General features: G+C 42.3%; 14 protein-coding genes, 1 long non-coding RNA gene and 1 other non-coding gene across 24 annotated transcripts; 12 read left to right on the top strand and 4 right to left on the bottom strand.

The window, feature by feature from the left end:
* The first annotated feature begins 804 nt into the window (after positions 1–804).
* On the top strand, positions 805–6,497 carry LOC115378243 (GTPase IMAP family member 4-like). Its single transcript, XM_030078431.1, has 7 exons — positions 805–871; positions 1,663–1,740; positions 2,726–2,776; positions 3,497–3,547; positions 3,944–3,994; positions 4,149–4,199; positions 5,379–6,497. The coding sequence occupies exons 1-7, from the start codon at positions 805–807 to the stop codon at positions 6,164–6,166; spliced, it is 1,137 nt and encodes a 378-aa protein (XP_029934291.1). The 3' UTR covers positions 6,167–6,497.
* A 3,175-nt stretch (positions 6,498–9,672) lies between these two features.
* josd1 (Josephin domain containing 1) lies at positions 9,673–17,137 on the top strand. The gene is made up of 5 exons (XM_030077641.1): positions 9,673–9,870; positions 10,887–11,882; positions 13,602–13,730; positions 15,194–15,388; positions 16,131–17,137. The coding sequence occupies exons 2-5, from the start codon at positions 11,485–11,487 to the stop codon at positions 16,231–16,233; spliced, it is 825 nt and encodes a 274-aa protein (XP_029933501.1). The 5' UTR covers positions 9,673–9,870; positions 10,887–11,484; the 3' UTR covers positions 16,234–17,137.
* A 1,838-nt stretch (positions 17,138–18,975) lies between these two features.
* cbx7b (chromobox homolog 7b) lies at positions 18,976–35,358 on the top strand. Of its 2 annotated transcripts, XM_030077643.1 has the most exons (7): positions 18,976–19,345; positions 24,044–24,087; positions 25,001–25,066; positions 25,785–25,851; positions 27,061–27,436; positions 28,948–29,164; positions 34,174–35,358. In XM_030077643.1, exons 1-6 carry the CDS (start codon positions 19,277–19,279, stop codon positions 29,145–29,147), a joined length of 822 nt encoding a protein of 273 aa, XP_029933503.1. In that variant the 5' UTR covers positions 18,976–19,276; the 3' UTR covers positions 29,148–29,164; positions 34,174–35,358. The 2 variants fall into 2 exon arrangements, with proteins under 2 accessions (XP_029933503.1, XP_029933502.1); XM_030077642.1 differs by lacking the exon at positions 34,174–35,358 and having other exon boundaries at positions 18,977–19,345; positions 28,948–34,052.
* Positions 35,359–35,961: 603 nt separating this feature from the next.
* On the bottom strand, positions 35,962–68,418 carry ep300a (EP300 lysine acetyltransferase a). 5 transcript variants are annotated; one of them, XM_030077639.1, is made up of 31 exons: positions 67,933–68,418; positions 65,238–65,941; positions 63,598–63,777; positions 62,968–63,298; positions 61,771–61,890; positions 60,680–60,919; positions 60,078–60,183; positions 59,698–59,754; positions 59,134–59,251; positions 58,644–58,785; positions 57,791–57,865; positions 57,334–57,419; positions 56,425–56,577; positions 54,947–55,438; positions 53,465–53,873; positions 53,149–53,267; positions 52,147–52,210; positions 51,542–51,717; positions 49,419–49,507; positions 47,897–48,007; positions 47,427–47,483; positions 46,083–46,160; positions 45,843–45,910; positions 45,260–45,410; positions 44,094–44,240; positions 43,883–43,996; positions 43,126–43,291; positions 42,021–42,188; positions 41,701–41,862; positions 40,771–41,052; positions 35,962–40,602 (listed from the first exon to the last, which is right to left on the bottom strand). In XM_030077639.1, exons 1-31 carry the CDS (start codon positions 68,024–68,026, stop codon positions 37,414–37,416), a joined length of 8,448 nt encoding a protein of 2,815 aa, XP_029933499.1. In that variant the 5' UTR covers positions 68,027–68,418; the 3' UTR covers positions 35,962–37,413. The 5 variants fall into 5 exon arrangements, with proteins under 5 accessions (XP_029933499.1, XP_029933497.1, XP_029933500.1 ...); XM_030077637.1 differs by having other exon boundaries at positions 59,698–59,823; positions 61,777–61,890; XM_030077640.1 differs by having other exon boundaries at positions 47,897–47,977; positions 59,698–59,823; positions 61,777–61,890.
* LOC115377701 (uncharacterized) lies at positions 43,231–45,790 on the top strand. Its single transcript, XR_003930064.1, has 2 exons — positions 43,231–43,309; positions 43,906–45,790. It is a non-coding gene; the product is annotated as an uncharacterized LOC115377701 (long non-coding RNA).
* Positions 68,419–73,460: 5,042 nt separating the features above from the next.
* Positions 73,461–88,323, top strand: l3mbtl2 (L3MBTL histone methyl-lysine binding protein 2). 2 transcript variants are annotated; one of them, XM_030078063.1, is made up of 18 exons: positions 73,461–73,523; positions 74,110–74,589; positions 75,511–75,637; positions 76,123–76,256; positions 80,218–80,290; positions 80,522–80,601; positions 81,451–81,568; positions 81,776–81,910; positions 82,171–82,259; positions 83,008–83,254; positions 83,763–83,845; positions 83,931–84,035; positions 84,169–84,316; positions 84,490–84,572; positions 85,060–85,294; positions 86,396–86,461; positions 87,105–87,302; positions 87,395–88,323. In XM_030078063.1, the coding sequence occupies exons 2-18, from the start codon at positions 74,212–74,214 to the stop codon at positions 87,865–87,867; spliced, it is 2,772 nt and encodes a 923-aa protein (XP_029933923.1). In that variant the 5' UTR covers positions 73,461–73,523; positions 74,110–74,211; the 3' UTR covers positions 87,868–88,323. The 2 variants fall into 2 exon arrangements, with proteins under 2 accessions (XP_029933923.1, XP_029933924.1); XM_030078064.1 differs by lacking the exons at positions 73,461–73,523; positions 74,110–74,589; positions 75,511–75,637; positions 76,123–76,256 and adding an exon at positions 78,775–79,212.
* On the bottom strand, positions 88,235–99,366 carry chadlb (chondroadherin-like b). Its single transcript, XM_030078066.1, has 11 exons — positions 99,284–99,366; positions 96,812–96,991; positions 96,500–96,694; positions 95,370–95,525; positions 93,812–93,957; positions 92,769–93,050; positions 92,454–92,673; positions 91,565–91,838; positions 90,014–90,426; positions 89,558–89,724; positions 88,235–89,279 (listed from the first exon to the last, which is right to left on the bottom strand). The coding sequence occupies exons 2-11, from the start codon at positions 96,989–96,991 to the stop codon at positions 88,979–88,981; spliced, it is 2,334 nt and encodes a 777-aa protein (XP_029933926.1). The 5' UTR covers positions 99,284–99,366; the 3' UTR covers positions 88,235–88,978.
* Positions 99,367–99,953: 587 nt separating this feature from the next.
* rangap1b (Ran GTPase activating protein 1b) lies at positions 99,954–109,844 on the bottom strand. 2 transcript variants are annotated; one of them, XM_030078526.1, is made up of 16 exons: positions 109,760–109,844; positions 109,213–109,331; positions 108,999–109,126; positions 107,494–107,553; positions 107,214–107,393; positions 106,816–106,950; positions 106,298–106,456; positions 106,088–106,201; positions 105,879–105,978; positions 105,161–105,245; positions 104,808–104,988; positions 104,398–104,481; positions 103,473–103,575; positions 103,128–103,216; positions 102,147–102,268; positions 99,954–101,631 (listed from the first exon to the last, which is right to left on the bottom strand). In XM_030078526.1, exons 2-16 carry the CDS (start codon positions 109,322–109,324, stop codon positions 101,547–101,549), a joined length of 1,737 nt encoding a protein of 578 aa, XP_029934386.1. In that variant the 5' UTR covers positions 109,325–109,331; positions 109,760–109,844; the 3' UTR covers positions 99,954–101,546. The 2 variants fall into 2 exon arrangements, with proteins under 2 accessions (XP_029934386.1, XP_029934387.1); XM_030078527.1 differs by lacking the exon at positions 109,760–109,844 and adding an exon at positions 109,651–109,671.
* A 2,209-nt stretch (positions 109,845–112,053) lies between these two features.
* zc3h7bb (zinc finger CCCH-type containing 7Bb) lies at positions 112,054–133,440 on the top strand. The gene is made up of 21 exons (XM_030077626.1): positions 112,054–112,321; positions 113,027–113,088; positions 115,615–115,651; positions 115,981–116,178; positions 116,488–116,646; positions 117,086–117,226; positions 117,565–117,607; positions 117,704–117,945; positions 118,801–119,095; positions 119,757–119,815; positions 120,574–120,673; positions 121,257–121,418; positions 121,895–122,100; positions 122,855–122,955; positions 123,127–123,308; positions 123,667–123,746; positions 124,484–124,764; positions 125,082–125,187; positions 125,578–125,686; positions 126,232–126,365; positions 127,073–133,440. The coding sequence occupies exons 2-21, from the start codon at positions 113,030–113,032 to the stop codon at positions 127,106–127,108; spliced, it is 2,730 nt and encodes a 909-aa protein (XP_029933486.1). The 5' UTR covers positions 112,054–112,321; positions 113,027–113,029; the 3' UTR covers positions 127,109–133,440.
* Positions 133,441–136,291: 2,851 nt separating this feature from the next.
* On the top strand, positions 136,292–153,129 carry tefa (TEF transcription factor, PAR bZIP family member a). 2 transcript variants are annotated; one of them, XM_030078089.1, is made up of 5 exons: positions 136,292–136,540; positions 146,646–147,044; positions 148,672–148,892; positions 150,018–150,229; positions 150,725–153,129. In XM_030078089.1, exons 1-5 carry the CDS (start codon positions 136,465–136,467, stop codon positions 150,744–150,746), a joined length of 930 nt encoding a protein of 309 aa, XP_029933949.1. In that variant the 5' UTR covers positions 136,292–136,464; the 3' UTR covers positions 150,747–153,129. The 2 variants fall into 2 exon arrangements, with proteins under 2 accessions (XP_029933949.1, XP_029933948.1); XM_030078088.1 differs by lacking the exon at positions 136,292–136,540 and adding an exon at positions 145,192–145,509.
* A 1,314-nt stretch (positions 153,130–154,443) lies between these two features.
* Positions 154,444–157,853, bottom strand: phf5a (PHD finger protein 5A). The gene is made up of 4 exons (XM_030078091.1): positions 157,704–157,853; positions 157,316–157,339; positions 155,458–155,624; positions 154,444–154,634 (listed from the first exon to the last, which is right to left on the bottom strand). Exons 1-4 carry the CDS (start codon positions 157,753–157,755, stop codon positions 154,545–154,547), a joined length of 333 nt encoding a protein of 110 aa, XP_029933951.1. The 5' UTR covers positions 157,756–157,853; the 3' UTR covers positions 154,444–154,544.
* Positions 157,854–159,086: 1,233 nt separating this feature from the next.
* On the top strand, positions 159,087–171,461 carry aco2 (aconitase 2, mitochondrial). Its single transcript, XM_030078085.1, has 17 exons — positions 159,087–159,126; positions 160,554–160,696; positions 161,766–162,024; positions 162,322–162,414; positions 162,533–162,691; positions 163,104–163,254; positions 163,697–163,801; positions 164,241–164,332; positions 164,851–164,956; positions 165,246–165,403; positions 165,512–165,585; positions 165,840–165,951; positions 166,078–166,356; positions 166,934–167,125; positions 167,249–167,381; positions 168,165–168,286; positions 168,407–171,461. Exons 1-17 carry the CDS (start codon positions 159,091–159,093, stop codon positions 168,539–168,541), a joined length of 2,349 nt encoding a protein of 782 aa, XP_029933945.1. The 5' UTR covers positions 159,087–159,090; the 3' UTR covers positions 168,542–171,461.
* A 3,218-nt stretch (positions 171,462–174,679) lies between these two features.
* On the top strand, positions 174,680–178,588 carry LOC115377989 (tubulin alpha-1B chain-like). The gene is made up of 4 exons (XM_030078086.1): positions 174,680–174,765; positions 176,450–176,672; positions 176,986–177,134; positions 177,230–178,588. Exons 1-4 carry the CDS (start codon positions 174,763–174,765, stop codon positions 178,205–178,207), a joined length of 1,353 nt encoding a protein of 450 aa, XP_029933946.1. The 5' UTR covers positions 174,680–174,762; the 3' UTR covers positions 178,208–178,588.
* Positions 178,589–179,919: 1,331 nt separating this feature from the next.
* Positions 179,920–179,991, top strand: trnac-gca (transfer RNA cysteine (anticodon GCA)). Its single transcript has one exon. It is a non-coding gene; the product is annotated as a tRNA-Cys (tRNA).
* Positions 179,992–181,349: 1,358 nt separating this feature from the next.
* csdc2a (cold shock domain containing C2, RNA binding a) lies at positions 181,350–191,481 on the top strand. Its single transcript, XM_030078090.1, has 4 exons — positions 181,350–181,494; positions 185,673–186,034; positions 187,335–187,457; positions 189,507–191,481. The coding sequence occupies exons 2-4, from the start codon at positions 185,847–185,849 to the stop codon at positions 189,667–189,669; spliced, it is 474 nt and encodes a 157-aa protein (XP_029933950.1). The 5' UTR covers positions 181,350–181,494; positions 185,673–185,846; the 3' UTR covers positions 189,670–191,481.
* A 3,855-nt stretch (positions 191,482–195,336) lies between these two features.
* On the top strand, positions 195,337–216,965 carry gucy2cb (guanylate cyclase 2Cb). Its single transcript, XM_030078084.1, has 27 exons — positions 195,337–195,535; positions 199,202–199,314; positions 199,433–199,500; positions 200,279–200,494; positions 201,228–201,349; positions 201,965–202,067; positions 202,526–202,640; positions 203,379–203,520; positions 205,293–205,375; positions 205,511–205,616; positions 206,359–206,440; positions 207,315–207,417; positions 207,764–207,823; positions 208,085–208,156; positions 208,448–208,552; positions 209,512–209,598; positions 210,419–210,551; positions 211,391–211,528; positions 211,634–211,722; positions 211,807–211,898; positions 212,176–212,334; positions 212,629–212,821; positions 214,967–215,141; positions 215,489–215,587; positions 215,734–215,828; positions 215,927–216,003; positions 216,761–216,965. The coding sequence occupies exons 1-27, from the start codon at positions 195,337–195,339 to the stop codon at positions 216,963–216,965; spliced, it is 3,231 nt and encodes a 1,076-aa protein (XP_029933944.1).
* The last annotated feature ends 1,918 nt before the right edge of the window (positions 216,966–218,883 follow it).

Raw genomic sequence — 218,883 nt, 5'->3', positions numbered from 1 at the left:
CACTGTATCAGCACACAGCACAATAAAACCAGAGCCGCGTTCACAGGGAGGGCAGGCCTGTGCAGGTGAGTGCAGGTTAGGGAGGTGACGCCTGCACCTCGTGGGAGCTGCGTCAGGGTTTCAGCAGCCTGTTCTGTGGCTGTGTGGCATCTCAGTGGAAACTCTGCTGGACTAAACATCAGGTACAGCAGCTTTATGAGCTATTCAACTGGTGTTATGGCTTAAAATGGACTTTGTAAATGTTGTAAGTGTGTTTCCAAGTTGTCTGGAGTAGGGATTGTGTCAGTGAAGTTTGGAAAATTGACTTTAAATTGCAAAATGTGGTTGCTTAATGCAGCTGACTGACTCCTTTTACTCATGAAAATGACTGTTGCAACATTGCATACACTACAAAATTTGTACCCTGTTGCCTTTTGCTTTTTATTGTTATAAATTGCTATAATAGTTGTATTTTTATATACGACAGATTCCTCCATAAGTATTCTCCTCAGTTTCAGTTTCGTAGTTTGTGTCGTCAAAAACAACATTGCAACAACACCGCAGCCATGTGATTTCATTTACTAGTTTTGGCTTTTATTGTGAAAGTTGGAAGCTGAAGCACTGGTGTGTGTCCGGTGAACTTTTTAATTTTAATCAACATTATTTTTTAAAAAAAAAAATGTCAAGGCATGCAAACTATATAAACAGGGCATGATAATTGAATAGAAAGTTAAGTTAAGTGCATTAATAAAGTAAGTTGACCTGAACTGGGGTAAAACGTGTTAATAATTCAGGCTGTGTGTGTAGTTCAGCTGCAGACTAAACATGGAGTGTAACTGCAGCCCGGACAGCCACTGTAAAGACACGGCCGACCTTGACGATGCTGTGACAGGTGAGACAAGCTGGAAAAATATTTTAAAATTTCTAATATTACTCCTTTGGGAACTTCCGAGCTGCTTAGTGACCAGCGTCTGACTTTACTGTATTTAATAGCACATTTCCTATCGTATCTACTCCCGGGAACGTGCTCTGTGGCGCTTAAATAGTTTATAATCATGATTTATCCAACGTTGTGACATTTTTTTCTAACAGATTATTATTTTTTAGTTCTTCTGTGATACCTGTACCGTATCTTTCTTTAAAATGACTGTAAGCATTTTTAGTTATTTTTACTGTTTGCAGTTAGCTACCGTCAAGCTAGCAGCACACCTTTAAACCTCCGGTTTCAGAATAAATGTCACGCTAAACAAGGCTAGGCTACTTGACGGATTTCAATGCAAGTTGATGTAATAATAATTTAAAAAAAAAAAAAAAAAAAAAAAACTTTTCTCTTTTTGTTCTATTTGCATTGAATGCAGCTGTTGCTAATTGTGATTTTTAAAGTTGTGTGAAATTTTAAAACTTTAGCTGAAGCCTTTATTCCAGGCAGTGCCGCTGGTTTGACAGATTATATTAGGATTTACTTCCACAAAGGTGCCAAAAAAAATGCAGCTTTTACTTTGAACATAATACTGTAAACACCCACAAGCTGGTGTTTTTTTTTTTTTTTTTCTGGGATTTGGAGTATTTATTTTTTGCATTTCACATTTGGGTGAAAGGTAAACCCCATGAGAGGGTTTAAACAGCATTGCCATACTGATTAATGTCACGCTCTCCCCTCCCTCCCCCTGTGTGTGTGTTTAGGCCTGTGGCTGAGCAGCAACAGCGTCCTGATGGGAGCTCTCACGGTGGCGGGGTATCTGCTCTACCGATTCTCACAGAGTCAGTCATTCATCAGCTGCCGAGTTCACTCTTGTACAAAAAAAAGAAAGAAAGATCATATTGTTTCCTCTGATCGATTGGCATTTCCTCCATGGAGATAGTGAGAAAAGAGACGAGGGAGGGCAGAACAGGGTAACTTGCACTAAATCTGTGCTGAACACAGACTTCCGTCAGGGGTGCAGCTAGGAATTATGGGTCCTAAAGCACAAGAAGGGGCCCTGGACTCCCCCTACACTTTCCACCTCACATCCCACCGCCATTATTCAGCTATTATAAACATTTACTTCCACCCGTCCACAACTCAAAATGCCTGCAACCCAAACTGAAATGATAATAAACTTTATGTGTATATCACTTGTTACCAACTGCCTTTCATAACAAGTGAACGTAATAAAACGTGCAGCACAGGACCTGTTAAAACAAAGTATTGGCCCACAGTAAATACAGTAAAAATTAAAACAAGTCGTGCAAAAAAAAAACAAAAAAAAAACAGCAAAGTATTAGTAATACAAGATGAATGAGAAGTAACAGATTGCTGTAAGAAAGGCTTCTCGTTAAAGTAAGTTTTCAGGAGTGATTTTAAAGAAGATGCAGAGTTTGCTTACCTGTTATAACCCAAATTTCACCAGTAGTGTTCAAAATAGGTGTATTGAAGACTATTTTAAGACTGTAAAATTTTATTTTATATTCCCTTTTTAGACTTTAAAGAGTGATTTGGGGCTTTAAATAAACTTGAACTTGAACTAGATAACATAAGAGTTGCTTTATTAGACTTTTTGAGAGAAATTAATTTAATTCCAGCCGTTTGAAAACCAGTGCAGAGAGATATGAGTATAAAATATTTATAAATGTGCAGTCCAGTCCAGAACATGGTGCTGATGCTGGTGGAGGTGCAGCTTGCAGATCAGGGAGTCTAACAGTTAATAATCTGAGGGATTTAATCTTGATTATGTTCAGCCTGACGGTGCCTCATCTCCCCCTGCAGCACTGCCAGCTCTGATCCGATGGCCGATCCGAATCTTCTGCACTCTAACTGGTGGGTTCGGTCAGTTTTGTACTTTTTTCATACATTTTAATTTTAATTTTAATTTTAATTTTTGTCTTCAGTTCAGTTATGTTTCAGTTCAAATTGCCAGAAATATTCTCTATATTTTTAATTTTTATTTCTGTTAGTAAGTTCACAATACCAATTAGTTTTCTTTTCTTTTCTGAAGTCTAGTTTCAGATCTTTTTTTTTTTCCACACCTAATTTTGGTTTAAGTAAACTACAGTAACCTTGGCTTGAAGCTAAGGCAGAGTGTATTAAACGTGAACTTTTGGCTTCAAGAATGATTTTTCTTTTTCGGATCAAGTCAGTTTGATTTGAGTTTATAGATGACAATTTGCATCAGTGACATAATGAAGCACTTTTAGCAAAAAAAAATTAAATTCAGTAAACAGTGTTAGACTATCTTTTCTCCTCTGAAATGTGAAAAAAACAGGCCTACTTACTTACTACATTATGTTTGGACATTATTTTTTCTTTTAGAATGGTGAATGATTTCATGACTTCATATCAGCATAAAATAAATCCTGTAGTTGATTTATGTAGTTAGGTCAGCAGAATTTATAATTGATGCATCGATGCATGAATCATTATCCATCTGATGTGTGTATTTTCAGCCTCGCCTGACAGTGGATATTATGTTTGGGTATGATGTGAACTAAAATCGACTGGATGTTTGTTTTAACACGCGGCTGTTTTCTTCTGTGTCAGGCCTGTCGGCCCTGTGGAGCTGGGTGAGCCGTGTGGTGGGAACCCTGCGAGGTACAACATCTAGAAATATGAGTATTTTGTCCTGATGATGAAAAAAACAAATGAGAAAAAAGACGGTTGGCTTGCATGTGATCTGCATGAAATCACTTTTTATGACAATGTGGCATGTTGGCTCACATTTTATTTAAACCTCTGCTTCAGTGTTGGAGAGATTTATCCCATTATGAATGATACATGTACTTATCAAAGGCATCTTACTAATATGTTAGTTGTAATGCTGTTGTTATATCGTGATGTTTGTAAATGCAATTTTAGTCCTGAATATGTAGTCTTACTGCAACTGGGAGTCACTATGCAATTACTGTCTTTGATTTATCCACAACAAAAAAAACAAAAATATATGTCATCTAAGACTTATGCTTTATTTTTGTCCATCTTGTGTTTCAGCTATACAGAGCTTGTGCAAATGGCTGTCTCAAATTTGGCGGTTTATTGTAGGTGAGCAAACAGCTGCTAAAATCTCAGGGGGATGAACAATTCAGGAGAGGTTCATTATTTCATCAATAATTTCATAAATATGTTCATAATTATAAGTGAACTACCACCGTGTTAACTGTTAACGCTGTTTACCTCCAAACTATTCCTCCCTCAGCGTTATTCTCCAAGGTCGGCTGGCTGCTTTCTGTCATCAAAGCCATCCTAGGTGAGTTTGCATTAATTTGTCTACTTCTACATTTCCTGCTCTTTCTTGCTTCCGTGTCCAGCTCTCGCCCAAACGCCGTCTTTCTCTTGTCGTGTTAGGATCGATCATAGGCGCCAAGAGACGCCTGGAGTCGGTCTTCACACACAGACAAAGTGAGTATGTAACAGCTGTGGCCTCGTAGTTCTGCTGAAAGCCAATGGGAGCATTGGATTCCTGTTTTTACGGCGTCTCAGTTTGAAAATTTTCTATCAAAGGGAATCATTGATTTATTCAAGAAAGCCCTGCATCCCAGCATCAACCCTCAACCATCAAGCCACTTTGACTTTGCCTTTTTGGTCTGAGGCAGCTGATTTTACTGTCACTCTGTTGATGTTTGGTCTATTTTCTCCTCAGCACCACAAACAGGTTAAGGGAACACCAGAATTTCCCTGGTTGGGATCAATAAAGTATATCTATCTATCTATCTATCTATCTATCTATCTATCTATCTTATGTGTGGAGAGATCCTGCAGACAGATTTACATTTCACCTGTAGAAAGTTGTGTATGTGATGGTCCATGAGCTGCTGTTGGTTGTTGCTGAAGGGTTTATTGCTGAGCTCCTGCAGAAAGAACCACACCTCTCTCTCTAACAAACTCATTAATTAGTATTTTTGCATTTGGAAAGACGTGCGCCGTTTTTCTCAGACATCACTGGTCTGATTTTGAAGAAACTAAGAGAGACGATCCACTCATCAAAAAAAACCAAAAAAAAAAGTCACACTGATTTGCCTAATGGGGGTGCTATAACTAAAGCTCTTAATACTTTGCAAGGCCATAACTGCTACATCACCAGCTCAGTTTTGTGCTTGTATTGTCTGATATTATTTGTGTGTTAATTTGTTGCTTTTGTCTGCTTGTTTGATGTTTGCTCTGTTATATCTGTCATAATATAATTGCCCACTCAACTCAGCTGTTTGTTTTATTTACTTTCTATTAACTGTACAGCCCTTTGAGGCTATAACAGTGATTCGCGGCCATAAATTGACTTTAATTTGGTCTTAGTCTAGAGTAAGACTTGATTTGCTCTCTCTTTTGGTCCTGATCTTGACTCAGACTCGACTGTGGGGGTTTTGGCTGCAGCCCTGCAAAGTATTTCATTATTAATCCACTAAAAAACATGTTTTTTTCTTCTCTGCAGGGCCGCGTGGAGGCAGAATGGCGGAGACAGAGATAGATCAGACCAGCAACAGAAAACTGACCCCAAGTCCCGATTTCTCCAGCCACGTCAGTTTTAGGGATCCGGGCCTGAGGCTGATCCTGCTGGGGCCGTCCGGCGGGGGGCGGACCTCCCTGGCAGACACCTTACTGGGCTGCAGTGCACCCCAGGCAGCGGCAGCCCCCACAGGTCTAATGATGGAGAGCACCAGAAGGACGGCGGTGGTGGACGGCAGGGAGCTGACGCTGGTCGACACCCCAGATCTGCTGGGAGCGTCGCTGGGGGACAGCAGGAGGGCCCGGGAGGCCCTGAGGAGCCTCCAGCTCACCAGTCCTGGACCCCACGCCCTCCTGCTGGTGGTCCGAGCTCCGGGCTCCAGCATGAGGATCGACCAGGACACCGCCGAGGCGATCCAGACCACCCTGGAGCTGTTCGGAGACGGAGTCGCAGGGCACCTGATCCCGGTGCTCACCCACGCAGACCACCTGGGTCCAAGGCAGACTCTGGAACTGCTGCTGGACGAGAACGCCGGGCATCTCAAAACAGCTTTGGTCCTTTGTGGCCAGAGGGCGGAGCTGGTGGCTAACAGCCCAGCCTGCCACCCAGAGGTGAAGAGGGTGATGTGCAGGCGCCTGGTGGGGCGGGTGGTGGACATGCGGGCGCTGAGGGGGCATTTTGTCCACGAACTGCAGAGGAGGGAGGACCGCATCAGGGAGGAGCTGCTGGCTGACATGGCCTCTGCACTGGCTAGAAAACTGGGACACATGTAAATGGGCGAGGGAGGAGAGAAGGTGATGATGCTGTTGGTGCGTGTGTGTGTGTGTGTGTGTGTGTGTGTGTGTGTGTGTGTGAGACAGAGATGGCGAGGGCAATGTAGAAAGAGAGAGAAAGAGCCGGGATTCACTCAAGTGTTAAACGTGCAATTTTGAGAGCAAGTGCGAGGGTGATTCTCTGCCCGAGGTATTTTTGTCACTCTGTGGGTTTGCCACTGTCCACATGAATTTACTATCGCTGCCTGCATTCTGCCTGCAAACATGCCGAACATGCTTTTGGTTAGCTGTCTCACTCGCTTACGCTTTGTTTTCCTTTTTTGACATGTTTAAAAAAAAAAAAAACAATACCTCAACATCCGTACATCTGATTCTTCTGTGTAGGTGTTTGCGTCATGTTTTTCAGACGGGTCACTCCCTCTGCTCCCACTGTCTGTCTGGCCTTCTTCCATCTTTCATAATTCATAAGAGGTATCAAAATTTTAAAATGATCAGGGAGAATACACTGAGGTGTGGAGCTCGACTAAGAGGGTCAACAGTGTATTCAGCGTTTGATTTTATTCTTGTTTGTTCTTGTTTTATTCTCGTTCTTGTTATTCTTTGTGGGAAAGCCTCTGACACATCATAGGACACCAAAACTCTGAAAGTCAAAGTAACGGGACTCTTTTTAGTGGACGGCAGCTGTTCAGCACACTCCTGTTCAGTGGCAGGGAACATGTTTGCACTATTGTTATTTTAGAATTTTATGCTTCTGAGTTACTGTACAAATATACATACATATATACTTGTTCTCTGTATGTATGCTGAAATATTACTATGATAATAACAACATTGTATATATGGTTGTTCTAATAATTATTGACCCACAGTGTGATGCTCATCCTCCATAAAAACACTCGCTCACACAAAACTTTCCATAGTCATGGCAGTACAGCACACTTGGATCAAATCAAATCAAGTCAAATCAAACAGAGTGAAACCCTACTAGGTCTAGTAGAGCTGTCCTATAGCCAAGCCTCACCTCTGACCTGCAAAAGGTCGCACATGAGAGGAGGATTAAAGGGATAGTTCACCTCAAAAATTAAACTTCATTCTTTTCTGTGTTTTGTAGCCAAACGAACATCACTTTGGGTGAATGAAGTCCAATATTTATGTTATTATCTGCCGTATTTTCCTCCCCGACAATGCTGTGGATTGTGTGTGTAGCCTGCAGCACAAAGCATTGCAGAAAAAAATAGATTATATTGGATTTTGGGATCCGCAGTGCGCTCGTTTGTCTAAAAAGCACTGCTTGGGGAAAATTTAATGGACACCTGCTGTTCTCGGGGTGTGAAAAGATGGTGGTTCTGTTAACTTTTAACAGTGATGGAGCAAACTGAGATGGATCTGCTGACCTTAGTGGAGTTTGAAATGAGTGGATAAATAGTTGTCACCTCCGCACATTTGCACATGCTGGAGGAAAGTGGAAAAGAATTTGAACTTAAGTGGCATTTCATTATGACATGCAGATGGGTAAATAATACATGCATTTTCATTTTTGGGGTTAACTGTTCCTTTAAGTAGCAACATCGCTACAATTTCAGTTGATCAACACCTGGAAGTCTTCAGACCTTCAGACTCTCAGATAGGATGTTATCCATCTCCCCCCAAGAAACATATAATGTGCTATACATATTTATTTTTTTCAGTCACTGATTCTGTAAGGTAAATTTCATATACATAATTGTTTTACGGGAATTGAAAGAATATATGAAGACTATCAAACCTATAAGTACTACAAAAAAAAAAGTTATTAGGGCTATTGTAGGGGAAAAGAATTATGGAGCCCACAGGGGTTAATATTCTGAGGGAAAAAAACTCAGAATTTTCAAGATTAAAGTGGTAAATTTACAAGAAAAACCTCATGAATTTATGAGGAAAAAACTTGAAAATTCTGAGATTAGAAAGTCACAAATTTATGAGAAAAAAAAAACGACTTTTTCTTTTTTACACATTTAATCTTTTTTTTTTTTTTTTCTGGTAAAGGAACCAAGAACCGGATTTAGCAAAGTGATGTGGTTTCTTGACCAAAAAAAAGAGATAATTTTGTTCTCCTAATTTTGTGCCTCTATAATTTCAGAATTTTTGAGTTTTTTCCCATAACTTATTTTTTCCCCTTTGGTCAAGGAAACAAGAACCAAGAACCGGATTCAGCAAAGTAAAGCGATGTTGTTCCTTGAGCAAAAAAATAAAAAATAAAAAAAAGTAAAAGAATCACAATTTTTCCGTGTTTTTTTTTTTCTCAGAATATAAATCCCTCGGCTTCACAATTTTTCCCCTAAAATGGCCCTAATACACAATCATACTATCAAACTAGACAGTCAGACAGTAGTAAAGACAGTAAGACAGTAATGAAGACAGACAGTAGTAAAGACAGACAGACAGTCAGACAGACAGTAGTAAAGACAGTCAGACAGTAATGAAGACAGACAGTCAGACAGTAGTAAAGACAGTCAGACAGACAGTCAGACAGTAGTAAAGACAGTCAGACAGTAGTAAAGACAGTCAGACAGAAATGAAGACAGACAGTCAGACAGTAGTAAAGACAGTCAGACAGACACTCAGACAGTAGTAAAGACAGTAAGACAGTAGTAAAGACAGTCAGACAGTAGTAAAGACAGTCAGACAGTAATAAAGACAGTCAGACAGAAATGAAGACAGACAGTCAGACAGTAGTAAAGACAGTCAGACAGTAGTAAAGACAGTCAGACAGACACTCAGACAGTAGTAAAGACACTCAGACAGTAGTAAAGACAGTCAGACAGTAGTAAAGACAGTCAGACAGAAATGAAGACAGACAGTCAGACAGTAGCAAAGACAGTCAGACAGACACTCAGACAGTAGTAAAGACAGTCAGTAGTAAAGACAGTCAGACAGACAGTCAGACAGTAGTAAAGACAGTCAGACAGTAATGAAGACTAATACAGACAGTCAGACAGTAGTAAAGACAGTCAGACAGTAATGAAGACTAATACAGACAGTCAGACAGTAGTAAAGACAGTAAGACAGACAGACAGTCAGACAGTAGTAAAGACAGTCAGACAGTAATGAAGACTAATACAGACAGTCAGACAGTAGTAAAGACAGTCAGACAGAAATGAAGACAGACAGTCAGACAGTAGTAAAGACAGTCAGACAGTAATGAAGACTAATACAGACAGTCAGACAGTAGTAAAGACAGTAAGACAGACAGACAGTCAGACAGTAGTAAAGACAGTCAGACAGTAATGAAGACTAATACAGACAGTCAGACAGTAGTAAAGACAGTCAGACAGAAATGAAGACAGACAGTCAGACAGTAGTAAAGACAGTAATACAGTAGTAAAGACAGTAAGACAGTAGTAAGGCTCTCAGTTTGTCCTGTGAACTCCTCACAGAGAGGTTTCGCAGTCTCGTGGGAGGGGCGGCGTTGCCTCTGACGTCACGGTGACAGTAGCAGCGCGGACATGCGCAGTGGCGTCTCATTGGCTCCATGGAGAGAGAGAGAGCGAGAGCGACAGAAAGAGAGAGAGAGAGAGAAGGGGGGAGTAAGATCTACCAGGAAAAAAGTGGCCAAGACAAAGGGACTTAGGAGCCTCTGGAAAAAACGGCAGAGAGCGGGTTTTGTTTGGAAAGGTTTGGTGACAGCTCCGCGGCGGGAGACCCGAGGGCAGGAAAAGGCTCCGGTAAGGAAGCAGGACCGCAGGAACCAAGTTCACCCGCGACGGGGCTGCTCACTGTGGGCACGGGAGTCACGTAGGGGCAGCCAGCCACATTTAGGCACATTTTTGGCTTTTATCGTGGAAATCAGCTCGATATCGGAGTATATACCAGTAGCCGCCCACAATGGAGGTGTATTTTAATGCTGAAACGGTGTGTTTTCGTGCGGCTAGTTTCGCTAGCTGCTAAAACAGCCTGCTTCCTCCGTCCAGCCCCGAGCTGCTGCTGGAAATGTTTACCTTTTCCTCTGGAGTGTGTGAGCCGAGCAGCAGAGAGGAGGCTGGGCTGCCTGCTCTGATCTCACCTGCAGCCTGGAGCTGCCCCCCCCGTCAACGACAGCAGCAGATTCACCCGACTTCTGTCAGAAATATTGTTTATCTATTTATTTAGAATTACACTGCAAGACAGTTGCAATGAAATAATGTGGGGGCAAAATATGCAAAACAAACAAAAAAAAAAAGAATATTTGCACAAAAATGACAGGAAAACTACCAGAAAATTAGTGCATAGTTAGGAAAAAAAGAAGAGAGAATACCTAGAAAAAATGAAACTGTTATCAGAATGAATACATAAATACATGTATAAATATATAAAATGTGTAAATGTAATATGTGTGTATACATACATAAAAATGATGTATGTATGTATACACTCGATATATATACTACTATATAGAGACTCCCTAATGTACTAATTGTGTCCCAAAAACTGCAATACAAACTGAACTGTGGGTTTATTGAGCCATTACATCCCTTATAGAGATATTTTTTTGTTGACATAATTATATATTTAAAATGTAATTGCAAGAAAATTACCACAAAAGATATAGAAAATGCAAGAAAATGACAAAAAACAAAACAAATTAAAAATAAAAAGAAATAAAGTGAAGTTTGTTCAGACGGTGAAATAAAATTTTTCAAAGAGTTAAAATGTATTTCTGTTCCTCTCTCTCTCTTTTTTCCTCTTTGTTTCTTCCTCTCAGCTGATTCCAGGCCCCTCTGTCCACTCAGCATCAAATCCCCGTCACGTCCGTTCCAGAGGAAGTAACGCTTCATGGACGGCGGCCCGGCGATGGAAAGACCTGCAAGGCTATAGGCTGAGAGAGTGGCTGGAAACACACATCAGCACAAACACACACAGGATGGAGACGGAGCGAAGGCTACAGTAGTGTTGTTCCCCCCGTGGCTGGGTCCTGTTTGTGATGCTGCTATAGTGTTTCCACAGCGGCTGTCTCTTTATTCGGCTGCACCTGGAGTGCCTTTGTGTGCTGACAGCCCCAGTTTGAGTCCCTGCGTATTTTCACCCCCTTGACCTTTTCTGCTCGCTCTCATCCCCTCTTTTGAAAGAGCAGGTGTTGCTGCACTAAACAGGCAGAGGTCTCATTTACCTCGCACCGGCCACTCCCCCCTCTCCATACACACACTCACACACACATACACATACACACACACGCACACACAAGCTCCTCTCTTCCAAGCGGCTGAGAGGTTGCCATGGTGATGGTCGTCATGATGCCGATGTAGCATTGTGAAGGTAGTGAAGGTGAAGGTGGTGGTGGTGGTGGTGGTGGTGGCGGCAGGATGGGAAGCGCTCCATATTCGGCGGGCGACTGGAAGGGGAAGGGGCGAGGCGGCCTGCAGGAGCTGGGCTGCATGCCCTGGAAGGTCAGCAAGCAGAAAGGAGCAGGAGGAGACGGTGGAGGAGGAGGAGGAGGACAGGAGGGGGTTGTGGGAACAGAGGAGAGGAGGTGCAGGGATCCCCGGGACTCTCGGCAGCAGCAGCAGCAGCAGCAGCAGCAAGATCTCTCATCCTCTTCCTCCTCGCTGAGCCCCCCGGCGCCTCCTCAACCCTCTGCCACTTCTCCGTCCATCTACCACGAGAAGCAGCGGAGGGAGCTGTGCGCCCTGCACGCGCTCAACAACGTCTTCCAGGATGGGACGGCCTTCAGCAGGGACACACTGCAGGAGATCTACCAGAGGTGAGCAGGGACAGTGTGTGTGTGTGTGTGTGTGTGTGTGTGTGTGTGTGTGTGTGTGCACCTCGCCGTCCCAGTTCTTTCCTCTCTTTTACCTCACCTGCCTCTTTCTCTCACATACTTTCTCCTCCGCGTTTGTTTCACCCTCTTGCCACCCTTTGTCCTGTTTTCTCTGATTTCTATCTATTTAGTACAAGGCTTTAAATACAAACCAACAGGGCCGGCCCGATGTATAAGCAAACCGAGCACCTGCTTAGGGCCCCCGTGGCCACCAGGGGGCCCCCGAGAGCATTGTCAGGCCCAGCCGACATACCGTTTTTCAGCAGCAGTAGCGGCTTATTTTTAAAGTTAGCATGGAATCATACAAAGATACTCTTGACGCCCGAGGGAATCCATCGCAAGGGAGTTAAATATCACTCCAACTTAGGCTAAATTTTGTCAAGGGAAAAACTAACACGGCCATTTAGATGAATGAAAATGGGTTCAATGGCTACCCAATTTTTTAAACCAAAAGCAGTTAAAGTGGTTAACCTGTTTACAGTAAATGCATGTCTGCTGGTTTATTTTGTTACTGCTCAGTACTCCATGTTCAGTGTATATCACTGTGAATATTATCGTACAAATTAACACCAGACCATCCTTGTGAGTTCACTACCAGTTAAGAGTAAATGCCATAGCAGGGGAAAACATGTCAGGCTGACACTGGCACGCACTGGTTTGACGTAAGCAACACACCGACAGCTAATAAACTTGGTATTGGGTGTGTTGGGTTTTCAGTAGGTGTGTGAATGATTAAGCATTGACAAGAGTCAACTGGTGGCACCAAGGTGGTGGGCCCCCAAGTCAAATTCTGCTTAGGGCCCCATTAAGGCTTGGGCCGGCTCTGCTGACCAATATTGAGTATTGATCCCATCACCAGTTGTTTTCTTTGTGTAACACTGTAATTTTGAGTCACTGGACAAAGTAAATGATATAAAATCTGTCTTTTGTTCCACAACATTTGAGGAACACAGGCCAAAATAACAATGGAGAAAATCAAGTCGGTTCACCCTGGTTTGACACTTTACTCAGGACTTTTGAAATGACTAGAATCAAGTCTGAATTTTTATTTTCATTTTTTATATTTGGTCATTGCTGTGGTGTTTCTTTACTGCACTTCCCAGACATCACCAGTGTGTCATCTTTTTCCTTGGATTTTCTATTGATAAAGTTTGAGTTTCTTTAGGTGGCGCTCTTTTGTCCGTTCAACCACGGTGGCTTTCGCTGCTCACGCTATCTACCGAGTTTTTCTTGTGTTTATTCCAAGCAAACCTGTTGCTGCTGCTGCTGGAAATTTAAAACACATCACCTCCTGTATGACAGAGCTTTTTTTTTTTTACTTTTTTGGTGAAGTCCTAGTAGACACAGTGTTTAGACCTGCCAATTTAAAAACTTAAATGAACTGGCTGTATGCTGAATCTCTGTTTAATCCATTAGAGATGTATATGTTCCTGGTGCAAAAAAGAAGGATTTTATATCATTTACTGTGTCCAGTGACCCCAAACTAATGATCCAAGCCTACACTGTTACACAGGGAAAACAATTAGTGATCAAATCTGTTCAATACTGGTGACAACTCATGCTCTGTATCAGCATTGGAAAAGTGTTGGTGCATCTCTAACATGGATATTCTTGCAGTGTTGTGAATTATGACTCTCCATCTTTTTTGTCTTCTCTTGACAGGCTTTCTCCTGGCACCCTGGTGACACCTCACAAGAAGAGCATGCTGGGAAATGGGAACTATGACGTTAATGTCATCATGGCGGCCCTGCAGACGCGGGGCTTTGAGGCCGTGTGGTGGGATAAAAGAAGGTACGTACGGCCAGGTGTGGCTGCCGTTATCTTCACTCTCATACTACATTGCCTAATTATAAATGTAAAGAAATGTAGTAAGGAAAGGAGGGATTTTGGCCCATTTTCACATTTCCAGCTCTGTTCATATCAGCTGCCTACCAGTAGTATTTTATCACTAACATGCTAATCTAGTTGTTTACCAAATGATCAATAGGACAGTTAGGAAGACTGAGGTCAAAAAATTCCACTTCTCTCTTTCCTTGTGTCTTTGCTCACCACTTCCCTATCTTATGTGATTATTCAAGGGTCACAAGAATATTTTGTAAAATCTGATGTAAGAGCACTTTTGGCTCTGACCTTTGCACGTCTAGATTATATATTGTCTTAACATTGATGATGTAGGACTTTAAGAGCATCAGCCTTGAATGTAAATGGAGGGTAAATGCTGTAAAGAGGCTCTGTGTGGCCTCATCTGAAAGTAAGCAAACTAATCAGCGGCGTCTCTGAGGAATGTTTTGTAGATTGGTTGATTGAAGGAACTGTTTTCTTTGCACAATCCCGTCAGTTGACAAAAGCTAAGACATAAGTCTTATCTGCATCTTTACTTCCTTCATTAGTATGACTGTTGACAGCTGGAGGCTTGCTTTTATCAATCAAATGTTAACGTTATCAGAAAAGCCAAATTCCTGTTTCTCTGCGATGATGTCAAGGACTGTTAAAGTGATACTCCCTAACATTTTCCTATAAATAACTGTTCATTTTGCTTCAATTTGTTCATTTTGATGTAACAGCTGTGATTTCCTTATATCCGGTTTATGAAAGCTTTTACACTCAGGGTCTGGTAGCTCTTTCCTTGGCAGAATCCATGGGTGCACATGAAGCAATATATTTTATGTTTCTGGTTTGATTAGAATAAATAGAAGAAGAAAATAAGGTTAGTAAGCTGGGCTGGGACAATATGTTTATCTCCCAACTCGATACTATCATGATACTTGGGTGCCGATTCGATATGTGTTGCGATTCTGAATTATTGCTATTTAAGATTGCGATTCATTGCGATTTTTATTTTTTGAATTATCCTCTAGTGTGTGGATGTAAGTTCCATAAAGCTGTGATTATCCTCGAGGTCACAATAAGTCATTTTATACAGTGTCGTCAAGTTCCAAAAAATGGTCTTACTACAATGAAATGGTTGCTATGGGGGCATCATCACACATGAATCAAATGTGGCTCATTGAATCCACAAGAGTGTCAGCTTCTCCAAGACTGTTTAGGCCCCAGTCTGCAGAATCCTTGGGTGCACAACAAGTTAGACATGTTATATTTCTGATTTGATTAGAATAAACAGCATGAGCAATGATGGGCACCGTGGCCGAACTCAGGAGCTCACACTCCATCAACAGAAAATGCAAGGAGAAGCACGTCACAGCGCTGCACTGACGAGGCCAAACTCAATTATATGTCTGTTTATGTTTCTGCAGGGATGTGGGCAGCATCGAGCTGTCCAACGTGACGGGCTTCATCCTGAACGTGCCGTCCAACCTGCGCTGGGGGCCTCTGCGGCTGCCGCTCAAACGCCAGCACTGGATAGGCGTCAGAGAGGTGGGGGGAGTCTATTACAACTTGGACTCCAAACTACGTAGCCCCCAACCGATCGGCAACCCGGACGAGCTCAGGTAGGCAAATCAACCGCAGTACTCCAACGTACCCCTAGGGGGACACGCACCCCCTTTTGAGCACCACTTTACTACAGCATGGGGAGACATGGGTTTTCTTAGCCTGAAGCTACTTAAAGGGAAATTTAAGGGAAAAAAATGAGCAGAGCTGATGTAGTCAGATTTATTGTTGGAACTGTTTCAGGTAGTCAACTTGTATTTATTCAATGCACTTCCTGTGGAAACTAGGAAGGTTCAAAACTAGGAAGTTCAAAACAGTACGTTATTTTTAGATCATATTCCATGTAGATTTTATCAAGCTCTGAAACAAAACTGCCAAACCTGCGTAGCTACAGGAGTTTCTTATTGTTTACCTTTAGCTACAAGTTCTAATTTTCTCACTTTGAGGTAATGTTAGTCACATGGAGTGCCAGAGCAAACTGGGGCCTAAACAGTCTTGGAGTTGCATAAATTGGGTTTGACTGGAAAGCTGAGACTCTTCTGGATTCAAAGAGCCACATTTCATTCATGTGTGATGATGTTAGCCCCCATAATAGCTATTTCACTGTAGTGAGACCATTTTTTTTTTAAATGAAAAACAAAAATCGCAGTACGTATATAAACATACCATCCCAGCCCTACAGTTTATTCTAAACCTGTGAACGTTTTGGTTTCAGAGAAGTCTTAAAGAGTTGTGCATCTCACACTTCACTGTCTTTGCTGTGACTGTCCTGTTTCGTCGTCCATTTTCATGACATCACAGGAAGTTCCTGCGTCACCAGCTGCGAGGGAAGAACTGTGAACTCCTATTGGTCGTCTCTGAGGAAGTAGAGGCACACCAGACATGGCGGTCTGACGGCTGCTGAGGGGCGACTCGGCCAATCATATCTCCAGCTGGCCTCCCCGGGACGGGACGGGACGGGCGGCCGGGGGCCAATCACGGGATAAAAGGGAGAGGGAGTAGAATCGTGCACAGCCAATCACATGGATGCAGACTTGCAGATGTTTTTTTTTTTTGGTTTGTTTTGTTTTGTTTTTATTTTTCTTCTCTCTCCCCTTTTTGGGTTTTGTTTACACAATCATTGCTGGACTCTGTTATCTACTGAGACACAAAGCGATGAAGGAAAGCAAACACACATACAGGGAGATGACAAAGAATCACAACACTTACAACACAGTTCAAATGTATGAAAATGTTATGATTTCTGGTATTATGTGTTTTTATATATATTATTACTATTTTTCAATGTCAGTTTTTTTGTTTGTTTGTTTGTTTTGTACATGTTACTGTTCCACTTTCCAAAGTCATGGGGAGTCCAGGCTGTATGTAAAATGCTGTGTTGACCCGCCTGTCTCCCTCCTCCCTGCTTCAGTCGTTTGACGCTCACTGATGTGTGTCTTCTTCGTGTTTCTCTCTGTCTCCTCCTCCTCTCTCTTTTCCCTGTCAGCGAAACGTGTCCTTCCTTGCCTGGGCGTGACTGTGTTTCCATCTTACTCCTCTCTGTCCCCTTTTGATGTCACAGGTCAAAATCGGTGGTTTATCACATTGCCAACTTTGTATTTCACCCCCACCACCCTGCTGGCACAGACTGATCTGTACCAAGTCTGTACTGACACAAGAGTTTTATATGGCAACAAAGCAATGCAACACCCAGGACAAGCACTCCCTCTAGTGGATGTTTGCCCATATTTGTGCTGTACTATTAGTCTAGTAGTCAAGAAATAAGTTTTATGCCAAAATTTGTCTCCCCTTTAAAAAAAAAAAAAAAAGCTTTCGCCTCAGTTTCACTCCAGGGAAAAAAAGTGTCATTCTGTACATTTTGTGGTTTGTTTTCTTGTTATTGGTCTTTCAAACACTTAAAACAGTGTTGGAAAAAAACATTTCCCAGGATGACAAAGAATGAAAGTAACCTATGTAGCTGCCACTTGATGAACGGATGTTGTGCTTGCTTGTGATCTTCTCTTAAACCAGACGCATCCAGAGATGCTGCAAGAGCGCTGTCACAATCTAAATTAATTTTGTTGTTTGTCATCAGGGCTGGGCACTAATTCACTGCTGCTGATGAATTATGATTATTGAGTTAGGATGTTTGTTGTGTAAATACATGACAAGTACATTCTAATTAAACTCTGTCCCAAAATGAGACCTGAAACTTCCCTAAAGTGAATATTCACAACATCAGTATCATATGATATGATGTGATTACCGTGATGTTAATTTTGTCTGCTGCCCAGCCCTGTGTGCCATCTATTAAGTGCAATTTCTCCACAATTTGAAGAACACACACACCATGGGAGACGTTTTCTAATAGGGGAGACAAATTTCTGGCACATGGGCGGTCCAAAGAGTCACCGCAGCATCCCTCTGTAGCACAGGAGCCCGGCTGCAGCGGGGCTCCTCATCTGCTGAAACGACTTTTATCGTCAAACCTGCCAAATACAGTCGAGAGAGAGAGGACACCAGAGGTTGTTCCAGCAAGTTTTGAACAGTTAAGGCGGTCACAAGTGTGTACGAAGTCAGGTTTCAGTTTGACTCTGTTGGTCTTGTGAAGGGAAGTTGTCGGTTTGAGAAGGGAGTTGAAAGGGAGTGCATTTTCTATAAAAAGACACTGTCTGATAGGAAAGAAAAAGTGAAAGTTGACTAAGGGCCGGTTTGCAAGCACATGTCCAGCCAGACGTGTGGTGTCGTTGTGAAATGAGCCTTATGAAAGATTTATATTGACGGTTGTAGCTTATAGATTTATCAGCTTAAGAGAAACTGTTTATTCTATACATACTTGTATATTGTCTACTCATGACAATATTGGCCTTAACTTGTTTACATAGAAAATAACATAACACATTGCTCTGGAGGATGAAGCTGGGCTGTGTAGTTTGAACGTATATGAGGAGTTTTACTCCAAAAGCACAGATTTTTATTCACAAAAAAAGCCTCTAAAATACAAAGGATCTCGCCTCTAATGATGTTATCATTTTGTCAGCCAAGGACTTAAGTTACCTTTGATCCTAAATAGCAGGTGTCACATTATTATTAGTCTTAGAGATATTATTTTAAATGGTGTATGTGTTATTTTGGAATAAAACTCTTCACTTTTGACATTCACAGGTGTTCTCTGGGTTGATTGCTGAGGTTTTGGCCAAGACTCACCACCTCATCACTACAATGCCTCACTATACTCACATCAACATTGTAGTAGCTTTTTTTTTTTTCTTTTTTTTTTTTCTTTTTTTTTTTTTGCCATGACAATCCAATCCCACTCATTCATCCCTTCCCAGTCAAAGAAAGAGTCCTGATTAAATGTCACTGTATTTTCTGCTTTTTTTGCATAGAAATAAATAAAAAAGGAAATACTCCAGGAGTCCTGATTAAATGTCACTGTATTTTCTGCTCTTTTTGCATAGAAATAATATATACTATAATTAAATTATATATGTATATATATATAATGGCACCTTATGCATACATGCGCTCGTTGTGGGAAAGGGAGTATTGCTGCATCATCAGCTCTTCGGATGAATGAATCAGAAACCTCACCTGCCTCACCTGGTCACGGATGTTTTGATGATGATGCGCGTGCGCGGACCCCAGGCCCCTCCACGAGCGCTCCGAGCTTCCAGAACACTGAGAGAGGGAGAGAGAGAGGGGGGGGGGGTGGAGCGCGCCTGTGGGACGGGGGCGCGCCAAGCAGTGTGCAGATGTGTCGCAGATTTGTAAAGTCACTGGAGGCACGGAAAGCTCCGGCGTAAGGAAGTAGATCTGGATAAATGGGCCCTAAACTGTGAGGAAAACACGGCGGCAGCGGGGGAAGCGGGCAGGAGCGGACGGAGGCACCGCTGTCACTAACAGTTAGCTTAGTTGGTACCGGAGAAGACGCCACTTTGACAGTTGTAACGGCCGCCGCCGCGGAGATGGAGCTGTCGGCGATCGGCGAGCAAGTGTTCGCTGTGGAATCAATCGTGAAGAAAAGAGTTAGAAAGGTAGGCGTTTATCTGGCAGGACCCATCCTGTTTAGCTAGTGGGACGATGTCAACAAATGACAGGGATAGTTCGGCGTGTTGTTTTGTTTTGTTTTGTTGCGGCTGAGCGGGATGCTAGGTACTTTAAATGCTAATAATGAAGCCCCAGCGAGATTAACGGAATCGCGCTACTAATCTGGTTACCTAATTGTAGGCTATCCTATCTAAAGGGAGCGGAGGGGAGGGGATGAGGAGGGGGGGGGGGGGGGGGGGGGGGGGGGGGGGGGGCGGGTTAACCAGAGGATGGCCCTTTAATAACGTGGAGTGTGTTGCCATTGCGTTGCAGTGTGCCATGCCAGGTGCTGCTGGGGTAAACACACGAAAAGGAAAAAACCTCGGTTTGACGTTGTTGTTGTTGTTGTTGTTGTTGTTGTTGTGTTTACACCTGCTCGTTGGCCAGTTAGCTTCGGGTTTAGCTGGTGGGAACGTGTTGACACGTGCAGGTGCGTAGCAAGGAAATATGGGTCCAGCACGCACGAGGGGACTCCGCACTTTCCTCTTTACCCCCTACCACATGCACGCACACACACGCACACACGCACACACACTCTCATTAATCTTTCTTTTTTATTATTATTATTTTGTTATCTATAAAATGTTAAAACTAATGACAGATACATTTTATAGACAAAAGCTGACTTATATGATTGACTGATTGAATTGTAATTGTAACTGACTAGTTGTTTCAGCTCTAATTAGTAGTTCAGTGCCTTTTCTGTGCAGGTTTAGTCCAGTAATTTTAGGCCAAAATTGGAGTCAACCTAGGACAAATTGCAAGAGAAGCAAACTCAACTGATTTTGTATCCTCAGTTTGTCCTGAGTGAGGGGAAAAAGTCCCAAGAAATCCCATTGGTGGAAAGTTTTGAAAATCACCTATTTATGACCACATATTACCAAAAATCACTGTTTTTAACACACAGGGGAAAGGGGTTCAAAATTTTACTTTCAGATATCACTATAAAAATTCACAAGATGATTACACACACAAAGACAAGAAAAAAGTCAATTACAAGTTCTTTGAATTATTCTGTTTACACATGCATATCACACATTATCTGATTTGATATGCGCTAATAAGGAATATAAGGAATAAATGCCAGAAGAGACATTTAAACAGTAAATTAAAAGGTTACTATATATATAGTAACCTTGAATTAAAAGGTTACTATATAACAGTGAATTAAAAGGTCTAGGACTGGACTATGTAGATTTCACCCAAACTCTGCTGCATAAACAAGAGCAGTTTGAACTACAAGTGTCAGTAGATAGGCTGAGTTGAGGTGTCTTTGCCTTTTAAAACAGACACAAGACAAAGGTCCATAAGTTTAATCACGACCCAGTGAGTGTATAATATTTAACCTTTAGAAACCTGAGCAGATTCACTTCATTTATTTCAAAAACATGGGAAAAATTTGCAAATTTGCAATTAATACAAGAACATTACTTGAGAAAATAGAAATAAATAAATAAATTAGGTAAAAAATAAAATAACACAAAAATACTTGTAATTATATATTTACAATTAAATTACAAGAAATTATCACAAAATTACCCCCAAATAATTCCTGCAAAATTACTAGAACATTGTAAGATGACCCAAAAAACTTGTAAAAAAAAAAAAAAAAAAAAAAAATTACACAAATTAAGATTAAATAGAATACAAAACTACAAATAAAATAAAATAAAAAAAAAGACTTGTAGGATTCAAAGGGTTAAAGGCTTTATAAGTAACAGGCAGCACTGCATGCTGCTGTTGCTGTTCTCTATCAGATGACCTAAGTCCCACCCAGTACACATTTATGCCTTTTTAATATGCCCTAGAACTTAGTAAAATTAAAAACACTGTAAAATTCCTGTGGGTTGTATGACGTTGGGGAGTAAATGAAGTGAAGTCGGGAAACGCAGTGAGCTCACTCATCGGGAATAACTATCAGAGCTTGGAAGTGATTAGGGGATGATGTCACTGAGGATGACTAACTCTCGGTGCCTTGGCTGGTATATGGAAGACATACATTTCACATTACTGGTAATTATAGATATTACTGGATGGCATAGCAACATCCACCTACACAGAAACCCATTCACCTCCAAGAATATCCTTAAAGTGGCATCATCGCATCTTGTCGCTCACTCAAGCTTGTAGTTGTAAATAAAAGATGAGTAAAAACAAGACTGCCAGCAAGTAAGTGATGATCATCACAAGGCAAGCAACCACCAATCTGAACAGAGAGAGAGAAACCCATTCATTTCTGCTTCTCACCTTAAAAGACCTGATTCTTATGTAACATACATCAATTTGATATTACTTCCTATGAGGTATAGGCTACCAGGGATTCATGTCATAAAGATTAATATCAACCATAAAACAACTGAACTGGCTTTGGGAAGTTTAAACCTCTGCTCAATCTTTGTTCTTGCCTGAAATCCATAAGTGAGAGTTTTGAGGAAAACTTTCAGCTAGTCAAGGTGCATTTAGGGGCAAATAGGAAACAAGAACCATGTCATGCCCCATGAATCACCTTTGGGTCAGTCAATAACAAGATGCATCATCCCTCTGAATTTCATCAAAATCATATCGAACCACACAGAAACTATGTCACAGGTTTTAATTATACTGCCCCCATTAGGCCAGTCAGTGTACTGTTTTGGAACACCACAACACTGCACCCAAATGCACCGTCCTGCCAAGTTTCGACAAAATTAGGATAGAGGTATCTGAGACACCACCTCTGAGAGCAAATTTTCTGACCTGTAACTGTAGCGCTCCCAAACGGCTAATCAGGGTGGTTTTTGGAGGTGCACCAATACTATTATCAGTGCTGATATCAAGACCGATAACAGGCCGAAGTACAAGCACTCTGCATCGGTGAGGTGAACTGGTGCCAAGATATCTGATGCATCTGATACTGCAGGTTTGTTGAAAAATGCCAAAATGTCAGCGGCTTTTTATCATTAACAAAGACATTAAATTTGTGAGGAGGGGAGAATCTGACATTATTTAACTCCAGCAGCCGTACAAATACCTTAAAAGTCAGCATGGGAACGCAAACTTTTCATTTAGCTGCAGCCGTTATGAGCTCCACCACCACCAATTTACTGTCTATCTGGTTAATCGACATTGTCTTGTTATAGAGATTGCATGCTTCAAAGTATGCATTATCCCTCTAAATAATGTGGAGGTTGTTTCAATTTCAATTTCCAAAATTTTTGAGGTACAGTGAAATAATCAGAATAACCCAGAATCAGAATCAGAATAAAAATGCCTCATGTGACCGTCTCAGTCACCGGCCCGATCAGAATGAATTCTCAATCAGGTTGAAAGGGGTAAACTTTTAATAATCCATTCATTAGGAAAATATTAGCACCTAATAAGCATGTAAACACTTTACTGATGGTTTCTCTCTGGTTGGAATAAATCTGTTCTTTCTGTGCAAGTTTGCCCCATGTGAGGGGAACATCAGGCGACAGGACGAGTTTCCAGGAGGGACAGAAACACAGTGGCACCAAAACACAACCAGCCTGTGGCAGATACATTCTTTTTTTGTTGTAAAGATTAAATCTTTAAAGGATTGTTGAATGGCTCTGTGATCAAAAGACTCAAAACCACAAGTTGTTCAAACAAGTTGTTTGAAGGGACGAACAAAGCCTGAATCCACCTGTTCATCAAGCAAATAAAAATGCTGCTGGAAAAGTTTGAAGGTTGCCTGTTATAAGAGTAAAAATCCAAACTAGCCAATGACTTAACCTGGATTATATTTATATTTCTGCCAGATAAGATGCTTCCCAGGAGGCAGAACAACTTTGTCAGATAAGTTCTATTCTGATCAAAAGCTTTGGGTCATGTAAACACACATCAGATCAGATCACTTTGTTTAGCCTCCATGTAAACAGTGAAGCTGGAATCTAATCGTTTTCGGCCGGGTTAAAGAAATATTGTCCATGTAACCACAGCTAGTGAGTGAGGCCGACGATGAGAGCCATGTAAACCCAAATTTCATGCTTATTCTACAATTTTTGGCAGTTGAGTCTAAAAGGTCCTCACTTCAATACAAAATTACGTGATGTACTTTTAATCATGAGAACTTGCCACTAAAATGCATAAAAGCATTACTACATGATATATATCGTCCAGCAGTGCAGGGAGAGGATGTAAACTGTGTGTCATGGCCTTTGGCATCGCACTACATAGTCTACAGCCTAATTTCTTTTTTACAAAAATTAGATCCACAGGTGCTCCAGAACAATATCTGCCATCCACCTGTGTACCAGCAACACCTTTGTGAGGAGAGGAGATTAAGAAGACGAGGATAATGAAGTCATTCTTCTCAGTTTCACTCTGTCTTGCTGTTTTGTCGTCACTGTCCTACAGCGGTGATAAACACACTGGAATCGGAGTCTGGGTGTCTTTGGTGTGGGAACACATCAGCAACACATGTCGTGCCACGATACACACTGCACACACTAGCCTGTTCCCCCCCAGGGATGATTATGTTTCATCTCTCTTTATCTCTTGTGACACGGTGCAGAGGAGACGGGATGTCACTTGCAGTTCAGTGGGACACGGCGAGACATGGAATGGACAGCAGAGTTAATGTTCTGCCTGTATATAACATGAACCTGTGGCCTGATGCTGCTATTAAAACCTTGTGTTTCTTACAGGGGAATGTGGAGTATCTGCTGAAGTGGAAAGGGTGGCCTCCAAAGTGAGTATGTCCACTCAAGCAGAGGGTTGGATAACATGACATAAAACCCTATTGATCCTTGTGGATAAATTCTGCCCATGCAGCTTCAAAAGTAATAGGATGCAAGAAAAAGGGGGAAAAGAAAATATGATGTAAGCACACAAATCTAAAAATATTTGTACGCTCACATCTGTTTTTTTTCTAAATAAGTAATAAGATTAGTTTAAAAAAAAAAGCAACGAAAGCAATAAAGCAGAATATTAAAAAAGTCATTATTAAGTTGTGTTAACATTCTGCTGAGAATTTTGCTTATTAAGTAGATTGTAAAAGTGTGAACTATGGAGAAATTGAAATATCAACATTTATGTATGTAGTTGAAGGTTGTTACTCCTTAAATATTGATTCCTAAAAAGGAACCATTTGTTGTATAATGAGGTACAAGTAAATATGGTCATTTAAAGTATGGAAAAACAAACGTCTCCAAATTGTGTTTTAATTATAGAAGACAAAACCCAAATTTCTACATGTTGTGGTTGCCTTACTGTAGATATTATTGTTGGCTTTGACCTTTTGCTCAGTAAGTAGCTACTGTTGGGGCAGAAGTGAAGAGGACAGGGCTGCTGAGCCCATTCTGATCTTAGTATATATGTGTCCCAACATATAATTAAATGTTCTGGAAAGAGACTTTTATGGGGAAAAACATATGGCTTTTACAGTACAAAAAAAGAATATTTACAGTGTTCTTGGGCTGGGAATAGGAATAGGATAAACATTCCTTGCAAAGTCTGGAAGAAGTTTTTTTTATATTTATGGACGGATGAATGATCTGATTAATTGATGCTGCAGTGAATAAATCAATGGATGAATGAATGACAAAGGAAGGGAGAACTTTAAAACACTTTTATGATACTTTTATTATTTTATTCCTGTGCAGATACAGCACATGGGAACCTGAGGAACACATTCTGGACCAGCGCCTGGTGCAAGCCTATGAGGAGAAGTGAGTTAAGACCCAGAACAACATGTAATATTTGTCTGATGGACAGAGCTTTTGCCAGAGACCAAGAGAGTTTGACCCCAGCAGGAGCAGGGATTTTCTGTGGAAATGAATCCTGTCGTTACACAGTTTGCTCACTAAATCATTTCTGCTCATGATCATGAATTTGAAGACCACGGAAACTTGATCAGGGAACCTAAAAGATTCTGATAAGTGGTTCTTTCCACCTGCATTAACATGCATGCCCTGCTGATCAGGTTGTAATATCATAGAGCAAAAAAAAAAAAAAAAACCTCTGAAAGTGGTGGGGTTTGTGTTTGAAAGTATGAAGTGTAAATGAAATACCTCTCTATTCCACATATCAGACTAAAAGTGCAAAACAAAGAGGAGGCAGGCAGCTTTGGGACAAGACATGGAGATAATCAGGATGCTTGTGGAAGGGGAACAAGTTAGCCGAGGCTTTACTCACAGGTTTAAAGGGTGTATAAACAATTTTAGGGGATGTAACACAGGGGAATCTGCAGCGAGGCAGGGAAAAGAGAATTTTAAGACAGATTTCTCATGTCAGGTGCAATGGAAATACATTGAAACACATCAAGAAAGGGGCTCGTAAATTTGATATGTAAGCAGGGCCTGAGATAGCACTTGTAAATGGCTGATGAATGCATGTGCAGAGGACATTGTGCTGCCAGCCTATTAACAGTCTCCTTGGCTTTTATAGAGAACAGAGAGACCGAGCTCTGGGACACAGGAGGAGAGGATCGAAAGCCAAAAGGCTCCTTCTACAGGTAATTTTGCAGGGCAGAGATTCTCTTAATCTGCTTACATCCCAGCAAGTCACACTCCAGTCTCACCATTTTACTTTTTCCACATTGGTCGTGTCATCCAATCATTGTGCTTGTTGCAAAATAACAGCTGAGCAAACTTCCTCTGTCCCATTAACTCTCTTAACATCCCCCATGCACATTTTCCCAAGTGGTCTATGGATTTGAACCAATAACCTTTTCACTCACAAGCCTGTTTCTGTTGCCACAGTTTCACTTTGCTGACAGGCTAACACTTTTCTTTCAGCAAATGTGAACATTAAGTCCCCATGAAATGACCTCACATGACTTCTACTTCCTGTAAGACAGAGTATCTGAAATAGTGACATCACCCTGCACTAGTGGATGATGTCACACACGAGAAAGTTGGGATTTCACAAGAATCAACACTTAGGTACCAAGTCAATACTAAACTTTGCAAATAATACCAATGTTTGTGTTTTTAGTATTGCTAGAATTGAGGCAACTTGGCCCCGCAGTGTTTCCTCAGTGTTACTGTAATGTTTAACCTGTGTGTTTAAATACTCAAACATAAAGTGCATATTTACCTTTAATGCTTATACAACGTTTTCAGTTAAAGGAGTATGCACTGAATCGGATTTCTGCTTCTGATACCAACACCATGGTATCAAACAGGGCTGGGTGACACATTGATATCCTATCAATATCATGACATGAAACTGATATTGTCTAGGATTTCAGATATTCTAATATCAGTGTATGACATAAGTGTCGTCTTTTCCTGGTTTTAAAGGCTGCATTGCAGTAAAGACATGCAATTTTCTGAACTTGTTAGACTGCTATAGCTGTTGTAGTATTTTTCTCCGTGGCACCTGCTTGATCATCACATCCATGTTACTGCTTTACATATTAAGATTTAGCAAAAGTGTTTTGTGTGTAAGTGACAACACCAATAGTTATCCCTACAATATCGTCACAATATCGATATCGAGGTATTTGGTCAAAGACATCGTGATGTTTGATTTTGTCCATATCGCCCAGCCCTAGTATCAAATCAGGTATCAAGAATTGAGGAGTTTGATCGGTAACGGTATCAACTAACTTCTGGTACTGAGAAAGACTCTTTGTCTCTCGCTCTCACAGTAGTAGACCAGGTTTACAGGAGGAATTCCTCAAATGACACCTGTGTCTCTGTTTTTGTTCTTGCTCCAGGATACCATCTACACCATGGACCTCCGCAGCGCCCACAAGGCCCCAGAGAAGCCCCTGCCTAGCCTGCGTCTCTCCCTGACCCGCTCGCTGGTTCCCGAGGACGAGCATCAGCCATACGACTCCTGCAGACGGATCCTCCCTCCCCGCCTGGCGCACCACAAAAACAAACCCAGGACGTCGCAGTTCAGCTGCTTTAACTCAGACCCTCCGACGCCGACGCAAGAGGACTGGGAAGGCCAGGAAGAGGAGGAGGAGGTTGAGGAGGACAGGGAAGAAGAAGAGGAAGAACAAGAGGAGGAGGATAAGGAGGAGGAGGAGGAGCAAGAGGAAGCCCAGAGGGAGACGAGGATGGAGATGAGCGGCGGCGTTCTGAATGGTAAGTGTGTCAGTTGGTCAGACAGGAGACTCTAATCACCACCACGACCCAGTTTGCCACAAGAATTCGCCCGGCGCTGTTTGTCGCCCCAAGTGGCCGCTGACGGGCTTGCTGCTCCGGGCGCACAACCAGAAAACACTAAGCTCCGCCATGCTGAGCCGATTAAAGGACGAGTCGTCCAGAGGTCAAATTAAACACCCTGTGTTTGATCTTTTGGTCTTTTTTTAACCCCAGTTCTAATTATTGTCATGCGTGGAAGTGTATGCTAATAACTGCTGCAGAGCCTGTGCTTTATCAGCAAAAACATGCCAAGGCATCAAAGTGGTTATACACGAGATTCTCTATGGACACTTGTTTATTAATTTGTTGTGTTCAGTATGCATTTCTTAAAAAATTCCCTCATCTTTTTCTAGATTCAATTTTAATTCAATTCAATTTTATTTATTTATACAGCCCAGAATCACAAATTACAAATTTGTCGCAAAGGGGTTTACAGGAAATGCAACATCCTCTGTCCTTGGACCCTCACATCGGATGAGGAAGATATTGTGTTGTTTAATCCAAACAAACCACTTCAGCAGGAAACGCATCACTTCCTGGATGGGATGGTTTGGGGGTCGATTCTGTTACAAATGTGCAATTTATTTTGTTTGACAGTTTCAATATCACCATGCTGACCCAGAACCGATACTTACGCTGCTGATAAATGTCTTAGGATGTGTGATTCAGCTGCTTTCCATAATTCCATAATTTTATAATATTGAATCACAGTTCCTCTAGAATTGCAATACATCAATACGAATCATACCCGTCATATTGGAAGTCACTGTTGTCTTACACTAATTGACAAAAACACACATTTATTTACATGAAAATGATGTACATTATTATTTTAAAGTAAAACCTATCTTAGGCTTAAGTCTTTATATTTGAGACACACAAAGCATTTGAGGTTTCAAAAGAAGTGATAAACGAAGACCTCAGATACTCAGGGAAGCTCCAGATAATTGTCTATTATTGATGAACCTATATGGAGATATACGTGGCACAAAGTGAAAACAGTCTTCTAATGAAAAGTAGGACTTAGAGTTTCTATTTTTAGATTGACCGTCACAAGACGAGGTAGCAGAACAATACGATTCTCACAGTCAAATCCATTTCAGCAGTGGTTTTAAATTGAGAACCCCCTCCCCTCCCCCCCATGTCTCTTCTCTAAATGATGGTTTGCGCTGCAGAACAGGGCACTCGTGTCCTCCCAAACGTCCTGGCAGCGCTCACAGCCCTCTGTGTCCTGAAGGCAAACACATCATATCTGCCTTTGTGAGTTTATGACATCTAACAGAGCAGCGATAAACTTTCCAGGTCAGTGTGGGGAGGTTAACTCAATAACAAAAAAAACACGTGACGGGCTTGATGCAATCACTGCCTGACTGTAACCCGACCTCTCTCTCTCTCTCTCTCTCTCTCTCTCTCTCTCTCTCTCTCCCTCTCTCTCTCTCTCTCTCATTCAGGACAGAAGAGGGCAGAGGAGTGGAGCTCTGAGACGGGACCAGACGAGGTCGCTGCGGCGGAGAGGCCGGACGTCTGGAGGCCCGTCCTCAGTCCGGGGGAGGTGACAGTCACCGACGTCACCATCAACTCCCTCACAGTGACTTTCCGCGAGGCGCTGGTTGCCAAAGGCTTCTTCAGAAACTGGGGCCTGGAGGTCTGAAACACGATGGTGCCGGGGTGAGACGGGGGGTCGGAGGCAAGAGTGTGTGAACGGCCGCCAAGGGCCGGTGTTGATGTTTTCATTCCCTCTGTGTGACCTCTCTCTCACTCTGCTCGTCCCGCTTCTTCCAGCCACTTGCGGGCTGCTCAGCGGCTGCGTTCACATGCACAGAGAAACCCAGTTCAATTCCCATTCACAGCTAATTTGGGTTAAGTTGCTCACATGCAGCTTTGATAATCTGCGACTTAACAACAAAGGCATGAAAAAATCTCTCACTTTTATTTACCTCTACCTGCGTAATATGTCCCTAAGCAACACGCACGCCACCGTCTTGCTGATTTATTATTTTATTTCCACTTCCAGCGCACTTTGTAGCATGGGATCTGAATGAAATTGGTCGGTTTTGACTGAAAAAAAAAAACACAGGTTGTCATTTTTTTTCCTCTTTGCAGTTAATTTTAATACAAGGGCAGTAAGTATACCCATTGTTTACTCAGACTGCAATTTATCCACACTAGTTAGTACCTTTGATATGAAATCCAGCAATGAGAAGCTCTGAAAAGGGGCGGGGCACATACAGCGAGTAAGTGAACAAGAAAAGGCAAGCGTGTTCAGTAGGAGGGTGGATTAATTCCAGAAACAACTCCGTTCGACTTTCTTTCTCTTTTCATTATTCTGTGTAATCTTTTAAATCTTACAAACAGAGCCAGTACAAAAAGAAAAACCTGGTCTCAGCACACAGAGCAGAAAGATTGGAAAGACTGAAAAGAATTATAAAAATATGAAGAAGAACACCGAAAAAAAAGTTCTTGTTTGGACTGATCAGTTGGAGTTTGCTTTTTTTTCTGCAGCAGGGATGCTCCTCTCTTCATCCAAGAAACTGCAGCATCGACAGCTCGCTGTGGCCTGTAATTGACACAAATAATAAAGTCCAATTTTCCCAACTGAGACTAAATTAAATCATCTGATTAGAGCAGAGAGAGGACAGAAACGTCCAGCGAGGAGGTAAATTAATCACTGGGACAATCCTACTGCTTTGTTATTTGCTTTGATGGCTCAAGAAGGATTTGCCTTGTAAAGTGGGTCACTCGCTCGTAGAATTGTCTTCCGTTGCTCTGATGTTGACCAAAAAAATTCAAGTGTGTGTGTGTGTGAGTGTGTGTGTGTGTAGCTGGCTTCTCGTAATTCAAGTGGTAGGGTAGAGTTGTGGTTCCAAAGCAGAGTTTGGGCCAGAAAGTGAATTTTAAAGGCAAACATCTCTGCACCTGGCGATCTATCAAGTTCTGTCAGCGAAAGGACTTTAAAGCACCTTAAAGCAAAACTGATCTTTGGCAGGTGGTTGTTTTGTCTCGTAGCTCAGAACAGCTCCCACAATAACACTTTAAAGCACAGAAATAAACACAAACAAAACAAATTATCAATATAAAAAACAAATTCTGGTCACCATTAGTAAGTACAAGTATTGCAAAAATACTGTACTAAGTTGTTTCTTCCTGGCGCAAGGTCACTGCATGGAAGTTTCCTGTAGACACGACCTGCCGGATCTACTTTCCAGTTCACATAAGAAAATAACAAGATAAGAAACATTTAATTTCCTTAAGGACTTGTTTTATATATTCTTATATTCCACTTTGTTAGTGTTTGTTTATGTGCTACAAGTGTCGTTTTTGGACCGTTTTTCCTACGGACGTGAGTGGAGAGATACAAATGAGGGAACTAGACATCCAAACAGAATTTCAGTTTTGCTGTAAATTCCCCCAGAAATGACCTCATATGACCTCTACTTCCTGTTGAACAGGGTATTTTAAATAGTGACATCATCCTGCACTGGTGGGCGCTCGTTAGAATTTCAACCAATAAAACCTTGGCAAATCTTTAAACATCTTTCCTCATCCACCTGTACTCCCTCTCCCAAACTGAGATCCTGTTGATTTGCACTTGTGAGCGATCCTCCCCCGCACCGTGTCCCGCGTGAACTTCCTGTTTCAACAGGAAATACATCAAATAAAGAAAGTCAGAATCCATTGCAGGGGGGTCTCTGAAGCAGATGTCAGAATATTCCTGTCCACCTGTGGCTGTCCGTCTTTGCCTGAGTTACTTCTTAAACCAGCAAAAGAACTTAGGATCCCAGTCGGAATAACAGTTATTATTCTAATAATTACTTAATAATTAATAACAGTAATAATAATATTAACTGCCCGGTGCCGTGTTTTTTTTGTTTACTTGTTTTGTTTTACATCAAATTATGCCTGTAGCCCTGCGTCTGAGTTTGTGCAGGGAAGTCAAAAGTGAAAGCAGTAATCTGTTTAATATAGGAAACAAAAGAGAATACTTAACTGTTTTTTTTTTTGTTTTTTTTAATTCAGAGGATGAGCTCATGTGTGTGTTTTGAACCTGCTCTGAAGGGGATTGTCTGTGCATGTGAGCGCAGCCGCTGGCTCCTGTCTCTCTTCCACACTACGGCTTACCGTTCAAGACCGGACTCGAGTGTATTGTACATAACTCTATAAATATACAGTGAGGTGAGCATAGCTGTCGGTCCTATACTAACATGCAGTGCTAGTACCTGTAACCCGTACAAAAAAAAAACAAAACAGAATAACACATAGACTGTTAGGACTGTACAACACGTGGCTTAGTCTTGTATGCGTTTCAAAATCCTCCGAGAGAAGGCTTGATGCGCCTGCATGCCTGTCCCCGCCCGTACAGCTGCACCAGCGCACCGGCGTACCATCCTCCGTGTCCACCTCCCAGGTCCTGTCCTTCAACACAAAGCGTGGTGTGTGTGTGTGAGACCGTGAGAGGGAAACCTGAACATTGCACCAAACATGGAGAAAACTCGATTGTGAGTCTTGAGAACTGAACTATGGAATTGCACTGTCATATTTACATTGTAAGGGTTGTGTGTCCACCAGGAGCTGCTCCTCCAGGGTTCGACCGGCTCTTACCAACATTGATATTTTAGGGCTGAAGTCACTGACAGTCAATATTTTGCCCCAATATTCAATATCAAAAATTGCATGTGACTGAGCTCTACTCTGGTCAGGGTGGAAAAGCCTCTGAGAGAGCATTTAGGAAGTCAAAGGCATAGGCTTGGGCGATATCCAAAACATAATTTTGCAATATTGTGGCTTTGAAATATCACCGTATTTGATATTATCACGTCATTTTATGTTATTCTGAATTATTCTTCTTCAAATTTCCTATATTTAAAATTCTGTAAGTAACTTTTTTCTGCACAATTTTGACAAATCACCAAGACCAATCATCAAAAAAAAAAAAAAAAAAAAAAAACATCTGTTCTGTTACCGGAGCTGTAATCTCATTTGGTAAAAAAACGGCCTGGTACGGATCAAAGAACCAGTCACCTCTCAAGGAGGCGGCGCTCTGCAGCGTTAACAACACAAAAGCTTGAAATGTTGCATGTGCACAAACTGCAAATCAGTCAAAAGTGTCGTGTGTGACCAGAATTCCCCCCTGTACACTTTTACTGTAGTGGTGCATCTTTTCACATCCTATCAACAGGTGGTTTGCCACTGGCCGCAACAAACATTTTTAATCAAACACAAGTTAAATGATACAATAAGCCTGAAACAAAAATCAATATTAAATCAAAGAAGCTCTTAAGTGCACAAACCACAAAAAATATTTAGTTATCCTGTTATAACTGGACGTTAAATAACTACAGTGACCGATGCAGATACTTGAAACTTACCTTTGAGAATAAGGGCGTCAGAATAAGTAGGCTTGTCTTGTATAGTCATTCTGCTTTGTCATATTTGCATTTGGCTGCAAATATCATGATACTCAATATTATCAGTTATCGGCCCAAGCCTCCATGGGATACTAAAACTCCCCATTTAAATTCAGACTAATGAAGTTACCTGCAGGTTAGAAGCACTTTACTGCATTTGAATGAAACAGTTAATTACAGAAAACACAGAACCACCAAGTGGAAAGCAGGTTGACAGGCTGTTTTTGTGCAGCTTGAGGAGGAAATCCCTTCATATCAGCAGTGAGTGACGGCTGAAAGCTGATCTGTGATGTTTAATAAAAGCTGAATTATCAGCCTGGTGTATCGGTCTAACCCCGCTGGCTCCCTGCCCGGTGGACACAAGGGCTAACTCGATGTGTCATATCTGTGGAATCTCCCACAGCGGCGTCCCATTGGTCCGGAAAGTTGTTTATTCCACACCGAGGATGATGGGTCAGCGTCTCGTGATCCCAAACTGTCTCTGTGTGATTATGAAGCTGCAGGGAATGGAAGTGCCTGATGTTGCAATTTTCGTTTTGTTTTGTTTTGGTTGTTTCTGCCTGTGGAGCTTTTAGGGCTAATCTCTCCCTCTCTCTCTCTCTCTCTTTCTGTCCCTCTGTCGTTCTCTCAGCCGTACAAACTTAGAAAACCACACACACACACACACACACACACACACACACAAACACACCATTTCTGTCCCAGCTTGTTTGATTTGTGCATCTCGAAACGCATGATCTCATTAAGACTTGAAGTTAGAGGAGACATTAAAGGAGAGGGGATGGTGGGGGGAACATGTATTTTTAGTGGTTATTTTTCTACATTGACCTGAATGTAAACTATTTATTCTTTAAAGGAGAAACCTGTGTTATTTGTCGCGATGACGATGACCGGATCGAATAGTTTTTTATACAAGTTTGTGATAACCGCCGGCCGAGCTGACGCCATCGCTAACGCCAAAACGAGCACCGGGATTAGATATCGATCGCCTGACGTGGTCGCTTGTGCTGTCTCATCCATCCACCGAGCGAAGAAACCTTGCACTTTACGTGACGTAGTGAACCTGCTTATTATCTGCTCTATGAAGTGTCAGTGTGTATAGAATATTTCTATTGTAATACTAAAATAAATGTTGCTCATGTTTAATATGACTCATTTCTCGCCAGTGTGTTCACTTCTTCCTTCACTGTGACCGAACGCTCCGGTTTACACTTCACTCATGGATGGAAGTGGTTGTTTTGACTGTTTTTCTTTTCTTTTTTTAATTTACAGGGCGTCTGCAAGTTCCATCTCTTAAGTGCAAGACTTTAAAGGAACAGTTCACCTAAAATACAAAAACAACCCCAGGTGCAATCTATCGATCTTTCTAGCTATTTTCGGTGTGATTTGGTGAGGTTTCCAGTCGGTCTCCTTAAACCCAAACACGCCGGGGCTGGATGGGTGTCGTTTTGCTTTGTGGAACTCAAACCATCAAATGTGGACAAACATCGACACAGATACCCAGCACAGCAGGGGGAACTATTTCCTGCCAAAGAACACAAACTGTATCAGTACACCCCCCAACAGGTGCGAACAGAGGCAATTGATGCTTTTTTTGATATAATTTGCCGGTGTTCTTCTGAGTGCACAAGTCTTTTCTTGCATTTTGGGTGAACCGTCCCTTTAGATCAACTTTATAAGGCCAGGCAGATTGGAAAATGAGACTGATTTCATCACTGAAAAAAGAGAAAACTACACACCTGTCAGAGTATAGACTTCAAGACTTGGATTATTTCCTCACCAAGAGAACAGTGCTACATATTTAAGACTTTAAAAGCTGATATTCAAAATGATTCAAGGCCTTGATGACTGATAATATCACCAAAGACCGTCTCAGGACCTGCAGACGCCCTCATTTACGCCGCCTGATGCTCAGATGTGTGTTGCATCAGCTCCGTGTGTCTGGAGAACAACAACCATGCAACAATCAAGTATTTTTTCCAATGGTACAAACATACTTTATTGTACAATTAATTTATTGGCAAAAAAAAAAAAAAAAGAAAAAAAAAAAAAAAATCAGACCACCAAAATAACTTAAAAAAGAAACTAATGAAATGGAGCAACAGTTATTTAATTTTTGCTTTCTCTCAGCAAGCACCAAAATTGTTAACAAGAGAACGAAAAAGTGGTCAAAGATTCCATTTGAATACTAAACAAATATTTAAATAGTTCTTATTTCCAGTCTCTTTTTAGGAGAAGAAATGATAAAAACAAAACTATTTGTTCAGTTGCCATCGGTTTGTACAGTGATTCAGTATGTTTACATCTATATTCATGTACATGAAACATTTCTTTAAAAAAAAAAAAAAAAATGAAAAGAAAAGAAAAAAGGCATGATACACTCCACAGCCTCCCCTGGGCAAAATGAATGACTGTCTGCAGTGTCGTTTTGCATCACCATAACATCTTCAATACAAAGAAAAAAGTTTTCTTTTTTTTTATCTAATAATTCCTGTAGCTTCAAGTTTTATTTCCAAAAAAATAAAATTAAATAATATATCTATATATAAAAGACAGAGTTTTTCCTTGTTTTTTCTTATAAAATAAGTCTCAAGATATATTGCCACCTGGTTCTGTCGAGTCCCCCGCCCCCATACCCAGAAACCTTTTGAGAAAAATAGTGAGCATGTGAATATTGTGTCTTCAATCCTCTCCATAAAAAGCTTAATGACCAAATTTAAGATTCTTTCCGATCACACCTCAGATCGACCGTCTGCCTCGGCTTTTCTTTTGTGCACGTGTTTCATGTGCGTGTTGAGATCGCTCAGGTGTGACTTCGCTGCAGCGTCCCCTCCCTCCCCTCCCTAAAACTTTGTCAAAAATACACAGAAAAAGGCGCATTGGTGCTCATGACCTACTACACCCCATACTGTACCTTTAGAAAAACATCTCAATACTGTACAGTAGCTCAGGAGTACTTTCATAGTTATTATAGATACAGGGAAAATCCAATCCAACGGGAGAAAAGAGCAGAAGGAAAGAATTCCCCTCTGCTCGTAAGGTCTCAAAAGTCTGTACAGCTTGGTTGTTTTTTTCTTTGTTTTGTTTTTTTTTTTGTGTTGTCTTTTTTTTTTTTTTTTTTTTTTTACAATTTTCACTTTCTTTACAAAAAAACTCCACAATTTTCTTACTTTGTACAGTAATAACATTAAATTAAACCTAACGGATTGCAATGTGAGAACGGGAAAGCAGAGAGCGCTAAAATGTGTCTGAAAGGGGGAAGAAGGGTGGGGGGGAATCAGGAAGGACTTTCTTTGCACAGAAACAAAACAAAACGAAAAAAAAATCCCCTCTGCAGCCTGCTTCCTCTCCGCTCACAAAGCTAAACAACTGTATCCACCTCCTCTCCTCTTCCCCTCTGCACCGCAGCTCATAAACAAGGATATATTATATGTACACACGCAACCTTATTAAAAATAAAAAATAAAACATATGCAGCCGACTTGAAAAAGAGGCACGGTTCACCTCTGGCAGCCGGCCAGGCAACGGCAGTTCATCTATCCATCACTTTTGGGGGAGTCAAGGAGGGTGTGCACATTCATAGGAGGATAGAAAGAAAGGAGGAAGGCGGGTGGAGAGGCGGCTCAAGGGCTTAATAACATCTTTTTGCTCTGTGGGGGGATTGGGTAATTTCTTGGAAAAGTCCAACCAGAGCAACTGTCAGCATTTTTTTTTTTTGCCCCCAAAACACTGTTTACTCAGACCCCTGAACCCTTGACCGAGCTACAAAACCAGTCAAAATCAAACTAACACCCCTCCCCCTCCATCCCATCTCAACTCGTTTGGCTTTTACACAGTCGTTAACAAAAATAGATATTTATTCTATGTATGTGAATTGTTATATAAGCAGTCGCCTTGTATAATGTACATTGCTGCGGAAAACTGTCCGGAACACGACCGACTCCTGTAACGGAAGATATGTTGATGTTTTTTTTTAAGATCTGAAGGAAAAAAAATAGCACAATAAGTCAGAAATAAACTACACTTCTTCTCTGCAAAACAGATACAATCATGACTGGGTATTTGAGGAGGAAACAAAAACAATAAAAGGGTACATTATGTCAACTCACTTTAATTTTTCGCCACATTTAAAATCTTAAAAATATTCATAAAAAAGGCAAAATTTTCAGTCCCCAAAAATATTGTGTGTCATAGACTAAGGAAGAAATATCTCCAACCTGAAACGCTGCCCTTCCACCTTTTTGTACACAATTGGCAAAAATATATAGATATATATTAACAGCAATAACTTACCATTGTTTTAATTTATTCATTTATTGACTTCTAAGATTTATGTTGCATCTCCCATAGGAAGGAAGTTTCAGTTCTTTTCATTTATACATCAGAAAAATATTTAAATAAAAAATAAAAACTTCTAAAAACCCAAAGCCGTAGTCCCCGCTCTGTGATTTCATAGCAGTTTGTTGTCGTTTGGGGCGACAGATTACAGCGTGGAGACAGAGACAGAACGGGCTACATAAGATCTAAACTGTTGTGGTTAATGTTCGTTCCCAGCTCCTGGTTGTTGTTGTTGTTGCTGTTACTGTTATTCCCACCCAACATGTCCGACTGCCCCCCCTGGCCACCATGCATCCCCGTCATCCCGCTCAGCTGGGACATGATGGCATTCTGGTCCGAGCTGAACTGATTTGGGTCCACAGAGTTACCCGTTTGCTGCTGGGGTTGTGGCGGCTGGGGTGGTGCCATGCCGGTGTGATGCTGGCCTAGGTGGCCCGGATGTGGCGACCCGGTTTGGGTCTGCGGCGAGATGCGATGAGGCGAGGGCTGCTGCTGAGGCTGGGAGGAGGGCTGCATGCGGGGGGACGGGCTCGAGTGAGGAGGTTGGGACTGCGGCCTCGGCGAGGGCTGAGGGGACCTGACTTGACTGCTGAGCGACCCCGCAGGGCCCAGCCCTCCTTGACCCTGGAGGTGTGGGTGGGGGGACTGCGCCATCTGCTGTTGGGGGCTCAGAGGGCTGCTGTGCTGGGCTGGGGAGCCTCCACCGAGGTGCTGCTGCTGCAGGAGCCGCTGGTGGATGGCCTGTTGGAGCATGGCTTGGGATGTCTGGGACTGTGGGGGCCCCCCTCCGCCTTGCTGGGGTTGCACCTGCCCAGGTCCACCTTGTCCAGGCTGCAGCGGAGGCCCCCCTGGTCCTCCACCACCCCCTCCTGGCCCTCCGTCCTGCCCTTGCAGCCCACCCATTGAATTCTGCTGCTGCTGCTGTTGCTGTTGCTGCTGCATCTGCATCTGATGCTGCAGCCTCTGTTGCAGAGCTGCAGCCACTTGCTGATGGGACATGGAGCCTGGGTAGCCTTGCTGCTGGCCAGGCTGTCCCGGCCCACTCTGTGGCCCCCCTCCCTGCTGCTGCTGGGGTCCCCCTATGCCAACGCCTCCAGGCTGGGCCTGAGACGAAGGGGGCATCCCTGGCTGTCCCTGCCCAGTTTGCATGAAGCCCTGCTGGCCTTGCTGCTGCTGCTGGAGTCCTTGAGGCTGCTGGAACTGCTGCTGTTGCATGTGTCGTCTCATCAACAGCTCTCTGAACTGTGGGTTAATGTTGGACATGTTACCTTGTTGACCTGGTTGCATTGCTCCCTGCTGCTGTTGCTGTTGCAATGCGGCCATCTGTTGCTGCTGTAGATTCCCAGGCAACATGGGGCGCTGTTGTTGCTGCTGTTGTAGCTGCTGAAGCTGAGCCATAGTGGGCATATTCCCTCCTCCTGCTCCACCCTGAGCCATGTTCATCCCCGGCTGGCCGGCCTGGTTCACATTAACCTGCTGCTGTCCATCCATGTTGGCCAGCTGGTTACTCCCAGGTCCCCCTACTCCTGCAGCACCCTGGAACCTCACACCTCCCGGGCCACCCTGCGGCGGCCCTCCTGGTCCTCCAGTGCCACCCTGAACTCCCTGATACCTGGCAGCTCTCTGCTTGATGAAAGCAGCCATGAGGAGAGGGTTGGAACGAAGGATGTTGAGGACTTGCTGCTGTTGAAGGGGAGAACTTGGAGAGCGCAGGGTCCGCAGAAGTTCTTGTAGCGCTGCCTGAGGGAGATTTCCTTGACCACCTGCCCCTGCCATTGCCGCAGCAGCCCCTGCCGCCCCTCCTGGTCCTCCAATCAGCTGCATCAGCCCACGGTTGCCTGCCTGCGGCTGCTGCTGCTGGGGCATCTGCTGCTGTTGTTGCTGGGCAACCGCTTGCTGCTGCTGTGGCGTCATGTGAGCCATCATGCCCGGCCTCTGCTGTGGGTTCATGGTCGGTCCCCCAGCGCCCCACTGCTGGTTTGCTGGTGGAAGTTGCCCACCACCTCCTTGCTGGACCTGCTGGAGCTGCTGCTGAACTTGAGGTGGCAGCTGTGACTGAGGGCCTCCTTGCTGCATTCCTGCTAGCATCCCCTGTTGCTGGGGGTCTAACATAGTCCTGCCAGCTACTCCTGGAGCCTGGGGCGGCATGCCCTGGGCCCCAACAATCCCACTTCCAGGATGGGGCATGCCCATCGGGGCCTGAGGGTTCTGGTGGTGAGGATGTGGGGGCATCATGCCCCCCTGTCCCTGCGCCTGCCTCTGAAGAAGGCTTGCTTGTGCCTGAGCCATCTGTCTCTGGGTCTCTGCTAAACGCTGAATTTTTAGGGCAGTCTCCACCGCAGCCAGGGGCGGGCCTTGCTGCTGGCTCTGCACAGGCATGGCCCCCTGGCCCTGGTTGGGCTGTGGCTGCTGCTGAGGTGGGGTGGCCGGTCCCAGTCCCGGTTTACCCAGCGACTGGTGGAGTGGAGAGGCTCCTGGTGGTCTGGGGGCATATGGAGGCAAACCACCAGCATGCTGCTGTTGCTGGAGCTGCTGGACATTGGGAGGCTGCTGCTGTTGGAGCTGAGGCACCATCTGCTGCTGCGGTGAGTTCATCATCCCCCCTGCACCTCCAGCTCCTCCACCCATTGGCTGGAACTGGTGATGGAGATGGTGTTGAGGAGGCATTGCACCACCTTGCTGCTGCAGCTGTTGTTGCTGCCCTGGAGTTCCCATTCCCCCCATGCCTCCAATGCCAACCCCTTGTTGCTGAGGAAGCGCAGGCATGTTCCCCTGGGTGGGTGTCTGGGGGGTGGGAGGCTGCGTGCCCACAGATGTAGGAGTACTGGGACCGGTCGCTCCATTGTTGTTGGCTCCTGGAGAGGGTAAGCCCCCATTTCCTCCAGGAGCTCCTCCAGGAGGATGCTGGCCCACTCTCTGCATGCTGGCCATCCTCCTTCTCAGCATCTGGGCCTGCTGGAGCCGGTGCTGCAGCTGCTGCTGCCGGAGCTTGTGCTTGATGTTCAAGCAGAACGGGACCGGGCACTTGTTCTCCTGACAATGCTTGGCGTGGTAGCAACACAATGCAATGAGCTGTTTGCAGATGGGGCATCCACCGTTGGTTTTCTTCTTGCAGTTTTTCGTGTGCTGAACGACACGCTTCATCTTCTGGCAGGACGGCAGAGAGCAGTTTGCATTTCGACATTGGCAGGCGTGGACCAGAGACTGGATGCAGCGCTGGATGCTGAGGCGGCGAGAGTCTCCGGGGCTCTGAGTGGCTGCGGCAGCCTGGTTGCTGCTCTCGTCATCCAAACCGAGGCCAAGCTTCTCCATCTTGTGCTCGTGGCCCTTAGTGTTGTAGCAGGTAATGCACAAGTCGTAATCCTAAAAGGAATGAGGTTGCGGGTTAGAAATCTGTTTGTTTCCTGATAACATGTCAAAGCCTATCCTCACCTACATCTCTTTAGTCATAACGTCTTTCTACAAATCAAACCCACTGAAACATTGCCTAACTCTATCCAACACCCAAATTTCCTGCCGTCCGCTCCTCACCTCACAGACGGTGCAGTGGAAGCGGGTCTCCACGTGGTGTTTGCACTCGTTGCATGTGTAGACAAAGCGGTCCTGGCTTTGGTTGTGCAGCTCCACCAGCATGCACGTGGAGCTCCACTTGGACCTCCTCAAGGAGCTGAACTCCAGGTGTTTGTCCCGGGCCAGCGTGAGGAAAGCATCGCGGCCGTCCATGAGGTCACATGCCATCAGGGGGTCTGGGTCTGTGATGGGGGGCAAGGCGTTGGCCATGGGGCCCGCAATCAACCGGATCACAAAGAACACCTGGTGCAGAGGAAAGAGAGTAGGTAAAAAAAAAAAAAGGTGAACCACATTATAACACGATCACATCATTTTTCCCCCCAAATGCAAGAATCTCTTTTTCATCCAAGTCTATAGATGTGGACAGAAAATGGCCCCTTTAAAAAGATGCCTGGCATCTTCAGGCAGAGTCCAGGGTTTTTACTAGAAAAGTCTGGCTTTTTAGAATAGTGCACATGAAGCCAATCACTTTTTTTGAGCGCAGTAATCACACTGAAGAAGAGGTGGGGGTGCAGCTGACATGTTACAACTTAAACAACAAGAGGAATAAAAATTGAGACAGATGCAGGAGAAAAGTTGTTGCTTCAATCACAAAGTCTGAGTTTCTGGTCAGAGTAAGACTGTGTATTTAACTGTTTGCTGACACTGGCAACTAGTGTGCAACCTGTTCTTTGTAATACATCTGGCTGCGGCAATGCATTTTCTATAAAAAGATGAGACAGCGTGAGCAAAGCAAAGTTTTATTGGTAGCAGTGACATAAAACATCAAGTGAAACCTTGAAAATAGAGTGTGTGGCTATTTTAAAGCATCCAGCTTCAATATGTTGTCACAGTAAATGAGAAAACAGGAGAAAATGTATGAGCAAATTTGATTCCCCCTTTTCCCCTTACCTCTTTGTGTTTCTCCATGGTTGCATAGAGTTTCTGTGAAAGGTCATTGGAGACATTGGGCATCCCTGGCTTCTTCTTATTGGCTCGGCTCAGGCTGCTCTTGTTCTTACTCGTCTTCTTATTGTTCTTTTTCTTGGCATTTTTACTGTCGCCTTTTGTGGCCTGCACAAGGAAGAAGAGAGTGATCTTCTGACCAACACACATCCTTTAAAAAATCCTGGTGTTTCCTTCATTTTCTTTTTCTATCTGAGTGAACTGAGTGTAGTAACAATATATTTCAGACTCTACAAGACCATATTAAGAAATGAAAACCTGCTTACATCAATACTCTCATTGGAAGTGCTGTTCTCTTCCCTCTTCCTCTCCTCCTCCTCCTGCTCCAGCTCCTTGATGCTCTCCTCCAGCACGTTGGGCCAGAAGTCGCCTTCAAAGTAAGGCAGCTCCTTGGCGCTGGTCAGACGATCCTCAGTGGCCTGCTTGAAGATATCCTGATGGAAAATGGGAGATAAAAATTAATCAATTGCTTTGTGTGGGTATGATCAGAATCAATGATAACAGCAGCTATAATTTCGTTATGTACAATGATATCAGTCTCCATCACTAGCACAATAGGAGCACAACAATAGCAAGGTTCCCATGTGTCCTGGAAAACCTGGAAAGTTATAGACTAGACCTGGAGAATTCAAAACCTGATAAAATATTACTGAGATCCTGGGAAATTATAAAGCTCGGCTGAGATTACATATTCAGATGTGCTGCCCCCCGTTTCAGCCAGCTATCATGTTTTGGTGTGCTGTAGTCACATGTGTATGGAAGGTCAAACAGGTCAAAAACATATTGACACTTCAATCAGCATGCTGTTGACAAAGACATCTGCATATTGTTAGTGTGTTATGATTTTTTTTTCTTTATTTTGATCGCAATATTGACATTGAAAAATATAAATAAGGATAAAATACATACATAAAAATTTGAATGGATGTCATGTCATGTTTAAGCTTAAAGTAAAAAAGCCTCCTCTGAAGTTGTCACTTTGACTAAGCATAATAACTCTGGACTAGCTACAGTTTAATCAAGGAATTACTACTATAATATTTTAATATCTTAATTTTTTTTAAACAACATGTTGTACATTGCTTGTGGACAACATATAATCTGAGATGTCAGTTTCACCCAATAAGTGAACATGTATTTAAGTTATTAAATATCTTCTTGAAAAATTCTAGAAAATGGTTTCCTTAAAAGAGTGGGAGCCATGATTGCCTGCTAGTGAAAGGAAGGTCTTGGGCTCAAATCCTGAATATGAAATGCTCTGCCTTCTTTAACTACTGAGGTGCTTTTGAGAGCAAGGCCCTGGAGACTGGTTGTATTTGAGCTGCACCCCTTCTACCACATGCAAGAAAAATTCAAATCTAGCTTCTGTACCTTGTAGTCGTGCACTATCCTCTCGCCCACGGCCTTGTCCAGCATCTTCTTGTACCACTCCTGCAAGCGTTTTGGTTTGGGGATCTTCTGGTCGGCAGGGTGACAGTGGAAGATGTAGTCGTCCCCTTCACTGGGCGGGCAGGCCCAGATGTGACCTGTTGTGTAGCTGAGGAACACACACGAGGTGCAAAATGAGCACAACCCATTTACCATTCACAGACTGGCATTAAGAAGCCAAGTAACAGGATGAGAGAGCTGAGTCACTGGACTTATGGCTCCTTGCACTCTTTTTCAAATCAGCTGCTTTTAATATTGATGGTCTACAAATTTTAACCATATTCTATTTTTATACTCATTTCAACATAACAGGGTTGGTACCCAATAGGCTATTTTCTCTCACACAGCACTTCAAAAACAACAAACTATTACATATTTATATTTAAATGCATGTCATTATGCCATAGCAATTTTCTCATTTTCATTTGTAGATGCTGCTTTCCTCAGTAGCATCAGACAATACTCAATACTCTTTTTCCACAGCACAAATTATCATGAAATTTCAAATTTTGCGGCTTCTTGATCTTTTTCGTCACTTTGAATTCAGCATCTACACCAAGAGTTGGTATAATTTCCCTATATATTGTTTTATGCATCAACTTCAGTTTCATTACCAAACAAAAAGCCAATGTTTTCAGTGTGCCTTCTCATACCATAACATTACATGTGTGTCACAAAGGTGTTTAACAGCACTACTCACCCTAACTTCTTGACATACTCCAGGTAGCCGATGAGGATCTCATGGTAGACTGCTGTTCTCAGACAGCGAGGCCGGAAAAAGTGTACGCTGTCCAGGTAAGAGATGTACACCCGCCTGGAAGAGAGGAAGCACAGTGGAATGAATTTGAACAACCAGTTAAAAATTTTAATTAGACTAAATGTAAAATAAAAACATGAAGCAATGTTCTCACCTCTGGTTGGGCTGAGGACAGTCGGATCCGTACTCCTGAACGTGCATACCGAAGAAACAAACGTCTGCTCCGTCTATGTCCTCAAAGGCAAACAGGGCTTTTGTCCTGTAGGGAAAAGACTCTGCCATCTCCCCGTTGTCCACGAACCTGGAAACAGCAGGAGTTTGTCAATTTTCCTAACATTAAATACAATAGTAATAGTAAAAATAAAACAAATCAGTATTATTTTCATCATCAAAATTCATAACTACCTGTAAAACTATAGGTAACATCAAAATTGTTTTATAAAAAATATTTATCTGATGAAAAAGTGAAAGCTCCTGAATTTTGCTTGTATTTTCCTGTATTTCAGTGTACGGTAACTGGATTTAATATGAGCGGTAAACATTAAAAAGGAAATGATATCAAACTACCTGGAACTATTTTCGTCAACAATCAAGTTCCAAATTCAGTGTAGGACTCAGCATGATTTGATCTTGATCCTTGTGTGTGTGTGTGATGTATGTGCATGTGTTGGGACACTGGGAGGGTTGAAGGGTGTATGTATATCTGTGCGTTGCGGTATGGTTGTCTGTATGTTTCTGTGTTTGTATGAGCTGTGAAAACAAATTTCCTGCGGGACAATACAGAATCTATCCATCTTAGAGAGTGACCCAGAAAGTCCCAGTTCTCATCCTCTAGCCTCTCCCCTAACTAATGCAGCACAATTAAATACAAAATAATTCAATTTTTTCCCAAAATCGAGAGCTGGCAATTTTCTCAGTGAGTTAACAATGGTGTCAGACAGGTTCCTTAACAGCGTCCGCTCACACTGTGCAGAAACGGTTGCCAACTAAACAAGTTACATAACCGAGAAAATGTTTAATTTTATTCTGAATATTAACATCTAATTTTCTCTTCCAACAGTTTTTTGTATAGGAAAATAAAAAGAAATGCTGCAATAAAGATCTGCACACACTTCCAAACTTAATCACAACTGTTCAATCTGACTGAATCACAATGTGATAGTTGATGTTTCATCCTAAATCTGTTGCAACGTTTCCCTTTGATTGATGTTAAATCTGTTTGTTTATCTATCAAAACCACACCCCGCTGTGAGAAACCAGACAAGCATCTCTGCATGTGAGACACTTGTTTTACGTCAGAGCTGATCTTGTGTCTTGTACCTGGACTTCATGCCCGGTTTGACCTCCACCACTTTATCCGACACGTGCACAACGCGGATGAAGACCTCGCCCGACTCCGGATGACTCTGCCGCTTCAGGAAGTCGTTCACTCTCGTCTCCAGGAAACTACCCAACTTCGTCTGGGGCAACCCTGTGTGGTGGGAGAGCCAGGGAGGAGACACTTTAGTTATAAACTGGTTGGTTCAAATGATAAAAAGCAGGCAGAGAGAGAGAGAACGAGTGAAATAATGAATACAAAAGTGAAAAAAGATAAACAAGAACACAAACGATGTCAAACTCAATGAGGAGAAGACCAGTACAGAAACAGCACATGTATTACTAAGTCATGTCAATTAATAAAATGAGAGTGTGGTTTTAAGTGGTGTCAGGAGGGTGTAAATGGTTTTAAAGAAGCACAGGATCTGTGCTGCACTGCTGAGGGGGGGTGTACGTACAGAGAAAGAGAGGATGAAGAAAAAGAAGAAACTGGGATAATGCAGACAGTAAAAATCATTCCAAGTCTGAAGCATTTAAAAAAAAAATTAAAAAAAAATCAAGGCTTCACAAAGGCGCTGCTACTTACTTTTGGCAGCATACTTGTTCTCCTTCCTCGTCTTATTGGTCTTCTTTAAGCAGCCGTCACATACAAACCTGGTGCAACAAACAGAAAAAAATAGGTTCAGTGAGCTGAATAAAAATTTTATCTGGTGTATATCTGAAGCAGAAAAAACTGAAAACATAAAACAAATGTGGAGGTCCATGTGCTCTGTTGTGTGTGTTTATGAATGTGCAATAGTCATAGATCTCTTTCTGAGTCACTCACCCTGTTGGCCAGACCGTGTCATGGTGCAAAACACAGATTTGATGCATCCTGCGTCCACAGTCCATACACTCAACAAGCCTGGAGAGAGGAGTCAAGGCAAAATTTAACTCCTGTGGCGGATTCAATACACATCTCAAAGCACTGAAAATACCTTCCAAGCAGCTAATATTCAATTTAATTCGATTCAGACCTCCCTAGATGCACTACAAAGTTGTGCAATATGATGCAATGTGATATGATGAAACTCAGTTGCGCAAATAGCTCCATTTTACTTCTGGCGTGGTCAGGCCTCTGGTTGCATGAAGGAATTATAAGGACCAAATCAATCCAGTTGTATGTATGTGTGAGAGAAAGAAGTAAATTCAAATGGTTTCATTCACATTTTATGACCAAATCATCCCTTTTTGGAATCTCATTTATTGACAGTTTATAAAAATAAATAAATGAATAAAAAATCAGTCAACTCCACATAATCTTTTCATACAGGCCACTGTTTATTAATACCGCCTTGCTGCTATGTTTATTTATGCAGGGGCTTCAGTAATGGATTTGGACTGTGCAGAGTTGTTGGAGCGTACAAGAACATCTAACATGTTTTTCGTCACCAGTGTTACCACTGGCTGCAGGTGAGGAGGCAAACGGGGACAAACAGTGAGTACACGCCGTCTGAGTCTCCAGTTCAGGAATGCTACGTGGGCATGTCACTGCTGCTCCATGAGGTTTGCATATCACATACTTTCATTATAAACTGAAAAGTGCCTCCATACTTGAGTTATAGTTTTTTTGGGGTGCATTGTGTGTTTCCTCTCCATCAGTCAACATTCAAAACAACAGGTTCAGAGGGCAGAGGAGCACAAAGAGGTTTGTTTTCTTAGGACATACGACATGAACCTTCACTGGGCGGTCAAATGTCTCATGTATTCCTGTTAAATCGAGCATCTCTGATACAAAAAAGCCTGCACTGATGTGACTGTAATTCCCTCTCAGATTTGGCTGGTTTCAAACACTTTTTTTTTTTTTTTTTTTTTTTTTTTTTAAATCGATAGACATTAAGCCCAATGCACTAATTCAAATGGATGATTTGTTCTGTGATCTGTTATGCACTCAGGCGTCCAGCTCACATATGACACAGCCATATGTGCAAGATATTCCTTAACAAACTCGGGTATCAGACAAAGTACTGAGCATTGCCTTCGTTTCAGAAGTGTGCAACAAAAAATCCACATTTTCCTAAAGCATTATATAGCAGAGTAGTAATAAATACTACAGACATTAACATCTACGCCCATAATGGCAGTGCTGTCTATTCAACAAGTGGTGACATATGGAGAGGGGAGGACTTACAGTTCAGGGTCCAGTGTGTCGTTCTTCTTTTTCTCAAACTGATCCTTGTTAATCGATCTGAAAGTAAGGAAGACGTCAGAAGAACAAGACAAAACTTTTTCTCCCGCTATTTAGACAAGTTAAAAAATGTATCCCTTTTCACAATTTTTTCTTTTTTTTATAATATTATTTTGTCATGGTGGCAGGAAGGTCAGAGAAGTACATTTTTGTGTCCGTATTTTAAAAAATGATGGGATCTCTGAATAGTTTTGACCTGTTAGAGTGGCTGGTAGACAACTTACAAACACGGTCAATGTTCATAACAATTTGACTGGTAGCCGATGACCATTAGTTCATAAAAAGGACATTTTCAGTTTCAAATGTCAAGATGAACACTTTAAAAAGCTGTAAAGTCCATGTTAAAGTTGTATATTTCCTGATTCTCCTACAGAGCTCGCGCTGTGTTTGAGGCATTAGGTGGTGAAACTCACGTCTGTGGCTGGGTGGGGTCGTCGCCCAGGGAAACCGTCTCCCCCTGGATCTCATTGAAGCACTTCTCGCAGAAGTGGTACCTGTCAGCAAGAAGCCCAAATTTTGGTGAACTACACCGTTCCCCACAGCACAGCCAATCACAGACAGCGCATGGGAGGGCAGTCACCAATCAGGACAGGACATGGGCAAGGCAGGGAGCCACAAGCAGGGTAAGCAGGAAGTAGGAGCGCAGGACAGCAGGGAGTCGTCATCACAACAGCCAGTCATGATTCAGGAATTAGGGCGGGGAAGGGTGGGAGATGGGGACGGGGGGTTTGAAGGTGCATGGTTGGTCAAGGCAAAAGCAAGCCAATGCAGATATCACAGGCATTGGAAAAGGAGAACAGACGAGTCAAGATGGAACAAGACGAGACGAACGAAACATCAAAAGACAACACATAGCAGAGAGCCGAGGCAAAGCACAGATTAGCAATTTGGACATGAGAGGATGAGCAACAACAACAATCACCATCACAGCTAACACAGCAGGAGCAGAATCAACGGGAGAAGGGAACTGTAGGAGGAGGAGGAGGGGAAGGAGTGCTGTAGCGTGGGACAAATGCAAACACTGAACAAATACAAACGAAAAGCACGAAAAGCTGCTCAGCTGTTCATTCATACAAGCAGTTCATTTTAAAATCGGTCTTGTTCGATTATCAGTGGAGCTGAAAAATGCTCCACAAACAGGAGGAATCCACATAACACTGGCTTGAACCAGGATACAGAAATTTAAGTGCACTATAGCAGAGGCCTATCACAAAATGTTTGGAAAGAGGTGATTATAAATTATAAAACTGAGACTGTAAAATTATCGCCTGTTCCTCCCTGAGAAAACAAAGAAACCGTCCCATTACTGTGCAGTGGTAGGGTGTTATACTGTAAAAGGCAAGAAAGAGAAGGTGTCAAATTATATTGCAAAAGGACGAGAGGAGATTGTTTATACAATACCACAAATTGCACCACACAGAAATAAGACTTTTGTTTGCTTTGTCAGGGGAGGAAACATAAGCAGCTACTTTTCAAACGCTCTGTGCTGCGGCCTCTACTGAGAGAGAGAGAGAGAGAGAGAGAGAGAGAGAGAGAGAGAGAGAGAGAGAGAGAGAGAGAGAGAGAGAGAGAGAGAGAGAGAGAGAGAGAGAGAGAGAGAGAGAGTGTGTGTGTATTTTTAACTGTTGCAGTTATTATTTATGACTTTGTTTAATCAAACTGTGACTAATTTGAATAACGTGATAAGAGAGGACCGACTGTTAAAATGCCAGTGCATTAGGCAGCACATGAAGGTATAAAAAACAGGAAACATGAAGTGAAGGGGAACATTTACTCCCAGGGAAACAAAATTAACCAGACAATCGCTTACATAAAAACAGTAATCTTTAAAAACTCAGCTTTGTAAAGGCATCAACTGTTCAGTCTTAATATGCAAGTTGTGTAAGTCTCCTTCCATTTGGTTCTATTATAATGCCTCTTTTCCTGCCTCCATACCTGTTCTGGTAGCTGAAGTAAGCAGCATCTCGGGGTATCGTGCACAGCTGCTTCCCATAGCAGCACAGCGTCTGGGGAGAGAACTCCAGCTGATGGAAAGAAGCAAAAAAAAGGAGAAAAAATGACATTAATGCAAGCTTCTGATCATCAAAAAGCACAACACCACTAGAACATTTAATTGTCAGGACACCCTTAATGAGAAGAAAAGGCTTGCTTGTGGCTTTGTCTCTCTAGTCTTCACCAACAAAATAACTTTAGGAGAAAAAAAACTTGCTGCTCGCATACATGTATCTGAAGTTGACCGCTTTCCAGGAGTTATTTTGTGATAAAGGTATAAAATGCAGAGGTGAAAAACCTCCATGTAGCGCATTGTATTTTATCTTGAGAAAAGCTTTCTTGAGGTGTTAATCTGCCTATACCACCGCCATTTGCCAGTTACAATTAATATAATAATAAATAGCTTTGGCTATAAGGAAAGTGTGAAAATACTTGGCTCCATCAGAGCCTCACTACACTTCAGTCTCACACAGTGTCAGTGAATTTAAAAATGCACATTTTGTAAAATACAAAAACCAGCAAGGAACAAGAATGGGAAATAACAGGACTCAATAATGAAAATCTTATTTAGATTCAGTTGCTTCTGGTGAAACTGGAGCTAGTTTCTAAATGGACCCGGGCTGCAGTTTCCAGCCAACAAAGCAAGACCAGCTGTAATATGAAGTCACGTTTCAAATGCATTGCCAGTGAGTTGTGATTGACATCCGAGTCAGCAGAGTTAATTCTTTCCGTTCTTTTCTTATGTTGATTCTACTGTATTTTAAACCATCTCCCTCTGGCCGCTTCTTCCTCTTCACCTTTATATTCCATGTTGCCACTCTTCTATATTTCTGATCCATCCCCAAAACAGGGTTGCTAACCTCAGTTTGTGCGGTGAGATTATGGCATCTTTGTCAGATAATCCAAAAAACAAACTTGATTCAAATTTGAAATTCACAGCTTGCCTCTATCAAACGCTCCTTCCTTCCACAAAGAAGGTGGTCTTTCACTCTGCTGGTGAAGATTCATCATCAACATTCAACCTAAAAATGCCATGTGGCTCAACGCATCCCTGACTGCATCTGAAGCTGTTTGAGCGATCGGATCACAATGTGTCTCCAAGAAGCGCTGCACCCTATTCACACCTGTACTTAGAGCTCCACTTGTGATCAGCTCACCCCAGACGGATTTTAAAGCATGAACAGGGTCCAAGTGCCTCATTGGCACAGGAGATGAATCTGTGACCAAACAACCTGATTGGCTGAAACACAGAGTAAGATGAGCTTTTGAAAATGGAGATCAGACACACCTCTAAATTAGTAATATTAAACAATGTTACTCCTCACAAAACCAAATTGAACTGCAGTGAGCTGAGTGCCCCTGGCATTATAATTACTGTAACTGTACTTAGAATGGTCATGTCAAATAATAACAAGGACAGTACAAACACTATTGTTGAGTCAATTTACAATTTTATAAATTCTGTTCTCTCTCTGTTTGGTTTAGCTATGCAAGCAGTAATGACAGAAAGTAAAATCTGAGGTGTGTTCTACTTTGAGTCCTTGTCAAAAGTCAATCCTTCAGTCAGACGCTCATAATAACGGCGAATCAGTTTGTTATTTGTGTGCAAAACCAAAAATAGCGGAGTCTAATGAGAGCTGAAATGTGATACGGTGGTGGTATGTCCAGTGCCAAATTTAGCGATGGACTTCAGCGTTTCCATATTCAGAAGAGAAGGAGGGGAGTAACATCCGCATCTGAAACACACTCAAAACATTCAGAGACGCACTGCATTATCCAAACACATTGATAACATAGACTTATTATGCTATCTTCTTGTTGTGAACTTTCTCCGTTCTTTTACATTTCCTGTACTCAATCCATCCCTCCTTTCTTCTCAGCCTCTCATCTCAACGTCCAGCACTTCCTCCCTGCCTTTTACATTGTTCTTTCAACCAAAACCAGTAACCCTGACACTCAGTGATGATGTACTTCTCCTTTGCTCTTCATTTCTCCCAAGTTCTGTTCATCATCACACTTCATCACCCTCACAATTTCCATTTTAACCATCCATCCCTTGATCTCACCTTTCTGCCACAGCAGTAGCCGAGGCTCTGCATGACGGGGTCGATCTCCTGCTCGAACACCTCGGCCAGCTTGGAGCAGTACTTGTAGACACGGGACGTCTTGCGGTTGTACAGCCAGGCGTTGTTGAACATCAGCCAGATATCGTCCACATACTGCCAGGGCTCTTGGTACTGACCTGAAACCAAAATACAAAGCATCGGACATTGGAATGAGAAGACTTTTCCAGCTATACAGAAGAAGATTTTAACCAGTGGTCTAATGTAGAGGTCAGTGTAGAGGTCAAATATGATTTCTGCTGTCAATTTTTGGAAAGAAAATGCATTTGAATGTAAACAAAATGATATGCTTCAACAAAATATATGTTTAAAAAACCCGATGGCTGTGTGTGTGGTCATCTGATTCAGGGTTTTCCCTAGTAAAACAGCATCTTTTTGGACCAGCAATTTGACAATTGCTTATTCAATAAAGCAACTTTCTGGTAACATAAGTAAGGAAGCTGCTCAGAGTGGGAACCTCCCATCCACTGTGGCCTCTAGATAAAAGTTTCCCTCCCTGACTGCAGTCATGAGCAAGCCAATAAAGAAAAAAAAAAAAAAGCACTAACCTGTGTCCAGCTTTCGCTTGATAGTTGACAAGTCCATCGGGTTCTTCACAATGTCAAAGTAGTCCTGCCGGATCACAAAAGGTTTGTATTGAAGTCAAGTAGTTAGAGCTTTAGTCAAAAGGTTTGTTGAATCTATCGAAAGCAATGGTTGTTGCAGGATTTCCACAAGTTCTAGGAGTCTATTTGGAAAACCACACCAAGAATGGTAAAGATCTTGGTTATTTCAATCAAAATTGTTAGAAGAATCTAAGTATGTTTATATTCACAGCAATTTGTGACACTGGTGTAAGCCAAGCCAATACCAAAAATCAATATCTGGGCTTGATGCAAGCATTTTAAAGTGAACAGGATTGGGTACATAACTCCCAATCAAATTCCAATCGATATAAATACCCTCATCTTCCCAGTTTATGTAAACTGTTATAAAACACATTGCTGCAAATTGGCATTTTCCACTACTTGCTGCAGTAAACACCATGAGGAGAGAAACATGCTGTTGAAATGTGAGCTGTGTGCAATTATTTCTATCTGCAAACTGAAAGTAGCCGAACTGTGCTGTGCAACATTTGCAACCCAAGTATTTCTAGAGGCAGTGAGAACAGAGGCTTTTTTTTAAATAGCATATTTTTATGTTAATAATTAGAGGTGGGAATCACTGGGTAACTGGTAATACAATACTATCACAATATGTAACCTACAATAGCAGTGTTATCATGATGCAGACTCTGCGATGTGATATATTGTAAGATATATAAATATTTTGTCCCACACCTATCTATAATAGTGTTCAATAAAGACCATTAAAGAAGAGAGACAGATACTAAATACTGAATGACTCAGATCAGGGACAAAAAAGGTTGACTGGGACATCCCTGTGATGAACAAGCTCAGGCTGACATTGTGGGATTACACAGCTCATACAAGGAGCGGGGGCAACAGACCTCAAATTCAGAGCGATAGGGACAATTTCAGTGATTGGACCTACACCAGAGGAATACGTACAGGTATGCAGAGCAGCTGTGGGTCTACAGGCATTCTGAAGGGCAGAGACTCTGGATCTTGTCTGTAAAGAGACTCAAGAGTAGGCATCAGGGCCTGCCGAAGCTCCTCAGGCTTAAAGACTGAGAGGAGAGGAGGAGGGAGAAGAGAGAGGACAGACACAGTAAGAGTAATAAAGAGAGGAGTCAAAAATCTTATTTCTGAAACCATATTTAAACAATACACAGTGGAAGGTAAAGAAATGTATTAAAGTAGAGATGGCAAACAAAGCTACATATTAAAAAATAAATGAAAAAATTTAAAGAAAGCTCCTTCTTACTCTTCTTTTTCACTGGAGCCTGTGGTCCAGCACTCTCCGATGCCTCCTCTTCCTCTTTTACCTCCTTCTTCACCTCCGGCTTCCTATCTTCTGTCTTCACGGCCGACGATGTCGTTGTCGACGATGTATCCATGGGAACGCCCTTACCTCCTTCCCCCGAGCACTCTTCCTTTTTCAGTTCAAACTTGATGGGCTTCTCCTCCATTTTGAGGTTGGCTAGCTTCCCTCCTTTGGAGCAGCCGCCTGCCTCGCCCTCCTCCTCATCCTCCGGCGGTTTGACCTCCATCTTGGGGTCAAGGTTGGTGGAGGATGTGTCCGACTGGGCCTGCTGGGAGGAAGTGTCCAGGCTGCTGACCGAGGCTGGGGTCAGGGCCTGACTGTCAGCGGGGAATGATCCCTTCTGGGACAGCTGGAGACAGACACAGAAACAAATTGGAAAGTTAGAAATGGTAAATTTGACAGAGCACTAAATGATGAAAAGAATGATTACATGGAAACAAATACTGAAAAGACAAAGTTACTGGTTGGTCTGGTGAGAAGAGCATGGGAATAATATTGTCACAGTTAGGGGTTCAATTCCCTGAGTAGTTCAATGGATTTAAAAAAAATCATGATACTTTGAGGTGCTTTCAGGGCAAAAGCTTCAATGCTTCAATCTTTGCCATGACAACTGACAGCAAGATCAGTTACCAAAGGGTTCACTGTTTTTTTTTTTTGTTTTGTTTCTAAGGAGGGGGTGATTTTTCTAATTATTGCCCCTCCAAATACAACAGGAATATTAATAAGCAGCATATACATCAACATTAATCAGTTCTTGGCAATTTGTGAAGATGACTCGCAAAAACACTGAGCACCACATATACATAAGAGGAAGCTGTCATCACAAATCTATAACAAATCGGGTGATTCACTTTAAGTTTATGTAGCTTATATTACGCTGCCGATATGAGAAAAAGAGTAAGAGAGGGTGTGTGTGTTTGTGTGCACACTTTTCATGTTGATACATGCCTCACACATAATTTGATAACAGTAAGTTTGGACTCATAGCAACCCGTGCCACAACTGAAACCTGACATATTGAACAATACTTCAAACCAAAACCTCAAAAATCAGATGTTTTGATAGTCCTCAGTGCTTTAGGTAAACACTCAGAGACACTAAAGTACACTCAGATGACTGATAAGAAATGCAACTTTTACAAATGAATGCAGCTGCACACAGCAGAGCTTTGTCTGTCCTTCCAGAACTGAGTATGAGGAATACAAAGATTGACTTTACTGATATAAAAAGTCAATTTTTCTTAAAATCTATCTTTCTTGCATTATAGCTGAAGCTTCAATCTGGTCTGCAAACTGATTTTCAAGTAATCGCCTACAGCTAAGGCGGCCATGTTTCTGTGAGGAAGTGAGTATGAATTTGTGAAATAATAGAAATATAACTCTCAGTGTTAAAAGTGCACACCTCTAACTGTCACATACTGACCGGAGTGCGTGGCAGCTGGGCGCCGTGTGGCGTCGAGCTGGAGGACAGTCCAGGGTGGGATGGTGTGGAGGAGCCAGCTGTCCCCATGTGCTGCTGCTGGAGGGACTTATTGGACCCCGGGCCCTGGCCAAGCTGGTTCTGCTGCGGGGCCGGAGGCGGAGCCAGCTGGGGCGGGTTAGGGGTGTGCGGCTGTGGGGTCTGGGACCCAGCTAGCCTGGGGGGCGTCTGGTGAGGGGTGGGGGTCCGACTGCGGGCAGGGGAGGGCGAGCTGCCACGCATGGCTGGCAGGTGGGGGATGGAGTTGGGCTGCTGGTTTGTATTTGATGGGGTCATGGTGGATGTGGGGCCTCCAACAGCAGAGTTGGGACCTCCGCCACCCACACTCTGGGGACCCATTGACCCTGCTGTGGAGACTCCACTGGGGCCGCCGGCTGAACCGGGCTGGGCGAGAGGACTGGCCACTGGGAGAGAGGGAGGAGTGCCCATCTGTGTCTGAAGAGAGGAGAGCAGGGAGAGGAGGAGGTGACAAAGGAGATGGACGCACGGGAGAGAGAGGGAGGGAGGATAAGTCATTTCATTTAAATTATTCATGATTTATAGGAGCATGAACAGAGATTCAATCTGGTATACAAGTTGGTGATTCAATGTAAGAATGATTTTTCTTTTTTGGAATGATTCCATTAGAGTTTGTGAAATGTGATTTGAGAATACTATATGTATTAAATTAATATGTGCAATAATGTAAGACTCTTGTTTTTCTTCTGAAATATGAATGTGAGGAAAATCAGACAGAATTACTTCAACATTATTTATTCTACATCCAAAAACAAAACATTGACAAATAAAACTGCAATTCATCAACACAATGTCAGGTCTTTTTTTTTTTTTGAGAAATTGTTAATTAATCATTCCAAAACATTTGATACCGATTCAGGCCGCAGTCTGAACAATTCCTTCTGTTGACTTGTTTTAGGAGATTGATGCAGCTGAAAGAGTAAAATGTTACATCCATTCAGCATGTATGACAAATGATTTGACCTTTAGGCTAAATAATGTGCAGAGTCTGAAAAGCTATCCAGAAGAAAATGTGTACATTGTATTCAAGTAAGTATTTTTAAATCTGCTGTGCATGAAAAAAGACATGGTTCCAGAGAACTCAAAGCCCTGCTTGTGTACAAAGTTCCTCTAGATTTCATACAAACATGCTAGGCAGAAATTATGTTCAGGAAAACATGATAAATCAAGAGGTAAATAGTGCAGAAAAGGAGCCTCCATTTGAAAAAAACAACAGTATTGCATTCACAAAGCTCAAAACCTCGGACAAATCCTAAAATTATACCCCATGATAAAGACAAAATCAATCCTTTATCACTCGAGCTTCAGGACCAACTAGCAAAGACTTCAGAGTAAGTTGCCATAAATCTTGTTCAATAAAAATGTAGCAGTGATTGACAGGAAAAGGCTGCAGGCTGTCTTACCTGTGCCATGCCTCCCTGAGCTCCAGGCTGGGCCATCCCGGGCTGAGCTGTGCCAACCCCTGGTCCCGAGCCGGGGAACTGTCCCTGGGGCAAGTACTGGTTCTGCAGCTGGTTGACGTTGGGCTGGCCCATTCTGGCTCCCACCATTCCCATCTAGAGAGGGAATAAGACATGGGAAGGGCTCTTACCAGGTCTTGTACAGGAAACACCTTTCTTCTTATTTTTTTAACTGTGTACACACAACTTGGAGGAAAACCTATCAGTCAGCACACACTGGAAACTATTATCTAAAAATACCCTCAAGTGAATTCTCAAGTATGGTTATGGGCACTTTGGTGATCCCAAATATGCTGCTGGTTCTACCAACTACATCATAATCACTGTTATTATCGCAGCGATGAGCACCATTTCACCTATTTCTTCTGTTAATACTAACAGCAGATTTTCAAACAGCAAAGCTGAATACGCTGGGAAAAACACACAAGCCATCAGCCAAATGCTAGTAAATATGTGCTGTGGCTGGTTAGTTTGTTGTCTCCCTCAGTCTCTTAGGCAGGTAGAAAAGCCAACTTATTCATTCAGAGGTCTTTCTCTATTCTTTAAAATGGATTAAACAGTTGAAGTATCTCACAAAGTTTTGCAAATCACCGGCCAGTGTCCCACATTAAAACAAGTATACTGTGCTAAACATAATATTGTCAACAAAAACAACTTTGATCAAGCTTTGCACCATATGGTAGCAAAGACATACAACTACATATTAACATTATCAAAATCAGGTTTAGTAGCTTTAAGAACATACAAGGGATTTCTTTTGGTATGTTGTGTATGTCTTAGTTTGACCAGCAGAAGTGTTACTGTAGTGCAAAAATGTATAATGGAGTGTTTGTTTGTGTGTATGGTACAAACCTGGTTGCCATTTGCTCCCATAGGAAGAGGAGGAGTGGACCTCTGGCCCATAGGCTGCATTCCCATCTGATTGAACTGATTCATACCTGAAAGGAAACCAGATAAATAGTCAAAATACAGCACATAACATTTCACACTAATCTACATTTACAGATGAGCAATTCAAGGTGTGCCAAAAAATAAAAAAGAGGACGGAAACTCTACTACATTACTGTGTTTTGTTTTTAAACAGCTTTCATTTCCTCTGCTGAGATGAGGTTTTTGTGTTGACTTGAGCAAAAAGCCAAACACTGCTCCGTCTCCGTCACTAGCCACCAGTCTAATACTGGTAAACACTGGGTAAGGCTTCAAGTTTGTGTTCTCTATATGTCCCCTTATTCCATTTAAGTTTTGGATTCCACAATAAGCTGCAGCCAGCGGACTGAAATGTTGTGTCCTGGTCCCTTGTGGTTTGTACCTGGGCCTTGCATTCTGTTGACCATTTGGTTGGGCCCTGCTGGTCGCACCATTGACGGGTCAGGCAGTGGACCGTCTGTAAGAAAGGAACAAGGAGAATGAGGAAACTGCATTGCTGTACAGCTCAGAGATGAAGGGAGAGAGAGAGAGAGAGAGAGAGAGAGAGAGAAATGTTGGTGCTTTATTCAAACTCTGGAGTGTTTCTTCCTTTCATACGCTTTACTTGGCTATGTGAGAACATTGCTATTTGAGCTCAGCTGGCACAAAGTAACAGTACGGAGACACCTGAAAATGCAAGTCTCTGTCCTCTTCAAAGAAAACTGTGGCGCACTTCATTAGAAGTGACACTGCAATCTGAAACTACTATTACAAATGACTTGCACCCTATGGGTGTAAAGAGATGGATGTGGACTCGAGTAACAGCCAGCAGTTACTCGTGCTTGGAAAACCTCATATAACAAAATGAACAGAGGACAAACTTGGACAAGTCCATTATGCTTAGCTTAAGTTACAAGGACTGGAATGGGAATTGCTTTGACCCCCTCCCCATATCCCCCAACAAAGTATCTAACCTGGCAGGATGACAGGTTACCAAAACACTGTCCAATAAATGAGCTAGTCGTGTGTCCATGTGACTTTTGTTTACAAGCTCTGTTGGTTTGTTCGCTGCTGTAACTACACAGTGTAAATCTAAACAAACCAAATACAAAGTGCAGCCAAGTAAACAGACTACAACTGATGACGCAGTGATAGAGACTTGCAAACCATGGCTTTGTGTTAAATCTCTGATTGATCATTTATAATTCATGCAGTCCAGTTGCATATTACTCTACATGTGCAGTGTGTCCACTCACTAGGAGGAAGTCCAGTGGGGGGCTGGTTCATGCCAGGAGGCCCCAGCCCCAGGCCCTGCTTCTGCAGCCTGGTCCTCCTCTTCTCTTCCAACTCCTTCTGGATCTTATAGATCTTTTCTGCGAGCAGGTGGTAGTACTCCGCCTGGCAGAACCAAAGAGAGGGAGGAGGATGGGAAAGGAATAACAAAACGCAACAAAGAGTGTAGTGTAGTAAAGAAATGAGAAGACAGACAGAAGAACACAAAGGAGCAGTGCAGCATGCAATGCAAATGAAGAGGAAACTGTTAGAATAAGGGTTACATACAACACGGTACTCTTTGCACATCTATATCTGAAAAAAAAAAAAAACTACACATTTTTTATAAGGAACTACAACTGTACACTGTATGCAGAGCAGTCTACACATTAAAAAAGTGATTAGCACAAAGTTCACAATAGTTTGCCCCTGATTTATGAATAAAAAAGTGAGCCAACGGAAAGAGTTGCTTACTCTGCTGTTGGCTGACTCATACATGTCTCCCTCAACTTTCCTAGCGTAGGCCACCAGGTTCTCCATCCGCCGGTCCTTCAGGGCAGCAGGGTCCGGGGTGGGGAAGATGGCCTGAACACTGTGGGTGGGAGAATTTTTTTTTTAAACCATGGCACAGTCAACACAAGGTCAGTCAGTAAGAGTGAGACTTTCCACTCCTCAAAACTAAGACCTTAAAAGAGAACTTAATTAGCCTGCTGTTCCAACAAAAGTATTGCTTAGACAGAATATATAGCAAATAATAGCACCTCTACTGCTGTTTGCATTTGTAAAGCAAAGAAAATATAATTCTGTGCAAATCATGTCCATCAGCCAAAGAGAGATGCATGGCAATACACAGCTTTGCTTTGCTTTAGCTAACAAGCAAAGCAGCCTAATGTTACTGCATGAGAGAGTAAACATAAAACATGGAAGCAGCTCGGAAGCAAGACAGATCTCATGCAAATAAAACCTAACTAATTAGGTCTATAAAAATGCACAAAAGCACCATGGAACAATAAAGAATCTGTATACGCTGATCCTTACAGTTTGTGCACCAAGTGGTTTCGCAGGTCCTGTGTGATGTCCTCATGCCAGCTCTTCCTAATGCCTGTGGCAGAGGGAGGCGCTGCTGTGGGCATGGAGCCAACACCACCCGCATCATTCATCAGACTGCGAAGAAGAGAAAATGAGGCAACAGCTTCATGATTTACCACTTAAAAAAAAGAATGAAAGAAAGAAACCCTGTGTCTGTGCGTTTGAGTATGTTTCCATCTGGTGTAGCAACAACAACCAGAGTTGCCTCCCGCTGGGAACACCCACACTAAAAATGCAGAGCATTCGTAGTAGTGTTTGGCATTTTCAATGAAAGCATGACCAAAAGACGGCATGCTGAGCTCTGTGTGTGTGTGTGTGTTAGTGCTCACCCCTGGCTGTTCACATTGAGGTGCATCATGGTGTCCTGTAGCAGGTTGGCCTGTTGGTTCTGAGGGGGGACTCCCACTCCTCCATTCACTCCCATCGGATTCGCCCCTGCACACCAGAAACAGATATTATGATTTGATCAAACTCCTGCTGATCGTAAAGCATTTAAATTAGAGCTTTCATCAAGAAATGGCTTCCAAAATGTCGTCTAGATGCATGGTATCAAAAGAAAATTCTTGAGATACTGAGAGATTCCATTTGATTCAAGATGTTGACATTTAATCTACCTAGATACCCAGGCCTGAATCCACTGGGCTCCTCTACTTTTACACCTGGCAACCTTAAAAAGATGCGTGCAATAGGCACTTTTTCCACAGTTCCCATGCTGCAAAGTGACTACTGAAAGCCAATCTGAAGGGCTCTCCTTTTCTGAAAAGTGGAAGTACTTTTCAATTCTAGCACTCAGCTCCAAGCCCTAACAACATGCTCAGCTCTCAGTGATGTAAGATAACAGGGGATACCACCATTTTTCCCCATTGAAAATATCGGGAAAAAGAAACCAGAATTGTAAACAGATTACTGACAGACAGGCAGCCAGACTCACCCATAGGGTTCAGAGGCCTCATGCCAGGCTGGCCCTGCAGGCCCTGGTTGGGCATGCCGGGCTGGGCGGTCTGAGCCTGGATCTGGTTTCCCTGGTAGGTGAGCCCCAGGGCTGCGTAGGCTCTTTCTATGGAGCTGGGGTCAATCTGGCTCGGCGGGTTCAGAGTGGGAGTACTTGGTTGCCCACCAGGAACCGTCCCAAGTGAGCCGCCCAGACCTGCACCAGCAGCACCCAGTAGAGCTGTGGGGACACAACAGAAAAGGAGAGAGTACCATATGAGTAACTACAGCATATTAAGGATCAACTAATATTGATTTTTAAATTAGTAATTACAGACATCAATAACTGATATTGAGGGCCACTATTCATTTGTAGTAAATTTGAAAACTGCAGTCACCATTTACAGCATTACAAAACGGCAACAAAAACCTTGCTTATGAGTAAAAAATGTTAAATTAACATTTTATATTTGTTTTAAAAAGTTAACTCAAAACAATTTAACCCTTTCAAACCAGTGAAAATTCATGATTTCTTTGAAAAGCATGGGAAATAGGTGATACCAAATTCGTAAAAAAGGAATTTTACTGAAAAAAAATTGCAAATTTGCAACAACAAAAAAGTACTTGAAAATTAGCATAACAAGAAAACTATATTTATGGTTATAATTATTTATTATTATTAAAATAATGGATTTAAATCATCAGATCAGTGATCAGTGGATCACTGTCAGATTTCTTGTGTTTAAATACCTGTGAATGGCTCAGACTCCTTTCACAGGTATTTAATACTTAACAAGTCAAAATTGCTTAACATCAGCGTCCCTATAGGACAAAATCTCTTCAAATAGGATCCGTAGCTTTCTGAAAGTCAACTTGGGAGTCCAGAACATGAAAAGGTTTGAAAACCCCTGCATTACAGGTCCTGAAAAGCTCAGGGTTAGCAGTTTGACTCCCACAATAAGACAGTTAGCATGACACTTTTGATCAAATGCCAGCTGCTTGGTCCAGCTAGACTGAAGATGCACTGAGATGCAGTCAAGAGCATGATCACAATTAAGGTTTTACTGTTGTGCTGCATGGTCAGATACAGACACTCACACTGCGGGTTCCTCTTGTCCCCGGCATTCTTCAGTGGCAGGCAGACAGGACAGTCGTGTCGTGTGCAGTTCTTCCAGTGGGAGATGATCTGCCTGGACGACGCACAGTGAGCCACTGAGGATCACAGAGGGAGCACAGAGAGAGCGCAAAGAGTGAGAAAGAGTTACACGTGGAGTGAAGGAATAGTAAGAGAACATGAAATGAACAAAGAAAGCACATTCAGGGAAATACGAAAAGGAATTACGACTGCCAGGACACTGTTAACAAAAAAGAGCTGCTTAATCAAAAATATATTTTTGTTTACACAGAAGATTGTGCCAGGAAGTTAACCTTTAAGCAAAAACAAGCTTGCCTGTCAAACAACAGGAACACATCGTAGCTACCTACTGAGTATATGAACCACATAACCAGGCTTTTTCCTGCCTATCTAACTCAACTCTTTGTGGAAAAGTCCAGCGTGAGACGTCAACGGAATGAAAAAGACGGAACAAAATTGCGAGCGCAGTGCAACACCTGGACATTCTTGTAATTCACCTTCAAAAAAAGACAGCAAGTGCCAAGTATGTTTTGATTTAATGACTCAATAGCCTTTTTGAGACAAACATAATGGTATATTGTTAACTTTCTATGCCATAACTACACATTAGCGTAGCAGTGATCAGCAGTAAAAAAAAACAATATCAACACACGCTGCAGCACTCAAACAACTTAAACCCACTCTGACTCTGAGGTGAAGAAAATAACTCAGTGCTCAGTCTGTTTCACCTCAACAACCCTGAGCCCGCTCAGCATCATGGACAATGATGGCGTTCCCTGGAGCTAACGGTGCAGCAGAGAGGCTGCTCTCCACTGCCAGAGATGTAATGTTAATAACACAGCAAAGCACTCCTCCTCCCCCTCATTTTGTTATTCTCATAAAAGCAGGAGACTGTAAGACGCTTTCAAATTAAGAGTAATCATGATACCATCATGATAAAGAGTATCATGATGGTATCAAATTCGGATTCAATCCTCCCCACCATATAAAATAAAGATCCTCATTTGTCACAACCTTTATTTTTCATCTTTTTGTTCCACCTTGGTAAAAATTTTAATCCCTGAGGACACCCTTTTCTGTCAAATTGTGATTTTTTTTCATGTTGAGTGAAGGAACAAAACCCTGAAGACCCTGATGGCATCCCTTCTACTCACCCTGACAGGACTTGCCAGCCTGGCAGTGCGTCATGTGGTTGAGGACGTTCTTCATGGTGCGGCAGTGGGGCAGGTTGCACTGGCGGACCTCCCCGTTGGCCTGCTCCCGCCGCTGGCACTTGTGCGCATGGAGCAGAAGCACGAGCTGCTGCTGGATTAGTTTGCGCTTCTCAGGGTCGGCGGTCGGGGGCGCCCCGGCTGCAGCCGCTGCTGCCGAGACTTGCGTGCCGGGGCCCACCAAACCTCCCTGGGCATTGGGGACCATCCCAGGGGCCCCTCCCACTGAGGGACCAGAGGGGCCACCCACGCCTGGCTGTGACTGCTGGGACGCCTGGTGATGTGAGGGAATAAGGAGATAAATGGGAGGAGACAGGGGATGAGACAAGAGATGGAAGCAAATAATCAAGGTGGGGTACAGTAAAAAGAAATAGTGAAGGCAGAAAGGTGAGGTAGAGGCAAGGTAGGAGGGGAAGTGAGAAGAAAAGGAAAAATGGGAGGGAATAAATAATTTCTTGAGTCAGCACTTGGAAAAACAAACTTCCAACAAGGATTAGTGTACACTATACCCTAACATCTCATAAGTAAACTGCTTATGGCATTCAGAGTTGGCAGTTGGCATTGGTTTCCTACCATAGCGGCCATTCCTTGCATGGGTTGGCTCTTCTTGTCCACGTTGAACTGGGCCAGGCTGTTGGCCATGGGCCCTTTGTTCTGGAGCTGAGGGCCCAGCCCTGCGCCTCCTAGACCCTGGTTCGCTTGCCCTGCATATGGAGCTCCGTAGGGGCCCCCGGGGGTCCCCATCATACCCATCTGGAAGAGGAGAACAGGAAGGGGGCAAAGGAAAAGGGGGGACAGAGAAAAGTCAATAAAAATGAAGTGATTTGGAAAGTAGAAGAGGCGATATGACGAGGGGAAAAAGACAAAGTTTGCAGCATTTAAGTGGCCTTAAAAGCTAGAATTCAACCACGCAGTTGCTTCAAATTCTGCCTAAACTGTAATCAAAATGTATTTCGTGTTCCCCTGACAACATACAACGCAATCCTCTAATGCTCCAGTCACCCCAGGATCTCAGAAATTAGCTGGGCTAAATGAACAGGGTCCTTCGATATATATTCCTCTTACAACATGAACGCTATCAAAGCAAAGGGATTTTTTTTTTCATTTTCCAGTCACAAAGGAGCTCTAAATCATGTCTGTTTTACCACTCGTCCACTCTCCCACTTCACACCATTTAAGAGCAATTAAATCACCAACTTCTGAAGAGAGAGACAATGTACTTCTAATCAATTAACCAGGTTACACCATTAAATTCAATTAAATCATTAACAATGGCAGAAAACATATGCAAACCAATTAGCCTTCCATGCCTGTCTGAGATTTAATGTTAACAGTGTAGACCAGGCAATCACTGAGATGTACTTAATTAATGAAAGGGCTCCGTGCACCAACCACTCTACAGCAGTGCCTGGTTTGCATGAAGCTGGGAGTGTGTAATAGCAAATATGACGCCAAGACATCCCCTTTCCTCTCTGCAGACAGAGGGGGTTAATTGAATGCTTTTATCACTGATCTGTTCCCCTCGCCCCCCTCTTCCCCTCTCTCTCCTTTTCTCCTTATCCCTGGCTTTCCCTAGCAACCTCCTTTGCAGTTTTTTGTTTTCCTCCTCTCCTCACACAACCTGGAACTCATCTTCCTGCTTTTGATCTCAATGGCTAAATCCAACATCAAATCCAAACACCATCCTTTGGATGTGTTAATCTAAGGACAGTGGGATGCATACAGTACAGAAAAACAATTCTTATTTTTCTGCATTGCCATTTTCCCTTCAAACTCCAAAAGTGTTAGTGAGAAAATAATTTTAAGTCCCTGAAATGGATTGTTTGTTTTATATATGTGTGTGTGTGTGTGTGTGTGTGTGTGTGTGTGTGTGTGTGTGTGTATATACACACATATATATAACACACATATATATAACTTTACAGAATCAGAACCTCAGTTGGATCAACTGTTCCAAATATTTTTTGACAAAGATAATATCATCACATAAATACAAAAATAGAGATAAACTTATCCTGTTAAACATATCTCCATGAGCTTTAGCTTAATATATTGAGCCCTTTTTAGCACAAAATGACAGTAATGTCCTTCTGGCTCAAACCCTTGATATATACATTGCACCAAAAATAAAAGCATGCGTGCAATGAGCCCTTGAGACGGTTAAACCATTTCCATTTAAAAAGGGACCACATCAATACAATGAGGAGTCTTACTTTGTTCAGTGCTCCAGGTTGCTGGCCTCTCATCCCGGCCTGTCCCCCGGCTCCCTGCTGCTGCTGGAGGGTCTCTGCTAACAGGTTACTGTTGCTGCCCATCCCCTGATTCCCAAAGCCCATCCTTGGGGAGCCATTCATCACCTGGCCCCCCATTATCCCTGGCTGCTGCTGTCCGTTGTTTCCTTTCTGCTGTGCTCCCATCATGGCCCTGTTCATGCCTCCCACCATTCCAGCTGCGCTGTTCTGTTGCTGCTGCATCATGTTGGCCTGCTGCTGAGGGGAGAGGTGCTGCTGCTGCCCCTGGCTCATCATCTGCTGGGGCCCCTGGCCAGGGGATGCCTTCATGTTCCCCATGTGTTGCCCCATGGCGGTGGGCCCTCCTGGGCTGCCCATAGTGCCCTGGTGCCCCTGTTGAGTGGAGGTGGGTGGTGCCCCCGAGCGCAAGAGCTCAGATAGCTGTTTGTGCTTGGCCACTGCATCCTGGCCGCCTCCGCCACCCCCAGGACCTCCTCCAGGACCAAGACCCAGACCTATTCCTCCTGGCCCTCCACCACCTCCTCCTCCAGGCCCAAGGCCTGCAGGACCCCCTCCAAGACTGGTGTGCAACTGGTTGAGATCCCCGCCGTTGACCAGGCCCAGGTCATTTGAGGTGATGAGCTCATCTGGGAGGTCATGCTCCAGGTCAAACAGGGAGCTGAAATCTGAGAGGGAAAGGAAGTGCACAGATAGAGTTGGGAGAGAGAGAGAGATGGTCAAAAATGTAGTGAAAGAGAGAGGAGAAAAAGGAGTGTCACAGTCAACTATGTTAAGCTGGTATAAGCCTTGATTTTCAGCATGACTGAGTGAGGATGCAACTGCATGCTTGACATTTAAAACATTGAAAAAATTTTTGGAGGGTGTTTGACCAATTTTGTCCTGTTCTGAAATGAAAATTTCTGAATTTGCGCCATGTAATGCAGTCCATCCATGTACAGTTCATCCAATCTCACAGGTGAGATGCAGAAGAGCTGAGGCCGTGTACACAAACATGCATCCAAACACACGCCCACATTGCCCTCTAGCTTGCAGACTGCCTGACTTACAAAGTGATTTAAGTTGTTGCAGAAATAGGTTGATAGAGACAAGGTGATGGATGGACCGTTCACTGTATTAACACCACAACAGGAAACCAGGTTGAGAATGACACACAGTGAGGATGCAAGTCTATATCCAGAGGTTTCAACAGCAATCAAGGAAGTAAACAGAAGCCAGTTCACTACTCTAAGAAGAAGATGGACATGGAGGACGAGACTGCACATTTCCCAAGTTCCTCAAATACAGAGTATAAATTATTGGTGGTCTAAATCCCTCCATTTAAAAAAAAGGATTTTTTTTTTCTTGAGAATTAGAATTATGACACACAGTGACACTTACACAAACTTCACCATGAACTAATTTGACAGATAACACCGTCTTGAAATCCAGTTTCAAAGCTTGAAACGAATAAAATCTAACCCATCACCATAAGTAAACGTTATTGATCACAAGGTTACATAGAGTAAATGCAAAAACAATAATGAAAAAGGCTAACTTGACGTGCACAAATCATTTCATTTAGCATTTTTTTTTCTAATAAAATCAAAATGCCCTCAAGTGTCACAAATAATGCTGTTATTAAAAGAAAGTCAAATTGAGAAATATAGGCTAATGTTTATGTAAATATAATCACCCAGACCTTCCTCCCTTCATCATAACGTTAAATGCAATACATCTTACTGCTTATTAAATTGACTATCTTTTGCAAGTCGGTTTCTTTGCATACACGCACAGCTTTTACCCCGATATATCACTCTGAAATCCTCTAATATCTCATACAATAGGAAAAAAGCTAAGCATGTGCCATGTCTGAGATATTTAGATATTTATCTGTGGAAGCTGACTTCCAATGATGCCGCCTGCCACTGAGTTGATAGCAAAATGCAGACGTGATGAAATCACGGTAACTATTTCGTGTTTTGACGGGTGGCTGTTTTGCTGGTTATAAGATCGCAATGGCTGGACATGGCGCTGTCCCTGCTCCCTAGTTTTGTGCTCAGCCCCACTATTCCAGCTGCTGCCACACGCCATCCACAAAAAAACTAACAATGGCAATTTGAGCATAACAATCACTCAGAGCCATGGGCCTAAATTTAGCTCTCCCACAAAGCTAGCACCATTAGCTGCCTCAACTGACGCCAGTGGGAAAGGGTCCGAGTTGTGATGAGGCAAAATAATTATGAGGATTCCAACCACTGGCGCACTTAAAGACTCAAATAACAGGATGAGAGTTGGTATTACTGACTGCCATTTTGTTATGACTACGAATTGACATTAACATTAGAAGTTAGCTGGATGTGTAGCTTTTTAGCAAACCGGCTAAACTAGCCGTTAGACATGGGACCGTAAATCGAAGTCCCGCATTCAAACCCCGCTAGCGCTAGCTGGATAGCTAGTGGAGCTAGCTCCGGCTACATGACTGCTAGCATGCGAGCTGAGGGAAGCTCTTCACGTCCGACACACACACACGGCTAGCACGCTAACAGTAGCAAGCTACGACAAAAACAGAAGAGTAATCACACGTCCTCTTCCTCTTTCGGGCAAAACCAGGCCGCTGAAAACGAACAAACTTAACAAATTACACCGTAACAAGTGATATCGAAAAGACAATACTTACCATTTCCATCGCTGGCGGAGGCAGAAAGTGCCGGAGAGGAGAGTTTAGGCCTCTTGGCTGAAGGCGGGCCAGAGTCCAGAACGTTCTCGGCCATATTTTTTCGAAATAAAAATATATAAAGTATCCACAATTGCAGACGTTTTTCACGTCTTTAGAAGCTCGCTCCTTTTCGTTTCCACTATTGCGACTTTTCCCCCTCCTTTTGGGGGACTAAGAGGGGGAAAGTCCCGTGTACAAATTACTCCTCTTTCCTGGGTTCGCCTCTCGATTTCAGCCTCGGCGTATCAACCCCCCTCCCTCCCTTGTCGGATTTTTTGTTCTTTATAAATTTCTGCCAGCGGAGGAGGAGGAGGGGGTCGGTGAAAGTAAAGAGGGAGACACACGTAGCGGCTTCCCTCTAAACTTACACAGCCTCTTCAGATGTAAATAAACTGCCCCTGGGTCTCTCCTCTCATGATTGCATCCGTCATTTCAGCCTCCCTCAGCGGAGTCTAGGTGAAGATAATGTCGGGCAGAAAAGGCTTTTTTTTTGGCTGAGAAGTGATGGTGGTGGTGCTGCTGGTGGGAGCGGGTGAAGATGAGGGGATGCAAAAAATAAAATAAAATAAAGCCTACTAATGTGCAGCTGCAACGATAGATTAAAATATAATGCATGCACGGCAAAAAACAAAAGTTTGCTATCAAGGAATGCATGACACTAATAGGGACCAATCCTGTCATCCATTAGTGGCCCGCAACCTGAACCCCAGTCACTTTTATTTTTGTGTAGTTGAGTTGGAAATTGATTTTATTTGGAAATTAATTACCCTCTCTCCCAGGATTTCTGAAATGTAAATGTGATATATTTACAGCAACAAACTTTACTTTTCAAACACACTTGACCAGCATGGAGATGAACCACAAGGCACAATCACCTGGATGTGTAACTATCCAAAAAGTATTATTTCTTCTCCTAAGTTAGTGTTGCACCCATGCACAAAGCAAATCAAAGTGCTTGACAGAGGCATTGGAATACATTAAGAAAAATAATGAAACACTGAGAAAATATGAGAAGTCTAAAATCAATAAACTTAAAAACAATAAAGGAAAAAACAAAGCAAGAGAGGTTTAAAATGATAAAAGCAGAAACAAAACAAGAACAAGCAAAAAATTAGTTTTTGATTAGAAGGTGGTAACATACTAACCCCACTGACTTTGACCAGTGCATGCATGCATATTTTAGCTCCAGAAATACATATAGCACAGAAAAAATGTAATTTTAGTGCACTGACTATTGGCCCTGCATCGAGAACCCTGTTTTTGGGCACAGGCTGCATAAATATGATTGGTTTTAGTCCATGAATCCTCAATCAGAAACATTTTTTTCCTCAATTTTTGTGGTCAAACAGTCTTTGGCCTTTCCTCTGTCAGTGTCTAATTTAAACCAAACTTCACAAAGTAGGACTGCTGCTAGTCTTCATTTCTTTCCTTCAGATCACATTGAATAAGGTATGGGAAGTAGTGCTCAAAATCATCCAGAAACATGAATTTGGTCCCAGTGTAATGTTGTCGTCTCTCAGGCCTCTTACTGGGAGGCAAATGTGCATTTGAAAAGCCAACATGAAATTGGCTTTTCTCCCAAGTAATAACACGCATAACAGCTGTGTAAGAACTGTTAATGTGTTATGGCGCTTTCTGAGCCCGGCCACCATGCAATTATCCAGTCACACACGTATTCATGCAACTTTTCCTGCTTAAAAACACCAACTTAAAAGTGTCTGATGCCCAAGGACAGCAGGATTTTACAGCCAGAGATGCTTTATGGTATGATTTTATTGGTATTTATTTATTTATTTTATTTTATTTTATTTTATTTTTTATCTGCAGGCCATGTTACACACTTAAAGGAGCTGCAATGCTCCTGCAGCTTCTTGAGGAAATTGTTTTGTGGTGAGGTAAAAAATAACAGAGAAATCACCTCTTAACATCAATCTTGCACCCATTTCCACACACTTCCACATGGATGAAAAGTGACAGAGCAAACATGTTTTAGTTTCCCACCACTTCTTAACATCACCCTTAAAAGGTTGTCTTATGCATAAAAGCTTAGTTTTGATTCTTTCAAGGACCATTCAATTTATCATGAGCAACTTGTCTCTGAAAAAAATCATATGTAATATCCTGCAAATAGTTTTATTCCTTCTTTGCGTCACAGTTCACTCTTTAGTAATGTTTTCAAAATTGTTTTTGTGACGAGTTTCTCAAAGGAAACGGGAAGAGAGAAAAATCGGTGTCAGTATCCATGATTGCAGGCCTGATTAGAAACCTATAGGAGGTCATAGTTACACATAAAACTCATCCAAATTATCCACCAGGATGTCCCACAAATGTCTTTTAGAGGTTTCTGTTCCTGTATCTCTCGTGTTCGTCACTGAAAGAATCACAGTAGACACTATTGTTATTGATTAATCCTCATAAATTCTCCTTCAAATAAAAGTAAACAACAAAAACTCAGTTTCAAGTGAGTTTAGGATAGATTGCATGCACTCAAAAAAAAAAAAAAAATCATGATAAAGGTCTTCACTAAACCTGCACTATTCCTAAATGCACCTCATGTAAGACAGCAGAAGATCATAACAAACCACTAGGTGGACAATATCATTAATGCATATGGTTTGAGTGGAAATCAGTTCCTGACATGTTAGTGCTACTCACTGAGTTAGACAGAATTATGAGCAGTGCTGGAACAAAATCCTCTAAAAAAACAAATCCTGGTTTATCCAACTAAGTAAAGTTTATACTGTGTAGCTGTGGCATCCTTGGCTTAAATCTGGCCTGTGATCATGGCTTCAGGTCATCCGCTCCCTTCTCTTCCATCTCTTGATGTCTCTTTTCACTTTGGACTGTCTAAGAAAACTGAACTCCTATAAAAAAAAAAAAAAAAAAAATGTTTACAAGGGTAATTTTCCACAAATCACATGGTCAAACAGAGTCTTTACCGCAGTGGTTTGGGTTTGAGTCTGGCCTGGACCCATTGCTGCATGTAATCCCCTCTCTTAGAAGCATAGATGCCAAAAAAGTTGATTTGTGGTGAGTACTGACAAGCAGCATGTCAATGTCTTATAATGTGAGACAATACAACAGATTTGCCATGCATTCCTGCCCCCTCACTGAGATTAATTCAATCTAACAATTACAATGATCAAATGAAAGTGCAATATAAAATCAAATAACAATGGAATATCTGCTGAGAGCCAAGTGACATAGTTTCTAGATAGTTTCCATTTTCATTTTCCAGTGACAAAGAAAAACGTGTCTTTACTAGATAAGCAAGCTCACAGTCAGTATCATTATTTGTGGATTATCAAGCTACAGTTGGATATAAAATATGTAGCATTAGTTATTCATTAAGTGAAATTCACTTTAATCTACAAGTTGCACTACTCTGTCAATAGGAGTAAATGCACAACTGTTTTGGATTCCAGGTGAAACTGTACCTGGCTGCTCAAGGTGAGAGAGATTTTAAAGAATTAGTTTACTGAAAGTTTGATGTGCTATTTTTATTAAAAAATATGGCCCCTATTCACACCAAAAGTAATCTGACAGCTAATGGGGTGAAAATAAGATGAGTGATACGCAGGTTTAAAAGGTTTATAGGCCAGCAGTAATAGCTTCTTCTCAATGCACCTTGGCATCTCATAATTTTGCCAATTTTCTCAAGGAAAGGAAACAAATGTCTTCAGATGCTACGGAGAGAAAAACAACCATTGCTGTCTAATATTACCTCATGTGCAACTTGTGCAAATGAGCTTGTTACGCTGCTCTTTTTGAACACAGACACGACTGGCTTCGATCCCACAAAGTTACAGTCAGAGGTGGATGTAACTAATTACATTTATGTAATTACATTTATGTAATTAGTTGTATTGATTTGATTACGCTTTTTGTGTACTTTTTTTTAAGTCAGTAATTTACTTCAGTACATTTTTGCTTGAGTGGTGTGCTTCACTACATTTTAAATCAGATCCGTTACAGAGAACAAACAATCAATGACAGAGTGTGGATTTTTTCACAATAAAAGCTCATTTAGCAAAGATGAGAAGAGGAACCTGCTTTTGCTTTGTTGGTTCTACTTTGTGTCATTTTCCAAATTTCACAATAAGAGCTGCACAATGAAAAGCTACAGATGGTCAGTGGAAGGGAGGACCATTTAGACTCAACTGGCAAAAAAAATGTGGAGTCAGTTGATCAGTTGAGTCTACATGGTCCTCACCTTAGTTTTAGTGTAATGCCCCTTTAAAAGCATGCAGTTTGCAGCATGTTCTCTCCTCCTTTTCTAACTGCATGGAAAAAATCACAGCTAACACAGTTACTGTTTGGAAAAAGGAACTCAGTCACTGCCAGGTCATTTTAAATGAGACACTTTTTACTTTTACTGCAGTAGATTTTTTACCGCACAACTTCTACTTCTACTGCAGTCAAATACCAGCAGAGGAACAGTACTTCTACTTCTACTGCAGTAAAAGTGTGTGTAAATTTGACATTGTGATCTGAGGGTGGCACTACAGGAAAGGTCATGAGGTCACCAAAGTTGGAAGGATTCACTGTCTTCGGAGCATGAACACGGTCATCAAATTTTTTTTTATGACAATCTGCAACAGCTTTTGCAATTTTGGCCTGAGGGTGGCGCTAGAGGAAATGTGATGGTGCCACCAAAACTGACAGGGTTAATTCTGTGGGAAGCATGAATACCCTCATCAAAATTAGTCACAAACAGCCATACTGTCTGTGTTTACAACCAAGATAAGATAAGATAAAATATTCCTTTATTAGTCCCACGGTGGGGAAATTTCACATTTCAACTCACTGTTAGTAGGTTATCTGTGCTCAATACAAAGTCACTGCAGACAAGAGGAGGTGAGGGCAGGAGGTGAAGCAAAAGGAGAGCTGAGGAGATGAAGGAAGGGAAAATTCACAATCTAAGATATGGCTCAGATGCTTTTTTCACAACTGAGTGGCTACATAAACATGACATATTTCAGTCATGTCATGTAAGCTCATGCCGCCGGATGAACTGTTGCCTATTTGAAGTTGTAATGGAGTTTATGGTATTGCACTAGAATTATTTGTTGATACTGATTTGGAGAGGTTTGCTCTAAAATTACATATCACAACCCTAAAATAAATAAATAGATAAACAAATAAAAAAAAGGTCTCATATACTACATAATAAAATTATTATTTTTTCCAGGACAGAATCATTTGTGTGTTTTTTTTGTTTTTTGTTTTTTGTTTTTTTAATTTCTTCATGCCTTTCAAGCAGCACCTGCCCCTTTCTTGTTATGATACTGTATATATGTATAAATATGAGTAGATGGTGTAAAATGCAAAACCAAACAAACTTAATATCAGAAAAAAAAGTTTATTTGCTAACAGTACCAGAATTACTACTACTACTTGCATTATTGTTGTTACATGATTATTACTAAGTGCATGTAATCAGGATATTAAGTGTTCCAGTGTGTTGTGTTTTGTAGGCGACTAAACTTTTCTGCTTTAAAAACTACAACTCCCATGATCCCATGCGCCAGAGGTAACCACAGCGACCCGCGGTAGGTGCCCATCATCATGTGCCGCCTGCCTCAATACAAACACTTTATATCAGAGCAACTTTTAGTTTTGGTAATATGACGTGAATGACTGCCTACACATCATTACCCTCTAAAAATATTTGATTTAATAATAATAATGAGCGAGTTTTCCTGTATGAAGCTGCTAGCACTTAGCCAGCTAGCTTGCACGTTAGCTAGCAAGCGAGCTAGCTGGGTTGTGTTTATGTTTTAACCGGCCGGCTTGTCAAGATTTGTCATCATTTTTGTCTGCAACAGTCACTTAAATAGCACAATTCTTGTTTTCATCCCCTTTTGCTGTGTGTGCTGTGGCTTTTAATTAAGTTTACTTCATCTCGGCCCCCTTTTTCACCAAGTTTTTCGTTGTTTACTTTATTTCCACCTCTTTTTACCAAGTGTCTTTTTGGTTCTGGTGCTTGTTGGGTAGTCTTGCTTAAAGGTTTGCTAATGTTATATTTATTGTCTGTGAATGGCGTGTTATGTTTTCCAGCAGGTCTTACCTAGAGGGACAGTGTTACAGAAGTAGAAACATGCAATTAAAAGTTATATTGTTGTCTTCTTTCTACAGATCACATAACAGCTTGAAAGAAGAAAGGATGTCCTATCTGTAGATTCAGCTCCAGCTCTTTCATGTCATGTTTTTTGGTCCTGTGGCAGAGGAGCAGACAGGATGCCCTACCACTGTGTGGCCTACGGGTGTGGCAAAACCGCAGAGGACAGTGTGACGCTGTACAAATTCCCCAAAGATCCCGAAGAGTTTCGCAAATGGGAGAAGCAGGTCCAGCGAACCCGCAGCAACTGGGTAGCCACAGCCACGTCCCACCTGTGCAGCGAGCATTTTGGCAAAGAGTACTTTGAGCACAAGCTGCCCAGCGTCACCCTCAAAGCTCTGGCTGCCACGGGGAATCTGAAGCTGAAGCCCGGGGCCGTCCCGACTGTTTTCATACGCCCACCATGCACCACCTGCGATCGAGCCGGCTGCAGCAAATGCCTGCCTGCCATCCAGCGCAGGAGCATCACTGTAGAGCCGAGAGAATATAAAGTCCCTGTAAGTGATTATTGCTGCAAACTGGAAAAGGTCTGACAGAAGTTACAGAGAGAAAGAATGATTCTGCCATTTTCAGGGCTTTAAATCGCTCTCTAGGTTGTTTCATTCAAATATTTAACATAAAATCTGCAGTGCTGGGTGATGTAGGCAGAAATATCACAATATCTTTTACCAAAAACAAAATATCAGTATTTTGACAATATCATAGTGATGACTATTGGAACTTTTATAAGATAGTTACTCACAAGAAATTTTTGATAAACAGTTATTAGGAATAACAACATTATGGCCAGCTGGTGGGGTAAATAGTAAAACTATAACTTGTCAGCTAGAACAGTCTACTGAGTTGGGCAGGCAACATTTTTCCATATCCATACGATACAACGATATCCAAAATTTAAGATGATCTAGTCTGATAACACAACATCCAGTGGTGGAAAGAGTACTACATATTACTTCTCAAGTAGAAGTACTGCTACTTTGCTGATATTTTACTCCAGTAGTGGTAGAGGTTCTGCTGTAAGAGAAAAGTAGCTCATAGAAATGACAAGAAGTAGAACCAACAAAGCAGAAGCAGGTTCCTCCTCTCATCTTTGCTGACTGGGCTTTTATTGTGAAAGGTTCTACAATCTCTCTTTGATCATTTGTTCTCTGTAATGGATCTGAATTAAAATGTAGTGAAGCACAACACTCAAGCATAAAATGTAGTTAAGTAAGATTACTTAAAAAAAAAAAAAATAAATTACTTAAAAAAATACTCAATATACAAAATAAAAGTACACAAAAAAGCTACTCAGTTACAGAAACATGAGTAAATGTAATTAGTTACTTCCACCTCAATATTGATATAATATTGATGTATCACCAAGTCCTAAAAACCAGTATCCCCCTCCTGTCTGCCTCTCATTTGTTTCCCAACAGGGAGAAGACGAGGAGAGGGCCCCCATTCAGTTTGACAACAGCAGCGGAGAGGGTCAGGAAGACGGGAAGAACAGCCAAGAAGAAGCAGCGGTTCACAGCGGCACTAAAACAAAGGACGACAGACCAGGTGAGCCGCAAATCAAGAGACATGGAGACAGATTGACGGTATATTTACACAGTGCACGACTTGGACAGTACTCACACCTCATTACCTGGACAAATAAGAAACCACAGGTGTGTGTAATCTTAATACATTTGAACCACATCATTTTGTGTTTTCGCCTGTTTTGTGGAAGAAACAGATTACTGTTAACGTATGATGATTATGGCAGACGTTGGTTGTGGCAGACGTTGATTTGATTCATTACAATTTTGTTTTTTATTGTGTTTTTCCTCCCCTGCTTCCCCTGTCCGGGTGTATTTTTATATCTGTGTTAAATGTAATTTATGGATTGAATCAAACACTGATTGGACATTTCTGCAAAACGCTTGAACCATCACTCAGTTCCCGATGTAAGCTGTGAGGTTGTTGATGAAGTAAGATGATACAGATGAAATAACACACCCATTTTGTAGCAGGGGTGTGACAAATTGCATGATCATTTTTTCCAGTGGTGTGCGAGATGTGTGGCACCACCGGCACCATCGGCACCTTCTATTCCAAGACCAAGCGCTTCTGCAGCATGTCCTGCTCGCGCTCCTATTCCTCCAACTCCAAGAAGTCCTCCATACTGGCGCGCCTGCAGGTGAGAAAGTGATGAATGCAAGACTTTAACAGTCACAAGGAAAACATGAGATGGTTTTTATGGCCAAGACAAACTGCCACAGGATTTAATTTAGTGCCATCAGCTCAGTATGTGATGGCATTCCAGGCATACTGTACTATATTGGATCTTAATGTAATACAGTGGATTGAGAAGATATGACTAAGCTGCCTTTTTTATTTTGTGCTGTACATAAACAAGACTGAGTGAAAATAAGTTTTAATCTTGCCTAATGAATTGAAGTTTGCAATTTGTCCCTGATTATATCAATTTAGATTTTTTTTCCAGCAAAATTTGCCAGTACATCAAAATAACACATTAGTTAGAAGTTTCAAACATCAAAGTATTTTGGTAGGAATGACCATAAGATGGCTCATAACTTAAATGGTGACTGATAATGTGCTTTATTTTCATCCAGTCAGTCTTGTGACATTTTTATGAGTATTTTGGGGTGAAACTCTTCATACAGTATGTATTTGTTATATTAGTAGTTACAATTTTAGAACAGTTTGTGCTGTACAGTCATACTGGATGTTTTCAGTCTTCCAGTTCAGTGAGTAGTTTATCCCCAGAGGCTCAAACTTGCCCACCAGTGGCTGTTGAATCTCAGCTGCTGGTTGTGCAAGGCTAAGCACTAGACCGGGCGACGGCCACCTGCCTCGTCCTTCCACAGAGAAAATACAGTACGGAAAACATCATCCTGTAAGCTTAAAGAAATACTTCAGCGTTTCGGGTGAAATAGCCTTTTTCCGACTTCCCCAGACTGAGACAAGATGTTGGATACCATTTTCACCTCTGAACGTCCAGTGGTTTGGTTCCTGTGGGGAGCATTTTGTATTAGCTTAGCATAAAGACTTGAAATCTATGGGAGTTGTTAGTCTGGGTAAGCTGGAAAAAAAAAAGACTATTTTGTCCAAAAAGTTGGAGTATTCCTTTAAAGTCAGAGCTTGACTATCGTTCATTTGAAGTTGACAATGAGAGGATGGATGGACGCATGTCTGTGTGCATGCTTAATGAGGTTAATTATTGGATTTGCCCTAAAACAGAGATTCAGTTTTTACCCAAAAGCAACTTGAATAGTTAACATATCACACAATATAAAGATTTATTTTTAGCCCAGGAAGATTTGGTGAACTTTTTCTCAGCAGCTCCTGGCTTCACATAGATCAGGTTACACGCACATAAGGGAGCCGCCCAGTGCCTTACACAGCTGGCCACTGGGCAGCGCCACTGGGTTCTTTGGCCTGTTGGTCACCTTACACGATATCTGATGTGGAGATTGGCACTAAAATCATCTCTGTCTCTCTGGTAGACAGTCTGAATGCCACAACACTGAAGTGACCGTAGGCGTTAAAGTGTCAAGACAAGGGATTGGACCGTGCGTTGAAATTCAGTACAAAATTTAAAAATATGCCAGTTCTTACATGGAGCAGAATTGTGATTATAAGCTAAATTTTATCCAGCTGTAGCAAGGACAAATTTCACACACAGTATTGACAAGTTTTCTATTAAAAAAATCACATTATTTGCAATTTGTGTTGACAACATTTTTGAATTGTTTACATCTAGAAAGCCAGTGTCACTGCTAGAAAGATTGGTGGCTCATTCTGCACAGTCTTACTTCGTTGTTGTGAAGTTTTTGTTTCTTACATTGTCATCGAATCAGGAAACCACATGTTTGTCATATTATGTCACACATATTGAGCCGTATCGTGACATAAACATTGTCCCATCCCTGATCAGCACCGACTTAGTGGTAATCCAAAGTTGTTGAGGTGTTGTGGGCCTTCAGCTAAACATCTGTGAGGGAAGTTGCCCACTTTAAAACCCCCAGTAAATCGCCTGTGCATTAGAGTTTCGCCTGATGTTTTTCTATGATACTCATTTGTATGGTGGTATAGCATTATGACTCACTTTGCCTCCATATGGATGTTCACCTCAGATTAGGGTATGAAAGCAGCAGTGTGCAGTAATATCAGACCCAGTGTGTTGATGTGTTTGTCCCCATGGATTCCTCTGAAATCAAAATCTCAGAAATGCAGCACAATTGGCGTATCAACAATTTATTTTGGAAAAAAAAAAAATTCAGGCAAACAAACAACTTTTTCACCCACTGCTCATTGATATTTTTAACTGCGCAGTCTTAACAAAGCTCTAAGCTGAGTGGGAGGTGTGATTTCTGCCAGCAGTCAGAAACAATGGGGCATGTCTTGCCAGTATGGAGATGAAACAGCAAAACAGAGAACTGAATATTTGAGTCGATGATGATGATGATGATGAATAAAATAAATCCTTGAAGCAGCTGCAAGGGATTTGTGATGTTTTTGCTTCAGTACTTAAAGGCGATGCGTTTAATGCAGCGATTTAAGGGTGGATTCATTTATTACCATTTATTAAGATAACTTTTATCCACATTTCCGCACAGTTGGTGGCGATAATGTCCCAAAGCAGTGTGTTTGCCAAGCACCATTGCAGACGAAGAAGAACTAGGATGAAATACACGAAGAAGAAGAATCCCGCGCTGTATTTAAAATAGCTGGAGGCAAACTGCAGGTGCATGCGTAGGTTTTTCACGCACTGGTTTTTAGCCGAGGCTTTTGTATTCGCACACAAGTGAGTTAAAATGGTCCACAGGTGCTTTATTCACTCCTGTCGGAACAAGAAACAGCCGGATCGCGTTTTTCACCGATTTCCAGTCGGTTGTCCTGAGAGACTGAGGGTCTGGCTCGACGCTTTGGACATAGATATAAACATCCCGGCCCACAAGCTCGCCCACAAGTACATCTGCCAAGAACATTTCAAACCCACTGACTATCAGGAGTCCAAATATTTCCCCAAATGTGTGAGACAGTTCGTCGGACGGCACCTAAAGCCCGACGCCGTCCCGTCCAGGAGCAAACACACCTCCGAGCTCCCTGAGGAGTCATGGGACGCCGCCGTAAGTGACACTCCTACTTTGATTTTTATCGCTTAATTCATATTTGATCAGTTTCGACAATAACGCCACCTTGTGTTGAGTTCGTCGTTAGGGGGGAAAGCGCCTTTATCATCACTGAAATCCATTGCAAATCCCATTACAGCACGAAAAACTTTTGAGGCCTGGGTAACTCTGCGATGTTGTGTAAGCGCGTCACACCAAGTCTCGCGAGAAGAGGTCTACATTGGAAATTAATTCCCAATTATTTCGTTTATTTATTTGCTCCGGTTTTGTTTGTTTTAGGGCTGCAGCTCCTGATGTGATCGATTAATGATTTCATTCCAACACGTTACCAGACTCCAATAAGGTCCATTTAAGTTTGCAGTAATTGTACCCCTGTTGGACTTGACAACAGTTCAACAGTGCAATATCCCTGTGTATATGTGGTGTAAAGACTTTTTTGCTATTTCTTATAATTTATTTCTTCCCTTGAGAAATTGAGCGAATGTGAACTGAACCATTTTCCCCTCTGGGATCAATAAAGTGTCTCCAATTCTGATTCTGAAATGTTTTAATTCAGTTTATCCGCAGCCTAAATAACCACAAAGTATTAATTTCAATATGATGCAGAGGAAAAAGCAAGTAAACCTTTAGCATATGCAAAGCTCTATGACCAGTAGATGTTTTGTGCTTTCGCCTGATATAACAGTTATGAAAAATCGCTGGTTAATCTCTTGTTAGTTAACTAATGGATTAGTTGCCCAGTTGTTTCGCCACTTGTCTACATTTCATCAACAACCCCGGCAGGTGTAGACCCATGCAATTACAGGTTGACCTAATTAATGACACGGTGATTACTTTAACCCCATGGATATCGAGAAGGGTGACCAACAACAGGCCAAACTCCCAACAAATTACCACTTTTATAATAGTTGTTGTAGGAGCATTGTGGGTCATTTACTTTTTACATTAAATGCCAAGAATGTGTGCCAATGCTGTATGTGTGTCTTTTTGTTGTCTCTGAAGGGAAAGCCCCCGTCAAAAAACGCCACAGTGCTAAACAAGGTGACCAAGGCCCCTCCAACTGTCGGAGTGGATGGTGAGGGCACACACACACACACACACACACACACCACCCACTCACTGTTGTTTGTTACCTATTCAGATACATATATGTTATGTCTTTATGCTGTGTTTAATGGGTATCTTAGTGATTTGTTGCTTTTTTGTAAAGTTGTTTCACTGTTGTATCACATACAACTCTAAAAAAGTATTTTTAGTGGAAAAAAAAAAAAAAAACATCACCTCCTCTCTCCCCTCTGTGCTGTAGCATCTGCATCAGGCTTCGACTGGGGCTCCTACCTGGAGAGGGAAACGTCTCTGGCTGCGTCTGTCTCCTGCTTCAGACACGTGAGTCTGTTATGATATCTCAGACTTGCACACGACTTCATTTTCAGTGCACTGGGACACTAAAGTATGATGGGGACGATTTGATAATCTACTAATTCGATATTATCACGATAAGTGGGCGCTGATTTGAGTCTTATTGCAATTAAGTAACAGTATTGCGATTCCATATTATGATTTATTGCGATTTTTGTTTGCTGTTTTAACACTAGATTATGGGAAAGAGTTGAATCGTACACTTGTAGAGACTGTATGTCATGAGCCGTATTTACAAAAACAGTGCACAACATGTTTCGCGTTTTTCTGTCAAGCCACCACAGGCCAACCTCTGTTTGTTCTGCTTCTGATACGTCTCTCTGTTTGTGATTGCTTCGGATGTCAGATGGCGAGTTGTAGAGAGGGATTTTGACAGTCCAGCTGTGTATGTGGACACTGCACCATTAAGTCGAATTAGCCTCAAGCATTGTGGAGCATGTGAACATGGAGCACAATAAGAATAAGAATCCTTTATTGTCAGTGTTAACATTGTCACCAACATTACTGTGAAAACTGGTTTAGCAGCTCTACAGGCAGCGAAAGCAGACATTATATAAATAAAAAATATAAAAACAGTGTAATAACAATATATACAGTAGTAACAGTATGTACAGTTGAATATCAGTAATAACAGTATGTACAGTAGGATATCAGACATCACAAACAATATCTGCAGAAGAAAGTTTACATTTAGATTTTGAAAATTAAATTCCACCGCAGTTGTTGGTTTATGTGGAAGGATCCCTGATTTGATTTTTTTCTTAACATCCTCATCGCCTCTGCAACCCCTCCACCCACCCACCCTCGACCCTCCAGGCTCCTCTTTGCTCCCAGTGGGACGACATCACGGTTGGGATGAAGGTGGAGGTCTTGAACACTAATGCAGTCCTGCCCAGTAAAGTCTACTGGATTGCCACCGTCATCCAGTTAGCAGGTCTGTACACGTGTCTGTCAGTGTGTGATTTGTTTAGCTGCCCCCTTGAGAGATTGGAAAAGCATCTTAAGACCACAAGACACCAAAACTCTCCGTTGAACGATGATTTTAATGATATTGGAGTTAGACGACTTGATAACTGATCTTAAATCAAAGACCTATATTGGCTAGTCAGTAACATCAATGTGATCCTCCTCTTGTCTCCAGGGTACAAAGCTCTGTTACGATACGAGGGCTTCGAACACGACAGCAGCCACGACTTCTGGTGCAGCCTCGGCTCAGGGGAGCTGAACCCGATCGGGTGGTGTGCCATGACGAGCAAACTGCTGGTGCCGCCGCAGGGTGAGGGGTCAAAACTGTGTGACCATCGTCATCCTCAAGTACAAATGAAAAAAAAAAAAGGCCATGTCTTTAGGGCTGTTATTTTTTGTTTCTCACACATTTTTGAAAAGCATTTGATTTTGTGTTTCATATATATTTATTCAGGCTGTATATACAATATGAGTATAGATAGATATAGATACATAGACCATGACATGATTTGCTTGCTTGCTTATTTACTTGCTTATATTTGTTGCTAAACCTTATTTTTCCCTCTATAGATGTGCAGCAGAACATCCCAGACTGGAAAGAGTATCTGATGAAGAAGCTGGTGGGAGCAAACACGCTACCTGTTGACTTCTACCTCAAGGTACTGCTGGTGATACAGCTCGATATAAATATGACACACCTTTCTCTCGCTCTGCTTTATTTAGATTTAATTTGTTCCCTCTCTTCCAGCTTGGTAACCCTACCAGTTGTAAAACCAGTGGAAACTTTAAAAATTACATTTTTTACGTTTACAGGCACAAAAACAACCTTGTCTGTACCCATCTGGGCCGTATGTGATCAGTGTGATAAGATAACTAGAAAAGTGCATTTTCTTAAGAAAATGCGTGTGATTGCTTGAATGCGTGAAATTGTTGCTTGCTGATGTGTAAAAGAAGGAATGGCAGAACGAGTACAAATGGTTGAAGGAGTGTAAGATGTCGTTAAAGTACAACAGAAAAATGTGCAAGTTAATGCAGGTAAGAAAAAAATGCTTTGTATTGTAAAATATTTACAATGAGTAATAAAACAGTAGTAATTTTTTACCGTTAAATAAAAATAAAAAGAAGAAAAGACAAAGTATTTAGAAAGAGTTAGATACAAGGCTATATTTGAGAATTACAAGGTGAGTAAGATAGCCTCGCCTGTCCAATTAATTGCAGCTGGAGGGAAGTTGAATATATTGAATTAATTGGATAGAAATGGGCTTGGAATTTTTAATTGATGAGTACCCAAATTAAAAGAAATGACAAAAGTAGAAGCAGTGAAACTGAGAAGGTAAATTTTGTTGACTTTATAAAAAATGTGCAGCATCTCTGTTCTTCTGCCGCCCCCACCCTTTGTCCTCCCAGCTCGCAGAGAGTATGAAGTTTTCATTCAAGCCGGGGATGCGTGTCGAGGTGGTCGACCCCAAACACGTGAGCCGGACCCGCCTGGCCATCGTGGAGTCGGTTATCGGCGGTCGTCTGCGGCTGCTGTACTCCGACCAGAGTGACGCCCCCGAGAACATGATCGCCGATTTCTGGTGCCACATGTGGAGCCCCCTGCTGCACCCGGTGGGCTGGTCCAGGAGAGTCGGTCACGACATCAAACCCCCCGGTACGTCAAGGATTTATCACATATGATTGACGGGGGGTGAGATAAATGCCAAGTGTGCACATGAGACACAAAATAACATTAACATCTCAGCGCAAAAGAAAAACCTTGTTAAGAAATCCTAAGTCTTTAAGAGGCAGGTGATCTGAGGCAGAAACCAAATGACGTCAGACTTAAGGTGACGTGTGTTACAAACACAGCAAAAACAGGGCCACTATACTTTAAATAAAACTACTTACTTGGGTTGTGAATTGATTTTAAAAAAGAATGAACTAATGAATCATACAGTTTGCTGAGATAAGTTCCATTTGATCTGCTCAGCCATAATGTACTCAGATTGAAGGATGTTGTATTTATTTCCAGAGGCATTAAAAAAAAGTTTTTTTTTATCGTTGAATAATATTTAAGAATAACCAATAAGTAATTAATTTTCATAGCACTACAAATATTTTTTCGTTTTATAATAAAGATGTAGGTTTTATTCATTTATTTTTCTGCCTTTTATATTCAGTCAAGAAAACTGAAGTCGGTGGTGACGGCCACCCTCCGTGCCGAAAAGGTCAATTTGACAGCACGCCGCTGCTTTTCAAGAAGGTGAGGTGATGATTCATGCTGAAGAAACGGTCGATTAATGCTTTATCAGTGACAGTCACAGCACGGTAAATGATTAATTGTGCAGCCCAGGTTCGTCTACATGGAGGGAGGTTTCTTTGAGGAAGGAATGAAGCTGGAGGCCATTGACCCTCTCAATCTGGGAAACATCTGTGTGACCACAGTGCACAAGGTAAGGAGACTCGTGACTTTTGTTTGAATGAGTTTTGCTTTAAGCCTTTTTAGATGTTTCTGATTGGACGTCAGAAAGGTACTTGGGAGTAAAAGATGTACTAAGGTTTGTCCCCCTCCCTCCGTCCTCCCAGGTGCTGTCAGAGGGCTACCTGATGGTCGGTGTCGACGGCGCCAATTCGCTCAACGGCAACGACTGGTTCTGTTACCACGCCTCCGCTCACGGCATCCTTCCCATCGGCTTCTGCGAAAAGAATAACATCCCCCTCACCGTACCTCCAGGTATTTTTTTTTTTCCTGCAGCTACTCACCAAATTGGATGTGAATGCACTATTTTTGAAACTGAAGAAAATGACCAAAGCAGTGTACTTTTGATTGAAGGTCTACATTATAAAGTGAAACCTTCAGTTTAATGCTGTGGGTGCTCTGTTCTTCCTCTCCGTTTCCTCTGCAAGGTTATAACTCGCAGACCTTCACCTGGGCTGAATACCTGAAGGAGACGAACTCTAAAGCTGCACCGGCTCGACTGTTCAACACTGTAAGACATGACATCCAAAATTTATAAATAATTTAATACTTTATGCTCTGTTTAGAGAAATATTGGGTTGTGATCATACCTGATGTTAATTTTGCAAAATGGAAATTTGTACTTGGTTTCGTTTTTGTGTTTAGGTCAAAACAAATATCATTTCAGTCCCTAAAACTTCATGTAAGCATAATAGACATTTTTACATTCTTTGTCTTAATTTATCTTCTGAGGTGTTCATAACAGTTGCAAACCCATAAAGAAATAGATGAATTTGAACTGAAACTGAAATGTTATTTTCTGGAAACTTTTATTTGGTGACTCCCAAGTTTGAATTAGGGCTGAGATTCAAACATGTTTAGTGAACGTGCCTTTAGGCAGCATTGACCATGTTTTTGTCCACTCGTCGTTACTATTTTTTTCTATTTCACCATTTGTGTAACACTACGGGATTTAAACAAAACAGAGTCAACATGCGTGAGTGTGTCTCTCCTGTCAGGACTATCCCGGCCACGGCTTCTCCCCCAACATGAAGCTGGAGGCAGTGGACCTGATGGAGCCCCGCCTGGTGTGTGTGGCCACCGTGAAGCGCTGCGTGGGCCGCCTGCTGCTCATCCACTTTGACGGCTGGGAGGACGAGTTTGACCAGTGGGTCGACCACCAGTCGCCCGACATCTACCCTGTCGGCTGGTGCGAGGTGTCCGGATACCAGCTGCAGCCGCCTCTCGGAGCAGGTAAACACTGAGGTTAATGTTAGAGGAAAAGGTGTGTGGGTGAGAACAGGTTATCATGGGGGCAGATCCCATCACTGGATTATTGTCATGCAGACTGAAACACTGACTGTGCGTTCAGTCACAATCAAGAAGTCCATTTCCCACAGAGCTGAGCAACCAGGGAAACTGTCCAATGTGTGGACGGTCTGTAAGCCTGTCAGCTGAGAAAAGTTGGCAGTGCTGACCTTTTCACTTTCATCAGCCAATCAGTTTTCCACAGATGGATTCAGCATCTTTTTCAGCTGAAGATGGAAAAAAGATGCTGAAACCATCTGTGGATTGGCATCATGTTAAATTGGTTGATGACAAGAAGGCTGAGTGTCAAACTTGCGAACAGAAATTATCCTACACTGCAAAAAGTCAAACTCTTACCAAGATTATTTGTCTTATTTCAAGTAAAAATGTCTTATTTCTAGTCAAAATATCTTACTACACTTAAAATAAGAACAAGCAAATTTTTACTTGTGACACAAGTGATCAAGTAAAAATTTGCTTGTTCCATTGGCAAAATTTGTTTCTTGTCAAGTAGATTTTCACTTGAAACAAGTGAAAATTGTCTAAAGACAAGTAATTTCTGAGGTGATCATGTCTTATTTTAAGTGTAATGAGATATTTTGACTAGAAATAAGACATTTTTACTTGAAATAAGACAAATAATCTTGGTAAGAGTTTGACTTTTTGCAGTGTACTATGCTGGCGTGTCGAGTTTGCTAAACATGTGAAGCATGTAAGTGTTTCTGTGTTGGTCAGTCAACATTACAAGAGCACAAATGGTCGCTGTTGCTGCTTTTGTTATCCTGTTGTATTTCTCACATAAACAGATTTTACTGGGGAATGGTATGATGAGATTTAAGTCAAAATTAATTACTTGTATCATAAGAATGGAATTTACAATGTCATTTGGGGAAATTGTGTGGCAGCACCTCTGGATGTTCATTTGGAGTACATGCTGCTGTAGCCTGATTTTGTTTTAATAGGCCAATTAATTTATAGTACATATCAGTGTATTTGCCACATGTAACCACATGTTCTGACAGGTGTGTGTTGTATTCTCCTCTCTAGTAGAACCAGTGGAAATCCCAGTGGCACGTCCAAAGAAAACCAAGCCATTTGTGTACGGGAGAAAGAGTAAGTTTTATCTTCGACTTACAGACACATAAAGGGTTTTTCCATCGGCACGTTTGGCCGCTCTGAGTCGAACCGTGCTGCGCTGTGTTGCATTTCCATCACCAGTTTGAACACGCTGAGTTGTGCAGGGCGGCATCCGAGGTGGACCGTCTGCAGACCTGCCGTCAAGCGGACTGTGGCAGCGTCAGAGGGCTTCATCATCAGTCATTGGTCTGAGACAAATTGAACAGCTTTGAAACAGAGTTGCTTACAGCCAGGAAATATCGAAGCAAGATTTGTGAAACTTGTGTCCATTTCAAGTTGGTCTTGATCTTTTTTATTTTGAAAATAGAAACACCCATGTGGGGTGCGGGTAGCGAAGGTAAGAGAAACTCATCAGCTCACCCACAGGCAACCAGAGGGCTTTGCTGTTAGTTAAAGACACACCTTTGAGTGGGCAGCCCTGTTGTCATGGAAACACAAACTCCAGCCACACTGGGTTGACAGACTCAAACTGAGTAGAGCCAGGCCAGCACATTTGTATGGAAAAACACTACTAAAGACTTTGTGTCCACCTACAGAAATCATATCACCCATCACAATTAGCTGATGATTGATTGAAAAGAAAAATCTCCCACACCTCCTCTTGCTCCGTCTATTCTAGAAAAGAAGAATATGAAGAGGAGACTGTCCTCGCTGGAGCACGTTGAGTGTCACTCTGATGAGGAAGCCGGTCAGAGGCGACCTCTTGCTCAGCGCCCCGGGGTGATCAGCCCTGACGCCCCCCAGCAGCTGGAAGGCCCAGGTCTTCTACCAAAAGTCCCTCTCATCCAGCCCAAGACTGAGCCAGAGGAGCAGGAGAGTAAGTGGCTGCTCTCTGACACCAGCACTTTGCTTACTTAGTTTGGTTTATATGAAATGTTGCTCATTTTCTGACTCAACCTTGTGCCGTAGTCTTTGCAGTGCAGGTGAAGGTGGAGGAGGTGGAGATGGAGACTCCCATTGCTCCTTCAACAGACCCTCTGCAAGCCTCTCCTGTCCCTCCACCGTGTCTTAGCCTGGTCAAACATGAGAAGGATGGAGCAGAGCAGAGCACGATGGGAAACGCAGAAAACCACAGGAATGAGCCGAGCAAATCCCATGAGAGCGAAACTACAGAGAAAGGAGGGGAAGAGCAGAAAACGGCAGAAAAGAAAGTAACAGAGGACATTAGTGATCAAATCATACAGAAGAGTAAAAATGGAAGGAGTGACAGTGAAGAGTTGATAAAAAAGATGGACACTGGAGAGGAGAGCCAAGGAGATGAGAGCATCACCGAGCAGGGAGACAGGACAGCACCTGAGCAGAGTCTGTCTGCTGAAAATGTGGAGAAGAACGATGAGAAAGAGGTGGAGGAGCAAAGAGAGGAGGATGACAGCATGGCTTAGAGCAAGGACGATGGGACAGCAGAGAGAGAGAGAGAGAAAAATGTAAATAAAAGACTAAATCAAAGAGGAAAACAAAAAACAAACAGAAAGGGAAAGGTGGAGTGAAAAGAGGCCAGAATGTGCCAAATAACATGACTCTGTTTTTTGTTCACAAGGACGAGCTTAGCCACTTTTAAACTACCTCATTTTCTCGAAACTGGCACAGCTCCAGTGTAGACTTGTTTCTGTTGAGCAGCTGGGATTGTTTTCAACCTTTTTGTTTTAGTTGAACGTGCAGTCAAACTCTAAAGGACATCAAATCACCGGGCGAATACACACCTCAAGATGTTTCATCATATTTGACTGTAATGACACTGCAGACACTTCCTGTGTTGTAATATGTTTTATTATTCCCTGTTTATATCCAGATTTTTTGCTTTGTAAATGTACAATCACTGATTAAAACACTGAACCTAATATGCTGATTATTTTCACAATTGATATTTGGGAATTGAAATTCAGTGAATTCAGTACAATTTGAGTGTAGTGGTTTAGAAAAACTAGCATGAAGACATACATTGTTGTTTTTTAATACAAATAGACTGACACGGGACAGCTTTGTTAGACTGAAGAGTATTTTAAACAACTCTTGCTTTCTGTTGCACCAAATTGAACTAACATTTACCAACGCTGACCTAAAGACCTTCAGTCTGCCACTTAAACAACGTCCAACAATGTGGTTGAATTAGACAGCTTGATGTGTGTTTCATGAACAGAGAAGCAGGGAAGTGCTGAAAAAGAGCACACATGCTCGTTCCCTGGGTAAAATACTTTTTCTGGCCACCTCAGCTTGTGTTGATTAAGCAACAAAAAGGAAAAAGTGTACAGAATGGGCTAAAAAAAAGTGTTTGAAAAACTGACAGGAGAGACACCAAGTACAACACCGCCTCAGCAGCTGGAACATCCCTGGGTGGCAGGCGTCACAGTGGAGTTTCAGAAGCGGAAGAGTTCAATCCATGGTTTGACTTCATTCATTTTCAGCAGGTGTCAGTTTGTGTTTGGCCTAAATCAAGCTCGACTCCGCAGACCTCAGCATCAGTCCAGAAGCCTGAGGTCCTCCGTGGCCATAGTCTCAAGCCACCCTGCGCCGGGTGGGTTTCCTGGCTGCCGCGGGCGTTGGGTTCGGACCCTTGCGGAGTTTGGATCTGGCTTTGAGCATTTTGACCTGCCGCGGGTAGTTGAGGTGCGCCGGTTTGGGTTTGGTGGACTTGGGCGCCTTGGAGAGTTTTGTGGTGGTGATGGTTGGCGAGGAGGGGAGGCTCTCCCCGCCGGGACAGGCCTTGAAGATGTGGACGTCCTTGACCCTGCGACCCTTCAGCTCAGGGGGGTTGGCACAGGTGGCACGCACCTTCAGGTTGACTTTCTCAATCCACCTGGACAGAAATGAAAAAACAGATCATTGGTCGGTGTCACTGGTTATTAAAATGAGAAGGAGACAGTGCAGTTTAGAGTAGGAGTTTGTATTTACTGTCCAAAGCGTCTGAATCTCTTTTAATTCACATCACATCTGTTTTACAGTAAATCAGTATACTGATTACAGGCTTTTCAGTAAAGTCATAGAATACATCAGTAAATCAATACTGTTAACCTGTAATACTGTGGTTGTTAAAACATCGGTCTGAGTTTGCCTGTGTGTGTGTGTGTGTCCTACATGCGTAGCGGCAGCAGGGGGCAGTCACACAGCAGAGGGTTGTCGGCCAGGTTGATGACCTCCAGGGTGGTCAGAGGGTGGAGGTCAGGCACCTCCTCCAGCTGGTTCCCCTCCAGATAAAGACTCCTAAGCCTCGGACCCAGACCCACCAGGGAGTCCCGGGACATCTGGTGTGTGTGAGAGGGAGAGGGATTTTATCAGAAAACAAGAAATATCACACAGTCAAGGTAAGGGACAGGTAGCCTGCCCAGCTCAGTGATGGCTGAGGAGATGACCACCATTAGCCTGAACGCTGAGTGATCCCAATTCTGCTTTAGTAGTTTTTAAATACTTATTGTGTGAAGTGAGGCCGTGCTCGGATTAGGAAAAAGAGGACTTGGGTTTGCAGAAGATTATTCAAATGGGCGTCTGTGAGAATCGGTGACAGGTCTTCACATCCAAACACAGGACACTCACCTTCTCCAGTCCCATTTTGTCCAGGTACAGGTCCTTCAGTGACCTGGTTAAAGGCTGGAAAGCGTTCGGCCCGATCCAGCGAATGGGATTCCCAGACAGCCTCAGCTCCCCGAGGTTCGGCGCCTTGCTCAGGGCCTCGGTGGGAACCTCCTTCAGCTTATTCCCTCCCAGGTGGAGCGTGTCCAGATCGTTGGCCTGATCCATGGCCCGGGGCGACACCTGACTGATGGCGTTTCCACTGACGTAGAGGCCCCTGAGCCTCTCGGCCCCCAGCAGGGTGCCCGCCTCCAGCTTGGTGATGCCGTTGTTCTCCAGGTGAAGCGCCAGCAGGCCGGGCAGCAGCTTGAAGGCTCCTTTAGGGAAGCTGGTGAAGCGGTTCTTCTCCAGGTGGAGGTACGTCAGCTGAGGGAGACCTGGGTGGGTTTGGGTTGGAGAAACTCAGCTTAGATCATTGAGCTGAAATACAAGTTTAACGTCTTTCTCATTTTAAATCATCAGAAACACAAATGTAAGATTTTTCCGTTAATCCAGATAGTTTTGGTGAGACTCAGCAGTTGGGATTTATGAAACTCTCGCTTTCTGCCATTACCACAATACAATTGACCTGAATTGTTAAGTGTTTGTGGAGCTCAAATCGAGAAAAAAAATGTGTTTGAAAACTCACCAGCAGGGTCTCTTCCCAGGAACACTGACAGGGTTACAACAAACCTCAGACCTATTTTCTGTGAAAGAACGATACCGCTGGGGTGTTGGTTGGCGTTCTATGGCAGAAAATAGTCCCTAACAAAACTTCACATTGAAGTCTGCGGGTAATTGTGAGCCTGTCGTGTCCTTGTTTCTGGAAAGAGACGCTGCTGTGGAGTTTTTCACATGGTTTTTGTTGATTTTTTTTTTTTTAAACTAAGCCGCACAAACACATCTTCTTTCATTACCTTTGTATTGGTGTGACAGGAGAGGGTGAAAGTAAATGAAAACATTAGTCTTTGAAGGCAAAATTATTTAGATTGACAAACTGCACTGGGAGGAAGTGGAAAAGGTTACAGTGGTCCCTCGTTTATCGCGTTACGTTCTAAAAATAACCCGCAATAGGCAAAATCCACGAAATAGTCAGCTTTATTTTTTACAATTATAGATGTTTTAAGGCTGTAAAACCCCTCACTACACACTTTATACACTTTTCCCAGACAGACATTAACATTTTCTCACTTTTCTCTCTTGTTTAAACTCTCAAAGTTCAAACCTTCGTAGGAAAATAAGTCCAGTATTATAGAATGAACGCATTCTGTACTGTACAGGAGACACGGCACGGAGGAGATTGATTGACAATGGTCTACAGCCCCTTAGCCAATCAGGACGCAGAACACAATGCGTGGGCTCTCCCTTAGCCAATCAGGATGCAGAACACAATGCGCTGTTAAAAAAAAAAAAAAAAATCATGCAAAATTGCACTAAAAAAAATCCGCGAAACTGTGAGGCCGCGAAAGGTGAACCGCGTTATAGCGAGGGACAACTGTATTTCTCTGATTTTGGGTGAACTGGTCCTTTAAATACCTTTAAAGGCGTCAGGGCTGAGGGAGGAGAGCTCGTTCTCGGACAGGTACAGGTAGATTAATCCCTTCATGCCGCTGAAGGCCCCGCCCTCCACCTCCACGATCTTGCAGCGCTGCAGGTGCAGGGACACGACCTGGGCCACGCCGGGGAAGCTGTTGGCCGGGATGTAGTGGAAGTGGTTCCCTCGCAGGTCGAGGAGCCGCGTGTCGGGAGAGAAACCGCGCGGCACTTTGGTGTGACCGCGGTTCTCACAGGAGGAGTGGTGTGTGTCGCCCTGGAGAGAGGGAGGGAGACAGGTGGGTGATGGGAATAAAGTGTACAGAGACAAAGGGTAGCACCGAAATGTTTAGTGGATTAGTTTGTTAATCAATTAAAAGGACGTAAATTGATTATAATATTAAGACTCATCTCAAACAATGGCTCAAGGCAAACCACAGCTGTGATCACTTTTAACCGGACATAATGCATATCTGTATGTTTGTACTTGCGTGTTGTTAATTATATTTTTGTGTTTTTTGTTACCTGCCGAGGGGCTACGGATGTAAATGGGCATTCTCGCTAACTCTGGCATGTTTACCTCTTGTATTTTATACTGATGTTCATTAATGTGCTCTGTCCCTATCAAATAAACAAATTAAACAGAATAAACAAATTAATCAAGTAAAAATACCAACCATTTTCTGTTTACAGCTGCACAAATGATTAAGGTTTGATTGCTTAATCATTATATAATTACTTACTATTTATTACTAATTGTTTTTTGGCTGCTGGTAAAAAAGCAATTTTAAGACCTCAGTTGGGCTCTGGTAACTTCCAGTGGGCATTTCTTTTTAATAAACATAAAAAAAGTAATCAGGAGATTTTCCAGCAATGAAAATATGCCACTCACCTCGCAGGCGCAGTTTGCGGGACACTTGACCTTGTTCTCTGGCTCTTCGGTGGGCGGCGGCGTGATCCTGGCGGCCTCCTCGAACTCGGCCTTCAGCATGGCCTCCTGGCTCTGACAGCGCAGCTCTGGAGGGTGGATGGAGTCCAGATTCTCCCCGGAGAAGTGGGCCGGCCCGCCACACGCCCCGAGCAGCTTCACCTTACTGCGGATCGCCCACTCCCTGAGGTCAGACAACACGGCAGGGGGTTAGTGCTCCGCCACGAGAGGGTGGATCACACTCAGGAGTGAATTCTCAGTCTGCACGGGGGCCCTTACCTCAGGGGCCGCAGGTAGCAGTTGCAGTAGATGGGGTTGCCGGCCAAGTTGAGGCGTGCCAGCTTGGGCGAGCCTGCGGAGAAAGGCTGCAGGACGCGGAGCTGGTTGTGGCTGAGGTCCAGGTGGGTCAGGCTGGGGGATTTGGATATGGCTGTGTTGGCCAGGTCCTGCAGGGACATGTGGTCCAGGAAGAGGTGGGTGAGCTTGGCCATGGACACCGCCTCCTCCCCCAGGTAGGTCATGGGATTGTAGCTCAGATCCAGGCGGGTCACCTCTGGCAGTCTGGAGGCAGCGAGGAAATGTAATTATAGCAAGGAGAGGCAGAATGAGGTTTAAAACAACAAAACATGCAAAAATAAAAATAGCCTGGAGAGGTGGCCGCACTACATAAACAAGGCACTGCTGATGCAGTAGATAAATAATTGATGCAGAAGATGAGTAATAATAATAAATAGTGAATAAAGTGTTCAAACTGTACCACTGTGACTAACAGTAAACAGTTATGAAGTATTTATTTCAGATGAAGTGATTAAACTGTACAAAAAAGTGCCTGACAGTAAACAGTGATGAATACTACAACAGTTAATTTTAATCAGTTATCAAGTGAAAACCCCCAACATTTGCTGATAACAGCTTCTGCTAAGATTGTCTTACTTTTCTCCATTCATATCATTACAAAATGAATACTTTGAGGGTTTTTTGGCTGCTAGTCAGACTAAATAAGCAATTTGAGGACATCTCATTGGGTTTTGCTAACTTCCCAGCTGTCATTTTTGGCACTTCACAGACTAAATATAGACACAAATTGACAGATTAATTTACCAGTCAAGTCTAACCAATGTTTTTTTGTGGCTCAGGACTCAAAATACCCAAACTGGCTGGTGGGCTTTGCCTAGTCTGAAGGATGAGAAACTGTATTTCTCACGTAGGTCTTGCTTGTGTCCTGTGTCACTGAATGGATAAACGGCGCTAAGACTGTCAGGGTTGAGGGTTTGATTCCCACAGGAGCGCCCAGGTGATGGGATTTAAAGCGAGCAGCCTACCTGGTCATGGTCTCAGTGGGGAAGAACTGCAGCTCGTTGTGGTCCAGGCTGAGCCGGGTGAGGGTGAACAGACCGGCGAACGCCTCGGTGTCCAGGTAGTTCAGAGAGTTGTGACTGAGACGAAGCCACTTGATGTTCTGCAAACCCTGAAGGCAGAAATAACGAAGCCACTGATTGGAGAAAATTTTCATAATATCAATTAACAGCAAAGGGACCCCACGGTGTGCATGATTTATGTTTCAGCAGGATAATGACCCTAAACATAAAGAATCCCACAGACAGGAGGTGACAAAAATAAAATGATTAAAAGCACGATAAAAATACATGAGATAAAACGCAGAATAAGTGTCAAGTGATTTCATAAACCCGCTGACAACACAATTGCATTTGTTTGTTAAATCATAAATGATGAATGACAAAATATTTTAAGCACATCATACGTGGATTCATCAAATCACTTGACAAGTTAAGAGTCTTGTTTTCTGAGCAGATTTGCAATGGCTGAAAATACCAAACTATGCCAAGGAGATACAGACATATCCAAGATGACCTGAAGCAGCAACTGCAGCAAAAAGAGCTTCTACAAAGAATTTACTGACTCAAAAGAGATATTTACATGCGCTGTATGGACAAAAGTATCAGGCCACGCCTCTTAATCATTGGATTCAGGTGTTCCAAACCTCCTCTGGCATCAACATCAGCACAAAAACTGTGTGCCGGGAGCTTCAAGGCATGGGTTTCCATGGCTGAGTTTTATATCACCAAGCACAACGCCAAGCGTCGGATGGAGCGGTGTAAAGCACGCCGACACTGGACTGGATAACTCTATGGGCTGGTTTTTCAGGGCTCGGCCTCGGCTCCTCAGTTTCACTGAAGGGAAATCTTAATGCTTCAGCTCAACGAGACATTTTGGACAATTCTCTGCTTACAGCTCTGTGGGACCAGTTTGGGGAAGGAAGGCCCTTTCCTGTCCCAGCATGACTGAGCCCCAGTGCACAGAGCAGCTCCATAAAGGCGTGGCCGGCTGAGTTTGGCATGGAAGAACTTGAGCGGCCCGCACAGAGCCCTGACCTCAACCCCATCCAACACCTTTGGGATCAACCAGAACGGAGACTGTGAGCCGAGCCCTCTGGTCCAACATCAGTGTCTGAGCTCACAAAGGCTGCTCTGGATGAACAGGCAAAAACTCCCACAGACACACTCCAAAATCTGGTAGAAAGCCTCCCAGGAGAGTGGAAGCGGTTCTCCCTGCAAAGGGGGGACCAACTCCATCTTAATGCCTCTGGATTTAGAATGGGAGGTCAGAAAAGCTCCTGTAGGTGTGATGTGTAGGTGGTGCAATACTTGTGTCCATATAGTGCATTTCAGTTTCAGTTACTTTGTGAACAAAACCCTGAAAGTATGTTTTCTCTTAGTCATCATGGAATATTTTGTGGAGAGTCTGTAAGCGACATAAAATGGGACAGAAGTCAAGGTGTGCACATCTGTAGGAGAGCGGACGGTTGGGTTCGGGATGAGTCTATAGTACACATTTGTGTGTGTGCGCATGTGTGTGTACCTGGAAGGCCATGTTGGGGATGTAGACCAGCTGGTTGTGTGTGAGGGAGAGCAGGTTGAGGAAGCCGAGCTGAGAGAAAGCTCCGGGCTGGATCTCCTCCACGCGGTTTCGGTCGATCATGAGCTGCTTGAGCGAGGAAAGGCCGTCAAACGACTCCTGGACCCACAAAACACAATAAGCTGATAAGCTGAGATACAGTACCTAAAAAAAACCTCTTGTGGCTGAAAATGATGGTTTTCTGTGTCTTAAGAAAGACTGAGAATCCCCTCATATTCCTCAGTATCTCCTGCAGATTTGCCCTTCAGCAAGGCACTTAAAGCAGAACACCTGCATCATTTAAAGATACATCCTTATAATTATTTTTGTGACCAGTTTTCTTTCTTTCTTTCTTTCTTTTTTTTTTTTTTACTGTTTTTTCTTGTTGGCCACTGTGGACTGAATTACTAGATGATATGGAGAGTAATACAGAAAACTGTGCATGGTATTGTGCCATATGAATATAACCACGGCATAACTTTTTCTACTGCTAGAGCTTCACAGTCTTCATACCCGTACTCTTCCCATTGATAATTATATAACCTTACATATATTTCTGTCTGCTTCTAGTTTATGTTTCCACAGTTATTACAAAATAACTGTGGAAAGAATAAATCAATAATAAACAAAAACCTGATGTCCTTTAACTTTGATTGCTACACTGGAAATATTACCATCTACATTAAAAAAAAAAAAGCCCTGCCAAGTGATACAAAAATGCAAAGTTAATAACCAAATAGCTGTTTATAACATAACTAAAGTGTTTTAGGATGCATTGTGCACACTGTGCACACTGTGGCACTCTTTCCACTCCAGGCTTGAATCCAACTCACACCCATTGTGGCACATCATCCCCTCTGTCTGCCACATATTTCCTGTCACTCTCCATCACTGTCCACTGTCCACTGAAGCAGGGATATTATGAGAATGAGCTGCAGTTGGACCAATGTTAACAGGGAACTTCTCTTAAAATAGGCACTTCTAATGAGGAGGATGATGGGGGGAGGAGAAAACTGGACGGGGTTAGAGAAAGAGAGAGACTGAAAGATGTGTGGGAGAGAGAGACAGAGGGAGATAATGGACGTTTGTGTGACCTGATAGAGAATCTCAATGTTGTTGTTGGCCAGGTTGAGGAAGACGAGGCGTCCCAGGCTGCGGAAAGCTCCCTCCTTCACCGTGCGGGTGTTGCAGCGCTGCAGGGACAGGTGGGTCAGGTAGGGGGTGTGTTTGAACGCCCCGGTGGGCAACTCCTGGATGTCATTACCCCGCAGGTCCAGCTTCACTGTGATCTACAAGGACAAGAGGGAGCACTGCCTTTTTACAGCCAGTAAAATATGGGGATAAAGTGAATTCTTCTAAAACACTGAAGTTCGGAAACATCTGTGAGGCGTGTGTGAGAGACACACCTCGTCAACAGTGGGAGGAACTTGGGTCAGGTTCTTGTTGACGCAGGCCACCGTGAGCTGGATCTGGTCGCACATGCACTGCCGTGGGCATTTTGCCGCGTGTGCTCCCGGGACGCAGAGCAGCAGCAACAGGCCGGCCAGCAGAGGCCGCAAGGTGTCAGGACAGAGCTGCAAATACATCTGAGAGCAAGAACACACACACACACACACACTCAGACTGGTGCTAAAGAAATACACAGTTAATCATTAGAAAGTAAACAACCACCAAGATAAAATGTCTCTTTGATTTTTCTTAGACCTAATTTCCATTCAAACCAGTCTTGTTAATTTTGCAAACTATGCTTATCCTGTATATTAAACTGATGGCTTGTTGCATTCATATGACGAATATCAGCTGATTATTTGATGTAGTCTATGCAATATATTTACTACAAGATTCATCTCAGCCCTAAAAAGTTGGATAAGTTCTTTTTTGCAAATGAAAAATTAGGGTAAACTGAGTTGAGGCAGGTTTACCTTCCTCTACATGGCAATAGGCCAATGGGCCGATTGCATCTGAATGTTAAGACTCTTAATGCAGAGTAAGTGGAGAGGAGTGTGTGCTATATTGTTTTACATTTCCTCACTGGGGCTCACACTGACCAAGCCTCGCCATAATTCCTTCCTTTCAGGGATTATTGTTATTTTGGTCAAATTGGGCTACCATAGTCTGCACTGGAATGCCTTAAAACCACATTCTGGTGTCGGATAAACAGGCCTTGATCCGCAGGAATGGACATGAAAAGCCTCACAGTTCCACACTGTGAATTTGCGGCTTCAGGATATGGACATGGTGAAATGGTGCCATTCCCAAACCCGTCTGCCACAGCGGCCGTGCTGCTTTCTGACTAAATACTGTCAGAGATAATAAGCACTAACCAGAACACACACAATCCTGTAAAATAAATCATTTTTGGGGACAAAAGGGGAAGGTTTTCCCCTTTTTGATAGATCCACATGTGCAACAAACACCTGAATAGAGATTAAGGTCCCTGAAATCAATTTGAACAGACCAAAAAATACTCCTTGAAGTGTAAGATCGATAAATCGACAAATTTCTTGATCTATTTGTGCCTTTTTCACCTTAAAAACTGTCAGTGCCTGTCAGTGCAAAACAACAGTACCAAGCATTCACTAAACTGACCACATAGTTTAATCAACATTTAATCTTGTTAATAATTCCCAGCATGCATTGGATTTGAGTCAGCTCACCAGAAATTCTTCCTTTCTATAGTCTGAATAAAGTTACAGGGTTGAGACCTTTTTGAAAACAGTTGGCTAAGCACGGTGAAAATCAGTATCACGCTCAGTTCAGCAGATATCATGTGGACTGGAAATAAATTAAACTTGAATGAACTGTTTACTGACGTAATTACTACAGAATCGACAGTTTAGTTTTTGCCAACCAATTTAATAATTTCATGTTTGAATTTTTATGTGCATGAGAACAACTCGTTGTCTTTGACTTGAGTACTGATGACAGTTTAATAAAGTTAAGGCAGCGGGGAAACTAGGCGGACAAAGTTTGAATTGAAGTAACTCTGCAGGTTTTCATCGTCAGACCCCCTGAGCAGAGAGGGGGAAAGTGAGAGAGGAGGAGAAATTAGAGCCGGAGGAATTTCCTCGGGCCGGGTGTGAGTGTCCGCGGCCCCCCGGGGCTCAGCGGGGCCAGACCGCAGAGGAGCCGCCGCGCACAAAGACGCACAGTGTGCTCCTGCCGGGGCTGTGCCAAAATCTGTTTCCCCCCGAAAAAAATGTGTTTCCTCTGACCGGGAAAGGTGCGCGCAGCTCTCTCCAATGACCGTCCCTGGCATTTCCAGAAAATGACTTCCACGGTGTTAAAATGCAAATGTTGCCTTTGGCGCGCGTAAAACAGGAGCGCCAGTTCACCTAATGGCAAATTCCTGCATCTAGTATCATTTCCACACATTCACATAAACACACACACACACACACACACAACCTCACACAGACCCACTCTGGCCACCGCAGTTACAAAATATTATGACGCATCATTATGATACATTAATTACCAAACTATCAGCGTATAGAATTGACCCAAACTCACCTGATCCGATTTAATTTGGTCTGCAAATCAATTGTTGGCCACAGTAATTAATTGCTCTATTTTATAAAAATTAAAACCACAAAATCAAGTTTGGACCCACTCAGGCAAAAGTATTGAGCGCCCAAACCTCTCCGTGTCCAACTGACGGCCAAGTGCGTAAAACAAACAGCGATGACGGGGTATGTCGGTAATGCATGAATGGTTAGGCCGTTTAGTTGACTTTATTTTCCTGTCTCAGTAGAGTTCAAGTTGACCGTTAGCCGTTTCTACCACGCAGAACGCCTTTAACCACTTTTTTTTTTTTTTAAAGGTAAATCTACAAAGAAACGCGTTTCATCTCCGCTTTACGCGCAGAGGCGACTCACCGTGGTTCCGTCCGGCTCCGGCTCGTTTCTGCCCGCCGGCTCTCTCACGGTCTCTGCTCCCTCGGCTGCTCTTCCCCCGGCTGTCCCCCATCCAAAACAAACTCTATTTATCCCTTCATTTAGTCGGCCCGACCCCTCCAACGCAGCGCACACACACACACACACACACACACACACACACACACACTCTCTCTAACCCTTCTCCTCTAAGCCGGTTAAAGGAGTAGGTCACCCCAAAACCAAAATTTAGTCATTACCTGCTCATCCCACCGTCAGATGTGAGACCCAAACACACAACCCTATTATCTCAGCCTTCCCTTCAAGTGGTTTCTAGCTGATTTTAAGCCCCAAAACTCAATTTATATGACTACAGACAAAAATTAAATTGGATTATTCTGAAAAAAGCTGTTTGGACAAAACTTATAGAATTGTTTTCTTCTTTGTTTGGCTGTAAAAACAGATTTTGCATCAATAGATTAACTTTTCCTTTGTACCTTTTAAATCACTGATATGATTCGACTACAAAAGGGGATGGAACGACCAATTTTAGGAGGACTTTAACTTGTCGAAGATGACATCTGAACCTTTAAGAGTCCTGAATACAAATAAATAGGACATTGAACAAGTTTTGTTGCAAGTTACCACCAAAAACACACAAGAGCCAGGCCTGTTGGATAAGCATCATGTTTTATCCACAGAACAGTGCGTACAAATCAGTGACAAAAGAAGGCAAGAAAACATCAACATCTTGACAGTGTACACTAACATTTATCAGTCCAAATACATTAAGAACGAAATTCCATCCTAAATTAATATATTCCCTAAATGCTCTGTCATATTAAGAACACATCAACACAGTACATGAGGTATCACACTGCACAGCAGAGAGCAGAGATGATGTCTGAGTGTGTGTGTGCAACACAAAGTGCCACGATGAGCACGACTTTCCCATAAAGTAAAAAAAAAATTGTCGATTGTGGATTGTTTCTCCGTTCAGCTGCGTACAAAAATATACACATTTGTTAAAATAAGTGACTGCGGTCCCCTGAGCTCTGCAGTGTTATGAACACGCACACGCGCACACGCGCACACACGCACACACACACACACACACACTGTACATTCAGGTCCATACGGGGGAAATGCTCATGCATGCAGCCCATTCCTGCTCACAGTCTGATGCACACGGCAGTCTGACCCGGCTGAACCCCGCAGGCACACCGGGACGGGGCTGACTGTGATTGGACGGACCGTCCTCAAAATGTGTCCTCTTTCCCTTTCTGTAGATTTTTTTTTATATTATTTGATATAGAAATTGGATTTCACCTGTCTGTTATATTCTTGTTTAATGTGTTATGTGCTGTACAAGTGTGTCGTTGTACTGTTTTTGTTTTTTCCCTAAGACAAATTCTAATCAATTATGTTGATATGGCAATAAAGTATTGAATCTTGTGTCAAACAGAATTAAAAAAGAAAGTAGACTACCCCAAAAAGCAGCAATCTGGAATGCATCCTATCAGTTGAGGCCAAAACACGAGACAGAAAAATTAAGTGAGAGGCTTTTAACAGGGTCCCTGCACAGTTTCAACAGCCGCATCGTTACACATGCTTTATATTCTTTACTGCAAGAAAAATCAGAATACATGAGACGGCACAGGTCTGAAACCACAGAGGCTGTGTTCTGTGTGTGGATATTTTTCCAAACTTATATTTTCCGTCTCCAACCTCATCAAAATGTGGAAACGAGCGACTCTTTTTCCAGACCTGTGCAGGAACCTTGTCTAAAATTAAGTGCACAGCTTTTCAAAATAAAGTAAAACAATTAGGCTACTAACTAAATGCTTTCCTTACTGCAAACAATATGCTGCAAAACACCCTGTACTGGCATGATCTAATGTTAAAGGTACCCTCCAAGCAGTTATGTGATCAATTTCAATAAGCCACAGGTTATACAGTGTAGTTCTGTATTTTCAAGACTTTTTTTTTTTAGATGACTTTTTCCATTTTGTGTAAAAAAATAGAAACTGAAAGCTTAAGTAGAAAAATAAAAATTAGAGGGAAGAGATTCTGAACAGTCATTAACACGCCTTCATAAAATAAAACAATTCATGACTGGAGATCAGGTTTTGTACTTGTCCCTTATTCAAATGTCAAGTTTCCACGTCGGTTTCATTGGCAAGAAAACGGCTGATGTGTGTCAGTGCAGTAGGTGTGTGTGTGTGTGTGTGTGTGTGTGTGTCGAGGCAGTGGTGGTAAACAGGAGTCAGTATTTGGCTCCACACCTCTTCTCCAGGGCGGCACTCAGCCTCTCTCTGGCGCTGCTGCACGACTTCAGAGCCTCAGGGCTCCTGGCAAGAAAAAAAACAACAAAAAAACAAATACACGTTACATAACTTTATTCTGAAGGGGGCTTTTATTTTGAAGTTCAGCTTCCATGCGCAAGATGCAGAGAAACTGTTGTCTTGTCCGTACTTGATTGTGATTGCGAAAAGTCTCTCTAAAAGTTTGCTTTTTCATTCAGTTCTTCATTTTTCAGATTTCAACGAAGCATGAACCATAATTTAGAGATAACTATGTTTAGCTTCTCCAGAAAAAATTGACAGCAAATACTTTATGGGAACCACACAACAGTCATATGATGTGCATTATGTAGTGATCATTTTCTGGACTCTTGGACATACGGGACGTCTCAGAGCCAGTTGGATAACACTGTCATCCGTCTCTGAGCTACAAAATAAGGCGGGTTTGCTCTAAAATCCTAAAAAGTTGTCATGTGGGAGCCACTGTCACCCAGCGATTACATTACACTGATAAAAAAACAAAAACAGTCGGTGTATTCACGCCGGTGTGTGGTGCGTCTCACCTGGAGAGGCAGGTGTGCAGCAGCGAGGCGTCCTGCAGGGGGAAGTAGTCCTGCTGGACGGCGTGCTCCAGACACAGCAGCTGACCTGGGACCAGCGGCACCTTCCTCGACTTCCCTTCTCCCTGACAAACGGCAACACAAAGCGACTCAGTCAACAGTTTAAATCCCCGACACAAACAGCATCACATTTAAACACGGCCTGCACATACTACAGATGGTGAGACAAATTTACTTCCACCAGGATCATTTCAGTTCAGTTCTCAGGCATAAAAGAGAAGAGCTGGAGCTGAGCAGATTTATTAGACAACTGATATTTTAATTTTCCTACATTTTTATGAGCACCGTGATCACTTGTGTTACCAAAGCTGTGAGCTGAAACAAGTCCATTAGGACATTTAAGTCCATGTATGGTGGAGTGTGGGTTTTCCTGTGTGGTGCACCATAACAGAGAGGAGTAAAATGGACTTTTATTTAAATGAGAATGACAAATGGTTACTTAAAATAATGACTCTGAGTCAAAAAATACAGAATGGGTTGGGGCCAAACAGAATATGAAATAATGAATTTGCATTTCTGGACTGTACCAGATGACACATCATGAGCATATATATTAGAAAAAAACTGGCAGGAAAGGCGGTTCTGCTTGACCCAGGCACTGAGAGAGGAACCATGACTCTTCACTGGGGTTATCACGATATCAGAAATTCAGTAGTCTATACAAATACCTGTGAGTTTTTCATGATTCTTGATACCTATCCCTTATTTTAGCATACCCTTCTTTATTAAAATCTGTTGAACATTCAAGTATTTAAGCCTTCTAGTATTTAAAAAGTTATGCCCCGCTGACCGCTAAATCATACATCCGGTACCTGTGGTGCCGTAGAAAAACAGGTACCATCGTATTTTTGGACTACTGGCATCGACTTGGTACCGAAGTATCGGTTCTCGTCACATCCCTACTCTTCACATCACAGCCGTTACCTTGAGGAGTCCCATCATGACCAGCAGGGCGGACAGGAAGCAGCAGGACTGCAGGGCCGAGCCGGAGAGGAGCTTCTTCAACATGGAGTCTGAGAGACACAGAGACACAAGTCAGACTGCCCACTTCCTGCACCTCACACTTTTTTTTTTTGATATCCTGCTATTATAAAACACACCTTAATCGAGCACACTGGTGCTGTCTACCACAAGTTGAATTGTTACTGCTTTTGTTTATCAAATTTAAGGCAGCACTGGCTTTATACTGGAGGCCAAACTGCATCTGGCGTCAGGTTTACATGTTGAAAGGAAAGGTTGAAAAAACGAAGGAGGGCATTCTCTGCTCACCGACGGCCTCCAGAACGGCTCTCTTGGTCTCGGGCTCCTCGCTGTACACAGAGCAGATCTTCAGGAGGAGATCAGCCGCCTCGTCTGGGTCGGACACATCAACCTGACGAGAAAAGAGAAGAGCCGGTTGACAAATCTGCTGCTAATGAAGGTTTTCTGATCCGTGTTGAGAGTGTGTGTGGGGGAGTTTGGTTCAGGGATGGCAGAATCGACTGCAGAGGAGGGCAAAACGCAACCAGACATCTGTGAGGGGAGGAGCACACCTGATAGCCCTGAGGATACAGCTCACCCACTCCCACCCAGTTTGCCCTAATTTGTCCACATTAGATGGGAAGGACAGCAGACACATGCTTGAAAACACGGCTCACATCAGCTTTCAGGTGGTAAATACTGCCTGGCAACCCTTTAGTGATGCACCACCGTTTGTCTCGGGCCGGGTATCATTCACAAGTTTTATACTGGTTCCTGTACCAACACCTTGATTCTGATAACAGGCCTCAAATGATACTTTTTTCAATACCAGTTCTATAAAATCTTGTTTCTTTTTCTGCATGCCTCTACAACATGCAACGCTACACAGCCAATCACCAGCATTATTTGATCTTGGTACAAGCATGCTGCACGCTTACTGGCTCAATGATGCTAATGGGTTATACTCCTTGATAACTGAAATCTGGTTCTGAATGACTTTCTTGTTATTTTAGTATGATTTTTTGATACTCCATAGTATTGAGACAATGTGGTCAGTGCCATAAAAGTATCTACGTTCAGCACACAGCCCTGAATTTGTCTAGTTTATCTAATTTATGGCCTCACGTGAGTTTGAATGCATGAAACGTAAATTCAGTGTTACACCTGACGCACTGCTTTTTTGTTGCTGTTTTTTTTTTTTTTTGGTCATTTGTGGCTCTCAGTTTTCTCTCACCTGCTGCCCCAGGCTGCTCCTCTTCTCTCCCAGCTGCAGAAGTTTCTCAGCAGACGGGCAGCGGAGGAAAGACACGACTTCTGGCTGCAGACAGAGACAGCGGGTCACCATCAGGATCAGGGCATGAAAAATTAACTTGTGGTCCAAGACGCCTTATGTGACGCTTACTGCAGCTTACAAAACAATATAATGTCATATTGTGATGAAATTTGTAATTTACACCCCTAGAAGATATATGCTTATGTCCCTATTTTTTTTTTTTTTTTTTTTTAGCTGAATCTAATTACTCTTTACTGTAACTGACAGTAGTTAATTTTGATTTCCACAGCTTTTACTGACAGCTGCTCTGAGTGTCAGCTGAACAAAAAAAACACAAAACGATTTGTTACATCTGCTCTGTTTGGTCTTACTGGGCTCTGAGGTTTTGCAGGGCTGCTGTCTTTACTTGAAACTCCATTTTCCCTCACAACTTTGCCGTCCTCTTCGTTTTCTTCCACTCCATTGCTGTAGCCATTTGTATCCTCTTCTTCATCCTCCTCATCCTCATCTTCATCCTCATCCTCATCCTCATCAGGTTCTCCCTCATCATCACTATAGAGCAACGTAATAAACAGAATTTCCTCATTCAGTGAATGTCACGTTTGGTTTTAAATCAACACGGCCATCAGGGGAGAGTTAATTATCTGTGTGAAGAGAAGTTGACTGAAGCTGCCGACTCTTTTAATTACATGAAATGACTCACACACACACACACACACACTACCTGAGTGATGCCAGCATGTCTCCTTTGTCCATGTTCTCCATGGCTTCCCTCAAAGCCTCACAGCCGTCCTCTCCAAGACAGTTTCCTGTTGGAGTCACATGCAGGAACATCATCGCAAAGCTGGAAAAATCAAAACTAAAACCAGATCCCAAAACTGGACACAACTGCAGATAGAATGGTCCCGTGAAAAGTGTGATTCATGACATACATGGAAAGTGATGAAGATAACAATATAATAATGGATTATAGATGAAGCAGTAAAATGGTGAGAAAAAAAATTCACTGCTATTACTGCAGGAATGGCATCACTGTAGGTATTTATAACATCTGAAGGGTTCACCGTCTGTCAGATGTAAAATTTCCTGACTTCTTCATGACTAAAACGTTGAATTTCCATTACTTATGTAAACCTTCACCACCAAATTTTAAACACACTTTTCAGATGCAGATGTCTTAATTAATGAAAGATTATAATTATGTTTTATTCTGCAGGGGAAGTGAACATAATATGAACGCAATGGAAAATAAATATTATGTTTGCTGAATAACTGATGCTGTTTTTTTTTTTTTTTTTTTTTTTTTAAATTAAGGCTGAAAAAGCCATTATGTTCCCAAAAAAATTATTCAATTCCCTGCCTTTCCGTGTCTGGAATAGACTCGGAAAATCCATAACTTAAAGAGGAATTCCAGGCACTGTGGCTGCCCTGTCCTTGTTTACCATTCAGATCCACTTTCTCCATGTGAGGTTTGTCCATGACAGCCTGAGCCACCACCAGAGCCGCAGCCTCGGTGATCTCTCCAAACGACAGATTCAGCTCCTGAGGACGAGGAAACAACACACAGAGCAGCGTGAGCACCGAGGTGGGCGTGTCGACACATCTGACACCCAGACAGACACGAAGCTCTGACACTCGGCTGTGAGCTCACCTTGAGAATCGGGAGTCCCTCCCTCAGAATGGCGGCAAAGGCAACGGCTCCCTCGGAGCGGACCAGACAGTCGCCAAAGTTGATGGTCTGGACGTTCCTCAGGTGGCTCAGAGCCTGGAGGACAGACAGGAGGCGGTCACACTTGTTCACTGACACACACACACACCAACAGACACTGAGCTCAATGAGATGAAAGCCGGGGGGTCTCACCTGCGCCATGGCCAGCGCCCCCCTCTTGGTGAAAGTGTTGTCGTTGAGGTTGAGGACCCGGAGCTCCGGGTTGTGCCGCATGGCAGAGGCCAGCGCCGTTATGCCGGCGTGGTTGATGCCGTTCTGGGGCATGTGGACTTCCTCCAGGCTGCCCATCAGCTGGGGAGTTAAGTTGAAAAACAGACAGGTGATGAAGGTTACAAGAATACTCCCAACTTTTTGGACATACCATTATTCCAACTTATCCAGACTGAGACAAGATGTCCACAATAGATGTGTGAACGAGTCATTAGCCCTGCCATTAGTCATTAGTCCTAACCCTAACTCTAGCCCTGCCATCATGGAGGAACAGATAAAATATTCAAATCCCAAAGGAATTTCAGCTCCCTGCACTGGTCACAACACAAAATCACTGGATCAGTGGACGGGCAGTGGAGACTTCAGTGTCACTTTCAGTGTGAGATTATGCGTCAGGTAAATGTGTGAGAGTGAGCGCCGATATGTGATTGTATTTCTACCTGAAAGGCCTGGGCGAGTGCGACAGCTCCTTCGTTCTCCAGGCGGTTCCTCCCTGCGATGAACACTCTCAGTCTGAGTGGAGTGCCGAGAGCCGATGACTCCTTATGGCACTCGATCAGAGCTTCAGCCAGGATCTGCACAAACCACACAGGCACCTGTCACTCTCAGCTTGATGTAAAGCTTCAATTAACTCCCAACTGGGCTCTCTAGATCAACACTGTAGAGCACAAATCATACAACATTTTACACTTTGGTTCCTTTGGGTGGGGAACCACACAAAAAGGAGAGGGTCTGTGGTCAAAAGATGAACTTTTCCACTATGTTTTTAAAAAAATGAACACTGTAGATGTACTTGAATCAATGTGTTTCATTTTGCAGTGAGCATGTTGGAGCCCACCTTGCCCCCTCCGATGCCCATGCCACAGTTGTTGAGCCTCAGCTCCCTCAGCGAGTGGCAGGACGGGCTCCTCAGCAGCTGCTCGATGCCCTTCACGCCGTCCGGCCCAAAGGCGTTGTCGCTGAGGTCCAGCTCTGTCAGCCTGGCCCCTGCTCTCATCACTGCACTGTTCAGGCACCTCTGATGAAAGCACACATACAGGCACAGAGAGGCAACATGAGGTCAGTATGAAATACAAGAGTCCTTCTTACAGGGGCCAGCAAGCAGCCGAGTTTCTCACCAGGGCCGTCGGGATTTCAGAGCGCAGCCGTCCAGTGAACATATCACTCCACAGGCATCTCTGAAAGACATGAAAAGTTAACAGAATGAAAACTGAGTGCTCCAGTTTCTGGGAGCAATCAGCTTAAGGAAAGGTTTTAAAGGTAATTCAGTTTTTCTAATAACACAGTTCACATGGTTTCATTTAATAACGGCTCTCAAGATCCTGACATTAAGAACTAGCTTTCCTGGAATCTCCTCTCCTCCCCTGTCTGTTTCCAGTGAACTTGATGACATGTATGGTTTTGGAAAAAAAAAAAAAGAAAAAAAGAAAAAAGATAATAAGGGGTTTACACGCCTCAATAACTCAAAAGTTGTTAATCGGGTTTAGGACTGAACAATATATTGTCATCACATCCTTATCTAGATCTGAACATGTGAGATATTTATATCTCAAAAGGTGACAATATTTAGGGTTAGGGATAGTCTAAGACAGTGATTGGTCTGTTCTGATCAATAACATACTTTGTGATGTAACTGCATTTTCTATGTCCAGTTGGTGTCATTATGCTGTTTTTTTTTGTTTTTGTTTTTGTTTTTTGGTTTTTTGGAAGAATGCTTCATTTTCACTGTTGCTACACTTAACATTTGAGATAAGTGTGAACCCATAGTCATATCATATATCATATCACTATCAAGATATTTGGCATTAATATCAAAGTATGAAATTTTGGCCACATTGTGCGGCACTAACTGGGTTATGCTTATTACAAGTACAGCTAATAATCAGAAAAAGCCACTGGCTGTTTCAGTGGTTGGAACGCTACCTTAATTGGGTTAAGTTCAAATGACCATCTCAAAGTTTGCATGTAAACATTTAGCGGATGCACCAGCGCTCTGTGCTCAGGCTGTATGCACATCACGCCATCTAGTGTCGCTTTGGAGCCACTTCCTCATTACAGTGCTGCAAAGTGCGCCTTGTAAAGAACCACACAGGACTGAACGAATACACTCAGAGCTCTCCTAATGCTAAGTCCAAACACTTATATATATATATATATATTACATTATTATCAGAACTTGCAGAAGGGTTACAAAACAGCCACCGTGAGACTGTATGAGCAGATCTCGCTGAGCTGATCTCTTTTCCTCCACAGGAACTTTGAGTTGCTGCCAATCTTCAAACTAAAAAAAACTCAGAAACTTATTTGTGCCGCTGTTGTTCACACTTGTAAAAAGACAGGAGGAAGGAACTGGAGGAGTGGTGGGTGTTTGGTGGAAAAGGGCGTCAAAGAATGGCATCCTTCCATTTATACACCCCGACTGGACTAAGCAATGCACTGGGATGATGATCATGTTCGCTCTGTTTGTATTTTATGCATTCCACTGCACTTATGGCAATCTAATTCAAAACAAATCTCTGAAAACAGACGACAAAGTACCCTTAACAGCTGACCTCGTCGTGACAACTTGGTGTTGTGTAGGACATTTGGCTGTTTGCTTCACAAAGCGTTAAATGTTGAGTACCTGCAGCTGATCTTTGCTCTCCAGGGCTTTGGCGATGGCCTGTGCCGCCTCCACTCCGACTGTGTTCCCCTCCAAGCACAAGGCCCTCAGCCCCTGGCACTGCTCAATCTCACGGACCAGCTCCTCCACTGGAAGCAAAGCCACCGACACATCAAGCCGGTGATACATGTGGCTGAACAGAGAAAGACAAGAGAGACAAGAGACAGTTTCTCACCTGACCCTGCGTCGTCCAGCTTCAGTCCTCTGCCTTTATAGCTCAGCTCTCCATCCCCGACGTGGGTCTTGGAAAGCGCATCAGCCAGCTGTGAGATGTCATCCGAGGCCATGATGTTTCTATGGAAACGGCAACATGTGAACCAGGACAGGAAGAAGAGGATGCAGCCAAACATTAGACCAAATAATCAATTCCTGAATCTAAACAGCAGTAGTTCTTTCCTAAATGTATTTAAAGTACTGACAAATCTGATTAGGTGTACATTTAAATGTGCATACAACCACCAGAATGTGTTAAATAGAAGTTAAGGCTATAAACAGGAACATTAGTAACATCTGGAACAAGGGCTGTCAACACAATGACATTAGCCGGTTAGCTTCGTGTTGCTAGCTAACAGTGCCACACACAGGCGGCATAACGTTAACGCCGCTGGCTAACCTGAGCCAACACGCGGGATATAAGAAACTATCAGGCGTTTAAAAAGTTAATTCTCAGTCACACACACTTTAAAACAAGACATAAACTGCTGACAGGTGCGGTACTTTACCACAAAGTGTGTTTTCTGTGTCGGTGCGAGTTACACACGCCGCTCCGTCGGTACAGCGCGCCGGTTGCTAAACGCTGTGACGTCATGACGCCTTCAGGTACGCCTGGTGAATTACTTTCGCTTTTAAAAAATTGGACGCAAAAGTGTCGTTACTTATTTTGGACGTGATAAAAATCTGACACTGACTTCATGGTAAACTTATTGATCCTACATGGTGAATTTCATACACCAAAATGAAGAATGCCCCGTGATTTCACTGTTTTTTTTTATGTGAATTTAAAGAACTTATCAAACTTGTAAGCACTGAAAAAGAGTAATCAATCTGCCAATCTGTACTGTGAACTCTTAAAGAGGAATTTCTGGTGTGTTGTATTCCTATTATCTAATAATTTTATATTAGAGTCTATTTTTCCCACATATTTTTTCTACTTTTTTTTTTTTTTTAAACTCGTATCGCTGTTCCCTCATACAACATTATTTTGAGTGTCTTTTCAATAACAGCAAAAAAACTTCGCACATCTATTCCTCGGGCAGGTGCGTCGGAAAAGGACAAAACAGTCCAAAGTAATTGAAGGATAAATTCCCGCACACTGGCCAACTTCCAGAATAAAGAGTTTATTGCGACGTTTCGGTCATAGACCTTTTTCAAGCAAATGTTTCAATGTTTTCAATAAAAACAACAATAACAATCTCCAGCTTATTGGTGCATTAGCGCCACCTTCTGCTCCAGAGTATGCATCACATTGAAAATGCCTTCACCCTGAGCTGCTGTGTCCCATATGCTTTAATTACAACCTAGAAAAAAAAAGCCAGCAGTGCCATGCTTGTGCTCTCTCACCCAGTAAAAACTTTTAATGTGAATTCCTGCACTTCCGCTCACTCTTCCTCATCATCTCTTCTTACACCTATAGTCTTTTTTTTTTTTTTTAATGAAAACTGTCAGTTATACCGTATTATTGTAGGCTACTACATGATTTTTAATTCATGACTGCTAAAAGAGTGTGCTTGTCTGTTGATGCAATACCCTCAGGTCTGATTAAACTGATACAAAGGAACAAACAAATAAAGAAAAGAAATATTTTCTTTTGCTTGGTTCAACATTTTGTTGCAGGCAGGTCATGCCTTACCATGCCGCGCCGTGCGGGGCCATGCAGTGACACACCCACACCTCCACACAAACCTGTCCACGGTGATGAAACACCTGGTCCTGTGGGAATGGAGCTGAACCATAGAAACCGAATGGGCAGAGCCAGTGCAGGCCTTTGTGGATCTTCAGTTCAGTGTAAATCACGGTATTTCCAGATGGTTCATCTTGCCATGACAGCAGCTGTAGTGTTTACTGATGTCACCACATTGCCAGAAGAGTTTGTTTGAGTAACATTATTGAAACTTCCATGGTGACAAAACGAGCACCTGGCTGTTGGGTAGATCTCTCTGTCACAGTGTCGCAGCTCGCAGCAACAACAAAGGGGGAAGTTAAAGTTAACTAACGCATGAAATTAATTAAAATCATCCACATATTGTTAAAGTTATTTTAAAAAAAAAATTGCTGCTCAATGGAAGATAGCACGCGATCCCTTCTAGGCTGCCATCTTTTTGGTTAGGTTATTTTCCACTGCTTTTTTCCACTGCTGTTTAACTGTTATTACTTCTGTTTAACTGTTAATACTTCTGTTGAAATTGTTCATATTCCTATCTTTCTATAATCCTTGTTCATAGTGTTTATATTGCTTACTGCTATTTATCATGTGTATACTGTATATTTCTTCTAAATTTGCACATTGACCTAACTCTATGCACATTTTATACACCCATGCACACGGTTTTTTCTGTTTTTTTTTTTGTTGCACATTGCTTTTTGCACACTGGGTTGTACTTAGGTTATTCTGTTGTACTCAGATCTTATTCTGTTATACTTAGATCTTATTCTTTATTTCTATTTTTTTTTTTTTTTTTTTTACTTAATCTGTAATCTGTGGATACTGCTGAAGAAAATGTGAATTTCCTGCAGGATGAATAAAGTATCTACCTACCTACCTACCTGGTCAAGATCATAATTTTTGGAATTTGTTCTAATTAAAATGTGACAAATAAACTACTTTGCAGAATGAAGAGGAGAAAATCTGTACACGTGCATATCAAAGACAGCAATTTATAAGTGTGGGACAAAACCTGTGCCAACTGACAGGTGTGTCGTTCACATGGCTCTCAGGTGCGTCCGTCTTGATTGCAACATTTCCGACGGCACGTGGAGGCAGCATCATGTCGCCCTCTAGCGGCCGACTATCTCCTGGAAACTTGTTGCGATACTTCTCCCAAAAAGAAGCCGCACTAGCCAAACAGCTAGCCAGCCAGCCAGCCAGCCAGCAAGCTAACCACCGTTAATCAGTCAACACGAATGCTCCGTCCACATAACCAATGATAGGGCCCGCGAACTCACAAGTATGCACCCGGATATTGTTTGATATTTGGCTAGCTGTTTTTTTTGTTTTTTTTTGCGAGCATTATCTCGGACGCTCCGTGAAGCTATCCCCGAACTGAAAACGGCAGAGTAGCCTCTCGGTGAGTTGCATTGCTAAGGCATCCCGGGCTGGGGCGCCGGCTATTTCTTGGAACTTTTAACCAGTAACCGCTAGCACCGTTAACTGTCAACGTTGGCTTTAACTCAACTGTCATCGCTACCTAACCTCATGCGAGACCGGGCAGTGTTAATAATTCAAATTTCGTTATTTTACATTAATGTTAACCTTATGTTTTTTTGCTCTTTGCGGTGTATATAGCAGTCGCAGTGATTAGCCTTTAGCCCGAGCGAGCTAGCACGGTGGCTAACCCTAACTACCGGTGTTGTAACGAGATGCCAGCAACTAGTCTGCGCCCACATCCTTAGACATCTGGTTTCTCGCATCGCATGGAGCTGATTGAGCCAGCTTGTCGCTACCCAGTGTTAATTATCATCTCCGAAATAGTTGCCATGGAAAACTGGTGTCAGTGTGTCTTTAGCACCATGCATGTAAACCTGAGCTAAATGTTAGCAGCGCTCACGGCTCGCTCCGCTTCCCACTGTTTATTTACGCGAGGCCGAGGATCGCCCAGCGTGGTGTCGTGCAAGGCCCTTTGGCACTGTTTTCAAACACAAATGTCTGCAAATTATTGATCTGTAACATGCTCGTGCGTTACGATACCGCGTGCAAGTGTTTTGACCGCAGTTGTTGTTGCTTGTAAATTGTTTTGAAAGCTGTCAGAAGTTAACTTTCTGTTCGCCTCCAGGCCATGGATCCTGAGAGACAGAAACGAAGAGAGGAGATCCAGAAAGCAATGGGCTTTATCCAGTGAGTAAACTCAAATCACTGCACTGAAGAATGCTCTGAAACAAGAAGAAGTTATGAACATTCCTTTAAGTAAATCTGAGGCAAAGGCAATAATTAAAAGAAACATCTTCAAAGAATAATAATAATAATAATAATAATAATACATTTTATTTGGAGGCGCCTTTCATGTCACCCGAGGTCACCTTACAGAAGATAAAAGCATAAAAGAGTCGAAAACATAGCATAAAAGAGTCAGTAACATAAATTAGGACAAGACAAAGCAGCATAAAGCAGGAGAAGAGCACAGTGTCCAGTTAGAATGAGTATGCCAGTTTGAACAGGTGAGTTTTGAGGTGGGTTTTAAATGTGGTGATGGAGTCGGACAGTCTTATATGTGGAGGAAGAGAGTTCCAGAGCCTGGGTGCTGAGCAGCTGAAGGCTCGGGCGCCCACGGTGCTGAGGCGTGACGTGGGGATGGTTAAGAGTCCAGTAGAGGAAGAGCGGAGGGTGCGGGAGGAAGTGTATTCATGAAGGAGGTCGTGGAGGTAAGTTGGGGCTAGGTTATGGAGAGCTTTAAAGGTGAGGAGGAGGTTTTTGTACTGGATGCGGTATTGTACAGGGAGCCAGTGAAGTTGGATGAGGACAGGGGTGATGTGGTCTGATGATTTGGTGCGGGTGATGATCCGGGCAGCCGAGTTCTGAATCATTCGCAGTTTATTGATGAGTTTGGTAGGGAGTCCGGTGAGGAGGGCGTTGCAGTAGTCGATGCGGGATGTGACGAATGAGTGAACCAGGATTTCGGTGCTGGATTGGGACAGAGATGGGCGGAGCCTGGAAATGTTGCGGAGGTGAAAGAAAGCAGTCCGGGTAACAAGAAAGCAGTCCGGGTAACAAGAATGGCAAAACATATGGGACACAGGAAAAACAGGAAGACATCTCTATGCAGTTCAGCAGCAGGTAGGAACAGGGAGAATAACCAAAAGGAGTACCAAAGAAGAAAACATCTGAACAAGACTGAGGGTAGGACATACCAGACGGAACAAAACAATGAAGCTGATAAAGAAGCATCCTACAGGATTATGTGACTACTGCTGAGAAGAAGAGTCAGTTAAACATGTTATTATTCACTGTCAAAAATACAATCATGAACGAGAGATATTAAAAAGGAAGATGAGGAGACTTGGTATGGAGCAGCTTAATCTTAAAAATGCAATTGAGGGATCAAGGTGTTTTTTTCCAGTTTTCAGCAGACACAGGGCTGATCAATAGAATTTAGGATATGGAATAAGCTGTATTTATTTATTTATTTATTTATTTATTTCCATTTATTTATTTTTGGTAAATGGGTAGATGACTCTGGTCCACACTCCATTATAGTAGGGGGCGATAATGCACCTTAGCGCTAGGTGCCACCCGCCGGTAAAACAAAAGAAGAAGAAGATCACTGCACTGGCTTCCTGCGTGTTAAAGAATACAGTTTCAAATAGAGGTCGACCAACGAATCCGTTTGGTCGATTAATCGATTAATTTTACAAACTATCGATACTTTGGCCGTGATAGTGGCCGGTGGCTGACAGGTGGTAACTAAAATGACCAACACTACTCCTGCACAAAACTTTACTTTGTCCACAGGCAAAGTGGACATGACCTAAATTAATTAAATGTTTCACACAAGAGTAAAATAACAGTTTAAGTGCCACAAACAATAATCAAACAATCCTACACAGTTATTAATTCAGTCCTGCAAACGTCCAAACAAATATCGTCAAATTATTCCCTACTGTAAGGCTCGACATTGCAGACAAACTCTCTCTCTCAACTGGAAGTATTGACTGTGAGGGGAGAAAACTGCACAAAAAATAAAAAAGAGCTCCCACAAACATTTTTTTAAATTTATGAATTACTTTGAGCTTGATGTTTTAGTGATCCAGATTTATTTGTATGTTTATTTAGGTATTCTTTAGTTTGACTGAGACCTTCAGTTATCTAGTATCTAATAAAGTCAAGGATAGTTCATCTCTGACTGTGTCAAATCCTTTTGACACAGTGGAGGTCAATACATCAACCAATTAATCAGCTATTGATTTTTTTCCTGCCTGACATTATTATTATTATATTGGCCCATAAAAATCCACTATCAGTCGACCTCTGCTTTTACATCTTATCAGTTACAGTTAGCTCATGTAAGTCATTATTGTTTGCTGCAGCTTGCTGATAAAACATGTTTTATCATCTTCTAATCAGTCTTTTTTTTGCTTGTTTTTGTTTTGTTCCTGCTTTTATTGTTTTTAATCTTTTCTTGCTCTGTTTTTCTTATTGATTTTTTTTCTTTATGTATTTTAAACTTCTCATGTTTTCTCAATGTTTTGTTTTCGTAATGTATTTTTGTGCCTCTGTAAAGCATTTTGTGTTGATTTGTGTATGAATGGTGCTGCACAAATTGCAATTTATTTGCAGTTTTCAGAGTCACAGTGACATCAGAGCAGACAGACAGCGCAGTACAGGAAGAACAGAGTGACTGTCTCTCTCTCTCATTTTAATCAACAGGTCCTCACTGCCTTTCCCGGAACCAGAGAGTTACGAGGTATTGCATAATTTTGTTTTTTCTATGGTTGATCATTCTTTTCCATTGCCTTTTTTTCCCAAAGTTGGCTAGCTTCAACATAATCATCCTCCAGTGTTTTTTTTTTCTCTCTCTCTCTCTCTTACTTTCTGACGTTGATTATGAAATTGAGCTGGAGCATTGTCATTTATCTTGACCTCAATCTTTTTCTCTCTTGTATCTCCTGCCCCTCTTTATCTTACTTTCTCTTGTTTTGTTTTTCTCTCCTCTCGTATTCCTTCCTCTATTTGTGTTTGTTACCTTTAACCCCATTCTTGAATTTTATCTCTCTCTCTGCCTGTCTTTTCTAGGCGTTCCTGACCCAGTTGGTGGTGAACCTGCTGGATGAGGGCAACACAGTGTTTCGAGACGGGGACTGGCGTCAGGCAACAACACATTACGGGGAGGGGATCAGTGTGGCGCGCTACGCCCAGGCCGAGGCGCTCGTCATCCCCCCCGAGCTGCTAGAGAGCCTCTACGTCAACAGGGCAGCTGCGTACTACCAGATGGTGAGGGAGAAGACGCTTTGTCACATGCAGATGTTCAGATTAGTGTGGCCCGGGAAGAAAATACACACCAGAGAATGGGCGTGTTCACTTCTTTGACAAAAGTTAACCAGCTAAATCGGTTAAACAAAGTGGGCTGCTTTTACACGATGTGTCTCAAACAGTGCCTGCAGTGAGTAAAGGTGCTACGTGTGGTGTGCTAAATAAGTATAATTTAAAGGCACTAAGTTACTCTACACGGCACCTCACATTGTGTGTCACCTTGTTCATTGCTCTCATTCTGTAACTTTTCTTGTTTACCTTCCATCTCAGAGGGAATATGAGCGTGGCGTTCAGGACTGCGACAGTGCGCTGTGTGTGTCGGAGGGCAGCCGCAGGGCTTTGTACCGCAAGGCGCTCTGTTTGAGGGAGCTGGGCCGGCTCAGAGAGGCCTACGAATGTGGAACTAGATGTCTGCTCACCGCACCGCACGTACGTCAACCTCAGCACCACAACTAATACTTTAGAAGACTTAACAGGATTTGAAACCATTTTACTTACAGCTAGGTAAAAAGATTTACTTCCAGCAATTTTCAACAAATCTTGGGCAATTTTACCTTCAGTTCATCTCATTCAAGAAGTACATTGTCTACAGAACCGAAAAACTGGAAATCTGAAAAGGTTCTTCTACCCAGTCTTTAAAATTGTATGAATAAAATAAATCTTACATAACTATGTGAATTATAGTTCTTATATTACATTGGGTCATTTGATTTGTTTGACCACTTCAAAGGTTCATTAAGCAAAGTTAACAAAGTCTCAATGAAGTAAGACACCTGTTTCTGTTATGTTCCCTATCATATTTCACCTGAACTTAAAGTACATTTAACCCTAGTTGTGTCACGTCTTGTTTCCCTCCTCCTGGCTGCAGGACAGGCAGGTGAGCGACCTGGCCCAGGAGCTGGCCACTAAACTGGGCCTGAAGGTGCGTAAGGCCTACATCAGCCCTCAGGCAGAGTCCACGGCCACAGCAGGCGAGGGTCACACAGAGACCTCCCAGCCCACAGGAGAGGTAGGTGCTTCATTATTGACAAATTAACTGTTTGGCTGAACACAATTTCACTGGTTGTACATTGAAATGACATTGAAATTTTTTACTTGATTATATTCTAGTAAACAGGTGTCCTTGTGTAGATATGTGACTCAAATATGAACAATTCAGAAGTTAACAGTTGTGCACAATAGTTGTCTTCATTGAACTTAATTATTACATATGTTGTGAGCCCATATTGAGAATCAGAGCATATTTACTGATATGAAATATTGTCCCATCCCTAGTATCTGCTGTTGCTACCATCTAGAGTTACATACTGATGGTAACAGAGCCTGATTCTTTCTTTCTTTCTTTAGACATCCTCTAATGGACTGGAATCTCTAAATGACATTGGACCAGGTATGGCAGAAGTTAAAGATTTCTGTTCCCACTCAGATCAACATCCGTTCCCTCCATTCATCTCCTCCTCTCCCTCGCTATCTTTCTCCCTCTCAGCGGACCTGTCAAACGCCCAGTGCATCCCCGCTCCTCTGGCCACACCCATCCCTGTCAGCGACGACCCCGCGACCCCCGTGGTGACGCCGTGCGCCGACCTGTCGGAGAGCCCCAGCAGCCAGGGCCTTCCCCCCATGCCCTACTCCGTCCCCGTGTCGGAGCACATGGACGAGTGCAGCAGCAGCGTCATCAACGACGAGCTGGACAGCCTGTTGGACTGCATCCCCAAGAAAGTCAGCGAGGTGAGCGGAGGACAGCTCGAGTCCTGCAAATAACTCTTATTCACTTTGTCTTAATTTGGGAATTTCCCAGTTTGGGATCGATAAAGTATACCTATCTATCTATCTAATCTCCCACCTGAAGACATAAAGGCTGTTTTGGGGGTGTTACAGCAGAGTCACTGTTTTGATTGGCTGGCAGTACCTGAGGCTCCATGTTTCTTTCAAACAAAACTGTAAAATTCATCCTACTTAAACTGGTTTGGATGATTCTCTCCCTGAGAAGATCCTGACAGCAGCCACAACAAGGGCAGATGTGACCTATTTCACATGTCAGCCTGTCATCGGCAGAAATCTTTATTTCAGGCCAATACTGATACATTTAATTTCTAAAGCCAATATTGGCTGACACTGATGTCATACTGATGTTATTGTGCATCCCTACCATTTATCAGCTCTATGGTTTATAAATGTTTACAAATTTGTTAGATGCAGAAGCAGAACATTATAAGGTGAATGACTGAACAAAAAAATTCAAATTTGTTATGAAATCTTAAGCATGTTTTCCAAAATGGTTTGTTGCCATGCAAAATTTGGGTACATTAAATGCAACAAACATTCAAAATCACTGATATGGTTCTTTTTAACTTAAGGACATTCTGTGACTGAGGGAGGGATTGATTTTTTTTTCTCAAAGGGGACTGGGCAGTCCAGTAAACATTTAGTTTTTAGACTAATATTTGAAAAGCCGATAGGGAGGAGTAACTGTTCTGTATTCTTGGTCAGCAGTGGCACTTGTGTTTTTACAAGAATGGATTCAGAATATTGGATCGGTTGGCTTTTTGTCCTAACAAATGTGTTATCTGTCTCCTGTTCCAGAGTCCAGTTCAGGGTGCCATCCCCACCAACCTCCCCAACACAGCCGTGGGTCTACGGCCCCCTTACTCCCCCAGCCTCCCGGCTCCGTCTCCCCAGCTTCCCCCTGCCTTCTTCAGCTCGTCCGTCAGCCAGATGCCCCCTCTGGAGCCGTACTCCTCACTGGCACAGAGGGACCAGGGCTCCACCCAGGCGCAGGACGCTCTGGGAGCCTTCTCCCCAGGGAGCACGGACGGAGAGGGGAAGGCCGGGGTCATCTCTGGCGGGCTGGACTCTCTGTCTGAGTACACTCTGCCTGGTGAGCAAATTGGTCGAAGACTTTATCTTAGTGTGTGTTTTTATCTGGTTTAAGAGGATAAAATCCCTGCTGCCTTTTTTTTTTTAAAGTTACATAAGGCAGGTTCATACACCGGCAGCTACGACTTCGAGCAGAAGTAATTGGAAAGTTTGAACTTTAGTCCCCAGATTATGTAAGCTGACATTGGTAAACTGCAAACACATGCTCATATTTACCAACTAAATTTAGTGTAACTTTATCACTTAACCTCCCCATCAGGTGACTCTGTTGTCAGGGTGTTATGGTTTACTCTTACAAAAGTTATTGTTGGTCTTAGAATGTCAGTGTTAGAGGAATTAAATCTTTTTTTTTAAGCTGATTTTTATTCAGTGCAAGTTACTTTTGATTAGCAAACCACCTAAAACCACCTGTAAAATAAATCTACCTATTATCGGACGAAGATGTATTACAACACTGATCATCAAATTAGATGAACATGTTGTAGCATCTCAATCAAGGTTATTTCTCAGCTTGCTCTTGTGTAGCTGCCCTGAAAAGTTTCCTAGAGAGTTGCACTGCACTTGAAATGAGTGTTGGTCAAGTGTGTGTATGGGTGTGTGAGAGCCAGCGTCATTGCAGTGAGGCTGTCTGACATCAGTGTCCTTGTGTCTTTGGTCTCCAGGGGGGAGAGTTTCTCACAGCTTCATTCCTGGAGTGCGCAACCACAACGCTACACATGCAGTGAGTACACAGACATGCACATACCCCTTTTCCACCAAGCCAGTTTCAGGGCTGGTTCGGAGCCAAGGCCTAATTTTGAACCAGTTCTTTGCATCTCAGCAGTCAAAAAACTGGCTCATGGCCAAGAAAAGTGGTTCCATAGCACCACCGACTGTCTGGTCTATAACATAGAACCATCAAGGATCTGCTTATGGGCGCGGGATTATCAATCAGATTGTTTTTTACAGCCAAGTCGTGATCCTGCTGAATCCTGTAAAAGGTCAATAAAAAGCCAAGTCGGCCACATCCAAACAGTCGTAATACATCAGGCTATTTGACCCCCACTTGTTGAAAGATTATCTCAACCTGTGCCTCAACCACGGCCTTCTCACTCTACCAGGACAGCAGTAGCAAATCTGTGTGTCTCTTACAGGTTGCTGGGAAAGTGGAGACATACACAATGATGTAATAATGTGGCTCTCTAGCCAGCTGTGGTCTGTGGAAACTAGTTCTTAGAAGGTTAACAAGTTAAACCAACTTTGAACTGGCACTGGCCATAACACCAGCCCTGAACTAACGCGAGGTTCTGGTTGGTGGAAAGGGTGTAACAGAGTACTTGAGTAGTTATGTTTTCCATCATATAATGAAATGCAAATTGGCTCTTTCAGACCAGCTGCACTCTTTTGTGCTCAAATTGTTGGTAGATTAAATGGCTGAGTAGAATTTGAATAATTATCATATTAATTAGGAATCATCTTAATCATCTTCTTCTTCCTCAGAATGGTCCAGCGGGAACCAACCTGTCCCTGCTCTCCAGAAACCCTCTGGCAGCCACACATGAGTTTCGTCAGGCGTGCCATGCCTGTTATAGCCGAATAGGTTGGTTCACATAGCCTAGCCATCTCCCCTCTTGTAGGCCCTCCTTTGTCCCACCCTGGCCTGATGATCTACATTTTTCATATTCTTCTGGTGTTTGTTCATGTATCTCTAAGAGAACATTTTAAAATTTTTAAAACTTGACTAGGTTTTCTAACTCTAAAAAGTTGGGTCCTTAATTGCACAATATTGTTGCAAAGACGGCTTTCTCAAAATCTCCTCATGTGCGGTCATGAAGTGCACGTGCACAAACATGTATGTTTTACTGGGCGAGCCGCTTGGATAGATGTGCCCGGGTGTAACTTCAGTAACCTCTATTGGTCACCGGTAGGAATTATGATAAAACTGATAAAACTTACCTATGTTACAAGTCTATCAAATCCCCTCCACCCTGCTGTCCCTTGAGATATTCTGGTCTGTAATTGAACCACAGAATTAAGTCACTTAACACCTCGCTAAGCAGTTGTTGCTCAACAGCCCTGTCAGCCACCCATGGGTAAATGCTTGTTATTTTATACTATGGGGTACAAAAAATCGACTTATTTCTCTTTTTAATAATGTAACTGACCATGTTTCCTTCTCCCAGGCCCGCGAGTGATGGACTACCAGTATCAGCCGGAGGCAGCACACCGCTGCAAGAGAGACGTGCTGCTGTGTCGCCTCAAAAACACAGACGACCCCACCTGGAAGAGGGTCCGGCCCCGGCCTGCACGAAACAACTTCCTGGGGGCGTTCGTACTGTGTAAAGGTGTGTTTGCATTTTTGCATTTGTGTGTGTTGGTTTGTCTGCTCGTCCAGGCCATTAAGAACAATTTGGAGATAGGTCCGTTCTAAAATAACATACCTGTAAACATGTTATCTCCCTCCAGTGAAATGGCTGCACAACCCTTTGAGCCATGTTAGTTTTAATTTGGAAATGCTGAAGTGCAGAGGTGATGCACATTATTGTCTCAGGATTGGTCAACATCCAATCAGCATTGCCTGAAATTTTACAAGTGACAGCCAGTGATAGGAGACCGATCCATACTTAGCCAGATTCTACAAAATTTACACAATAAGAACGCCAGCTGCTGTGTCTGCAGGGACTCACAAGGTAGTTTTACATCCTGTTAAACAAAAAATTTGTCCCGTTTTCTTCCTAACACTCTCCCAATTATATTTATTAGTGCTATATTAATTTTCCTCGTGTAAACCCCTCCTGTTCCTCTTGTTTGGGTCCCACAGAGGTGCAGGAGCGCCAGGAGTGCCAGTACGGGGAGAATTGCACGTTTGCCTACTGCCAAGAAGAGATCGACGTGTGGACCCAGGAGAGGAAGGGTGCACTGAGCCGAGAGCTGCTGTTCGACCCGCTGGGCAGCACAGAGCGACGGGCGCTCAGTGTCACTCGACTGCTGCAGCTCCACATGGGCATGTTCATGTTCCTCTGTGAGGTGAGAACACACAGAAACAAAGCTCACATTATCTGAACGAACAGACAGTTGGCTCATTTGAATGATGTTTACTTGTTTTGCATTTTGAATGTAATCATTTTATCTCTTGCTCTTTTTCTTCGACTTTCTTTTAACCTGCAGAGACGCAGCCTAGGTTACTGTTCACACTTTGTCACAAACCCACATTATTAAAGTTAAAGGAAAATGACCTTTTCACCTTTTGAATTAATTCTACATATCCATATCATGTAGTATGCAAAAATGTACAAAACTGTTCATTGGTGTGTATTTTTCTATCAAGTCCTATTACTTTTCTAACTCAAGTGGCATTTTTAAATGGGCGTACAAAAAATTTCAAACCAATAATGTGTTTTAACAATCCCAATGTACTACAATACCTGTAACTTTCAAAGTGACACAAGTAGTAACACGGTATAGTGGTAAATTCTTGGGTTGTGTCCTTTTGGCTTGAATTTATTAATTTAATAATTATAATAATTCAGAATTCACGATGTTCCGGATTATATGTGGGGCGTCTCTGCATGATGAACACTCTTCTAGCTTGTAGTATTTTTTCAAACTAATGGCATTAATTCATTTTACAGGCAATAATTTAATGTGTTGCCGAATAAATTGTGTAAAGCTTTGGAATTAATATCATTCTGGAACCATAAATAAATTTGAAGCATTGATATTGTGGAGAGAAATTATAACTAAACACAGCTTTATCGCCATGTCTCGTGGCTCTCCACAGGAATGTTTTGACAGTAAGCCTCGCATCATCAGCAAACGCAGCAAAGAAAACTTAGCCGTGTGTTCAAACCTCACGGCTCGACACCCGTTTGACGACAACAAGTGAGTCTTGTCTTTATTTTTCTCAACTTGAGACCACTTGGCTCAAATGTGCAGTCCATTTTGGCACGATTAGTTAATTTTTTTGACACAGTGAGGAAAACAGAAATCACTGCCCCTGGAAGGAATCCGTGTTGATTAAATTGTGTTAATTCCTCCTCCTGCTGTGTGCAGGTGCCTGGTGCACGTGGTGAGGTCGGCCAACGTGCGCTACAGCAAGGTGCGTCCCCTGCACCCGCTTTGCCAGTTCGACGTGTGTCGGCACGAGGTTCGCTACGGCTGCCAGCGCGAGGACAGCTGCTCCTTCGCACACTCCGTCATAGAGCTCAAATGCTGGGTCCTGCAGCAAGACACCGGTGGGTACAACACACACACACACGTACACACACACCAGCCGTTTCTGGTGTTTACTTTGAAAAATGGGAGCGTATGTCTCTGAGTTGTTCTACGTTCTTTTCAATCGAATCATAACATTTCACACTGGGCAGTAAAAGTATTTGTAGAATACAGTTGTATCAGCAATTTTTTAAACATTTCATTACATTACAAGAGTGTGCCTTTGAGAATATTCAAGGTAGAGATATAAGATGCAAAAGGTGCAGTAAAATAATTTTGTTCTCTAATAATGGTAACTGATAATTGGAGGCAAAATAATTGGATTATTATTTTAGGCGTTTTTCTGCAGCCCTACTCTGAGCTCTTGATGTTCTCCAGGTATCACCCATGAAGAAATGGTACAGGAGTCGAAGAGGCACTGGCACCGGCTGGAGCAAAACGCCCAAAAGCAGCAGAAGGTGAGGCAGCAAAGGACACTGGGACATCCAGACAAACAAACATAACTTTGTACGTCACAGATCGATGATCAAGTGAGATGTTGAAAGGCAAAGTGTAAGCCCAGAGGTGTGCAGCTTGTGTTCTTGGGTCTGACCCACAGTGTCATAGTTTACTTTGTTGCATTTTTGTATTTGGTTTGTTAAAGTTCACGCTGCCTGGTGACGCTTGTAAACAAAAGTTACATGGACTCAACTGCAGCTCAAGTCTTTGGTCAGAGATTTTAAAACTTGACTTCCTGCCAGATCAGAGATTTTGGCAGCAGCAGAGTCGAAACAAATCCGATCCTTGACCTCTTAACTTCAGCTAAGCATAATGAACTTGTCTGTGGCGTAACCTATTCCTTAATGTCTTCTTATCTGATACAAACAAAGAGAGGATAACCAATAACTGTAATTTGACCTCAGTTAGCTTTTATTATGCTCAAGTTCCTAAACCTAACTGCTGGCTGACATATTAATATCTTTATACCCATTTACCCTCGCATTGTAGGCTATTGTGACATTGTTCTCACCTGGCCTACTGAACCAGACAAAAGGAGGAAACACTCCAAACATGCAATATTATCGTTGCTCTCATACATTTCCCTTTCTTCTAACATCCTGACTGGGTTTCTATACACAGCCTCATCCCAGTAGCACAGTGTGTAGTTAAACTCGGGTAGAAACTTGTCCTCATTATTTGTTTTTCTCTGTTCCAGCCTATGCACATCCCCCACCAGAGCAGCAGCACCACTGCAGGAGTCGGGGGAATGGGGGGAGGTGGTGGAGGAGGAGGAGGGGTAGGGGGTGACGGCATTGGAGGAGGTGGAGTGAGCTCCGTGGGTGGGATGGGTGGGGTGGGAGGGTTAGGAGCTGGGGCGGCGAGAGGGCGGGGCCTGAACCTGAAGATGAAGTTTGTGTGTGGTCAGTGCTGGAGAGACGGACAGGTCAACGAGCCAGACAAGAACCTCAAGTACTGCACAGCCAAAGCACGGCACAGGTGAGGCCTGACATACACACACTCACACACCACTCGCAGTGTTTTCCTATGAACCTTAACTTGATGGGCACACCTGACAGAGTGGCTTATAGTAAAAAATCCTGCAGTCTGTATTCATCTCCCAAAGGCAATTTTGTCGCAGCAACTAACAAAATATAGAGAGAGACAAAAAAAACTGCTGAAAAATAAAGTCTAGGTGTATGCCATTCTTATGTGAGATGCATCACCTGAATAACTACAAAGTTATTGCCAGTAGCACTTTTTTCTTTTACAAAAAACGCTTACATTACATGAATTAACATTTTTCCTCTCTCCAGCTGGACTAAGGAGCGACGGGTCCTGCTGGTGAAATCATTTGAAAAGAAGAAATGGGTCGTCGTTCGGCCTCTGCCCTTCTCTCGCACTTACCCACAGCAATACGACGTGAGCTTCTCTTCTTTCAATAGATAGCTACACATTACAAGTGATGAAAGACGGGAGTTACAGGAGTATCTCACTCTTATCAGAAACTACAGGATTCACAACAACCTGGACAGGACTCTAACACAAATTACAGGATAAATCGATCAGGTCATGTTTAGATATCACATGTCCATAAAAAACAAACAAATTTAGCAATATGCCCATATGTTTTGGGCTGTTGTAACTACATAGTCTTCCCTTTAAATAATTAAGTCACCTTTTTGCACTGGAGAAGAGAGAGTTAGCTAATCAGAGCAGAGAAACTAAACAGAAATGTTTTGTGAAGGGCTGATATGCCACCGTGCTAAACACTGCGATGCTCTGTGTCCCTGGGCCTTTGTCTTGCCTCAGATGTGCGTCCATGTGATGAAGCAGAAGAAGTGCCACTATATAGGGAACTGCTCGTTCGCCCACAGTCTGGAGGAGAGAGACGTCTGGACGTACATGAAGAACAACAGCTGTAAGCTCCTGTGTCCACCCAAAGCTGCTTCCTGTAGATACAAGTGTTTCTAGTCTCAAAACTGGTGTATGATCACTTCAACCTCCCTTTCGCCAAACACCCACGATCTGATGGGTCCACCTTATTTTCTGAGGGGATGGCTTCTGGATTTTAAATCAAGGAAATGGTTTAAAAATACCAATGTCTGCAACTTATTTACATTACATTTTTCAAAAGTTCCTGCTCAGTTTTCAGTTTTAATTGAAACAGCTTGTATTTACCAGGTAATTTTTAAATTTGTCTCAATCCTAATGCAGAAAACACAGTGACACATTTGTAGCGCTGTGATTTATTTATTTCTAAGCATGCTCTTGTTCTGGCGTCTTATTTTGCCTATAATTACAATTACGCAAATGGCCCATATGTTCATAACAGTGTTTTGTTTCCAGTTGTAAAGAGGGAGAAAATGAAGGGGCTGTCAGAGCCTGTCAGGCGTGTTGTTTTCTGTTCAGATGATGGTACCTGCTGAAGGTCACCGAGGTCGTCCTCCTCTTGTTTGCCCACAGTGAGAGACATGCAGCAGATGTACGACATGTGGCTGCAGCTCACCAATCAGAACAGGCGTACAGATGGCTCCGTCATGACTCCGCCCCCTGAGGAGAAGCAGGTCACCATGACAGCTGATTACTCAGAGGGCATGGTGAGTGGAAAGAGCTGAAACCTGCCGACCGCGGGGCTCCAGCCGTAAATTTCTCTCTCTAAAGTTCTCCATAGAAAATCCAGATAATAAAGAGTTTTAATCTGCTGTTAATGCTAATTTGCAACACCCGTTCCTAGAAGGGCTGCCAAAAAAAAATCTTTAAAAAAAAAAAGGTTTGTTGTGGAATTAACCAGGATTTGGTAGCTCTCCTAAAAGCAGTGATGTTTGCATCAAATTTCAAGCTCCTTTCACAGAAAACAGCAAAATGCTTGATTCCCATTAAAATGTCACGAAAATACGTAGCCCTTAATTGGATCAGGTGTTAAAGAGCAGGCCCCGAGCTCAAATTTAACAGGACATTAAGAAACACTGGCCTTTCATTTCACCTGGCGCTCAAGAATAATTCACAAGCACCTCACGACAAAGTTAAAATGAGTTTACCTGAGTTCTTCCATATGTAGAAGTTTCATAATGTGACACCTCCATATAAGTTAAAGCCTAATGGCTGATAAGACGCCCTGTTGGGGAAGGGGACTGGGTAAATTTACTTCTCTCCCGCTTACAGCTTTTTGACTTGAGTGGATTGGTTACATTTTAGCTCATGGTAACTGTGTGTGTGTTTGTTTAAGCCTCTATCACTGTTGGTATGTGTGTGTGTGTGTGTGTGTGTAAGTAATCCACCAGCTGTGTTGATGTGTGTGTTCCAGGGAGGACGGCGGTTGTCTGACGGTGACGACCTCTGAGTGTTGCTGTGCTGAGGAGGAGCAGCCGGTCCCTGCAGCGCTCCCCACACACACACACACACACACACATACACACACACACATATACACACACAGACAGGTCTGCTGCACCAGCTACCACAGCACCGTCTGTTGTCCTGTCAGGCCTGTCGGACCTCGTCTAGCATCTAAGCCAGCAGTATGAGAGCAGATGGAGGACCCCCCCACCACGCAACAGACTGGCTGACTCTCCCCATATGTACACACACACACACACACACACACAGAGCACATAACACACATATCACAGGCACCAATCCACACAAAGAGAAAGCTATGTTAGGGAAAATACAGGATACCTTTTTGTTTGTCATGCTGCAGTTTCCTGCTGCATCTTCAGTTCCCCTCCAGCTCCTGAACCCCCATCACTTCCATTGACAAGGCGACAACTGTGTTTGCCAAACAATGACATGAACACGCGTTCCCATGTTAGTTTTAAGTCCCTCGCTGTTTCTAGGGACGAAGCGTCATGCGTGTCCACTGTGAACCTCTTTCTTTTTCTTTTTTTGTTTTTGTTTCTAAAAGCTAGCAGCGCTGAAAAACTGCAGGGGGTGCACGCTGGTCGTGGCTCTCTCAATGTTACGTAGAAATTATTGAAAACTCATTTGAGGCGCAGTGCTCCTGAGCTAAAAGTTAACCCTAAAGAATCATTTTAACTTGAGAGTTAAGAGGATGACATGCCAAGCCCTGAGCACTGTTGGGAATGTGCCGCAGGACGTCTTTTTTTTTTTTTGTTTCCGTCTTTCTTTTGAGAGAAAATTAGTTGGCGCTGTAAAGAGAAGGGGTTCCGGTGGACATGCCGTGCAAGCTCTGCAACCACCAAATCCTGCCCTCCTTCCCTCGAGGGAACAACTTGAGAGGGTTGAAAGAACAAATTATCTGAAGATGAATGGTTTTCCAATGGGAGCTGTCCCTCCCTTTTTTATATTGTCTGCCATATTGGTAGAAAGCTATGAATGTAACGCCTGCACAGGCCTTGAAAAACCATTTAATCAGTCAGTCAAAACGTTACTGTGGTTGTGGAATGTATTTAAGTATACATACCCAAAACCAAGCTTGCGCAACATTAAAGTCTCCTCCACTCCCTGGTAACTGATAGAAACCCCTCCCACCCCGCCCCAGACAACTGGTTATGCAATCATGCAAACTAGTCCTGTATGGGACGAGCACAGACGTGCACACCTTCACATACATAAACCTTTCAGTCGCCGTCAGTGTACGTCCAGGTAAATCCCTGTATGCTTGAGTTTTAGCTTCTCTGGGCATGAAAAAAAACGATTAAAAAGCAACGATTAATAAAGCAACGCTAAATTGCCCAAATTAAATTTACCTGTTGTGGGTCTAAGATGTTGAAGCTCTTCACCGTCACATGTCTGATCCTGTGCCACACCGGGCCGCTTTGGTAAGCGGCGTCGAGGTGTGGCGCTGGCGTTGGAGGGCTACATGAGGCAGAGGAGTGACTGCAGCACGTTCAGAGTCCAGCTGCTCTGCCCTCAGCTTCACACCAGTTCAGACCGCAGATGCCCCTTAAGAAATAATGACCCCATTTTGACTGAAACACAGACGCCGCACAGAAGACTTGAGTTCCCAGTTAAAGAAATGTGTATTACTGAGGGGGAAAAAAAATAAATAAAAGATAAATTATTTGTAAAGACTGAAAAGCTCCATAGCTGCCAATAAGAATGAGTAACGATGAGAATGAAGATGATTAAGTATCTATTTTTCTATGAATGACTTTGAAAATATTATTTGAAAATAAAGGCAGCGTGTGTTCAGTTGAACTAGGGTCATTATTTCACCCAAATGAAATTGCGCTCCCATGCCAGCCTTCACGTGATGACCTTTGTCTCTCACACACACCCGAAATGCTACGTTCCTGATAGCTAATGGTAGCCCCCAAGATAACTTTGCATTATGGGGAATAAAAAAACCTGATAGCTTGGGACCGGGAAAATGACTAGCACCATATATTGTGCCTATAAACAATACACACACACATACACAGACACGCAAAAACATGCACACACACACACACACAGAGAAAGGCAGGATATCTATTGCCATCTTAATCCAGCCTGCAATGTGGACAGAGATGTGATTGAGGTATGTCTATATTCAGATACATATACACACCTTATATTATACATATTTACAGATATTGCTATACTACTAATAATAATTGATAACTTAGCGGTTAAGCTTAATTAAATATATAACCTGAAAACCTTGTATTGATTACATAGAAGAACCTCTTGTTATTGAGCTATTGCTATATGACATGTATCGCTGAACTAGATGACAATAGTGATTTTTTTTCTTTTTCTTTTTTTTTATTTCTTTTTTTTTTTTTTTTTAATTTTTTATTTTGTAATTTTTGCTTCTGTGTGGGTCGTTCCAGACAGGGTTTATGTGGAAGTATTAGAGCGGATCTTGATTTATGGAGTTTGGTTTCAGGCTGAGCGTGTCGAAACGGATTACAGAGTTAAATTGTGAATGAAGTCGGCCAACCTGAAACTGGTGCTTTGTTTATTTTGTCATCGCAAGTGCAGCAGCTAAACTGGATGTACAGAATATTGCAGATTAGATGTACAGCACAGTGTAGATTGAGGTTTAGGACAAGCCATCCCATTTATATTTTTCTTTTTAAATCTGCGTGATGCAATTATAGAAACTTAACAAGGTAGAGACTTGTGGAGTTGTTATGTTAACTCAACCGCAACAACTGAAGCATTGCTCTGAGAGCAAGTCTACACTAGAGAAATGTGAAATCAGCATCTTTATTTCTCAAGTTTGCCCATTCATCCGCACTAAAACAGCACTTTGGTCCACCGAAAATCCTCTCACGTTGTAATGTGACCAGCGAAAATGTGGACAACAGAGGGTCTCACAGTGTAAAATGTATAATGTATGATTGTCATGTGATCTTAGCTGGAGCCAAAACAGTCAACATGGTGGAACAAGTGATGCAAATGTTGTCCTTCACATGTATATTAGGCCAAATGTATGGAAGGCCAGATTCTAGAAACCTCTGAAAATCTTAATGTGGACGGAAAAACAATTTGACAAGACGGTGCAGTTGTCAGATTTCCCCTAGATTAGTAAGGAGTTGGTCTCAGTCAGAAAGAGAACTTATGAAATATAATCAAACACGCCACTGCTGCTTTAGCTGTTAGCCTGCATCCACAGAAGCTGGCAAAGTTTGTCCCCGGCTGGCCTCCGTACTGCTGTGAAGTACATTTGTTAAGATCGGGGAGAGAGACATGGAGGTGAAGAGAGAGAGGAGTCGCTTTGCAAAAAGGTTGCATCCAGACTGCTTGCACCTCTCAGTAACATCAGATAAAATCATACAGTGCATTTAAGCATGTGGCTCTAATGTGGAGTGACTGTACAGTGAACCAGGTCGCTTTAGCTCCTCGGTCACCAGCGCAGCAGCTCAAGGCTCAGAGCAGCGACGCCTGGCAGCTCTGAGAGGAGGGAAAGAGTTTGAAAGGGAAGAGCTAGAAGAGATTTTGTTTATTTTAGATTAACGTGTCAAACCGCACAAAAGCTTCACGCATTTCACGTTTTATGTAATTCCTCTTTTGTCCGCAGTTCTTGCTTTTCTCGTTCAGTCGACAAACACAATGAATTGGTGCGTTTTTTTTTAACCAAAAAAAAAAAAGAAAAAATCAAAGACTTAGCTCTTGAAAGATCACTTGGCCTCCAGCCTGATCGAGAGTTTTCACAGACGACCTAGAGTGGCTTTACCCTTTAAGTGCTGATCCTGGGTCAGCTTTGCCATTCCCTCACTAGCGGTTAAGGTTGGAAAACGGGCGTTTCTTAACGTTTTGATGTTGAGCTCCTTGTCTGGAACGGCCCAGGTATTAGCTTCATTGAGGTAACGTATTACTACTACTCCTAGTATTATGATGAATATGATGACGATAATGATTGCTATCTATTGACTATTTCTATTTCTCTTCTATATGCTATTAATATAGTATGTATATGTTAATTGCAATGTATAACTCTCTCTTTATATATGTATTCATGTATGAATATATGACCTTAACAGTAAATAGGCGCCTATGTATGCAACAACACACGCAGCACAGTCTGGGAGGCAGAGCGAGTCCAGTGGGGATGTCAACCACTAAATAACGTCAGGCTCTCGGTGGTTACATCATTAATCATCCGCCGGCAGCCGGAGAACGAGCGACCTGCCACACGTTTGATTTCTGTCAGCTCTGTTGGAGGCCTTAGCATTGTCTGGCCGCTGGCCAAAGAAAGAAAGAAAGAACTGTTTAAAACGACAGTAATTTACATGAAAATTCTTGTCAACAGAGCTCAACGCCCCCTGTTTGATTATTTTTATTGGTTTGCCAAGCAAGGGCAGATCTAAAAGGAAAAAAAGCATACATAGAGGCCTATATACTTCAGTATAGCGCCTTATTCGATATACTATACCTATAAGATGATACATACCCCTATTGTATAATCCTACTCTCTATATATACAATACCTATACCTATAATAATACTTAGACACCCTTATGAGGTAATTAGATAAGAGATGGTGGTGGAGCTGTTTTTTTTCTGTGGCTGTGGAAGAGTTTACTGTGGTCAGTAATATATTTCCATCTTTTTATAGAGGGTGTGAGAGGGGAAAAGTCGCCGAGAGATCCGCTCAAATGCTCTCGACATGCAAATATTGTCCAGATGTTTAAACTTGCAACCAGGAGGGGGAAATAAACACCAGCCGTCAGCCAAAATGCTGGAAAATTTAAATTGTAGCAAGAAAACGTGTTCAACGATCACCTGGATTTTATTTTTAAAGTTCTATTTGCTGGTGATACCAGTCACTGTTGCTCGCAGACAAAAAAGCGAAGTACCCGGTCCTGTTTGCAAGATTATAAGAAATACATTTTGTCATTAGAGTCTTGTCAGATTGAGCAGTTTTTTGTCAGAGCATTTGAGTGGAGGCTTCTCTTCCTTTGTTGTTGGAGAGGACGAAGCCCAGTGTTGATAATGAGGTTAACTGACTTGCACAGAGTAAAAAAAAAATTATATATATGTATTGAGTCCTGCACTGCATTTTCTCTGTGTGTAGCTAAGAGAAAATGGATGATGGCAGATCCAGAAGGGAAGAGGCAGCAGGGTCACTCAAAACTCAAAAAAAAAAAAAAAAAAAACAACAACAACACTGGTGTGCTCCCAATAATAAAGCACAGAGAGTTCTTGGATCTAGTTTTTTTAGGTTGTCCCTGAAGTATTTTCAGTCTGTAAAAGGTTAGATTTCTCCAAACGGACACATGCAGTAACCCTTATCCCACGGGGTCACGACCTCCTCAGAGCTCGCTGCAATACAAGGAACCTCAGACCCGTTGAGCCTCGCCCGCTGCCCGCCGCGCCCGTAACCATTCAGCCAGTCTGACGGCAAGGTGGTAGCGTTTCGGTACGGTGTACAATCAGTCGCCTTTTCATTTCTCTGTTGAAGGCAGGAGCTCTATGCTGACTTTCGGGGGGGGGGGGGAGAAGCTGCTTATTTTCTGCCTTATCAGTGCTCTGCCATCCTGAAACTTCGCCCAGCAGCGTCCCAAAAGCTCTGGGTCGGATGTAAAGCGGGCACGGTGCATCTAACAGTAGTGATTCAGAGGGATCTAGCTGTCTTCCACACACGCAGACGTGCTCATTAGATGATTATTCCTCCCTGGGCACGGTTCTCCAAAAACTCATTTGGAATGAATTATCTTTTTGTCCGTTTGCTTTTGAGACGGCTTCTGTCATAATCCAGCTCAGCTCTGGTTTATTAGACCTCACTGTGTCACATGTCTGTCCCTGTTCTGCCATCTCCAAGTCGATGCTCGGAGTGGTTTAATGGGACGACATGCTTCTCAGCCTGGAAACCACGGATTGTGTAACACACTGTGGTGTTGCACAGTAACACCCCCCCACCCCCTCCACTCCCCACTGCAAATACTGTCAGTGTCATTTGATTCCCACCACCGACACACACCTACACAGCCACATAAACACAAAAAAAAAATCAACGAATCTACTTTTTTTTTTTTTTTTGTTCACTATTAGAAATTGATGGATAGTTGAATTATTTTCAACAACTTGGATAAAGAAACCAGGGTTTTAAGAAGTGAAAAAACAAGGCCTCTTTTTGTACTGTATTTTTACTTTTTTTTTTTTTGGTTTTACCTTTTTGTCTTTGTTTTGTCTTTTCTCCTCCCTGGTTGGAAGTGAATCATCACATAAGTGGACCAAATCTCTTGAAAGCATTTAATAAACAGTCTGTTTTAGAAAACAGTATGTCTCCATTTTTCTGAGGACTCATTTTGCAGAACAGTTAATACAGTCGATCAATCAATATCGCTCTCTCTCTCTATCTAATACATGTATTTTAATACTCTGAATTTTTAATTGATGGAACAGTTCAACCTGTAACTAGTTCATGAAAGCTTTTATAAATGTTCAGTATCTCACAGTAATCATAAATACTTTTAGCATTTGGCAGCTTAAAGTCTCCTGAAGAACCAGTCGTCTCAGCTGCAGAATCTGAGGATGACGCTGATGTTTATGTGTCTGTGGTCTGAGTTGCTGCTCTCCTTTCTGTTCACCCTGGTTTGTTGTGTCGTTGTAGATCTCAGGGCTCAGTTTCCTCCTTCAGAAGAAGCCATTTTTTAAAATTTTCTTGTGAAAAATAATTTCCACAGAGTGAGACAGTTCACGGTAAACGTTCCAGTCAGTCAGACAGACGCCTACAGTGAATAATCCCTCAAAAACATAAAACCATACAAAGTGTATTGTCACATCCATGTTGCCTTATTTATGTTTTTTCCCCTTTATTTGTGCAGAGTGCATAAACACAGCAGAGGTAAACATGAAGTGGAAAATACCCATCAAAACACTAAAATCAAACAAGAAATAGCACAAAAATCACTATAATATCAAAAAATACGATTCCAGCCAGTTGCCACTGCAGGTTTATTGATAAATACATTAAAAAATAATAATAATAGTTGGAAGAGAGAAAAATAAATATATAACCAAATGAATGATGGTAATAATGATTATAATTCATGTAATTATGTTTCTAAAAACATACAATAACAACACCAACAACAACAGCTAACAGTAATAATAAAAAACATATGCAAAGCCCTCAAAAGTTAAAACTAAACAAAAAATGGTTTACACAGGAGCGGTAAGTGTGTAGAAATATGTAGTGCAGGTTCATCTTACAAGGATGTGAATTTTTTTTTTTTTTTTTTAAATATCCTAATTAGATCATTAATAGTGCTACCTACACTGCTGAGTCTATAGAACTGATGAATGGGGCCCAATGACAATTGAATTGATCAAGACAATAATAGACAATAATAATAAATCGAATCTTTTATTAATGGAGCCCTTTTCAAAATGCATGTTACAAAGTTTTCGCAAAGGCAAAAAAATATTAAAAATTTATTTTTTTGGAGTTATGGAGTGTTAAAACGAATAAAAGACAGTTAAAAGAAAATTATTAAAACTCAAGTAAATTAAAAAAAGGCTTTCAGATAAAAGTATGTTTTCAGAGGGGACTGACTCAGCTGACCTGATGGTTCCAGAGCCTCGGGGCCCGGACTGCAAACCCGCCATGCTGCAGGACCAGACAAAAGGCCTCTCCACCTGAGGATCTCAAAGTATGAACCGCCGTGCTCGCTACTAAAAGGTCAAAGGTATAGCAGGGAGAGAGGCCGTGAAGAGCCGTAAAAGTATAATCTTAAAATCTACTCTAAAACACACGGGGAGAAGGTGCAAGGTGATGTTACCACATCTCTTGTTTCTGGTTAAAACCCTGGCAGCTGAGCTCTGTATAGTCTGGAGCGGGTCGATGCTTTTTTAAGACAGACGGAACTGCACTGAGTGGCCACTTTATTAGATCCACCTGCATAATCTAATCTAATCCAATCCAACTGTTGTGCCATAAAGATTCCTTTTCTGCTGCCGATAATGCTCAGCTTTTCTTGTTGTCACAGTAACAGAGGTGTTCATTCACTTCTATGTTTGGCATTGAGCTGATAGTGCTGCTGTTGGACTGGACTGCATTTTATTGAGAGTTGTTTCCAATATTCTGTCCCCTTCATTGTATATTAAATAGGCAGGACAAAAAAAATAGAAACACTTATAATAAATATATATATTTATATAATAAACTTAGATTGTGCAGGTGTGTGTGTGTGTGTGTGTGTGTGTGTGTGTGTGCGCGCGCGTGCGTGCGTGCGTGCGTGCGAGAGAGAGTGTGTGAATAGGCCATCAGGTCAGTGTGTTTGGGACATGTGAGTGACTCCAGAGGGGTCACATCGCCCCTGAAGGTCAAATCCTCTCCCTGCCCCGTCCCACCCTCCTTCACGCGCATGTACCCCCCTCTCCATCGGGATGGATCAGTGTCTCAAACGGCGTTGTTTAGGTGCACGTGCACCCCAGATGGACTTATACAAAGAGTCTGGCACGTGTGAATGAACCCTCTGAACCTGCAGGTATAGGGTGGAAGTGGTGCGCGTGCGTGGCGATAATGAGGGTCGTGCACGGAATCACGACAATTGCACCAATCTTCGCTTGTTACCTTGAATTAGAAATAATGTTGGTCAATTTCTTTTTTTAATGCCCTCTGCAGGTCGAGCCCTACCAACAAATCACTGTAAAGTTCCTGTTTACACTCTCACCATGTATCACTAGTTAAATATAGTGACCTTATTGTACTTTTTAACATGTTTTAACCTGCTTTAATGTGTATATAGGCTGTTAAATATCATTCAGCTGGGATTTTTGCACAGCATCTGTATAAAATCCGTTTTCATATATGACTCCCGTTCATAATGAATCAACAGGTAGCATCTGCGATTTATTATTTATTTATTTACATGTATTCTTTATTTCATAACAGGCCCTGACAGATGTTTTTGCCCCTTAGGTAATACCGAAACGGCTCCTCATTGGCTATTGCCGCTGTGACGGCCACCAGCACGGACCAATCCCGGCTCCTTCCGTCGTTGCTATTGTAATTGCTGAGGGAACGCTCGCCTCTGATTGGCTACGAGGCTGTCAGAGGGGGCGGGACGCATTAAGTAACTCGTGTCGAGTCAAAAGCGTGTGGGTGTCAGCAAACTTTCAATATTCCCACGACCGAATGGAAACTGTCAGTCTCATGTGAGCCAAGACATCGACTTTGGGAAGCGTCGGCGAATTTGTTTTATTTTAATTTTATTTGGGCTTTTGCGCTTCAACTGAGCTTCATTCGCTTTGAGAATACGACTTTATTTGCAGCCAAAAAAAAAAAAGTCCAGAAAAATGACTGCAGAGATGCCGGAGATTTTCAAGGCTCTTCTTGAGTATCCATTCTCAGTGCCGACCTTTAATGACGACGGTAAGAGTGTGTTTTCCTGCAGTTTGTTTGCAGACAGGTCATTTTAATCTAATGGGGCTTCTTTCTCCAACCCGGATTAAAGACTCAAAGCTGCAACTGAGTTGCACTTTTCTCCAACCTGCTGGCATTTTAATCCACATGAAAACTGTCTTTATACGTGTAGATGCAAAACTTTAAACAGGGGTAGAAGTTTCTGCAAACAACTGCGTATGCGTTTCGTAACCCCGCACATGACAGGCTGACCCGCGGGGGGTTTGCAGGCGCTGCTCGGCTCCAGTCGCAGCAGAAGCGACATTTTACTCTGTCGGCTGTCACAATCCAAAATCCAGCCGGATTAAACGAGTCAGTCTGCCTCTAATCTGCGGCTCTGTCGAGCTGTCAGAAGCCACTATGCACTTATCAAGGTGGGCGCTTTGCTGTCTGCTCATAACGTGATAACGCCCCCATAGTTAACTCTCAACTTCCGGTGGTCATCTTCAAAATAAAAGTATGAAGTATATGGTGGTGGGGGGCGGTCAGCTGCTACAGCGACAGCTAATGACATCACACAACACCAGCAACAGTCAGTTAGTGATTTTAATCATCTTAATCATAAAATGAGACAGCGCCATCTACTGACCACAGATGCAAGTGGGCGTAATTGACTGTCCATTTCTAAATGAATGGAAGCTGAATGACTTTCTGTCCCCGCAATTAAGTTCCTCCTTAAAGACCAACCAGCATGCTGAAGCTTGCTCCACCTAGTGGCCGCTTTAGAAATAGACTTTGATTATTGTGGGTATTATTTGAATGTGTTTAGAAACTTGTGAGCTGCTGCTAAGTGGACCAGGTTGCTTAGAGATGCCTTAATGGTTTGGGATTGCTAACTGTTGTAGTTGTACCGGCCTTAGGGAGTGAATCAGACCCGGATAATGTGGAGTTTTGAGTGTGGCTGCTGACAGTCTCTTCATGTCATTTGCTAATCTTTGGATTTATTAAAAAAAAAAAAAAAAAATAGCCTGGAGGGTCTCATGACATGAACCGAGGTTTAGGCATCACGCGTCTGCTGGTACAACAATGTAAAAAAGGGCCCTGACGGCTTTGGCTTTGTAAATACTGCACAGCTGGGTGTTTGTGTTAGTTGGGTTTTTGTGTTAATTACACTTTAAATGAACAGCTGTGCACTTTAATAATGGCACTTTGCACTTTGGCAGCAAGATTTGCACTTTATTAGTGAGATTTGCACAGGACATTTTCACATTGCATATTTGCACATTTTGTACAGAGTATTTATTTATTTTTTTTGACTCTATATGTTGAATATTTGAATATGAATATGAATATTTGAAAATTTGGTGACTAAATCGCCATGGCATCTGTGTCTCCTGCCGGTCATTCTGACAGCTGACATCTCAGGTCGTGTGTCTGCTGTTTGTGTTGCTGTAAATCAGGTGTGTCTGCCAGCTTTAATTGTCAAGGACTTTTTAAAATGTGTAACTGCTGCCTCCTGGCGTGTTTTTTTCCTTTTCTTTTTTAAACTTTTCACTGCACGCTGTGTCTCTGTGGTCAGCAGCCGGGAACATTTTGTTTCGAGCCGTGACAGGAAGTGAGCTGTTGAGGCTCTCGCTGAGCGCAGGCATGCTGCAGTTTGGAAAACATTGAGAAGACCTGCCTTGTGAAACACACACACACACACACACACACACAGATCCCTGAGGAATCTTGCAACTGGATTGTGCCGATCAGATACAAGGAAACATGACGTGCCAGCTGGTGGGCAGTTTTATCCAGATGCGTGTGAAGAGATAATAAATGTCCCAAAGGAAACAGGAAAGTGCTGAGATGAATTTAGGGAAGACAGTCTTGGTGAAAAATAAATGATGGTGCCGTTTGGGCCAAGGTGCTTTCTGCCATCAATACTCACAGTTCAGGGTCTAGGTGTGTGTGTGTGTGTGTGTGTGTGTGTGTGTGTGCGTGTGCGTGTGTGTGTTGGAGGTCGCAGGTCAGTTGTAATCTCATAATCACATCACTAGAAGACTCTGTTTCCTTTCTCCGATGATTTGCTGGATTTGATTGCAGTAACGACATTACACCGAAACTGATGGTGTTTAACAAGATTTCAGGTACGGAATCAGCACAGGTGGTCTAACATCATACAAAACACACAGCTAAGATTAAAGGGGCAGTCCGCGCCTGAAATGGAAATTCCGTCATTAATTTCCCACTCTCAAAGTCTGGTAAAACTCATTCATATGAGTTAGCCGCTGTACTTCTATTTAATGTTTCTACCTGGCTAGTCATACAACGTCAAACAGCCCTAACAGTTGCACTGTATTATATTCTTCATTATAATAACACATCTTATTTGTATAACGCCTTTCAAGATAATCAGAGGCACTTTACATGAAACTGGGCTGCATACCAATGGCAGACAAATGGAGTGTTTGCATAATAAAATGTGCAAATACATTATCTTGTGTAAATTCATCTTGACCTGTTTCCTCTCCCCTAGTAACAGTGATCTGGTTTCACATGTTTTGCAAAGATAATGATACTGCTCCTCTGGATCGAGATTTGTCACGCAAACTGTCAGGAGAAATTTGTCAGACATTTGATGTTTTTTGGAGCTGCAAAAATATGGTTAGTTTTAGTAATTTGTGAGAAGGCTGAGAATAGAACTTCAGGAGCAAGTGGATAATGATTGGATTTTAATTTTGGGTAGGAATAATGGTAACACTTTATTTTAGTGGGTCATGAATTTCATGGTAAGTAGGTGATAATTGGCAAGCAGCGTAATTGAAATTTCTTTGAAATAACCCCCAAATTATATCAACATGTACCTCAAACTTGGTTGACAACTGAAACTTTTACTTTCACTGTCTCACCAAACTCATTCTGAACATTGGAAATGTTGGCAAACCGAATTTATGATTTTTATTGGATTTAATTACAACTGGTGTTGAGTTGCAGATTTAATGGCAGTCATAAGGTTTCATGATGCAACAAAATTTCCTGTTGCAACCTTGATTCGTTTTTATGAGCTAATGCATGTGAGATATTCATCTAGAATGACAGTAACAGTAAAAGTTTCAGTTTTCAATAACATTTGATATAAATGTTGGTGAAATTCAGAGGTTATTTCAAAGAATTTTCACTAAAATGACAGTAACAGTAAAAGTTTCAGTTTTCAATAACATTTGATATAAATGTTGGTGAAATTCAAGGTTATTACAAAGAATTTTCACTAAAATGAGGTGTTACCCAAATAACCTTTAATAGGACTTAAACATCACATCACAAGATCACAGGCTTCATGTCTTCCCAGCACACAGTCAGTGGAGAAAAAAATACCACTGGCCATAAAACACTTAATGCACACACACACACACACACATACACACACAGACCAGACAGACCTGTTAAAGAGCTCCTGTTTCAACATGGAGTCCACATGGCATGATCACCAACATTTCACTTTATAGGCCTCATAACCTTGGCCTCCATGTTTAAAGATTTAGTTCTTGGCTGCAGCACGTGTACTGAACACGTCCAGTGTGTGGAGCACATGAGACTATACATGGAAAAGTCTTTTAGTCTCATAATCAGTGTTAAAATCTTGTTTTTATTACAATAAGTGAAAAAATCTGCTTGTGTGGTGACATAATCCCACTTGTTTCCCAGTTTTTTTTTTTTAAATCAGATGTCACTTTCTGGTTTCTGGCGGGCTGATCTGCTTCACTCTGCCTTGTTTTGACATTTTTACACTGGACTGTGAAACTGCATTGGAAACAAGCCGTATCATCTCCTCCCACTGGTAGATTTTTTTTTTACTTTGTTTGAAGAAAAGCAAGATTTTCAGCACTGAGTGGGAAACTAAATGACGGATTAACATGGAGATGGTTTGTAGTGTGTGCAGTAGGGCTGGGCGATATACCGATGTTGTGTTGATATGGTGATATGAGACAAGAAAAAAAAATTAGTCTTTTCCTGGTCTATAGGCTGCATTACAGAGAAGGGATGCCGTTTTCTGAACTTATTACACTGTTGTGTTGTTTGTCTCTCCCTCCTCTAGCTCACTGTGTAAACATTTTGTGAAAGCACCCACAGTCGTCCCTACAATATCATTGCAATGATATTTGATTTTGTCCATATCCCCCAGCCGTAGTGTGCAGCGACATGTGTCCTTTAAGGCCCCGGGTTCGATATCTTGGACACTCACATGTTTGTTTTCCTCAAGCCAAACAGCACAGAGCCCATAAACGTGTCAGCAAAGCCAAACGAGCTGCAAACATTTCATTACCACCACTTTGCCAGAAAGCTTGCACGCTGACAAAAGTCCAACAAAAGACTCATCAGATGGAAAAAAAAATAAAAATATTTATCTTAGGTGAAAAGGTGGCATGGTGTAAACAGTGGTGATCGTTTGGGTCAACAGAGCATCATCAGCTCCACTGTGCACCGTGTTCATGTCCCGCCTCACCGTCACATCGACTCTCACTCTCTCTCCGCTTCCATTCGTACAGTAAATGTCAAAAAATGAAATACTTTAACATTTAGAAAGTAGGACAAACTCATAAAAGAAGTGAAAACGGGTAATGAAACTGACAAACATGACGACATCATGAGGTAAGAGGAGTTCAGCAGCATTTACTGTCACACAGCCACAGGTCATGCTAAGTTTAGCCCAGATTATAAGTAATGTGGGTTTGACAGTACAAAACCCTGACATTTCACCAAATTAGGTTCTTCAGATATCGATATTTCGCCATTAGAGCCTTTGAACGCGGCTCAGCTTGAGCGCTTATAATAATAATGAGCCCTTTCATTGATAATTATCTAAAAGAGAATAATATTAAAAAAATTTCCAGGCTTGATCTCTCTGCTAGAGGAGGGGAATTTACGGGAGAACAAAACCGACTGCTCACAATCAGCGAGTCACGCTGAGAAATGAGTGTCATTTTGTAAATGGGGATGACATTTTCATGCTGTAGCTTTCCACTCGGGTCCAGACAGATGAAGTCAAACACGGCTGCCTGGCTCCAAAATGAGTCCTCTGTGCGTGTGTGTGATTATACAAAATGTTCCCAAACATCCTCTGCAGTCTGCGCCCCCCCCCCCCACAACACACGCACACACACAAAAACTAAAATAAACAGAGACGGGCATAAATCTCCCGCCACTGATACAAGAATGGATGAATATTGTGGCAGGAATGTTCCCCCATATTATATCTTGGAAGTGACATCTCCTCACTCTCCGTTTGACCTCCCATGTGACTGAAATCTGCACAGTCACCGTGACAGCGAGTCCTGCCTTCTGGGAAATCCATTCACTTTTCTTTTTTTTTTTTTTCATCGACTTTTACCAGACGGAGAAATGGCATTAAAGTCACACAGATCAGATTTGTCTCCCTGTTTTCTGTGCATGGTGCCGTTTCTTTGGCTGTTTCGCAGATTTCACCTCGAGGCTCGTTATCAAGCCTCTCAGCAGCGGCCGCGGTTTAAAGGATCATTTACATTTTACCTTTATTTTCTTCTTTTTGAAGCATATCTTGTTGCAAATCGATATTAACTTTTACACAGGCGAGAGGGTTGAAATGCGGCGGGATGTAAGCGCAGAGCACGTTAGTGATTGGTGAGAAACGCCGTCGTATGGAAGTGCATCGCTGCCGTGCCAAAAACAGAAAAAAGCAAAGGGGGCTCAGTTTCATGTCAATATCTTTTAAAATATCAAATTTTACCACAAATTTCTCATTAGAAGATGAGACTAAGACCCCACCGCTTCTTTTTGTGGCACTAATATTCTGATGTAGCTTTCCAAAATGGGACTTTCAAGAGAGACAGAAAAGTTAAAAGCGGAAATGGTGATGAGAGTTTTGGGTGAAACTGGCTGATCGAGTCACATTAGCATTTGGAAAAACATGTATTTTTTATTTTCACATTTCAACGTCGCTGGGATGATATAGCTGCATTTCTCCTTGTTTGAACGTAACATCATGGACACGCCTTTTCTATCCCTGTTGGAGTTTGTTGCTGCACCTGGTTTGCTGTCTCTTAAAATTTGATTTTAATGTTGCTTGGAGTTGAACGAACACGAATACAGTTTGGAGGAAGGGAGTAAAGTCACATGATAACTGTTGTTTTCTGATGAGAGCACATACAGATCAATAGGAACTGATCAAAGGCAGACAGGACACAGTGGAAATGGGCTTGAATTTAACTGCAGAGCCTCACAGACACCATGTGGATGTCAGCTATATGTCATAGATGTGGATGCTGTTGTTGGTGACTTAGTGGAGCATCTCTTGCGGAAGAATCTGCCTTGTACTCATTGCAGCCCAGGGAAACTGCAGTTGTATGCACTGCATTAGCTCGTGTTTGACTTCTTCAAAGCCTGGGTGGATCCGGGTGGCACGTGTTTACGTTCACTTTGCATGGGACAGAGAGGATGTCTCTGTCTTGCCGCCAATACGCAGCACGTGCCTGTCATCTCAAGGTCAAATGGAAGAGATTCTCTAATGACCCGCGTTCTCTTGTCTCAGCGTCTGTATCCTTCATCTGCGGCGTGTGCTGCATTACAGGAATCAATATAGGATCTAGTATAGGACTAATGGCTCTGGATGGGAGCGTTTACCGTAATTAATGTCCAGAAAATGCTGTAGTATGAGCCCCGGACACACACAAGCGATGGCTGCTTCACTGTGCAAAAGGTTTATGATGCTGGGCGAGGTGATGCTGATGCAGTCATTAATTCAATGTCAGGGGTTTGCAGGTGATGTCAAAAGTCATATGTGACGCCACATGTGGACACCGATCACCTGCCACATCAGAGACCATCAGCAGCACCTGCCCTTAGCCTCTAACCTTGAGGCGTGCCTGTGCCCCTCCTCGTGCTGTTGTGCCAAAAACATCCTGCATGACACATACAAGCAACACGCACTCATGATGGGTGAAACCACATGGCCAGCTTTCACACATACACACATAAACACCACTCCTGTTATGGCCATGAGTCGGGGGGGGATGCATGTCTGTACACCACACACTACTGTTAAAATTAACCTTGGCGATGCTCATGCAGGGACACACTGACATGTGGAGACACAGGGCCATAGTGGCACGCATGACACTGCTATGTTTAGTGCAAGGAGGCTGCACAAGACATGCCTTCCATGAACTTTGTGTGTCTTTGCTGCATATAGGCAAAAAGGCAATTAATAATTCACTGAGCTCAGGTGATGCTGCGCTCAGGTTGAGTTAGTAGCTGAAATATTAACAATCATCACCGTCAGGGTTAAACTACTACTAGTACTTTTCAACAGGATGTTCTGTTCTGTTGCGGTTCTTCCCTATAGATGCAGAGTCTCATGGAACATATAGATATTTGCATTTGGGATAATCTGCATGCCTGCTGTGTACCCATAAAGACAGAGGCTGGGAGCAGGTCAGAAAAACACACACACACACACACACACACACACACACATGGCGCCTGTATGTGCACATATAGGCTGCATTCCTTCTCCATCTCTGCTGCCCCGCCCTGCACGTTTCTGCATGCAAATGACACAGTATAGCTGCAGCCCCATTGGCCTGAGCTGGCCGACATGTAATGACGGCACATGTTTATCCATGTGAGAGGCATGCATGCTGCGGCGGGGCTGCAGCACGCAGGGACAAAGGCCCATAGAATAACATATAGGCCGGGCATGTCTTGGGTGTCTTTGAAGCTCCACAGCAAACACACACGTCAACAAAATATACGTGTAATGCCTATTTTTAATGGTGGTGACCGCCACATCTCACATTTACACAATGATGCAACGCTTACTGGGGGATTTTGTAGCCTGTGTAGCAGCTTTGACAAGTGGAAATAATGTGAAAAACTGTCAAAATCATGAGTTAAGGTTAATCCACTGAAACCATCTCAATTTCTATGCTTTTTTTTTTTTTTTATTTGGCTGCGCGCTTTTTCAACGATTAAAAAAATGTTGTATTTTAGCGTTTTGACAATTTGTTTTCATTGCAAGACTACTACTTTGTTTCATATGTAGAGTTATTGTACTTACGTGATCTTTTACATTGGCTTGTTTTTATCTTTTGTGTTGCTACAGTGGGATTTTAATTATTGCTTTTTTTAAATTGTTGCTGATCTGAGTTTTCGTGGACTCTAAGCGAATGGGGGTCCAAATAAAGAGTAAAGGACACGTACTCCTTTTAAAAGGCTGAAATTAGGCGGATCTTGTGCCGCTTGTACATGGATCAGGCACACAGACCACCGCAGCCACAGCTTTAGACCATCACGCTTTAACTGTTCATGAATGCCGAAGTTAAAGAAAGGATTTGTTGAGTTTCAGGTTTGGGTGAGGTTGTGGCCCAGATGTAAAACTGCAGTGTTTCTCCGTGTTTTCTCATTTTTCTCCCCCCCGTGACACGTTTTCCTCTAATGTATTCAATGAACACATATATAACTCGGTCAACCAATGAGCTTTCGACCTGCTGCCGGCCTGCCCATTGGCTCCTCTGTGCAAACCCCGCCCCCTTCGCATAGAAAACTTAAATATTCATGAGACACAGGAGGAGCCGGCCTATCAACGCGGGCGGGGGGGCGTGGCTTCGTCTGAATAGCACAACCTGTGACTAATTTTTTTTAAGAGAACTGGGCCAAACGAGAACAGGTCGGCGATGCCTTGACGCTCTCAGTTACGTTTTTCCAAGCCTCGATTTTGATCCTTTTGTAAACATTTGAACTGAAACAAATTATTGTACGTGTTGGAAGCGCGTTACAGGGATTCACAGGGAGCGGATATTAAAGACGAGCGGCATTTCTGTTTCAGGTTGCGGTTATTTTTTTTTTTGCCTAAACAAAAATGTCGGGAGAGCCGATTGTTATCACGCTGGAAACGACCACGGGGGCCCCGGGTTCACTCCCGGTGGTTTTGAAGAAAATAATGGAAATACCTCCGCCGAATTTACTGGAGGGTGACGACGGTAAGCCGGCTGATCATTACCCAGAGATTTTGATCTTTTTTATGGGTTAACAAAAAGTCCCGCAGCTCTGTGTGGAGCAAGGAACAGCATGTACACGCTGTCCCCATAATATTCTCTTGTAGGGTATTATTATTATTATTATTGTTATTATTATAGCAGACCAGCGGATGTCGACGAACGAGTTTAGCCGGAAAAAGCCGAAAGTGCGAGGGGGAGGAAAAATCCGAAATTTAACGACTGAAGTCAAACTAGTCTGCAGCTCGGTCACGAAAGGCAGCTAAACTCAAGAGTTTGTGTTCAGAAAACTTGGCCTTAACTTCTTGATTTTTTTTTTTTTTTTTTTTTTTTTTTTTTTTCTTTTGCGGTTCACGTTTCCTTCTTTTCCTGCGTGAAGAAATTAACTTTATATCAAAGCGAAAAGAAGGGATTCAAAAGTCATGTGTATGCATCTTATGTTTCTACTGCATCAGCATGCGACCACCTCTCCAGGCTGTTTGTTTATTAGTTTTTTTTTATTTTTTATTTTATTATTGTGTTTGTTTCTGCTGCACAAGATGATTTGTCAGGATTGCAGGCTGTACAGTTGCCATCCGGGATCAGTAAATCAGAAGTACTTTATTGATCCCTGAGGGGAAATTGGGTTAAGTATCTGTCTGTCTGTCTACTTTGGCATTAATGTGTAACAGGCAGTTATTTGTGTTGTTAGTATCAGTGTCGTGACACTCAGACTTAATGTTCAGGCTACGGGCTGTGCACATGTTTTTATTCATAACTGCCCTAAGTCAGGTTTTTCTTTTTTGCTGTAAAATTAGATACTGGATCAGTTCAGTGTCTGTTTAGTTGGAGGATAGGCTGAATTCAAAAACACAGGCACAGGGTGGAATGTGTGTATCACCTTCAGATGACATTGGAGTAGGGTTCCCAGGGTGTCAAAATAAATAACATTTTCCCGTCAGCACTTGAAATTTAGTACACAATCAATGGGGAACACGTTGTCCTTTTTTTTTTTTTCTTATTGAGACAGGAGGTGAAAATAAGACAAAACTGACTTCTGTTTCTGTTTCTCCTTCTTGTCAGCGGAAACCATAATCACCTAAACCCGGTGTGTGTGTGTGTGTATGCTTATCTCCTTACAGAGACTGACAAGGAGAAGCTGTGTCTCGATGACGATGCGGACCTGGGCAGTGGAGGCAGCGGGATGGGCCCCTCGGCTGCCCTGACCCCCGCCATCTGGGAGAAGACCATTCCCTACGATGGCGAGAACTTCCACCTGGAGTACATGGACCTGGAGGAGTTCCTCATGGAGAACGGCATCCCCACCTCTCCCGACGACGACTCCCAGGATGACCAGGACAGAGATGCCCAGAAGACAAAGGAGAAACCCAAGGCGGCCGCCCCCGCCCAGGTGACGAAGGCTGCCAAGGCCCCTGCCGCCCCCGTGGCCCTCATGCCCATCCTGGAGCTGGACCAGTGTGAGGAGGAGGTGGTCACCATCACCATGAGCCCTCAGGAGATCAGCTCTGACGTCACTACAGGTGAGAGGAGAGAAGGGAAGGGCAAGCGGTGACAAAATTACAAGCCTGTAGCTATTGTGCGATACGGTTTCTCTGCAATTTGATCCCCCAGCCATTGTGATTTGGTACCTTGCCATAAGAGCTCACTAGTTTAACAATACAGCGCTTTCAGGTGAAGAAATGCACCCACTGGCAGCCATGTTGGGGCTCTGATGTGTCTCCATAAGCACTGCTCGGCCGTCTCAACAGAACCGAATAGTCGCAGTTAATCTTAAAGCTGTTTCTGATGTGGAATCCATAATTTCACCACTGATACATCTGATTGAGTTAGATATTGTCGGCTGGTTAGTTATCTCTTCAGCATTTGGCCGGCTGACCATCTCATTGTGCTTGTAAACTCACCCGATTTGCACACATGCGGTTTAACATTAACTTAGGTTGCAACAGCCCACACCAGCAGTTTGGTCAGGTTAACCAAAGTGACTCCTCTGACGCTGCCACTCAAGTGTTTTATAGTAGAAATTATGGCCCGAAACAATAGAGACTATGTACTTGCTTACAACATAAATGACTGGACCTGCTCCCTCATTTCAACAGCCATCTGGTTTCTCTTTTTTCTTGCCAGACATGGTTATTACCATGTTTACGACGCAGCTATAAAGTCTTTGTAAGCTGATCTAGCTCAAGATAAAAAAAAAAAAGTTTGGGGTTTTATTGGCTCTATCAAATGGCAGGAGAGCGGTGTGTGGTAAAAGGCACAGCAGCGGTGTGGGTGTGTTCTGTGAACATCACCCTGAGCCGTGTGTGTGTGTCTAACTTGAGTCATGGTAAAAATAGAAGCTGGTCTTGCTGTGTGGTGCAGATAGCGGAGTTAACTACGGGCTTATCAGTGACCTGTTGCCGTGGACACATCAAATCAAATTGACAGTTTTGTTTGGGTTGTGTCCGTCTCCTTGACCTCCGTCTCTGTCAGCTCACAAATACAAATCACGTTGACGTGACTGAGGCGGGCTGCTTCCCCTGCACGGTCTGTCAGGTCAGCTGCACTGAAGCCTTCATATTGATGAAGAGTCACAAAGCATTTCACCACAGATGCTGGATCAAACTTAGGACCACCTTTATTATCATAAACACAGTCTTTATTTATTTTGTTCTGACTGTTCATAGGGTACTAATTAAAGTGATGAGCCACATGGCTTGTGCTAATTGAGGATCCTAACACCACTGCCATAAGAAACAGTGGATTTACAAGGTTCAAAGATGTATTACATACACAGCAAAGGTTAACAAACTTTACTTAAACTTTTTGGAATATTACTTAACACAGAATAAACTTTTGAGACACTTTGCGCCAAAGTTTTTATCAGGCTTTTCATCCTCTCTCAGACAAAAAACACCTCATTATAGAAACTGGATGCTCCCCTGAGTTCTAGTATGTCTTAACAAAGAACCAGTCACAAGCCAGTGGACAGTGGACAGAGTGCCAGCACCAACCTCATGACGGTCTCTGATTTGGAGGAAAGTTGGTGATTGCTGCAACAAGCATGGGTCCTTGGTTTTTGCTGTGCTTATGAGGAATCCCACTGACCTGCAGTGAGACCTGCAGCTGGCTGGTGTCACCTCAAATGATTCCCCTGTATGTTTCCAGAGGTGACCACAGGCAAGGAGCGGGCGACGCCCGAGCTTATCAACCCCGATGACATAGAGGTGGATGTGAAGTTTGAGCCCGATCCCACTGACCTGGTCCTGTCCAGCGTGCCTGGAGGCGAACTGTTCAACCCGCGCAAGCACAAGTTCAGCGAGGAGGAGCTCAAGCCTCAGCCGATGATCAAGAAGGCCAAGAAGGTGTTTGTACCTGAGGAGCAGAAGGTATGATGGGAGAGAGAAGGGCAGCTTTTTAAACCAAAAATCCCGTCGAAGCCTAAGCGTAATTCATTTGATAGACAGTCATTAAAAAAAAAAACTCTTAGGAGGATACATTTTACATTTATGCCGTTGATATTTAACTGATTCTCTTTTTATTGAGTGCAACAGCTTCGAGCTTGCTGGTGTTATTAACAAACACAGTGGTAGAGAGTGTCAGGCTCAAAGCCACAGTGTTACCCTGAGTGTAGAGAGGAGGTGAGAAGTGTTTGAGAAAGAATTTAGAGCGAAGGTGAGAGTAAAAAGGGATTTTTTTTTTAGATGAAGATGAAATCACACAAAAACAAACAGAGGAAGGATGACTCAGCAGCCCCATTTGTACAGGACATTAGCTGATTGGTTTGCTGAAGAGAATGATGCAAACTGCTTGCAACAGCCTCGCTTTGAGCAGAGCTGTAGATAACCTGTAGGAACTAGACCAGGTCACGCCGAAGATGTTCATCATCCTCAGTGACTCAGCAGCTCTCCCCTGCACCTCGAGTTGAATGATTTCCTCCTGAACGGCTGCCAGAGCGCGCCGGTTCGTGTTTACATGCTCAGACTAACCTGGCTGCCGGCCACGCTGCATATTTGGCTGAGGTCACTCTCGGGTTAAGCTGCAGACACTTTGTGTGTGTGGTTAGGCTGTTTGTGTGAACTTTTGACGCCCTCAGACTGAATCTCCACATTGCCATGAATAAACCAGCTTTAAAATTCATATACATGCCCTTTAAATGAAAAATGAGTACACAGAAACCATTCATGAACAGTAAAATAAATTAAACGTACCATTAAAACAAGCCTTAATTGCTATTTTTGCAGAATATTTTAGCTGATTTCTGATATTTCAGTATTGGCTAACTCCTAATGAAAATATTCTACATGCTGTTTCAGCCGGAGTTCACTAAATGTCACAGTGACTTTAATATAGGAGAAAGCCAGCCATCTCATAAATGCAGTATGAGCTTAACCGGGTTATTTTAAGTGAGTTATGACGTATACACACCTAAACCCGAGTAACCGAGTTAAGAAAGTAATTCCCTCTGCATCTGCTGCGTGATCTTCAGTCCAGTTCTCTCTCCGTTTCCCCAGGATGAGAAGTACTGGCAGAGGAGGAGGAAGAACAACGTGGCGGCCAAGCGCTCGCGCGACGCCCGCCGGCTAAAGGAGAACCAGATCACGGTGCGGGCGGCCTTCCTGGAGCGCGAGAACACGGCGCTGCGGACGGAGGTGGCCGAGCTGCGGAAGGAGTGCGGCCGCTACAAGAACGTGGTGGCCCGCTACGCAGCCAAATATGGACAAATGTAAGGGACGAAACCCAAAAAAAAAAAAAAAAGATTTACACACACGGCAACATGGCCATCCTGATTGGTCACAGCTCAGTGTCAGTCACAAGTCAGGTCAGAGACGATTAGTTTTACTGATGCAACATTAGCGGTGTTGCTGAAAGGACAGGAAACAGGAAGTGACATCATATTAATGTGGCGAGAGAGTGAGAACATGCAATACTGTCAGCCATACAGGCAACCACAGACACACACATGTAGTCTGCGAATCGAGACGGGTCACAATCAAGCCTTATCAAGCCTTTTGTTGTTGAATATAAACTTTTACAAGCATGAATATTTTTCATTATCCATTAAATGTAGCCTTTAGCTTCACTGGTTGTTTGGGTTTGGAGATGTTGGGTTCAGAAACTCACTCATGTGACAATGTAAATAATGTTTTTTTGTGCTTTATGTTGACTTCCCTCCCTCTCCCCCTCGGTGATTCATCCTCTTTTTCTCTTCTCTTTCAAGCGGGCAGCCAGAAGACCTATAGACTATAATTGATTTATTCATTTATTTTTCAGACGTTGATTTGGAATGAATAAATAAATCAAATAGTTTGGGGGGTCAGTGTGTGAGAACGATAGCTCGCTGAGATGAAGAGGAGGATGAAGAGGAGGAGCGCGCGTGTGTGTGTGTGAGTGTGTGTGTGTGTGTGTGTGTGTGTGAGACTGAGATCGCCATGTAGATACAACAGCATGTTGTTTTAAGACATGAGTTTTGGATTTTTATTTCTACTTTTTTTTTTCTGTGTTTTTGTTTTTAAAAATCTGTACTTACCATCCATGTGAGTTGGTCGGGTGAATGTGTGACACTCAAGTGCTTCCTCATGCACCTCATTGATGATGATGATGATGAATTGTATTTTGCTCATGTTTTGTACACCATTGCCTGAATGAGATCATTTACCACATTTTGTTTGGGGGTGGGGGGGGTCGAGGTTATTAGACGATACCTCAGGTGACAATATTATAGCCTAGATTGTTAGTCATCATCGGCATGGTGTAGTGTAAAAACCTGATTTGCAATAAGGTTGTTTCCAGTTCTTTCCACATTTCATTAAGATTTTTTTTTTTTTTTTTTTTTTTAATGGTATCTTGTTACACGGCAGATGGAAGTGAAGTGAAGGCGCTCGGCTTTTCTCTGCCTGGACAAATTCTTTAACTGTGACATTTCCAATAACTTAAGCTTCTTCAGGGGATAACAGTGGCATGGCATTAGAAAAACAAACAAACAAACAAACAAACAAACAAACAAAAAACAACGTAATGTCAGCCATGTCCACTGCTCTTCGTGTACCGGTCCTCATTACCAGCAGCACAGGTGTACATATTGCTCGGTAATGTTTCCTGCGGTGTGTGTGTCCTGCTGTCCTGTCCAGTGTTAATCCGTCGGTCGGCGGGACGTCCCGTTGACTCGACCCCTTTATGTCTAAAATGCTTCGGACATGTCATACGCGTAGAACCCACATGTAAATACTCGTAGAATGATATTTTCTAGACTTGCCATTATTGTACAAACATATAAAGACATAATAAGCCCAGGTTTGTGCGTTTAGGGTGCATCGACTTCACGTTGACGGTGTTTTTGCACACAACCAAACGGCTAAATCACCCGATTGTACATGTTTACTTCTCCTCTGGACTGCTTCCACAAGTTGTTCAGCCTGTTTCTCTGCAACCTATAGAGAGTAGCTATAGACCTGAAGCACCAGTTGCAGTTTTTGGTGGCAGATCACCTTACAGCTCTTGAGATTTTAACGCTGGGAATGTCTGTTGCAGGGTTAGTTTTCTTACTTTTTTGACAAAGCAGGAAGTCTCATGAACTAAGTGCAGATTGCATCGGGGGGCGTCTCGTGTCATGAACAGAGAACGCCCCCCCCCCCCCCCCCCTCCTCCCCAAACCTGTAAGTGTCTTCTACTTCTTAAGCCATTTCAATGCAGTGCCCAGTCTGCCGGTTTACAGGGGGGCATTTTGTCGTTTTAACATATCAGAGATTAAAGAGAAGCTGTTGTCGCCCGGCTCACTGACCGCCGGGCTTTTACTCCTGACGTTTTGTTGTGGGGATTTCTTTTAGGAGCTAGACTGACAGGGAAAAGTTTTTTTTGCCACTGTGCTTCCAGACCAGGTTGAGAATTTTTTTTTTTTTTTTTTTTTTTTTTTTTTTTTACAGAAAACCCTCTTCAAAAATAAAACTATTAACTGTTAAGCCATTAAAACGGGAAGAGTTGACCAAAGCCCTTGTTGCAGCTTTTATTTTCAGGGAAAGATTTCCACATGTGAAGTCCTGATAATCAAGGAAGACAAAAACATTCTGTTCCAAATGAAAGTTGAATCAGCCGGTCACATGTTTAGACATCAAAACCTACACATAACACAGTTTTATCTGCTCATATTTAATTGTGCTTTTCCTCAAAATTGAGAGACAACTCCGTTTCTCGTGGAGGAAAACAGTGATGTTTCCAGCCTCAAACTTACCTTTGACTCCACTTCTCTCTCATATCCCGACTTCACTCCCAAACTCGGTTACGTTCATCAGCGCATCACTTGATCCTCTCTGAAAATGATGCTTGGGAAACCACAAACAAGCTCTCCGAAGTGTACCTTCTGAATGGTTTGATCTCAATGTAACGCTGAATGAGTGACACAATGAGCTTCCTGACTTGTTCTTAGTCTTCTTTTTATGCCGTCTGCAAAAGTTCAAAGTGGATCTGCCTTTCAGTCAGCAGTTACATACGACTCTGAGGAACTTCTTTTTAATCTTTCTCGTTCCGTCTTTGTATTCTTCTGTAAAAGAAATGGCTTCGCATTTTGAGTGTGGCTACTTTTTGTGTCTTGACTTGTATATATTATTAAAGCATTGTTGGAAAAACTGATCCTCGTGTTGAGGCCTCTATACCCTTCACATATAATTTTTTTTTTTTTTAAATATTCTAGCCTAATTAGTACTAGAGTATAATAATAATGTAGTACCTCACTGCCTTTACAGCAGTTTCTACTCATCAAAGCTGGAGTTCATTTATTTTAATTGACTCTAGGTCCATTATTTTCCCAATTCAAAGGGCAAAATCAAATCCTATCCAATCCAGATTTATTTGTATAATGGTAAATCGTAAGAGTTTTCTCAGGATGCTTCAGTTATTCATTAGCAAAGTATGGAGTAAATAAATAAAGGTCAAGGGGCTATAACCAACGATCAGAGATGCAGCTTGCACAGACAACTAGTCAATTAATGATTTAGGAACATAATAAAAATGGGTTTGTAAATACGAAATCCCTTCAATTTCTTGTGTGAAACACTTAAAACCAAATAATGCACAAAGAACTTTTTACATGATAAAATAAGCACAAAAGGACACATAAGACCAAATCAGTCCTGCAGTGGCAAACACCAAAACAGGTCCAGCCTGTCAGGACAGGACAGCGGCTCGGGGACAGAGAGGCTCATGATGAACCTGTTTACCTGAGGATGATGACGGGTTCTTCGCTGTGCATTGCAGCCTCCTCATTACTCATCACCACAGCAGAGCAGAGCCTCCTGGGTTTTAATGGAGGAGTTCACGGGCACACAGGGACAAAGAGCTCATTATGATACACTGGACAGTCTCACATGACTCCCGTCTTGAGCCAAAAGACGCCATGCAGCCTTCATGATGCCAGGCGGCTGTGAAACACTGCCGCCTACTGGAGGAAATGGAGAAGTGCGTGATGCTGCTTAAAGAAGTCGGACAGAAATCACATGCTCCGAGGGAGAACGAATAATGTAACATAGATCTAGATCTACACTAGAGGACGTCAAACTTTAATAATGTCCATAATGGTCAGCTGTAATCAAATATTATGAATTAATGCTGCTTTCATGTCTTTCAATGGACTTCATCTGACTAGTATGGAGCCTTTGTATTGCTTATTGTCTTCATATACATTTTTCTTTACTCAATTTTTCCTGGGAATTAGTTATATTTGCAGCTATTTCTACATATGCTTTTATATACATTTTATTTTCAAGGGTTGTATATTATTCATATCTGACTGAGCCATCAACTGTTCCTGGGAAAAATGGAAAAAGTTTAAATGTTTGTGACTGAGAGCGGTTCACTGGCTCCAGTCCATCTCTTATGAAAACATTATTACTGTGAGAGATTATAAGCGTTTTCATATTTAAAACACCAAAACAGGAGAAAACACAGAACCAATATAAAAGAGAGCTTTATTGATAAATCAAAACAATGTTCCGTAAAAACACAGAATTGCAAAGAAAAGTCGCAGCCCCGCTCGGGCCGTCCCGTCTTCACCTCTTCTTGAAGCCGTACTTCTTCCGTTCGTAAAACAGATCTGTTTTGGAGCTGCCCAGGTTCACGATCTTAGGACAGCCGTCTCTCTGCAAAAATAATAAAGACAGAAACGACAGAGAAGACTGGGTTATCGTACTGAAGAAGAACCTTGTTCCAGCTTTTTGGTTTCATTTTGAAACTAAAACGCATCAAACAAACATCATAAAACATAACAGTGACAGTGCTGTTGCAAACATTATCTTCAGAAATCAGAAATACTTCATTGATCCCCAAGAGGAAATTCGGTCAGCTGCAGTTGCTCAAATTCTCAAAGAAAAACGCATTGTAAGCATAAGCGAATTTTTAAGAAATGTAAATTTATGTGCAAACATTTGTAAACCAGAATGCTCATTATGTATACACATGTGCATTAATCCTGCAAAATCATTACAACAATTAATACAGAAATTAGAACCTGGGAATATGTAAAAAGTATAACTACATACACCAGATATATACACACACAGGGGTACTGCACTGTTGAATTATTGTAAAGTCCCACAGGTATGAAATTATGGCACCTTTTAAAAATCTCGGTATCTCACGCATGCTGCAGATGATGTTTACATTATTGCAGGTCTCACTGGCCACCAACAGAGTCCAACAGATTCTTTAAAACCTTGAAATGACAATTCAAACATCTACTCCTCTGCAAGTCAGTCAAAAATCCAAAGCGGACCCAGCAGCAGCTCGTGCAGCTTAACGCAGGCGTTTTGTAGGGAAACAGCTGCATTGTGGGTCCAAACGTCCCACATTTACCTCCTAGATTTTCCTCAGCGACAGTTCTCATGAACTATTCCTTTAATCTTAGACCTACAGACACAATCTGTCTGTCAGTGTAACGCTCGACAGGAGTGAAAACACACTCACGTCTTTCTCCTGGATGGTGCACTCTTTGCAGTAGTAGGCGTCCGACACGCCGGGCCCACCGCAGATGACGCAGCGGCCCTGATAGGAGCCATAGTTGCACTCGTCGCAGATCCGCACCAGCGTACAGGGCCTCACGTACGAATCACAGATCACACACTTTCCATCACCTGGGGGAGGCGGGGGGTGATGGGGGAGAGAGAGAGAGAGAGAAGAAGAAACGATGAGGAAAAAGGGAGATGTGAACAGTGGAAACAAGATGATCTTTTGACAGTTAGCACCAATTCTGTAAACCTGTGTGAGTCTAGTGCAAGAAGTTGACTTTTACTAAAGCTACTACTAATATTACAATCAGTACTATTTCTACTACTATTAATAATAATACTACAGTTGACTGAGTGATGTGCAGTTCAGTGTCGACCTGAACAACACAAAATATTCATCATACAGGCGACAGCCAGTGGAAAGCAGCCTAGATTTGATTTTTTCCCTCAAATGTAACACAGATCTGATTTTTCATGCCAGTGTGATCAGCAAATAACACACTGAATCTGACATTTTCGATCCTGATTTGAGCCACTTTAAAATCAGATACGTGTCCAATTCCTGCCGAAGTGATGGAGGTGTGAACCCTCAGAGAGGAATTCATGTGTTTCTTTCCCCATTAAGCACAAACGCATCTGTCAGTGTGTCATCATTCATTCATTCATTATCAGCTGCGGTAGAAAAGGCAAAACATGAAGGATCACAGCAACAATGACAGAGAGACAGGAGGGTGCAAGACATCTGGGAAGGAGCTTCAGTCCAGGCCCTTATTTTTGCCATCTTACTCTCAGCCTGAAGAGCTGCACAGCAAACTATCAGAGAAACAAAGACCTGCACCACTGTTTCTCTAACTCTGATGATTAACTGTGTGAATGACTTTTTTTGTCATTCAGCTGCTTGCTTGTTGTAAATGTGAGGTCGTGGCACAGATTCGTCCACAGTGATGTCAGATATGAATGAGGACAGGCAAGACAAAAAGATCAGATCAGATCTGAGGAGGACAAAACAAAAAATCAAAGACTGACTGATCAGAGGAGGTAAAGATTGTAAACAGTAATACAGGAAAAGACCGAGTGGAGACTGCTGGAAATATCACTGACTGTTGTTATAATGTAGCAACCAAACAATATATAAATTAATTTGTCCCAATATACTTTAACATGAGAGAAAAGGTAGCTTCAGTTTTCTAGAGTTGCTATTTTATGGACTTTAGTTGCTCGGGGATGAATCAGAGGCTGCGCGATTTGGACAAAATCAAATAACACAATATCTTCATCTGAGTAGGTAGGTAGGTAGGTAGGTAGGTAGGTAGGTAGATACTTTATTCATCCCGCAGGAAATTCACATTTTCTTCAGCAGTATCCACAGATTACAAATTAAGTAAATAAAAAAATAGAAATAAAGAATAAGATCTAAGTATAACAGAATAAGATCTGAGTACAACAGAATAACCTAAGTACAACCCAGTGTGCAAAAAGCAATGTGCAACAAAAAAAAAAAAAAAAAAAAAAACAGAAAAAACCGTGTGCATGGGTGTATAAAATGTGCATAGAGGTAGGTCAATGTGCAAAATTAGAAGAAATATACAGTATACACATGATAAATAGCAGTAAGCAATATAGACACTATGAACAAGGATTATAAAAAGATAGGAATATGAACAATTTCAACAGAAGTATTAACAGTTAAACAGAAGTAATAAGTATCAAGAGGATTTTTAATAAATAATTATACGGGTGTAATAGCATACTTGGTAAGAACTCTGGAGGTGTGGTCAGAATACATGTTTACATTAAGATATGATGAACATACTCACATTTTTCACAGAGTCTTCCGATAGCTGAGAGGAAAACAAACAGAGAGTCAGTGTCGGGCTTCATGCTAGCGGCTAGCTTGCTAACATTAGCTTAGCTTTACAAAGTCACTTCTATTTACTTACTACAGTAAAATTAACAGTCAAAACTACAAAAAATGAAACGTTTACTCTCTGAGTTATTACAATGAGCACCATATTATTGTGTATTATTGTGTAACGTTGGCTAGGAGACACATGTGTGCTAACACGCTATCAATGAAATCCATGCTGTAGCGTTAGCATGCTAGCTAACGTTATCTCAGCCGAAAGCAACAATAAATCTCACCGGTTTCTGCTAAAAAGATTAAACCTTAAAAAAGGGGGTCGATTGAGTGAAAGTGAAACGTACCAACACCGGCTTGTTTTCTGCAAAAGATCAGATCTGGGTGATGCTTTGCCATTGTTGGCAAACGGCAAGTCGAGCGCTGCGGTTCAGCTCTCACCTCTGACCTCTTCTTCTACGGTCCTCCGGGGCGGCCGCCGCCTCACTGCCGCCACCTGCCGTCCGTGAACAACACAGCACCAAAACTGCCAGTGGATGTCAAGTTCACCAGGCACATAAAACCTGCTCAGACTCACATATCTCACTTTATTCTGTTTTATTATCTTAACCCCCCCGTTACCTTCAAATTCACATTTTTTAAATAATTGGTGTCATTTCACCCCAGCAATTTAAAGCTCCAGATAATAATTAGATAATTAGATAAATAGCTCTTTGAATAAAACTTAACCACTCATCCTTCTTATACATCAAAGTTCTTCATGTTTTTCAGTGGTTCTGGCGCTGCTACAGGTGTGGTTTAGATTTGGTGATGAGTTACTTGACATCTATGATTGTATCTCAGTAAATTAAGTGCCAAAAATGACTGCCCCTCTTTTTATACAAATTACCTTAATAACGGATTTTCCATTGCAGTCGTCTTTCTCTCTCATCTCCTGCCCTGTCCATCCTCACTGCTTCAGCGTGATAACCAACTCCTGTTCAATCTTGATGTATTTACACAGTCTATATATATATTAAAAAACCTCTTGGAAGAGTCAGTGAACTTTATTTGTTCATATCAAACCTCAGCTCTTGCAAACATGCTCACTGCAAAAACAAATCACACCCTGCGTTCCAATACTCATACTACCATACTATTTAGTAGGGGAAAAAAAGAATTAGCATGCATATTTCATACTAAACTACATACTTTGTAAGGGCAGCTGCAGTACATAGCCTACTAAAAGTAAAAAGTATAAGTATGCGATTTGGAACGCAGGGACAGTCTTCTTTGACGTGAAGCCATTTGACCTTTTACCCACATTTTTTTTTAAATTATCTATTTCACCATACACATAATGTCAGATTATTTCTTATAATTTAGCTAGACTTATTGTGGATTAGAAAGTAGGTGTGGATGAATTCTATCATAAATAGGGGGGAAATAAAATAAAATAAAATAAAAAATAAAGTTCGGAGCAAAGATGTCCTTTCAGCTTTATACCTTACTAACTAATCAAATATTTTTAAAAATCTCAAGTAAACTGAATCCTGTCTGACACCGATGTTAATATGCAAGTGATACATGTTAAAATCAAAATATTGGAATCCGAGTTGGAGGAACATTTAAAGAAAAATCAAATTTAATTGATAAACAAGATAATATTTGTTTTTGGTCCTGCTCGGACCTGCGACCGCGGCTTATAAAGCCGTGACGTCACCGCCGCCCGTCACATCTTTGTCAGTGAACAAAATGGCAACCTACTGTCTGACGGTCGCCCGGCTTCAGGTAGGCGATGAAAAACTGCATCTTTTCAACACATTTACACGCAAGAGAGAAATGTCACCCGCTGTTTTAGATTATTCAAAGCCACTCTGACGTGTAGCTGAAGTGGCTAAATCGTGAGATTGTCCGTTTTGTTTAAAAAACCGATAAATAACCGCCGACCGGCCAGGTCATCGTGTCCCGACGTCGGTTGAGCCATCCGACCGCAGCGACGTTTAATCTTTGCCGCATTAAACCCACAACAAATGTCGTTTCATACCTGGAGTGTCAGCACAGAAAAAAAATAACTCTGTTTTCTTTGATAGTTTGAACTGTGTGTGTGTTTTAATCTGGCGTTAGTGATGTGTTAGCAAGGTTAACACAAGGTTAGAGCCCATAGCAACCACACTGGCGTTGGCAGGCGTGGGAAAAAAAAAAAAAAAAACGCCACATATATGGAGATAAAACGGGTTTATCACCGTACCATGAAAATCAGTTATCAGTATTTTTTGGCATTGATTTGACTGGGATTCAATCCAATTACACTGGCACTAAATCTCGAAATCTGTCCAGGTGCCCTTGAATTGCGTTACATTGATTAGTGCTAAACTGTAATGTAATGGATTATAAATTCTTATTACTGTTGAAGGGAAAGACTATACCTGCGTATCTGATTGACAGCACCCCTGTCCCGTGTCAGTAAATGTCAATTGATCAGTGTTTGTAGGCTCAGCTGTTCACTGTCCCTCTTGGGCCTCTGTGTGCCTGACAGATGGATGACTTTTTTTTTTTCTATTTGTTAATAATATGAACCTTTAGTTACCCATGGAAAGCTGGCTGACCACTCTGTCCTTTTCCTTTTCCAGTCATATCCTGCTTCAAGTTCACTTATTTACACATTGCAAGCCTTGTTGAAAGCTAAGGCTGGCGTTATGGGCAACATAAAATATTGATATTGCAAGGATGATAAAATGGTGTTTTCATAAGATGTTACACACAAGATGGTTTTGATGAATACTCATTCGTAATGTGGATATGACAACCATATTATAATTGCTAGAACAGCCTATTTTCAGAAAACTGCATTCTTTTACTGTAATTCTGCCTTTAAAACCAGGAAAACTGCTATGATATTATGATATCGAAAATCCCAGACTTGCCTTGCTCAAGAGCATGTGGGCAGCAGCTGAGTCTGGGGATTTGAACCGGCGACCTGCTGATCACTAGCTGTTGTCTCACCCATGTTCCTCTCTGTCTTCTCTGTGTCTATATGTTCATTTATTCCACATAAAAGGAGAAACTGGCAGGAAATGTTAAAGTGTGTGTCCTGATAGCCTGGAAAATGCACCTCGGTGTGTGTGTGTGTGTGTGTGTGTGTGTGTGTGTGTGTGTGTGTGTGTGTATACTTGTCTTGGTATTGTAACGTGATGTGTGTGTTGTTTCTCCTGCAGCTGGCCCTGGGCCACGGCGCGCGACGCCTTCATGTGTCCGCAGCGTTCAGTGCCAAGGCCAAAGTGTCCATGAGCCGCTTTGAGCCGGCGTCCTACATCAACTATGAGAAGATGCAGTCTAACGTTGATATCGTACGCAAAAGGTCAGCGCTCCTCTAATCTACTCCAATATTTATTCTGGCTGGCAGCGCATCGCCGTGTTCTCCAACGCGTTCTTATCTCTGTGAATGTTTGAGCTCCTGCATTTGTTTTTCCCCCAGTTTTTTTTTTTTTTTTTATCTTTGTAGTAACACCAATATGTTTGGCTGATTCCTGCAGCTTGAATTAATGCAGATTTCCTTGTTGGTGTGTGGAGGGTGGGGATTTGTTTGCATGGCAGTGGGTGTACACACAGATCATTTTCCCAGTAATTAAAGCATTAGCCTCGCTCTGGGTTGCTGTAAACTGCCTGGTATAAAATAGCATAATTAGGAAGAGAATAAAGGGTAACCTGCTATTTCACTGGTGTGGTCTTAGCAATCCTCCTTTCACGTCTTCAGTGCGTCACCGTGGTCCTCTGCTTTAATGACTGTCCAAATATAGCACAACACCAAGGCGTTTACTGTACCCTCAGTGCACAGTTTGCGTAGGCTAATCTTTCTGCCCAGTCTGATTGTTTGCTCCTTAAATCATTAAAATTATTCAAAAGCACTCTCTTTGGCTGTCTGCAGTGTATTGATGCCTACTCGTTAAAATACCATGCACAATCCTGAATCATTACACCTCCATGTTGAAAACTTGAGCTTTTTTAGTTTATCTAACAATCAAGTAGCTCCGGAGAAAACTGCTGAATCCGTCTGTATCTCCCACCCTGCAGACTTAACTGTTAAAAAAGAGAGATAACAGAGTTTTGGAGATAAAAAATAAATTATTTTATTTTAATCAACACCATAAATATTTGCTTTATATCAAACCATATTCACAACAACACAGTCTTTTCACTTTTACGGCATGCTTGATTCAACTCAACATTTGAGATTGTTGGCAGCCTGCGTGTGCACAACCCCATAATTTTTGATATCCTGCTCTGTTGCTTTTATTTATTTTTTCCATTTTATTTTAGCCACATATCTATTGACTTTACCCTGTTGAATCTTCTTTTGCCACCTAACAATTGGATTTCCTCATGGGGATGAAAACAGTTTTTTCATCTTACGGTACTTGTCTCTCCAGGCTCAACCGGCCCCTCACCCTGTCAGAGAAGATCGTGTACGGCCACCTCGATGACCCCCACAACCAGGACATCGACCGCGGCCGCACCTACCTGCGGCTGCGTCCCGACCGCGTGGCCATGCAGGACGCCACCGCCCAGATGGCCATGCTGCAGTTCATCAGCAGCGGCCTGCCCAAGGTGGCCGTGCCCTCCACCATCCACTGTGACCACCTGATCGAGGCCCAGACCGGGGGCCCCAAGGACCTCGCCAGGGCAAAGGTGAGGGCAGAAAGGGTTTTTATCAGAAAGAGGGATTTGGATGCTTTCCTGTGTTAGATATAAACGTATACGTTGTTTGAAGCTCTTTTTACAGTTTAAAACCTGGATTTCATGTAGCTGTATTAAGCATTTGGAAATAATAATTTTCCATTGTCAAACTTGAAATGTTTGTAATACTTGTAATGCTTTGTTCACATTATGCTAATGTCTCAAAATTAATGAGGTATAGGTTTATTTACGTTAAAAATGTTCCACGTTGCACTTTTAAATCTGCTGTTGTCATGATTCTCAACTTAGGAAGTGAACCAGGAGGTTTACAACTTCCTGGCCAGCGCTGGAGCGAAATATGGAGTGGGTTTCTGGAAACCAGGCTCTGGAATCATCCATCAGGTATCACAGTTTGATAAAATGATGGATTTAATATTGGACAAGTGTTCTCAGTTCAAACAGCTGTTAAGTCTGGTGTCCTAATGTCTTAACATTGTTCTTAATGTTCTTAACTAATCAGATCATCCTGGAGAACTACGCCTATCCCGGGGTGATGCTAATTGGCACAGACTCTCACACGCCCAACGGTGGTGGCCTGGGTGGCATCTGCATCGGTGTGGGAGGAGCTGACGCCGTCGATGTTATGGCAGGAATCCCCTGGGAGCTGAAGTGTCCTAAGGTTGGCACGGCACCCAGCTTTGCTTACATCATTCTCTTATCTGTCTCTTCCACTGGCAGTCACTCTGATCCCTCTGGCTCAAAATGATACAGGCTTTGGTTGTGAAATGACAAATGTGTACATTAGAAATCTATGTGTATCAAGAGTTGGCACTCACCCACTGATGCTAAACTGTCTTTGTTTACCAAGGGAAAACCATCACTGTTTACAGAAGTGGAGAGACTACGCAAATATTTAGTCAAACTAAAAGTCACTTCAGTTAATTTATTCAACTGTTTTATCACGTCAACAAACCTTATATCACCTTGTGTCGCCTCAAGCCTAGAATCAGCCCTTTGACGGTAAATTACTTTTAAAATTGCAGCAAAAGGAGTAAGTGTAGCCTTTTTTGTATTGTATTATGCTCTGTCAGGTGATTGGGGTGAAGCTGACGGGCCGTTTGTCTGGCTGGACGTCACCTAAAGACGTCATCTTGAAGGTGGCTGGCATCTTGACGGTGAAGGGAGGCACTGGAGCCATCGTAGAGTACCATGGACCCGGGGTCGACTCCATCTCCTGCACCGGTCAGTAAAACAAAGACACTGTGCTGTTGGTGAATTGTAATTCTAAGCCAGTAGGATTTTGCAAGAAGGCACGTATTCAGAGCTCTGAGTGTGACTCCACTCTGTGGTTTCCACGCTGGTGCCCTTAAACAGTGCTTATGCTTTCTTCCTTTGTACTTATCAAATCAAAACAACCACACAAAGGCACAATCTTAGTGCCCGCCTTTTGTGGGTTGAAAGACTGCAATTTTATAACCAAATGACCACTCTATGGCTTTGTTTTGAAGTCACAAATTTGTTCCAGTGTGTGTAGTTTATTTTTTATCTTTTTGTTCGGGCTCATGGAAACTTGGACCGACTTTAAAACCTGATGCACTGCATGTGCTGATTTGCTACATGAGGCTAGAGTCAAACTGTAGAGACATTATGGCTGTCCTGCTGATGTGCTGCTGCTGTTGTGCAGGAATGGCCACCATTTGCAACATGGGGGCAGAGATTGGAGCCACGACATCGGTGTTCCCATACAACAGCCGCATGAAGTCCTATCTGGAGAAGACTGGGCGTGGAGGTACGTTCAGGACATGTTTTTCATTTTGCACACGGGTACAGAAAAAGCAGTGACAGCTCAAAGACAGAAAATTCAAAGCGGCAAGATGATAATCCTGTTGTCATCATGTCATTGCTCCCTCCCCAGTTAGCTATTAAATACAGCAAAAATGGCAAAACATTAATCTTAAAAAGAAGTGACACAGTGACATGTAAACCATCTCGCCACAAAACAAAAATTCAACATCAAAGTAGTCCTAATGCAGAAAATGGAATCATAGGGGGAGTAAGTGTGTGTGTGTGTGTGTGAGTGTGTGTATGTGTATGTATTTTTACCTGTATACTAACCAAGTGGGTGTGTCGCTGATAAGGAGACAGTGTGAGGGCTCTCTTAATTGCTTAAGATTTTTGCTCATATTTTAGCTCAGTTTTCCTCATCACTGCTCTCTCTCTCGTCTCAGAGATCGCTGCAGTGGCTGATGAGTTCGCTGATCTGCTGGTGCCAGACCAGGGCTGCGAGTATGACGAGGTCATCGAGCTCAATCTGGACGAGGTCCGTCTTTTACCAACTGTTTTGATGTTTTTACAAGTGGATGTCAGAAAGGGAAAGTCAGTGAACTGGATAAATGTGCTGGGCAAAGTCGGGGAATATCACTTCACACACTTAACAGGAATACACCAGAATGTATTCTACAGTTTGTTTAACGTAGTGATTGAAGTAGATGTTTTCACCTTAAATCTTTGGCAACTTTTCTGAAATGTAAAACATCAACAAACTACAAAGGAATAACTTGGAATAACTTGTTTTCAGTCATAGCAGTGTTTGACTGTGTAAATTCATGGGAGAAGTCTTGCAGTGTTACTTTAAAGCCTTGGTATAAATATGACTGTCGCTGTTACAGACTGTAGTTTTTTTTTTTTTTTTTTGCTCTGTTATGATTGTAACTGGACTATTTTAATTCACTGAAGATTGTGAGAGACAGAGAGTGCTCAGTTTACGATATAATACAGATAATTTAATGTATTTTATTATAGTTGATTTACTTGAACACTCTGTTACTCTGTCTCCAGCTGAAGCCCCACATCAACGGGCCCTTCACCCCTGACCTGGCCCACCCAGTGTCTGAAATCGGTGCTGTGGCCAAGAAGAGCGGCTGGCCACTGGAGGTCAAAGTTGGTAAGCGCTGAAATGAGAGTTCACAGTAGGTTGTTTTCAAGGGTAAAAATTCAAGGTGATTCACAGTCAAGTAGTTGAGTACTGGTTGTTGAAAAATGTTAAAGGGAGTCTGTGCTCCTGGTTGGACATGACTTCCAAACAAAGGATGCCAAGCATTTTCAATTTAGTCCTAGGAAAGTACAGGGTGCAGCAATGACTGAGCACCAAACATGCTTGCCAAAAAACAAAACAAAAAAGGAGGAGCTGCAAAATGACCACTTTAAATCTCTCTGGCTTTTTCTCCTTTCAGGTCTGATTGGCAGCTGCACAAACTCCAGCTATGAAGACATGGGCAGGGCAGCTTCTCTGGCTAAGCAGGCTCTGGATAAAGGCCTCAAGTGCAAAGCCCAGTTCACCGTCACTCCCGGCTCAGAGCAGATCCGTGCCACCATCGAGAGAGACGGATATGTGAGTACAGCCACACTGAGAAAGGGGGGTATTTACACCTCCATACCCCAGTGACTTTTAGGTTGGACTGAGTGTTGCAAGCTAAAATGAGTTTGTGTCTTTTTGCAGTCAAAGATCCTCAGTGATGTTGGAGGTGTGGTGCTGGCCAACGCATGTGGACCCTGCATTGGACAGTGGGACAGGTAGACTCAACACATAACATGTCATACACGATACACTTTCTGTTGTATGGCATTTAGTAGACACTGTTTATGTAACACAGTGCCATGGAAGCATGTATTTCTACAACTGGTCGTCCCAGTGGGAAAGAAACATTTGACTTGAGTGTTTGTGCCATCTTTGATACAGTGAGTCATACAAAATAATTCAGTTGTAATGATTTTTGATGTGTTTATGTGGCTGATGAGATCTCATGGTTGTGTGTATTTATGTTCAGGCGGGACGTGAAAAAGGGAGAGAAGAACACCATCGTCACGTCTTTCAACAGGAACTTCACTGCCAGGAATGATGCCAACCCTGCAACACACGCCTTTGTTACATCCCCTGAGGTAAATGCATACATTCACGCAGACATGCCTCTCTGCTTGTAGTTCAACACATTGTTGGCCAGATTAGTCACTGTCAAATACACAAGCTCATAGTTTCAAGCCAGCTTTCCCCCTCCTCTTCCTCAGATCGTCACTGCCCTCGCCATCGCCGGCACACTAAACTTCAACCCGGAGACAGACTACCTCACCGCCTCCAACGGCGAGAAGTTCAAGCTGCTGCCACCTGATGGAGATGAACTGCCAGCCAAAGACTTTGACCCGGGCCAGGACACCTACCAGCACCCACCCGCTGACGGCACCAGCCTCAAAGTGGACGTCAGTCCTCAGAGCAACAGGCTGCAGCTGCTGGAGCCCTTCGACAAGTGGAACGGACACGATCTGGAAGACCTGCAGGTCCTCATCAAGGTCAGTGCACCAGGACTGGATGAGGAACAGGAAACTAGACTTTTTCTTCCCGTGGGAGGGATTTAAATACTATCAGCAAATGACAGTGTTTTAAGGGGATAAATGTGTGTCAATGTGGCTGGAGGTTTTATCAAAGTTCCTAGATGATTTTGTCAGTTTTGACCAAGACTGTGTGGCTCGGTACATAGTTTGTCAATCCATGTGTGGGGATTTTACTTTCTAGCTACCTTCATTATATAACTATATTAGACTGAGAGCGTAACTCCAGTCAACAGCTGGTAAAATCTGACTATAGACAAGTTTGTTGGGTCTACCAGTTAACATCATTTGAAGGTTTACTGGTACTACTTTTTAAAAAGTAGTTGGGTGGTAAAATAGGGAACATGGCTGGTAAATTTTCCGATGTACCAGACCAAATGTTTTATTTAGTGCCCACTTCTCCCCACTTATCTTTATGCAAAAGCTAGATTTTTGTGTGTTGAAATTACATCATCCTGCTCTCGTTTAGGCTTTTTCACTGCCTCTGTGATGGGAATGAAATGTTTCGTTCTTCTCCTACCCCCACCTGTCTCTCCAGGTGAAAGGTAAATGCACCACAGACCACATCAGTGCCGCCGGGCCTTGGCTGAAGTTCCGCGGTCACCTTGACAACATCTCCAACAACATGCTGATTGGTGCGGTCAACATCGAGAACGACGCCGTCAACAAGATCAAGAACCAGCTGACCGGGGAGTATGCAGGCGTGCCTGACGTGGCCCGTCACTACAAGGTGAGGAACGCATCGGCAAACTGCCCAGACACTCGGGACTGATTCTCCACCTGGATCGCGTCTCAGGCTCTACCTTCAGCAACGTACTCTTAACCTTTGCCTCATCTCGCTGTCTGTGTTTAGGCAAATGGCTTGTCGTGGGTGGTAGTCGGAGATGACAACTACGGCGAGGGTTCGAGCAGAGAGCACGCTGCGCTGGAGCCCAGGCATCTAGGAGGAAGAGTCATCATCGTCAAGAGCTTCGCCAGAATCCATGGTACTGCACACACGCCGCAGAGGGGCGGGGACTGATTTAAGACTCAATGAAAGGAAGCTTCTTAAGCTCTGTTCACATGGGAGTGATACTGCCGGGGGCGTCCATTGATTTGTAGTAATTGATCATTGTCTCAAATGGGATTAAGATTGTTGGTGATTTTAATTCCGTGTGAATCTCCCATGTATGTTTTTTGTAAAGTAAAAATCCCAGTGCTAAATACCCTCCACTGCAGTTGGCTAATACTAAGCTCCTTATTGAATGAACTCTTTGTAGTTTCATCCATAATTTGCTTTTTGGTGTGTAATCTTAAGTCCTCTTACACGCAATTTCTCTCCTCTGCCTGTCTTGGGAAATGGAGGGAGCAGTAGTAGAGAGTTTTGATGAATTATCTGCATATTTTTAGTGTTAATTTGTTTTCGTTTTGGTTTTCTAAATTTTCTAAACTCTAAATTTGGTTTTCTAAAATCTCCACGTGTAACTGTAGGGCTTTTGTGTTTGAATGAGCACAGACCACACTGATAAGTGCTGATCTTTCTTGCTCCATAACTCTCCAAAACAAACTGCGTCTAACTCTGGTAGGATTACACATCTGCAAAATAGCGTCACAGCATCAGCCAGTTATTTTAATTTTCAAGCTATTTCAGTCAATGATTTTAGAAACAGAGCTGAGCAGTAGACAAGTGATGGCTGTTTCACCTGAATCTAGCACTTTCTTCATACTTCTCATTTTTTTACACACATTTCAGACACTGACTGAGCCCTTTCTGTGCTTCCTTTTTTCAGAAACAAACCTGAAGAAGCAGGGTCTGCTGCCTCTGACCTTCACCAACCCGTCAGACTATGACAAGATCCGCCCCGACGACAAGATCTCCATCAGAGGACTGAAGAACTTCACTCCAGGAACGGTGAGGAAAGCTCATCTACAACATTGATTCCTCCTGACTTTACCTCTTGATCTCATCAGTAAATGACATTTTATGAAGGTCAATATGAAGTGGCTGATGTTTTTGTGCTCTCTTTCTCAGCCTCTGACTGCAGTAGTGAAGCACAGCGACGGCAGCAAGGACACCATGGAGCTCAACCACACCTTCAACGAGACGCAGATCCAGTGGTTCCAGGCCGGCTCTGCTCTCAACAGGATGAAGGAGCTGCAGCATTGAGGAAGAGGAGGAGCAACATGAGGAGGACGAGGATTATCAGTGGGAACAAAGGCGGCGGGGAAGAAGGGGGATGAAGAATGTATGAAGCTGTTGATAATTCTTCCATTTTCAGCACTGGCATATGACTGGGACTGAAGCAGTGTGTCAGTATACCTCGTAGAGTAAAACATTGTCATTATGTCACTTTGGCCAAAAGTGTTAATGCTGGTGGTGACGATGGAGATCCACTGGTCTGTGCCACATATTTCTGAACCCTTTCAGGTACTACAGTGTGTGTCTGTGTCTGTGTGTGTGAGTTGGGAAACTGATCCTAAGGTGGCGTTCACACAGGATATTTTAGTTGCGTCACATTCACGGAAAAGTATGCATTGAATCCACCCAGTCTGTATTATTGTGAGCAACTTGAAATCTTTTGAGAACAGTTTGTACAAATTTTTATTGGCAAGTGAAGTCCACTAGCGGATGAAATTTTACAGGGCTGTGCCAAAAGTTTGCAAAGTTCAGCTTATTTGACAGACTGGGTTGTGACATCGTCCAGTCCTTGATGTCTCTTAAAATGTCCAGGTGAATGTGCAGTGACAAATCACACATTGGAAGAGGAGATTTATCACACTTTGCATTAAAATAACAACGCCACACCACTCAAGTACATTGAGCTCGGTGGCCTGGGTCAATTCAGTCCTCAGCTACTGCTTGTGGCATTCTGAAATTTATGTTGTATAGCTGTACAAGTTATGCAAGCACAAAACCCCTGTGGTGGTACAGAAATATGTGACTAGAATCAGCCGGGTCAGAAATGAATAATGATTGGGACAAATGAGGTTGTAGGATGTCCTCATGACGTTCTGTCAGCTGCTGTGTTTCAACGTCAAACAGTCAGAACAGCGTCAGAGCTCAGACTCTGTTGTGAAAACAAAGGGAAGCTCTCTGCTGATGCTGGACATGGACACACACACACACACACACACACACACTAATCTTTGACCTGAGCAGGGACGTAACCCACCGCCAGCCACTGCGCTGCTGGTGTCTTTTACGGCTGTTCAAACACACAGGCACAGCTCACCTCACACTGGAGCTCGGCCAGTGTGTACCCACGTAATAAGTCACCTTGTTGCTTCAGTGTTGTGTTGCAGAATGCATGACAAATATTTGCTCGGGTGTTTCATTGTCATTCAGGCTGCCTTAGTGTGTTTTGAAGGAAAAATGCACCTGAAAAGCTTTAAAACTCTTATGAAATAACTGCTGGTGATGTACATTGCATTTATTGGGGCCATTTTGTGGTGTTATAGTGCATTTTTTAATTCCTTTGAACAACTCGCCAAACACAGATGATGTAACACCATTCTGTGATATCTCCACTGCAATAGAAAATAGGCGCAAACCTTTTCAGCTGTTGAAAACAACACTACATACCAGGGTTTCTTTCTAATCTCACTGTTGTGCACCAATTTTTAAAGATCAAATGGGAGAAAATCCATTGTAGAAGAGAAGGAGAGACTAATTTCTCCACTTAGAAAAGCCTCAATAGACCAGAAGACACTGCTGCAAGGATAGTTTATTCACCTGTACGCCCCAAAAGGCATTCTGGGAAATGCAGGAGATCATTATAACTGAAATAGGCAAGCCAGGGTGAGGGAAAGAAATCAACCAAACACCTTAAACCATTTCATCACAAAATAACTCCTGGAATGCATCGAACGTCACAGATCGATGACATCGGAGTGGATTTTTCCTTTAAGGCAGCTTCTGTTTCCCAGCAGGCAGTGCGACGTCGTCCATCGCAGCGTGTATTGTCAGTGTTGCAGACAACAGACGGAACAGACATGATGCAGGGAATTTTCCCCACATGTGTTTCACCCTCTCCTTTCCTGACACGCTCCCAAACTGACTGCTCTCCCTGTAAATCCTCACCTCTCTGCAAGGTCACGAGATCCCTGTGATTTTCACATGCATTATTTATTTATTTTTCTCTCGCAAGAAAAGATCCAGATCCTGTGCGCGTTTTAATTTAAAAAGCATGACTGTTATTTTTTCGTGTCAGTGTTCCTCAGACATTGTGCTCCTATTGTCTCCTGCTCTTCCCACCTGTTTTATCAGTGCCCTTTTTCATGGGTTAATGTGTTTCTTTTCCTTTTTGTTCTCACTAGAGTGGAAGAACCCCTCGAATACTTCAATATTTAATTCTCAGATACACAGTAATTTTGCCAGAAACCCATCACTCTTCACCAAACACTGACATAATTTATCATCTTCGTCAGCAGTGTTACTCAGTAATGACTGAATAAAATAAATGAACTTTGTTACTTATCTTAAAAGTGCTAAAAGCAATCCATTAGAGTACTTTTATCTTCTTACATTTAATGGTATAGAAATATGGCCTGTGCTGCCAAGTGTGCCGTCGATCCTTGAAGCCCATCTCGCTCTTACAGCCAAATGTTTGCAGTGTGAAGATGCTGCTTCCTTTTTTTTTTTTTTTTTGCTTAATTTGGCAAACGTGTATGTTAAAAAAATTAAGAACAATAAAAGTGATTTTAAATGCTTATAATAGATTACAAAAACTGAAAAATCAACGCATTAAGGTCACTAAAGCACGACAGGTTTCCACTTGGTCTCTGTATGTGCCTTTAGTGGGCATGACTGCGTCAGATCCGGTGTGTTGGTAAATGTTTTGTACCTGGAGAAAAAATGTCTTCTAGTTCTGACCCCTTCTCCGCCCCAGGAAACACAACTGATCACGACAAATTAGATGACTACCTGAGGCGGTGATGTTTCAGACTCTCACCACTCTCTTCCTCTGAACCACTGTGACTGAAGTGTCCGCTTCCATGTAAATGTAAATGTTTTCCATTTCCCATGTTTGACTTTCTGTGTTACAGAAGCCGCCGGTGGGTTGTAAAATAAAAATTCACAGATCTCACTTGTTGACGTCGGCTCCATTGATGTAACCAGTTGGATTATAGACATTAATAGAGATGCTCAACAAAGTATTTGGACACTCAGCTCTTTTCATACAGAACAGTGATCAGGTGAATCCAGGTAAAATGCCATTATGCCTTGTTGATTTCCTTTTTTTCAATTCGTACCAATCACAAAAGAGAAGCAGACATGTTAGAAGGGGCAGCCTTTCATTTTCTTTCTTCCCTTCTATATTTCTCATAATATTTGTCTCTACCTGCTTGGTCATAATATCCAAATAACTAATTCCTGTTTTACCAAACATCTTTATAAAGCAGTAGGTATCCCCACAATATCATCATAATATGGATATTGAGGTGTTTGGTCAAAAATGTTGTTATTTGATTTGGTTCATATCGGCCCACCCTACTTCAGTTCAGATTTTTATTGTCCAAATAAATCTGACTTGCACACAAACCACACAATCACAACACACTGTGATTTCAGCTGCTGGAGCTCTTTCTCCTCCTGCAGCCTTGTTGTGTTCAGTTCATGGCCACACATTCAGACTCCGATTCAGGTTTATTTTATTTAAACCACATGCACAAAAATCTATTCAACAGAATGAGAATACATTTCTCTTGGGACCAGGGTGCAGACATATAAAAAAATCCACATACGCCATTATGCCTGAAAAACATTAATAAATAAAAAACATTCAAAGCGCTTTAGTGAAAGACATGTTCTGTATCTGCTGCAGCACTTTGAAGTTACATCACATTTTACTGAGGGAGGTACTGATAATTGTCAGCATTACAGTATCAGTAACTCTACAGAGCTACAGTACCTGTTAAAGGGTGAATTTAACCCATAGAGTGAGACACTGAGGAAAACAATGCTGAGTGTAACTACAAAACAAACAGGAATCAAAGCAGGAAACAGGCATGTCACGGCTAACTCCAGGTAGTTTGTCCCAGCAGAACCAGTCTCTGCTCCCAGTTAGATATTTTATATGTAACTGGGATGAGACAGAGCAGAGTCAGCTCTTACAATACAAAATAACGACAGGATTTTAATAAGTCACCACCAACAGAAGTGGTCTAATTCAATTCAAACAACTTTATTAATACTACTAGGGGTGTTTTATATGGAGCAGCTTGTGCATAAAATACATAAATAAAACACAGTGACAAACAGTCCACAATAAATTATGCGTAAGAGCTAAAGTATGAAATAAAGTCTGAAATAAATACATCTATTGAAATGTCAGAGAAATTTGTATTGACACTATGGAAGCTTGGAATGTTTTGACATTATCAATACTAATTTTTTATTCAACAGTATTTCACTAAATGACTGACCTAAAAAAAACAAAACAAAAAAAAAAACTTCTCACTCAACACTTGGACTCATCATCTCTGCCTGATTTGGATGCAGGAGCCAGGAGTGAGCTCTAGATGGCGCTCCACTCTGAATGCAGCCGCTTGTACCACTATGAAACAGAAAACCCTTAGTTTTCCCCTCACATTTCCCCTGAACACACACCACACTCCTTAATGAGGCCTTCATTTCAAGATTGAAATCGTTAATTCTGATTAAAATTAAGCAGAAAATCAAGATGATGCACCTCAGAATATTTTAATCCACACACAAATCCTCTTAATGTATCAAAGTTGACCTCTAGAGAACCCCCTGGATTTCAAAACTCAGATTAAAGTATATTTTCGCTAACAAATGCAGGAGTTGGTTTTGATAATTAAGTAGAAATTAATAATTATTTTTTTTGCAATGTATTTGTATCTGGATTTGCTGTGAATGTCACCCAGAACCAGCAAGAACATCCGTCAAGAGGAAGACCATGAAGACAGAGACAGAGGCTGGCAGCTGAAAGCACACACACACACACACACACACACACACACACACACACACACACACACACACACACACACACACACACACACACACACACACACACACACACTGCACTTGTAGATAAACTTCAAACCAAACCTTGCTTTGAAAAAAAAATCCCCTCAGGGTTTCAGGCTTTGGGGGGAAACACTCACACTGCTTTCCTCTGAAGTTTATTTTCTTTTCCTCTGCATTTTATTTATATTCTTTTGCCTTTTTTGGTTCATATTCATGTTCTCTGTAACAGAAAAGTGCTGGAGAGGATCTCCCCTAAAAACCTTCACAAACAGCCACGGGTGATGTGCTTTTAATTCCTGAGCCTGTATTTTGTATTTTGTTGTTTGGTGTATTTTTCTTCCTCATGTGGCCAAATGTCAGCAATTTATCACCAACACTGAGAAATTTTAAGTGAAACTTCCTGTGTACATAAAATTTCATACAAACAGAACTGACTGAAAATTATAAAAATGTACAGCAACATAAGAGGAGTCCCCTGCTTTATTTTTACCTGCAGTATTTCTTTTCACTGGAATAATTTTTAAATAAAGGTTTTAATCTCTTGTGTCTTATCTGTATTCAATTTAATAAGGGCTTTATAAATTACAGTTGGATGATTTTAATAATTATAACCAATAACAGCAGTTATTTTGTTAGGGTGTATGTGTTTACAACCCTGAAATAAATCATATAGAATTTCATCATCATGTGTTTCATATTTTCTGCCGTTTGCTCTTTGTTTTGATAGGTGAATTTTACTTGTGATTGATATATCTTGGTTTAAGAGTCAGGCAAAATTATAGCACTGGTGGCAGTCTGGTAATTACAAAGCTAAGCTTAACTTCATCACTGGAAATCATAGGGCCTGATCAATGTGATTCATAATTTGGCAATAACATTAGAAGAATAACAGCAGCAAAACTGCAATAACAAACACAACATTTGACAACAATGACAACATTTCAGCATTACACTACTTCGCTGCAAACTCTGTGAAACTTTTTTCCACCTTGCAAATCATAATAATCATGAAAATGAAACAGTGCTTTATGATGTCAAACTAATTAAGCTGCTTGTCTGCTGTGTTGTTCAAACGGGTAGCAAGCTGATCTGCACTGCCTATGTATTACACCTTAGCCGATTTGCCTGAAATGAACTGTGTACATATATAAGCAGCAGGTTTTTTGTAGGACAACATTATTTAACTTTATGTGCTGGTGTTTTCTTACAGAAATGAGAATGATCGGTTTTGTGTTGGATTGTGCTTGATACTGTCGCTCTGACCTGGCAACCCGTCTCCCGCTGCGGTTTTTAAACGGCGCTCGCGCTCTGACGGTTTGCCGTTAGCCTTACATCTCCGACAGAAACACTTTGCTTCAGGCTTCCTCTCCCGAGAGGAAAAACACAATAAAATGGTAGGTATCCAAGAAAATGAGCAGCTGGTAAGGTCTTTCCTAAATGTTGAGATTAGAAAAGCAGGTTTTAGTGATTATTAGGTAAACAGAGTGAGGTTTTGTGGCGAAGTGGACTTTGATGAAGCTGAGCGCAAACCCCGGTCAGCCGCTGAGGGCGAACAAGCTGCGATCCAAAGACGTTAACCGGACACTAAAATGACATCGGGAATGGGTTTCAAACTCTCAACTTTAATCAAATGGATTTTTTTTAAAGTGATTCGAGAGGCTTATACAGGCACCAGGACCGGGCAGTGAGGCTGCACTACAAATTGCAGCCTAGCTAAAAGGCCGTCTGTTAAGTTGCTGTTAGCTAGAAACCAGGAACATTTTAGCTAGCTTATATCCTTGTACGCTACGAAAGATTGTGCCATTTACTGTTATTGGCTATGTTAATATATGCAGGGGAATTTAAAAAAAAAAAAAAAAAAAAAAAAAAAAAAAAAAACTTTCTGAATTATCTGTTTCCCGCCAGATGTGGCCTCTTGGCTTTACATTTTCAAACTGGTCAGAGCTTGAAATCAAAGTTGAAGAAAACATTGAAAGACGGATTATAGTCCAGTCATTTTATGAAAAAACCTAGGACAAATTGCAAGAGAAGCAAACTCAACTGATTTTGTATCCTCAGTTTGTCCTGAGTGAGGGGAAAAAAGTCCCAAGAAATCCCATTGGTGGAAAGTTTTGAAAATCACCTATTTATGACCATATAATACCAAAAAACACTGTTTTTAACACACAGGGGAAAGGGGTTCCAAATTTTACTTTCAGATATCACTATAAAAATTCACAAGATGATTACACACACAAAGACAAGGAAAAAAGTCAATTACAAGTTCTTTGAATTATTCTGTTTACACATGCATATCACACATTATCTGATTTGATATGTGCTAATAAGGAATATAAGGAATAAATGCCAGAAGAGACATTTAAACAGTGAATTAAAAGGTTACTATATATATAATAACCTTTTAATTCACCTTTTAATTCAAGGTTACTTTATATATAGTAACCTTTTAATTCACTGTTTAAATGTCTCTTCTGGCATTTATTCCTTATATTCCTTATTAGCACATATCAAATCAGATAATGTGTGATATGCATGTGTAAACAGAATAATTCAAAGAACTTGTAATAGACTTTTTTTCTTGTCTTTGTGTGTGTAATCATCTTGTGAATTTTTATAGTGATATCTGAAAGTAAAATTTTGAACCCCTTTCCCCAGTGTGTTAAAAACAGTGTTTTTTGGTAATATGTGGTCATAAATAGGTGATTTTCAAAACTTTCCACCAATGGGATTCCTTGGGACTTTTTTTCCCCTCACTCAGGACAAACTGAGGATACAAAATCAGTTGAGTTTGCTTCTCTTGCAATTTGTCCTAGGTTGACCCCAATTTTGGCCTAAAATTACTGGACTATTACATAATTTCAAGATTTTAAGCTTCAGTAAAGCATCACAATGATAATATTCATAGATGTTTGAAATTCTTTTTTTGTGTTTTTTATTGTGGCGTGAGTGAAAAGTTGTATCTCTTGTCATCTAAAATGTGCAGTAAAATGGGTGTAAGAATCATGGATTGATCAGATGATAAATATATTTATTGTTAGCGAGAACACTTGGAAAATTTTGCACCTTTTGCTCTTTCAGCGCGAGTGCATCTCCATTCACGTGGGCCAGGCTGGGGTCCAGATTGGCAATGCATGCTGGGAGCTGTACTGTCTGGAACATGGCATCCAGCCAGATGGACAGATGCCCAGTGACAAAACCATCGGAGGAGGAGACGACTCCTTCAACACTTTCTTCAGTGAGACTGGAGCCGGAAAGCATGTACCCAGAGCGGTGTTTGTGGACTTGGAGCCGACTGTCATTGGTATGAGCCCTTAGCCGGTTCTTATGATACACACATAACTGACCCAAATGTGACTGCCCCAAAATAAAACCCAAACCTGTCTTACGGTTCTGTTAACTTTGGCTTGATTTGGTCCAGTTCTTTTTACTGTTTCACTGAAATTGCTTGCATTACATTGTGACAAGTATGAAATTAAGCCTAAGTCTAATATGATCCACAGATGTCAAATATTGACCCAATCCCCAAAGAGCACTGAGATGAGCTGTAAGTGTCAGGGCAAGCCATGTGTGTGTAAAGTGGTCAGACTTCCCTTAACGGTGGTGTGTTTGTATAGATGAGGTCCGGACCGGAACCTACCGCCAGCTCTTCCACCCCGAGCAGCTGATCACTGGGAAGGAAGATGCAGCCAACAACTACGCTCGTGGCCATTACACTATTGGCAAAGAGGTCATCGACTTGGTTCTGGACAGGATACGTAAGCTGGTGTGTGTCTCCCACCAATGACGGGTTGTCTCATGAGTGCAGTGTATTTCATGTTGATAAGTGCTTTTAATGGAGGTTTTCTTGTCCCTGTCCAGACTGACCAGTGCACCGGTCTGCAGGGATTCCTGGTCTTCCACAGCTTTGGCGGTGGCACTGGCTCTGGTTTTACCTCCTTGCTGTTGGAGCGTCTGTCTGTTGACTACGGCAAGAAGTCCAAACTGGAGTTCTCCATCTACCCCGCTCCCCAGGTGTCCACAGCTGTAGTGGAACCATACAACTCCATCCTTTGCACGCACGCGACCCTGGAGCACTCTGACTGCTCTTTCATGGTTGACAACGAGGCCATCTATGACATCTGCCGCAGAAACCTGGATATCGAACGTCCAACTTACACCAACCTCAACCGGCTGATGAGTCAGATCGTGTCCTCCATCACGGCCTCCCTCCGCTTCGACGGCGCGCTGAATGTGGACCTGACTGAGTTCCAGACCAACTTGGTGCCCTACCCCCGCATCCACTTCCCTCTAGCGACCTATGCTCCTGTGATCTCTGCTGAGAAAGCTTACCATGAGCAGCTGTCAGTGGCTGACATCACCAATGCCTGCTTCGAGCCGGCAAATCAGATGGTGAAATGCGACCCCCGCCATGGCAAATACATGGCCTGCTGTTTACTGTATCGTGGGGACGTTGTGCCCAAAGATGTTAATGCGGCCATCGGTACTATTAAAACCAAGCGCACCATCCAGTTTGTGGACTGGTGCCCCACTGGCTTCAAAGTGGGCATTAACTACCAGCCGCCCACCGTGGTACCTGGTGGAGATCTGGCCAAGGTCCAGAGGGCTGTGTGCATGTTGAGCAACACCACTGCTATTGCAGAGGCCTGGGCTCGTCTCGACCACAAGTTTGACCTGATGTATGCCAAGCGTGCCTTTGTGCACTGGTACGTAGGTGAGGGTATGGAGGAGGGCGAGTTCTCTGAGGCCAGGGAAGACATGGCTGCTTTAGAGAAAGATTACGAAGAGGTGGGTGCTGACGGCGTGGAAGGAGAGGGAGAAGAGGGAGAGGAGTATTAAAGATGATTGTGCCCTCCCTCTACCCAAATTGTCAGCTGTCACTGTTTCACATGTTCATGACAGGTCAGAAGATTTTTGACTCAGCTGACATTAGAGAAGGGAGTTATTGAATTGAACTGATCGAATTGAAAGCTTTATTGTCATTATATAAAATATATAAAATCAAATAATCATTCCACAGTGTTGCAGCAGATTTTGTTCACAGAGTTTGCAGCGAAGCAGTGTAATGCTGAAATGTTGTCATGGGTTTATTATTTCATCCCTGTAATTGCTTCTTTAAGATAAGATGTTTTTCTGAAATATAAAAAAAAAATAAATAAATTGCTCCATATAATCGCACCGCATGTTGGTTTGTGTTGCTGGTTTTGTTGGCAGGTTAGACATGTAACGTTGAAATGTTGTCATATGTTGTGTTTGTTATTGCAGTTTTGCTTTTGCTTGTTTAATGCAGTGAATTCAATAAAATGTTTTTAAGCTTCTTCATCTTAGCTGTTGTGTTTGACCCCCTGACTAATTTTCAGTCAGTTCTGTTAAGTATGAAACTTGATGTACACAGGATGTTGTGTTGGCGAGTCCACAGCATATAAAGAGGACATTTAGACGTGTTTATGCTCAGAAGCCAGAGACATCCAAATAATAATGTGGATTATGTTAAGTGACAGCGAGTTGAGTCAGTGAGAGTGTGGCTGCAGGTGACAGGCTGATTCTGAATCCAGTCAGGGCTGTCTGCAGCCAGAGGAGTCTTGTTCTTCCCTGATCAACCACTAGAGAGCAGCCTTGTAACCCTGAGCCCTGTGTTCCTTGTTTGTCACTTGAAGTCCAAACCAACATATTTCTGTCATCTTAAGATACAGTTAATGGCACAAAAATCCATCTGTGTATAAAATTATTCCCTAAAGTGCTATAGTAGTAAAATTAATAGTCTTAAGAGGTAAATAGATGACATGACAAATGCTTTGTATGTAAAATAAATAAATTAGTAGCATTTCTGCACAACAAAAAGGAAAGAAAGAAAGAAAGAAAATATCATTACAATAACATATGCATCAAATATACAAACATACATTAGGTCAGCTCCTAGAGAGTGTTTTCCCACTTGTCTGAGAGTCAGATCAATAATCACCGCCTCATGAAACTTTACAACCACAAATTAGAGGATGATTCAAAAATCCTTGTAGAATCACGGTAATTAAGAATCACAATCCATATCAAATGGGCACCCAAGTATCCTGATAGTATTAAACAGATACTATCCATAAGAGATATGGTCCCAGCCCTGATGTGTAGGCCTGATTTGAAAAACCTCGTCTCCATGGTCTGTGTCACACACTGCCCAGTGGGCTGCCAGGGCACATGATATACTCAACATCTTTTAATTTCAAAATGACCATGCAAAGTGATCAAGACAAAAAATAAAATGAGAGTAAAATGCTTAATAAAATGTTTGAACAAAGATAGTGAATAAAGAATGCCGCTAATGCAACATAAACAGATGAAAGAGATTAAAATCTTTGTGAAAAAGAGACGACAGGGACGCGTTGATATCCAGGATTCAGAAAAAAAGGCCCGTTGCATCGGTTTATATGGCCAATTGGTCTGTGCTTAGAGGTCCAACATATTGTTTGAGTTTAGTTTGGCCTTTGGGAAGGAAAAATGAACTGTTTCCTCCAAATGTGAAGTGAGACTGTGACATTGGGCCTTTTCATGTGTCAGGGGGTATAGCTCAGTGGCAGAGCATTTGACTGCAGATCAAGAGGTCCCCAGTTCAACTCTGGGTGCCCCCTGTTACCATCAAACACACACCCTTTGTCCCCATGGCTCTGACCCCAGCCATTCCTAAGCCTTTCAACAGGACAAAATTCTTATGTGACTTCTATACTGATATTGTGAAAAGAGGGATTAGATTTTGTCTGATGTCATGGTGGTGTTTACGGCTGCTTTACAGTAAAATCAGGCACTTTTCTTAACATACTAGCTGTACTTTCATTTGCCTCTGCCTGCATGGTCATCATACCCACATCACTCATTATTACTTATGAAAGATCTCGTGTGTAAATATCTTTTGAGAGCACCAATTTACCCATATGGCCTTGGAGCTTCAATTTTCAGGCTTAGGACAACAGGTTACTTCCTAAGACATGGAGGAGTAGCCTACAATTTATTAGTAAGAGCAAATTCAATAATACAAATTTTATGAAAAAAGCTACAAGGACTTGACATTTACGTATTGAAAATGAGAGAAAGAGAGGCAAACAAGGACGAGGTCAAATAGTTGTTTCACACACCTCTCATTCCACAACTCACTTCTCACACAATCTTGACAACAAAAAAAAGGAAAAAAAGAAATGCAGTTTTCCCACACAATGTCAAAACACACCATATGATGACACACACGCCACTGCAGTGGCAATATGAACCCCTCTCAGGTTATTTTACAATTTTCAAAGTTGCACAGGTCAGAACAGAAACAGAGCTGTTTAAATCAAATCAAGTCAAACTGTATTTACACAGATATTTAATCCAACTATGTGACCCAAAGTAATTCAAAAACACATTTAAAAGCAAATAAGAAAACTCCCAACAAGAATAGGGGCACGAAAACTGGAGAAATGAGCTCAAAAAGGTTCAACATGTGCACTGCAAAGCTTTGCCTCTTACAAAACCTAAAAAACCCTAATATATTGATTAATGATCAGATTCAAACAATCAACCGATAAGATCAATAAGCTCGGAGGAACGGTGCACATTTTTATTTTTTTTAGTGCAGATTATCTCTTTAAATGACTTTCAGACACATGTGGTACCTGTCTGTCTGCGTGTGTGTGTGTGTGTGTGTGTGTGTGTGTGTGTGTGTGTGTAAAGATATCCAGCCTTACAATCCACCAAATATCCAATTAACATCCCAAAAACGAAAATATAGGAATTAAAAAAAAAGAAAGAAAGAAAACAGAAAAGAGAAACTCTGGGTGTGGGCGGGGCTGAACTTAAAAAACCAACACTGTATTGTGTCTTATAATAAAAGATTTTTTTTTTATTGTGTCGGCAGAGTAACCCCCCCACCCCATCCCCCCTCCATCCCCCCCCGCCCCGTCTCCCTGCTTTTCATTTGCTGCTTTTCATCCCTGCTCGAGTGCGCCACATCCATACCAAGACACGCCGACTTATTCTCCGCCACATCATGTCCGTGCAGCTTTTATTGGATTAAATTACATAATTGTTTTATATAACGCGCCCCAAAGCCGGGACATTTCACGTCGGACTGACGGCCGCTCAGCGTTTTTTCCACGGTAAGAAAAACCGATAGATGAATCCGGTTTCTGGGCGTTTTGCTGCACACAGATCCAGGCTGCCTTGTTTTTTTTTCCCTCAATCGGGCATCCGGCGTTTGTTTGGACCAGTTTGGTGATAAAACACCGCTTTAGTGATTAATAACTTTTATGGCAAATTTATCGGCTATATTATCATCTTTCATATCTAATCCTGCTTCTTTTTCTATTATTATTTTGGGGGGGGCGCATCTCATTCTTCAGCCGATTCGGGGTGAGGATAATTTTTTTTCTCCCCTCTGCCACAATATGAGAATGTTCTGGAATCAAGACGCCTGGGGGAGAGAAGGGGGGCCTTTTATTTTGTAGTGAATTATTTAAGCTGGATAGGCTGCCATTGCTTGACTTTATTCTAAGCCCCGAAAATAAAAATTAAAGGGTCAGTGTCAGAGCTGCAGCCCCTTGTTTCACCATAAAGAGGCTTATTTAAAGTTTAAAGTCGAGCCTTGTCTGTTGCTCAAAGCCCCGTGCTGTTTAAACTGTGTGTGTGTGTGTGTGTGTGTGTGTGTGTGTGTGTGTGTGTGTGTGTGTGTGTGTGTGTGTGTGTGGACCCATACACAGAGGAGTTACGTGCCTCCCATGCTGATGCAGGGGGTACAGACAGCCTCAGTGCCCTGGATTCACAGGGAGCTGCTCTTTTTTCCTTTTTTTTTTTTTTTTTTTTTTTTTTTTTTGGCTTTTGTCTCCCTCCCGAGCGCTCCTCCATCTCCTCACCTCCTCCATCTGATCTGAGATGTGCTGGGTTTTTTTTTTGGTTTTTTTTCACAGCTCTGCTGACACCCCCTGGTTCCCTGTTTCATTAACTTTGACATGCCAGCCTGAGCGACCGTCCACCCGTCCGCTGTGTATTCATTATAGAGGCCCGTCTGACCGGCTGTAAGTGGGCTGATGAATTATTTAGGCTACATATTTGTGCTGTGTAACTCTATATCGCAGATTAGTGCCACCATGCAGACAGATGTGTGTGAGTGTGTGTGTGTCATCTCTCTGCCAGCAGCCGGTGTGATGTCAGCAGGATAAAAACCTGTCTCACTCATCAGCCATTTTCAGCATGACTCCTGAATAATAAAAAAAAAAAACAGGGTGAGAGATTAAAGAGGCGACCAGGCTGGAGGAGATGGGGCAGTTGGGCGCCATCTTTCAAACGCCAGCAAGACGGGAGCCCCATCTATCTGTGTTTAACGTTCTGGTTTGTGTATTAAACATTTACATTTTTATATTGTAGGGAAGCTATTGGATTACAAACATGACAGAGTGATGACATTTGCTCATTAGTGCCTCTGAAAAATGACATTTTTCACTCATCGAGGCTAAAAGCCATGTGCGATCCACTGCCACGGTGAGATTACGGCACATCCTGCTTGGTGGCAGGGCCATGTCGTTGCCATGGTAACCATAAGCAATCATGCCAGACGTGTAATCGAGTCGTAAACCTGTCAGGACCTGTCGAGTCAAGACCTCATGACATAACTTCATTTCGTGTTTTTCTTAGCCACCTCTTCAATCTTAATTAAAGCACTTTGAACCGCCATGTGTTGAAAGGAACTGTAAATAAACTTGCCTCGCTTTGCCTTTATGTAAAGATACCATAAATAAACATTAAAGGAATACTCCAGCATTTTGGCGAAATACTCTTTTTCTGACTTACGCGGACTCACCCAGTGTAAATCAGACAGTTTCGGAGCTGCTGTAAGGTTTATTATTTCACTTTTATGGAGTCTGGCTAACGACTCCCATAGACTTCAAGTCTTTATGCTAAGCTAACATAAAATGCTACCCATAGAAACCGAACCACTGGACGTACAGAGGTGAAAATGGTGTCTAACATCTTTCTCAGTCTGAATAAGTCGGTAAAAGGTGATTTTTGCCCAAAACGCCGGAGTATTCCTTAAAGTAATGTTTATAATGGTAATTAATAGATATGAAATTTCGTTTACAACCATTTTTGAACATTAACATACTTTGTTGTAGGGTAACCAGGTGTTTAATCTCATTACCCCACGCCATTTTAATGGCTAACGACCCGACCTAAATAACATGACAGATGCATTTTTAGACAGGTGCATTTTTTCCCTCAGTTTTTCATTCAGCACTCGGCTTCATAGTATTAGCTTCCTCCTCTCTTCCCCTTTGCCTTTTTCTCCAGGCTTTAGTCCACTTTGCCAACTCTCCCCCAGTGAAAGCAACTATTGGCCGCTCAGAAATTCATTGGAAGTTGCCAGATGATGTCATCGGCTAATTTGCATGTGAATCTCTGAGCTGCATGACTCTACTCTCAGCGGAAGGAAGGAGGGCTAGCGGTGTGTGTGTGTGTGTGTGTGTGTGTGTGGGAAGCGCCGGGCCGATTTGTCACCAAACGCTAAGGGAGTAAACACACAAAAACACTTTTCCCAGTGGCCTGAAAGAGAAGGCAGGATTGTCACCGGTTGCTTTGAGAAGTATAGTCTGAGAAGTTGCTAGATTGACGTGTTTCTTTGGCTCCGCCCACTGAGGTTCAACTCAACCAATGAGATTATTTCTGCAGAAATAAGAGCTGGTAGAATTAAAGCTCCAGTTTGAATTTGTCACATGAAATTTGTACGTCCTTATTCAGGTTAGACTAAGACATCTCTATTCTGCACTCTGCTATATTTAGTGTGTGTGTGTGTGTGTGTGTGTGTGTGTGTGTGTGAAAGCAGTGAAAGCAGCCTAAGCAACCTCATCAATCTTAGACTGGTCACACCTTCAGTCTGCAGATGTTGCCTCGTTGCGAAGAGCGAGTAGCGGCGCTGGCCTTTTTATCACAACTGTGATGTGTGTGTGTGTGTGTGTGTGTGTGTGTGTGTTGGTAATGAGTGTCATTATTGTGACTGAGCTAATGATACACACATCAGTGCTCGCAGTTTCAAAATAATTGGGTTTTGTGTCGCGGCGTAGAGCCTGAGTCATTCTTCAAAATAAAGAAAAGCCTGCCTCAGTGAAGCTCTTGTTGCCTCAATAAAGGCGACAGGAACAATAATGGATGTCCGCCTGCGTCTAACTGGGGATTTTAATGTAATAAAGTGAGATGATATGAGCCGGGCTGCAGCCCATGGAGGAGGGGTCGTTATTCAAAATGTCTTGAGGCATTTTCACAGCCACTGAGATCAGAGCCGGGCCCCTGGAAATCAAATGGCTTTGTTAGTGCCATTTTTTGGTCACAGCGACTTCCAGCTTTTGTGCGTCTGCTTATTGTTTCTACCGCCCAGGTGGACTTAAAGGGCAGATCCGCTCTGAAACACTGGAAGGCTTTGGAAAATAAGATGTGCCTCATGTGCTTGGGCTCATTTTGTTTGTCTCTTATTTTTGCAAAAAACTTGAGACACGTACAGACGCTGTGACATACCACTGAGAAAACACTGCAGTGAGCTAAAGAGTCAGTGGTAGGCCCCTACATGTCGGGTTCAGGTGTCACTGTTTGGCCCCGACTTTCAACAAACATACAGGCAGAAAACCATCGCAGGAGAGGCACCGAGGCTGATTTCTGCACCGCTGGAGCAGCAACAAGACAGTCTGTGTTTAAACTTTATTGTCACTGTTGCTCCCGCTGCATTCTCTGGAGGTTGTCAAAAGGCATTCTGGGACACGTAGGAACCTGAAATAGAAGAAGACGAGGCAGGTTGACGGAAAATGGAGACGACAACAACAAAAAGCGATATCAAAATAATTCCCTGACTGCACTGAACTGGAGCTGAAATGAGTTAATTAGTTGATAAGTCAATGAAAAGAAAATGAACCTACCAGAATTTTTGATGAATAATTTAAGTCATTTATCAGTGCCAAACATTGCTGAATCCAGCTTCACCCTAAAATTATCTTTGTTTTTTATGGTCAGACTAAGGAGGCAATTTGAAGACAACACTTTGGGCTCGTATTTGTTAAATTGTTATCAGCACATGCCATTGCTTAAGACACTTTATAGAACAAAATCATTTTTTAGTCAGTTGAAAACAATGATTTTTCGACATCTTATTAGTTGCAGCCCTTTACTGAACATCACAGACTGAGGAGATGCAACAGAGAAAAAGTCCCTGTGGGTGGATTTTGATTTAGTTCGCTGTAACTTTTCACCTTCCTGTTTGTCAGATCTGAGAAAGCCTCTCTGTCTCGCTTTGACTCAGGAGGAAGCTGCTCCACCTGTTCGACCTCCTCAGCAGAGTCTTCCTCAGCCTCAGCGACACTCTCCGGCCATGCAGGAGGTGTGACCCTCCTCTCCCTCCTTCCTCGAGTGTGCTTTTGGAGGCTGCCCACAAAGGAAAGAACAAATCAAATAAGCCAACCCAGAGGTGGTAAAGATGGCCGACCCCGACCCGTCCTCGCCGGCGGACCCCCCGCTGCCCCTCCCGTCCCCCCGCACCCCCCTGCAGCTCTCCTTCCCCTTCCTGAGGGAGGGCAGCCGGGTGTGGGAGCGGGAGAGGAAGCCGCCCCAGCCTGGAGAGCTGCCCAGCCCCCTGCCCACCAAACGCACCCGCACCTACTCAGCGTGAGTACCAGTGCTCCTTGTGTGTGTGTGTGTGCGTGTGTGTGTGCATCCCAGGTTGGTGATGATCATAGCTGGTTTTAGTGTTGGTGTTTTCATCAGGCTATCAAAATCTTTATATTTTACCTCTCTGAGTATGTAGTATTGTTTAAAGTCTCCAGGAAATTATGTCCTGTTACATCCTGGAAACCAGTGTGTCTGTAATAATGATGACCTCACGCTGCACCGGGAGGCAAAAACAAACATTTCAACCAGAGATGCCTTCAAAATTTTTCAACAAACTTCTACCGGACAAAGTGAGAAGGAAACGCCGGTCTAGTCATACGACAGCTGCTCTTTAGTGGGGCAGGTGAAATCCCATTTAGCAACAAAATCCTGGAAGTCTTGCTTGATGTTGATCTTTAGGTGAAAACTAAGGTGCTCCTTCTTCGAATGAAGCAAAATAATTTATCATTTGAGCAAGGCAACTAAGCTAACCACTGTGTTCAGGGTATTCTCTTCTTCTTCTTCTTCTTCTTCTCTGTTTGACAGGAGGGGTGAATGATCCATCCTCACAATATGTTCATATTATAATCCTGTTACAACAGCGAGTACATAAAATTAGTGTTGATGCTATTTCATGGGGTTTTAATAAATAAAGGTGCAAGGAAACATCAGAAAGGAGCAGATGAGCAGCCAAAATGCCTTACAAGTGCATAACATTGCGCTGTTTTTGTTGGGATGATATCCACTCAAAGTTTTGTTCTTGTCAAAGCACTTTGGCTGCTCACTGATTTGTATTTTCTCCTCATGTGGGTGCCTTAAACATCTGTGTATCATTGTAAAATTACTTATGATGCCCTCTTATTTATTTTGGTATTCAATTTGTTTTTTAACATACAAAAAAAAAAAAAAAAAAAAAAAAAATCACTTTCTTATATGTCATCTGGGATTTTAGCTATTATAATATGGTGATATGGCCTAAGTGTTGTCTTTTACTGGTTTTAAAGGCTGCATTACAGTAAAAACATGCAACTTTCTGAATTTATTAGCCTGTTTTAGCTGGTTTATTATTTGTCTCAACCTGCTTGGTCATCATATCCTCATTACTAATGGTTGTTTAGCAAAAATATCCAGTGTGTAAATAGCTTATGAAAGCCCCAACAGTCATTCCTACAACTTTGCCACAATATGGAGTTGTCAAAAATGTTGTGATATTTGATTTGGTCCATATCGCCCAGCCCCCAGTCAACTTGCAACACATTTTACCTTCATTTATAAGTGCCTTCCTCTTTAACCCCCCCGTGTCCCGCTCTCTGTGCAGGACGGTGCGAGCCACATCAGGTCCTGTATTTAAAGGGGTGTGTAAGAACTTCTCCAGGTCTCAGGGTCACGGATTCATCCGCCCGTCTCATGGAGGAGAAGACATCTTCGTCCACATCTCTGAGTGAGTCATGTGACCAGACAGCCGGTCGCTCAGTTCACTTTAGGTGCATCAAGCGGAGGAGGTCGCAGCACGGGTTATTATCGTTAAGGAAAACTAATGAAATGACAAAAACTAGGTGTGAGGAGACATTTTCGTCAACTGAAATAAAAATGAAAACGAGACTTTACAAAAAATGATAACTAATTGAGACAAAACTAACAAAAAAACCCCAAAATAAAGCTGAGCATTTTCAAAAAATAAATACTAAAATAGCAAACCCACTTTAAAAACTAAATAAACTGACATTGAACACAAACATCAAAATCAAATAATAAAATCTAATGAAAAATATGATAACCTTGGCTCTTATAGCTGTGTCAAAAGTGTCAAACAGCTGTAATATCAAAAGATGATAAATGGCAGACTGATTAGCAGCAGACATCTAGGTTTTGCTTTAATTGGCAATTAACTGTATTTCCCTTTCACTGCTGTTATGACGGGTTCAAATGAGATAGCTTTAAAGCTTTACTGACTTGAGAAAAGTGATTCAAGCAGTAACACAGAGCTGGAAGGAATTTGTGTACTTCTGTTTTGTCCTTCACTACATTTTAAACCAGATCCATTACAGAGAACAAATGATCCATGACAGATTGTGGAACCTTTCACAGTAAAAGCCCAGTCAGCATAGATGGGAAGAGAAACCTACTTCTACTTTGTTGTAGCTTTTATTTCACAATAAAAGCTGCACAATGGTTGATGGGAGTGAGTACCATTTAGACTCAGCACACAAAAAATGTGGAATAAGTGAAAAAAAGGAGAATAATATCAGTGAGATGACGATGTAGCCTCCACCGCCATAATTATGTTCTCTTAGAAATGAACAGACTTTACCTCCAGGCTCCCCGCCCACAAACTAATAATCAAGCATGACCGAGCCTTCATGGTGAAGAGAGGACACAAATACAGATTTCATACTCTCGCACAGTGAGTCCGTTCATGGCGGTCACATAAAGGCCTGATTATTTTTCAGTTCCTCTCAGTGTGGCTTCAGCTCTCTGCGCTCTGGGTCGCCTTCATCTCAGGCTGCTTGACTCGTGAGATAACATCACAAACTGAACCGTCACACAGATACAGCCTGCAGTATATTACATACACACCCAGTGTCCACTTTATCAGCTCCACCTGCACAGTCTAAAGCAGTTCAGTGCAGCAGCTCAGCCATAAATCCTACCTTTTAACAAAGTTTATCATGTTCAGTTTGTGTTGACATTGTGGAGAATGTGCCAATTTAATTCTATGATTATTATTGAGGTTGTAGTTTGCAGAGCTCTTGTACTGGACTACATTATATTGAGAGGTGTTTCAGATTTTTTGTCCTCCGTATTTATATACAATGAGGAGGACAGAATAGTGGAAACACCTCTCAATAAAGCACAGTCCAGTCCAACGGCAGCACTAACTATGAGCTCAATGCCAAACATAGAAGTGAATGAGCACCTCTATTACTGTGACAACAAGAAAACCTGAGCATTATAGGCAGCAGGAAAGGAAACTTTATGGCACAACACTTGGATTGGATTGGATTGGATTAGATTGTAAGATAAGATAAGATAAGATATTCTTTTATTAGTCCCATAGTGGGCAAATTTCAAGCATTACACTAGCAAAGTGGATAGCAAAATATGAAGCCAGTTTACAGTATAAAGGTGGAACTAATAAAGTGGCCACTGAGTGTATGTGCTGCTCTATTAGAAAATGCTTCTATAAACACACTGAATTTAGTGACAATCTGCCTGCAGCTTCAGAGCTTCCCTCACACTCAGTGGATGTATTTGCTAAATTACATCAACTTGCGATAACAAATAACAATAAATTGATATCATAATGCATCTGACCTGGGATTGTAGGGAAATTAGGTTTAGTAAAGAACACAATCTATTCATTGGTAGAAAAAAAATGCCTGCTGTTCAAATTGTTAATATTTTATAAATACAGATGGCGACATCCTCACACACAGTGACTGTTTTGTAAGCTTCTCTCCTGTTTTTGTTTTTGTTATTTTCTCTCCAGCATCGAAGGAGAGTATGTGCCTATGGAAGGAGATGAGATGACGTACAAGGTGTGTCCCATCCCTCCCAAGAACCAGAAGATCCAGGCGGTGGAGGTGGTGATCACCCACCTGAACCCGGGCACCAAGCACGAGACCTGGTCAGGACAGATCATCAGCTCCTAGACCGAGCCGCACAGGCTCCTGGGACGGATTTGGATTAGGATTTAGGTTTTTAAGTTAAAGGGGGCTGACCCGTCTGGGAGCGGGCGCTTCAGCATGAGGGGTTTTTGGGGTTTGGAGAAGTTTGGCCTTAGGTAGACACGGGAGTCGGGAAAGTGAGGCTTTGGGGGGGTCAAAGTTTAAGATTTGAATGTCTGGGGTTTTCAATTTAGGGTTTTGGATGTACTCATTTTGAAAGTTGGGATTTTGGACGCCTGCTTTTGAAAGTTTGGATTTGAATGTTTTTCGATTGAAGGTTGGGATGTTTTGGGTTCAGGGTTTGGTGCTAGGATTTTCACTTTGGGATCAAAATCTTTTTCGTTTGGGACTAAGCGGGCATTTGGTGGGTTTAGAGGGCGGGGGGTTCAAAATGCAAGTGGGAGATTCAACTCCACACATGAGGGATGATTTTCCCTCCGACATTGTAGCACTACAGTATTTTGTCTATTTGCCAAGCTTATAAATCCACTATGTTGTAGCCAGCTTCGATGACAGCGGTGGAGACGGTGGTTGGATGTTGTGGGACCAATATGACCGGGGAAGAGAGGGTTTGGGTTCAGGTGGAGAGACAGAGAGGGAGAGAGAGAGAGAGGGGAAGAGGATGAGGGAACAGGCAGAGGATGGAGCGACTGATTAAAGATGTGATCAGGCAGAGATGCAGCAGGACTTGAAATGGTCTAAAGCACGTGGAAATAGGAAGATGGGCTTTGAGATCAGCGGCTCTCAACCTGCAGGGTCATCGGATGCCGCGAGGCGACTTATCAAAGTTATAACAAACACATTTTTCTGGCAATTTGTGATAAATGACTCGTGAAATAAGCAGCGCTGGCAGCCTCCAGGCTTCTACCAGTAAAAAAACCGATCATGTCAAAGTTCAATCCCCTGCATTCTTCAGAAGAGTAACTGGGCCACAAAAAAAAAAACAGTGACCTTTCAGAATATGATCCGAATTTCAAAATTAAAGCCAGAATTTCAAGCTGGTCACGTTCGTGATGTTCGCTTACCTCACCAACTTCGGCAACCCCCTCGACAGAAGCCATATCGCCGGCCTTTTCGCCTCAAACAATCAATCCTAATCTTCGTCAACTTTCATTTTTGACGTCAAACCTCAAAATTTTGACTTCAATCTCAAATTTTGGAGTCCGTTCTCACAATTTTTCAATTCTATCCTTGAAATTCTGACTTTACGTTGCAAAATTTGGGTTTCATTTTTTGCAGACTGTTGTCACTGATCTCAGTGTTTTGCAGATTTTTCCAAAGAGCATTGTGGTTTTTTTTTTGGCCCTGTTACTGTTCTGTAGGATTTTGCTCTTTTTCCTGTGCAATTAATCACGAATCAACATGACTGATCACAATTTTATTAAGTTTTGTGCTAAAAAAAAAAAAACATTGAGAGCCGCTGATTTGAGTCGTTAGCAGGTGGGAGGTTGAATTTGCGAACATGGGTGATGATCTGAGTAAAAAAAATGAGGGAGTCCTGTAAGTTTCACAATGGCGCGGCGAACGACTGTGAAAACAAAGCAAAGCAACAAACCTTCCTAAATGAAGTGTTTCTTCTTTTTTTCTTTTCTTAAAAGATTTATTTATTTATTTACATATTTATTTCCATTTTGTAACTTTCCAGGGACGCCACGTGTTTGCTAACTGAGGCTGTGTTTCTTAGAGTCTTTGTGCCAACGTTTGAACACTCGCTCTGATGATACTGCCCTGCTGAAGCATCAGACAAAAAACAAAAAACAAAAAAAAAAAAAACCTCAAACCCTTCTCCAAACGCACCTCCTCCAATTTCTGCTTCTTGTTTACGTTTAACAACTCGGTGATAATCCAGATGACAAGGCGTTTTGTTGTTTTAGGCAGCCGGCATGTTGTGTAGCATTTGCTGTAATTATTTTATTTCATATTATTATTATTTTTTTTGTACGTAGGATGTGTTGATTGTGTTCGGTCATGCGGTGACAGGTAGCTGCAGCGTCAGGTTTCCTATGCATCTTTCTCTTTGGAAAAACGACTTTGATTTGTGGCCATGAGTGTGACTTAACATCCTAGTTAACGTACTGTAATCGACAGGGTTCCTTACTGCGGGGGAGGCGGGGCAAGCCGGGAGCTCGATTGTGTTTCGCAAGCACTTTTTATTTTTATTTTATTTTTTGGTCAAATCACTGTGACACTGTGTTTTGTCTTTAAGATAAAGTTTGAATAAAAACTTACTACTGTATTCACAGAACTCGGTGTGAAGGCGTGGCTCTTTTGCAAAATATATAAATATAGACCACTTCTCAACTACTGGTGGGCCGTGAGCGCCCCCTGGTGGACAAGTGACACACGCATGTGCACATAAGTCGCCCACCTGCAACCCACTAGAATAATATTTGTCTCTGACTGACAGACCTGCACCCACACGTCTGAAGCTTAAAATACATTCACATTTTGGAGAATGGAATTAATATTTTCCTCATTAATGCAGGATTATTTCACTCCCATCGCAACCCAGCTGCTGTTAATCCGAATGTTAATTTTTATGACCGATCCGCAGATTATTCATGGTTCCTGCAGACAGAACTGCAACCTGCATATTACCACCTAAAATTATTAAAATCTAACTTTTAAAAAGCAATTTCTAATTCCAATTTCTATGCTATTCTTTACCTTTCGACTGTATTGTATTGTGCTGTTGTTTATACTTTTCTATTCTATTCTGTTCTATTCTACTCCATACTATTTTCTATTTCTATTTTTCTATTCTATTCCATTCTCCTGTTTTATTCTATTCTATGTGCTTCTATTCTTTTCTATTCTATTATAAACTCTCTATTCTATGCTTTTCTGTTCTGTTCTGTTGTGTTTCAGATCTCAGGTGTGTTGGCTCCTCAGTGACTCAGCAGGAAGTGTATGCAGGTCGCCTATTTTCAGATTCCTCTTTAGTTTTATTCAAGTCGTCAGCAGCAGCTCCGCCTCTGCGTCTCACACACCGCTCTGTGTGAACTTACAAACACACCGGGCTGCGTTCATCATCATGCTCCTCATGCTGCAGCTCACTTTCGTCCATTAGAGGGCGTCTCAGGACAAATCATGTTTCTCGACCGTTCCTCCCCTGCTGGGTTTAAAACCGGGCAGGGGAGCCGCCCACCTTCACATTCACCGCAGCAGTGTGCTGGAAAACATAAAAGACATTTAATTCCATACATGTACACAGCAAAATTGCACATACACATAACAAAATGCACATCTGGTGTACAGCAGGCTATAAGTTCAACGTAATTATGACCCGATTTTGTTTTCAGGTCCTGTTTTAGTTTCCGCAGCCCTGGTTTAGAGGGAACTGGAAGCTGAAAATGTCACAAAGCAACACCGCACACTTATTTGCACCCACAGTAATAAAGAAAAAGACAATTTGCGCAAGACACACAGGTGCTGATCAAACATTAATAACATGATAAACTCTGTTTTACACTGCAGACGTTCAGATGTACAGACAGACTGCTCTGTTCTGGGTTCACATCAACTCTGAGGCAATCAGAGCTTATTACACATAATATATAGACCTCCAAACCATGAAATACAGCCTCTCTCTCTCTCTCTCTCACACACACACACACACACACACACACACACACACACACACACACACACAGTGAGAGAGAGTGAGAGCTCCAGTTGCCCCAGGTTGGTTCCCTTGATGTCAAGGTGATATATGAGCTGTGGCTGTGTCATGCACAAGTGTGGGAAATGTAGTCACACACTGGTGGTTTGGTTTGTGTGTGTGTGTGTGTGTGTGTGTGTGTCTGTCTGTGTGTGTCTGTGTGTGTGTGTGTGTGTGAGAGAGAGAGAGAGAGAGAGAGAGAGAGAGAGAGTAAGGTGATTGTTCCTAGTAAGTGATAAAGACGATGAATTACTGGTATGGAATGAGTGCATATGTGTGTGTGTGTGTGTGTGTGTGTGTGTGTGTGTGTATGTGTGTTTGTGCATATACTGCATGTTTCTACACATTATCACCTGATCATCTGGAGATTCAGTCAAGCCTGCAGAGGTGATATGGCTTATTATTAACTAAGAGCACTTATCAGCTGAAAATAATTGTTTGGAAGATTCATTGGCCTCATTCTGTCTCCCTCACTGACGCGGTGTTGCTGTGTGTGTGTGTGTGTGTGTGTGTGTGTGTTTAGGGATGAATGTGGCACAGTCAAACATCACATAAAGTTTAATTTTCCAAAACACGACGATCTGTGTGTGTGTTTTACGGCAGCAGGTGTTATCAGAGAGGAGTTTTATGGCCCAGGTGAACTTTGATCTCCTCACAGGTCTGACTCTGCTTCTTCTGTCCCACACACACACACACACACACACACACACACACACCTTAATTCACCCATCGTATCAAAGATGTACTCGTGTTTTCCGCATTGTTTCTGCCACTGTTGTTTTTGAAAGGCATGTCACATTTTTCTCTGTCCCACCATCATGATAAACAAATCGTTTTATTTTGAAAGCTTTCCCTTAAATCGATGTATTCTCTGTCGGGACAGTTTGTTGAATTGGGACATCATGTGGCTATTTAGATAATAAAAAAAAATCTTCTGCATTAAATGTTTAATATTATAAAATTTAAATTTTACATATAAAATTTTTTACATTTCTCTGTGACTTTAAAAAAAAAAAACCCATCAATGCTGTGAGAGACTGTAAAGATATGCTAATTGACACATTAATTGGCTTCATTAATGAGCTCATTAGCATAACAGGCCATGTTTAATTGATCATGACTGGACATTAGTCACCTCAAATGCCTTTTTTTCTAAATAGTAGCTGAAGATTGGCATTCATTAATTATATTATCCTACAGTTTTACACCCAAATCATGTTTTATGTATCTATGTATAGATATGTAAAAAAAACATGTAAATGTAAAAACAACATAAAAAAAATAGCATTTAACCTCAATTTCGATTATGCATTAGCATTTACACCTTGTTTTGGTGCTCTGTAAATGAAGTTTATTATTTTGTAATCAGTGAATACATTTTTATCTATATTTCTCTGGGAATTTCTCAGTTAAGTTTCCAGTTTAATTTGCGTCTGTGAAGTTAATTTTACCTCCACGTGCAGCTCTTCCTCCTCCTCCTCCTCTGACTTTTGACGTCACAGCAAAACTCAAATATGCTGAGAAACTCACCAAAGTCCCATTCAAACACACACAAACACACACAAACATCAAAAACAACAGCCTGTGAGAAATATATCTATTTACACGTTAGGTTTTTTAAAGTTATATTAAGTTTGTGTAGTAATAATGACACGGTGGCTGTGCAGTGCAGGCCCCTGTGTGTTTGTCAGCCTGTTTTCATTCATTCCCAGTGAGACACAGCAGAGTGAAGGTTACACCTGGGTCGCCTCTCTGTGTCGCTGCAGGTTGTACATTAACAGCCTGTGTGGAGCCGACAGGTGAGCGGCAGGTAAGAGGAAGAAAGCAAGTGGGAATGTGAGGAGTAAATCACTCAGTGGAGAAAACCTGGATGAACCCGGAGAGGAGAGAAGTGTTTTTATTCGTCTTTACGGTAGCAGGACTCGGCCTGGAGCAGAGAAACTGAAGGAGACGTTTGAAAAGATTTGGAGATACACATTTTGGAGCTGGAAATGGGCCCCGGCGGCCAGTGGCTGTGTGCGTGTGTGTGTGCCGTGGTGGTGCTGCTGGGATCGAGCTGTGGCATCAGACACTGCCTGGACGGGGTCATGATGAACGTGATCCTGCTGAACGACACCGAGTCTCCCTGGAGCCTCAGATATGTGCAGGGACACATCCTGAAGGCCATCGACTCGGCCAACTCCAACAACGGTACATTACATTACATTACATTACATTACATGAAACTGAATGTGAGAGGCTGATGTGTTTACTGATGTTACATACAGCATTGTGGAATACTTAGACATTCATCATTAAAATTATACTTGAGAAAAACATGTTACTCTACAGTAGAATACAGTACACTGGTAGAAATAGAACCAGAATCAGAATCAGCTTTATTGGCCAAGTATGCGTTCACATACAAGGAATATGACTCTGGTAAACTTTGCTCTCTCTTAATTTACATAAATTAAATAACAAAAGAGAAAACAGAAAAAGGGTGATAAACAAGTAGACAAGTAAACAGTGCAAATAGAAAAGTAAAACAGTGCAAATAGATAAATAAAAGAGAAGTAAACAAACAAACCACTTTAACAACTATATATATATATGTATATACATATCGGTACAGGATGAACAAACTACTATAACAACTGTAACAACAGGATTAATAGGGGTACATTTCTGTCCCCAAAGGTACAATCTACACAAATGTCCTCCCAGGGGTTAATTATTGGACCTGAAGGTAATTCTGTGAACCTTTTTCAGAGCCAAAGAGGTACATCTATGTTCCCAAGCAGTAAAAGGTACATATATGTACTGTTTCCTCTGAATGTTAATGTACAATATAAGGAAACGGCACTTGTTAGGCTAAATACAGTGAATTAATAACTAAATAAATACACAAGTGAATAAATAAATACCTAAATAAATAAATACTTTAGGTAAAATATTAATGTACGGTACATTTTAACTTGTAGGCTATGGTTGAGTTGACTTGAAATGCGTGTTGTAGATTTGTAGATATGAAAAATAGGTAATACAATTATTCAGACAGTATTATAGATATAGTACTATAGGAACAAAGCTGGTCTCTATAAGGTAAAAACAAATTTCCAGTGTTAAGGGGACAAAAGCTGAACCTTAGGGTTAGGGGCCCCAGTGACAAGCTGATGGACCCCTAAAGGTGCAATTATGTGATTTGTTTTCTGAGAGTGTATCCTGTTGTGTGTCCACTTGCAGAAGGTAGATCTGCTTAGTGTAGATCCAAGAAATAGAAGAAAATCCACATAGCACAACACTATATGAGGCGACAGTGTTTATTATGGTATAACATGGTGCAGCACAGTTCATAAAGTGCAGTAATTTGAACAATACTATAGTTTGTGACATTATTTTGCTGTTACACTAGTGTGTAGTTTCCTCTGTGTTTGTGTTTATTTTGTGTAAAGGGTTTTTGTACGGCTGTGGTCCAGGCTGTGTCTTCTGTAAATGTAGAGAATCTGAAAAAACAAACAAAACATTATCATTCCACCACGTCCCGGTTGATCAACGACTGAGGAAACAACAGGCACTAAAACCTGGAGGGATTTTGGGTTATATTTCAGGATAAAACAACATATTTGATCAGGAGACAACTAACATTAGCACTGAAACCATTTCCCAGTTAATGTCACCGTTATCATTACATGATAAGCTAGGTCATAAATTATTGTGAAATATGATTAATACCTTGGGGACATTTTTTCAAGTCCACTTGCTAAAGCTTGGAATTAAACTATATGTTCCAGTGAGCCTAACGTCACATAACGTTACCTAATTAAAGACCACAAGCTAACGTGACATTAGCTTGATTACATCCAGTGTAATTTACTCCCTTGTTTTAAGCTGGTGGACTTTAAAAGAAATAAATCCAAGCTGTTCATTGACATTTCGAAATTAATTTATGCCTTTCCCGTAATATCATGTAAAGCTATTGAATAGTAACGTTAGCTTCCTAGATATTAGTTGAATGCTAACGTTAGTTTTTGTATAATGGTAGCCAATGGGTCAAATATGTTGTTTTATCTTGAGATATGGCTTTAATCTTAGCAGTTAGGTTTCATGCAGCCGCGTTAAATTGTGGTACAACTGTGTCGTGTTGTATGTAATGTTTTGTAGTTTTTGGCTGGGGACATTTTCTAAAAACACTTCAGGGACTTGGATCAGACATTTTGGATTTCTTCTCTAAACTTGAAAGTAAACTACACTAAACTAGTCAACACTGCACTAAATGGAACTTACAGTGTTAAGTTCAGAGGTAATTAGGTCAGTCATTAAATTTATGACTTTATATAATATCATGTGACACCCAGGCTCTTATACCCATTAAATTTAAGTCATTACTTCCCTGGAACTGATAACAGATTATATTATTATATTCAGTAGTCAAGTTGTAAAAAAAAAATCAGGGGGGATGGTCAATTTTTTTCACTTGATGAAAAGTGAGGATGGCAGTTTTACAGGGGGGGATGATTTTGACCGTTTTAATTTCAGAGGGGATGCCATCCACCCTCATCCCCCCTCAACTCCCAACTGCAGCGTCTGTCTGTCTGTCTGTCTGTCTGTCTGTCTTTCTGTCTGTCTGTGAGTGGGATATCTCAAAAAGTTCAGAACGGATTTCCATGGAACTTTGTGGAAAGGTTGGTCCTGAGCCAAGGAAGAGTTGGTAAAATTTTCTCGCTAATCGACCGACAGACACAACAAGGACGAGCAGAAACGCGACCACCACCGTGCTGCAGTTTGCCATATTCAGTTTACAAATGCATTAAATTATCACAGGCTTGATGAGATAAAATACAATCAGCCTGAATCGAGCTCTTAATCGGTCTTCTGTCTCAAAGTCCTGTCTTTTATTGACCCACTGCCATAGTCTTGCAGACCTACTTGTATGTTTCTGAAAGTTTACCGGCTTTCTAATTCAGTTTTTGGGCTTTTCTTGCCGTACTTATGGCTGTTATCATGTGTCACCTTCATACAAATCCATGGAGATTATCTCAGGGGACTTAGAGTATGCACTGATGTGTTTTCTCAGAAATTCATTTGTTATACACATTTGGTGACAAATTTAACCTATTTTGACCCCTTGAGAAATAATAAAAATGGTCAAAAATCCCTCCAGAATACCACATTAGGACACCGAGACCTTGAGGAACACCAGAGTCTCAGCTTTCTAGTGAAACCCAATTTACGGAAACTCCAAGACTGTTTAGGCCCCAGTCTGCACAAACACACCATTTTACAACAGGCCACAAGAACACATGTGGACTGCAGGGTTTGTGGCCCAAACTGCATGGGATCAGCAGAAGGTGGGCATGTCTGCAAAGGGGAGAGCCGTGGCTGCCCAGAGAACCCATTTTCATTCAGAGATCTGGAGGTCAGAGGTCAAGGGAAAATGGCCATGCCAGTTTTTTCCTCGACAAAATTGAACCTAACTTATAGAATTTCACTTCTGTCCACTTCTACTGGATCAGCCTCCTGAGCTTGTGTTGTTATTGTTTTTTTTTTTTTTTTTTTTTTTTACCGACTATGACTTCCAAATAAATTTCGGGTAACGTAAGCTTGATCTTTGCTCTCCATTATAGCAACAAAAACTAAAATATTACATTCTGAATCATCCACATACTAAAGTATAGCAAGTTTTATGCTCAACAGACACTTTGGTGAAGTAGGCAGTCATGCTGAAGGTCACCAGTTCCCAAGCACCCAGCTTGGTGCTCACGCCTTTTGGCTGCCTTTTGGCACGCCTGACCACTCCACATTGCAGCAAACTGACTTTTTGACCCTTCTCTGATAAAACAAATTTTCTCTCTTTCTCTTTCTTTGTGTTTAAAGACAGGAAGTTTAACCTCACAGTCGACTTCAGAGGCTTCAATCCGACTCTTTACCGGCGCAAAGGCTGCAGCAGCAGCACCTGTGAGGGAGTGGAGACCCTCAAATATCTGAGAGTGAGTACAGATTCACACCATCGCCTGCACACACACATACTCACAGACACATACACACACACACACACACACACACACACACACACGTATTTCTTATGTTTTCTTTTGTCTGTGGCAGAACACAGGGAAGCTGGGATGCGCTCTGCTGGGACCGACCTGCACCTACGCTGCTTTCCAGATGGTTGAGTAAGTTTTACTCTGTGTGTGTGTGTGTGTGTGTGTGTGTGGTGTGTGGTGTGCATGCATGCCAATGTGCAGAAGTGTACATTTTTGTGTGTCACTGAAATGAAGCTTTGCAGTTACGTCTGCTGTTGTGGAGATCCATTTCAGAAATACCTGAGTACAAAGAAGGGCTTTAGAAAAACAGCAGAGACGGTTGATAAAGGCTGCTGAGGTGTGTGTGAAGCTCAGTTCATTAATGTTACTGGTAAAAGGGAATCATTTGATATGGTCAGTTAAATCCAAATTTAGGTTACTGGAACACATGGTTTGAAACTGCAACTACAAAAAAGTCAAAACTACTGGAATTCGGTTATACGACTTTATAATTTATATGTAACTTCAGCCTTGACCCTTGTCCTCAGTGTTTAAGAAAAGTGGTTTTGTCTGCTGGTTGGGATCCGCAAAAGTTCAAAATTTTTGAGTTGAGTGAGTTCTTTTCCAAGAAAGCGGTAAAACAGCTCTTAGAAGTCACCAGATAACATCATATTATTATTTTGCATATAAATATATTTATATTGACCTGCTTGCAGAGGAAGGAAGGAAATCTCTGTTTGTGTGAAGTGCTGTGATCATCTCTGGATTAGACAAATTTGTTTTTGGAGATGCTGATTTGTCGCTTCAGACTTGTCATGTCACTTTTGAGAAATAAAATGAACATTTGAAAAGTCACTAAGCATCAGCTGCTTCATTGTCTCTCTTTTGTCTCTCTCTCTCTCTCTCTCTCTCTCTCTCCGCCTGTCAGTCTGGAGAAAGGTCTGAACCTCACCACGCCCATCATGTCGGCGGGAAGCTTCGGCCTCTCCTGCGACTACACGCTCAACCTGCAGCGCCTCCTGCCGCCGGCGCGCAAGATCTCCGACTTCTTCACCAGCTTCTGGGAGGCCGAAAACAGCATCAAACCCTCGTGGGAGACGGCCTACGTGTACAAGAAGCCGGTCCACAGCGAGGACTGCTTCTGGTGAGGCCCCAGCACTGATCACTAACAAATACATCACCCTGTTGGAAGCTGTAACTCATGTCAGTCAGTTGGATGTAATCTGATATAATTTTTCCCCAGTAGGGTAGGTGTCTGAGGAAAATACAGCGCCCCCTCTGGCCAATCAGAGTCATTGTTAAAATGCCAAAAGTTTAGTAAGAATCAGTGTCTGAGACATTGCATGTGACGGATGGACTGAGGAACAAATTAATGATAAATAAAAATGAATAAAACGTCACCAACCCATCGTCTTGTCCGATTTCAGTTTGGAGGACCTAAACAAACAAACAAAAAACCTCCAGGAAGTTTTTTGCGAGCCAGTCAGGTGGATTTTCCTCTTGAACATTTCCATTTTGTGAGACTTTACATTTTTACTGCACAACATTTATCTGATGGCTGCAGTTGCTTCACAGTAACTTTATTTTATTTTGCAGTTACTTATTAGAATAAGGTTTAAAAAACAGTTTCAACTCGCCAAAAGCAGCCATTTAAGTACTAACTAACCCTAACCCTGACTATTTAAGTACTGCCAACAATTATATATTTCTACCTGTGTAAATGCAGGACTTTACTTTTCCTAGGGTACTTTTACATTATGGTATTGCTACTTTTACTTTAAGGATATTAGTAGTTTTTCCACCTCTGATCTACTTACTTTTTTTTTTTTTTTTCTTTTTTGATCTGAAGCATGTTATTTTTTTTCTTTTTCTAACAGGTATATAAATGCGCTGGACGCCGGCTCAGCCCAGTTCTCCTCACATGTTAAGAGGGCAATTCTGCGCAGCTCAGAGGAGCTGAAAAGAGAGCTGAGGTCTCCACAAAACAGGACAAGCAACCGTAAGTCCTCCAAGCTCCACACAGAAAACAGAGAGCATGCAACCAAACCAAACTGCAGCTTACCAGATCTGATGAAAATATTTGTTAGCCACTCCTGAATAAAAGTCACCTGTGTCTTTTGTAACTGTTATATTTTAAGAGCTTGTTTTTTTTTTTTTTTTTTTTACTCATTACTTGATTTGGAATGCAGGCTGATTGGCAAAAGGCATTACATTAGTGTATCAGTCAGTTATTATTATATCATTTTTTATTGTACTATATACTATAGTTTAGTTTTATTAAAGCTGCACCAGGCAAAAAAAAAAAAAAAAAAAATCACAAGTGCAAATCAGTACTGGAACATTTTTCCCCCAAATCTGCCATATATATATATATATATATATATATATATATATATATTTTTTAAAAAGTTACCTGCTCTGTTGATAAACATTATTGGTGAATTAGTGATCTAAAATAGCCACTGATTGTTCACAATATACTTATTTAATCAAATTTTTTTAATCAGTATTTCTAAATTCGAAGGGATTCCCAGTCACCCATTCAGATTTAACTCTGGTTATGCTTGCGGCGCTGTTGTATGTTGTAGCTGTCACACAGATTTTCTCTCTGCAGTGTTCATCATATGCGGCTCACCAGAGGACGTCGTGGAGGTGAAGAACGGCAGCAAGGAGGCGGACACCGGCGAAGTCCTTTTCATCCTCATCGACCTCTACAAGTCAGTGCTCTTCCACGCTTTAAACATTTAAAAAAGCTACAATAGAATATATTTAAGCTCTTATTTTTCACCATGCAGTGATAGGCTTCTTTGTGCTGCATATTCACTCTCAGGTCAATACAGATCAATACAGATGAAGTAACAGGGTAAACACAGTTGAACTTAATGTCCATTAGCAATAAGTTTCCTATTGTACTTCTACCTGTAATGCTGGCCATTTATAGTTTTATTACCAATGCTCAGTCAGATATTGGTGTTTTTTCCAGCTTGGCCTCTTTATTTTAGGTTTTGAATTTGTCTTCACGTCACTTAAAAGGTCATCATGTCTTATAAGTGGCTTTCTGAGACCTGCAGCTGTCCTGGACAAGGTGTTCAGGTGTTTTCATGCCTGTACACCTGTTTTTACGTAATCTCTGGCAGCAGTGATGTGACCGCTCCTCCCTGCTTCCTCTCCACAGCGATAAATATTACACCAACAAGTCGTCCATCCCGTCCATGAGGAACGTGCTGGTGCTGACGATGCCCAACACCAGGAACTACACCGTCAACCCGGACCTCACAAGCAACAACACGGTGACGATTACATTAATATTTCACAAAGTCACCATCAACACCCTTTATCCTCCCAGTTGCATTTAATGGTTATTAGCTTGGACAGCTGCAATCAATAAAGTGGTTTATTGATTGTAGTGTTTTCTCTGTATGGGTTAATAACAGACTTTTTGCTGTTTTCTTGTTCTTCAAAGTAAATATTTTCCCAGTTAAGAATAAGATGCCAGTCTTAAAGTGATAGTTTGGATTCTTACCCATGTGGTGGTATTTGCTGGTTCATGTGAGTGTAATACATCCACCAAGTTTGGTCCATTAACTCCTTCCCTCTCATAAGAACAAAAGCTTGACTGAGAGTGTACAGCTCCAAAATGAATTTAGTACATACAAACTGGAAAACAACACAATTTTGAGCAGCAACACAAAGCTAAAAATTAGTTTTGAAGGTTGCACGGCACAACAACAACACATGTACGTTTAAACTACCCTTGGAGCGCTCTCTTCAGACAGCTGTTCCAAAAGGGCAGAACTATTTTCAGCCATAGCACTACCGCTGTATCACCGCGCAGTGATACAGTGGCAGCGCTCCCATATTCAACCTACAGGGTGAGAAGCTGAAAACACAGTGATGGATTAACAATAAAAGCCCAGAAAATGTAATACAACGAAACAACAACAAAAACTTGAATTATGCTGGCCCTTTAATGCTGCCTAAAGGCATAAAGCTCACCCTCACCTCTCTGTCTCTCTCTCTCTCTGCAGATGAATGACTACATGGCAGCTTACCATGATTCAGTGCTGCTGGTTGGAAAGGTGATGAGCAGTATCTTGGAAAAACCTATGTCGGAAATTCAGTATATCCAGTCCGTCAACGTGAATTACTTCAGGAACATCACCTTTGATGGTAAGGAAGCTGAACTGACAGGAGGAGGAAAAAGAGAGAGTATGGATATACAGCAGCATGAGAGTAGGGTGGGGTTTTGGTTTGGTTTATTTACACATACAAATGATAAACTGAACAAAACAGGTAAAGTTTGAGTTAAAAAATAAAGCTTTCTGAACACCCAAGGTTCCCTTATAGGACAAGTAAATCAAAACTGAAAAAAAAAAAAAAAAAAAAAATGAATAAAAGGCAAAACAGTCCAGTGGGTTTGGAGGAGATATAGAGTGGGATGTCGTCAGCATAACAGTGACAGTTGATGTGGTTTTGACTCAAGAGGGAGGAGATAAACGATGAACAGATGTGGGCCGAGCACTGAACCCTGGGGGACACCGTGTGTATCTGCAGCCGACCTGAACTGGTGATGTTTCAGTGGCACAAAGTGTTGAGGAGGCATGTAAGCCGGGCTGATACAGTTTCAGAGTAGAGTGTGGATACCCGACCTGAACTCGACAGGACCCAACAGGTCGGGCCGGGTGTGGACCAAAATTTTGAAATTATGTTTGGGTTCGAGTTGACTCCGGCGTCATTTTAGTGAAAAATAAAAATGTTTGACCTCCCGTCTGTTCTGGGCAACTTCCTTATGGCTTACAGCTTACGTGGCAGCGCTGAAGGCAACACTTAGGCCATGTCAGGCAGTAAATGTAACCTTGTGGCAGAGGACACGTAAAATTTGTGAAATCTGTTTACAAGTGAGGGAAAAAACATAAAAAGTGAAGCAGACACAGAGGAACAGCTTCACACTGAAACCGACAAAATGCGTCTGCAGCAAAAACGGGAAACAAAATGAAATTGTAATAATAATTCACACTAACAGGTGAAAGCAGAGCTGATAATTGACACTGGTTATTTTGGTGTTTGAAGTTTAACAGATGGAAGGTGTCAGCTGCGATTCCTTATTTTCTTTTCATTGACTTGATGAAGACGTGGCTGACATTAAGTGTCATAGCCTGCAGGCTGCAGCTGACACAGCCTTTATGAGAGTGTGTGTGTGCTAGTGTGTGTGTGTGTCTTTATGCATGATTGGGAGAAAAAAAATAGTCATCATGTGATGTCTGTATAGCAGGCCCTTTTATCATTTATTCTTCACAAGTGTAATAGTTAGTTGTGGAATTTGTTACTTTTCTGAACCAAAATATGAAACTATAGGGACTAGTAACTGTATAATAGCCTGTTAATATTTATTAAAGTGCTGTTAAAAACAATAATTGGTGTAACACAACAGTTATTCAACTAATATCTGATTTCTAAACTTTAAAATTTTAAAATTTTATATTTAAAGCACTCCGTGTCATCTAACTCTTTCCTGGGGAAAATCCTCCACTGAACAGGAAGTGACAGGATTTACTTTGCCAGTTTTTTGGGGGAAATAGAAGAAGAAGAACTGGGTGGTTAGCATCGATAGCCACTGTGGCTGAACATACAAAGAAAAGAGCGCCACCCATAGACACTTAAACTCCACTAACAGAAAAAAATCCAAGTAGAAGGAGGTGATGTGTGGAAACATAGATGGAGATTAAGTATAAAAATAAAAAATAAAAAAAACTCTGATGGATTACCATTTTAGTAGATAGGAAACTTAGATGAATTCCAAAAAAAAAAAAAAAAAAAAAAAAAAAAAAAGACTAAATCAGTCACTACTCCATGACTAGTAACTGGCAGTTCTGATAAAATTTTAGAGAATAAAAGATGTCGTCTGTGTGTGTAAAGACTTCCCTGTGTTTCTGGAATTTCAGGAATCGCTGGAAATTACAGGCTTGACGAACACGGAGACCGAGATGTGAATTTCTCCATCATTTACACCGATAAGGATGATAAGGTAGCTCAGCTGTCCTGTGGCGATGTTATGGTCCTGCATCCTTACACTAAACATCAGAAAACTGATCAGTTATTGGTTCAGTGTTGTTTACACTCCAAAAATCTGTCTGTCTGTCTGCTCTCGTTTCATCCGCAGTATAAAACTTTATTTACATTCAACACCGAGGACAGGCAGACGACCGTGGTGACTCCAAACCCGTCCTTCATCTGGGGAAGGAAACTTCCTGAGGACCAGCCAGACAGTAGGCCACACACACACACGCACACACACGCACACACACACACACACACACACACAAACACACACACACACCTGTGCACTGTCCCAGACACACACCACACCTGTTGTGACTATGACTGTGCTCAGTGGCAGTCGGACGGTGATTAACTCGAAGTGATTTAAGATCAAACTCCAGACGAGCCATAAATAAGAAAACCTTTAACTGCCTCTGACAGGAAGTGGTAAATGTCCTGAGTACAAAATATACAGGACTAATGTCACGGCGTGATGTGAGCGGTTGCTGCATAAAACACTGATAACAGCTGATACATCAGGCTGATACTGCTGTTTTATTAAAGGAAAATTCCAGCCTAAAACATGCTTTTAATCCTCTGACTGGTGATTTTCAGCGGGTTTCTGGCTCCGTTTTGTTGTTTGACAATGACAACAACAAAATAAATCTAATTTCAGTGTAAAACCCCGTAAAATAAAAGAGCAAAGCACAGGTCTCATGTATTTACATTTCATAAACTTTTATTTCAAACCTTCCTTTAAACTCTGCTGTTAAAACGTCTGCTGTTAAAACAACCAGATGTCCATGTTAGTTTTTATCACATGGTCCTGCTCAGTTTCCTTTCCAGTGAAAAGAAACTCTTAACTTCCTTGTTTAATGTGTTTTCACGGATCTGAATCATCAGGATCATTATCCGGTCCGTGTCTGAGCGATGTTCCCGTCACACTGAATTATCTCTGTCTCCCATCAGACCTGAGCGAGGAAAACATCATCGTGATCGTGCTGGGTGTCATCGTGGTGGTGGTGGCCACCATCGCCTTCATCTTCTACAAGTGAGACACAAAACACATCATTTGAGCTCCCCTGGTGTCGAGAAAGCTGATAATGATTAATAGATGTACCTAAAATGCAAAATATAGGCAAAAAGGGCACTGACTTCCTTCCCTGATTGCTCTGCAAGGCGTTGTGGTTATTAGTGTGTGTTATCACAACATAATAAAACATATACACTGTCTGTATATTCACACATCAACATGTGGCAGATATCTTTAAAATATGTGTGACCAACCTGTTTCAAATGGGATGATTACTTTGTCATGATTTTATGGTAAATTTAATATTATTGTGCAGGTTTTTTTTGTTTTGTTTTTTTTTTTTAGAAAAAATACTGCAAGTTTGATAACACATCTGTTTCCTTTTTTACAAATTAGTATACCTGTGAAATGTAGTGTCATTCTGACCTGTGATTTATGAGAATGTATTTTTGACAAGAGATAAAAAGATATAAGTGTCACTTCCATCTTTACACCTAACAACACTGGAGCTGAGCCTTGGTGTTTTAGGGCTTATTATAGTGCCCCCTATAGGCCAATCAGTGCCACTCTTCATGTGAATAAATAGTGAGCCATTTATTCATGAATAAATAGTGAGCCGGAGTATCGATGAGCCAACTTAAGTTATGGGATGCTATACGTATATATTACTACTATTACTAATAATAGAAAAATGATAAGAAAGTTGAATATGGGGCTGTTTACAATAACATGCCAACTGTTATTGTAAATAGACTTTTGGGTTTGGCTTTCAGCTGTAATTTAGTGAATTAACCAGCAGAAAAACCCACCAGAAAGCGTCATGTTTTGTTTGTTTGTTTGTTTGTTTGTTTTGTTTGCTCCACCCTGAACGTGCTGTCGTCTGTCCTCTCAGACAGAGCAGGAGGGACCGCCGGATCAGGAAGAGGTGGTCTCACATCCCGTCGGAGCTCATCATGCTGCTGGAGCACAACGAGCACAACATCGTCTCTCTCTCGGTGCGGACGGTTCACCTGCTGGATCATTTTTCACATTTTGTCCTCAGCGGCCGAGCGAACAGTTCAGCACAGGGAGGCAGAAAGCAGAAATGAACCCAGCGTCCAGATCAGCAGCATCACTCAGAGACACCAGACGTATTTTAAATGTGATTCATTTTGTTTTCTGCAACTCTCAGGACTCGTTATCCATGCAGAGCAAATGAAAATAAAAGTAGATGCACACTTCTTCTCACCCGTACACTGATCGTTTATCTTTTTTTTACCTAGCTGCTGAACTTAAACGCATGAGTACATGTACTAAAAAAGTGTTTTGACCTGCTTTAATCTGCCCATCTAACCCCATCAGATTGAAGATGAGAGGAAAGACAAGAGTTACAAGATCCGGCGTGGACTGTATGATAAAAAGGTACAGGACACAACATCAGCAGGAATCAATCCACACACTTTGGTTTTAGCCAAGTCTTTTCTACTGCAAATCAAATGAACTGAGACACCTTGTTGTGGTTTTACTTTCTGTTTTAAGGCTCTTTCATTGGTAAATTATTGCAATTACTGTATTAGAAGTAGCCTCATGGCTGCAAAACACTGATTGTTTTATAAGAGACAAACATTTATAGCAGAGATTTAAAATATGATACAGGTCACAATGTCCTGATGCTATTTCCAGATTGTGATCCTGAAGGAGCTCAAATATTCAGATGGAAACTTCAATGAGAGGCAGAGGATTGAGCTCAACTCGGTAAGATTTACACACACACACACGCACATGCACACGCACACACGTACACACACCACAGCGGAGCAGGTTTCATGCGGCTTTGAGGCCTGTTCAGATTTTTATTGCCTGTTAATGTTTTGTCTGCCAGGCCTCACATGCAAACTGCTGCTTATGGAAATCCATCCATTATATCACACATCACTGAGCTACTATGTGTGTGTGTGTATGTGTGTGTGTGTGTGTGTGTGTGTGTGTGTGTGTGTGTGTGTGTGTGTGTGTGTGTTACCCCCCCTTCATCCTCTCTCGCTGCAGCTCCTGCAGATCGACTATTACAACCTCACCAAGTTTTATGGAACATCAAAGTTTGAGCAGGGGGTGTTTGGAGTGTTTGAGTATGGAGAGCGAGGCTCGCTGAAGGTGAGTGTGACGCCTGCAGCTCAGATCCTCTCACTTTATAAGGCAGATTTTGTTTGCAAAGAGGAACTCGTATCAAAACACACAACCGCCTCTTTATATGCCTCCCAGACAAAACATGGCTGTGGAGGTCAGTGGCTTGAAACAGAACAAACAAACAAAAAAAAAAGGTCATTCTTCAGTGCAAAAACACAAAGCTCTCATGTGCTGGCAAGAGGCTCATGCATTTCATGTGCAAATGAAGAGGATAAGGACTCGGGCCTTATTTACCACAGATCATTGAATCATTCACAGAGGAGAGAGCAGCAGTGCACGGAGGCAGTTACACATGCAAGAAAAAAAACAGGCACATGCAGGGTTAGAAAACAACAGGAGCCTGATAAAAAATGGATTTAAAGGTCCAGAACATGCCTGTGGAATGAAACATGGTGGTACAAAAATACTCATTGCATTGCATTGCATTTACCCTCATCACACCACCATGCAGGATTAGAAGGAGACTATGACTGGGTGAATTTCTTCAGGCGATTGTAGGTTAAGACAAGTGGAATACATAAGGGCAGCTTTAGGAAGCAGAGAACGTGGACACCACACAGCCAGCAGCACAAAATGTTCGCTCCACACAAACACCAACAAATAATACAACAACCAGAATCATTAAAAATTCAACAGCTGAGACATGGATGCCGGACAGAGAGGCTGGGAAAGCACTTCTGTAAGGTTTGCCATCTGTTTCCAACAGTAAGACAGAAATTAAAGCCAATCTTAGTGGCACAAAGTGTGAGTGTTTATGTGCTAATATTCAATCAACAAGTATTAAAAGTCGACAAATTTGACGAAATGCAGCTAAAATCAGTTCAGAGAAGGTCAAAAAAGTGAGTTTCTTCTTCTTACTCCGGCCTGTTAGCCCGCACACTGACCTGCCTGCAGTGCAAACGCCCCGTGTTTCTCTCCCCCTGCAGTTTGTGCTGAACGACAAGGTGTCCTACCCGGAGGAGACCTTCATGGACTGGGAGTTCAAGATCTCCGTCATGTACGACATCGCCAAGGTGACGCAGACGCACGAGAGCCTTTTACGACTCACATGAGCTGTTTACGTGACACGCGGCGATGCGCGGGACATCGTAAATGTCTAGAAAGAGCGAGGGCCATATGTTCCGCCTGACGCAAACACACAGTCCCCGTCCCAGTCACCTCATCGGTAGTAAACGGTTGCCATGGTGATGTGTAGTGTGAAAGGGGGGTGTTGTGATGTTTAGGTGGACAGACAGCAGACATAATCAAGACAATAAATATGATTTTTTTTTCCGTCCCATGGCACACAATAATTATCTGTCTATCTATCTATGCTCAGAGTTGGTTACTAATACTAATAACAATCAATAACAATCAATGTTAATTATAACTAATACCAATTACTTGGCAAATAACCTGCCTCTGCTTTGTTGGTTCTCCTTTTTCCATTGGCTACTTTTTTACTGCAGTAGATTTTTACAGCAGTACTTCTACTTCTACTGCAGTCAAATACCAGCAGAGGAACAGTACTTCTACTTCTACTGCAGTAAAACATCAGCAGGGTAGCAGTACTTCTACTTCTACTGCAGTCAAATACCAGCAGAGGAACAGTACTTCTACTTCTACTGCAGTAAAACATCAGCAGAGTAGTAGTACTTGTACTGGAGCAGCAGTTTGTAGTACTCTTTCCGCTGCTCATATCGTAGGTATAAAGACATGCAGCTGTGGAAATCCTCCATGCAGGATGTTAATCAGTTTAAAACAAAGGCATTAAAATATTTGGTGTACAACGTCTCTGTGCCAGCGATCGCTTTGTAGGTGGTTGATGTGTTATGTTGTGATTCCTGCGTGCAGGGCATGTCGTATCTCCATGCGAGCAACCTCCAGGTCCACGGTCGCCTCAAGTCCACCAACTGTGTGGTGGACAACCGCATGGTGGTGAAGATCACCGACTTCGGCTGCAACACCATCCTCAACCCTGGCAAAGGTAAATCCAGCGCTGGTTTAATGTCAGTTGCATCACTTACCAACACATCTGTGATGAAAAAGGAGTCAAAACCTGCAGACACAGACCAGCCAGAGGAGGTGCAGTCTCAAGAATATTCATGAAGGATGAGAGAGAAAGTTCTCTGAGCTTACAGTTACAGTGGATAGATTTAAGCCTTTGTACTTGAAATTCAACATTTTGTAATCACCTACATTTACACTTTAAATGTCATCCTCCGCCTCTTTGCTTTGTCCTGTTTGATCCCTCCTTCTTCTTTTTTTTGTGATTAAGTCTGACGGAAAGAAAAAAAATATTATCCATGAGGTAATATGGAAATCCAGTAAACTGTGTAGAAAATCTATCAGTAGTGTGTACGACGTGTGGTATTCACGCGTACCCCCACACACAAATTCATAGAAATATTTTTACATACAAATTTGCTTTTTACATTAAAAAAATGCCTTCGTACAAGTACAGATACGTCAGAGTCACAGTATGGCACCATTTAATTTCACATGATCAAAATATTTTGAGAGAGTTGCAGTTGTAGTTTCTATAGCATCATTCATCCAGGCTGTTAAAGGACATTTATTTATTTATTTATTTATGTTTATTTTATTTGATATGGACATCACAAATACATTGAGACTGTCCCAGTGGACAGACCAGATGCCTTTGCTTGGGTGATTGCAGCACACGTGCTAATTTTCAACACCAGGCCATAGGCGGCTTTTCTAATCATCTACTCTTACATTCTTATGTTCTTATATTTTCGCCCTTCCTCCTCTTTCCATCCCTCTTCCTCTTCCTCCTCCTCCTCCTCCTCCTCTTCCTGTCAGACCTGTGGACGGCTCCAGAGCACCTGAGGAAACAGGGCATCTCTCAAAAAGGAGACGTCTACAGCTTCGCCATCATCGCTCAGGAGATCATCCTCAGGAGGGGCACCTTCTACAACACGTGCTGCTCCAACCGCGCAGGTTAAACACACACACGCACACACACACATACACACTGACAGATATGATTACTGTCAGTGGTTTTTGCACAGAAATAAGAGAGGCGGCGGCTGTGTCTCCTAACAGAAAAGCTGTTGCGGGTGGAGTATCCCAGCAGCACCTCCTACTTCAGACCGGACGTCAACTTTGACACGGCGTCAGAAAAGGAGCTAGAGGTGGGATTACGCTTTGCATCGTTGCTTTACTGGTGTTGGTGCGTCGTTTGGTGCATTCTCACCTTATTGCCCTCTGTCTCCCAGGTGTACACGCTGATCAAAAACTGCTGGGACGAGGATCCAGAAAAAAGACTGGACTTCAAGAAGGTGGAAAACACTCTGGGCAAAATATTCAGGTAAGGCTCACGTCACTTCACCTTCTTACTTATGTACTTCAAACAACAAACAAACAAACAAAAAATATTCACTTTCTTTTAAAAATGATTCTACATCAGCATAGTTCTATTAAATATTAAAAAATAATAATTTAAGTCAAATTAAAGACTTTTTCAATTCATAGCCAGACCCAGCAGTGCTCTCTCTTTGTCTTTGCTGCTGAATATTTTTGATAGCAAGTTTTTTTGTTTTGTTGCACTGATGGAATGAAGGCGTCTCGTCTCGTCTCCTCTGCAGTAACGTTCACAGCCAGGGCAACGTCAGCTACATGGACAACCTGATCAGACGCCTGCAGATGTACTCCAAAAACCTGGAGCACCTGGTGGAGGAGAGGACGGCGCTCTACAAAGCTGAGAGGGACCGAGCCGACTGCCTCAACGTCATGCTGCTGCCCGGGTCGGTTTTTGGAAGATACGTTTACCCTTAAAGGAAAAGTCCAGCGTTTGGGCAAAATATCCTTTTTTCCTGACCTACCCAGACTGAGGCAAAATGTTGGATACCAGTGGGTCAGAAAAAAACACTCAAGGAGAAAAAGGGGATTCTGCCCAAAATGTTAAAATATTCCCTTAAGGGATAAGATGACCCATACCAGAATCTAGTTTAATTCACATGACAGTGCAAAACACTGTGACCCCCGACAAGGCTAATCATAACCATCTGTATTGTACATCTCTATATTTGTGTGTGTAGCCCGGTGGTGAAGAGCCTGAAGGAGACGGGTGTGGTGGAGCCGGAGCTGTACGAGGAGGTGACGGTGTATTTCAGCGACATCGTGGGCTTCACCACGCTGTGCCAGTACAGTACGCCGATGCAGGTGGTGGACATGCTCAACGACATCTACAAGAGCTTCGACAGCGTCCTCGACCACCACGACGTGTACAAGGTAGCCCCGTTCGTTCACGTCCCAGAAGAAGAAGAGACTCCTGGGCAGGATCCAACACAGGCATCCGAAATCTTTGTAACGTGTGAATGAACTGCAGCAGATGTCGCTCGGTTTTTGATAAGAAGGGTCGCCTGTTTTGAAATGGAACAGATCATTTTAAATTTGGACTGCAGACACTGGGCGATTCGTTGCAGTGTTTTCTGTTTGTGTTCTTCACACTTTTATGATATGAGAAATCAGAGCCTGCAAACACTTAACCATGTCATCCTTGAAATTGCCACTAGGAGGCAAGAATGGCATGAAGTTATCGTCCCAGCTGGCAGGCTTGGCAGATCATATTGACACTGAAGCAGGCACGCTCTACAAACCTGGCATAAATGTTGTATAAAAATAACCGTTCTCTCAGTACAGATTAATATGATAGTCTTTGATCTTTTTCAGTGAGCCTGCCAGCTGATCACCACATAGATAGAGAGAAAAGAAAATACTCACTGTACATGCAAACATACCATACAAGTACATAATATAGACACAGAGAAGATATAGATGTAGAGTTAGACAGATCTAGGTCTAGAGAATTAGAGGCAACAGATGGTGTAACTGGTCCAACAACTTACAACTTCTTTATTATGAATATGTTGTTTTGATTTGTGCTTTTTGCTGAACTGGCACAATTCTGGTGGGTCACTTTTGCCCAATCAGAGCTCATGCACCTTTTCGCCAAACGAATCCTCACCTGTGATTGGTCCCAGCCCAAGGACTCCCATTTTTTTTTTTAAAACTCCACTGACCTGGTCCAAGTCCACCTCCAGGTGGCGATATAGAGCACTAAAACTGCCCTGGACGGTGCTTGAGAAAATACAAAAAAGCTGAGATGAATGAAATCTGGAACTGTTAGCACCCGATTCTTTTGCTGAAAGCCCAAGAACAAACCAGAGTCCATCTTCAGCTCTCAGATGAAATATTTATTATGGTCACATATTAAGTAAGGCAGCGCTGGGCTCAGGGTGACAGAGCTCTCCCAGGATCTCAGTCAGAAAATGAGCCCCTGATATTAGGAAATCATGCACATTTATCTTCTTGGGCTGGCCTGCCCCGTACAAAGGTTTGGACCTAGACGCAACCGAGTATAATTGGCCAGTTACCCGGACATGGACAGGCCAACCACTGTCCATGCCTTGTTTCTAGAATGTGCTATGCTATGTGTGTGAATGTTGACTGGGCGTGTATCTAATGCAACAGACCTAAATAACAAGATAGAGAAAGTACATCTGGCTCCTGCTTTATCTGTCCTCTGCTAGCAATCAAGCTGTCCTGAACTATACAATACACTGGATAATTCAAGAGACATTGAACTATAAGGCCAATTATAACAGAACCATCAGTCAACAGCACACATGCTCACATTGCCATAATTTTACAGCGGTCAATTGCAGCTTATAATTGTGTCTTCATTATAAACAATGGGCTGTATAACATTAACAGTAACAGTCTAGTTACTCATAAATATTTGGAATCAAATGCAGTGATCATTTTATCGTATTTAGCCCCACTGACCACCATGTATTCTACTTTGTTTAGCAAGCGCTCAGCACTGCCCCTGATGTCCAGAGGATGGTACTGCACTCTCCTCCTCTGTCTCACAGCAGTCACCGGCCTCGGCTGGGCTTTCCCTCTCTATACACTTTGCATGAGCTGATACATTGTATATACAATGTATCTCTCCATGTGTGTTCCGTGTTCCGTTCTAAAGATACAGTGTGTCAGTTGGTGTGTGTTCCGTGTTCCGTTCTAATGATACAAACTATCCATTCATTCAAAGCTCATATGGAGAGAAAGCTCACTGGCTGCTGAGAAACTGCAGCACCACTGAGTCTCCTCCCTTTTTGAATTTGGTTTCCACGCATCGTGCTGCGTTCACTAGAACTTGGACATCACAGTTTTGGCATCGTAACTTTCAAACCAGCAAAATTTTCTTTAGACTGATCAAAACTGGGGTGGCTTTTTTTTTTTTTTAGGGCAGCAGCTGTCACCCCTTCCATCTGCTATTGCCTCGTTCACTCTCTCACCCAGTCTGTCACACACAGACCGACATGTTTCATCAGTCACCCTCCTCCCTCCCCCCTCCCTCCCCTGTGGCCTCAGGTGGAAACGATAGGCGATGCGTACATGGTGGCCTCCGGACTGCCGAAGCGGAACGGGAACCGGCACGCGGTGGATATCTGCCGGATGGCGCTGGACATCCTGGCGTTCATCGGTACCTTCCAGCTGCGCCACATGCCTGGCATTCCTGTGTGGATCCGCATCGGGGTGCATTCAGGTAAAAAAAAAAAAAAAAAAAAATCCCTGGGGCCTCCTGTAGCTGGGTTCACAGGTAGCCAGTGAGCATGTTGCAGTTGAAAACACTGTATGTTACCTCATGTTTCTTGACTGACAAACACAAAGAAAATAGCTCAAACACAGACCAATAAATAGACAAATAAACACTTACATAAAGATCTCAAGTTTTTTTTTTTTGTGTTTTTTTTACTGCAATATGCATGTTAAAATCTTTGGCTTATCATTATGTCCTCACTTTGAACCACTTTACCTCTCTTTATCTTTAGCAGTTGTGATGGATGATTGAGAACTGACCTTGTGTGTGTGTGTGTGTGTGTGTGTGTCCAGGTCCCTGTGCAGCCGGGGTGGTGGGGATGAAGATGCCCAGATATTGTTTATTTGGAGACACAGTTAACACAGCGTCTCGTATGGAGTCTGCAGGACACCGTAAGCACAGTCATTAAAAAAAATCTTTCATGCGTCCTGACTTATCAATCAGCGTATTAAATGTACAGATTAAAGTCAAGAGAGTCAATATTTGGTTAAATATATGTATATATATACATGTTGTTTAATCTGATGCTGCCCTTCAGCCCTGAGGATCCACGTCAGTCAGCCGACCATCGACATCCTGCAGAGGACCGACTGCAAGTTTGAATATGAGATGAGGGGAGAAACATACCTGAAGGTACAGACGGTTTGTTAAATCCAATGTCTGCTGAAGTTACTGCCATAAATAATAATAATATGTGTGTGTGTGTGTGTGTGTGTGTGTGTTTTTCCCAGGGTAAAGGCACAGAGACGACGTACTGGTTAACAGGTGAAACAGGCAAAGACTATGACCTTCCACCTCCACCCACAACGTAAGATAATCCTGTGATCGCCGAAACATTACATATCACATATTTCTCTCTTAAATCTGCACTAAACGATTTCAGAACCTCTTGACAAAATCCTGAAACTCTCCTGTGCTTTTTGGAGACTTTTCTCCCCGAATTACAGAAACCAACTCACTCGGCCGAGACATTTTGCTGTTTTTCTTTCACCTTTTGTCTCTGTTTCTTGTGAAATTCCAGCCCACAGTGTAGCGCCCCCTTCATTCAAAGCGTCTCTGAAACGTCACACTCTGCAGATAAACCTATCTCTGTGTCGCTGGGCTATCAGCGCTGCGGCCGCAGAAACATTCAGTCAGGGCGGTTGTTTACCTTGTCGCTGAAAGTCTGCAGCTTCACACATATTTGAATTGTAGAGACAAAAGCAATCCAAGTAACCCAACAGGAGCCTTGTGAGAGTCATTTCCATCCGAAAAAACTGAACTTTATATTTTGTACCAGCAATCTACTAGGGCTGTTTGGGCTCTACCTCCCTCTAGTGGTCAGAAAAATACAGACTGCAGCTTTAACTGCTACTAGAGAAAGTTTAGAAGAACTTTGAAAATTTCTTCTTAAAATCTATGTTAAGAGGTTTCCTTGGCGCCCGCCCTAACAGGCAAAAGTGATAATTACATGAGATTGTGTGTACCACTAAAGCATCCACAGCCTTTGTTGGGAACATTCTCATATTGCCTCTAATAATCTGGCTCTAGATTTATTCCTCGGTTCTCTGCTGGTGTGTCTGCAGGGAGAACTTCCAGCGGCTGCAGCAGGATCTGGCCCAGATGATCCTGGACTGTCTGGAGCTCCGCTCTCAGGACTCCATCCGCAGGAGGAAGACTCTGTCGGTGAGGCAGAAGAGGGCCGACATCAGTGACCAGGAGGCGGAGAGCGAGCAGCCTGAATATCTCCATCTGGCCACTGTGGATAACACCCTGAGCACCTTCCTGTAGGAGCACGCAGGCTGAGAGCCAGCGGTCACGCTCCTGTAGAGGAGGGAAACACTTTCACAAGACTTCAGCCTCCGAGCTGAAACTAAAGTGGACGTTGAACATTTTTAACAACGAGCGGCTAAAACTTTCCAGCCTGAAATGCAAGAAAGATGCATCTTTTTTTCTGAACTTCTCAGTGGAAATCTTCCTGTATTCTTAGTGCTTTTTGCACCCATGGATGCAGCTGCAAAGGTTATGAGATGTAAGGGGAGGCCTTCCAGGGATATGACTGTTTTGATGGACATTGGTTGTTGAAAACAACGCAGCAAAACGCCTCACGCTCCTGTTTCATCTCCACCGTGGGCTGAATCGAATGCCGCTCATGGCAAATATGGCCTTTACTTTTTCATGGATTGTGACACGTGCATCTCTGTTGATAAGCAGGAGCTGTGTTTTGAAGCCGCAGGGGGGAAACAAAGCAGCTGTAGGTGGCAGAGGTGAGACACAACACCCTACAAATCAAAAGCTATAAAAACTGCAAATTATTGAGTTTCATTGTGAAAATTTGGCCGTAGAACATCGATTTGATCATTTTTTGCGGTTCAGCATTTCACTGTCTTCAGTAAAATCATGACTGTGTTAACGTCTCACTCTCTGCTGATTGGCCGAGTGGACCACATCCGCTTTGGACTCGTTTCCCATCATGCCGTTGATGCAGGGACTGAGAAGCTGGTGGGACGGCTGTGAGGGTCACAGGAGCCGCTGCAAAAACTGCCTTTTGGTTGCGGCTTAGGAGCAAAATCAACAGAAGCTGCTTCTTTCTTAAAATCAAGCTGTTTCACACCGAGTAATAACCTGTAGCATTATATATAATTATATTTTGTGTTATGATGGGGTAAAAGAGTTGTCCTGAACTCCTGAGGCATCTCTAAGCCATATTATTTTTTGCATTGAGTGGCATTCATCATTCTTTTCCACATCATAACAAGGTGGGCTGCCATCTAAAGCTGCATAGTCTGCCTTTAACACTGTATCTTTGGCCCTGATATTAGCAAGTTTTATAAAGAAAGAAAAAGAGAATCATATTGCACATGTTCCTGTGTAGCAGGATTTGATGACTTGAATATTAATGCCTTAGACTTCCACATCTCATCATTGCTTAAATTTGCACCTGAACATCTGGTTGGTTACAGGTTCACGGGACAGGCCTGCATGTTGGTCGATGTTGAGAAAATTGATCTGAAAACACAGATTTATCTTCCAGTCACTGCACGCTGCCTCGGGAGAAGAAACTGCTTTGACACATGAATCAAAAACAAATCAAATTGCTAAAACTCACATCTTTCTAACCAAGAAATGTTATTTTTCTAGTGTGGATTCTTTGTTGTCAAATTGGTTACTGGGATTCAAACACCGAGGACTTTGGGATTTGAAGGTGCACCTCTGCCTTTTGGATTTACACTCTGAAACTGTATCAGGAATCACAGTGTGTGACTTTATTTGATGTAAAAGGTTTTATTTGTAGAGACAGGACTCGGCGTGGGTTGTGCACACTCATGTTTCACTGTTGTAATAGTTTCCTACCAACACAAAATAAAAGCTTTTGAAACTTTTATTTTAAACCAAAGAACATTAAAACTTTATTTCGGTTGAGAATGGTGACATTGTTTTACAATAAATAATAAAAAAAAACATATCTTCCGCCACACACAGTTTGAATTCATTTTACAGAGCCGAGGACGTGATGAGACACAAGTGAAAAGACGCAGCCTGTAACAGTTTTGCTGTGTCCTGTCGTCTTTTTAGTGTTTCGGTGATGTTTACGTGCACACAGGAGATTTGAGGCAGCAGACGAGGCACACTCCAGCATCAGATAAAAAGGTGGTGTTTTTTTCTATCCACTTGTTGACACGGACACATGTGCACAGGAAAAGGACGA

This window comes from Myripristis murdjan, chromosome 19 (assembly GCF_902150065.1).
Source record: "Myripristis murdjan chromosome 19, fMyrMur1.1, whole genome shotgun sequence".
NCBI lineage: Eukaryota > Metazoa > Chordata > Actinopteri > Holocentriformes > Holocentridae > Myripristis > Myripristis murdjan.
Note: the sequence above shows the minus strand (reverse complement) of the source record. Positions and strands in the feature narration are given on the sequence as shown.

Bases quoted from the DNA above. Each gene is read 5' to 3' on its own strand.
- phf5a (XM_030078091.1), bottom strand. From the start codon at position 157,755: ATGGCAAAGCATCACCCAGATCTGATCTTTTGCAGAAAACAAGCCGGT. The intron at 155,625-157,315 runs GTGAGTATGTTC...CGCCTCCCCCAG, and splicing joins CGGAAGACTCTGTGAAAAAT to GTGATGGAAAGTGTGTGATC. The intron at 154,635-155,457 runs GTGAGTGTGTTT...TTATTTTTGCAG, and splicing joins GCACCATCCAGGAGAAAGAC to AGAGACGGCTGTCCTAAGAT.
- ep300a (XM_030077636.1), bottom strand. From the start codon at position 68,026: ATGGCCGAGAACGTTCTGGACTCTGGCCCGCCTTCAGCCAAGAGGCCT. The intron at 59,824-60,077 runs GTGAGCACTAAC...TCTTCTTCGCAG, and splicing joins CTCAATGTGAACAGCCAGGG to TCTGATGAATGATGCGGGTG. The intron at 41,863-42,020 runs GTAAGCAGGTTT...TTCCTTGTGCAG, and splicing joins CTTCCAATGAGAGTATTGAT to GCCACAAAAGGCGACAGTAA.
- LOC115377989 (XM_030078086.1), top strand. The intron at 176,673-176,985 runs GTATGAGCCCTT...GTGTTTGTATAG, and splicing joins CTTGGAGCCGACTGTCATTG to ATGAGGTCCGGACCGGAACC. The intron at 177,135-177,229 runs GTGTGTGTCTCC...GTCCCTGTCCAG, and splicing joins TGGACAGGATACGTAAGCTG to ACTGACCAGTGCACCGGTCT.
- csdc2a (XM_030078090.1), top strand. From the start codon at position 185,847: ATGGCCGACCCCGACCCGTCCTCGCCGGCGGACCCCCCGCTGCCCCTC. The intron at 186,035-187,334 runs GTGAGTACCAGT...CTCTCTGTGCAG, and splicing joins CGCACCCGCACCTACTCAGC to GACGGTGCGAGCCACATCAG. The intron at 187,458-189,506 runs GTGAGTCATGTG...TTTTCTCTCCAG, and splicing joins ATCTTCGTCCACATCTCTGA to CATCGAAGGAGAGTATGTGC.
- l3mbtl2 (XM_030078063.1), top strand. From the start codon at position 74,212: ATGCCCTACCACTGTGTGGCCTACGGGTGTGGCAAAACCGCAGAGGAC. The intron at 75,638-76,122 runs GTGAGCCGCAAA...CATTTTTTCCAG, and splicing joins AACAAAGGACGACAGACCAG to TGGTGTGCGAGATGTGTGGC. The intron at 80,602-81,450 runs GTGAGTCTGTTA...TCGACCCTCCAG, and splicing joins CTGTCTCCTGCTTCAGACAC to GCTCCTCTTTGCTCCCAGTG.
- josd1 (XM_030077641.1), top strand. From the start codon at position 11,485: ATGGGAAGCGCTCCATATTCGGCGGGCGACTGGAAGGGGAAGGGGCGA. The intron at 11,883-13,601 runs GTGAGCAGGGAC...TTCTCTTGACAG, and splicing joins CTGCAGGAGATCTACCAGAG to GCTTTCTCCTGGCACCCTGG. The intron at 13,731-15,193 runs GTACGTACGGCC...ATGTTTCTGCAG, and splicing joins GTGTGGTGGGATAAAAGAAG to GGATGTGGGCAGCATCGAGC.
- tefa (XM_030078088.1), top strand. From the start codon at position 145,389: ATGTCGGGAGAGCCGATTGTTATCACGCTGGAAACGACCACGGGGGCC. The intron at 145,510-146,645 runs GTAAGCCGGCTG...ATCTCCTTACAG, and splicing joins TTTACTGGAGGGTGACGACG to AGACTGACAAGGAGAAGCTG. The intron at 147,045-148,671 runs GTGAGAGGAGAG...GTATGTTTCCAG, and splicing joins CAGCTCTGACGTCACTACAG to AGGTGACCACAGGCAAGGAG.
- aco2 (XM_030078085.1), top strand. From the start codon at position 159,091: ATGGCAACCTACTGTCTGACGGTCGCCCGGCTTCAG. The intron at 159,127-160,553 runs GTAGGCGATGAA...TTTCTCCTGCAG, and splicing joins TGACGGTCGCCCGGCTTCAG to CTGGCCCTGGGCCACGGCGC. The intron at 162,025-162,321 runs GTGAGGGCAGAA...TTCTCAACTTAG, and splicing joins AGGACCTCGCCAGGGCAAAG to GAAGTGAACCAGGAGGTTTA.
- cbx7b (XM_030077643.1), top strand. From the start codon at position 19,277: ATGGAGCTGTCGGCGATCGGCGAGCAAGTGTTCGCTGTGGAATCAATC. The intron at 19,346-24,043 runs GTAGGCGTTTAT...TGTTTCTTACAG, and splicing joins TGAAGAAAAGAGTTAGAAAG to GGGAATGTGGAGTATCTGCT. The intron at 25,067-25,784 runs GTGAGTTAAGAC...TGGCTTTTATAG, and splicing joins GTGCAAGCCTATGAGGAGAA to AGAACAGAGAGACCGAGCTC.
- zc3h7bb (XM_030077626.1), top strand. From the start codon at position 113,030: ATGGATCCTGAGAGACAGAAACGAAGAGAGGAGATCCAGAAAGCAATG. The intron at 115,652-115,980 runs GTATTGCATAAT...TGTCTTTTCTAG, and splicing joins CGGAACCAGAGAGTTACGAG to GCGTTCCTGACCCAGTTGGT. The intron at 122,956-123,126 runs GTGAGTCTTGTC...TGCTGTGTGCAG, and splicing joins CACCCGTTTGACGACAACAA to GTGCCTGGTGCACGTGGTGA.
- gucy2cb (XM_030078084.1), top strand. From the start codon at position 195,337: ATGGGCCCCGGCGGCCAGTGGCTGTGTGCGTGTGTGTGTGCCGTGGTG. The intron at 195,536-199,201 runs GTACATTACATT...TTGTGTTTAAAG, and splicing joins CTCGGCCAACTCCAACAACG to ACAGGAAGTTTAACCTCACA. The intron at 199,315-199,432 runs GTGAGTACAGAT...TGTCTGTGGCAG, and splicing joins AGACCCTCAAATATCTGAGA to AACACAGGGAAGCTGGGATG.
- chadlb (XM_030078066.1), bottom strand. From the start codon at position 96,991: ATGTATTTGCAGCTCTGTCCTGACACCTTGCGGCCTCTGCTGGCCGGC. The intron at 93,958-95,369 runs GTACACACACAT...TTCTGCCTTCAG, and splicing joins TCCCCAACATGGCCTTCCAG to GGTTTGCAGAACATCAAGTG. The intron at 93,051-93,811 runs GTAGGCTGCTCG...CGCTGCCTCCAG, and splicing joins CCCACTGAGACCATGACCAG to ACTGCCAGAGGTGACCCGCC.
- rangap1b (XM_030078526.1), bottom strand. From the start codon at position 109,324: ATGGCCTCGGATGACATCTCACAGCTGGCTGATGCGCTTTCCAAGACC. The intron at 105,979-106,087 runs GTGAGCTCACAG...CCTCGTCCTCAG, and splicing joins AGGGACTCCCGATTCTCAAG to GAGCTGAATCTGTCGTTTGG. The intron at 104,482-104,807 runs GTAAGACCAAAC...CTCTGTCTGCAG, and splicing joins CTGCAAAACCTCAGAGCCCA to CCAGAAGTCGTGTCTTTCCT.
- LOC115378243 (XM_030078431.1), top strand. From the start codon at position 805: ATGGAGTGTAACTGCAGCCCGGACAGCCACTGTAAAGACACGGCCGAC. The intron at 1,741-2,725 runs GTCAGTCATTCA...CTCCCCCTGCAG, and splicing joins GCTCTACCGATTCTCACAGA to CACTGCCAGCTCTGATCCGA. The intron at 3,995-4,148 runs GTGAGCAAACAG...TTCCTCCCTCAG, and splicing joins AATTTGGCGGTTTATTGTAG to CGTTATTCTCCAAGGTCGGC.